At 40.2% G+C, this 288,358-nt stretch overlaps 3 protein-coding genes across 19 annotated transcripts; 2 read left to right on the top strand and 1 right to left on the bottom strand.

The window, feature by feature from the left end:
- The first annotated feature begins 24,358 nt into the window (after positions 1-24,358).
- On the top strand, positions 24,359-197,406 carry nrxn3a (neurexin 3a). 17 transcript variants are annotated; one of them, XR_011244839.1, is made up of 26 exons: positions 24,362-24,723; positions 36,137-37,290; positions 51,058-51,078; positions 52,138-52,164; positions 52,516-52,527; positions 102,360-102,661; positions 105,139-105,183; positions 106,894-107,055; positions 123,731-124,024; positions 124,520-124,667; positions 125,122-125,505; positions 134,564-134,767; positions 136,692-136,718; positions 139,849-139,968; positions 141,153-141,273; positions 141,762-142,022; positions 142,768-142,958; positions 143,470-143,643; positions 146,950-147,069; positions 174,279-174,460; positions 177,707-177,878; positions 182,105-182,194; positions 182,745-183,052; positions 184,580-184,670; positions 191,563-192,104; positions 194,800-194,939. XR_011244839.1 is itself a non-coding variant. In XM_069536473.1 (25 exons), the coding sequence occupies exons 2-25, from the start codon at positions 36,585-36,587 to the stop codon at positions 195,738-195,740; spliced, it is 5,103 nt and encodes a 1,700-aa protein (XP_069392574.1). In that variant the 5' UTR covers positions 24,359-24,723; positions 36,137-36,584; the 3' UTR covers positions 195,741-197,406. The 17 variants fall into 17 exon arrangements, 16 of the variants coding, with proteins under 16 accessions (XP_069392574.1, XP_069392576.1, XP_069392579.1 ...); XM_069536473.1 differs by lacking the exon at positions 191,563-192,104 and having other exon boundaries at positions 24,359-24,723; positions 194,800-197,406; XM_069536475.1 differs by lacking the exon at positions 191,563-192,104 and having other exon boundaries at positions 24,359-24,723; positions 184,580-184,661; positions 194,800-197,406.
- A 29,665-nt stretch (positions 197,407-227,071) lies between these two features.
- Positions 227,072-234,957, bottom strand: dio2 (iodothyronine deiodinase 2). The gene is made up of 2 exons (XM_020084559.2): positions 234,486-234,957; positions 227,072-231,388 (listed from the first exon to the last, which is right to left on the bottom strand). Exons 1-2 carry the CDS (start codon positions 234,708-234,710, stop codon positions 230,798-230,800), a joined length of 816 nt encoding a protein of 271 aa, XP_019940118.1. The 5' UTR covers positions 234,711-234,957; the 3' UTR covers positions 227,072-230,797.
- Positions 234,958-260,946: 25,989 nt separating this feature from the next.
- On the top strand, positions 260,947-269,079 carry LOC109627970 (E3 ubiquitin-protein ligase TRIM35). The gene is made up of 6 exons (XM_020084809.2): positions 260,947-261,627; positions 263,870-263,965; positions 265,153-265,383; positions 266,115-266,137; positions 267,411-267,529; positions 268,472-269,079. The coding sequence occupies exons 1-6, from the start codon at positions 261,052-261,054 to the stop codon at positions 269,032-269,034; spliced, it is 1,608 nt and encodes a 535-aa protein (XP_019940368.2). The 5' UTR covers positions 260,947-261,051; the 3' UTR covers positions 269,035-269,079.
- Positions 269,080-288,358: the final 19,279 nt, after the last annotated feature.

Raw genomic sequence — 288,358 nt, forward strand, 5'->3', positions numbered from 1 at the left:
AAATGAGGTGTCACAGTCGATTGGCCCACGCTGTTCACAACACAGCACAGACCATACTCTGCCTAACTCACTGCTGAGGTAAGTGCACGGTTAAATATTTCTTCTTTTTTCTTCCAACCCCCCCGACTCTCTCCTTTTTTTATGCTCCTGACAGTAAAGTTCACTCAGCGAGGCCTCTGGGTGATGGTTTCTTAGTTACAGTGAGCTTGGTATTTTTCTCTTATTAAAAATCCAATATGCCATTCACTGTGGCCCGCCCACAGCATGATCGATGTGACGCAGTTTGTTTGATTAGAAATTTATAGTGGAATGAATCGATAGTGCACTTGCCGCCTGTCGGACGAGGCCGGATGAATTGATTCCAAAATCCTCTTTTTAGCTCACTTATGTCCTCCCATAAAAAAGAAATAAAAAGCTTTCCTCAGGGCTCAGTACTGTTCTCCATGCAAGCAGCAGGTCTAATGGCAGTGATGGTCCCTCCCAGTGTTTCTGTCTGTCCAACACTTTGGTCCACAGCAAGATGTTTTGACAACTACTGGCCAAATAGATGTGTTATTTTGTGAGCATATTTGTGGACGCCAGAGAAAAGATGTTGTGTTCACTGACCTCATCTTTCCCTGGCTCAGGTTGGAAATTGCTCCTCAAACACACATTGTTCTCTAAAAATGTCCCTCAGGGCCTATTCCTGCCATTCCTTAATCTTAATATTTTAGCTGACTTGTCCACCCTTCAATTCAGCACATTTCAGTTAAAATACACTCGTCTCACATTGTCTTTTACTTACTTAACAAATCTAAATGTGGTGTGTTTTTAAGATATCTCCCCACATCTCTGTAATTTTGGCTAAAACACTGTAAATCATGTCTTCAAATCATCTACACATTTCCTTTTGCAGTTGCCATTATCTGTCTAATAATTCCCTGTCTGTCTGTCTGTCTGTCTGTCTGTCTGTGGAACGCATGTCTCAAGAAACGTTTCGTCTAATTGGCTTCACACTTGGAATGTCTATTCTTAAGGGCCCAAGAAAGTGCAGTGTTTGATGCCTTTTGAACGCATGATACTGTCATTATCAACAAACCTTGAATAAACATGCAGCCAGCGTTCTGTAGCAGCGGTGGCTGGGACTCGTCAGTCATGATGAAGACGCCTTCATGACATCAGCAACAACCACTGCAGTTCAGAGTTCTGTGTACTGAGACGAGATTTTGATTCTTTTTTTGATTTTCGATTTTGAATAAACAGGTGAACAACTCTTTGGGCAGCAGCGGTGGCGCGGCCTCAGGGCTCTGAGGACAAAGTCCAGCTTTCAGTCTTTACTTACTGACCCTCCATCACTGCAGGTCACTTTTATAGTTTCAGGAAGAAAGGTACAACCAGGTGTGTTTAGGAGAGGCATTGTACTAGTATTAGTAAATAAAATAAAACACTTTTGTTTGCATCCCATTTATGATCATTTATGTTTGCAATACAAGTGCTGCATATTCTGACGAAACAACTCATGAAACTTTGATATAACATGGAAATAAACTGCATCAAAACCTGCATCAAAGGGAAAACTCAGTATCCAATGGGAATGAAAATGTCCTGCTGGTGATTGTGCTCTTGCTTTGGATCAGGGGATCAGTTTTTCACTAATGCACTGTGGTTGGACGGGTCATGGAATTTTGCCCTTTCAGTCAACATGTGTTTTTCGGAGCCACTTGTTCCCCCGAGGCATTGTTTGGGGGGTTGCTGTGGGAGTGTGAGGTACCGAGATGTCGCCATGAGCCATTCTATCCTTGTATGACCAGAGTGAGAGCTGTGTTTGTGTGTCTGTATCCCAAGCAGGAAGTCACACACATTCTCCGTCTGGGATTCTGTTTGTGCTCGTCATGGATAGGATCTCAAGGCGCAGCCAGGGGGAAGAGAGTGTCCAGTTTGTGGACCTGAAAATCTTTTCCTGCTCTTTGCAGATGATGTGATTCCGTGTGCTTCATTAGACTTTGTGTACATTGAGGCGGTGTGCAGCCGAGTGTGAAGTGGTGAGGATGAGAGTCTGAGGCCATGGTTCTCTGGGGTTACTCCCTCTGGGTTGGCAGTGAGTTCCTGTCCTGAATTAAGGACCCCACCTCCCTCTGCCTGCTGCCACCTCATTCCACCATTAGATATTAAACCCCCTTAATCTGAGCTCTGATTAGTAAAGGCAGAATATCAAGAATATTGGCTAGACAGTGTTTTTTTTGTTGTTGTTTGTTTGCTCTGATGGAGCACTTATCATCAGAGCTTTCAGCCTGCAGGGATTCAATGAATCACCTACACCTGCTTCAACCACATTAATAGTTTGATTTTATGCCAGTTTCAGTGCATCTACTGAGTGGAGAGTATTTAATCAAACTTATCATTCATTTTATTTTAGTAGTTAATTTGGTCATGTTGCTAAAATCACCAAATTGGCAACAGAGTGACTTCACACCAGTACACAACAGTCGTGTGCTGCCTCATTTGAATTAACCACCCACCTGTACATGCCTATTCTCCCACCTGTAATTAATGTACTATGTTACTGTTCATTCACATGAAAATATATGTTGCCACACATTTGCATGTAAAAGACCCGTCATCCCTTAACCTGTAGATAAGAATTCTCCATATCATCACGGTGCACCCTGCAGTGTGGAGTGTCTGTTGAGCTCTATAACTGCAGATGAACATAAATCAAATCCTATATGACCACATCTCTAAGAAGCAGAGCTCCTTCAACAGCTTCATATACTGCTGACGACTTTAAACTCTCGCGTGCATCGCATTTTATGAACTGGTTGTTGTGAATGTTAAACCGTGGGGTGTGAAAACTGTTTCTAACTCTTAGGCAGACTGTGTCAGCCAAAACGGCCCAGTGTGCCCGGGGCTGTTCAGCCTGAGTTTGACACTGACAGGCAGCGTGACTCTGCACCTATAGTGACAAAAAGCTGTTAAAGTGACACATGGAGATGTGTGAACAGATAAGAGAGGTGAATGCCCAGGGTTTCACTCAAAAACTGCACATATCTTTAAAAACATTAACAAAATGTCTGAAGTTTATATGTTTGCTTGCCAGGAGTCATCCTCCTCGCTGTCATTTTTGGTGCACAGCTATTTTCATGGCATATTAGCGGCACCAGCTGTCTGTGGAAAACATTGTGAAACTGTCAGCAGGACGGTGCATTGTGTTGCCAGTGTGTTATATGCATTCCTGCACAGATTCATGAGAACCAGACCGAACAGTGGCCTGGTCGAGGCAGTAGGATGTGCTTGACAGACAGAGACAGTTAGGAACAACTTTTATCTACAGTTATTTTTAATTAAATATATAATATGCAACAATTCTTAGGTACAATGTCTAAAAATAACTAGACCTGTGTTGACTTGTGCACTTACATTAAACAAAACCTTTCCAGCAATGTTCCAAATCTATTTTATTTAAGGTAACAGGACATTTCATTTTGGTCACCTATTAGTTGCATATCTGCTTTACCTGTGGGTTTGCCCACAGAGAGACGTTCAAAGGAATAAGATAATTAAATAAAATAAGGAAAAAGATAGTACTGAAAGTGGAATATATAAAACCAGAGGAAAAAAACAAGGTATTAAACACAATTCTGAGAAATAATGTAAATAATTGAATAAATAATTTAAAAATAATTGAATAAAGAATGTATTATAAGATCATATATCTGTTAGACTAAGATGCATAACGAGATAATTTAATCAAATTAAACTAAATGACTGACTACGCTACATAATATATATATATATATATATGTGTGTGTGTGTGTTCAATGTGGAGCTTTTAGAATTCTTAAATAATGCCTGATAGTTTAAATATTAACAAAATCTGTGATGCTCAGAGATCAAATGACCATATTGAATTCAGAATTTCAATTTTTTTATGTAAATTAAAAAATGAGACTGGATACGTAGAGAGTTAAATCATCTGACTTATGAGCCGGAATTGTTAGAGTAGTAGAATTGTTAAAATCTTAATGGTACTGCTCGGTGGAACCCAGGCCTGAGTCAGATGGCAGCAGTTTGGAACAGCCTTGGTGGTTCTCAGTCAATTCGCTCTGTCGTGGAACAGTGTCTCACTGTGGTGGCTGAGAGGGAAGAGCTGATCTGCACAGGCCTGTCTGCCACAATGGCTCCACAGTAATGTATGAACATCCTCCAGTTCCAGAACGTGCATACCACTCTGGCATTTGTTTACAGAGGGTACAAGGGCAGTGCCATTGACCTGAGTTGTGTAGAATATGTTTGTCTCTGCGTGTCTGTTTGAATAGAGACACGCTGCACCCACCTTGAGGGTGTTGGCAGCAGTGATCACAGCTAGATACGGTGGCTACAGACAAACAGGGTGTAGGGCACGCACAGGCGAAAGAGCTGCATGCTACGCTGATAGCTCCCAGCAAATCCAAGGTATCAGAGCAATGTTTGGATCTAACACGGATCTTTATCAGTCAGTGTCAAAGTCATCACAAGGGAGAACAAGTGATACATTGACGCGAACACAATCATCAAGTGGTTGTGATCTGTATCATCTGCATCAGGGTGGAGCTGGACAAGCCTGTCTGAAACGAGCACTAAGGACACCAACTGTGACTCTATGGAAATGTGTAATAAAAACATGACATTGAAAACTATATTTTAAGACTAATAATTGGGAAATCACAGCTATTGTTAAAAATAATCACACTAGTCTTCCAGAAGAAATGAATTTGATAAAACTCGATGCCAGTAGTGCTGTTCAGCCATGTTTCAACCAGGAACATACAGTCCAAATTAGTATCATTTATCAGACTGTTGGCTAGAAATGGTTTGCTGGCCAAGGATCTGACATTAAGAGCTAACTTCAGCTTTTGCGATTTTAAAATTTTAAGAAGAGTTCCAACTGTTCATCATCACCTTTTAGCTGACCAACCACAACATGAATGTCATATGGTCAGTTTATTATCAGAGCGACACGGATCATCAAACAATCAGCTGCCTGAGATAATCGGTATGTTGGAAGAAGTGGCATGGGGCTGGGCTCAGGTTTGTCAGATTTTTGAGTGGTGACGTTCCTGTTTCTTCTCTAATAAGGATGAAACATCACTGAGCTTTAATCAATTCCCTGATTGGTGATGGAAATGGGGAATGGGAGGGAGAAGGGCAAGAGGCCTGTTGTCCTGCTGGTTGGGACAGAGACACCCTCTGGATGCCTTAAGTCATTTGAAGCAGTGGATTTGGAGAGGAGGGCTGGGGGGAGAGAGGCATACTTTCTGCCTTGGTGAGCGACAGAAGACTTTGCCCTTTGGTTTGGCACCAAAACTTTATCATAGGGCCTTCCAAGGGCATGACGCAGGATGCCACAGACCTGTCTGGATCCAGTGAAGTTTGGATATACACAACCAGGCTGATAGCGGTCCTTGCATTTCTAGAAAACCTTCCATGGCTGAGGCATGTTGCTTTTAACCATGTATTCAGGTTGAGTCAGCTGACAGATTCATTTCCCCATTATAAGTGGTGACTGAAAATCAGTCTTTGCAGCAGCAGAACACGTACTGCTGTAACAAGAGTGAAATCTTTTTTTTTAACAATCTCAGTGCCTGTTCTCTTACTGTGTTTGCTCCTGCGGTGGACAACCTCATATTTAGCCTTGATTGGAGTTGATGTTTTGGGCCTTGCTCCTATGTTTGGCTAGTATGATGTGTTGCCTGCGAAGGTGGGTGCAGCAGCCTGCGATGCTGATCTAAAGTTGCCGGAAATGTTACAATAAGTCCTGGGATCCTCCCCAATGGGAGCGTGTCAGCCAAGTCCGTGGCAGGAGCTTCAACATTTGAAGCCCCATGTATAAAAATCTGTGTCCGTCATATTTGTTGTAATGTGTCAATCTTTTTCTCAAGCTGTGCACAATAGAAAGAAAAGCATTTTGTCAAACGATACACAAACAGGGAGCAAATAAGGGGTAATAAGTATTTTCATTGAATACAGTAATGCAAAAATAAAACTACATCTTAAATCAGTTTTCAAAATTTAATTACCCAAAGTAAAAAACAACCAAAGAATAGAAAAGAGGTGATGGTGCGTGCAACTTAGGAAATGAAACAGAACGACAAGTGCCCTGGTCAAAGTTTAATACAATTGTGTTATTATATCCAATATACTGTACATGTATGTAAACAGCACTCACAGTACCATTGATGGTCAGTCAAGTTTTCAGGCATATATATCTCCAGGAAAACTCCACAGGGAAATAGACAGTCCCCAAGAATTATCTTATGACTTTGGCAACAACACGCGGACTTTACGGTGCAATCAAACAGATGATCTCCTGCAACCTTCCTCTCTGACCCATACACTTGTTGAACTGAAGCTCAGTAGTGACTTATGTACAATAGTTCAGATTACATGGGGTTGTGGTCTGCAATTTTGATTGGACTATTGAATGATAATGGGTGTGACTGTGGAAAATGTGAATGAACTCTGTGATGGATGGGCGGTGACGTGATCCAACACTGGTTTCTACACTCCAACCAAAGGTAAGGTAATTTTCCATTATGTGTCTGTGTCCGTATCATTTCAGGTATTGATGCCTGCTGGGTTCAATGGTTGACTTGGAAGAATTCCAGGAGATGTTGGTGCTCCTGCTCCTGTGGGTCTTGAGCTTTAGGGTAGCAGCGTTTCAAGTGAGAGATGTGAACAACTTTCAAGTCTTCAAGAGAAACTTTATAGTTCAATGGCCCAACTTGCTCCATCATCCAATATGGCCCCTGTCATTTAGGGGCTAATTTGGCAGCAAAGGCTTTTGGAGAGGATGGGCTTGACCCAGACTTTTCTTGCTCCTTAAACTCCTGCACTTGTCGTAGTGCTTCTACTGACAATGACGTGCTGAGTCAAGGTTTTCAGAGAAAAAGGAATGGAGATCATCCAGCTGCAAGATCTTGACATGAGCAGAGATGTCAGAAGCTGGAGTAACTCCCGTGGATTCCTTGACAGCTGAGTTAATGGCAAAGCGTAACTCTGGGAGGTGTTTGTCCCAACATAGAATGCGATCATGGTTTTTAAGGTCCAGTTCACTCTCTCTGTGAGGTTGGTCTTGGGGTAATAAGTGGATGTCAATTTGTGACCCACCTTCCAGGTTCGGCACACAGGTAGGTAAACTCCTGAAGCCTGAGTGTCCACCTGATGAGCTGAGTGCTGGGTTTGGTGGTCTTCAGTTGTATCTCTACTCATAAAAGTAGACCAAACCAAGTAGACCTAAGTAAGTTCATTTTAAGAAGTACTTCTACTGAGCCCAAGCAGTTTTGAGTGGAAAATGCAGTGGACAATAATGTACTTTATTCTGATTCTAATAATTCCATTTAAGATGTAGCACCAACACAAGGCTCCAGACCGGAGAGCGAGGGAAAGCATGCTGGGTACACACGTCAGACTGGGACGTGTGAGGGTGGTGATTGTCTGAGAGTTTCTATATATATATGAATCCAGACCATATAAAAGACCATTAACAGACAGTTACAATCATACTGTGTTCTTAAAGCTACACCATGAAACTGCAGTATATAGAGGCAGAAAGTAAGAAAAACATATATATATATATATATATATATACATATATATATATATCTCACCATAAGAACCTCAGTGAAAAACATACTTTACAACAATTAGGTCCATGTAGACATGTTTGACTTGTTAGGTTTGGAACAACAGCCCCTCAAAATACGTGCCCAATTATATGCGTTCTCTCATATAATGAACTGCTAATCGCTTGTTCTCTTGCCACTGACACAATAATAAAATCATCCAGTTCAGTTAAATACAACATTATTGATCTCTGTAATGGATAGCAGCTTTATGCAGCAGGTCAACAGATGCATACACAAGAAAAAAACAAAAGACAGAAAAAGACGTGGACATAATATTTCCTAGATATACTCTGTACAACATCTGTACATCATTCAGGATTCCATTGTTGAAGATGGATTAAACTGAATAACAATAAGAGGAGATAACTGTGATTCAACTAAATCTAATTTATTTCTTTTAAATATACTACACTTCATTCTTATATAACTAAAACATGCTTCCAAACCCAACCACACAGCTCATATTGTGCCGTCTTCTCGCCTTTCTTCCGACATTTGCTCCACTTCCTGTCTGCTTTTCTTTTGGATGTGCATTCCTCTCGATCTCATTTGTCATTCAAACAATGATTCAATAATAATTAGAGTCAAAGTAGCAACTGGGCAACAAATGGAGCTCTTGTACGCAGTTCACTCTCCTGTGGCCGTGTGTCTGTCAAAGTGTCTCGCTGCATTTCCTGTTAGCCATCATATCTGTGGAGGGTGGTTGATATAATTTCACAGCTGACAGTCGGTGGCAACACAGGCTCACATACTGTGGCGAGGAGAAGTGTGTGTGTGTGTGTGTGTGTGTGTTTGCGTGTGTGTGTCTGTGTGCGTGCGATTTTGCGTCTGGATGTGCTTATAGCAATGTCAGCTACTCAGTCTCAAGCTGCCAGGATGTTTCATCTGAAACTGCTGGTTGGGAGGGAGGAAACACACCTTTCCCCACACGCACAGTTTTGTTTGATGATCCGTGTCACTCTGAAAATAAACTGACGATATGACATTCATGTGGTTGGTCAGCTAAGAGGTGATGATGAACACTTGGAACTCTTCTTTCTCGATATCTTTTTTTTACATAATTTCCAAATATTGCGAAAATGCAGAGCTGACTGAGTTTGATTTTTTGAGATAAATACCAATGGGTCCATCTATCATCCAAGCTAACATGAGGTATGGGTGCAAACACCTATAAAACTTACTCCCCAACCCGGTGAATGCTCTAAACTATAATATGGCGTATTATTATTATTGATGTCTTCTCAGTCCGTTATGTGAACTTTATTCTTCACAGTGCCATTGTTCTTGATCACCTCTTTTACTTTGACTGCAGATGGTTAATATTTTGGCTTTGTGGCCTCTCACAGACAATCACTGCTTCCCCTGCAGTGAAGACAATGTTTCATCAATATGCTGAGGAAGAGCTTTTTGGCTGACAGAAAGAGACAAAAGATAATGGTGTGACATTGAACCTGAAACCCTATTCTCTCATTCCCTCTCAATCATCTTTTCCTTCATCTTGAGCAAATATAATAACGCCGGCTGTATCCAGACATTTTCATTGTCTTCAGATTTACAGTGAAATCGATATATCATTAATCTGATTGCAGCACTCTGCTAAGCGGAGAACAGCTTGTCTTTATACATATGCCATGAAAATGAAGCAATGTTATGTTTTCTGTTATTTATTCAAAATGTCCTACTGTCACTGCAACACATGAAAAATGTGTCCTCAGCCGGTAAATATTTTACACAAACATGAACAAATTACACAATTGAAGACATGTGCAGGACAAGTTGGGAGACTCACAAGAGACCAACACCTTGTGTGAAGTTTTATTTCTGTGTAACCAAGCTCAAGCTTGGATCCACCACAAACTCACGAAGCCTGATTATGAGAGAAAGCTGAGATTTGCAAGAAAATAAAACATATAATACAAATCATCTAATATTTGATACTAATATAAATATGAGGACATAACACAAGCCAAACCCATAAGTGATGTTTAGCCTATGTATTGTAATTAAATGAGTTAATCATCAGCCCACTGTGGGTAAATGATTTCACAGCTTGCTTATAGATCTCTGTGATAGAGCATGATCGATGCATTTGTGATGCCCCACTGTAAGTCAGAAATCAGTCTCAATGATGACAAATGCACATTTTGCCATCAATGAAAAGCATCAGAGGATGATGCATACCCTGCACACACTGTTTAGCTCCTGAACAGGCAATGCTACTTTTTTTATTTTGTAATATTGACATTTCATAATGACATCATCATGATGTCATTCATACCATATGAATATAGAATCATTGGTTGGTCAAAATAAGCCCTACATCGTGTCTCTATGGGTTGCTGAGGTTAATGCATTACTACACCATATGACTATGAATTTTATGATGTAATGGTGACATTATTGCTGCCATATGAGCCATAATGATTTTTCGATGTACGACTGGTCACATTTGTAGTCCGACGGTTACATAATGACTTCTTCATGATGTCACTTATCACTCTAGCCCTAATATTTACAGAGATATCTTGAAAATGTGCTTTTATGGGAAGTTATTTTGTACACTCTCTCTCTCTCTCCCTCTCACACACACACACACACACACACACAGTGACAAAAGCAATACCCCACTTCTGGCTATGTGTGGGGAGTTGTGGGTGATTTATGGTGTTCACAAACGTGCATCCCCATTCCACAAACACAAAGACTTACCAAACAGTTTGAAAATATTTAAGTACTTTCCAAATGAATTCACCACAAATTGACCACTTCTTCAACTTCAGGTTTATAGATCCAATCAAATTAGCTTTCTGAAGTTCCCTTCCATATATTTACAGCTTTCAAAATTTAAATGTGTTTGCACAGATCTCATTTGTGTTACTTTTGATGGTGGACGTTGCATTCAAGTGCTGCTGGAAAACTATTACACTGTGATCAGACAATAATGAGTAACTATTTTTACATGGAATATTCCTGTGTCATGTAACTTTGGCATCTTTAGATTCACAACTTACTATTTCTAGACTGGCTATCTAAAGACAACACGGCGTGTTTGTTCAATGTGTGTGTGTGTGTGTGTGTGTCCAGGGTGACACTGTTGGTATTGGACTTGCTCGAGTGAATTAACATTGCTGCGTAATCACTCTGCATTATGGACCAGCTCAATAACTTGACACTGCAGGTCACTGGCATGTCAGGTGGCTGCTGTCAATACGTGCTTCACCCACACAAACGCCGCTGATATCCATTGTAACAGACACACATCTAAACAAACACACAAACACCAATATTCCTTGCAGGCAGACATGACTTATATACTCTGACGTGAGGAAGATAACACAGTGATGTGATCAATAGCACTTTGGTGGCAACCACTCCCTGTCCCCGTGCCCTTAGGATATATATTGTTTGAGGGCAGTAAAAATCCTAATGGATTCAACCTCTCTCTTTCTCTCACTTTATTTCACCTTATCTTTATTACCATCGCTGTCCCTGAGTGCTCACTGCTGTAAAATATCTGTCTCTCCAAGAGCTATTCTTTGCAAAGAAGATGTTTCCATCCTCCAAAAAGATCCACTCAGAGCTTTAAGTTTATGTAACAGTTCAGGCTGTGGCTATAGATGAATCAGCATGCATATGAAAAGAATGTGGTTCGATCACTGAAATACTAGATGAGACTGGAAAGAGCGTGACGGGGAGAAAAATCCGTTGTGAAGATATTTTCACAACAGTAAATTGAATCAATTTCCAGATTTGCACAAGAGCAGAATATCGGCAGCAGACTGAATCCTCTGTCAATGATCCATCCATTTCTCCATTCATGATTTATGTAAAATGCAATATGCGACCATCTTAGGCTGACAAACACAATAACCATCTGTACTTCGAACAGTTTTGCTATTATTATCGCACCAGCCTTACCAAGGTGGTGCGATAATAGCTTGGTCAGATTTCTGCTGAGGCTGCAGATTGTAGAGTCCAAATCTGGAGTCAACAGCATGAATCCATGGAGCCAACCTGCTTTGTGTCAACAGGTGGTGTGGTGTTGTAGAGAGTTTTCTCTTGCGCCCTTAATATCAGTCAATCATGGGTTTAAAGCGTATTGTCTCTGACCATGTTCATCCCTTTTATAGCCACAGTTTACCATCTTCTAATCGGTTAATCTTCATGAACCAACACGTTAATGCCGTGTATTTCAATGCAAAAGTCATCTCAAACTTTTTTGCCAGAAGACAACGCACCAATTCAATGTCAGTTCATCCATTTATCAGTTTTTTGGTTTCTCAGCTGGGTGTGGGTTGCAGTGGCAGCAAACTAAACCAGGTAGGTGACATGCAGTGTCCCCATCACAGCTCCTCTTGGGGATCATAAGAGCTTCCCAGGACAGATGGGATATTTGATTCCTGCTGCATGGAAGTCAGTAACCCTTAACCCCTTTTTTTTAACACAAAGGGCCACTGGACTCCAATGGCAGGCTGAAGACCCGGTCCTCGCGTACCAATCAACAACAAGCCTCCTTCAGCGGGACAGACACCCGCTGACATCCAGCGGCATAGCAATGCAGAAATACTCAGGTAAACGTAAAATATATATATGTATATATGTATATGCATAATATACTGTATATATCCGTCAGCCTCCACCACGACAATGGGGTTTCTGCCTGTCGTACAACAGCCTGCATATTCAATATTCTTTCAGAAGCCTACGTAGGATGTTGCTCAATAATAATTGCAACTTGCATTTGTCATTCACCTACCCGACTATTTCCTAGTATTCGATTATCCTCAGTCCCAGCCAATTAGTATTAATGCATTAACAAGACGAATAAATGTTTTTGAGCTGTTAAGTGTCCCACTCTCAGAAAAGAAAACTCAAGGCTCTTTAAAAAAGATAGTCTTAGGTATCTTATTAAGACAGCGACCTTATGCAATCATCGCTACCTCTACAAGAGCCACTGCGAATTAGAGAAGCCACGAAAAGTGCACCGGATACAGCATCCATTACCAAAATGGAACTTTGTCTCAATTGGGTCATTTTAATTTCGCCATGCATATCATTCCCCAAGGTAGATCACTTATCTCTAGATTATTGGACCTCCAACAAATTGTGGATAAACCGCATGATTCTGTAGAAGAATGTAGATTCAATCCAGAGTAAATCAAATTTTCCCTGCCGTGTGTAAAGCAGAACAGCATATATATGTACATATAACTCTACAACAACAAGTAGAGACATCACTAGCCATCAGATTCTTAACTGATGCTGCTCCCTCCATCAGTCTTGGGGGATCTACAATAACGAGCGGTTTTGGCCCTCCTTGATCTTCCCTCTTACGTCAACCCATGGCTCATTAGAATTATATCCTATTATCGTTGCTCGCATCTCTGAGGCAAATCTGGTCAAAGAAACAAATTAGTTCCGTGATAACGAAGCAACCCTGCTTTTATTGTTCTCTGTTCAAATCTCAGCTAAAATGACCATGAGTGCTAATAACTGAACAGTAAATCTTTCAGTTATTTGCTTGCTGCCACACACGGATATTCCACAAAACCTTAGTACAACCTTTTAAAGAACGCATGCCTGCATTCTTTAATAATAATTTTAGCCCTCTGCAGCATGCACTGCTATAGACATTCCACTTAATTGTAATATGACCTCTCGCAGAATGCATGGCTGCATTCTTTTAATTATCTGAGAGGTCAGCAGCATGCTGCTGTTACACATAGATATTTCACGAACAGTAGCATAACCTATCACAAAATGCACGCTTGCATTCTTTAGCCAATCATTTTAGAATCTGCAGCATTCTCGCTGCTCTCCATAGATATTCACATAACTGTAGTATGACCTTGCAGAATTTATCCCTGCATTCTTTAGTCATAACTTTAGTCTACAGCATGCTAGCTGCTATATATAGATAATTCTATAACAGTAATATGTTCTCTCACAGAACACATACCCACATTATTTGATTAACAATTTAGAGGTCTGCAGCATGCTGCTGCTGCACTTACTCTCATCACGTGATAGTAGTATACCCTTTCTCAGGATGCATGCTTGCATTCCTTAGACAACAATTTCAGGTCTGCAGCTTGCTTGCTGCTACACAGATATCATCATTCTAGCTTGATGTTGGTGATGGGGTTCCATTGTTTTGGGGTTCTGCACATGTTCCCTGTTTTTATCTTAGCACGCTGCTCGGCTAATCCAGGGAACATCCAAGGAATGGAGCCTTCAATGCCAATCATAACTGTATCCCCATTTGCAACAAATGGGTAAATCATGTCATAGAGTTCCTGACTGAAATGAAGCATCGCTTTAGTTCATGCAGGACATGGAGTCATGTGCTCAGCTATCAGCTAGGTTACGGGTGCTCATCAGCCACCCACCAATCACAGCCATTCTCTCACCTTTAAATACGACCTCATCCTCACTGATCCCTGCTCAGCTACACTGCCACCCATGCCTGCTGCAGACAACTTGCCTCCACCACCCCAGCCTCCACCTTTTAGCACAGAGTCCAAACACAGACATGGGAAACGATATTCATCTTAAACAAATGAACATTGCCTGCTACGCCCAACAGGGGGTTCCGCACATGTTCCCTGTTTTATTTTAGTTGGCTGCTTGGCTAATCCAGGGAATGGAGCCTTCAGCACCAATCACAACTATATCCCCATTTGCAACAAATGGGTAAATCATGACATAGTGTTCCTGACTGAAACAAAATTGATCTCGGTGGCTCCATGATAAGTTTGGTAAAATACCAAGTGGTCATAACCATAGATAAGGGATTGAAGATGGATCAGTGATCTGGCATAATTACCACACTGATATGGCACCAGTCCACCCATCAGTTTGACAATTCCATCCAAACGTCACTTGGGAGACGACATTCCAGTACCCTTGCCTGTCATCTGATTGACTGCAAACAATCAACTTCTGTTCCTGCTCTTCCAGGTGCAGGGCCTCAATGGTGATTCTGTTTGATTGGTCAGCTGATTTCAAGGGACTGGGGCCAGGTTACACAAACTGTTAGCCACAGCTTAATTGTCATTAGTCTTGCAACATAAAAATTCTCTTTGAACCTGTGTTACCCTGTTATTTACATTGGTGAAATCAATAAAGCATCTAACCTGCGGCCCATCGCTCCTAAAATAATAGATATAAAGTGACTCCATAAATCAGTAGTTAGGTTCATTTTCAAATTTTGGGCCAAGGAGGTTATTACATCTTATAATTAGCAGTGACTGGGTACACTATTTTATGATTTTAGATGGTGATCATGGTCTTTTTCGAAACTGAACCAGAGGTTTTAAACATCCAGTAAGGTCAGGGAGTGATTATGCACAAATTACCACACATATTCTGAAGGAAATGTGCTGACAAACATTTACAGAAATATCTCTCTCTCTCCGTCTCTCCCTATACATATATATACTATATATATACTGTATATATATATATATATATATGTATGTTTCTATGTTCAAAGTGCAAAATAGACAGTTTTTCTGTGACCAGTATCACACTGCCATGAGGTCACAGAAATCCTGTCAATTTTTGCACATTGAAAACCTGCTTCGATTCAGCTTGACTGCTTTCTACAGGTGTTAGGAAAGCCATAATGCTGTAGACCCAATAGATGCAAATTGCTCTTGAGATGCATGCACTCGAGGAGTGTGAGCACCATTGGTTTCTTTTCTCCCTCCAGTGACAAAATAATCATCGTCTGTGTGTGTCTGGGTGACAACCACTTATATATGACCAGGCTTAGCAGAGCTATGTTCATTACAGAGGTTGAATACCACAAATGTATGTCACATGTTCTGAGCAGCACTTTGGATAGGAGGGACCATCGGTGCCAAAAGTATTTTTAAATGTGCCATTGTGAAAAGTGATTTTTTTTATTTTCTACTCATGGTTTTGTTCTAAGTAAGCTCTTATTTTTGGAATATAGGGAAACAATGTACAGTATGTATTTTCTGACTGCTGGATCATGTTATTGTTACATTGATATTTTCAGTGATCTTTTAACAGTTCCAGTTCCAGTTTACATACTCTACTAAGAACATTTATGGCTTCAGTCTTTTCAGCAAATGCCCCAAAACAACATCTGAGTGACAAACACCAGAGCTGCTGCAATAGTTGTGTAACCTTTGCATTTTAGCTCTGTCAGACTGGTTGTTGTTGTTATAATGAAAATAATAGTGATCTTCAGTTGTACCTTACTTCTACCTGTTTGGCGCTTCAATCATATTAACGTTAAAAGTCCAACCTGAGGGTACGCTGAGGCTAAAGGTAAATCTGACTGGCTACTGTTTGTTATGGCAATGCTATGAAAGCCATCTGACCTGCTCAGTAGATCAGACATCATCACCTCTACTACCGCATTTTTAAACCAAAAGCATACTGTCATAGGCAGCCGAGTCAAAAGCTGTCATATTTAAGAAACGCCATAAAATGTGGTTGTAATAAAAGTAAGATAAAAAGGAATAATAATGTTCCAGATGGTTCTCTCTTGCCTAGTGTGTTATCAGTCTAATGGTTGTATGTGTTATGAAGCACTATTTAGTACTTTCAGATTACACACAGGGTTGTCTCCGGACATTTTGATGGAAAGATTTTTTCATTTGAATATTCTATTATAATTATTATACATTTACAATATTATATTATTTGAACTCGTGTTCGTTGTAATGTCATCAACACAAGGTGACCTGACATCTGTCAATTGGTGCCTTGCTAACTAGTTTAACCATATTCGGAATTGAATATTGTAAATAACCCCATTATAAGTATTTCTATAATATGCTAACATTGTCATCTGTGTCTTTGATTCCTCTGCAATACCAATAAGACAATAGATTACTGAGGAGCAGATGTCATTAATGTGAGTCTTGGATTTCTCTTTTGACTGTTTTGTATTACAATATTTATTTTAATTCTATTTTTTTCTCTTGATTACACAGCCATCATACTTTATGTCTTCACCAAGAGAGATGATGTCAATTTTCTGTAGCAGGAACGTCTCATTGACCTCAGCGTTAAATGCCAAGTCAAGAACAGCAGTGACTTTATCTGAATTACATGCAAAACGACTGCCCACTAAATTTGTTCTCTGTTGCTGTTATATGACTCAAACTGCTATTTTATAGAGTTTTGTCGGCAAGTCACTTGCTCTCAAAGCTAGTGGGGCACTTTGACTGCTATCAATCCAGTAGCACACATCTGGATTTACAGCTAACTTAAAGGCTGCCAATATCGAAATGCCTTATTTGTCTACTTCTTGACATCAATAATTCTGTGTTAATTTCATTGCGAAATACATTTCGGACGGATGGTGGTCATGATCTTTATATTTCAGGTGGATGTGAAGTTTGTTATGTCTATTAACATCGATTTCATTAGTTTACTTTAATAACTATTAATAGAACTAAATATGTTATGCACTGTTTTGAAAGAAAGAAAAAATTCCAATTTTCTATTTTTCTAAAGTCAATGTGGTTGCTGTCTGGGGCATTAAAGATGATGCATTTTCTGGTTTAATGGGATGTTTTGTTTGACATTGGCACTGAAAGTAAACCTAAAATGACAGAAACCATCTTTGAGAAAAATGTATTTAATGAGTAGCTTGACGTCTTAATTTAGTCCATGCCCTACCCACTAAGATGGAAGAGGCGGGACTTATTACCCATACTGCAGCCAGCCACTAGGGGGCAATGGAGACACCTTGGCTTCACCGTTGGGGAGATGTTGTCCATCTTTGAATACTGTCTATGGCTGCACTCATAAAAAATTTGCAATGGCTCATGCTGGGTGGTGACTCAGACCTGCTGAGGACTCACAACATATTCTGCATCTAAGTAGCCTGTGAATCTCTCACTCACTTACAACCTGACGGGACTCGTATTGCATTGGCTTACGGGACTGGTTGGTTTGATGTGCACAAGTACAGAGTATTGAGTAACCTAGACACACTCCTCTGCCACTAGCGTATATATAAACGGTTATAATTAATTCACAAATCTAGCCAAAGAAAAGTTAATGTCATAATTTGTGTAAATTAAGTAGTACTGTAGAACTTTTGCTTCAGTAATTTATAGTTTTTCACCATACGTTTTCAAAGCTATTATATGCACTTAAAGTGCCCAATGGTTTATGGCATCGATTGATGATGCAAACCGAGAACTGTGAGAACTGCATGATGACGTTTTCCAAGTGAGTAACCAATTCCAATGTAGCTCAATTGAACCTACGTGCAGAACAGAATTTCTGAACACAATTTTTCGAAACCAATACTATGTCTTATGGTTCCAGTTTTAAACCAGCTGCTATCTGCATTTCAGCGAGTGAGCTAATATAGTCACCATCTCTTTTTGTCTTGACTCTTGTGGGTTGCTCTTGCAAGCTCATTTAAACCTGAGATTAAAATATGTTTTGAGAAATCAATATAGAGTTGGACCACACGAGAGTGCAGGTGTAGATGAACTGAGGATGGGCTGCATTCCAATCGGCCAAACCGCCTCTGGAAGTGGTCAGTAGGTATGGTGAAAGCATTGAAATGTATAAATGCCAAAACACCTATGTGGGTGGAAGTAATTAACACATGTGACTGTTCCAAACCAGTGAGGTAGCAGAAGCCGGGCAGCTAGTAGCTGCAACACAGTCCTCTCCTCAGTCCCCACATTATACAAGACAGCTTTGGAGACGAACTGAAAACATAACCTCCTCCCTCAGCTCTACACAGCCATCATCGAAAGAGTTTGGTACAGAATCTCCAACACTCAATCACGTAAAGTACATAGTCATATAGTCAACACATTATCAGAGATAACTGCCCCCCCCCTCCCATCTGCTGAATCACTGTACCACAAACACACTATTACAAGGGCACAGAAAATGATGACCCCTCCCATCTGTTTCAACTGTTACCCTGTAAGAGGCGCTGCATAGACCGAATCATCCTTTTTCATTTCCCCGCAGCCGTAAGGACCTTGATCTCTCTGCACTTTAAACACTGTAAACACCACTATATTACTGTGTGTGCTATTGTCCTATTTGTACAATTTGATTAGCTGTAACACAGATTCCAATGTGGACACTGCAGACACACATAAATTCACAGTGTAAATATAATCAAGTTAAAATTTGAATGCTGGTGTAAATGGAGTAATGGCTTATTTAAGAGTTGCACTTAAGGAAGTCTGTTGCGCTGCCAAAGCCAGTAGAAGAGTTAGAGGATGAGGAGGCTGTAAAAACCACAGAACAAATGATCTCTCTCCCAATGTACTAGGCATAGGCTGTGTATTGCTGTATGTATTATTGCATGCGCCAAAGTCAATGAAAGAAAACAACATCAATTGGACAACAAAGGATGTATTTGCTGTTACCATCCGATTCAGATAGCTGAGGGAAGTAACCAGGTTTATTGAACCAGATTTTGGGCCAATCCACTGAACATTACTGCTCACAGAGTTTAAGCATTGGCATTTGCCTTCAAAACCCTTAGATGAAGAATGAAATACAAATGAATAAATGAAAGTTACTTTGATAAAAAGAAAAACACTGTATAGGTATAGTAAACAGAAGGCAATCTTTGAGGCAGGCAGGATTACATGCCAAAGCTTCAACAAATGATCTGGTGAAAGGAGTGTGAGAAATCTGGAGGTGTTTGAGGAGAGATAAATGCCATCAAGGCAGAGAGGAAGTGCCACAACAAGCTTATTAGCAGGTGTATCAGCAAGAGAGATAACAGGAGACATCGCTCACTGGAAGGCTGCACTATACTCATGGTGACAGAGCAAATAATGAGCTAATCACACAAGATATAATATATACATATATATATATATATATATATATATATATATATATATGGAGAGATGTGTGTCTGAGGTACAGTAGGTGAAGAAAAGACATTATTGGACAAATCAATTTTTTTTTTTTTTACCCTTGACCTCTAAACCAGTTCTAACTTTCCACAATGCATAGCGAAAGGACAGAACTATGCCTTGTGTTTGTTAGAGCAAATAGTTCTCTGGGACTTTGGATGCATCTTATAGTTTTTTTCCAATTTATTTTGTGATAACATCAGTAATTTATTGTTTAAATACATTAAAACGGTGTACATGTATCATCAATACAATTTGAGCAGTCCAGTGAATAATCTGAAATGGTACAAAGGTTAGTAGAGGTGCAGGGCTTTTTACTGCCAGCAGGTGTGGGTTGTGACACTTGTTAAAAGGTGGTCTCTGCTGTTAAATGTGTGTGTTAGGTGTTTCCTGTAGCATGTGATGATCAAGCCTTCACATAAACTGCCATTTGTAGACTTCTTTCTTTAAGGCTGGTCTCTCTGGCCACATCCTGCTGGGCCTGGTTCTGCAGTCTCCTCAAGAGATGACCCAAGAACACAGACTGTACTGGCAAACTGAAACAGAGGGAGGAATTCGAATATGTGAATATTTACTTCACAAAACATCAAACACTAGAGGGTGTTACTGTCACCCGAGAAGCCTGAGCCTTCAGGGAAACCCTATACGAAGTAACACACGAGGAACAGGAAGGTCCCTAAAAAAAAGTGGCTCTTCTGTATTTCAGATCAGCTCTCCTTGAACCTTCATGGCTTTAGATCACCGACACAGACAGGACTTTAAACAAAGATGCAATACGAAGTCTAATTTGTACCTTTTTCATGAAACTCTTGAAGGGCACCATCTTGTGCAATGGCAATAGAGTGATCTTATCGTGACAAGCAAATGACTTGCTGCATTTAAGGCACACAGATACCAAACCTTAATAGGTTTTCAGATACATGGTGTCTGTGGTGCAGGGACATTCCAACTCTTCAAACAAATGAATATATTCAAATTAAATTAATATCATCGTACATACTTATTTGAGTTTTCTTTATGTTTGATTTACGAAATAAAAATATATCTTCATTTTCTTTCATTAACGTTCAATCAACAAGTTGTAATGAAAAAAAGGAATGTTTAGGCATTACAAGGTTTGTACACACACAACTACCACAACTACCATTTAGAATCATTTGTCACCACACTCATATCACAGTCCACACCAACAAGCAGCTCTGTTTCAAACACACACACACATAAAACTGCATGCACAGGTGCTACAGCTGTGTATTTGTTATATAATAATAAAAAAAATTGTTTGACTTTCTACTTTTATAACATATATATTTCATCATGTTATAGATTAACTTTTGATATTGTGGTCCTAGTTAAATGTAAAAAACATTGTGTCTGAAGTCTTTTTTTTTTTTTTTTTTTTTCGGGGTTTGGATTAGGATCACAATGCTACTTCTTGCTCATGACCACAAGATGTGACTGTAGAAACCCCACGTTGTTTTCAGTGAAACTATTGTTGTCAGCAGTTTGTTAAAATCAACTCATAGCTGTATTCAACACATTATCAAGTAATATCAAGGAATTATCAGGTACATGTGGCAACATTCTATAAAGCAGGCAGATTTGAAATGAGAGTATAGTGAACACCTCCAGGTGTAACACTCCCTTGGTTTCAAGACAACACACTGTGCAGCATGTGTTCTCCCGACAGAATTAGATATCACAGTAACTGTACACCTGATGTCAACAGGTGTGCCATTGAAATGAAATCTCCTGCGAAGGTGGAGGTGAAGTAGATGAAGAAGGAAGCTAAAACAAATGTGCACGTCATCTGTGAAATCCATAGACTGAATATAAAGATCGATGACATGCCTCCACTGTACAAAAATAAAGCCAAAATATCCAGAGATACGGGAGCTGTCATCTTGAGGTGCTGATGTCACTTGGAGCCAGAGTCCTCGAAGAAGTGATCGTGGGGTGGTGTCAGGTTATGAAAGGCCCAGCTGAGACGTGAGCCAGATCAATCGTGACTTCCCATGTCATTTTTATTGCACCAAATAACTCATTGACTATCATTTATAATTAATATATCAGATAATTAACACTTTTCAGTGAGATAAGAACTTTTTCTTTGGAAAAAGCTAACATGTACTTTGACTTAGTAGTTTGGTCCATGTTCCATCTGCTAACATAGAGGAGGCGGGGGGGGGGGTTCCATTCTGTTAACAAGAGCATCATCGTTTGCATTGATATTGCATTGGCTTGCTTTTAATTTCACATCTTCACACCCATCTTGATACAACAGTTTCTCATTTGTCAACAGCTGTTCAGAAATGCTTGTAATCTATTGTTCTGTATCAATTTAGCGCAACACAAAGGTTCTTCTACAGAGCAGGTCAATCACTGGTCATACAAAGTGTCTGACTGAGCACTCGTCACATCCTATCTTCCACAGACACGGGCGTCCATCTTGTCCGCTTCTGACAGAGCAGATGTGGCCCAAAGCATCTGAACACCTCCAGTGTAGCTACACATGGAAGACTGAAGCTGCTGCTGCTCTGCTTATGCACTACTACTACTACTGTACTTAATGTTTTCTTGTATATGTGTTTATCCCCATCAAGTTATTTTAATGTACTCAACTTCACCAAACCTTTAAAAGGAACAACGTCTGTTTCCAGGGATCACCACTGTAAATGTGGAAATGAATGTATACAGATATTTTGGCTTTACAAGGGTCGATATAAAGTCCACAAGCTTGAAGGAAAACGGAGTGAGCCTATCCGACCTCTGAGGCCAGCTCCTCATCTCTCCTTTAAGTTTTTTACTTACATTAGCCGTGGCTAACATAGAACACCTGAATCTTGCTGTTTCCCAAATTGGACACTTCAGTTATTACACATACATGTAATAGAATGTGTATTCAATGTACTCTCTGGTGTAGTGCAGAGCCCGCTGCTGACAGAAATACTCCAATGAAGTTGTGTAGGAGGGGGTACAATGGTTGGTGTTGACTCTGTGTTGACTCTGTGTTAGATTACAGTCCAAAGACTGTAGATTACAGTCCAAAGACTGTAATCTATATAACAATGCCAGACACATTTCCTGTTGAGCACAAATTGAGCCAAAATACCACGGTTGTGCTGTGTGCAGCCATTTTGTGTTTTTAACGTAAATTGGAACCAGAGTCTTTCCAGTAGCAATCAGGAGAGGAGGTCACAACATCAAAGCTCCTCTTATACTTGAGTTTGACTCATTTTGACTCATTTGCAGCTGTCAATCGTAACCTTACACCTACGTTATTATATCATAAATTAGAACTGAAACCAAATTTACTGGATAAATGTCTCGAACATACATAGGTGTGAATTATTTCTCTCCGGGGATCAATAAAGTAATGTATTTATCTATCTAGAACTACATGAAATGTCAGAGACCAACCACTGTTTCACCAGTGGAGGTAGTCCGGCTGATAAGGATGAATGATCAGAGAACGGTTGTTGTTTTTGAAAGCGATTCATTCTTTGTTTTGTACCATTAAAAAAATTCTGATGACTGGATTATTTACAATATGTCTCCATCCTACTCTCGCACCCCATTTCCTGTCTCTCCTTCACTGTATCTATCAAAAAAGACAAAAACACCAATATATATATATATATATATATATATATATATATATATATATATATATACTATATATGAATGGATACATTCGGCATTCACTCCCAGCTCTGAGTCTGCAGTAGACACAGGTTTTTATTATCTCCGGCTCTGATGAATGGAAAAATGGCACACAGGTGAACGCTCTTATTTCTTCTTCTTCTTCTGCATTTTTTTTTTCATGCAAAATTTGAGACTGACGAGACAACAAGGTGAGAGAGCTTCTTAGCTCTCTGCACGTTTGTGACGTCAAACATGACTCACCACGGATTAAATAAAAAAGGGAAACTCCTCTACATGAAACCGGGAAAGGAGTGAATCACCTTTTTTGGGGTAGGTTTACCTGAGTTTAAAAAACCTGCATATACCTGCTAATTTTAGTGTAAAAGAGATACAACTGATTGAAGCTGAAGTGAGTGACTTCTGATTTCAGTAAGATAATAATGCTTGCCATATTAAAAAAAGGCCCCTCATTCTTTCTTTACATAACAATAGGACTGGGCTATGATTCTCTTCATATATGGATAAGCTGCCAGACAAGTCCAGTGTTTAGAAGTGGACAAAACGTAGCTGTTGTTTAATGCTGTCCATTGATGTCCTTCTCTCATTACAATTTGTCTTCTCAAGGCATCAAGTCCCATTTAATGTCAAATTGTATCTTATACTATTTACTGAATCTTGTTACTGTGAATCAATTAGATTATAGAGGACATGTGTCTGATATTATACAAAGGTCACACTAATAGTTACGAATGGATTTAGAGTATAGTCGGTTTATTATTATTTGATCATTATTATGAACTGATCATACTGAGCTCCTTAAGGCCCATTTGGAAGTTGCTCCTCCAGCAACATATTGGTGGTTGTTGATCAGGCTGGACAGGGGAGTAACAGAATGGTTTTATAATACCTGACATGCAGCAGACAACAGCTCTTCATCTGCTGCCAGTGTCACATGTGGACATTTCACCAACACCGTGTGAAGCCTGAAAACTCTCTGTCTGTGACTGAGCGTCTGAGATAAACTCAAGTGCTCAACTGTCAAACCCACCGACCAATCATGGACGCTCCTCGTGCTTAATAAGAGCCTGGAGTGAGCTGAAGCATACATAGAGCCACATGCGTGTGCGTGCGTTCGTGCGCCTCTCGGCCCCGCTTACGAGCGCCTGTGTGTGCCTTTAAATGGCGTGCGCTGGCGCCGAGTAGAGGGCGGACCCTAGTAGCGCGCGTGCATACGCGTGTATGTGTATGTACATGTGCGCGCGCGTGCGCCTCTCGCTTGCAGCCGCTGCAAGTCGCACGGAGCTGACGGTGGCTTTTGTGCGTATGATGCACCGTGGTCGACGCACCTGTGCGCACAATAAACCCAGCCCGGTACTGCCTGGTCCCCCTCTTCCTCCTCCTCCTCCTCCTCCGCCGCCGCCGCCGCTCCAGCACCGTGAGCATCTCAAACACATCAGCCTGGATTTTACCAAACTACGCCTCTGTGGAGTTTACAGCTGGATTTTAGCACTTGGATACTCTCGGTGGTCTGTGGAGGTAAGGTCAGTAGCGTCGTCTCTTCTCTCTCCAACCTGTTCACGTCGCTTGTGCGCGTAGACAAAGCCTCACTGTTTAATGTTATTGGGCAAATAGAATAGCAATAATTATACTAATACTAATAATAATACATGAGCAGATTCTAGAGGGAATATGCGGCAGGAAAGGGCTCGACTTGTCCGCTCCTGGTGCGCAGGTGTCGCGGAACTTGCCACTTTGTCGGGACTTTTTTTTTTTTTTCCTCCCAGTTTGACAGCATCGGGAACGAATGGACGCAGGTGCGTGTCTCCTTGAAGGAAGAGAGGAGTGAGGAGGAGAATTTCTGCCATGTTGGCCTCTGAAGTCTCCCGCTGGAGGAGAGTCAACCTGACAGACGGGTGTAGCATTACACACGTCCTCTCCGCTCCCCCTGAGGCGGCGTTTTTCATTTTCGTACACTTTTAATATAAAGGCCTTTATGAATCATCCTTTTTATTTTTAAATTGTGTTCATCATATGTTTTTTCTAAATGCACCCATGCAGCGTTTGAACCCTGCTGTGCGTAAAATATAAAGCATCAGCCAAGAAACGAGCAGAGTGGAGCAGGGACCTGCCGGACTTCCTCCACCTTGTTTTTAGGTGGATGAATAATAAATAGGGTGAACGCCAGGTGTCCGGTGTCTCGCATTGTTCTCGTCTGCAGCCTCATGTTAAAAAGCCACACAAACGCACCCTGACACGGCGCGCACGCTTCGCTCGTCCGCCCGGCGCGCACGGCTAATGCCCTCTTTAAATATAGATGGTGTATTTGATGTGTAACGTGATCTTCCAGTACTTATGACATGCAGTCTGATACATGACCTTCTGTGTTCACGGAGATGGACCGCGGGTACGAGCGGAGGCTGCGCGCCGCGCTACAACCGCCACATTCCTCCATTATCCCTCTTCCTCTCCGTTTGCATGATATGAAGAAGAAAAAAAAAAACACCCTGCTGCTGTTTTCACACATTTACCACGTTCATCAAACGAATTTCAGATGTTTTCTACATTTTAAAAAAAGCCATGGCATCGCACCGCTTTAAAATTGAGCCGTCTGAACATTGATTTAATGTTAAAATTCGCCGGAAACATCGAAATAAATTAAACTAACCTGTGATTATTTTTTTAAAACGTGATGCAAGAATTATCAATCGAATTTTGATTTTCTTTCTATTTAATAAATACAAACAAATAACTGGGATCTGGATAATTTCGGTTCCCTGGAGGATCAAATGGCGTCCTCGGGGAGGTTTGATGCTCTGCTCTCAGCAATCTGCATCTCGCGCTGCACGTTTCAGCCGCACAACTTTTTTTTTTTCTTTGAGCCCACACCTGGACAGCCTCAGTGCGGGCCTCCTGTGTGCACCAGCCTCGGAGCTTAATCTCATTTAAATCAGCGCATTTGTTGCACATTTTCCCATTTGCATTGCGTCAAATGCAGCATGTAGATTAATACAACAATCGTTGTCATTGCAGGAGATTCTGAGGCCTCGTGCGTTGCACCATAGAATCATCCACTGTACTTTGCCGCAAAATAAGCAGTGACACGTCCAGGCCTCGGTGCTCTCTGCGCCTCGGCTACGCCTTTTCTCCTCCCGTCCACAGAGATGTTCGGCACCTGCACTCTTAGCTGATGCAAATTCACGGCGAGAGGATGACAGTTCGATTTTTATTAATCGCTGCAGCACATTTCGATGAGAGGAGTTAATAGGATTAGATGGTTCTCGTGCGTTTCTGCAGAGGGAATTCCTAATCAGGTTCCTGATCCCAAAAAAAAAAAAAAAGTGGATTCAGAATGGGCGTGACCCAGCCACAGAATGCGTCTTCTTCTTCTTCGTGTCCCTCCTGCACAGGGCCCAAAGGTGCTCGATCACCTGCTTCTGCAAAACGAAAGTCTTCCAACAGCAGAAGCAACGAGAGACGGTTTTCATTTTATGTCTCATGTGTCGATGAAACAAAGATGAGTCTTTTTGTTATATTGTCCAAACCTTAATAATGTTCCCTAAAAGAAAGACAAATCGTTTTGCTGCATTGCTGAGAATGAAATAATTGCTCTGTATGAAACATACATTTAAACATATGATTATAAATCACATAAACGACTATGATATTGATACAGACGAAGCTGTTTTATATATAAAAGTCATTTCTGAGCGTAACGTGCTAACATGCACGGTGCTCGTTTTCTGCAAAATGTGAAACCACCATATTTAATTTGCCTCCTCCCTCCACCCTCACCCTCTCCCCCCTGTATTTTTTAAGGTGGGGGGTGGGATGGGGGCTGTTTTGGGTAATTTGGCTGTTCCCCTTTTTTTTTTCTCCTGGTTGGCAGCCGATTAACTGCTCTGACAAATCAGGCGCAAAAAGCCAAGGGCTCTCAAGGTAACACTAATCCCTCTGGGCGGGGAGCGTCAAATATTACGCAGGATTTTTGGAGAATGCTCCTTTCTTTTAATCGGAACGTTTATTTTCTCTGCGCGTGTAGACGCACTTTCTCTCTTTGATGTCATTTCTTTCCTAAAGGTGTAATAGTGTGTGCATTTGCTAGGCCATAAATAACGTGTGTATCTGAAAAAAAAAAAGAATCTACCACCTTCACAGATTTTATTAATTCCCTTTATTGTAATGCAAATGACAATTATAACACATTTAAACGACATCGGGATACTGATTATTCCTTTACGATGCATGGCATTATATCTTTTTAATTTCTGCTAATGGGCCAATCGGAGAATTGTCAGATGCAAAGACGGTGAAAATAAAAAAAAATTAAAAAAAACGCATGAAAAACGAACGTGTGATGAAAGAGAGAGAGAGAAAAAAAAGTGAGCGTGATGTTATATAAACCGCTGGTGGTTGTGAGGAAAAAGGCGAGGTATTTGTGGGTGTGTTCGCTGGTGGAGTGTGTGTAGTGATGTGTGAGTGTGTGTAGCAATAAGAGTGTGTGTGTGTGTGTAGAAGTGTGTGCAGCTGATGTAGAAGTGTATGTCCAGGTTCTTGGTCGGTGTGTGTAAAATATGTTTTGTGTCTGCAGTCATTTTGTGCATGTGTGTGACTTATATATGGACATATATGGTGAGGTGTATATGCAGATGTCAGTAAGGTGCAGGCATGTGCGTGTGTGTGTGTGTGTGTGTGTGTGTGCAGGCCTTTGTGGGGTGCTGGGTGCTCTCTAACTGGGTGATGTAATGCCGTGAAGGGTGCTGCAGCAGAACCACAGAGCCCAGAGAAGGCGTGTCCTGCCTGCAGAGTAGCTGGATAACAACATGGTGCCCACGCTCCATACACAGCCAAAATAACACCTCCCCACCCACAACCACACAACCCTCCATCCCTCACTTCCACTCATCTTCCCATTTTACATGTACCATCCTTTTACTGGCCTGTTTTCTCTCCCCATCCCCGTCTGTATAAAATGAGCAGCAGAGGCAGAACACTTTACGATACATTGGTCGCCACTATAGTAGTAGATACCAAAAAGAGGATAATTCTGCAGAGAAAGGATCCATAATTCCCTTATTTAGATTTCACTCGAGGATCAGCTGCTGGATTTCTAATTGAAAGAATCCGTTTGTATTGTATCACTGTCGATCTGCTGATCAATGTCGTCATGTCTTTTGAAATTTAGGGCATGTGGAAGAAGGTGGGGGACATGTTTTCTTTATCTCTCTTCCCAGAATGTGGTGACTTCTCACTGTATAATAAAAAAACCAGGATGTTTGCTACTCACTACATTTTGCATCGTCTCTTTTTCTTTTTTTTTAGTCTTAATAGAAACATTTTTACATGTATCTCAGTTGATGATTTAACTTGGTGTGGTCATTCTGACTAACTACATGCTATATAATGTTCTTTTTAAGAGTCTCACATAGATTTTATACATTCTCTTGGTTTATTAGGCAACTGAACAGGATTCTTTGATTACAGTAATTGTTATATATATATATATACATATTTTTTTTTTGCATCTGTGTTTTAATTGTTTGCCAAAAACAGACTTCATGTTGTTTGTCACTTATCCATGATCAGCCTCAACAGCATGTCCACTGTCTTTACTCTATCACAATCCATAAACAACATATTGTCAAGGTGATACAATATTACGTACAATGTACAATGATAGAGATTGTTTTATCACTGATCCCTCGGTTTAAAATCAATGTAATGAGACCAAATAGATGGATATCGGCCTAAGATGGTCGCTCAATGCTGTTTGCGGCTGACTTGAAGTGTGTGTTTGCAACGTGATGAAGAGCGAAGAGGACGAGTAACGTGGGGAAGGGCTGTTTCATGAGATGCATGAGTGGGAGTGGATGAGGTGGAACATCCCTCCTTCTGTCTCTGTCGCTCCCTCTCCCTCTCTCGTTCTCTCGCTCTCTCCCCCTCTCTGTTTTCACTCATCCTTTCTCTGCTGTCTCTCCCTCTTCCCTCTGCTGTCAGACTGCATGTCCTGCTCAAATTATTTTGTCGACGCTGCAGCATCGCAGACCTCTTTGAGGCTACCGGAGATGTAAACCAGAGTGTCATATTTTGAAGGCCTGGAGGACATTTTGTCACTGCATCCGGATGTGTTTGTGGGTGCGCGTGTGTTTGAGAGAAAGAGAGAAAGAGATCAGGGCACCTGCTGTAAAATTACTGGCAAGTGTCATCCATTTAAACACGAGAGGCCTACCAGTGGGATGCTTTTATTTGCATTTACACACACACACACACACGCACACAACTCTCCATCCCAGGTCGCGTGGTTGTTAATAGGATCCAGAGTGCCACTGCCTTTTGTCAGTGTGTGTATGTGGACTCGTCCCTGTGGGGTTTGTCAAAGGCGCCTTTCACTGAGAACAATGATTCATGCCGTTTAGCCTTTTAACCCCTGATGCTCAACAAAAGACGTGCACGCAGACACACACACACGCTGAGGCAAACTGAAAATGATGCCTGAACGAGTGGACATTTTCAAACACCGGTGTCCAGTATGTAAATGCTTTAAATGCAGAGTGTGTATGAACCATCTCGGATTTATCTGATACCAATCAGCAGACAGTAGGCCTGAAGTAGGCCGAGTAAAGACACGGAATGTGAAGGACTGCTGTGGGGGAGAAGTGCTTCTACGGAACATAAAAGGAAAATGACATAATTTTGTAAATGTCAAAATTATTTGTTTGGTAGAACAGACAGCTCAACTTTGACTCCAATTAAGGCCAATTATTTATATTATATAATTTATACAGGACAGAGGCTGGAGACAGTTTTCAACACAACTGACTATTCAAATGCATTACATAAACAGATTCATAAATTAATTTGTTAAAAAATAAAATTAAAACAATTGTTTCAAGGAAACAATATTGTATTTTAAATAATCAGTAATTCAGCTATGATGCAGTTTATAATAAAAATGAAGAGACAGATTTTAAACATTTGTCAGGTTTAAGATTTGTGTTAAATAAAAGACATGAAATGAATTGAAAATAACCAAACATTGTTTTCACATATGTTAATGAATTGATAATAATCCTACACTATAATCCAATTGATTCAATGTAGGAGGAAAATGTGATGTCAGAGCTGGAGAGCACTTATTGGCTGATATATTTCCCTTTATAGAGGCGTGATAAGCAGCTCCGCACGTATAGATGGAAACCTCAGGCAGTGGGATGGAGGCTCTGCTTAGGTTTGATAACAGCTCTGAATAAATAAAAATAAATCTCATGGCTGGCAGAGCAACATATATAACATATAACTCTGGATAGATTGAAAATAATTAAACGTAAGTGCCACACACTACAAAAAAACAGGTTTAATTTCTTGTGTATAATTTATTTGAATTAAACATTGACAATTAATGGCTAAAGTGGGAACATAGCATTTCCAAAATAACCCAGTTCACGTGCACTAATGTAACAATGTTTCTATCTCATCTCAGTAGGGCTGATCAATTTTACTATGATTGCACTAAATTGGCCATACATCTAATATCGCTTTAAAAAATACAAGCAGGGCTGTATACTGGAGATCCAGGTTTGAAATTGTTAACATTTGAAATTGTTAGTTTTATTGCTGAAGGTCTTACATTAATAGTCTAATAAGGCTGCAGAGTGCAAGTGATGATGAAACATGTGACTGATTTTTGTAGGTGATAGTCATCCAAAGCTGCATGGCTGAAGTTTTATCTGATCGCTAGACGACTCCTCGTGTCAGTGTTGCTTAGTGACCATCTCAGTCTCACTGCGATGGAATCAAGTGTTTATAAGTAAAAAAAAAATCAGGCCATGTGAAGTTTATGTTCGACGTTTACAATCTGAACACCACATATCTCTGTGTCATACGTGTTTCATATGTGATTAACACAAGTGTCATTTTAAATAAATTCACATGTGCTTTTCTTTTTTGTTTCAAATATAAATGCGACTACATATTATGTGTGGTGATTAAAATACAGTAAAATGACCACAGGACACTTTATCAGAATGTGCTTTGTTCAGTGGTTTAAAAAAGGTGTAAAGTGGATTTAGGGTCTGATTTGATTGAAAAAGTCAAAAATCCTCCTGGTCCTGATATTGTCGAGGGAGCACAACTTTTGACTGAATTGCGACATTTAATTTTGAAGTCTTCCTCAATCAGTGAATTACTCACAACAATCACCCTACAGTCAGCCCAGCTATCGCAGTATAAAAGAAAACCAAGATGTTTCGCTTCATCCTGATAACAGCCTTTCAACCAAATTCACTAAATCAAAATTAAGCATAGTTCCCCTCGATGATGAGTTGGAGCCAAACAGTAAAAATGTAGCTTAAACTTTAAACATCTTAAAACTGTCTTAAACATGTGGTCTAATGCTTCTCGCACATGACTGCGGTTCACATTCATTCACCAGCAGTTGCTCCTCATGTGCTGTGAGCAGGTAAATCTCTCACATGGTTTTTCGATACATCACGTTAGAAAAAGGTTTTTAGGATGGTGCCAGTTGGCTCTGTTTCCATGCAGGGCCACAGTGTCACAGGTCAGGATGATGACACCCTGTTGTGGCAAGACTCAACATGAACCCAACACAGCTTCAGTGGGTAGTAGTTGGCCTGGGGAAGATGTGCCACCACCTCTATGATGACCCCTTGCTTTCATTGACCGGAGCCCTGTGTCCTAAAGGCGTCATGAGATTAAAAGTTTGTCTCGTTGATAGTGGGCTAACATTCTTTCTGAATAAAGATGCTTATTTAGAATGTCCAATGTACCTCAGTACCTCTGTCAAGGGTACAAACTAACAAAACTACAACACATGCTACAATTTCCAACTACAAAATTATACAGTACATAGCCTATTGACAACACAAGGACAAACTCGTACTTATTGAACCAAGTGGCATTGGGTGTGTGTTCCGTATTTTGCACTGTACAGAGATATTTTTCAACTCTTCTCGTAGTTTTATTCTCTTTTATTTATGTAAAACTGTTGGTATAGGAGGAAGGGTATTTCCTTTTTGACTGTAGGCTAGTGCATGAGATTATGAAAAATAAAGAAGTCTTAATGTCTTGAAGTCTTGGATATCAGCCGCTTGCAGAGGGCACATTTGTCTTGATGTCTAGGATACTGCTCCTTCCATTGATCACACACTTCTGTACCAGTCCTAATCAATGGAGGTACTTGGATGTGTTGCCTTGTCGTCATGGAACTGTATCAGTCCAGCATTGTGATCCTCTGGTAATTAATTGTCTCTCAGTCTGTTTTTGTCCACATCCATACTACAGGTTCTTGCATAGTGCAGGGCAACATTGCACATATTCTTCCTCCATCGTGAGGATCTTTCCTTCATTGTTTCCCTCCGGACTGAGTGTCCTGCTCTCCTTACATCTGGTCTTATCAATCAATATTAGTGTGAACTCTATACGGGATCTGATCACCGCAGTGTTCAAACAACTATAGTGCAGCGCTGCATCCGGTTAGTTCCAAACCTGCCTGCTTGGAATGGACTGTTCACTTGGTCTGTGGTAATAATATGAGGACTACTAAACCAGGGAATAATTAAAGCACAACCGACCACCAAAATATTGTAACGTTTAACTCGGTCCACAGATTGTAAGCACACTGCCTCACCCCCGCTGACTGATACTGACAACTGGTTGCCTGTTTGTACAAAACATATTAAAATGGAAAATAGTATGCTTGGAAAATTTAACAATGCACTTCATTGGGCCATTAACAATACACATGGCAAGTGTGACACATATGCTTCACAAACAGAAAGACGTACAGACATTAGTGGAATTAATAGGTAAATGAGAGGGGAGTTAGAGTAATTCCAGTTTTCAAAGTATGTTCACCAATTGTTGTCAGGGTTTTGAGAGTTTTATACAAATCGATCCATTTCCAATGTTTGTCTGCTCTAATTATTATTTATTTATATTATTCTTGGCTGGTCAGCTCTCAGACATGCATTTTACTGAAGGACAGTACGGACCAAACTGTACATTTGTATAGTTGCACTCAACTGGAAGAAGATATTGTTTTAAAAACAGTATGTACTGTTTGAACAGCCAGTTTGTTTGAGATTGAAATATTTAAACAAAAGACCCGAAAAGAAAGATTCAGAATCAGACAACCATACAAGCAGCTGACAGAACAGCACGAATAAGGAACACAAACAAGGAACAAATAAAAACAATTGCTGGCCTAATAAATAAATACCAGATTATAAAGTTTTCTGTAAGCTTCATATAAATTGGTATTAGAGAATGAAGATACCCAGCTTGAGGGCTGTTTGCAGTTCAAAGAAAAGATGGACGTTTGAATTGTAAAGCTTTATAGATAATTCCTTCTTGTCAGTAAGGAAGTCGGTCCAACTTTGTGCTACAAAGTGAGCAATGATGAGTATGAACTTTTTCATTTGTGATAAAGTGTAATGCACGATGATAAGCAGGGTTTAACTGCTGAATTAATGATAGGGCAGTGGATCAAGTGCAGACGTTAAAGTCAACTGAACAGTAGTTTTAATACAGCCTTTGACTCTATGCAGAAAGACTAGATTGAATTTTAATTTTAGTTAGCTGTATGTCAAACAAAGATGCAATTGAGAGGACATATTTGGAGAGCATGAAAAGCAGATTTAATCATCTGCATAAACAGGTTAAAGCGCTCATTAAAAGAAAAATGCTATTTATGTATCTTGTAGTAATGGTATAGGAATATACTCAGTTCTGCTGTAAGAGGGCTTGACTCAGCCCCAACAGCCACAACAGTCCTGGGTTCTTCTAGGGACTAAACCACGAGGACAGTATTTAGCCCTGAACACTGCAATTAGAGACTTCAATAAAGAAAGCAACACAAAACATGAGATTATATACAATATCAAAAGATACGCACAATTGTTTAATGGCAAAAGTAGAGCTGATTCAGTGTTCTCACTTTTGCATCTTGCAGCTATAGGTCCCTCTGTGAGCACGTGATTATGATGCACTGTTACATTTTGAAGTTAGCCGACCTCTTGGAATTATGACGGGACAAAATGACAAAGTGGCGTATTAGTAAATGTGTGGTTGTTGGCTGTTGTGGTGGATTGATGGGTTGATTAAACAAGACTTTCCCACAGGACGCAACTGTTTGTTTCCTGTGTGGAACTAATAGTCAGCGTTGTTTCTATTATCTATGACCGTCCCAAGCCCTAAACACATATTTGTTATCCTGACTGTTGGGACACTCCTGTTGGTTGTGGGTAAGGGACAAGCGACCTATATGGGCGTTCAAGGTGGAGGATATGTTGTGGTTGTCTGTTTCTTATATTGTTTTTTTCCCCTGATCTGTAGTTTGCATAAGGTTAGTGTGGGACAAGTACATATGTTTGTTGTGTGCACACATACATCTGATGCCTGGGTAAGCCAGAGAGATGTTTTGGCAGTAGCGAATCATCAGGACAAGGAAGAGGAACGGTGACAACTTAGAGCTTAATGTTGACATCGATCAGAACGATACAGTAGTGCGACTTATATCTCTCTTTACATCTGATATCTGAATGTTCGGTCCAATAAAGGATCTAATGTTGCCTGTTTGCATCCATCATGTATTTTACTGCCTACTTGTGGTGGTAGCGGGTCTTTGTCTCTTGAGGCTTGAATAGTAACTGATGTTACTCATCGTGTCTGACATTTTGTGGGTTTGACTGTGTCATGTAGACAAAGTCTGAGGCTTTCCCAAAAGTGGAGGGGGGGGGGAGTGAGAGCATTTTTTGGACATTAAGGATCACTCCGGGATCTCTGGTGGCTAGCTAGCTATAAACAGGTGTGCTTGTCAAGCTGCCATTGACCATTCCTGTATCAAGAATAGAAGAATAGAAAGATAGAAAGATATGTGTATGGCTGACATTACTTTTCGCACTTGCCATGATTGTTGTTTTCTGAACTATGAACATTTGAAGAAACAATCATTGCCAATGTGTTTGAAATATGAGTTGTATCTACTTCTATTCTCTAAAACAGCAATAAACTATAGAATTGGTGCACGGTTGCCAAACCTTTAGGGGTTTGACAGTTTATATGATACATATGATAGATTTAGAGTAATTATTTGTGTTTATAAAATGTTTTTTTTGCAACATATCAATATATTATCATATAATCATATCAAGTGGCGCTAGATTTCATGTAAATGAAATATAAACTTGACATTGCATCAGTGTGTACTGGTGTTTTTCTGTGCCTCTTAGTATTCACCAGGATCGAGGAGAAAGCCGTCTCTCCCGGCTGGGCATCAGATAAAGCCAGTCTGCCTGGCTGACTGATAGTCATGCACTGCCATGAGAATAATGAGACTAATTTACCCAGCAGATGACCGATAACTCCACAACCTTTGTGGAGGAGAGAAAAATGCAGCACCATCACACGCAATTTTAATTAGGATCGGTGGCTGCCAACAGTACAGTAGACTACATGTGCACTGCACTGATTCTGCTTTTAAGAGTGTGTTTTAAAACACACATTGGTTTCCTGACAGCAGAGCCATGCATGTATGGGTTACTTGTACCGTCCATCCATACTGAGATCTCAGAACTTTGTCTTTTTCAGAGATTTTAGGGGTTGGGGACCCTCAGGGTGTTTGAATTTTAACATCATTGTATTTCACACGGTGATAAATCTACAGCTGCTCAAATTGTATTTGCATAATATAAATAAGGTTTTTTTTATTATTGTGTATCGTTTAACAATGAGTATAGTACATTAAATCACTTGTAACTATAGCAACACACGTGTAACTTTTTATTTGGGTTGTGCACATACGACCGTCATGGGGTTTAGATGCAAGAAAGCATCCCGGGATGTGTTCTCTATTGTAATTACTGTTATTAATATGCATATTATCAGTGGAATGGATGCTGATGAAGCCATTGTAACTCTCTGTCCCTCTTTTTCTGACAGTGATGGAAGTGAGAGAGGCCAGTGGATCCCTTGTCAGCACTATTTCCCAGCAGACAACATGAAGGAGGAAATTCTACTCGCCCTGATAGACAGAGAGGTCCATCCCATCAGACCTTACACCATGAGTGTTGATAACATCTCTTTTGAAGAGTAAAAGAAAAAATATTAAAACATCACCACCTCCTCCCCTCTCCCGCTCCTTTCATTTACCCTACAGAGGAAAACAACAATTCCTCCACACGACCACCCTGCACCTGCTGGGCAATTCATAGATGTAACTGACCTTACGACTGTTAACTTCAACGACTGTTCTCCTGCTACTGCCCCTCTTCCCTTTATATAAATATATATAGTGCATATACTGTTGATAAAGCTGTGGATCCCTGTAACTCAGTGTAACTACCCTAAGATTTCAATCTGATTGAACTCCCCTTAGATTCCTTTTTGGATGAATAGATTCTCCGCAGCTATGGATCTTGTAGGTTTTTCTATCAGGCTGCAAATGTTCCTCTGCACATGTCTGGGACTAGAATTTTTAGGCACTCCGGGTCAGTGGGCACGCTACCTCCGCTGGGACGCCAGCACCCGCGGTGACCTCAGCTTCCAATTCAAGACAGAGGCCTCAGAGGCATTGATGCTGTATTTCGATGATGGAGGCTACTGTGACTTTCTTCAGCTGTCGGTGGTGGAGGGCCGGCTGCAGCTGCGCTTCAGCATCGACTGTGCCGAGACCACAGTGGTGTCAGACAGACGGGTGGACGACGGCAGCTGGCACTTTGCCACTCTGAGCAGGTATAACCTGCGTACAATGCTGGTACTGGACGGCCAGGCCACAGCTGATGAGGTGCGGCCACAGCGACAGTTCATGAAAATAGTCAGCGACCTGTTCCTGGGTGGAGTGCCTCAGGATATCCGCAGCGGTGCGCTCACTCTGCCCACAGCGCGCAACATGCAGCCCTTCCAGGGCACAATCTCTGACCTCAAATATGGCATCTCGCAGCCCCTGTTTCTGGGAAGCCTTAAGGTGCCCCTGGAGTCGGAAGGATGGTGCACTGTGAACCCATGTGAGAATGGTGGTACATGCTCAGTGGTGGATGGAGGGCCCATCTGCGACTGCTCCAAAACCGAGTACAGGGGCCGCTTCTGCAATGAAGGTAACTCACACCTTTCCCTCTGTTAGACTTAAGCAGGACTCCAACTGTGAAACACTCACTTCCACTTTGAATTTATCATTTGTTAGCATTTTTCATCTCCGACAATTGTGTATTGTGATTTATTTCCAAGAGATTAGGCATAAATTGCCTCACAGCCCACTGCTGTTCCTGGAGGCTCAATTTGAATCGCTAAACAAATCACACGTATGGCCACTAATTCAAAAGTCTGGGACCAAAGTTAGTCAAAGGTCATCCAACAATATGATCCCAACAAATTATCAAAATGAATAACTCTGGATTTGCTAAAGGTCCTTTCACATTTGGAGACCTGCATCATATATCAGCATGGATGAAAAAGCAATTTATAATGTAGATTAATCCCTGTGCAATGATGCAACTGATTTCACCTGTCAGACCAATGTAAATGTATTTGTCATGTTACCGTTTATGAGCGTTACAGATAAATGTCAAACACTTGCCCTTTTTATCTCTCTAGTCAAAGGATTGGTTTCTGTTATCACTAGTGGTATCGTGGGCTCAAAGCAGTTTTGGAGCTTTCTTGGCCCTCTCAGCAATTGATAGTATCCCTATATTTATTGGTGGATTTGATGTATGTGTGTGTGTGTGTCAGAGAGAGAGAGAGAGACTGAGACTGTAAAATCAAAAAGCTAATCTAAGCCTGGTTAGTCAGTGAGGCGCAGGTTAATGGCATCGCTCCTGCAGGCGGTGATAAGGACGCCTTTAGAGAGAATGAGGCCTCCTGAGCCCCCTTTCTTCACCCAATCACAAGATGGCAGGTGTTTTATATCACATCCTTTTGTGTTGAGAATTTTTCCCGAGCTGTGTTTCAGTGGCTCTACAGCTCGCTCTGCCCTCACCAAAATTGATGTTTATTAAAAGAAAGCCCTTTACTCATTTCGCCCATGGATTTCCTCCCTGCAGGCCAAATAAAAGGCACTTTCACCTGCTTTATGTAGGGAACTTTGGTTTCCTGTAATTTGATCAATCCTGAGCACAGAACATTCTGTGATAATGTCTGTTTGGTTGTGGAAATCAGTCAACGTGCACTTGCTGCATGAAATGGATCCAGGCACCTCTGCTCTAGAAAAACTCTCGTCCTGAACTTAATTATTCACAATCAATACCAGGTTTTCCAGCGGCTGAGGAGTACACAATAATCTTGACTCCCTATAAGATAATCAATACCACTTAAATAAGAAACCTGCTCAAGCCCAATGAATTTAGAATCACAGCTAATTTGTTTTAACATACTGTATTTGTTCCACTATTTTTTCCTCCATCTTTGAACCTTTTGCAAATATGGAATTTACATCCCGTTTGGGTTGATGCCAAATCCCTGCTACATAAAAAGGCCAGGGAATCTGGAATTTAAAGATTAGTTTTTTTTTTTGTTTTTTTTTTTATCTTTCTCTGCCAGTGTTTGAAATAAATGAGAATGCGGGGCGGGGACTGGGTGATGGGGATGGTGTCGGGGCTTTACCTCTTCTCTGTGTCTGGGTGGTAGCTGAGCTGCTTTGCTTTCGCTCAGCTGATTAAATTGATGTCATTTAACCAACAAGGTGAGCTCTGAGGGCAGAACTGTTTGTCCGTTGGTTCCTCGCATTAGTCATCTTTCAGTGCAGACACATGAGAACGGCAGAATCGTAGCTGGTGTGTAAAATGAATTAACGAAAATCTGCAAGCTCAGCCGGCGCTTTGTCACGACGTCAGGCAGCAGGAGGTCTGGCTGCAGCTGCTGACTGACACTGAGAGGATAAATCACATATTTAACATTTTTGCATGCTGTAGAATTGAACTTAATTGCTTTTGTGTGTGTTAGCTTAATTCTGTGTTTGTGTCTGTGTTCTCTGATGACCTATAAGCACCAAAGCAAGACTAAGGGAATGTACTCACTGTAAACTACGAGTACGCAAGATGGCTGCTTCGCGTATCCTGTGTCCCTTTGGTGTTTAGGTTGTGCACATCCTCAGGAAGTGAATGTGATGCAAGATCATACAAGATTCAATATCCACATAGAGATCTGGGCAGTAGCGAGTCCTTGACAGGGTCAGTGGGCAGGTCATCAGACAGAAATGGCAGAGATTTTTGAAGACAAGCTGTGTGACCAGGTCAGGAATTACTCATGGGTCTGATTGAGGGGTCTGACATACCCACACTGAGCCTGGTTCTGCTCGAGGTTTCTCCCTGTTAATGAGGGAGTTTTTCCTCTCCACAGTCGCCAAAGTGCTGCTCATTGTGGATACCGTTGGGTTTCTCTTGAAATGATTTTAAGGTCTTGACCTTCTATGTAAAGTGCCTTGAGATTACGATTTGGTGCGATAAAAATAAAATTGATTCGATTTGATTTGACATACCACCTATGAATACCAAACGCAATTCCGGAAGTGGAAGGAAGACGTGTAACACGTGTAGCATCTAATCAAATTCGTGATCAAAAACGTTCTTGTATGTGTGGTTACACAGTAAGTGTGGTGCAGGCCTAAGACCTCTACTTTTATGGCAGTATGCGTTCTTCTGCATACAGCGGTCTGTTCCAGTAGCTGGGCATGGTGATGAGCTTCTGGGAAGGGTGCACATACTGACGCTATAAATACAGTATACACTGTAAAATTTAACTAACTGAGTACTTTGGCTGATATAGAAAGAATGTATTATAAGATTTCCCACTCCACGCTACAACAGAATATATGTCTCTATATAATAAATTAAGATAATTAAATTATAATGATTTCAGTACTACTGAGAGAAATATCATCAGAATTACTCATAATACTAAATCAACATTGAAACTACTAATCCTAGAAGATAAAGTGTGTTCTAAGTCTGTTACTGTGTGTACATGTGCACTAGTATCCTGGTTATGAGGCTAATCCTGATTTTGATATGTTCAGAATATTGTGTTTTCATAGAACATTGATAAATGTTCACATCGCCATATAGGCTACATTATAAATACAAGTGTCCCAGTCACTTATAACTGCTATCAACTGCTTGTGCCTGTAATGTTTAACGTTACCATGGTTACAACAACAGCCTGCCAAATTGTGATTCCTGTATAGTGGCTATTGAAAATGAAGCCACTTTAGCTCAGAGCAGGGTTAGCTCTATTAAAAGTCAAGGCTGTGCTACAGATTTGGCTTATCTGTAAACTAGCAGTGAAACTATTAAACATGTTGGCCGTTGCCGTGCCGTCACTGCCACTGCACAGAGCCACAACGCAGTGGATTAAGTTCATAGCTGTGACTGGCGGGATCAGCTCGTCGTGATGGAGTTCAGTGGCACCGAATGGAGAGAAAAAGATTTCGTATGGGGAGGGTATCCTTCTACCGGCTGTGTGTCATAGTTGAACCGTTCATGGGAACGTCCAAAGCCCTGCTTGTGAAGGTTGGTACCAGAAATCAGATAATTAAATCAAGTTTTTCAAAAGCAGGATAAGGGCTTATGGAGGATACTGAAATTGGGATATGACATTTACATGTTTAAACACAAAAACGAGATACTTCAAAAACCCGATATCAGGGTGCATGTAAATGTAGTCACTGTAGAAATATTGTTTGGCTTGAAATGATGGGTTGATGCTGCTTTCACACACATTCCTTCTGAATGTTATATCACATCCTCTACTTCTTCTCCTTTAGAATAATCCATCACAAGTTTATATTTAGGCCTGTTATTCTTGTGCACACAAGGTACTAAGAGATACACTGTAGTGGACACTTTTCCTTATTCCCAGCTGAGAGACTGTTTGTCCTCAGATATGTGTCAGCAGCTGGACGTAAACACCAGTTTGTCTACAGGCTGAACTCGAGGATAAACCTGATGATATCAGTAGCTGAGATGGCAGGAACACAGGGACAGCTCACAAAGATGATTATGACTTTTTAATTAGCTCAACATTTTCGGTCTTGTTACCGCTTGCGTTGCAGAATACTGCCCCCGGTCCTCCTGCCAGCACACACTGCTGTGAAATTAAAGGCCTATAAGAATATCCTAGAGGCTGCAGAGTTCATTACCCTCCACTTTACGAGTGTGTGTTTGACAGAGCAACATACTGACGATCGTTCTTTGCGTGATCCTAACAACAGTGCGGCTAAAAGATAGATACACAGATAGATAGATACTTTATTGATCCTGAAGGAAATTCAAGCATCCAGTGGCAGTAACATACATTGAACATACATTAGACTTGACTTATACATTGGATTTAACTTATAACTCAGTAACCATACATAGAAATTGGCCTGAGATTAAAGTAAATTTAAATGTGTACAGAGAAATTAAGGAAATTAAATTAAACAATTGAAGCAAAATTAAACTTTTACAGATAAATTAAACATTTGCATAGGATTTAAATATATACAGAGGAATTCAAAATGTGCAGGAATATTAATTATTGAATATTAAAGTTAAAAATGCTGCTAATCGTCTATACAAAAACTATATAAAATCTAGAAGGTAACTGTAGAAATAAAAATGTTTTATAATATAAAGTGACTGTAGAAGATTGGGAGAAATGGGGATAAAGGACTGTGTGCAATTAAATTAGGCTGTAAACAGATGAATGAATGAATGAATGAAAGACACAGTCACAGCATGTAGCAGAGGTAGTCAGACATGGCAATGACAGAGAGAATGTAAATGCAAAATCTATGCTGAGGGCGGACCTTAAGGATTCAAATCAAAAATGTTTATGTTCTGAAGAGTTGGTCGGTGATATGAATGTGGTTAATATATTCTATGGACATTTCCTTGTTGGATCATGTTTCAAGGAACACAAGTGATGGAATACAGGCCCTGTCCTCTGAGAAGCATAAATGTGCTTTGTGATGTTCACCTTTAATAATTGCCCAATGATTCGTCTTTGTCCCATAAAAATTCCAGTTTTACAGCAGAGGGAGTTACTAAAAGCATAGAATTTATTCAATGGGGATCCTGGGAATCATCCATTATGTTGAAGCTATCAGGGTTTTCCCCTAGGAAGCAGTTGGCACACTTGTCCTTTTCTACGACATGTAGTGCCACTGCTGCTTTTTACCTTACACTTCATAAGTCTGACATTATACAAAGTAGAAAAACAGGGCTATAAAATATTTCATGTTGTCAGTGTAAGTCAATGAAATTTAAACACAAGGGCCATTTAAGTCCATATGAATCATCCTCTGAGGGTCATGAATATCCGCAGCAAATACACCGATCTAATAAGTTAGTCAAACAGCAAAACCAGAAAGATTTACCTTTAGCCTCAGAGTACCCTCAGTTTCGGCTTTTAACATTATTGCGATTAAAAGTCCGAAACACCTGATGACGCCAAGGTTCAACTGAAGATTATTATCGTCATTACAACAACCAGTCTGACAGAGCTTAAATATGATGGTTACACAACTGGTCTTGTTCTATTTCTTTAAATAAGTGCTCTACCGAAAAAGTTGTGCTGAACAAACACATTTAGCACAGTGGTGCCCCACAGGTGAACTATTTTGGATTTGTGAGAGATATGTCGTGCTGTAAGTATCTGTAGGTATCCTCCTTTTACCCTCTCGTGACTCCCTCTTACAGTTCTTGCTCCAAAACAGACACACGCACACACGCCGCTACCACCTCCCCACCCCCTGCCCCTCAGCGCTGTGTTAGGTGAGTCATTGAGGCATCAGTGTGAGCGCACTGGTGACTATGGTTGCTAGGCCGCTTTTTTCCCAACCTTGATTTACAGCCTCCGCACTGGGAACCGTTCCCAGTGTTGATTTACATCTGACTCTCCCTCTCCCGCCTGGCCGCCTGGCCGCCTCCTGCCAGGCACTGATAGGTGAGTGGAAGCGGGGAAGTCGAGCAGCTCCGGGAGAATTTGGATTGTTGATTGTTGAGGGATAAATAAGATGCTTAATGAGGCTGGCTGAGGTGGGTTGGTTGTGCCTGCTTTTTGAATACATTAGAGGGAGAATTTGACATGACTGAAAGTCAAAGCATGAAAGTATGGCTGTGTATTTTACACAGTACATAGATTTTGACTGATGGGCTCTGAGACACTAAGCATCACATATAGAAGGTAACATTTATGTCAAATCACTTAAATTCAATTTACTTTTTTCTTTGAATGCAAACAAAAACAAATATCACTAGGTGTAAAAAAAATCCTCCCCAGTACTCTATACAGTATTATATCTGAATTCTAAAATTTAATCTTTGAATTCATTCATTCATTCCAGTAACTTTACCATTTTTGGTCACCGTCACTTTTGGAATATGAGAACAGGAGGAAGGACACAGACTGACCTGAGCCCTGCCAGAAAACAAAAGAAATGCAGCCCTGTCATTCATGTGACTGCTCTGACTGGACAGGCTCAGAGCAGCAGGGCTGCCAACACAGATGGCTCTGCTATAACAATGCCATGTCATCCGGCAAGGTTCTGCAATGGCCAATCACACACATGCTAACACACATACCTGGTAGTTTTCCTTGTAACTTGAATTTGGTATATTTCTATTGTTTACCTCACGAATGTCCCAGCAAAATGTAAAAAGATTGACGATGAGTATTCCAAACCATTATGCGGTGTTCTGGTATAAGCTCTTAAACGGATTATTGGATCATACTTCATCTTTGTCATACCAACACCAAATAAGCAGCCGCCCCACCAATGCAGCCATTGTGTTGTCTTAGTTCAGGGCTGTTGTCACTCTGACTTTCCTATTCTGCCCTTTAAGCTGCTGAGAGGACAATAGAAGCTATTGGAAATAATGAATGACTGAAAACAAGAAATAAATGACTGGTAAACATGGAGGAAGTTCTTAAGTCTTGTTTTGGGTTGTTTGACATCCCCTTCAATGGTTGGACTTGATGCTTTAATATAATCTATAGATTCAGCCTACACCTGAACTGCAATAATCTTTGTATTTCAGTTTGTGTACTTCCAAATATGAACTGACTTCTATTTATTTTTGATAACACTCTGACATAAATTCCAATTCATTAAGGAAGATTTGATGAAATATATAGAAATACAATCAGGTAAATGAGGCTTCAGGACTGTTGACTCAAGGAAGGTTGGCTCCATGGATTCATGTTGTCTCCAGATTCTGATCCGACCATCTGCAGCCTCAGGAGAAATCCAGATGTATCAGTCTAGGCTACGTGTTCCAGTTTTCAACTGTCCCGTGTTGGTGAGTCAGATTTCTGGCTAAGATTTCTGTTTGTGGCTGACGGTAGAGGAGCCTGATGTGTTCTCTGCAGTTGTAGAACATCCACTTCAGGGTTCAGTGTGTTGTTCATTCTGAGATGCTTGTCTGCTCACCATAGCGGTAAACAGTCTAGAAGGAGAAGTACTTTCCATGACACATTTTACAAAACATCGTGCCTTACTTCCGAACCAGGACCCCAGCTGGATATCCCCCTGGTTGACGGAATGCTGAGAGACACAGACTATGCAGAAGATATTTCCCCTTGAGGCTCCCCACTGGTGGCTCTTGCTCATTCATGGTAAACTGGCTTCAATATCTCAGCTGGAGCATAAAGAAGCTACAGCCAGCTTTCTCTGAAAGAGGAAAAGCATTTCATGTCACACAAATATAAGGATGTTTAATACCCTTGTCATCTCTGTCTTCCTCTGGGGTGCTGAGCCATGGCCTCTCACCAAGAGTCAAGCTTGTAGGCTTGATGTGTTTGACTTGGACTCACTCCGCTGCCTGGAAAATGTTGCCTGATGCAACCTTATCCAAAATGACACCATACTTGCCCGGACCAATCAAACTCAGCCCCTATCCTCACAGACAGAGACAACTGCGCAATCTCCAGACCAGACCTGACCAGAGCAGATACTTAGAGGGACAGATTGGATGAAGAGGCTCTGTGTTACCTCCCTGGATTTGACTTACATGTTGGCACATGAACACTTCCTGGAAGCCCTTAGTGGATTGCTCTCTTATAACATCATGTGTCATTCATTGGCAAGAGCATTGAAAGTGAAATAGCGACAAAGGAATAACCTGATACTATAATCTACATTACAAAGTATATCTATGTTCTTCAGGTACAATACATTGTTAGTTATTAGGAATAAACATTGTAGAATTCTAATACATGATATCTATCAGTGAAGGATTCACTAACTTTCATTCAGATGCAAAACTTTTGTTTCAGCATTTTTCTCAGCATCACTGTCTGCTGAGCATTACCTAGAAAACACAACCTCTTTCAGTCTGTGCTGCCGTCATTCAGCCAAAGGTCTACTATCTGTGCGCCACTGTTACCCCAACAGGAGCAGATGGCCTGTGCAGGCCTCCCTGGTTGTTCCCCCAGCTGTCCATGTGTTCATATCAACATAAAACATGGCTGCTGCTCCTGGTGAAATCAGACAGTGAGAAGATTATGGCTTTTACAATGATGATGATGATGAATCCAATAATAATCCAACCTCGGCACTGCACTGATTTGATCCTTTGTCCTTTGGGATTAGTGTATTTGTGCTTGTGTGTATGGATTTACTTCTATCTTCGTGAGGACCAGTTTAACCATTTGGCCTTGCAGAGTGAGGTCATTTTAGCTGGTCCTTCGAGGGACAGCTTTGGGGTTAAAGGAAGGATTGGTAAATTGTTTCTGAAACACTATTTATCTTATTTGTTTAAATCCTTTTCACGTTCTCATAGCCATCCATAAATAAAGTTGTCTTTGCTGATTTACCCGCGTGTGTGCACCCTGCCCAACCACCAATTGCTCATGACCTGGGTCTTCACAAGCCAGAGAGACATGCACTGTAGAAGCAGAGACAATAGCCAGAAACTAGCGTGTGAGTTGTGGAACAGTCTGCCTCTAGCAGTTGACGCGCAGTTCTTGCACATGGGTTTTGGGGGTGTAGCCTTTTCAAAGTATGGCCTGCTCTTGTTTGCTTTTCAAGGATTACTAACCGTAGCTTTAAGACTTGGTTTTAGGCTCCAAATTAGGTTTGGTTAAAGGGATGGACTGCAAAATGAAAATGAACTCATTATCTACCCACCACTATGCCGATGGAGGGGTGTGTAAAGTTTTTGAGTTCAAAAAACACTTCACCCACCCCTCCATCGGCATAGTGGTGGGTAGATAATGAGTTCATTTTCATTTTTCAGTGAAACATCCCTTAGGTTAGGTTAGAGGTAGAATTGTTTGTGTGTGTGTATGTAGCTTCTTCACTGCTCCAGCGTATACCTTCCATGTTCTGGTTTACCTTCCATTTATATAACACGCAGAGAACAATCAGTTAAGCCAGCAGTGATGAAAGGAATCAGAATTTGGCACACCTCATTAATAACAGTGCTCTCCCACTTTATCCAACACATCATGAATCATCCCTTTAAATAATCCATCCCTTTAAGTAATCCACTTTGAGCTCTAATCCCCCACTATCCTTGCCTCACCTTTTGGGTATTGAATTAAACACGAGTCATAGCCTAACCAAGATTATGTGTCCACTGATGAATAAATAAGTTTGTCAAAGCGCCAGTGAGTCACCCCAAAGAATGGTGATGTGTTTAGACTTCCTCTTTTAGGAGAAATCTATGAAGAGAGCTGGAGGATTTCTTCAATTCATAACACAGAGGAAATGGTTTGTACCTCTCTGATGCAGTAATTGTAAATTAAATGCTGGTAAACCTGCCACTGGAAATTGTACCTGTGAGTGTTTGATTGGTTTGTTGACTGGTACCTTATTAAATATGTATGTATTTGCGAGGCTCTCTGTCTCTAGCTCGCTCCGTCCACACACACACTAGTGCACAGAGATTCACTTAAACCTGATGGGAACCGAGGCACAATACAGGGAAAGTAAACTGCCAAAGGAAGTAGGTCAAGATAGAGAACAAAATAATGATAGAGCAGGAGGGAGGCCGAGAGAATACAGCTGATCATCAGGAGAAAGGCAGAGACAGGATGAGCTTCGGATGATGGATTAGTCAGAAAGTCAACAAAAGTGGGAGAAAGAACTGAAAGATGAATCTGTTAATCTGTTTTTCTCCCTGTTGTTAGGTCTTTTATCGGCTCTGTCCTCAGTTGGTTGGCAGCATCCCTTGTCATTCCATCATAGGTTTACTCACTGCACATACAAGCCTTACCTCTACAGAAAAAAATCTGTCATTGTTTGTATGGTCATATATAAACCTGTTATTTCTCCTGATAAAAACCATTGGGTTGTGTAAGGAGAGAACCAGAACAAAGCAGACGTAATGTGGCGTTTTTGTTGTCTTTCAAAACCTCTTACAGCAGTGGCAGGTCCTTGGGCGGGGCAAGGGGCCCCGGGCCCCAGCTCATTCAATCTAAAGGGCCTCTGTCCTGTCAGTAGTCTAACAACCCTAACAGTTTGTAAAGACATTTTATTTTAGAAGCCTTTTGAAGTATAATGTGCTTGAAAAAGGAACAATTTTCAAAATATATCCAATTGCACGTTATTCTGCTATAGAGCTAACAGTGAATAATGAATGACTTAAATGTAACTGAACTGAATCAGGAATTGTGCTTGTTAACTATGAATCGCATGAAGTCATGCATTGCCAAATGGCCATGTGTTTCAGTTATGTTGCTAGAAGTTGAAAAAGCTACTCTTTTCAAATCACATTGATGCATTAATCAAATATTCCAGTGCAGGCATTAGATTCAATCCCATTCAAGCAAATACAGGTTGACTGACATCAAACGTCAATTTGTCGGAGAAGATGGGGAAAAAAAGGATACAAACATCTCAGGATGAAAAGTTGGTGCCATACATATAGAGGACACCAACACAGATATTGAAAGATGTTAGTGGGTTGACGCTGGTGTTGATTTGCTGTAAACAAATTTCCACAGCGCAATGTATACATGTCTGAACGCACCAGAGATTCCTGTGTTGTTGTGAACACGTCTGAGCAGAGAATCTCCCGCTGTGTTGTGTGAAAGGCAAATCCCAGAGAAAGGCTGGACCCTTTACTGCACACATCCTCAGGAGTTCATGTTTGAAAGCAGCTTTAGAAAGCTGAGCTCCCAAATACTTTCCTGATTTATTGACCTGGTATGTGCCCTCTCGACTGCTAAGATTTGCGGATCTCCTTCCAAAGGGTGACAATGCTTTTGCTATTAAAGACACCACATCAGCCCATTGAGCTTTAACAGGCCAAGTCTCTAGCTTCTTTTAAATCCCTTTTTACATTTTTTACTTTGGTAAAAGCTTTTACAAACAGTTAACAATAGCAAGAGCTAATCCATTTATTTAATCTTATGTAGGCTATTGTTTCTATTTTTCACTGGTCGTGTTCCTTGTTCTTTCGTTCTTTTTGCTTTCATTATATCCGCATTGTCTGGTTTAATTTATTTTTTGCAAAGCACTTTGTAACATGGTTAAGAAATGTACAATACAAGCATCGAATAAAACAGAACCAGACCATAACAATAGAGGTGGCAGCAATAGAATTTTGCATCAATAAGAAACACAGTCATGAGTTGTACACGATCAAAAATCCACATTAATAATGCTTGAATTGAAATGGAATAGTGGACACTGAGGCGTATTCTCTTCTAATAAAACAGTGACAGAATAACAGAGGTCAGTGAAAAACTACAAATACTCCCTCTCTGTTTCCATACTCTTTGTGTGTGTGTGTGTGTGTGTGCGCACACATACACAGTTAATCCGCTTGACTCTACCCTGTCAAGAGTGTTCCTCTTCTGTTGGTATTTGAATGTGGACTTCAGTACTATGGTAATCTCAAATGAACCCGTTCAGAAAGCACACAAAGATATTGAAGCTTTAGCAAGATTATCCCAACACACACACACACACACACACACACAGACAGAGAGAGAGACAATTTGGTCAACTCTTTCCATGTTGGAGCGCAGCTGACACAAGTCCTCAGTTGAAACTGAATTAATATCTAATGCATATCTGATTGACTTCCATCTGCTTGTGTTCACATTAATACCCTAACATGCCCAATTAGTCCTCGCTAAGAACATTTAATGCGTCTCAAGTCAATTACCTTTTACTTCATTTTCCAGCGACTTCATTTCTGAGTGGCCTAACCAAATAAAGCCTGGTATATTTCAATAATCACAGAAAGGCGGTGGTTTCACAGAACATTGACAGTTTGTTGCCCTGCTAGCGTGTTGGGCAAAATATCAGTTCACTAATGTGTGTTGTCTCTGGAAATATTCCATGGCACAACTGAGCGTCTATCATCTGTTGTCTAGAATCCTATTTTCATTTTGATAAAGAAATCAACCCCAGTCTTTTATTATTCTTATCTAAAAAGTCAGTAAAGATTGAAATAACAGAGTAATATGATGGTCAGTACAGCACTGGATGTATTGGGATGCCTGACACACACTTCATGCATCTTATGGAGAGTCACATGACACCTGACATAAAAGTCCTGTTGTAAAACTGTATTATTACATAACTATACACGTTTGTCAGTGGGAGCTTTTTTTAGTGGGTGTATGGCACATACCTATCTGTATCTTATGGATCATACCACTATCTACATGTCGGATTCTACCTCTTTTAACCTGTGTTGGATGTGTTTATTATTCTTCATCATTATTACAAATATATATATAGTTATCATCTATTTAGTATTGAATTTGGTTAAGTTCTTTGTTGTATTTTAAATGGAAATGTTAGTCGGTACCTCTGTCAAATATGTGATGGGTTCATTTGTTTGGTTTTTTGTTGGTTAGAAGGATTACTCAAATCTACTCAACCTATTTCCATGATATGTTTTGTAGTCGTGGGGCGTGACCCAAAGAAAAATAATCATATTTTGTTGTGGAGCTGGATCAAGGGTGGATAGGTCTTTCTCTAACATTGTGAGGGCAATAGGGTGGTTTTCATCGTTGTTATCAATTTCTCAGCAAAAAATTCATGGATCTTAATGACAAGAAATCCTGAATATTTAGGGACTAATATCTAGTGTGTTTAATTTGGTCAAGATCCAAAGAAAATTCTGTATTTAATGAATTTAAATGTGGTTTCAATTCAACAATGGACTGTTTGGCTGAGTGCCATTCAAGTTTCATCATATTATTAATGAATGTACTATCTTATCTTAACCATTTGTTTGCTTGATGACTAATTTGTGTTGACTGAAAGGTTTAGCTCTGCTTCAGGGCACAGCTAAAGGGAATAAAATAAATAAATTAGAACATTAAGACTTGGCATTTTTCCTGTTTCCCTGACCAGGAGCCAACTGTCATCATCATTTCATCTTTCCCAAGGGCGGCACTAGCAATGTAACATGCGTGCGTGGTTGTCCTCAGACTTCTATTCTGTGTCACCAGCAGGTCAACATTTCAACTTGACTTCCACTTGAACCTCTGACACAAGTTCAAACAGTATTTTCCATATTTTGCTGTGGAGATTCTTCATCTCCAGGGGAATTTTGATTTTGGTGCAATGCACCTTTGCCCAACTCCTGCATTTCGTGCAAAAATAACATCATCATCAGTGTTTTGCGTAATCTGTCCTACACTTGCAGCCTCCATGAACCACTCTATGATTGATTAGATATGGTAATGCGTCTGCACTGGAAGGTAACAGAAAAGCTAAGTGTGTGTTTCTCTGGAGGGACTTTTTCTTCTCTGCTTAATCTACCAACATTTTAACAGACATACACACGGCTGTGCCCACTGCCAGCTCTCTGTATGGACGATGAAGAGTGTTAATATTTGCATGACAGTCAACATGCAAGCAATAGGAGTGTTTCTAATTCTGTCTCTGTTTGCTTGTTTTCTGTCTCCTTCTGTTCCAGAGGTCATCAGTAATATGCCAGGTGAGTGAACACAATGTCAAATGTAAATACATGACAACCCCATTGTTTGCATAGCTGTCGATTTGATCATGATCATGATACAAAACAGTGATTTTAATGCAGTTAATGTTGCCTTTAATGAAAAAAACGTTCTTTTTAAAGAACATAGTAGGCCACTTAATGCTTTATCTGATTCATTCAAATAAATAGATGAATAAATTGAGATAGAAAATATATATGCTTTTTGTCTAGAATGGAAAACAAAACCACACACAGATATGTTTCTTACTTCCAACCACATCATCCCAAACCAGCTGCACGAGAATGTTCAATTCTGTCATTATCTCACTTTAGGATCTTAAACTGCTTAAATTTCACTGAAAACCAAATGTAGTCATTTTAACATGTGGTACAGCTGATTGAGATGTAACATTTATCACTAAATCACATGAAAGATGATCGTTAAAGTTGCTGTAATTGCATGCAAGGGTTTGTTCTTAGTGATGGGGTTTTCAGCTCCCTTCAGCTTCATGGAACTTCAGAACAACGTCCTTTTGGCCATTTTCAGTGTTTCAATTTCATTTTACAAACAGAACAATGGCAGCTAAAGATCCAGGGTTGGAAGGTAGAGACCAAAACAGAGCTAAAACAGATTCTATTTGAAGCTTACACTGATCAACTGGTCAAAAAAATCAACTCCAAATGAAGGATTATCTTTCTACGTAACATGTGTAGGCTACAAAGCAACTTTCGCCATTTCATTTGAAAGGTAGTGATGTGTCACAACTTGTTTCCCCTGCAGTTATAAATGTACAGCGGGTCATCGGAGGCCGGCTCTGTTGCATATGTGTTTAATCAGGGTATAACAAACACTAGCATGTTGCTATTTCTCATGAGGAAGCCTCCTGCTCAACCACAGGAAGCTTTGTGACTCGTGTGTTCTGATGTCATGTTTTCCCTGCTGGGGAAAATATGTATCGTCACAATACGAAAGCGTATTGAAACTAAGTGTTCTCCTTTCTCTAATAGCTCTTCACTCTTTCTCTTCTCTTTCTTATATCCCTTCGGTTCCCTCTCAAGGCCTTGCACATATGATGGCAGAACAAGGTACACCTCTCTTTGCCTCTTCTCAATCATGTCTTTGTCTTGCGTGTGACTCAAGTGTGGAACTGCATGTTTTGGTGATGGTGTGTAATATACTTATATATGTATATATGTATGTATATAGTGCGATAGTGTGATTTTACTTTTCTGATGTGGTTGCATGTCTCAAGCGTTTTGTGATGTACAGTTATCACGTACATTGATTTATCCTCACGACATGTATTCATATATACATTGATATGTTTGGTGCGGTGCCAGAATCTGAACTTAAGTCTCCTCTTCTCCTCCCTCCCCGTCGGGGCTCTCTCGGCTGTGGATCCTCTGTTCTGTCTGCGCCTCCTCCTGCTCTTCTAGCTAAAAGCAAAGGTACAGCTTTTTCGAAATCTTTCCTTTTCCATCTCAATGAAAAGCGACGCTTGCTCTGTGAGTGTTTGAGAGTGCTGCAGTGTAACGTGTTTGATGCTCTCATGTGTTTGCTTGTCTGTGTTCAGTGTCTCTCTGTAATGGTTTCTCACTAAGAGTGCTCGGATTAACCAAGTAATTAAGTTAACCTTATTTCAAGGAGAAGGTGGGAGTGTGTTGCTTTGTTTTTTTCCTACAGTGTGTGTGTTTTGTAATTTGTTAGAAGGCTATACAGTGCATGCAGGGACGCTGTGAGACAGTTGTATGATGCAAAGTGAGAAACATTCACTGTGGATCAGTTTTCATAAGAACAACCTGCTCCACATTCATTTTCAGTAAATTATAACTGATTCTCAGGATCGGCTGATGGATTTACTGGCGTTACCAGGTTTCTTCATGGCTAGAAAACTAAAAAACTCTGTAATTCACACCTAAAATAATTTAAATTGAATTATTTAGTTCCATTTATGTCTGTCTTGAAGAAATTACTTTCCTACAACAGCACATAGAATTTGAAGGACTGCCAATTCTATTAACATAATAATATTTAGACAATTTAACTAAATATCTTGAACTTGTTTTCACAAGTTACCTTCACTCAGATAGATTTATAATGTCACAACTAATTAAACAAAATTGAACAAACGCTTAAAGGTCCAGTGTGTAAGATTTAGGTGAAAGGGATCTATTGGCAAATTTAATGTAGAATAATCCTCATGTTGTTTTCACTAGTTCGTTTCATCTTTATTGTATGAATTGGGGATTATATTTTCAAATGATACAATTGTTATTTTGCCAATATACTCACATAATCGACTAGTGTTTGCAAGATTAACATTCATAAAATTAAAATATTTATAAAAAAACTACAATCGCAATTACAAATGTATATCTAACTACCTCTTTAAAAATATATAACTCCAAATTAATTTTAATATTACATATAAATGTGATTCTAATGAAATAAGTGAAACCGTACAATAATTACATTATATCTTTTTTTATTTTCATAAAAGCTTCTTGATCACTCAATGATAATGTACAGAAAGTAAAGACCTGCACTGAACTCAGGAGATCCACCAGACTTTCTCTGCAGGGGCTGTGTGCGTGATCAGCCCCATATTGTAAAGTCTGCAGGAAGTCTGAAGAAGCTGATGTAAAAAATACAGCAGGGGAACCTCCCAGGATTCACTACAAGAGAGAGGTGTGTTGATAACATTTCTAACACTCGACAGACACAAAAATAGAAAAAAGCAAATAGCAAACACATTTCTCAGCATGAAAAAGAGGAGAAATAGACCTACTTCTAGACGACACCGAAGAAGATGTCGGGAGCTTTTGGTGACAATCGCAGACATGGGTGACGATGTGCAGAAAACCAAAATATGTTATCTACACAGCGGAATTAGTCTGTCACATCCTGAACACCCCGGAGATTCCTGTGTTGTTGTGAATGCGTCTGAGTGGAGAATCCCCCGCTCCATTGTGCATTTGTGAAACTCAAACTCTGGAGAAAGTCCGGACCCAATTCTCCGGACATCCCCTGGGGACCTAAAGGAAATCTACATGACAATTAATGCGGATTAGAAGAAAAAGTGATGTGGAGCCATGAACCGAACACATAAAATATGACATTCATAGGCTCTGTTTAGTGTCAGTACAGAGCTCCAATATAGAAAGACTGCATGTGTGTCAGTATTTGGCTGTGATTGGCTGCAGTCTGCTGCATGTGTGCACCTGTAATGGCTTCCCCCATTCACAACACAGAGCTCTCGGCAGCTCCCAGAGTTTCCTGTCCCCCTCACCACCTGTCTCTGCTAGTTTTTGCTGTGTGTAATCCCTGAGCGAGATGGTAGACATTATTAGGCATCAGGCTCCCTGTCGCCTCCTGTTAGGCAGACGAGAGGCTCCATTCTGGCTCTATTTGCATGTCAGCACTCGGGTGGCGGGGAAGCAGATAGTGAGAGACGGGGGGAAATAGAAAACTGTGTCTTAGACATGGAGGAGTCATATCCTACTGTCATGGGCTGAAATGTGTGCTTCTCTACCCATTTTCCTTTTTTTCGATTTTTCCTTTTAGACTCATTTTGTCTCTTCTTTGATATTTTTTCCGTGATAAACCTCTCCCTCACCTGCTGCCTCATTTAATCCATATTTTCTCTTTCCCTACTTTTTGCCTTTCCCTGATCTCTCTCTCTCCTTTTTCTGAAATCCCTGATAATTTACCATCTTGTCCATTTTAGCTATAGCCTACTCTTTGTTCCTGCCCACTGTCTTAATGCAGTGTTCTCCACCTACCTCTTTACTTTCAATACACCTGTGATTCATACCACAGAGGCAGTTCCAGCACAGAGGGCTTGGGCAAGAAAAGAGGGGCAAGGTCACTGAATGTGTCTCAACGTACACTGCAACGCAATGCGACATTACTCAGCAACACCCTGCGCAGGCCAATCAATTAGTTGCAGATCTGCAGTCCTCTTACATGATTTTGACATATGAATGGCAATTACTGTTAATGTGCTGACTTTGTTCCTTCCAAATGTACAACATGATGCAGTGTTTTGACAGAACCCTGTAACGGTTTGGGTTTGTGTCTCGTGGTAGAGAAAGCTTAGCTGAAGACATTAACCAAACACTCAGTTTCCACATGTTGGTCCTTTATCAACATAAGCTACACATCAACTTTACCAAGCCCAGGTGTTCGGCTATGATCTTATCATTAAATTAAATACAGGTACTCGAAGCTCGTCACGCAGCGGTTGAGGGGCAAAAGAACAACAGGTGCTCAGAGACATGCGTCTAGTCCAGAGGAGGTGCGCTATTTTACCAACCTGTGACAAACATCACGGCACCAGATGGGGCTCTGTTGTATCTAGGTAACACTGTATGTCTTAAAGGGATAGTTCACCCCAAAAAATTAAATTCACTTATTATCTACTCACCACTATGCCGATGTGTTTCAGTCCATAAAACACTATTCTGGCCAAATCCATTACACTTGACGTAACTGGTGACCAGTTCTACAAAAACAACAGAAAAAAAACTAAAATGCCTCCATACTGCTCCTGTGGTGTCACCCAAATGTGTCCATAAGACCTGACATTCAAATTTGACTCCAAATATATGTCATTTACACCATGTTTTTAGCCTAAACTACCACTAGTATCCTCGTCCGCAGCCACGTTCATGTTCATTAGCATTGCTAGTTCCGGGAATATCGCTGCATAGCTGCAGTTACTACTGAGTATCGCTGATGTCGTAATGTGCCCCTTGAGCAGACATAGAGGTGCAAGCTTATGTGTGTGTACGTTTGAAGAAGTGGTAACCAGTTACTTCAATACTTCAAAAGTGTTTTGTGGACTCAAACACTTCAACCACCCCTCCATCAGCACAGTGGTGAGTAGAAAATTATTAAATCAAACATTTTCTGTGAACTATCACTTTAAATGAGCAGCCCACAATTTCAACCATTACAACACCTTTTATGTCAGAAGAATCAATATAACCACCATGACTGTTAGGGGAACTTCTGTTTCTCAATTTACTCACCAATATTTTGGGACTGACATTGTAGACAACGAATATCCGGGCCAACTTCCATTGGCTATATATTTTTCTACAGTCTGACATATTCTTTTATAACGCAAGTCAAACATTTCTCTACACAAAATACAAACAGTGATACTTTCTGAAGGTGTTTTAGGTCCAGAAGACATTTAGGCTAACCCTCTTTTGCTCTCCACACAGACCTTTTACCTGATTGGTCAAACTAGGAACAGGCATGAGAAGAATTCCAGCCCCAAAATGTTCTCCCTCGTCTATAGATTGTGCATATTCATATGCACAATCTATATTAAGAAGACACACTAAGTGTCTAATGTCCTGTTGACATGTGGCTGTACTTTTAGTATAACGTCCCCTCGCTATCTGTAATATTCCAAACTGATAATTGATAAATAGTAAAATATGTTTAATAAAAATTGCCCATCATATATTTTTTAAATCCAGGAATGATCAACATTTGAGCTACGACCTCAGGCATTGCTATTTTGAGTGCAACACATGACTTAATGCAGTATCAGCGGCAGTTTGGAGCTTTCAATCATATGTGATCTTCATCAGCAGTTGCCATGGAAATGGAAATGCTTGACTTTCCGTCTCTCGTGAGCACATCAAAGACTTAAATCATTGCCTAAAAGTGGATTTCCTTAGTAACTATGTCTTCACAGCACATGAACTGAAAGTACTTGCACTGGAGAGATTACACGTGAAGCCCCATCAGTGAGTTACATGATCAGTCCTAATATTAATCAGTGTTGAATGTTTTTTTACATATCCATGATTTGATCAGGTTTTTGAACTTTATGATAGAACTTTGTGCCTTAATACATTTGACATTCGCTGGTCTTTCTTGAACAAAAAAGACACTTATTTGTTTGAGTGGGGGTAAAGGAGCATGTGAGCTGGAGAGAGGGCTCTTGAGTGAGGTTCAATAATAAGGTATACAGTATTTGACCCTGGCAGAACCTCCACTAAAATCTCTTATGTTTTCCTTCATGTTTGTTTGTTAGTTAACAGAGTTAAGCCAAACAATGTCCATGAAATTGTTGTGGACAGGTGGAGGCATTTCCCAGGGTAGAATCCATTAAATGTTGGTGTGGATCCAGATCAGGGGGTTTCAGGAGTTTTTTTGTTTTTTCATTTTCTTTAACATTGCATTTTTCAATGGTTTTTGTTTAATCTAAGAGAATAATTCATGAATTTTGATGAAAAAATTAGAGGTGTTTATCAGTTAGTGCAGATCCAAATAAAATCTGGATCTAGTGGATTAAATGTGGTTTCATAAATGGACTGTTGGGGCTGCCAGAGGTATACACTCTACTGAGTGCCATTCCAGTTCAGTGTTCAATCCCTGGTATGATTTGAATCCTCTGAAAGGTTCCTTCCATACCCAGAACCTGTTCCTAACTGGATCAGTGTTGTTAAATACAGAAGGACAGAAGGACAGACATATTGGGGGGTGGTATAGTCACTGGTAAGAAGAGGGTGGGGGTGGATGGTGGTGGCGTTACATGGACAGTTGTGTTTTTTGCGCTTGACTGAGTGCTGGAACGAGCCAGACATGGAGAGCAGGGGATAGCCCAGCATCAGTGACAGTGGGTGGGGGGTGGGTACATTGGTGTGTCTGGAGGGCATGACGTGTGAAGTGTGCACACAATGAGATGAGGTTCACATTAAAAGAAAAACAATGAACAGAAATGACCCAATGACATGTTTTATTGAGATGCATGGTCCCTAACTTTATGTCCTCACTTTCCCTCTTCTGTCAAGTCTCACACAATGTCAGTCTTCAATATGGGATCAAGAAGTGAAAATAAGACGTGTGGAATATCAGTCAGAATTAATCCTGCTCGCTCATGTTCAACAATGAGTGAGGAAGAACCTCGCTCGATGACTATTCAACAAACATAAATGCCTGTTCCAAACACCCTGCTGACTTATTGTGATGCTGAGGGGATTAGGAGACAATATGTGATGAAGGTTAAGGAGTCCCTGTACTTGTGATTCCTAAACTGATTTATGGAAGTCAATACATGTCAGGACTTATTCTAGTAGGGTGTTTATGATGTATGATTGATGCAGTGGTGAAGAAAGTAGTCAATATACTTAAGTAAAGTAAAAGTCGCACATTAATAGTAAATGTTTTGTTTTTTTTGCATTGATTTAATGCAAGAATAGTGCAGACTCTGTCTGGCAGCGGCGTCTTCTGAATCCATTTGAAGTTTTTCTTCACCAGTGATGCTGGTGGGGTCTGATGTTACCCACCTACTCATATTGGATCAGTGGACCAATTCCACCATAGTTATTGATTCATTTTAATAATTATGTAAAAACAATGTGAGCATGTAACAAATTGCATTGTCAAAATGTGGTGGCATAGAACATTCAGGGGCCGGGTTCTAATTATGACAAGGTAAACTCATAACCACCAGGTCCTGCAGAAATTACACTTAAAAAAGAAAAGAAATACTTAAAAACAAAGGTAATGGTGGGTTGGGTCGTAGATTGAGGAATATTGTTGTGGGTCACATGGTTTGGCTCTCAGAATGGGTCTGGCTAGTTTGGGTAATAATAGCCTTGACTCTCACTCCACTACTGGGTTAAATTTGTAGCCTGGTGTAGGTAAAAGTGGAAATCCAGGATATTTATACTTTTACACAAATCTAGCACCAGACCAACCAAAGTTCTGGCTGTGTCATTGTTGGCTCAGCTGAGGGAAGCAAATTAGCAAACGTATACAAAACCAACAAACTTAACATATGCTGTTATGAATACAGGAAATAATAAATAATTATATGATGGAAATTGCTTTTTAAAATGTATTTCACCAATAGCTCTATCGTGTATTGAAATTCAATTAAGCCAGAGTGACTGTGTGTGTGTGTGTGTGTGTGTGTGTGTGTGTGTGTGTGTGTGTGTGTGTGTGTGTGTGTGTGTGTGTGTGTGTGTGTGTGTGTGTGTGGAGGATCAATGTTTCTTGGAGAGCTATATTGAACTCACTGAATGGGTAATGGATTGTGCTGACAATATGGAAGTAGTATGCTAATCAGCTAATCAGGTTTGATTGCTTTACAGAGGTGTGTACTCTTGCTCACCTTGAGGAGACACTGATAATCAGGAGTTGATGAGCGCTGGGGATTCTCCGCCTCTAACCATGAACACCTCAGCACCTCACCTCAGATCTTAGGCGGTGATAACGCGGCTGTGTGTGTAATTTAAAACCCTCGCTCACAGAGCACTGAAACTCCATTAAACACACACTTACCTCCCCCTTGATTGGCTCTGTCTGTCACCGAGTTGTCTCACTCTGAAAAGTTGGATGCATCGAGTCATTCATTGTCAAGCGTGCTCACTGGTAATGCTTGTTTCATTATAGAATAATTGGACAAGAGTTGTTTTTTTAACCATATGGGCAAATCGTTTACAGAAGGAATGCTTACATTTAAATGTAAATGATTAAATTTAATAGGTTTGAATATGAGATGCTGAAGGAGGACAGTAAATTATCAATTACAAGGTCAACCACCCTGACATTCATATATCTCTGATAAGTAATTTATATAATATAGTATGATCAACATTATCATATAATTCTACCAAAACCAAGATAATATAGCCAAAGAACTTAGAGCTGGAGTTATGTGTGTAACTATTGACAACAACTAAAGAAGAGTTTCTCAGTGAGAGCCACAGAAATGTAATTATAGTGCATCATACTTGCATGAATCTGATCATCCTCGTTGGCTTGAGGCAGGAAGAGGAAAGAAAGGTTGCATAGAGGACCTCATTAATGTCAGTTACAGAGAAACTGGAGAGGAAATGTGACCAAATCCACCCAGAAAACAAAGAGATGTGGGCGAAGTCAGAGGTGAGAGTGAAGGAGCGAATGTCTTTATGACTGAATGAGGAGAGAGGGAGACACCCTTTGTGTTTATGTGTGTGAGAGCGAGCACTATATAATGTTATCTCTGCTGAACAGGCAGTATTTATAATATTGTCAAGCAGAACACATCATTATTCTGTGTTCCTGAGAATAACTGCTACCATGCAGTAAAACTTGTCTTTCTCTGTTTTAAACCGAGTCTGGATTATAAATCTATGGGCAGAGCCTGTGAGACTCTTCGTGCTCAGATAAATCTTTCCTCACAATGCAAGCAGCCGATGAGATCCAAATGAGTTGAGGTTCTTCAAGATGTTTCACTTCTCATTCAAAAGGCCCGTTCTGGCTGTCCACTCCATCTCTTTAACCAGGTGTTCCCAGAAATATCTGCGATAAAAACCACAAAGAGGAAAACAACATTAGACAAAGTCACCAATTGTCTTTCTCAGAATTCATGTTCAGATTCCGATCTCCATTTCTGAGCCATGTTTCTGTTCATACATACCTCTGTTTGTGTCTCACGTGACACGTGGAGTTTTAAGACAATAATAATATACGGGTTGCCCTATTTTTAAAAATAATATCAATTTTTTGATTAACATTCACTTGTTCATTCTGAAAAGAAAACAACTTTTGTTACATTAGGAAAGCAATGACAGTTCATTGGGTTGAAAAAAATAATTGTTACTTCTGCCTCACATGAAAACGTTTCCCCAGACATTCAGTCAGACAGTCAGATATTCATGTGACACTTACACGTGTGTCTATGTAATTAACTCATTTTCCTCCCCACATAACTGTGACCACAGCAAAGCATTCAATTAACCTTCAGTGCTTCCTGCTGATTCAACAGTCTTCATTTTATTAAGTTCAGCCCGAACAGAAACAAATTACATTTGAATGTCCTAAAATATGGTTTGACCTGAGAAAATTAATTTTCACAACCTTGCATTTTGTACATAAAATAGAAAAGGGAACTTCATCAATTTCAACAATAAACATTATAAATCTGGTGGCAAAACAGTGATGTTTAGTCTGCTGTGCTACATGAGTTTTCACATTTGAATCACCACATGTTGACCTCTGAGGGGAATGGCTCCTTGTGGACACTGACAGAATGTTGTTTAACTCCATGGTGAACAACATCCTCAACCTTTACTGTGAAGTTAAAACAGGATGTTTATCTATAGATAGGAATCGTCTTTTTATGCCACTATACCCAAGGGAGCAGTAAAGGGCACTGTAGACACAGTGTCACAGAATTTGTCCTTATGTCAAATAAGCATGTCTCCGTCCACGTCCTCGGTTTAACAACAGCAGCAGTCGAACTGCAGGATCATTCTGATATTTGTATCATATTGGACAGACCCAGACACAGAAGGACTGACCTGCAGCGGGTGCTAATCTCTGTCAGGGCGACAACATTCACAGAATCACTTCCTGTTCGTAAATCTTTAAAGGGCAATAGTCATATTTTTTTTCTATTAAAAGTGAAGAAAGTGGTCATGTGAAAGGAAGATCTAGCAACATCTCGTTTGGAGGCCAAACCACAGCATAGATAGTATATTCTAGGACTGAGGCTAATAGAGATCAATATGGGACTTTAGAGTTCACCTTGCTGCCTTACTTAACCTTTTTAAAGAATCCACTTACAATTATGTTGTTTACAGAAGAACATTTTTGTCCAACATATTAATTTGTTATCTATTAATAAAGATAGTCTTGAATTCCAGCATTGTACATTTACTGTAGGCCTACTCTTATGCAATCAATGAATCTGAAGCCCATGAAGCCCCTTGATACATTTTCCGTCCACTCTATGAGTCACTACCTGAACCTGAAACTCCCCGACCATTGAGTTTCTCAGCCAGCAGTCACTCCACAGAGAGATAGTCATTCGTCTTGAAGTAAGCAGGGCACTGGGACACAGGTTTTGAGTATCTCTCCGAGGAGCTTTGTCATTTTACAAGGGAAACCTTGTTTGTGAAACTAGACGGGACTAATTCTGCTGAGGAAGGCGTCTCTGAGCCAAAGCTGCTGTGGAGCCTCAGAGTTTTATTAAAGACGCTGCTATCTCTGGATTTCACTCAGCTGAGAGCGCTGCTCATTTAAGGACTGGCATACAAATACAGTACAGTGGTTACATATCGGGCAACATGATCGTTGCACATTTCCTGACATTTCCTGACACAATAATAATACGATGAACAGTCCATCGTTTATTTTTTTCTCAAATCTACGATATAATAAAAAACGGTGCAGACATTTGTAACAGAACATCATTATATCCTGATTACATTCACATGCACTATTAAAATTTGTCTAGAGTCTCCACATGTGAGGACTGAGGAGAGAACTGCTCCCTGTGTTTACTGGCTAATGGCTGCTTAGCATTTGAACAGTCACATGCTATTATATATTTATGCTCATATGGTAGTTGTGTGTAGATTGACAATGTATTTGTATTTATACTTGTGCTTAATGTTTGAACAATCGGATCACAAGCCATCCTCAATCTGATTTCAATTGTATTACCCAAAATGCATTTTAATGTCAGGTGTAAAGGGTTAGGGTTACTCAAATAAAAAAGAGGAATCCATGAAGACATCATTTCAACTTTAACCAACAATATTTTTTTTCCATCTTCATCTTGAGTCAAAACCCCCAAAGTGTCAGCTGATGGTTGTATTTGATAAACCTTTATCAGTGGGGTATAACAATCAGGGAGTGTATGTTTTTCTGATGCCGATTATTTCACTCTCTCTGTCCTCATGAAACGAGAGCAGCACTGCATTGTCACACAGACCCGCACAATGAATTGCAACCCGCTCAGCTGAAGAGCTGAACCCCAATAGTCCAATTGCCCCCCAGCAAACACATTTTGGCTGCAGAACGCTCCCTAGACGACATTTCAGAGAGGAGGTTATGGGGGTGGGGGGAGCGAGAACACGCTTCAGGGGAAGAAAAACATGGCGTCGATCTGTGAAACGATTAAATCCAGATTCCTACTGACAACATTTCTCACCCCCCCAGAGGGGAATGACATGGGTAGCGGCACAGAGAGAAAGATGGAGGGAGAGCGCAATGGAGGAGGAGAGAGAGATTATGAGCAGGATTGTGCTGGTTATCTTAATTAAATGGAAGTGCATTTTATCCTCCTCCTATTGATTTTCGCTGGAGGCGATGTGTGTATTTCAAAGGGAAAGTCTGCACTATGAGGCTGGTTTAGAGACTCTATTCTTTACTCATGGCCGACGTGACTATTGCAGTCAACAAACTATTGAGATAGTCATTGAAAGCAACATCAAAGCTGAGCTCCAAGAAACAATGCACAGCTGCCAGACGCAATTTGGGTCCTGCTTCTCTGCTGCACTGACATTTGTACGAACGGATGACACAGGACGATGCATGGGAGAGGAGGAGAGTAGCATTTATTCGCAAAGGTGTCTGATTATATGGACGCGGTCTTGTTGTTGTGTGTGCGTGTGTGTGTGTGTGTGTGTGTTTGTGTGTTCATGCATGCGTGTCTCACCCCTGAGCGTTCTATTTGCCAGTGCTGATACCATCCCAGTCACAGCAGCCAGGCTGCACAGGTCACAAAGGGAAAAAAAAAGAGAAAGCAATGCATTTTTATTTTTCGTCCTTTCCACCCCTTCTGGCCTAAAATCAAAAAGGGAGGGCCCTTTTGATTTTGCGAAAGTTAATGTTAACAGTTATGTCAAGCGCACTGTGCTGCAGGCAACACTGCTTAAGTATATCTTTTGCAATTTATGTGACCTGCTTTCTGGCAGAGGCTTTTTCCCATTACTGGGAATGACATTTCATTTAGACCCCATCATTCATCTTTCCCTGTTCGGACTGCACCTCTCTCTCTCTCTCTCTTTCTCTCTCTCTCCCTTTTTTTCTCATTCCTTTATCCCTTCATCTCTCAGTCTCTGGTTAATTATGTTTTACAATTTACACTATGTTTTACTTGACAATATTTTTCCCTTCATCTCTTATTCTCCTATTTTACACATTGACAGTGTTTGACTGACAAACATATGATTCTAACAAATTATACAAGCAGTTGCCAGGGTATTAAGTATACCTGACTAAAACTCATGCAGTGTAACACAACAGTCCTGCAATAAACTCTATCTACATGAAGGTTATGGGATTCTGTTCTTGTTGAAATTAAATTGTTGTAGAGATTTGTTCATTTTTAAGGCAGTAGTTTCTACTATTTAACCTACAAAACATTAAGTAGATAATTTGAGATACTAAGAGAAGTGTGAATTCAAAAGTGAATGCATGAATTGTGCAAAGCAAAATCAAGTTTTTAGACAAGTGGAGTGGATGATTTTTTTGTGCTTGGAGGAAAAAAGAAAGTTGATAAGCATTATGTCAGGTGGGGGGGATGCGGTAGGAAAAGGGGGCAGGTGGACCACAACGCAGAACTTAATCTTGTGTAACAAAAAGTGTCCTTTATTTAAATGTGAACATAACAAAAAGAAATCCTCAATAAAACAAAAGTTGCACTCAACATGACTAGGGTAGACAACAAACCAACAAATACATGGGGGAACACAAAGACTTAAATACACACTGAACTGATGACAGGAGACAGGTGGCACAGGACAAACAAGTGAGCCTGACGAGGGCAGGAAGTCTAGTGGGGAAAACACACCAGGAGCAGGGACTACAAAATAAAACAGGAAACAGAGGAACACTGAGATGAACATGGGGTGAAGCAAAGGGTGGAACATAGAGAGGAATGCAGAAGGGAACACGAGAGGAACACATATGAAGCACACAGGAGAAACACAGGGTGGAACACAGAGATGAACACACCGAGGGACAAAGAGGTGAACGCAGGAGAGGGACACAAAGAGGGACGCAGAGAGTGAGACACAGAGTGGGACACAAAAAGGAGCAGAGTGGGACACAAGCGAGGGACACGGAGGGGAACACAGCAGAGGGACACAGAGAGGGACGCAGAGAGTGAGACATAGAGAGGGACACAGAGAGGGACACAGATGGGGCATAGAGCAAACTTAAAACATGAATTCAAAACGTAACAAAAACACAGTTTAAACTTGAACTGAAGACACTCTTTATAAAAGAGGACAAAAATACAATGCCCATGACACATTAGGGTGGAAATATTCTACTTCCACCAAACATTGGCAAATTCTGGATGCCTTGAGATAATGAATATTATGATTTGGCGCTATACAAATAAAATTGAATTGAATTGAAATGTCATGGTGTCAATCAAACACAAAAAAATAGTTTCATAAACAAGATAAAATGATGAAAAGTGAGCGTGAATAAATTGCATTTATCTGGTCCAAAACTTTCCTCTCATTCCCACACAAAGATAGCAACGAGCTATTGTTCAAAGTACCTGTCAAACAATCTGGAATCATTGTGGTCCAGTTTCAAGGCGCTCAAGGACACTTATATCAAACCACCGACAAAATGACCCACTCTACCTGCTGAGCCCTGTCAGCCCAGTGGGCGGGGCTGAGCCTGTGTCTCAGTCATTTCACTGCTCTGTGCTCAATGTGGGGCCGTCTTATTTTGAAAAAGGAAAAATACAAATAATTGTATCGATTCCTAATCGCAAATCACACACATATGAAGAATCTCTGAAGTGCTGAAGTGCTGCATGAGTTTCCCACAGACTACACAACAAACGTATCCTTCAGTAATCAGAATTGGACTGTGTGTGTGTGTGTGTGTGTGTGTGTGTGTGTGTGTGTGTGTGTTCTTTCTCATGTGATTTCATGACGTGTGATCCTTCACACTTTTGGAGACAAATTGAATAACAGACAACTGCATTGCTGAGAACATCCAGGGTTTTCATGTGCATTTCCATGTGTGTGTTTTATCATTCTACTGTGTGTAGTTGTTCACACACACACACACACACACACACCTGACTTAATGTTTGCTTGTATGGTTTTGTGTCTATATATAGCCAGTGTATTTGTTACTGTGAAATGGTGTTTTAATGGGCTTTTAATGGGATCCAGTCAGCGAGGACCACAAAGCACTGGATTCTGGTCAAACTGGTCACATTTAAAAGAAATGAACTGTTATGAGTGTTAAGGGAGCAGCTATGAACAATTGAGGTGCCCACTGGGCAACTGCCTGACCAATGCTTCATGTGTGTCTGTGTCTGTGTGTCGTCTCAAAATGTTGTATGTCTAGCACGTTTACAAAAAAAAAAGGCATCAAGCTTTGGGTCAAAAGTTCCATTGAATGCCGGTGAGAACCTTTTGCCTTAAAGCATGACTGGATTTAAAATCAATTATTGATTGAAAGACTTAGCTCGGGGCTTTGGGGATGACAATGTCACGCTGTCTACCCCTTTGGTTTAACAGAAATACTGATGAATGTTTGACGGACATTTGTGTTCCACAACAGATGAAGTTGTAGTTTTGCCTTCACAGATCTGACCGACATGCTGCTTATTCGCAGCCCTTCAACTTTTGTCTGATGGTGTGTTTTCACTTTTCCGTTCGATACCATTTCCTATTCTTCGCATGTCCACTCCAGCCACCCTGCTATGTCCTTTGTGCAGTGCACGCCTCCTCCCCTTGGTGTGTATTCACATGTGTTCTTGTGTGTCTGCTGGCTACAACAGCTCCACTTGGAAAAGCTTTGATTTGCTCCAAGAAATGGATTCATTATCGTTGCATAGTTCATCCACATATTTGCCCTGCATCTATTACATATCTGCCAGGAGGCTCGAGTGTGGAATTGCATTACACTCCCCGGCGTGATGAGTGCTGCACAAAATGTGCCCCAGTGTATTCACCAGTTCATAACAGACCCTTTTATTTTAAATATGGCTGCTGGAGCTGTCTTGGCAGAGATCTATGAATATGTTATGATGATTGTATCAGTAAAGGGATGAAGGACTGAATCAATTCTTGGAGTGTCTTTGGTCGTCACTGGGAGTGAAAAGGGAACATTTGTCGATGCTCTTCAGCTATAGTTAATTTCCTTTCAGGGTGTGGTCAGCAGAGAGTGAAATCTGCCACGCTCACTGCTACTGCACCAAAATAAGGTTTGCATACATTTTCTGCGCTCAATACTTGACAGTCAGCGTGTGCCTTCCCCATCTTTTCGGCTTCAGCATTGTTCTGCTTGACTGGGTTCCAATGATCATCTGATCGCTTTCACTCGACTATAACTGCAGCATTCATACAGTGATGACTGGCCTTAATGGAGAGAGAAATGCTTTGGTGTTGTCCCGCTCCTGGATAAATATTAAAGCTCATCTATCCGCTGTCGAAAGCATTTGACCCCAGATCCCTTAAAAAAAAAAGAGAGAAATTCTATTTGAGTTCAATTCAATACAAGTTTATTCATATACATCTCAACATGCATTATCTCAAGGCACTTTGGAGAGAAAGGTTGAGACTGAACTGTATTATAGTGAGAAGCAAAACAGTTCCCACCACGTGCAAGGACTTGGCGGCAGTGGAGAGAAAAAGAAAAGGAAGAAACCTCTGATGGAAACCGGAGTCAGGGTGGGCAGCCATCTGCCTCTACTGGATAGGGAGAGGAGGGAGTGAAGAGAGGAAAGGGGAGAGAGACCAGGAGGGAGGGGGGAAATTGTTTATTAATATATAAATAAACCAAATTATTTTTTTTTAAAATAAATTTTTGTTATTCTAATGTTAAAAGAGGAATTATTAAAAAACACAAATGGAATAATAATGTATCAATAAATTATTAAAAAGGCATGCAACAAAGTAAGTACATAATTTAAGAATACCTAAATTAATTCATAAATAATTGAATTCACAAATCTATTTGAATGCAGTTGAAGAAGAAGTGCAACAACTTTAGCCATTATATTAGCTGAATCATTTAGCATCTCCATTTAGCCTTTTTGTGACAATGTGGCCTTGTGCTCATAAAACAAGGTAAAACAGTGTAAATTAGCTTCACCCTTCTTATGGTTTGTCTTCCTGAATGAAAAGACTGGAGTGCCGGCCCTCGGCGGTCCTCAGTTTGGAGACACTCTGATCGTTTTCTTCCCACGTTATACATCATACATCTATCCCATGTTTTACATCTCTATATGATATGCCAAGCGATGTCCAATCAGAGAGCTGGTTCCATCATGTGTCTAACTTGAATTTTTTCCCTGGTTTTTACCAGCGTAAGGCCAAAAGTGTCAGAGAAAGGCTGAAAGGAGTAGGTCAGTTATTAAGATAATCCAATGCTATTAGGACAAGGAAGATCAGTGGGGAAGAGGAAACGCAAATGTGAAAGGAAATTGACATTTTAATTGCTTGATTAAAATCTTTATTATTAATTCAATTGGTAACTCCTGTTATTTAGTCCTTTTAAACTGCATTTTAAATTCCACTTTTTATTTATGACTTCATTAATATATTTTCAATGATAAACTCAATGACTGTTTTATGCAGCTTGGTAGTAGTTTATTTTAATTCCTCCTTGCCCATAAAAATGTCGAATACTTTACTTGCTTCATCTAGGCATTTATACATTTGTAATATATTGTCAACACATGTATTAATGTATATTTTTATTGTACATTTATTTATTTATTAATAGAAAGCTCTTTTGATACTTCTGTGACACTTTCTCAACAGCTACATAGTGTTGCATTCAAACAATTTCAAACCGGTTGTTAAAATTACAATAATAGTAGTGACACGTATTACACGTGGTATCACTAACTGGTACCAGGTATAATCATGTTATTGATAGTAACAGCCCTATTTATTCATATTCATTATGATAATAATTTAAGCCTAATCATTACTGTGGAGCTGGTGTCTGCCTACTGGCTTCACAGGAGAGGAGTCTTGTGGAAATGAAGAGAAAATCTGGAGAAGCAGTGTACCAGTGTTGAAGGTGACCTCTGATCCTTCAGCATTATGGCTCAGCAAATTAAAACATTAGTGCTATCAGATGGAGGAGGGCTAAGCGGATATGCACACCACATCAGGCTGGCTGAACGTACATAGGAGGAGAATGCCTATCACTGATTGATCTCGCTGCTAGGTTACCCTCATCTTATATAATTCCCCATCAGCTAAATGTAGCAAAATATTCCCTTTAGCATTGATGTTAATGCAAATTCCCTGAGCGAAGGATGAGAGAGAGGAGAAGAAGAAAGAAAAAACATTTCCACTGTGTACTGTTATTGGAAATGAGATGGCTTTTTTATGACCTCAGGGCTCAGGGCCCACTAAGCTTTTGAACATTTATAGGCTCAGATAAGAGGAGTCCATTATGTCTCATGCAGAATGCTCATTACAGTCAGACACTGGCTTTGATGCCTCAGAATCTGCGAAAGCGTACTTTCTCAGAGGTCAGCGTGGAATCAGAGAGTGATCGTCGTGTCTGTGTCCTCTGTCTTGAAGACAACTTCTCAAATATTTAACATGACTGTATACAACTGTATGATACTGTATATTAATATGTTCCTACCTTGCTCCTACCTTGTTCCTACTACATGACAGCTTTAGTCATTTGTTCAAAAGAGTCCTCACTCCGTAGTGTGACATATCGACTCAAAACCTTTTACAGTAATCATCTCCACTCGTAGAAGTTTCCAGTTAATGTGTTAGCCATCTGCTGCCTGGTGTCACATCCAGCACACAAACATTAGCATTGATTTGAAGTTGTGTTCCCGGACACCCAATGACAGAACATCCAGAATTTGCTTTGTTTTTGCTGATTTTGCCTCCACCTGTAAAAATGATCCAACTTTGAAAAAAAATGGTCTTAGGAAGTGGTCTGAGCAGAGCTGAAGCTGTCTGCTGCTTCTCGAGGCCAGACTGATTAGGCTCGATGAAAAACAGCGGTTGGATAAAAAATGCTAAAATACTGTGAAAGTGCCAGGGCTCCAAAAACAGTCAAGAGATAATAAGCTGCATGTCCTTAAGTCTGCCAGAGACTATAATATATAGTATATATATTTATATTATATATAAAGCTATATATTATATATAAATGTATATTTATATTATATTTAAAGCTATATATTATATATAAATATATATATATTTATATTAACAAACTCTTTCCCCAGATGTGATGTGATGATATTTTCTTTACCCATGATTCATGGAGTATTGTGTATTGTGTAATTATGTGGCTGCTGCTTGTAAAGTCTGAATCTTGGAGGACGTTGTTAAAGGAGTTGTTGTTAATCCTTGGCTCTACTGTTTACTGTATAATGTTCCTGCTCCAGTGCATTACAGCAATAGTCATTTGTTTAATCCTTTAAACAACCTAAGCTATTAATAATTCTCTGTGGGTTGATCACTGTGAGCAACACAATGATCAACCCACAAAGACAGCTACATTTTATGGACAAAGTCATTGGGACACCTACAGATTACACCCACAGGAGCTTTTATGACATCCCATTCTAAATCCATAGGCTTCAATATGGAGTTGGTCCCCCCTTTGCAGCTCTAACAGCTTCCACTCTTTTGGGAAGGCTTTCTACAAGACTTTGGGATGTATCTTTGCCCATCCATCCAGAAGAGCATTGTGAGGTCAGACACTGATGTTAGATGAGAGGGCCTGGCTCGCAATCTCCATTCTAGTTCACCCCAAAGGTGAATGATGGGGTTGAGATTTAAGATCTCCCTTCACTGGAACTAAGGGGCCCGGTCCAACCACTGAATGAAACACCTGAATTCAAAGATTATTAGGTGTGTTCCAATACCTTTGTCCATATAATGTACAATATTTCAATTCATCAATTAAATTGAAGATTCCCCACAACAAATAATAATACTCACCTTTTATTAGGTTTTCCAGCAAAACTGTTCAGAGCAAATTGTCAGTACTGCTTCAGGTTTAACAGTGCAGTGGTTTGTATGTGATTGTTCCATTTTTATGTAGTAGCATCTAAGTGGTGCTAGGGAGGCCAGTGATAGCTCTCCATGTCTAGTTATACTGTTTCCTTACTTTTTTTAGGAAGAGGTGTGATGGCGTATTTGAACGTGGACGTGGCTTTTCCATGAGTCACGTTGATGCACTGCTGTTTTTATCTGCAGTTAGATAATGTGTTTGTCATGGCCAGATATTAGAGACGATGCTACTTTCAACCAGTGCTCTGAGGCCGTCAGTGGGAGTGGGCAAATGTGCCTTTAGTGTGCCAACATGTTGTCTTCTATATTCACCAGTAAACTACATCCTTGCTTAGCAGCTGTGTCAAACCTTATGGTCAAAAATCGCTGCCAGATCATGGAGCTGATGTCCGTCATGGCAACAATATTCATAGAATCACTTCCTGTTTTTTAATTGGTTCTTAAAAGCACAATGTTTGTTTTGTTGCTACAATGCTTTACATCGAGCTGAATAACAGAGCTTTTATTTTGAAAAGTTGTAAACCTGGGTCTGAAGATTGTATCAATTGCTCAACAGACCTCTAATACAGCTGACATGCAATGTATAGAAAACAACAGCACTTCAGTAAATCATTCAAACGTATACATAAGCCATGCACGTGAAACTATAAAATCTTCATTGCCAATAAACCAGGTAGGATGAATGTTCACTAACTTCACTCTGCACTATAGACTCTAAAAAGCTCTACACACAAAATCCAGCACACAAACAACCAAAAAGTGACAGTAGGGAGCATGTACTGATGGTAAGTTGTGTCAATGGTCAAATGCTCTGTATTTATATAGAGCTTTTCTAGTCTTGATGAACACTCAAAGGGCTTTACAGTCGTCCATTCACACATACCCATACAGTGCATCCTTTTTTCTTTTTTTTTTATGAGAAGGGGCAATTCAGGGTTTGTATCTTGCCCAAGGTCACTTCGGCATTCAGAATGACTTGGATCGAAGCGCTAACCTTCCGGTTAGAGGAGAACCGCTCTAACCCCTGAGCCACAGCCGCTCATGACGTGGAACAATTCTGAAGTAACTCCAGATCATCAACACAGGCCAAGTAAACAGTCCATTCCAAACAGGCAGAACAGGAACTGTACCGGTATCAACCAACAGTTCAGCAAAAAATGTCTAGCAGTGAAAATAGACCATAGAGACTGAACAGTTGTGCGGTTGTGACTATTTTTGCCAGACTCTCACCAGGGATCCCTAAAAGGACCTTATTCCGTGTTTCTCTCCCACACACTCACACCCAGCTGCCCTGTTGTGTGTCAGGTTAAGAGAGTGTTGTCCTGGCTCGGCACGTCTGCCTGTTCGAGGTGTGTTTGGTGTGTGGGGATGATAACGAGCTGCACTGCTTTGGCCTCCGCTCCTCTTGTTTTGCTCTGCTGTGGGTGTGTGTCACGGTTGATGTGGTAATACGGTGTGAACACGAAAGCTGTGCTAGCCAAGCCTGGAACCCTTTCCAAAACAACACACGTGCACACGCACTCAAACACTTAGCGTCTGTGTCCTTTTTGGAGCCGCACCAAGAGGGCGGCCCCTTCTTCACTGATATCTGCAGGGTTTCATTGTAAATTAATAAAGCTAAACTTTGGCTGAGTGTTTTTGCTTTTTATCATTCGGTTGTGTTTTAATGGTTTATTCCACGGACTTGATGGAAACAGAAGAGCGAGCAAGGAGTTGATTTAATACGGTCATTGATTTTGCTGCTTTGTGTGTGTGTGTGTGTGTGTGTGTGTGTGTGTGTGTGTGTGTGTGTGTGTGTGTGTGTGTGTGTGCATAAAGTGAAACTATGACAATAATTCTACCGTGAAATACTTTGAATACACACATTAATTTGTTAGACGTGTATTAGAGTGTGCTGAATTATTAGATTTTTCATCACTAAATTAGTGTTGTAATCAGATCAAAATGAAAAGTTGCTCTGTGCTTAAAACTTTGAATACATTGAGTTATTAATTGAAATTACTCTCTTCTGTTGTGGCTGACACATTGGTATAATCAATGCACTATCCCTGAAAATGATATTTGGTTCTGGTGATAGAGACCTGAGCCTGAGATAATTTATCTCTGCCCACATCATCATAAAATACCATGTGGACATTAAGAGGACAGGGTACGAGATAAGAACAACTGTGTCTCAGCTTTTTCGTTGGTCATTCAAACAAAAATACACGGTCAGTGTAACAGTATCTGTGGGCAGAGTTCATTCTTGAGTTTTAGATTTTCTTTATGGGGGGGCATGTTTGCCTTTGGAAACAGGAAACAGGTTGAGTAGAGTAATGAAGTACATGGTCTGCTCGTTTGAGACCTGCTGCTTAAGGTGTATACTCCTACTCCTCCATACGCACCCTAGCCAAACTACAATTCCTCTGTCTGTGAAAGTAATTTGAAAGTTCTATACCTTTGAATAAGAACCCAGGTCTTTACCTACCTTTATTATTGTTATTATATATTATTATTATCATATTTGTTTTGTATCTTGTGACCAACCCTGCAATATAATCCATATTAAGAATATTTTGAGAAGTCCAAAAAGACTGTGTGGACAGAAACACGTTCCTGGATATCCAGGCCACTGATGGGGAAATATTTGGCATCTTAAAGCCCCTACAAGGAGTTTTTAACTGGTTATGAAACTGTCTTATTTTAATATTCCTGCCTCTTTATGACCCACAACAGCAAATGAGACAATCAGGGAGAAAATTGGCTTTTTCTATAAACTATTCTTAATGTCTGTCGTGGGGACAGATTACCTGCGAAGACAGAGCAATGATTTACTTCCTGCCTCTGTCTGCTGCTCCACCCTCCACCCTCCACCCGGAGATTTCTGTTTTATTGTGAAAGTGTCTGAGTGGCTGTGTAAAAGTCAACCTCTGCAGAGGTCCTGTCTGAAAACTGCTCAAACCTGATAGTGACTCCCTTCGTGTGTGTGTGTGTGTGTGTGTGTGTGTGTGTGTGTGTGTGTGCCTCTGACACATGTCATATTGTGTATGGAGACAACATGCCCTCAGGCTGAATGTGGAAATACAGACACTGGTTCATTCTCTCTAGTAAAAAAGTACATGTGAGATATTGTAGTTTGCCAAAAAAAAAAACAGTTTCCACTTGACTTAATTCACACACAATGCACATTTTATGTAAAAGGTCAACATCATAAAGAATATGAAGAAAGCCTGTTGTTTCAGTGTCATGTAGAAAATGTTCCAGATCACAAACTCTTCACTCAGGGGCGGATGCAGAGATGGGGCTAGGGGCACTGGCCCTGGCTGAAATCTGATTGGTCTCTGAAGTGCCCCTGTCCTGTTAGTAGCCTGTCTTTAATAATCTACTCACTTATTTACAATCCTAACAATACATTTGACAAATCGTTAAAACATATATTCCCAAGCGTTTTTTTGAGGTACAGAATGTTATTGAACACAGGACAGTTTTTAAATTCAATGATGTGTGGCTTTGCTCAAGACTACAGAGCAAAGAGTAAAGTCAAGGAAATTACTTAAATATAAATCCGAATCATGAAATGTGCATTTTTCTTGGACATATAATTGACTTGTCTGTGTAAATTGCCTTCACGGCACACATGATGAAAATTCCAATCTGAAAACGTTCTCTCAAGTGAATTCTCTTTGATGCCCTCGGGATGGCTTTACGTTGCCCCTCCAAGGAAAACCAACAGATACGCACATGCCTTTATTCCATCATAAACTTTTTTTATTTAATAATGTATTTATTATTTTCCCTGGAGTCATGGTCTCATGGTTCTGTATTTGGTGCTGTTCTTTACCTTGATGTGCTCTTAGTTCATAAATGGCGACCTGTATTGTCGCTGCTCTGTTCTGGTGGCCCATTCATTGATCCGTCATCACTGGCATGTGCATGATGACTAAATGCTGCTGCTGATTGTGTGATTTATTAATTTTTTTGTGATGGTAGACTGCAAAACTAAATTGCCCTTCTGGGATAAATGTTGTTTGAATTGAATTGGCCCCTGATTTAGAAAAATCCTTTATACGCCACTGTCTTCACCAACAGTTATGGTCAGCAGTGAGCTGCTGAGGAGATGCAGCTTTTGTCAGGTATTCAACACAGTAACAGAAGGGATCATTGAAATCCAACAGAAGCATGACATGCTGATTTGGTCAGTTTTACATGCTGTTCTACTTTTCTTCATTATTTTGCTCTGTTGGTTGTTCTGTTTTCACCCGTTTCTTTCAATTTAATTGCCTCCTATTATAATTGTGTGTTCCTTTAAAGAACAGTGTCTAATTAGTCTCTTTTGTTTTCATTTATTGTGAGTAGTATTTCAAATTTTTTGCTGAACTTTTTTATTTATCAATTCTGCTTCAATGTTTTCTTTAATGTATGACGGACTTGTGCGGTGTCCGCAGTCGTCACATTATGCTGTTTGGAGCGGGGCCTCTGTGGGCTGTATCAGTGGCTTCATCTGGTGTCGAGGCCCCTAGTGGGAGCAGTGGCAGGGGGCCGACACTGTCCAGACATTATCTTTGAGTCATGATGCTGTGGGTGAGTGGGTTGTCTGTGTGTGTGTGCGTGTGTGTGTTTGTGTGTGTCTGTGTGTCTGTATATAAACTCCAGTGTGTATCTGGGGCTACTCGTGCCTCTTGTCCATTTTTAGGTTGTGCTTCTTTCTGTTTTCATCCTATGGGGACAGAATAGGTGGTGTGTGTGTGTTTGTGTGTATGTATGTGAGTCTGTGTGTGTGTGTGTGTTTTGCTGACACTGATTGGAGCACATGGTCCAAGGAGCCAAATTAGTCCAATTGCAGAGGGCAATCAGTAATCAGTGATCTACCCCCTCTCCTAGACTGATGCAATTATGACACTGATGAAGCTCTGTATGTGTATGTGTATGTGTATATGTGTGTGTGTGTGTGTGTGTGTTTGTATGTTTGGGGGGGGCGTTCCCATATACAGGGCAGCAGCAGTGTCTTCAGTCATTTTAAAGAAGTCCATTGATCCGGGTCTGACTTCATTACTGTCACTACTCGGCAGTAGGAGCCACACAGCACTCTATTTAGATCCAATCTATTCTACTTTACTGTAGTGTGGCCGAGCCCGGCCTGATGCCTGCCTTTAGTTGTTCATCATCCAAACAGCAGCTCAGCCTTGGTTCATTACATTACACAGCAGAGTTCATTTCCCTGCTGCAGTGACAGTCTGACAGACACAACACTCAGCCAACAATGTAGCTGTGTGTGCATTGCAGAAAACGACGCTTTAAACTGTCTAATGGATTGGTAGTTTTCCAACAATTATCATCACTGTTGCTGTGACATCACACAACATATTGCTATGAATAATAGGGACGGTGAAAAGTGCACATCAGATACAAATTGTGACGAACTCGGGATGCATCATTTCTAACATGTTTGCATCAGTAAAAATCTGTTTTTTATTATTTTTGGAAACGTGACCAATAATTTGTGACTTATAATTATATATATTTTTTTTTTTTTTTCAATCAATTATTTAGTAGTTATTTTCACAAGGCAGGGAAAGCAGCATATCACTCACAGGGCAGGAAAAGTAGTGGCCCCTGGCCCCTAATACGATGACATAACACAAAAAAATACAGATGTACACATATGCACAAGGAAAAGGATGCTAATTGTCTCTACTACCATTGAGCTGTATATTCTACCAATTTGCTACAAATCAAATGTTTGGTGGAGAGATGTGAATTTTACATGATGCATGCAATTTATTAAATAACATAGATTAGAAACAGCATCAGTGCTTTATGCTCAGTGCTGGTTGTAGTCATGGCAATTTGCACTTCATTGTTAATCCCGAGCAGCCTTAAATTGTTTAGCTGGTAAACATGTAACTGGAGACAGGGGTGAATCATTGCCTTTGTACTCTTATTCTGTGGTCTGAACGGGCCCCTGTGATCTCCTCATGCTGCAGGAACCTGCAGGAGCACAGGTCCACAGTCCAGAGTGAAAATGTATCTGCACAGGCATGAGTGTGTATTTTAATGTAAAACATGTCTAAAAATGTTTAAATATTAGATACAATTGCTCTGTGGGCAGTGGAGTCCATTTACCTGCAGTGACTTTCATCCACACATACAGATGCGCACGTGTACAGGTACATGGTGGGTTTCTCAAACGCTGCTTTGTTGAATTAATAGTGGAGGTTTACTGAGCACGCCAGGTTTTGATGAACACCTCGCCTGAGTAAATCTGATCATTGATAGGGTGGGGTTTTTTTTCTGGATTTGAGTGCATGTGTGTGTGTGTGTGTGTGTGTGTGTTTGCAGAGCAGATTACTGCGGTGGGGCCCGGGCCTTATCTCTGTCGGCCAGTTGCTCGCTGTGACACGCCACTCACATGACAACGCAGAAAGTGGGAGCGCTGTTATCTCTTTCCCTCCAGATCCTACACTTCCACCCCCCTCCCCCAACACACACACACACACACACGCACACACACACACACACCCGCTGCCCCTTCCTTTTCTCTTCCCACTTTCTATCTTTGTTAATGCTGGATAGCTTTACAATCGATCTGGTTGGGTGTTTTAATTGTGTACAGATTTAAAGATAATTTAAGGTTGACCAAAAAAATATAATACTCCTAATATTTGATATAACCCATTTTAAAAGTCCCTGTAAGTTGCAATGATACATAGTGGAATTATATTTTATTTATTTACAATGATTAATATACAAACCTCAACGTTACTGTTTGCTGTGTTGGTCTAGAGCTGGATTCAAGCTAATTCTCATGTGCAATCAAGGTGGAGCATGTGTGCCGATACACACCAGTGACTCCAGCTTCAATACCGCCCCCACCCCTGACTGATCACTATACCCTTTTACAGCCACACACACACACACACACAAGCATGGATGCATGCAAACACACAATATCATGGTACAGGTATCATATATAATCACCCAGTATTGTTTTTTATACCCAGGGAACTTTTTTGATTCGGGGAACTTGGCCTGACATGATCTCCCAGAAAGACAGTGATCCAAGAACCACACAGAGGAAGTAGAGAAGAGTAGGAGGTGCTGCTGTCAGACAGCTGCAGAAACCCATGCATTTTAAAAAGGCACAATGTTATGTTGGAACCAATCAGCAGCAGGCAACCCCCCAAACTGAACCCACAAGAATAGACTCACACAAACCTAAGCACACAGGTTCGGAAATACAGTCCGGGCCCTCAGGGGGGAAGAGAAAGACATGTATAAGCTAAAACCTTTTCTGTCCCTTTCTTGGGACAAATCTCAAATTAGAATCCTTCATCAACACAGCCCCAGAAACCACCACTCCCACTTGTATATAAGTATAGGGATGCACCTTTTATCTATATATTTTCAGTTTTAACTGTACTACACTCTACTTTTATGAAATTCACAAAAGAGTTGAATTTACCTCAAACAACCATTTAGCTGAACTTTTCATGTAAATGCTGGAGATCTTAAGCTAACTGTTTTAACCCTATTTGTAAGAGGGAAAGTGTAATCAGATATTTTATTTGACAATTATGTTCACATGTATTGCGTATTTCACAACATGAGATAATTTTGCTTTTGATGACATTTTTTTGTGGGTACATTTCCGCGTGTGACGCTGTAAAGGCCAGACATGAGGGCCGAAGCTGGTGTGTTGTGGTGGAGGGGGAGGGGCGGACAGAGAGGTGATTATTAGCGCTCCTCGGGGGCTTTTGTCTGGGTCCCACGAGAGAAGGAGGTTAACGCCACTTAGCCCCAGGAAGGCTTGCTGAGGCCTTTTGTCTGTGTGCGCAGCTTGCAAGTGTGTGTGTGTGTGTGTGTGTGTCTGTGTGAGATGGGCTCCATTCTCAATCCAAAATCACTTATTATTTTCCTCAACCCATCACACTGCCCTGCCCCTGTCAGCTTCACGCTGACATGTGTGCACGTGTGAAGATAAACAAGGTGGAAAAAAGACAAATGTTCTCAGTGGAGTTGTATTTTTGATAAATACAACTAGATAAAAAAAACTGTGGCATTACTTTGCAAGTAATCTATTGAGAATCTGTGAATTTGCCATGCAGCATAAATGCAACGAAAATGTTCAATGCAAAAACACACAATAGCCTAAATTATTACAAAATGAAATATCCACAAAAGCAGATTTTAGAAGTCTCACAATTTAACTCTCAGTTTCAATATGTTGGATGTCATTTTCTTTATTTTGTTAAGCTTTTAATGTATTGTTACTTCTAACTATTCCTAACAATTACAATTAAAGCTGTTTTTCAAACCCTTAAACTCTCTGAAGGCCCTCAGATGTGAGTACATTGTCATCGGCCACATCTGTAAACTCAAACTTGGTTAGAACAACATAATGTGGTCTTCATGAACAAAAATAATGTACACGATTATTACCTCCGCCAAGCAGGGGGAGGAGTTATGTTTTGTTCTGTGTCTGTTTGCTGTTTGTCTGCAGGATAATGCAAAATAAACAGTATGGGTAATCATGAACCTTGGTTGAAGGTGTGGTACGTCAGGTTGGTCAGGAAAGAACTCATCAGATCCAGATCAGGGGAAGAATCCAAGATTATTTTTGCATTGCGATATATAGATCGTTTTTTAATGTTTATGTTGATTGCTCAAAGAATAATACATGGATCTTGATTTTTAAAAAATCTGACATTTTTAGGGGACTGGTATTTATGAGTTTGTGCAATTCAGTGCAGATCAAAATAAAAATGGATGTAGTGTTTTTATAAGGGGACTGTGGAGCTTTGGCAGAGGTGCTGCATGTGCCATTCTTGTTTCCATGCTGAGCGGAGAAGTGCGAACCGATCTAAAGTGGTCACAGGAGACACATTGTGCCTTGTGAGAACAGACTCTGAGATGTCTACTTGTGATCGGATCTCTCAGGGCTGTGTGTTGTTCTGAAAACCTTCTGAGAAAAGATTTCATGCAGTATCTTAGAACTAGGTTTATTATTTATATTTTATTTTAGGATGTACTTTGTAAGGGTCGGACAATATTCTCTGAAAACATTCTGAAAATGTTTGGAGACGGTTCACATGTTGATAACAGCTCACCAGTCCAGTACAGGGATGCTAGTTGGCTTATTATGTCATGGAATTTTAAATGTACCATGAACATCATATTAAAACACTTTATTTAAAACCAGATTACAACTTTTAGGAAATTATATAGTAATGTTCCCTGCTACCCGAATAAATTAGTGCATTCCATCATCGGAATGATGCATTCCCTAAACATTACAGCCAAATGTCTAACCCCAAATTTAACCCATTTAATTTCAAACATAACTGTAGAACAACTGAACAACTTGAAATGTGTGAGGACTCGAGACAAGCTTAGACAAACATGAACAAACACACACACACACACACACACAAAGCCTTTTGCTGTCCACAGGAGGCTGACAGGCGTCTCATCATCCTGACCTGAGCCTCTTCTCATTAGGCCACAGTGAGCATGCAGTATTAGGCCTGCCACATCTCATTGCTGGAGACGAACGCTCCTGTGTGGAGACACTGTGGGGGAATTGTTGCCCAGCACCTTACAACTGTCCTTCAGAAATGAGTTTAGAGTTGTGATTAATGTGGCCTGCGTGTCGTCTGTCTCTCTCAAAATGCAATTATGTCTTTTGGGTAAAGGACAAACTGTCCATCAGCTGAGCCTGATTACAAATCAGACAGAAATGATGACTGTCAGTGGAGGAGCAGCTCGTGTAGCGCCTGGTCTCTCTATCAAGCTCCTTGTCCACTAGTCAAATCTCCCACCAACACCCACCGATGTCTGGCTTTTGTCTGCAAAGGGAAAGGATACAATTCACTCAAATGACTCTGCAGTAGACACGGGTGTTAATCGGCTCTGACTCGGATCAGCAACGGTGGAAACATGACAGGCTAATTTCTTCTTTATTTATTTCTGGCAGTCTAGATGCTGATGGTCCGCTCTTTCTACATGATGCTATAACACACAATGCATTCCCTGGCGTTGGCGCATAAATAGCCGTGAATGTTTGTGTACTTATGTATTTTACATCTTGGTAACGATGAAATTGAAAGACACTCTGTGAGAGAGCTTCTCAGTTTCCGGTGCATTTACGACGTCGAACATAACAGAGAGAGAAAAAAGCTGAAATTCAAACTCCCCTAATATTAATGTGAAGGTAGGCAGTCGTTTAGAAAGCCTGCATATACCTTGTAGTAATTTAGGTTTAAAAGGGTATAGTTGTGGAGACATGTTAAGAGGACAGTGTTGCAGAATTTCAAAATCAAGCAAAAAAAAATAATTATCACCAGAAAATTACATCTCTTGAAAATAAACATTTCTTCAGACTGTATTGTATTACTTTTACAAAATGTATTTTTTGACAACTTAAGGCCTTGGTTCAGGTTAAAAGAAAAGTGTTTTTTGGGTAAAAAAAAACTTTTCTATATTAAGAAGAAGATTATTATTATTGTTATTATTATTTTAGTGTGGTAGACTACATCTCAGGATGACAAACTTGTGCTATACGTGAAGAAGACACAGACGAAGATGCCAAGAGAGCTTATGATGAGATGGTCAGGCACCGGCGTTGATCTACTTAATGAACAAAAACATGTGATCTCCGCAGTGGAATTAATGCGTCACGTCCTGGCTCTGCCCGCTGCACCACCACCTGACTGAACGCTGCAAAGATTTGCGTGTTGTTAAGTTTGGTCATTGTGCGTCTTAGAAGTATTTTTCTCATTCCTGACCTTTCTAGCCTCTCAGCTATTTTACAGATAGTTGATAGTCTGAACGGCCGATGTAAGTCCAATGTTAAACTGTTAAAGTAAACTATTTATCAAGAGAGCTGGTTAAATTAAATGGTTTCCTATGATGTATTGTCTTTGATCATCTGCCATCAGCTCTAGTCTTTATTAATTTATTTTTATTCTAGTCTCTATGTTGCCATTTAAGGAAAAATCGGTTTTCTTGAACAAGCAGTAAAAAACAAACACATCAAATCCGATTTTGCATTCAGCCACTTCTCCTCCTCATCTCTTATTCTCCTCATCAGAGCGCTCCCCCTGTCCTCCCCAATTTCCTCCTCCTCCCTCTCTGTTCCGTAACCATGGTGACAGTCAGCTGAGAAATGGCAACCGTGGCCCTTCATTAGGTATCAACACTGGCTCCGACAGCCCAGATAATAGCCAATAAGGAGGAGTGTAGGTGTGTGTGTGTGATTGGGAGCGGGGGTTTGGGGATGTGGCATTATGTTGGGCAGTAAATGAAAAGCCCCCTGGGACTAAGTCAACCTTGTTTTCATGCTTCAGAGAGTTATGTCTGTGTGTGTGTGTGTGTGTGTGTGTGTGAGAGAGAGAGAGAGAAGGGATAGAGTGAGCCTATGCTTCTGTATATGTGGGAAGATACGCACATGTGTACATACACACGTGCACATGGATGCCTCGTTCATATGCATGCAGTCACACATCCTGTCTCACACACACACACACACACACACACACACACACACACAGACACACACAGGATGAAACCTTTGTAAAGGAGGAGAGGAGAAAAACTGTGGGGGGGTTATGTACATATATGTAGAAATATACGCTGCGCATACAGGTTATACAAGTAATAGGTCTGTCTGAGAGCTGCTGGGTCGCTTTATACTCAATCTTCCAAAATCTTTAGTTCATACATGCTTTGGATAGAACTGTAGATGGTGCTATTATTTTTTTTGACTTTACAAACTGGTCATTTATACCTCAATTATTGTGAACAAAGCGTAGCCAAGCGTGCTGCATGTGATGCCACTGACGCTGCTGCTTTATAATCTTTTGGAATCGTTGAAGGGCTTTTCTGTGACCTCATGATTTTGATGATGACACAACAAAGTCGTGAATATGAATCCAACAACGCCACAGTCTGGCGTTGAGATGAGAAATGTCCCCGTCGGTCAGGAGACGGCTGAGAATCAGGCTGTGTGCTTGCTCACTGAGGTGCAGGAAAGCTCCCTGTTGTCTGAGTCGAGGAGACAACTGTCAGTCTATTCTTCTGTACAGATTCAGGGATTCCTGCCGCGTGTAAATCCACATTGTGAATCAGTAGCCTTTGCCGGTCATCCTCTTTTTCTTCACATTTTTCTATATGGGATCATCTCGGCTGAGTGAAATGACGGTGTCATTGTTGATGTTTTTGCTGAGCAGGACGGGGCCTTCCCTCACAGGGAGCTCAGCCGCCGCTGTCTGGATGCCATCAAAATGGCAGCACCTCTTTCTTCTCTTGCTCAGAGGTAATGCTTCAGTGGCTCCATCCCCCCTTCCCGTTGCTCTTTGTTTCAGTTCCACATCGCCGTTTGGTGCACACATCCCAACGCACCATTGGTCAAGCAACCGAACAAATGGAAATCCGCCAGCCTGCTGAAATTACTGATGGTTATCCTTCTCACCCCCCATTACCACCACCCGCGTCTTTACTTACTCCCTCCCTCCAGCCTCCTCTCTTGTGCTCCTGTCTCCATCAGCCGTCCTCCACCAACCAGCCTTTTCAGAGGATTTACTTTCGCTTTTCTTTTTTTCATTCCTTCATATCCCTCTCCCCATTTATCTTCTATCCTGATGCTGTGAAATGGATGAGCCATTATGTTGATTCATGATGGAGAAACGCTGTCTTCGCCAACACACATCTAACTAAATCATGCAGTACTACTATAGGTGTAGTCTGCTAGAAGCGTGGCACCCCCGACCAGCCCCACTAAACAATGGGAAACATTTTTTTATGAATTTCCAATTTTAAGAGATTCATCAGCATTTGGCTAAAATAGTAACACACACACACACACACACACACACCAAAGCAAGTGACACAAATTGGCATTTGTAAATGGTCATTGTTTAAATTGTGCTATTCTAGTCTTGACACTCTAAGTGCTTTACAGTACATGTAATTTGTCTCTGCCTTCTTATATATCCTTCAGTATAGAAGCATTTTGTGATCATGTGGCCATCTCATGTCACTGCTTTCTGATCTCCTACCGCTCAAGTGAAGTTATTTAGGCCCAAAACTTGGATAGGAAACAATAAAGATGTTTATGATGTCTGACCCTCTTTTAAAGGGTCTACTGTGGTTTAACAACAACAAACTACTTCTGCCTGTGTCCATGACTATGACTAAGGAAAATCATGATTGACTGGACCACTAGAGATAAAACAGACAAACACTTTGAGCACTTTATTAGGAACACCAAACTGGCTAGTTCCTCCCTCTGCTCTGAAAACAGCCTCAGATCTTTGTGTCATGGTTTCAACCAAACTTTCTTCGACATAACTGCATCACATAATTTCTGCGAACGATCTCCTGTTCTATCATCACCCCGAACAACAGCAGTTATTCTCGACTGCTGCATGGACTCCTGCAGGTGACTCCATATTGTGACAATACCATCTGCAGCCTCAGCAGAAATCCACATTCGCATTTACTTTAACTCAGACACTTTAATCTGAGGGACAACACAGAGCTTCAGTCCAGCAGCAGACACCTTGAAGTAACAACTAACAGCTAAACCGAAGGAAAGTCATAAAGAAGTAAAGAAGCATACGAGTTACTTATGTTTGTTAGGGTGGTGGAGGTGATAGTGACAGGAAATGCCTCTAGAGGATTTTTTTGTCTTCCAATGAGCATTTGTTTTAATAGGTGTTGAGGAATTTTGGTATATCCTCACACATTACTGTATATGCCACTTTATACTGTACTATGTATATATTGTATATATTACAGTATATCTGTACACCATTAAGAGAACAGTGCCTGGCTAATTCCACAGATTCTCTCTCTAGGCAGTACACAAGGTCAGGTTATAGATTAAGGACCAACCAACAGTACATTGTAGTGTCTCAGCACAGGGACTTTCACATCTAACTCAAACACCCCAGCTTCAACTCTTTTGCGTATTACACTAGTGGCAAGACGTAAGGACACAATGTGGTTTGTGAATGCAAATTTAGACTTAACTATCCAATAGGATGCAAATACCTACATGTAACATAGAGAGTGACAGCAATCCTAGCCATTCATGGATGTGCTGTTAGAATGGGGGACACAAGTAGAGGAAGATACTCTGGGATGCCGTGGGAGACTTCTTCAGACTTGGGGGTGACAATTGCTCATGTTGCTCTGTTAGCGTTTGTATATTGTTGCACCTTCTGGTCTCCTTGATGCATCGAGTCCACATTAAAATCTTCTGCATAAGACATCAGCTGCTGCTGAGTTCACCTTTCACCAGCTTCCAGAAAACTTCCATAACAATTGGTATTTGATCCAATGATGAGTGACAAAACTTCTCTGGTGAGGAGAGTCTCAGTTGTGAAAAATTAATATATATATTTTCCAACTCAGACTTGTTGGCCTTGGCTCATTTTCCATGAACAACATAAGATAGAACATATTTTAATGACCGCACACCTCTCCACACATTTATATTATGTATGTGATGTTCAGGTCCACTGGACCAAAGCAATTTCCACGTGTGTGTGTGTATGTGTATGTGTGTGTGTGTGTGTGTGCATGCATGCGTGTATGAATTTAGTCTTTTTGCACCTGTACCTACATTTCAAGCATCTACACTGCACATTCCTGCACATGTTACCCTCTGTCTTGCTGGAACCTTCTGCATTTTCTCACATTCTATCCCAGGTGCCAATTGGGGGCAGGATACAACTCTTAAATAGCTCTACCTGTGTGGCTCCTTATCACAATCAATCTAGCGAAAAGATTCTCTGCTCAGAGTGCCTTAGAAATGGTTTTTGAAGAGAGAGAAGCTTTGAAAGATTTGGAAGTGGAAGAGTCTTCAGAATATGAGGATCAAATTCTTGTCAATTCAGTCTGATAGTGAGCTTGAAGAAGAGGAGATTGACATCATTCAGCTCCAAAAAAAGAGTCAGCCAGTGGAGAAATATGAATGTCAAAAAATAGTGAAACTGAATGGTCTTTTTGTCTAAGGAACAAGCCACCCAGCATGGCTGCCAATGTGATAAAGATGTGACCAGGGCCAACACGGATGGCGGTTACTCATGTGCAAGACATCAAGTCCTTCTTTTGAACTTTTCATCCCCCATGCCATCCAGAAAATCATTCTGGATTGATTTTGAGGGACAGTGTGGTTTTAGAGAGAGGTGGAAGGAAATGGACCAAACCGGGCAGCAACAAAAACAAACGTTGCAATGTGGGTGGACCCAAGATGCATCAAGCGAAGAAATACATATTTAAAACTATACACATAGTAAAACTCATGTGTTGTATAGGCTGGCATGGATAGTCTATGTGTTCAATGAGGCTGGTGTGTTATGCAGACTGATGAGGAGTGTGTTCAATTTCTTATTAAGTTCAAAGTAAGTAAGTAACATCAATAGTGATGTAAAACCCTTGTTTCATATTTGTTTTTTCCAGCCTTATCCTGATTGTAGTAGATTTTTTTCTTTTTTATTGCATTTTATCACAAGAACAAATACTTACAATGATGAATGTGATCGAGCCTTGGGGCTACCATCTTGAGCTGATGACATGATCATGGAGAGCAGCCACAGTATCAAGGCGCTTCCAATACACCCGCCAATCCAGCCACCAGGGGCCGGTTCAGTTTTGGAAGCTGTCATGAGATCCATCTTTTCATGCAGTTATTGGTCTAGAACTTCCTGCCTCAGATCCCCACCTCGCTGTGTGGGGTTTATGGGACATTTTACAGAATGATATAGGACACCAGCACAATGTTTTCTTTTAATGTGAGCTAGTCAGCTGTGAAACATCTAGATTGCTCTATCACTTTTAATGTAAGCCGAAAGTGTGCATTGTAGTAAAGGAAAAACAATACAGTTGAAATAAACAGTGGATAATAATAAAACGTCGGGTCAGAGACGTTGCCTGCAGCTCAGTTTGTGATATAAAAATGGAGAAGGTTTATGTAAAGACAGATACTAACTGACAGATGATGTTGATGTCAGGACACAGAACAAAAAGGGGAATAATAATAAAAGTTTCATTTAAAAAAGTCATGATTCGGATGAATCTCCTCTGAGGTGCTGGTGGACGCCTGGCCCAGGGCACCAAATTGTGTAGAAAAAGTGTTTTGGAATGGCTCAAGTTAATGACGCACACACGCACAAATACAATAAAAGAATCATCACAATCAGACTGATGGCACAATGAGGTTTCGGTAAAAAAAAACATAATTTTGAAAATTCTACGCCATACTATATTGTTTTATTAATCCAAGTTATGTTTCAGTGTGTGTGTGTGTGTGTGCTTGTTCGTCCATGCATATGCACATGAGGAACCAATGTCTATATGTTGACATCACAGGTTTAATGTGGCGCCTGCAGATATCTTCTCTATCTCCTGCTTGGTGGCTTCTTTTCTTTGTTGCCATCTGAGCACCAGAAGCTATCATTTAGTAGGTGTAAGATCATAATGCACTCACTGGGGTGTGTAATGACTTCTTTTGTGTGTCCCTGCCTCTGCAAGTGTGTCTGTGTGTGTGTGTGTGTGTGTGTGTGTGTGTGTGTGTGTGTGTGTGCAGGTGCAGGTGCAGAATTTAGGCTACATGACTGCATTTGTCTTCACCATCATTACCCAATGCAGTTGTGCCTCCACTCCAGCGCCCCTGTGTCATTATTAGGTATTATACTTTCAAGTTGTCCATTCGTCTGTCAATAGCCCATATTCACAAATCAAGGTGCGACATCCTCTGCCCAAATAGAATGAGGTAAAACTACTAAAAGGAACGTAGAAAGCTCAGAGAGAGCAACATGTGAGGGATCCCTCTCCCAGGACAGACAGAAGTACATTAGATGCCAAAGGGTGTATCAGTGTTTAAAGTATTTGTACATAAGAAAATGGCTCACAGAGATGAAGGGAACAGTAATGACAGTAGTAATGGCAGTACATGTGAGTGGGCATATTGCATATCCAAGCATCTAGTTGTAATCATAATCCAGCTGCTGCCACAGTAACACTCAACCATCACAATCCACCATCACGGTCTACAATCAGCTGCCACCACAATTACCATCCATGGTCTTGATCCACCATCACGGTCACGATCCTTGATCTACCATGATAGGATGGTTCAATTCCACCTGAGAAGTGTTGTTATTTCTCAAAACGTTTCTCATAAAATTAGGACATTACATCCCAAAGCAAGTTCAAGAAATATTTAAAGAAGACATAGAGAGACAAATACAACTGGAAGCAGTGGGGAGGAGAGAAGAGAGAGCGGAATGCAGCATGTCCAGCAGCAGATGGAAGTGTAGAGCTGCAAGCAAGCAGGGCACATAAGCAAGATAGCGAGCTATGTTGTGCATCCTGCGCAGGAAACTGCTTGTTGCCATTATGAAAATCCCTCCATGCAGCAGCAAGTATCAGACACGCCCACCATCGGTTCACGGCCCAAAGGTTCTGAATGGGTCATGGATAGAAGAAACAATGATTACTACAGATCTGAAGAGGAAACAACCTCCTGTAACAGAGTCCAACCCATCCACCCACTCTGACCTGATGTCTGCACAGAATTTGTTGAAAAAGAAAAGAACAAATGATGGGTTGTATTCTAAGCTGGTGGCACAGACGACCTACGGGTCATTCTTAATACTGCTTTAGTAAATCTGGCCCTGTGGCTTTGGGAGAGAGACTCTAATTCGGTCCGATATCAGCTTCAGCTGAACTTTTGATTGTGTCCTTACATAAAAATAGACTCTTACATCTGTGTCCTGTATTGAGATAAAAAACATTTAATTCAAATTAACTTTTTTTGGAAAGAAAGACATAAATGAATGGGGGAAAAAAAAATCAACAAGCTTTCTTCAAACAGGTTTATTCTTCAAGCTGTCACACACCTGACTTGTAATGCCTTGTCATAGGCAGCAGTTATATAAATACTGTATATCAATCAAACTGAAATATTTCAACTCCCAACATTGTATCAAATGTGCATGAGAGTGGACGTGTGTGTGTAGATGTTGTGAGTGCATGAAAACAAAATATAAGATAGATAGATATTCAAATATCACATTTAAAACACTTTTAAACACATAAAAAGCACATGGTCCTGACTGTTACATAACAAATATGAAAGGGGACTTTGTAGCGTCCGCCTGATGGCAATAACAAGATGGAGTGGTGGAGGGGTCGGGAGGCGTCTATCTGCTATACAGATCGTTGAGTTTGAGGTGAACAGATTATTTTGCTGGCCTGTTTGTTATCCATGAAAGTTTTTTGTTTGATCGTGAGTGTTATTGAAGGTGAGGATGGATTCGATGAGTGAGCGGTAAACTACAGTTAAAATACCCTTGCTGAGATTCAAACTTTCCTCAGCAGGTGGAGACGCTGTTGTGCTTTTTGTACACATCCTCTGTGTGTTGTGTAAAGAACAGGCAGCTGTTTATCTCTGTACCCAGGTATTTATAAGACTGCACCTTCTCTACCAGATGACCCTGGATAGTGAGCGGCTGGAACGGAGGTGATAGGGTTTTTTTTTTTTTTCTCACAGAACAACTCGTTGTTATTTGTGATATTAAGCTCCAGTGAGTTTTCACAAAATGTAAAAAAATTTATCCAGAAAATCAGTGTGGGGTGGACCTGAAAAGACGTATTGCAACAGGGTGCTTGTGTTTACTGTATTCAAAGAAGAAGAGCAATCCAGGAATAAAATCCTAGAATTATACATACACATCTTTACAGGAAGCATGGTAGAGAGAGAGAGTGTCTGCAAGGCGTCTTATACCCAGAACACACTAGGCCAGTTGGTTCAGATGACCCCCCCCCCATTTGGTACCTGAAACGCAGACCGAAGCAGGATGACAGGACAAAGGGCAGGGGTCATCGCCCACAGCAGTTACATACAGTAGAGGTCAAATTCAGCCATCCTGCATAACATCACTGCTGATATTTAGAGGGTTAATTAGGGGTTTCCTAATGAGTCTATGTTCTCTTACCTTTACCTTCACCTTCACTGTAGTATTGAAACTATAAGTGAAAAGATGTGTCAATGAACAAAATGCTTCCAATGCCAAGATAAAAAAAAGGTCTGGCCATTTTTTATTAGCTGGCTATGAAAATGCCTCAACAGGGCAGCTGCTTGGCACAAACTCAGACAGCGTCTGAGGGATTGGTGGCGTCACTCGAATAATTTTTATCGTAGTAGAGAGTTAGAGTCTGGGAGCACTTCCTCCTTCCTTGATTTCTTCCTGTTTGAGTTATTTCTGGTAAAAAAAAACTACAGTGAGAATGAAGCTATACAGCATAGGAACCAATGGGTTTTTTCTATCATGTCACACAGGTATCCAGATGTGTAATGGTTGTAATGCAGTGACTGACAAACGTAGAAAATAATCAGGATTGTACAACTCAATCGGTGAGAATACGTTTGTACATATGTCGACCTGCTGCATGGCTTTCCGGTCTGCTTCCTGTCTATACGCTATAGTCTGACGATGGGGGCAATGGCCAATATGTTTGGCCAAGCCTCTTTCCTCTCTTCACCCTACATTGTTTACAGTCTGAGTCCACATGAGTCAAATATTTCTCCTCACAAAACACTAACAGTAAAACTTTTTGTCTGTGCCTTAGGTCCAGAAGACATTTTGGCTTGTCACTATTAAAAACTATCTGCATATAAAAGAGCCGATAGCCAGTGCATTTCGGTGAATGTGTTCTGCCTCTCTTGCTCTCCACACAGTTTACCTGTGGCCGACCATAGCTATGCTCAAAAGTGATTGGTCACCAGGAGGCTTCTGGCCCCAATATCTAGTCCCCCGCCTTCAGATTCTGCATATTCACTCTGAGAATCTGTTCATAGATATAAGCTTCCTGTAGATGTGTCCGCAGCAGAAGCTACAGAACCAAGGTCCAGTGAGGTCGTGCAGTAGTAGAAGCACTTACTCATTGATGGCAGTGCACATATGACTGAAGAAGAAATGGCCAAATTATAGAGGCCATTCAAAGCCCTGTTATTTGACTACCTGCTAAATCTTGTATTTCATAGTATTTCAGTGATATATCATTTAACTTCAATCACATTATAGGATTCATAAGAAATGGATGAAAGGATGAAAACAATGTCACAGCTGCAGCAGTAAAAAAAAAAGAAAAAGGACGCCACTACAACAGTTTTCCCAGCCTTCGTGTACTGCTTTTGTGTTTTACATACACTATTTTAGAATCACAGTGTGGTATTCTAGGTGAAGACGTCCACGTGGAATTGAAATCTCATTTAAGTTTAACATAAAAATCTTCCTCATATGCGTTGATGCAATTACTGAGCTACAAATGATTGGACAAAGCAGCCATTTTGTGCCTTTTCTACTGTGTCCACCTCTTATACATGAGCCCACTCTCCTCTGATGGTGTGGGCGAACACTTCTTTTGGATACTCTGGTGACGTGCAGCCAAGGGCATACATGTTGTTTTACTTTGTAATTATTCTCCTTCTATTGAATAAGACCAACAGATGGTCCACCCAGGAGTTACCAAACTCTGTCACCTGAGGTGATGCCAGATCACACCTCCATATAGTGTGTATAGTCTCCATAACTGTGTGTGTGTGTGAGAGAGAGAGAGCATTTTCAGTGGTGTACAAGGTCAAGTGTATGAAGAGATTGTAAAGGCCATTGTATGCATCATCATGCTTCTTAAACATTTTAAACTTGTCAAATGTTGGACTTTGTTTTTATGGAATAGTGAATATTAATCAAAATTTATATTCAACATTATCAATTTAAATACACACGGATTAGCTCCCTCTAAACCCTAGTTCATTATTTTAAATTATTCTTAGTCCAAATTTCCATTTTGGGAGTCGCTGACAAAAGTCTCAGATTGGAGCCAAATCAGATGATGCTGTTTGTGAACTCTCCAGGGACACTATTCAAGGGGATCACTGACACGCCACACCCTCCGAACTAGAGTTCGAGCAGGCTAATATCTAAGTGAATCAGCAACAACTACAGCCAGTCAGAGTTTAGGGTGGCTTGAAGGTCATGAGGGTACATGTAGTGGTGACGTGCCCCTGGACCATTGCATATTGCTTAAAGAAATTAATTTAGTGGTAGGTGGTTTGAATGTGAGCCACAAACACTGCAAGTGTACATCCTTCCTCTTCATATTTCGGCTGCTCCCTTTCCGGGGTCGCCACAGCGGATCATCTGCCAATATATCCACTGCCCCTCCTATTTGTGATCCGCATGTTTGTTTTGGCACAAGTTTTACGCCGGATGCCCTTCCTGACGCAGCCCTCACCATTTATCCGGGCTTGGGACCGGCACTAGAGCTACCCAAAAGTGTGTCCCTAGTGGCTGGTTTGTAAGTGTACATCATTAACATAAATAATTCATATTATTGCATTGGTAATGGAAAAGGTGAGAATAAATACCACGATTTGGTATTGCTGTACAAGTGACATATTCTGTGAGTGGGGTGACACAGACGGGTAGGAGGAACAGTCGGACTCACACTGCTTCTTCTCACATGATTTTTTGTGATCAAACCATTTTTGGATATGAGACATAGTAGTCAGGGTCTCTCTTGGCGAAAGACTGTGTGAGACCCCTGTTGTCAGTTAGTCGTGTAGTACGAACTCAAAGCAACTGCAGGACTCTCCCTCACAAGACAGCAAGTTGTAGAATGTACTGCGTAGTGTTTATACTGCAGTGTAGTTTGACCTACACAGCCTTTTGACAGCTTTCAAAGTTTGATCTTGATTTAATGGACCTTGGGTCCAGTTTTGGTCGCTTTACCATTATTCTCCTCTTGTATTGTAACGTCACGCACAGCATGACGATAGCTGAGATCTGAGATCATGGTTACATCATAACACAGTCTGACAGTTCAGAGTCAGAGAGTTGGGAAATTTAAAAAAAAAACAGTGCCTAGGTTTGTCAAATCGTTGGAATTGGAAGAGAAAACTAAATCAGGTTATGACCTAAACCATCAGCTTTAAACACTAATGTCCTCCTTTACAATCTTTATCTTCTCATGTGTTCTTTGCCTTAGTCTGGAGATGAAACATATTTATACCTTGTAAATGATTAAAGTGAAGCTCTGTTGAATTCCCCCTGACTGCATAGATAAAGAACTAAAGTCAAACAACCAATGATCCTGTCAAGATGCTGTGACCTTTTTGAGCAATTTTGAACCATGTTCTACTTTCCGTTATCAACCACTGGAATACAGCTTAAAGTTGGCAGTGGTCTGTACAGTGAACCATATTTTGGTAATATGACTTTTTTCAGATTCAAGCCTTTTTATAAGAATTTCACTCAAGAGTTTTCTTAATACAAATAAGAGAGAACTGTGGTCCACAGTAAAGATGATTCAGGATGTGTCATACACATAGTTCCTAACTTATGGCAATGAAACATAACATTGTTTTTTGCCCTCAAGTTTTTTTTCCCCTCAATTTTCCATTGCTAGTGTTGAAGATGAGTGGGTGGAGATGAAGAGGTGTCTTGAGCGGTCAAGCTCAGTGACAAGCAGACTGTCTAATGAGGGGTGAGTGGCTCAGAGAAGGAAAGAGGGAGAGGTAATGGACAACACAAGGAGAAACTCAGGTCATCCCCTGCTTGAACAAATGACCCATGCTGCTTCGGGAGGAACATAATGTCTGAAGTGGGATATTTGCATTAAGCCGTCTACATTTCAAAATGTTGTTTTCATTTTAAAATGATTTGTGGCATGAGTCAGCAGGCTCGTTATCTTTATCTTCTTCCCCCTTTTTCAGTCGGTGAACAACAAAGCAACTTTTTCCGTGAAATGAGCAAAGTCATGATCACTTCAAATGTAATGCAAACTTCACCACTTAAAAATAACGGAGCCCGACATGAAATTTTTTAAAAATCTTTTTACTTTACGCCACTCTTTTTCAATTAGCAACATTCTGCCCATTTGTCAAATATGTCATGTTTTTATGTGTACTTCATTGTATATTGTCACATTTTTATTACCCTGTTTTATCTCTCTCTAACTTGTATCTCTCTCTTTACTCAAATATTTTCATTACAGTCCTTCTTGGGACATGTGCTGCAAATTAGCATCTGCCAGAAACACTTGTACTTCACACAGCTATTATCAGTTTTTCTAAATCAAGCATCAGTCCATATCTAAAAAAATAAATCTGCGACAAAGAGTTCTTAACTTTGCTGTCACACACTTATTTTTAGGCTACACATACACAAACACTCGGATGGTTACTGGCCATCGAAGCCAAATTAAATTTTAATTGTTCTTATATGTTTTTCTTGTCAGACGATTGAACAGCTCATAAACATTATAGCATTCAATCCAAACCCTGCTTTACTGAATTGATGAAATGTTACGATCGCACATCCTCTGAAAAACTCACCATGAGACCCAGATTAAGTCGGTTTGGATACACTGGCATTAATATAAGGTCATTCTCTCAGAAAAAATAGTTTAACTTTCTCATAGTGAAACACCAAGCCACCATTTTCATATCCATGCCCACTGGACGCCATTTTAGAAAAGAGTTGGAGAAGAGGCAGTTATAAATCTAACCGGATGAATGAGAACATACATGGTAGTTTGAGAAAACGCAGTGTTGGTGGATCAGTCAGCCAGTGGGTCCAAACATGAACTGGTCAGTCAGAACCCCTCAGCAGAAATACACCAGGCAAAGGAGTTGACTAAACAAGCATCATATGCAAGTACAGCTTTCTCTCAAGTCATAAAACAAATCAGATTTATCATCATCAAGTTTCAGGAGCTACAACAGTACACATGTCACCTAGTGAGGGGTACTAGTGACACTGGAATATACTGTAAATGTAAAATCCTGTGTGTATGAGTTTTGCATAGCCAAGTGGAATGGGGATTTTTTTATAAGTACATTGTGGACAGTATACAGCTGTTTTCAGACATGCACTGGACTCTGCAGTTCCTCCATATTTTCTTTGGAGATGGTTCATGCAGGAAAGCAAACGTCCAAGTGAATACACTCCACAGTTTCTACAGACTTTATCCACCTGACCACCAGGCTTGATGATGCTGCCAACACGCAAGAGACGCAAAAATAAAAAATATATATATATATATATCTCCTGGTGAAGAAGTAGTGACACACACAGAAGCAGTGGCGGATTTAGCAATTTGGCGGCCCACGGCGAACACAGGCACGGGGCCCTCCACATACGTTGTTCTCCATCTGTTTTTAATCCTTATTTATCTAAGAAAGTTCTACTTGTAACTTCTTCCCAAACCAACAAAACATATTAACAGTTTAACAAATGCACTCACAGTAAAATCTTATTTTCATAAACAATATGCTCTCTGTACAATAAGAATGAACCGTATTGTCCATTCACATGGAAGATCTGTCATCTATAATCTTGGTTTTCAGCAGGATCTCAGATTAAGTTGATGGGCCTCTGTTTTACATCTTGTTTTAATTAAGTAAGAAGATAACACACAAAACAATAGGAGGTCAATTATATGAGTTACAGAAATAATAACAAAATTTACTTTTAAAAATGATTACCATTTCTCTTTGTCCCTGTCTTTCTCTTCCTCTCCCTTCATTGTTTTTATTTTCATGTCTCATTTTTTAATTATCATAGTAAAGGCCATCATGTGAAATAGCAGAGGCCCCGGGGCCACGCCCCCTCTCACTTGCTCAGAGCCACACACACACACACAGTGAGATCAGAGCTCGTTCATGAAGCAGCAGGTCAGAGACTTATTAGAATAGATATTAGAATAGATATTAGAACAGTGGAAACAGTGAAACCCCAGTTTCTCTCTGGTCACAGCTGCTCAGTGATCAGCTGAGTTTCTGTTTCCTCCTCCACTCTGACCTGCTCTCACTGTAACTAATAAACTGTCATCACTAGTTATCAGGACCTGGTCAGGACATGAAGTGACTCAGTGTCCAGAGTTTAAGAGGCTGCATTTAAACATCGTGAAAATGAATCATCCACATAATGTGTGCGCTCAGTACAACATGAGAGGCGACACACACAAGACTCAGTGATTAAGTGACCAGAGCGACACAGATTTATGATCTGACACCATCGATTAATCACTAACACATGATCATCATCTAAATAATCCCAATAAAAAACGGAACAAATGTACATTAGCTAAATGTACTGAACTAATTCTTTTTATGGGTTAACTGGCGCAACACTTCTCGTCAGTCTCTGTTTACACACATCTGTAATCCATAAGTTTATTAGGTTCTTTATGGGGCTCCTGGTAGTTCGGGGCCCAAGGCAATTGCCGGCCTTTGCCTCATGGTTAAGTCCGCCTCTGCTTAGAAGACACAAACAAAGATGTCAAGAAAGTTTGTAGTGATAGGAGCTGACGACGGTGTTGGAGTGCATGATCTCCGCAGCGGAGTTAATGTGTGAAAGGCAAACTGGGTAAAATCCGTAGTCAATTCTTCAGATTCTTCCCCAAGGTCACGGTTGAAAACGGCTTATGTCACAGCTCTCAAGACCCATCTAAAGCTTCACTGGCTCATAAAGCAAATTACTGCAGAGGAGGAACAACCAACTGCTCTTTACAACTGTTTCTAGGTTAATAATAAAATGCATCTGAAACAATATCAAACCAACAATGATTTAGTTCCCATGGTTTGCAGCTTGTTCAATACTTTTAAAAAGAGTAAAGTCTAATGGGACTGTTGTGAGACTGTATGATTGTTAAGTCAAACAGTTGTCTTCTGACACTATGGTGTTTTTTGTGTGTTTTTCCTATGTAGATTGAAATGTGTACATCTTGTTTCTTCTTTCAATGAGGGATCATTAAAAGTGTTTTAGTTGAGGCTAATGTATTCATATTCATCCATGCATTATCTATAATGCTTATATAATTCTTATCCATTGAAGGTCAGTTTTGTTAACCTAGCATAAGGAATTTACTGTCAACAGTTGTTTGATTGGACGTTATAATTCTGCTCTGTTCATTACATTTAAAACACACTGCTTATATTCTTCAATAGTAATTTATATCATTATATCAAACTGGGAAATGTTTGCAAAATCAGCTTTAAGGACCTGGGTTGTAGTCAGTACGTTGTAATGGGAGATACACAGTCCAGTGCTGATCAGTGCAGGAGGCTGGCTAACTACATGATAATCTAGACTAGTGGTCGCCAACACCTTGATTGCAATCGACTGGTTGATCTCCAAAAACCTCCACTTGCCATCCCTGCAACACCGTGGACCTCAGATCAGCTGTTTGTCAGTTGTCTGTTGTTCACACTGGTTTATCTACTGCATTTACTTCAATGCAAGTGGAATTATGTATATAACTAAATGCCAGGGCACTACAGTATGAAGACGTGTATGTTCCGGTCTTGATAACAATAACAATCAAAGCCCCATTAGAACAAATTAAGGGATTCAGAAAGTGAAACGCTGTAGTGCCTTTACTTTGAAAGGGATTCGGTAAGTGTTGGAAATATGTTTGTGACATAAACAGATAAACATTGTGGTTCACAGCAGAATGAAGAGAGAAAATGATCTTTCACCTGAGTCTAGATTCTAGTGCAGAAGTAACCTGCAGCAGTGAGTATATGTGACAACCCATTTTAAGATGAAAACTTTAAATAGAGAGAGAGAGTGGGTATTCTGTCCGACACTAAATTTTGCAATGGCACAACATTTGCGAGACTGTGTCCATTGCTGATATGTAGAAAACCCTTGTCAAAGCCAAATGTCCTAAATAGAAATCGCAAATGTGTATGATGGTTGACTCCCTGTTTAGCGATGTGGGGCTTGATGAGACTAAATAGACTGAATTGCGCTTCTGCTGTGGTCTTTCCGTGTGGAGTGTGTTCTCCCTGTGTTTGTTTGGTTTTCCTCGGGTACTCTGGAATCCTCCCACAGTCTAAACACATTGTCTGTAGTTGGAGACTTTAAATTGACTGTGGCTCTGAATGGTTGCTTCTCTCTATATGTTGGACCTGTAATATGCTGCTACCTGTCCAGGGTGTACCCCGGCTCTCATCCAGTATCAGCTGAGATTGGTTCCAGCTCCCCCTATGACCCTCAAAGGATAAGTGGAGTAGATAATGGATGGATTTTGGTTTTATGAATGAAAGAAATATCATCAGCAGTAGTTGATTTTAGCAGTGTATATATATATATATATATATATATATATATATATATAGATTCATTATATGAAATTGAATTATATATATATATTCTGAACATAACATCATTTAACTTAAATACTAACATGAAATATAATATTAAGCTTTATTAAATCATTGTCAGCCAGGACAGTATTTTAAGTTTTTCTAACCACAGCGTTGATTCTGTAATCAGAGGAGACGTTTCTACCCAGAATCCCCCTGTTATTACTCCATGTCCAATGTAATAACTTGTTTGGATCTAAGTTGCTCTCTTCTTCTTTCTCAAACTTGTATTCACCCGACTGTCGCACTGTGAACAGGGCTTCACTAACATTAGAGATACAAAATGGCCTCTCCACACACTGATTTGTCACAGCCAGTCATGCAGAAATATGCAAGAAAACACACACACAAATCATAAATTATGATATCACTCAATTATGGATGAGAGACAGATTTTTGGTATTCATATTCATTACCTCGTTGCCACTGAGACGTGATGTAACATTAATGATTCACACAAAACAATCCACATCATTCATGTATCAGTGTTTTTCAGTTATTTATATCAGCCATATACTTAACAGTCACTTAAAGTTGTCAGAGTCCAAACACATGTGGCTCCGACTTCATACTAATATCTGAACTGATTTAGATTTAGTATTTCAAATAGTCTGAACTCACAGATCTGCCAATAAAGTGTCATTAGTCACTGACAGAACACCATGAAAAGTCTCCATGGGAATATTAATATAAAATAAAATATAGATAACAATTGTGGTGGGGAGCAAACGTTACATGATAATTTATAGCACATGCTGCTGAAAAGTAACCCAAACACCAAAACAGACTCAAATTCAGTTCTTTGCCACCCAGGGCATCCTTCCTGAATATGAGGGTAATTTACTGTGGCCATATTTTTGCCTTCTGCCACCCCTCCCTCTGACAGTTTTATGGATGACCCCTCGCAGGACTCATACAAGCTCATCAATCAAATGAAGCCTCCGAATGGAACGGCGTACGGATGCCATTAAAACCATTACGAGCTGATAACAATTTCCTCACGTCATCCTCATTTCGGTCAGAAGGAAGTCTCTGCATTCTCAGTTCATTAGTATTTTATATTGCAGCGAGATCACTACCTCGGGCTGATAAATTTCTCATATCTCACCAGTTACCAGAAACACAAGTATCATGCACCTATGGCACACCTAGATCTAAGGAGTTTACAGAGAATAGGAAATGCATTTTCGTATCTTGACAATATTTATCAGTTTTTTCTGCATGTCTGCAATATGAAGCAGGCCACTGTTCTTATTCCAGCCCTGCAGGTAAATGCCCTCATGGCTAAACTAGCATGGTTCCTCTTGTACTCAGGTAAAGCTGTTCTCCCCCCTCACAGTGGGTTGTAGATGGAGAGAGAGGCAGGGATGCTCTCTCACCTTTGGGGATCTATGTTGGAGATGAAATGCAATTTGACTTTGCCAGCCCAAAAGGTAGATGAGAGGAAACTGGAAAGCTTTGCTTGGAGAAGGGAAACATGTATTTTCTTTTCTGCAGCATATATATGCATATAAATATATATATATATATATATATATATCGTATATTGTTGCAGTGGATATGAATTCTCCAAATGACCCTACAATGTAATATTTCTCCTCTCCAAGGAGCCAGATTTATTCCTGTTGTTACACCCCATCTGTGACCTCAACACATTAATTTAAGCCACAATCATAAAATCACAAATTTCTTTCGACAGTTTTAAATTACTGTATTAAATTACCCAGTCTGGCCATTTGCATCCCCACATCTGGTCCTAAAGAGAGGCAACATAAAGGTAAATAGTAAGGTTGGGTGTTGGTTGCCAGCAGGCAAAATTCCCAGCTCCTCCAAACTCTGTAGTTTTAACATTTATTTTTTTAGCCATTGAAAAGGTGATAAGAGACCAGAACTAAATGTTAAGTGTTCGTCAATATGATAAGAGATTTGACAGGATTCAGACTTAATACTAGATATTGATTCAAGTTCTTTTCTAAACCATGTGACAAACACAACACTGAGTGTGCACGGTAATTAACCACTTTCTGAACTGAATGTGTAATGACCAGCATGGTTAGTCCTCCAATCATTGAATGATGTAGAAAGAAAATTTTGTCGAGAACTTTAGTGTGACATGGATTTGAAGAGAAACGGGAAGAAACTTCTGTATCAACATTCATAGTCGATGTACCACGTCTTTGTCCATCAGTAGCTAACCTCCAAAGCTAACGTCATGTCTCCTAGCAAGGAAGGTATTTCCATAATAACAGTTTATAGCTTGTGATTGAAATCTACATTTTATATACAACTATTAAATCAAGGTAAATAAAAAATAAAAAAAATCCCAAAATGCAGCTTGGGAAATCTTTAATTGGCTGGTAACAGCTTTGGACTGAACTTGGCAGTAGCTTTAGACCTCCATGACCATGGCCACCTATTGTCCCCTGGGATTAATAACATATTTCTGATCCTGATTAAATATTTCCACCATCTAGGTTACACTTTTTTTTGCTTATTTGCAGTGTGAGTAATAAAATGAAAGGGGCAGAGCAGGTAAGCGCTCTGACTCTAATTAGGTCTTGCAGAAATAATCATGGATTCATGTTCAACTTTTACTTTCAGAGACGTCCAAACGACTCAGTGAAGCCTGCAATTCTTCCCCTCACCGCATTGTGCAAGAGCATTGTGTGTAGATGAGTCGTCTCTGTGGAAGCGGTGCCTGAGGTGTCTGTGTTAGGAGATGAAAGCTGTGGCCATTTTGTTTTTAGTTTCACAGTGTTTTCCTCCTTTTTTTCTGCTGAGGTTTAGTTGCAGAGCTCAAGCAGATCCCCACAGTGTCTTGGTGGCTGCTAGATTGCGCTGTGTCGCAGTCAGGCCTACAATCCACTATTTTTTTGCTTAAACGACTGCGAGCTAATTGAAGATGATCTCACAGATAACGACTCCTGACTGGACCATTTTTCATTGTTATCCCTCGGCTCTCCGGTGCCCTTTCGGCTCTTCTCTTTCAGCGTTTCCCCCTCTCTTTCTTCTGCCACTGCCGCAAATACAGTCGGTGCTCACTTCGCTGGCTTTTCTCTGAGGCTTCCCTTACATCTTTGCTTCTCTCTGTCTGATCACAGGCATAACCACTGTGTCACAAGCAATCTGTTTGACAGGAAATGCCAATTTCAGTGGGAAGGTTAGGCCTTTGATGTTGTTAGATGATAGGTATCTGCAGTCTCCCTGTACTTGTCCCATTGTCTGCCTTCCTCTCTGGCATGTGTTGAGTATTTCTGAAGGTTATTTTTTCCGGGACTAGGTGACTCTGTCTTTTAGTCAGTCACCATTTAATTATATGGTGATTATTATTTAATTGTTGCTCATTTTTTGTTCCCTAAAAGTACATATTAAAGGTTATAATGGTAATTGGTCATATTTAACCCTCAAAACCTAATTTTTTTTTTTTGTTTAATGTCTACCCTTCTAAGTTAGAAAAATAAATGACACTACACAGCAGACAGGGGTATTGCTGTCATAACAAAAAAAAACACTTTCTCAGTTATAATGAACATGTTTCTGATTTTTACAAGGTCCTTTTAATATAATATAAAATTTTTGTGTAATTAAGTTTTGTTGTGTTGGATTCCACACTAATCTTAACAATAAATGTCTCCTGTTATGTGACAACATATCACTTTACCCTGTTACATCACAAAACATACTCACAAATCAGCATACCTCCTTACAGAGCTCCACGTGGTGCAACAATAACAAAAAGACAGATTGTAGTTGGTCTCTCGTCTGAATGGAGATGGAGGGGTGATAGTGGTGAATACGTGATACTCGGCACCACCATAACAACGTTTTTTCTCGTGGTGGTAGCAACACACTATTAGTGCTATACTTGTATCTGATTTTTTTGCATTATTTATAATTTAAATATTAGGCCAATAGACTGAAATGACTGAGGGATGTAAACATAAAAACAGTTCAAATATAAATTGTCAAGCATTCACAGATCCAAACTACTTGAGTTGAAATTGTCTTATAAGACATGTAACTTGACTTTGACCTTTTCTAAAAGGTTTGAGACTAGTCTTGTGACTTGCTGTGACAGGAGTCTTCATCCGGACCTGCAGCAGTAGGCTTTAAGAAGAGATTTGGTTCTTGCATTTTTTTTTTAAATGGATCATGCACTTTTTATCACTCTACCAAATGAATATTGTAGAACAATTAACCAATGCTGGCTCCACAATGCAAACCTGGATCTGACGACTGAAAATATACTATTCTCAACCTCTACCTTTTTCTTTTCTTCTCACCACAGCAAGGGAAGAGAATGTGGCCACTTTCCGTGGCTCAGAGTACTTCTGCTACGATCTCTCCCAGAACCCCATCCAGAGCAGCAGTGATGAGATCACTCTCTCCTTCAAGACGTGGCAGCGCAACGGCCTTATCCTTCACACCGGCAAGTCAGCTGACTACGTCAACCTGGCTCTGAAGGACGGCGCTGTCTCCCTTGTTATCAACCTCGGCTCTGGAGCCTTTGAGGCCATCGTGGAGCCCGTCCATGGAAAGTTCAATGACAATTCGTGGCATGATGTCAAAGTGACCCGCAACCTCAGACAGGTAAGGCCCAGAGGCGGGGTGCATATTTTGAAAATGTGTATGAAGTAATTAGCTCAAGAGCTTTTCATAAAACACATCTTATTATTGATGATAGTAGTTAGCATTTAGGTTATATCTATCTACTGACTTACCAAACTAGCTACTTACCCACATACCACCCAACCCATCCATCCATCTATCTATCCATCCATCCATCCACCCACCTCTCTCACCTGTTCATCCATCCATCCATCTGTCCATCTATTTATCCATCCATCCACATGTCCATCTATTCATCCATCCATCTGTCCACCCACCTCTCTCAACTGTTTATCTATCCATCCATCCATCCATCTATCCATCCATACATACATCCATCTGTCCACCCACCTCTCTCAACTGTTTATCCATCCATCCATCCATCTATTCATCCATACATCCATCTATCCATACATCCATCCATCTGTCCACCCACCTCTCTCAACTGTTCATCCATCCATCCATCCATCCGTCCATCCAGCTATCACCTGTTCATCCATCCATCCATATACATTTTGTAGTTTTAGAGCACAGTTTCCTGCCTCCATTTCCTTCTATTTCCTCTTCCTTCCTCCTTATTTCCTTCATCTTATCTATCTGTGGGGTCATCAGGGAGATAGGATGTAGTCACCCATGACTGATTATCCAAAACTGATCTCCAATCAGAAATAAAATCTTCTAGGCTTTATGTTTTAATAAGTCAATAGACTCAGACAGAGTCGCTACTAATTTGTCAGGCATACGACAGAGGACCTGCTGGTGTATCTGTTTACAGTGTATCCAAGGAAACCCACCTTGTTTTAATAAAAGACATTCAAAAAATAATTGCAACTACAGTCTGACTACATGCTGTGCATAATGTGAACAGTTTTTGACTTGACAGAGCACAGGAAAAGGAGGACGAGCTGCTGAGAAGTTGGAGGCAAGCAGCTTAGTTGCCTGTGCTTCTTCATCTAACAGCTCACTGAGTGTGCCCTGCGTCGTCCATTAGGCTTATGCTCCCAGTGATATTTGAAACGATTGTGGTCCGCACTATGACATCTGTGACTGCTCCACAATAAAAGCCGCCCGGTGTATTGCTAAGTGAGTGCTTTTAATGTGAAGCAGTCGAGCAGTAAGGACTGTTGGGCTTGCATGAGAAATAGCTTAATCCAGCTCTGATATGGTGTTAATGTCAGTGAGATCAAATCTCAGAATGGAATAGTGAATTACATACTGTTTCTTGTCAATCCTTCAAGTTTAGGTGGACAGTTTCTGTCCTGCAAAGAATTTGTAGCCATGTCATTTGAAAATATATGTAATCAAGTGACACATGGCAACCATAAATATTGTCAAGAACACAATGTCTCAGAGGAACAAGGCCGCTTTCTTATTGTCAACTTATAGTCGTTACACAAGCTTAGCTACTGGCATCAGGACTGTGAAGACTAGACCAGAGGCATACCTATGTGCTTCTAATGGTGAGCCTTAAATAAACCAGACCAAACCAAACAATGCTGTGGAGTAGATTGTACTTGAACAATTCACTAATATAAGTTGATAATATTTAACTTCAGTGACTTCATTACTTAATCATACTTGGAATATTGTATTAATACAAAGGGGTCATTGTTGAGTGTTTTCGAGCTGAACAGACGTCAATGCATCAGTTTCCAGCCCGGACCACACCCCCCTCATCAGCACTGCAGCACTTGGCCGGCTTCTAATCGCCTAATTCACTCAGCTTGTCTGGGCACGATCAGGGTTCATTTAACGACAACAACACGCCACCTTCTCAACACCGTCTGTGACACGGTCGGTCTGTGACTCATAAATGTGCCCTCTCCTCAGCTGTGGATAAGTTTGAGTAATCTGCAGTCAAACACGCTGTCATTTTTGAGGGGCTTTCACCATCACTGGAAGTATGAACCAGTTCGATCACTGACTGCAAATAAGTTAGAGGCTTCACTATTGTTTTCGTTCATCTCGTTTAGCTTCTTAGAATCTTAGAATAAAGATTTATCTAGAAAATATGAATGTTTATGGGGTTTTTTAAACTCTCTCAATCAATAAAAATGATATATCAGTCTTTGGATTAACAAACAGTACTTGTTAGTAGTATACATTCATTGTTGATTAGGATGAGTTTTTTGCACTAATCCATTAAACATGCCTCGATTGTCTTGGTACTGTTCTACCGAATGCTTTTGAGAGACATCACAAATGTAAGAACTTTAGATGACAGTTTAGAAACATCTTTACCTTTTGGGAAACAAGGCCCTGATTTATTTTCCAGTCTTTTCACTCTCACTTCTGTTAACATCTGTTCTGATACACCTCCCCGTTAATGCACTTGGTGGAATGAACCATTTTTTACTAACACGTAATAACTCTCATTTTTCATCATTAATTTTTCATTTGATTTGTTTTAATGTATTAACACACCCGCTGTTTACTTGCCTACCCACCTTTCTGCAAAGCAAACAGGCATTGGATACGCTATGGTAAACAAACTCCACTGTATGGTAGATATCATTTTTATTGTCATCTTTTGGTTTGCTGTGTTCTTCTTCCTTTACTTTATTAGTCTTCTCTACATCAAGAAATGTTTCCCTAATGTGTTTTCATGATTACTTTACTTTCCTTGTCTCTTCATCCTTTACCTGGTTCATCCATGTTGATTTTGTACCTTTCTGATTTTAATCATTTCCTTTTTTCCGTCGCCCGTCACTTTTTCTTTTAGTTGTTTGCTTGGTTTTTACCCTCAGGGGTTTTACTGAATTTGTTTCATTCCAGAATCTACTGGTAAATGTTTTTGGGCGGTAATATTGCCTAAGCTTTTAGAAGTACCAAAAGAGAAATACTGTACATGGACCGAATCCTCCTCACTTGACTTTTCATCTTCATTCATGTTCCTGTACACTTGAAAATATGTGGCAACCAATAACTGTCGGAGAAAACTGGCTTACCAATTCGACTTATAAGCATTTTGGCTGCAGTATAAATGAAGTCAACATACAGGAGCATAGAAAAGAGGAAGTTAACAAAGCATAACTGTAGGATCAAAGATTTATCTTTCAGAGCAAAAGAGTTCTGTCGATGAAAACTGTCACTTAATAAACTGTGGATAGTGATGAAGGGCCTGCTCATGTGCTGTTGTAGATGTTGGAACATGAGTCAGACTTGGACACAGTGTGTGGTATTAGTAAACCTCATAAGTAAGCTCAGCAGCAGGTAAAGTCATCTCAACCTTAAGCTGAGGCCAGTCGTCAGTTTGTTTTTCTTTATCCTGCAGTGGTACACGGTTGTATTTTATCTACCATCTAAGAAAAACTAAAAAGGTTATTGTTATTTGAATTCCATAAATAACATGGCGTTTTGAAAATCTAAAATACTTGTAGTGACGTTGAAAGACACTTTTGGTTGTTTTTATGCAGAACGGACTAAATGTGAATGTGTCATTATTAGCGTTATGTAAGCAACATTTAATTGTTGAGTCTAATTGATTTTGAGGAAACATTTTCAATGCTTTATCTACGGTAACAATAAGCAACAGCTCATAAACTACTCATAGCCTATGTTTTGACGTCTCACCCTATAAACTGTCAATTTAGCTGTCAAATAGATGTAGGTGAAGAAATAGACTATACAGAAGCATAACATGAAATACTCAGGTGGTGAACTGCGGAGCTTCATTCCACATCTGCTGGTCAGAGTTTAGTCATGGCAGAAATATTGTCACGTATTCCATTCTCTGTGTCCCGTCCTTCATATTTGTGTTTGGTTTTATGTGGTGTGACACTAACTCCTCCCTCCTTAAATGTTTTTTTTTCCCTGCATGTCACTTTCTTCTTGGTTTCTTTCCTCCCTCACTTATATTCAGACATAGAACAATAGACAGCACATGGTTTGTGGAATGAAAATTAATATTAATACATGTTCCTCAGTGTCTAAAGCTAAGTTTACCCTGTCAACTTTTTGTTTTGTCATCTTACTAACCTTGCATGCACATCAAGAGTTTCAACATCGACTAAGTCACTAAAAATTTAAGAAAATTATTGGCTGGCAGTGTTCCCTTATATCTGTTTTGTCTGATCCGTAACAGATAAAACGTCACAGGGTCTGAGATTTAAAAATCCTATTGCTCAGAGTTATTATATCTATCCTTGCAATCAAATGGGGAGAAAAAAAAACAACCTTTATTTCCACCCTCACTGTTCATTTCTCATTATCAGGTGACAATATCAGTGGACGGGATTCTGACGACCACAGGTTACACCCAGGAGGACTACACCATGCTGGGATCAGATGACTTCTTTTATGTGGGTGGAAGCCCCAGCACTGCTGACCTGCCCGGTTCTCCAGTCAGCAACAACTTCATGGGCTGCCTCAAGGAGGTAAAGTGCCTGATTCTTCAATTACTGTTTGTGAGAGTAAAACATGATGCTGGTGAAGTGGGAGCTGTATTTATGTGTATCTTTTAAATGTATATCAGTTTTTGGTGTCACTTTTCTGGCTGGATTTGGAAAAGAGGCTTTAAATTACAAATTGGGAAATTTGAGAGCAAACATTTTACAGTGTAAAAAAGACTTGATAAAAAGTAGCATTGAGAGCAAGATGTTCTTCACACTGTTTTGCTTCAGTCCACTAGATACAAGTGGCTGCAGTCAATCTAATAATCGTCCTTTTCTGTTTAAAACGTCTCTTTTCACTCGAGTCTAACTTTACCTGTCAGCTGTTTGGTGCTGTGCAGGTTTCGTTCGAAATGGAAGTGGTACAAGTTGCAGCATTCAACCATATAATCTCTCTAAGTGCCATAAAACAGTGTGATAGAAGTGGCCTTAAGACCCTGTAGACGTGAAGACTTGGATAGTAACTCTTTGTGGGCATGTCATTAAGGACTGAGCTATAGGTCCAGTGCAATTATTCCCTGCTGTGGCTGCAGTGAAAATGAACATGCTTCTAAAGTGTATTGTACTGAGCCAATCACTGTGTGTTTGACAGAACAAAAGAGTGTTTCTAAATCTGTAGCCGTTCTTTTAAATGTAAGGAGGCTTTCAACTTCAATCTGTTTGGTGAAGCTCTTTTGAAACAGTTCCTGTAGGCTGGAGTCAGGGCCTTCGTTTCAAACGTGGTGCAGACCTTAAAGATTCACAGCAGCTGAAAACCCGTTGTCACACATTCCAAGCAGTAAAACGCAAAAAGGCCCTCTCACGAGCGGGTAGTTTGTCTGTTCAGGGCTAGTGTAGAAACATGGCCGTGCAACATGGCTGACTCTTTGGAAGACGACTCAATCCTTGATACTTCATTCTGAGGATGATGAAAACACAATTCTGAGTTTGAGGTGATTATACATGACAACTATGAACATTATATTACATTTCTGACAGTAGATCCACCAAAATCCTACACGGACCATTCGAATGGTAACAGTCAGTCTGTGGACAGAGCTCAACATGTCTTCTTCTACGTCCTTGGATCAACTACAGGACTGGTTAGCAACTGGCAGCCTGCGGCCAATAATATATTTATATAATATATAATATATTTATAATACTGAAGGCCAAGAACAGCCCATTCCAAACAGGCAGGTTTAGAGCGGCACGATGCACTGGTATATTCCATGTTTACTTTGAAATTTTAGTTTGGTTCATGGCCCAATACTATGACCAATACTGCAGCCCGACACTAGGGGGCGCTCTGTTTTGGCTTAACTTTTGGAGAGCTGTCATGTCATCCATGTTTATATACAGTCTATGGTAAAGGCACAGACCTGAAGCTCTTTACACATCCATTATTCAGAGAGCAGAGCGAGAGAGAGAGAGAGATGTTGTCCCACCCTCTCAGACCGTCTCCACTGATGGTGTAGAAATTTCCTGAACACAGAAAAATAAGTGGAGAATAAGAAAGTACAGACAAAGGACAGGGTCTGTGCAGATAAATACATACACATCTAGTGGGTTATGCTGTTATACAATAAGTAATATACCTAAAGCTGTAAAAAAAATTGTTATGATTTAAATATCTATGTGCATTTAACTTAAACTTATTTAAAATCCTCCTCATCTACTTCTTCTTATCATGGTTCAGCTGCTGTCAGCTTTGACACTTCAACTGTGATCGGTGCTCACATCCCAGCTGACATTTCAGCTGCCTCCAGCGCTCTCACCTTATCTTTTTTACAGTGCTTAAATCTTATTTGTCATTAAAACTCCAAATGACACTTCAGCTGTTTTCAGTGACGGACACTGAACCCTTCCATCTCTCCAGCATTCAAATTGAATTCAATTTCCTTTACTTGCAACGGTTGTTCCACTGCTCCAGTTCATTCTTCAATTTCATTTCCGATTAAATTATCTTCAGAAATGACATTTCATTATTAGAAATCACAATTTTACATGTAAGACCTCCACTATAAACTTACAGTTTGCACATATATTGCAGGTCAAATATGCAGTGACAGAAAAGAGAAAACTGAGAACGGACAAGGGATGACAAGACTTTTTGTAATTTTGCAAAGTTATATTAAGTTTTACCTATACAAATACTGGTAGGGCGGTTGTTCTCTAACCAGAAGATCGGCGGTTCGATCCCAGTCTTCACCATCTGCATGCTGTAGTGTCCTTGGGCAAGATACTGAACCCTGAATTGCCCCTCATAGACAATGCACTGTAAATTACACCATGGATGCACTGTATGACTGTATGGGTGAATAGAAATAAACTGCAATAAAGCAGTTTGAGTATCAAGAATAGAAAAAGTACTTTAAAAATCTATAAGTCAATACATTTATATATAGATCAAATGTCAGAGGAGACTCAGCAGCACTGTGTCTGATGAAAGTTATATTTAAGTTGCTTTTGTTCTACTAACAGTTACCACACTGAGCTAACCCAAACACACACACACATGTAGGCTACATGCACAACCACACACAAACACAAATATATTGTTCCCTCAAGCTGATGATGTCATTCCATATTGCACTTGACTGGAGCCAGTTGCTGCGGCATGGCAGCAGGGACCCAGCATTTTCTGTCACACACACACACACACACACACACGTATACACACACATACAGAGTGCACAGCATCATACAGGCTGCAGGGAGAGGGAGGACATGGTGCAGTGGCCCTTTAATCCCCCTCTGGCCTACTTCCTGCTCTGTGCCATGCTGGGCAGGTTTGCAATTCCCTGTACCCCCCACCCCTCACACAGACACACACACACACACACACACACACACACACACACACACACACACGGCCACATGCAAATAGAGGCACGAACACCCAAACATGCCCATTAGGTTTGAGTTCTCACAGGGATAATGTTGGTGTCACTTTACGTATAAAAGTATAAGACACAAAAACATTTTCATGTGGGCTGGTGCAGACACACACACACACACACACACACACACACTCATCATATATTCAGTAATATCCAACGTAGAAACTGCATGAACATTTGGGTTTCATGATTTATGGAACAGGGATATGAAACAGTGCAACATCATAAATCACACACCAATTCATCATTTTCTGATCCCACACTTTTTGCTACTATCATCAAATCATGATGTGTGTTTGTGATTTGATGTTGATATTTTTCAGCACCAGCCTTTCCCTTATTTGCTTCATATGTACAATAGCTAAAATGTGTAAACAAAAATAAAGGAAGAAGATTCATATGTGACTGAAAATACATTTTCACACCACAAATGACCTAAATGATGAATCAGTTATCACAGATGATATTTGTTGTCACATTCATCAGACGTCCAATGGACAGTTAGTGAGTTGAAACTATTAAGACTACTACTGAGAACTGTTGTTCTCCTGCATGGCAACAGATGTTACACTCATACACACACATGAATCTATGCACAATGGTTACACACTCTCAGACACACACGCACCCTGTCTGAAAGATTGTCCTCATACTCTCTCTCTCTCTTGTACAGTCGCACACATTCTACTCACCCACACATCTGCAGTACCCACCAGCTCTGCCTCTGCTGTCCAGCACCCTCGCATCCTCCACTCCTTGCCATTAAGGCTAATTTGCCTGCTGCCAATGCTCTTGTCCTCGCCATCACAGAGCGGCATTATGGATAAATGTTTTGTTACCATGGCACCAGGTACTGGTCGCCCCTGGTAGCCCCTGTGGTTGGCTGGCGCGCGATTGTTATGCCTTTCATAAGCCAGCAATTACAGAGAAAGCCTACATCTCCAAACCTACAAAATACATAATGGCCTACAATAACACATAATTGCTATAATTGTCATTGTCATTACACCTCCATCATCCACTCACGTGGAGGCCTCTGACTGTGCCTGCACACTGTAGCCAGCAAAGAAGCACTAAGGACTGGTTCACAGACAGAGCACGAAGGATGAGCAAACACAATGACTGTTATTCTCACTTTCTCCTGTTGTAACAGAACCTGCTACTGTAATTACAAATATTTTCATTGAATTTTTACCACCCTTAACTATATTATCTTGTACTGCATTAAAACAATTTATTGAAATTGAGATAGAAGAAAAATCTTTCAGTTATCAGTTGTTTTAATCATATCCCTGTGGTACCAAACACAGAATTTAAACAAGTATTGGTCATTTACTCTGGTTCTTGTGCTTTATTTATATTTAATGCACTTCTTACTGAACACTTACATACAATCGCAACACAGCCTACTGTAGAATTGTGTCTCTCATGGCCGACTTCACGGCAAGATTAGCTTGGTTCACCAGCTGCCTCTCAGAATATGAGCTTTTCTCGACTTCACCTATACAACACAAGGCACCACAAACATAGCGAAGCAATAGAGTAAATGAGAATTATTTCTGTTAAAGCTTCCAACGTGATCATATGAGTGTGAGGTTACGCTGCTGTATTTATTTCACAGCTAAAGCAAATTTGTGTGTGTTTTAAAGTAAAGTTTCAATCTAAATTTACATTTTAAAAATGTGGATGTCTTAATATATTAAACATCATTTGAATCTCTTCAATCAAGTGTAATATTAACCACAAGGTTAAAAAGCTGCATACACAGTCATGACTCATTTGTCAGTTCTTATGTAGTTTTACAAAAATCTACATGATTGAATTTGCTTCTTTTCCACTTGGCAGAAGCACAACAAGCTTTAAAAACCCTGCGATCCATCCATTATCTTTTCCGCTTATCCTTTTAACATTCGGGGAGAGGGCGGCTGCATGATCTTTTTTTTTTAACCCTGCCTCCGGCTTGAGAAAGCCCATGCAAACGTGAGGAGAACATGCAAGCTTGACAAAGACAAGCCTTGACTGTGCTGGCATTCAGACCGAGGACCTCTTCCTGCGAGGGGAAAGTGCTGACCACTGCTGACCTCTGCTGACCAACATTCCTGTAGTCAACGACAGAGAGCAACATCTCATCATTACATTCCTAACTGCAAATGTCACTATTGTAGCTTTGGTTTGGTCTCCACCAAATCCTGAAGAAAAATCTCAATCTTCAGCTGCTTAATGCTACATTGTATATAAAAAAAGGAAGGCTTTTAATTTGTCTGTGTGCTAGGTTTGACTGTTTGGATGCTGTGTGGGTCATGTCAATGAGATACAGTATGTTGGTTTCCTGTGTGAAAGCAATAATCTCTGTTATTTCTTTAACCCATGATTGTTCCACAACCTGAATGTTTTTATTATTGTAGCCATGGAGACGGTTGCATGCCCACCACCACTGGACCATTTTGGGAGATACTCCCATAGGTCCCACAGAAGGGACAGACGACCTATATGATCGTTCAGCTTGGACGACTCGGTGTATTGAAAATATTATATGGGAAAAAAATTGTAAGACAACTGTACTTTATTATTATAATTCAATTGTTAATTTCCTTCATACATAGGCCAATAACTATGAATTCATTGTCATAAATATCTTTTTCTCCAAAATAACCTCCTCACACATACACACACACACAAACATATATGTACAATCCTTTAAGGATTTTGCATTGACTTCCATTCATTGTGGAAAGCCCAAAACCTTATCCAAACCTTAACCATGACTAATTCATGCCTAAACCAAACCTTAATATAACTTGACCCTCAACCAGGACTTGAGAAATTACATTTTACCTAATTAGGAGCAAGCTTTGGTCCTCTTTAAGTCAACCGACAAGGTCAGTGTTTATGTTGAAAATGTCCTGAGGTGGTAAGAAAATTTTCCCTTCATCTAATTAATCAAACTGATGTATAAAAGCACCACCAGCCACAGTCTGAGGATATATATTCGAGATTTCATCAGACTAAGGAGGATCCAGCTCAGATTGTGTGCTCAGCAAAGGAAATGATGCCACCCTGTGGGCAAAACTGCACACTGCAAAAGCTCTGATCTGGCAAAACACTCATGTCGAAACCATGTGACTTACAATACTACAGGACTAACACTGAATGTTAAGTGCTTTTTGCTGGTGTGTCTACACGAGGCTACAGCAACATGTTTATGAAGGATAATACTTTTTTTTTTTCTTTCTATATTACTGTTACTAGCTTTCTACTTAATTAGAATGCAGAATCTCTTCTTATTACATGCATGAAATATACACGAACAAGCACTGACAGAGTAAATTGAAAACTCCCACACACACACACACAGTTTCAGTGTTAGTGGCAGCTGATGGCGTTCTTGTATAATGTTGAGTATTTAGTGGATGGTTCTTTGTGACCTGGGCAATTGTCATTTTCTGCAGAGCCGTGTGCGCCACACACGCTACACACTGTCAGTGGGCAGAGATTCATGGGCAACGCAGCTGCAGACATATGGGGATGATAAATGTTTGTGTCTCCCAGTGCTCTTACACACACACTCACACACACACACACACACACACACACACACACACACACACAAACATCCCTCTCTCTTTCTCTTGTGTATGATTAGTTGTAGTAGGATTGTAGGCTTCATGCTAAATGGTAGTATGCAGATTACGCATCATGCAGAGGTAAATTAACTCTTTAGATTAGAGTTGTGTGATGTTTTTGGATGCAGCAGGAGACTGAGTTGATGATGGCACCCCCCCTGTTGTGTCCTTGTTGTTGTGAGATGCAGAGGAGGCAGGATTACGATGCCCTGTATTCCTACCATGTCTCCTGTACATTATGTTTATACACTTTTCATTGAGCACAGTGTCATCACTGGCCGTATCGATGCTCAGAGGTATCAAACATCCGTGTACTACAACAGAATCATACACATGGTGTGGGTGGAGGTCGTCAAGGTGGATGGCAACTGGAGCTCATGACCTCAGTCTTGTCAGTCGTCAGGTTTTTTTTTAAAAAAAAAAGCACTTTGGTAAAGGTTATGGAAATATCAAGCCAACCTCTTACCCTCATCATTACTGAGAAGAACCAGTGCCTTTACATTCCCAGAAAAAAGAAGCATAATGTACTTACTAGAGGCAGATATTGCAGATATTACACATTTGGTCCACATCTGATGTTCAGTAGTTTTTGAGACTTGCCGGATGCGAAACGTGCTGTTTGTTAATGTTCTAATTAAATGCTTCACATGAACTGTGTGGTGGAATCGCTGCTTTATAAATCACATGAAATGAATCAGAATCCAGTGAGGCAGAACACAGTGAGAAAATGCGTTTGAGAGGAAACCCATCCTATTACCGACGTCTCATAATCTTTAGTCAAAAACCGCCCTCAGGACTAAATGTCAGCTCCAGGCACAATCCCAACGTAAACACTGATGTTCAGAGCCAGATAATTACAAGTGGTTGTATTTTGCATTACAGACACTGTAAGGTTCGGGAATAGATTTTTTTTTTTTTTTAATCAACATGTCCCATGCTTTATTGTGTGTGTGTGTGTGTGTGTGTGTGTGTGTGTGTGTGTGTGTGTGTGTGTGTGTGTGTGTGTGTGTGTGTGTGTGTGTGTGTGGAGGTCTGCCGAAGAAGATAATGCAGTGATGGATTTCTATCATTTGGCCATTGTCAGACATTTTCAATAGCTTTCTGTTGCCCCAAACTCTCTCTCTCTCTCTCTCTCTCTCTCTCTCTCTATATATATATATATATATATATATAGCCTGAGTAACTACTCAGCACAATCATGGTGGAGAGATTGTGTCAAATTATTCAATTCAATTCAAATGTATTTGTATAGCGCCAAATCATATTATATGTTATCTCAAGGCACTTTACATAGAAGGTCAAGACATTAAAATCTTATTAATATAAAGAAACCCAACAGTTCCCACTATGAGCAGCACTTTGGCGACTGTGGAGGAAAAACTCCCTCATTAACAGAGAGAAACCTTGAGTAGAACCAGGCTCTATGTGGGCGGTCATCTGCCTCGACCGGTTGGGGTGAGCAAAGAAAAATGGGGAGGAGAGGAGAGATGGTTGGAAAAGAGGGGAGAGGAGAGAGAGAGATAGTGGGGAGGTGGATGAGGGGGAGAGAGAGGCGAGAGAGACCGGGAACACTTGAGCACCATCAGGGATCAGATCTGACGAGTTCTAATGAAATCAATAACAGTGTAAAGACTTGTCTTTACACTGTTATTGATTTACACTGTTGTTGATTATTATTGAACAGTCACAATTCACATAATAATTAATTACTCACGCTACAGTGGCTAACACTGTGCAGGACGCCATTCTTCCACATATTAGACAAACACACGTGCACAGTTTACTCACCTTCACGGCTTCAGACAACATGGAGTTGCCAGTTCACCTAAATGTCCTTGGACTGTCGGAGGAAGGTCGTAGAACTGCTAACCACTACACCACTGTGCCTCCATCCACTGTGATATTTGATTATTAACTGAAGCTCCTGACCTGCGTCTGCATTGCTGTCCTGCCACATGATTGGCTGATTGGATAAATGCATGAATGAGTAGATGTAAAAGTGTTCCAGGTTAAGTGCCTGTTGAGTTCAGTATTTTGGTAAAGTATAGTGTACATTTTTTTATGTTTTGCATATATTGTATACTTAGTGTATAGTGTGTGTGTGCACGTGTGTGTGTGTGCGTGTTAGATATCCCTCAGTCCGCTATCAGTCTCTGTAAATGCCTCATTCTCATGTTAACCTGCAGCCTGCATCTGCAGCGTGCTGATAAAGCTCCCTTTGCATGTTGAAAGGCCTCTTTGCTATGATTGTTTAGAGGTGGCAGGGACCTGAAAGTGACTTGTCAAATTGTCAGCGACACTCTCCATTCCCTCCTCCTATACCCTCCTCCCCCCCCCTCCAGTCCATTTCATATGAATTATGGTGTATTTTATCAGCAAGCAGGGTAACAGGGGGACATGTGTGTGTCTGTGTGTGTGTGTGTGTGTGTGAAAGAGAGAGAGAGAAGGAGAGAGAGAGCAAGAGAACCATCCTGAACTTGGCAAGTTCGTGACAAGGCTGCATTTATAAAATCCTGGTCAGTATCGAAGACAACGCTGTTTTTTTATGTTCTGCAAGTAAAACTAAGATACTTCAAGACGTACACCATCAAATATGAAATGCACAGATTCACGTTAACATACTATTGTTGCTGTCACACCACCTCCTGCACATCCTGCATTTGTCCAAATGTGATATTCAACATGCCTCTGTCTGGCTCTGTAGCCTCTGCTTCCTGATTGCATTCATGTATTGTGCTCACCAAGCCTTACATGCTGTCATCCATATTAATTAATCAAAGCATTTGGGATCAGATAGCATGGTCCTAACTACGCATTGTCAGAGAAGGCTGTGATGCAAGACCTTGGAGAAAAGGTTTACGTTTACTGACATTCTGAGGATTGAAGCGTTAGAGACTATAACGCTGTTTTCAGATATGACCACTAGAGGATCTCTTGGGAAACGGGTTTGTGAATTTCTCCAGAGTTTACCTTTCCAACATGAACAACACAGCGGGAGACTCTCTGCTCAGACACGTTCGCACTAGCAACGAGGATTCAGGGTGAGGCGTGGTGCAGCAGGCAGAGGCAGGATGTGACGTATTGATTGTGCAGCGGAGACGCAGGGAGGGAACACAGGGACACACGCAGCCCCTGCAGAGAAAGTCCAAAGGATCTCCTGAGTTCAGTGCTTGTCTGAAATCAGCTAGTGGGGCGATATCACGGTGACGTCACAGTAAGTGTTGTCTCAACCAAAACACTTCAGTCGACACTGCACCTCCCTCAGGTCATCAGAAATCCACCCGCCTGTAGTTTCAACTCGATTGGTGGACACTTGAAGAACAGACAGACAGAGAGAGATCTCTGGATTCTCATGCATTACATTGTGCGCTCTTTCAAACACCCCTCTGGCTGTTTTTTTAAAAAACTATAAAACACTTACAAGCCACAACAAAGAAACGTTCTCTTCACAGATCAATAGTTGTCATCTCCCCTCAGCTTGAAGGCACTGGATGACAGTGACAATGACATGACTCAGATGCTCTCAGAGGGTTTTCAACACAAAGACGGGCTGCTTTTGGACTCTTCCACTGAATTAAAAACTGTGAGCAGAGAAGTTTACACAACAGAGGAGGACGGAGGGGACGTCTGTCTTTATTTCAGTGTGGGACAGTGTGACTAAGCAGAGTAGGTGAAGTTCAGTGTCTCTGTTGACATAGAGAAACGATCCAGTGCATGTGAGTGTAGGAGAGAGTAACGGTGAATGTCTGGAACTCCTGGTGCTGTTGACATTGTGTTGGAGAATGGCATCAGAAAAATCCGATATGATTGATGAGTTGATTGAATCAAGTCTGCGATGCATTTTACATCAATGCTTTATCCATACCACATCCTTTAGTCTCCCTTTCCCCCTGGAGTCCTCTGCTTCCATCCAGTTTGTCCCACTCAGGCAGTCACAGGCTGTTTTGGGACGTTACTTATGTCGGTATGATGTTCCCGGTTGAGTCTACCGACAATGACATCTTTTGCAAAGTGCCCCTACATGGAATAAAATTACATTTCATTCTGGAAAAAGCTCAGATTTTTCAGTGTACAAGGGGCATGTTGCTTTACATATATATAACCAACTGAATGATGTGATGAATCAGGTGTAAAACAACGACTCAATTGATTCATCGTTTCAGGCAGATGGATGGAAAGTTAGAAAACAGATCACTTCCTGTCGACGCCAGACTGTTACTCTCACATCAAACTTGATCTCCACACAGTGTTTTCTCGGGCTTCAATATTTTTTTCATTCTCACTGTTAGCTCTGTGTATATCGTAAATAGTATTTACCGTTCGTTTTTTGTATATACAGTTCGTAGTTAGCCTTTTTGACTCTACATACCAAAAAACAAACGGCATAAACTATTTATGATATATTAAAAGTTAACTGTGAGGGTGACAAAAATATAGAAGCACAAGTTGGATGCGAGAGAAACAGTCTGGCGTCGACAGGAAGTGAACCGACCGGCAGTGCGGGAAGTGGAAGTACGTGACACTATATTGTGCAAGCAGAGTATAGCAGTTCTCAACAGCTCATTGCTTTTTTTTTTTTATATGTGAAAAAAACTTGGATCTTAATAATGCTTTCTTATATCTCATGAACAATTGTTAACCCTAATGGTTTGGACATGCTCGGCATGCTGCCATAGACTTCATGCATTACCTTATAAATACAATTTTTAGCCAATGTGATGTGAATCTGTGAGATTGGTTAATCAGTCAGTCCTTTGCTACTCAGTCTAAAGGACTTTACTCAACTATTCACAGAGAACAATGAAGAACCAATTATCTGCAGGACTCCTTTATAGAGACAAATGGCCATGGATTCCATTCATGTCAACAATGGTCCAGGTTAAGTCAAGTGCACATTTTAGTGCTGAGTCTCAAGAATTCCAACTTCTTCTTCTGGGCGGATCTAAGAATTCAAATGATAAAGTTCGAAGAGGAATTTTGTCTCATGTGTGTCATTAACATTGCTTTCCAATTACATATTTTAGTAGCCTTGCCCTTTATAAAATGAAAAGTTACCATGTCATGTCAGAATGTGTCAGAATCTTTCTCTTTCACATGTAAGAGGCTGGATGCACATCTTAAACCTCTCTACCTGTAACGCCCACGCTGGCTGTATGAGCAGTGCATGGCGGCTACGCCCTGACCTGCAGCATGTTCGCAGGCCTCTGCTGTTTACACGGGCAGCGGGACTGCAGCTGATCTGCAATGTGAGATTTCTGTTGTGATCGCTGTATTTCCTCAGGTAAAACATGGGCTGTCTGAATGGGTACAGGAAGTGTTACGAGTGTGACATATTGAACAGGAAAACATTGAAACTGTGGTAAAAGATAATTTACTCTATTCTGCTGTGAACCGCAAGCGGTGTGCGTAGAAAATAGGCAAAACCTTGACTCTCTAGAGGAGGAGCTCACACAGGCAGTGTGGCTGCTCTAACCTGGTAACATGGACGCTGAGGTGAAAAGTAAGACGTTCCGCACATGCGCCACTCATCAGTTGAGGTTGAGACATATTGAAGCTGCATAATATATATTTTTAATATATTCTGCATATATATTGTGTTTATGTCTGCCATCAGGGTTTCGCTCCTTATATACAATGCATTCTATTGACTTTTCTGTGATTTCTTAAGCAGATTTTACCAATCTGTGTAAAAGATGTTGAATTTCGCCTGAATCTCTGGCACCTTCACATCTTAACCATGAGGAGGATTATTTTGAAGACTCCTTTTAACCTGTGTTATGCTTTGAGGGGCAGCTAAATGTATTGCTCCTTCGATAGCGTTGAGTAGTTTTGAAACCCCTCTGTCACTTTTTGATAAAATGAGCAGGTTCAGAGTACTACCCATTATCCAGGTTCACCCCAGCTGCAGAAGCGGCTGGAGCTTTGCATTATCATTATGGACAGAAGCCCTTTTACCCCAGTGCCATTTGTACATGATGCAGATGTCCCTCTTCCCTTGTTACTGGATGTTGTGGACATCTGTGGAATTTATTGGCAGAGAGTGTGGATCTCTGGTGCTGCAGACTCCAGATGCAGATTTTCATAGAGTAAAGATGAACACAACAAATACATAATAACTCAGTATTATAACATCACAACAGTTAACAATAGAGACAGAAACGTGGATTTTATTATTATTAATATTCTCTACTAAGCCGGTTGTTTGCTTCTGTGCTGGCGGTGAGTCTGAAGAGACTGTCATTCTTATTTAGGCTTTTGTTTTAGAAGAGAAAGCGATGGAGCTGCTGAAGGGGCTCAGGTTACTTATGTTCAGTCAGAGCAGCAGACAGAATGGTCACTTCTTGTAGGGAGGTGGGGGAATGAGATAGATGGATCTGGAAGGAGAGAGAGCAGAATGGATGTAACAGAAAGAGAAGGAGAGGCAATAAAGTGAGGAGAGAGGAGGAAAAAGACAATCTTCCATCCAGTCCCCAAGCACCTTAAGGGATAAGTTGATTTACTGTCAAATCTTTGGTGGAATATCGATAATCTCAGCCAATCCCCTCAGTCTACCCACTCAGCCATCGCTGCCCTCTTTTAGAGAGAACCCTGGGCGAGGAGCAGGAGCCGAGACATTAATATAAAAGAGAGTGAAATGGAAGAGAGGGTGTGTTTGTTTTGTGTATGTACGCGCCCCAAAATATAACCAGATGGAGGGTGTTTCTCGGCCTCGAGAATTAGAGGGAAAAAAGGCCCTCAATTTTCTACTTGAGCAGATTTCAATTTACACACACAAGCCCTTCCGTGACAGCATCCTCCCGTTGTTATTGACAGCATTTAGTGCTGCTGTGATAAAAGATTGGCCACTTAGTGTACTTCATTAATTTTCCATCATTGAAATGACACTGGCACATACAGGAAGCTGCACGGGTTAAAAATGAGCTTCATGGCGAGCGACGTAAACCTTGTATCTGGGTATGAATGCTGCACAGGGACGTCTGCAGTTTGTCTGTGGGGTTAATTCAGTGTGAACTGTGTGAACATGAAGGTGGAGGCTGGTGCTGTGCACTACAAATCACTGATACAGATTTTTGATTCTTTCATTTTTTTAGAAATATTTTGTAGTCCTAAATAGAGTGCAAAGAAATCTGGGCATCACTAGAAGCAGCCTTATGTCAAAGGTTTTATTTAAAAGATATTTTCTAATCTGCTCTGTAAATGCAACCTAACACTTCCTTTATGTTTTGCTAATTCAAATCAGATAGTCAGCAGAAGATTTATAAACACCATTTTAATTAATTAAATTAATAGTTTCAGTTGTTCATACAAACTATGAGGACTTTTTAAGAATTTGTAAACTCTCAAAAGGGCATTATCTTGCACAGCACTGTATACAGTGTGTTCCTGTTGTTCATTAACAATCTGTCTGTTTCTCAGTGCTACAGGCTGAAGGATAATCTGAGTTTCCTCTTGCTTTCTCTGTTTCATTCCAGAATTCAAATCCAAGGGGCGTTATCAATGATCGCAGACTAAAATGCCCCTGGATGCATTTGGATAGATCAGTAACTGCAATGAAACGTCCAATTTACGATAGTGAATTGAACTTGACCACATCTGCATTAGCCTAAATGTTAGTTCGTGGAAATCCTTCAGTCGTGCAAATATACGCTGTAGATAAATGATTGTGATTGGCTCTCTGAAAGGGAGGGGAGTAACAACAGAATACAAATGTATCTAAAAGTGCACTTGTGTTTTCTTGTGCTGGCATCATTTAATCTAAAAAAGATCTGTACCTCAGAAATAATAACTGCTTCCATTAAATAAAAATTGTAATTAAAATGGATAACAATCTTGATTCCAATTGACCTGTGGAGTTTGGCAAGCAAGGACCATGTCTGGTATAATATGTGCTGCTTGAATCATTCCTAATAATGTACAGTTATTTTTTATAATTCTCCATCAGAAGCATAATAACATTTGAACAGAGTAAATTCCTATAGATATGTTTGTTACGGGCAGACGGCTGTTAACTATCATTTTCACTATCACTCATTAGTGAGTGTTATTGTGATTTTTATTGTGGTACTTCCTCTTCCTCTTCAGAAACAGCTGGTGAAGGCTGGGCAGCCGCTGCTTTAGCCCTGCATCAATGTCCACCCTTTTCACCCCCCCCCCCCCTTCTGCTGCTCTCTATGTGAATGCAGCTCTGCCCCTCAAGTAGCAGACAAGATGGTTGTGTTTAATCTAATGTAGACAGGGTAATACATGTGCATGAGTAAATATCATGTAGTGGCTAGTTTACCATGTAGGACAAGTACTCAACAATATGCTTTACTTGTTCTTTTGTTATATTACTGGTTATCCACAAGCAAATCATAAACATTTGTTCATGTTTTACAGATAAGTATAGTCATTTTACCCATTGATGGGTGAGAGTAAACCATAATGGTGAGTTGTGCTATATGTGCTGTAGCACTTTTGCACAGCTGCTAAAGTAGAGTGTCTGTGTGTGTGTGTGTGTGTGTGTGAGGGAGAGAGAGAGGGAGAGAGACTGATTGTGTCTGTTTCTTTTGTCAAGTCATTAGTCAGTGTGAGGCAGAGCAGACCATGTGAATCACTTCCCAGGCTCCTCTTATGTTGGTATTCACTTGAAGCATATTAACACAGGGTGGTTCATCTTTTTGATGTGTGACCAGAGGTTGATCAGAGAGACTCAGTAGAGCTAGTTGGCCTTAAGACTCACTTCATGCCTGCCTACTTTTTGAATTGTTTCCTCACACTACCTCTGATGCCTCTAAGGGAGGACCATTGATATAAAGACGTATATCCACTTGAATCCACCAGATATGGTTGCTGCGGTGTTAGTCATGGTACTGAGGTCCTGCCGATATACGCACATCAGACAAACTTATCAATCACATGAACACAAGAACATACATCAAAAATTACAGGAATCCTCTTTGAGAAAAGAATATTCATTTAGCGTGTACTTAGACTTTTTAACTTTGGTCCATGTCCCATCCACTAACATGGATGAGGAGGGGTTTATGATGATTGTATATATGATGTTCTGCAGCCAGCTACCAGGGTGTGATCAAGATGATTTGGATTCACTTTTAGGGGGGTGTCATAATGTCTATCTTTATATACAGTCCACTGGTGGGACATTCATAATATTTCATTTCAGGATACAGGATCTTCGAATGAATAAAGGTCAGGATGTTCAGGGTGTAATCCTGACCCCAGTTTCTGCAATAGAGTAGTTCAGCTCATTTGTTGTGTATTTGTATATATAGGCCTATACTCTTAAAATGTGTATTTTTCCTTTCATACACTTAATTTTGAATATTTCTGTGTCTTTAATATTATAAAACATCTGCAATTAAAACAATTATAACTGATATTTTATAATAACAAACATACAATTTTACAAATTTGATGAAAGCAATGTGAAAGATGCCTTTCAGACTGAGAAAAATGTAGAGCTTCATATAAACTCTATGGTGAGTTTCATTTTCTGCTGCAGCAGGCAGCTCTTTTCAGTTCAGAAACTCTAAAACCCAACTGTCACTACAGGATGTGCTCAGCAGATGGTTTGTGATCAGCTGGTGAACATATGTGTGCGAACATGGGGATACCGGAGGGTTCTCTTCACTTTAGAGTGGGTGGAGTAGGGTATGGATTAGAAAATATAGCCTACATACAAATGAACATTTTGGTTTAAAGTTCAGTGGAAGCTTATTCTTGGGTCACATCAGTGTTTTGGCGTTTTAAATGTAAAACCTGTCAGAACCTATAATAACCTCAGGTATAGAAAGAAACAGTCTTCATTAGGCCATGGTACGATGCACATCTCTTAGTGCGACATTTAGTCCTGTTTCTAAAATTTGTGTGGAGGAATTTCTATGGGAGAGAATGTGAGTGAGCGGGGTGCAGCTAGTACACCTGTAGAGGCTACCACGATCTTTTTGCCCACTCTGGATTCCAATAACTAATTACCTTCATGTTATCTTCAGGTTTAACAGGAAAAGTGGCATTGCAGCTTACTTTATCAACAATATTAATTATTGGAATTTCACCATTAAGTATTTGGTTGAGTGATACAAGTTTCGATATCCATGTTTGGCCACACCTAAACAGATGAGTGATCTTAATGCTATCATTGCTCTATCACAGGTGGTGTATAAGAACAATGACATCCGACTCGAGTTGTCCCGCCTGGCTCGAATCGTGGACCCTAAGATGAAAATCCAGGGTGAGGTGTCCTACAAGTGTGAGAATGTGGCCACCTTGGACCCTATTTCTTTCGAGACTCCAGAGGCCTACATCAGCCTCCCCAAGTGGAACACCAAACGGATGGGATCCATCTCTTTCGATTTCCGCACGACTGAGCCCAATGGCCTAATCCTCTTCACTCACGGCAAACCCCAGGAGCGCAAAGATGCTGCCCGCAGCCAGAAGAACACCAAGGTCAGTCCATTGTCATCAAGATTTCATTGATGTTTGATTTCCATTCTGCTCAAAGAAATGCCATCCTAACCATACGTGAAAATTCATCAGACTGTTCTTTTACAGGGACTAATGAATCCCCTTCACGACTGGTGAAATGTTCTTAAGACAAAACAGCAAAGCCAGTTGCATTTTAAATAACATGGATCACCAAGAATCACAGAGATCATAAATAACATTTTGTCCCATTGAAGTGAAGAAATGTTTACTCATTACGCCTTATAACAGGTTGCATATATCTATGACTTACAAAGATTTAAACCAAGGATGATTTAAATGTTACTCCTTCAGTTTTATATTTGAATGTTTTTTATATTTACAGAAATAAATTGCATTTTTAAAATATAATAAGACCAAAATATAAAATTCAAATCTGATAAACAATTTGTGTTTGGGGGTTAGCAAAATGGAATGTTATTAATGTGTCTGATGATCATTGCATTGGCCCTTGTCCAGGTGGATTTCTTTGCGGTAGAGCTGCTGGATGGCAGCCTGTACCTGCTGTTGGACATGGGCTCTGGGACTATCAAAGTGAAGGCCACCCAGACAAAGGTCAATGATGGTGCCTGGTATCACGTGGACATCCAGAGAGATGGACGCTCAGGTCAGTTGTGATGGTGACGTCTGTGAATTTATGTATTTTCCATATAATTCAGGACCAGATTTGTTTTTGAACAAAGTTTTTTAATGAAATCAAAGTGTTATTCCAATTCACGTGAATGGAAAAGTGGTTGCAAATTAGTTGGGCTCTATTATTCAAATAGCAAAAATTAAAACATACCTCCAGGTGGCTTTCCTCGCACAGTCTAAAGACATGCAGATTGGGGTTAGGTTGATTGGAGGCTCCACAGGTGTGAATGTGAGTGAATGGTTCCTTGTGTAATAATAAGTTCGCCAAATGATTATTGTGATCTGATCTCGAAACATAACTGTTCAATGTTCCCCTCAATGTTTGTAGAATGATTTCTTCCTGACATCACCATACAGTCTTGTACCACTGTTGACATCAGTGCCTCCTGCAGAGTAACTAATCTAATCTCCCTCCATACCAACCACAGGCACAATTTCTGTAAACAGCAGAAGGACCCCATTCACAGCCAGCGGTGAGAGTGAGATTCTAGACCTGGAGGGGGATATGTATTTAGGGGGGCTTCCCACCGACCGCACCAACCTAATCCTGCCCACTGAGCTCTGGACGGCGATGCTCAACTATGGCTATGTGGGCTGTATCCGCGACCTTTTCATTGACGGTCGAAGTAAGGACATCCGTCAAATTGCTGAGGCACAAAATGGCGCTGGCATCAAACCGTCATGCAACAAGCAGCCAGGCAAGCAGTGTGAGAGCTCCCCATGCAAGAACCTAGGCGTCTGCAAGGAAGGCTGGAACCGATTCATCTGTGACTGCACTGGGACTGGCTTCTGGTCACGCACCTGTGAGAGAGGTAAATGTTTGCATGTCAAGTTCTCTTACATGAATTGAAGAACACACTTCTTAGAAGAGCCAATGATGCCTAATGCTGCAAAAACAGTATATGTCATTGTTACTTTTATGAAAGAAGTCCTGATCACAGGCTTTATTGAATGTTGTAATATAAGACAGTTTAAAACTGTGACCCACTGAAAGAATAAGTTCCTTTAAAGAAGATGGTCATTAGGTTGAACCTTATGTCATTGCGATCGCACTACAATAGGAGAACCAAAATAAATAGCTGGCATGCAGTAGATTATGCGATGCTAAGAATGGGTTTTTAAGAATGTAGTATTAGTGTCTTCCAGATTAAGAAAGTAGGAGGCCTCTTACCTCTACCATACTTGGTTGCCTCCATTTTTTCATTTTAATTCAATTTTAATTATATAGTGCCAAATCTCAAGGCACTTTACATAGAAGGGCAAAACCTTAAGACATATAGAGAAACCCAACAGTTCCCACAATGAGCAGCGCTTTGGCGACTGTGGAGTGAAAAAAACTACCTCATTCACTGGAAGAAACCTCGAGTAGAACCAGGCTCAACGTGGACGGTCATCTGCCTCGACCGGTTGAGGAGTGTCAAAACTGACTCATACATTTAATTATCAATATTTGTTATTGTCTTGAAAGCATCAGTATGAGGATTGTATTGTTTTTGGATTACAGCCTAAGGACCCCACAGTGGTTTTTGACACTCCCCACTCACCGTATACATCCCTTTTCTGCCAGCGCATCCAGACTTTAATAAAGACTGGTCAGAGTTGAAAAGTAATTAACACATCCCCAGCCCACACAAATTGCTCCTACTGCTTTTTAGCATATCAAATAACTACTTTCCGATCCTATCTCTCTACCTATAGGAGGTTTTTTTCTCTCTCTTCATCCAGTGGGCTGCTGGATAATTATTTCCCCCAATCTCATTTTTATTCTTGAAAAGAAAAGTTACGGGGCATCAGTGGATCAATCTGATATTTCACCTTAAATCATTTTGCAAGAGATATTTTATTGAAATATTGCAAAATGATTACCAGGAGCCGAAGATTTCATTATGTCTTTTTTTTATTAACACTATCACCTCTACTAGATATTTATGTGTGAACATTGTTCATTTTTTAACAGTATCCAAATGAAGTGATTCTATCATCCACTGGACTTAGCTCTATATCATAGCTCGTACTCCTGTGCAGAGGCACATCTTGGTCTAATTACCATTAGTTCATACAGAAGATAAGGGGTTTCTTATAAATGCTAACACATCTTTGGCTCAAACAACATAGGTGTTAAGAAATCTGGACAGGTAGGAATCCTAATGACACCAAAAATCAAGGTCAAGAGAGAGAGAGAGAGAGAGAGAGAGTGAACGTATGGAGGTAGAATCTGACGACAAAGGTCTTTGGGAGATCTTGGAAAACTTGTTCCACCATTAATCAATCAATCAAATTTGAATGGTTTAGCCCATATTGACAAAACAATGTGCAACATCCTCTGTTCTTAACCCTCAACATGAAAAAACTACCAAGACAAATGTAGAAACCTCAAAGAGCAACATGTGAGGGATCCCTCTCCCAGGACGGACCGAAGTGCAATAGATGCCACTGGTAACAGAACCATGGAGGGACCAGTAAGAGAAGAGTTTGCAGGTGATTGTAAATGAGAATGTTTCTAGACCTGCGCTTCCTCAATGCCTGACCTGATTCAGCTGGGTGGCTACTGATGGTGCTGAGCGCTAGTGACCTAATGAGCCTGTGAAGGGTTAATGAAAAGTGGAGGTGGAGTGACATCTTTTGGAAGTTTTGCCGTGCATGGTGGTGAGAGGTTACCAATGCATGGACGAGGAATCTAGCGGCATGCTCAGTCAGGTAAGAACAGAGTAGCGCCTGACCTTTACAAAGTTGTTCGGTGCGAGACATGACCAAGTGACTGATGCAGCATGGTCAGTGAGAGTCAGTGCGTCATCAGTCATGATGTCCAGATTTCGGGCAGATATTGCTGTTGAGAGTGAGGAGGACCTGAGCTGGATACTAATGCTGGCATCACCAGGAGTTCAGGCTTAGAGAGACAAAGTTGAAGGTGACATACAGTGATCCATTAAGGCAGCCTGAAACCTGAGTTGAGGAAGTCATTTCATCTGGTGGGAAGAATAGATATAGCGAGGGAACTCTGTAAGAGAACAATCAAGGGTGGTGGTGTATTTTGAGAAGTTGGGGACTAAGCAGAAATGCATGCATTGTCCCAGTGAAAAGAAAGTGAGACTTGGAATCCTGTCCTTGCCATGTTACCTCAAACAAAAGCTCGGATATGAACCTGAGCAGTGCTGTCCAGAGAAGCATAGCTGAGATAGAGGACAGGTGATTTTGTAGTTCATTGTGACAACAGTTGCCAACAGGTCCAACACGATGAGAGATGATGACAGGGCTTCGATTCTCACATTTTATTAAGCACGTTAATAATCAGTTATGATCAATGAACATATTGAGGCAACTTTATTTTACCACCTGTTTTTTTTTTTTTAATCCCTTTGATTTTTGTGTTGCTGTTATTAGCTTTGAATGTGAAGATTATCAAGAGATTATAATTTCTTTACATTCATCCATTCTGATACATAACAGAGCAAATTCATGTCATAGGCCCACTTTTGATTTGAGTGTCAAATTTTTGTAAGAAAATTTCTTTCGTTTCTTTTTTCTGTCAGAAAAACATGCCCCCAGAACTGCCGACGATCTTTTAATCTAAAACATCTGCGCAGGAAGCGTTGAGTATGATTGACAGAAGCTTTCCACCGAACGCAAAAACAGCAAAATAGAGCTAATTACGGAAATTTAATTAACCCAGCCTCAGAGTGATGAATGCAACATAACTCTGTCACTGTACAGATGCAATCAGTGCTGTACACAATGCTGAGGTTTTTGTAAGACAACAGGTAATCATGGAGGAAGTGTTGAGTTTGAATGTAAAACTAATCAAAACTGGAGCAGTTGAAAGAAAAAGACATGGCTGTGCCCGAAATTACCCTTTCATTCACTAACCCCTACTCAACTACACATGTTCTTCTATGTAGAGGACTATATAGTGAACTCATTAGCAAAAGAAAAAAATGTTTTCGGACCCTTCTCGGCTCATTTTCTCTACATAGTAATTACGTCATATTTGCAGGATCATGATGTAGAACAACAACAACAACGACGGAATGTTTTATTTAATACTTATTATCAATGCATTCAGTTATACACTATTTTTAAAAAGCATTGTGGGAAACAATGTGCACTATAAAGGATATAAAAATGTCACTCAACATTCGAACAGCACAAAAAACTAAAAAAACGCACCACAAAATGGCGAAATAGTGATGTATATAGTGATTAGTGATTGATTTCAAACATGTTTGATATTTGCAATTATCTGCTCTGACGAAATACTGAGCACACGCGCAATTTCCTCTACGAAAGCTTATTCCACCCTCTCAGCCATGACTTCGTCCATAGTTTCTATTCTCTTTTTTGTTCTACACTGCAAAGCAGAACACATGTGGGTGCAGCAATCTGACAACATCGACCCTCCATGTTTATTTCCACTTCGGTGAAATTGTTTCCTCCAGACGACGAAGTGTCTGGTCTTACGTTTTGGCCAAATCCTCGACTGTGTGCGTTCTGACGATGACATGAGCCTAACAGAAATCAGTTAAGAGTTGAAAATCATCTAGTGTGCACCAGGCCTAACTCCTCTCAGCAACCTTAGTGAGCTGGGATGGGAGATTTTCATGGTAACAGTTTCCCCCATATATCCACTGTACAGCTGAGATGCATTAAATGGTCATTGGGTTTAGCTGGGCAAGGTCAGTCAGTTAGAAGTGTATCAATCTGTTGGACACACTCTATAGAGACATAGCACATGCACGTCATTACAGACACACACACACACACACACACACGCACAATAACATCCAAGAAATATGATATGTCAGAGTTAATCTGACAGCTCGACTCAGAGCTGTAATGAGAATTAAAATTGTATATATTACACTGGGCTGTCATCTGACACCTTGTCAAACAGACATCACTCCCAGATGCTCGTGTGTCCAAACATGGCCATTAATTTCATGTGCAGTTGAGGATGAACCCAGGAACTCATGTACATGAGAACAGACAGGTGAACAGAGAGCAGAGTCATACTTATCATGACCTCATTGTTCGTATGAAGGTTCATTTACAACCAATTAAGACCCAAAGATACAGATTCTTTTTTATTTTGATTGATTGATTTTGTGTGCCAATACACAACAGTACCGTAGTATCAAAAATACCAATGCTGTTGATCTGATGCAGTGTTTATTTCTGTCTGGCTGAACGAGAATAATAACTCAGTGAGAGCTTGTTATCTCCAACCTGAGGATAAATATGTTTAAATATATTCATATGAACATGAAATATCAAAATAATCTTGCATGTGTGGTTCATATGATTCTGTATGATGCAGTTTCTGTCCGCTATATATACTTGATGTCCCCAACTTATAACTTACCAAATAACATCTTCACAACACCTGCATTTACAGCAATAATTCTTCTGTACCTATACAAACTGTGTATCCACAATGCAAGAAAGTGATGACCGCATAATGCAGTTAAGTAAAATTATACCTTTGAAGAGCGTCTACCGTAGAATATACTTCAAATTTTGTGTTTAGCAACATATGCAAAAAAAAAAATGTAGGGCAACGCAACTATTACCACTGGCACATTATACAGTCTGAGCATTTACACATAATGAAGCAGTTGGACAGTATTAAAGAAACCTCAGCAGAACAACCAATCTGGGTCTGCCTCAGCTGAGTGGGTCTTACAGGTGTGTTCAGTCCACCAGCAGGTTTGGGCTTTGACAGAATGTCCACATTATGAAGCAAACTCTGCAGACGACTGCGACTTTACAGAGAACAGAACAACTGCAAAGTAACTACAAGGGCAACTGTGGCTGAGGGGTAGAGCAGTCGAGAGTTCGATCCCCAGGCTTCCCCATCTGCATGCCGAAGTGTCATTGGGCAAGATGCTGAACGAGAAAGTGCTGCTAATAATGAGTGGTCATCAAGACTAGAAAAGCTCGATATAAATACAAACCATTTTGACTCATGAAAATATCTTGCTGCATCAGCGTGTTTACAACCCCTTCAGAAAATCAGCCCTGGTTAAAAGGAGGTTTATGTGTGATTTGGACACATGGAGACCACTGTTAATGTGCCACACATTTTAAATCATAACCATAAACGTTCGCTAATGTTCACCAACAATTTTGGAGGCCTGTGACAATGTTGTCATGCTGTGATAGGAAAGTTAACACAGAAATGTGCTGTTTCATGGATGTGACATGTTCTTCAGAAGTAGTTCACTCATTGTTGATGAGCTGGTCCAGATGTTTCCTGCTGTGAAGCTGTCTGCAGGCCTGAGAATCCCCACTACAGTCGGCTGTCAGTGTTTGAATATCCATATGCAAGGGTGCATTTAAGATCTGTGTATGTCTGTGTGTGTGTGTGTGTGTGTGTTGGTTTATATTGGCCTGTCTGTCCAGAAAATGTGAACGAATCTGTGTAGCAGATCCTACTGAGCCTGTCAGGTTTCTGAACTCATCAAAGTTCACATTTTCACTCAACCTTTAGTGTAGTGCCAAAGCTGGGACAGTCTCAAAAGTAAGTAGTATCTTTCCCTATCTCCTCTTTTTTTCTGTCTTCTTTTTAGGACAAAACTAATTTGCAAACATCTTAGAAAACACACGACCTAACAACACAACATATTTTTAAATTAAAAAACAAAAAGCACCTTTGAAAACATTATGTTTGTTGATTAAGTCAAGTCATTTCAATTTGACTAACCTTGGTCAGTTATACTATGTAGGAGTAAAGTCCATCAGATGTACTGACCATGGATGTATCATTCTTTTCCATTTCCATTTGTTTTGTTGTATTGAGAGAACTCAAGGTATTAAAATTATTAACAGGCAAAAGTAATGATATATTAAGCTTTTATAAATGCACTATACATGCAAATTTTTAATAGTCAGTTTATAGCACCTTTAAATTTGATCATAACCAAACAATTTAAACTGTAAATACACGCTCTGGACATTTGAAGTTAAACTATATCTCTCCCTGATATAGTTTAATCTTCACCCTTATGTCATGTTTATGTCCTTGAAGTCAGTGTGCCATACAAACTCCACTGGCACTTTTTGTTTTTCACGTTCCATTTTTCCCTTTCTTTCTCAGATCGTTCTGTTTTTCAACACCTCAATGTGTCAGTCATTAGGGCTCATCACTAGTCAAGTGATAGGTTGTTTTTATTTTCTCCTACTCTGGGTTCCATCCATCATTTCTGCCCCTCACCTCCTATTTTCCACCCCTCGCTTCGCTGGCCACAGAATTTCCAGGCAAACCGACGGACTGTGTCTCCACCCTGTGGCCACTTGGTAAAACTTCATCCTTCTCGTCATGCAGCAAAACTGAACAAAGGACGTTTAGAGGACACGTAATGTCTCAGCATATTATTGGTTCATTTATCATATTAAGTTAATGTGACAGGACAAATAATCGCCTCAGATTGATGCCAGTCGAGTGCAAGAAAACAGCAACCAGCGCTGCTTGGATGAATGTAAGATGAAGTGGAACAGAGAGTGGGCAGTAACAGGGAAATAACAACAATAAAAACACCAGACTGTGGTGTCTAGCGGCTGATTGTGTTGGATCCTGGCTGTGAGCTTTCATTAAAGAAAAAGAGAGCTTAAAGTTGCCTGAACACATTTGGGTTTGTCCCCACCTCGTTCTGCATCTTCGTCTCTGCTGGTGAGGTCTTAAAATAGCAGCAGATACAGTTTTAAGCTGTTTTCTTATTGCGCTTGAAAACTTAAAAAGCCAAACGTTCTGTGAACACACAAAATGCTGTCAGTGGATATGAAAGACCAAGATGAGAAGAAGGTTGGGAGATGGGATAAGAGTCTAAACGCTGGAAGACATGGAACCTGGCTAAATGCAACAAGGCCAAGAGTCAGTAATATCTAATTAAAACCACTTGTTCTCAACATAAGACAAAACATTTATTTCAGTTTTTCTTTTTTTGTATTTTTTTTAGCTGTGACTGTTGTTGGCTGTGGAAGCAGCCTTTGTGTCATAGCTGTTGTGCTTGCTTGTATCCACAGAGGGTGAGGTAATTGGTAGACAACATGAACAATCTGTATTGTCATGGTAACAGTTGCCATTTCGGTCCACTGTGAGCTCTGCACCACCTCACACCCCATCCAGTATTTTTGGACTAGCGTCCTTCTGCCTGTCTGCTGTACTACACTGACAGGGACTTGCGCAGCCCTTCAGTCTGACATGCAGACTCTGGAATAATCTGCTGAACTTTAGCCAGGGGCCAGCGAGAGGATGTGAAACCAAAATCATTGAACATAATGATTTATAGATTTTTGAAGATGTAGTGCAAATCAGTCTTTTGTCCACTGACCAGCTCCAGGGAGCTGCAGTGTTTTGTATTGGTTTGTGCTTTGACATTCATTCACTTGCAACTGAGCTGTTAAAAAAGGATCCGATGGGAATTTGTTGAAGATGAATTAAGTTCACAATCATCAACTAAACTGATTGTGTGTGCGTGCGTGTGTTTATATGTGTGATCCAAACAGCTATATAATCTCAACCCCTCTCTTAATCTCCGCTCCATCCTATTATTTCATTAAAGGTGCCCTTTGTAGTTTTTTGTGATCAAGGAAAATTATATTCACAGTGAGTGTTACGCTCCAAATTGCCTCTTTTAAATCAGCAGGTGTTTAACCTCCATATTCCCTGATGGCGTCTTCTCCCCTGCCATTGTTAGTATGTTGCTGCCTGTGTACAAGCTTGAGTCAAACAAAATGCATACCCACTCATATAAGTAAACTGCTCCATGGTACCTTTAACTGTAATTTATTTATGTCTTACACACAAATATGACTAAATATGAGTTTGTTTTTATGGTGTTCTTGGTCTATATCAGTCATTTCTCTGTGATGGTTCTTTTAGACAAACTGAAATTTCACTTTTGGTTCTAGGATTTCTGTAGCAACAACAAGGCTCCTTCACAAATTGTCTCTCTGAATGAGGTTTCAGCTTCTTAGCTATTAGCTTACTCGCCAGAAAACTTGCCTGAATAACATTTTCTTTGTCAGAACACGATCTTGTGACAGCTGCTTCTTGGACGATGAAGTTTCTCAGCAATGGCACGCAACAACTCTATGAGTTTTCTTCACTCTGATTGTGAGCTGAACTGCCAGGAAGGACCTGGCTTTTCACATTATTTTCCTCTGTCAGAGAAAAAAGTACTGCTATAGTTAGATATTTTTAGTAAGTTAGTTTGTGTGCCAAGGGAGGAGCAACAAAGTTAATTTGTCTTTTCAGCACATATGATAGGCTACATATTAATGTTATACCTTATTGACCTCCCTGCTGCTATGTCTGCAATAATTGGCTGAGCAAAACATATCAATTTGTAGTTAGTTATTAAAGTTACTAGAATTCACTCTTTGGGGATCATGGATGCTAGCCAATAGCAGATAAGATATGTTTTCTGGACTCAGGTTTGATTGTTGATTGATCGATTGATTGTTGGGAAGTAGCACCTACAGCCCCAGGCTCTTTAGATGGTGTGTGCTCATATAAGTGTAGATTTGTTGGAATTATTCAATGAAACTTGGAACATTTTCACATTTCTCAGTTTTGTGCCCATCTGTTGCATATTCCATAAATTGAGTATCCAAATAGCAAGCTTAACCTAGGACAGAGTATCTAAACATCAGAAAAGTTCTACTTATTGCAGAGTGGCCCTGGAGCCTCGGCAGGTTAATCCAGTCATGGTCTGCACTGAAGCAGTGGACGAAGCTATCCACATTGGCAGGCATGAGACTGCTGGCGTGACTGACTGAATATTGGCACAAAGTATCATGTTGTCAGAGATACTGACTCTAACCTTACTTGAAATATGGCTAACATCCCTCTTTGCACCTGAATTTCTTCCACAGAGGCTTCCATCCTCTCCTATGATGGCAGCATGTACATGAAGGTGGTGATGCCAACTATCATGCACACCGAGGCCGAGGACGTCTCCATGCGTTTTCGTTCCCAGCGAGCCTATGGCCTTCTCATGGCCACCAACTCCCAAGACTCAGCCGACACACTCAGGCTGGAGTTGGATGGGGGTCGCGTCAAACTCACGGTCAACCTAGGTATCGTATGACCCCCCCCACCCAAACCATCTGCCTCCACATCCTTCACCATGAGAAGGTCTACTGTTGAGCAGTGACCTCTCTGTCCTCTCACTCCTCTCACTCTCTTTCTGTCTTTCTTCTATCTCATCTTTTCATCACTTATTCATCCCTATGATCCCTGAAAGGTTCCTACCAGCTTTAGAACATAGATAAGAGAGTTTTTATCTATTGCATGGGTGTTAATGCGTTTTGTGCTCACAGATAACCTTGGACTGCTTCCTGAATACAACTATATACTGGACAACAGCTTGGGCTATACCATCATAACTTATTTTATTTCAGTGGTTAACAAGTATGGCCCATCTTTGAAAGAGACAAACCATAGTCATATCCATGTTCTTGTTTACAGAACTTTTGAGACAGTCACAGCACAATAATCAGAATACATGTTATGATGTAGAGATAATGGGCTTTAAAGTCTAATCTCTAATAAAGTCTTTTTAAAGAACAAAGTGTGCTGAGACTTTCTAAGAGGTGACCTCCACCAATTATGCCCTCTGGTCTTCAGTCCATCATTCTACAGGACATTTGGAGAAACCATTCTTGTCTTTCTCACTAACCTCATTTTTCTGTCTGACATGAAGTAATTTCTCTTTCATCTTCCTGTTTTTTCTGGGTGGTTGTTTTCTTTTCTGGCAATGGTGTCTTTTATGAAAGTCTATGCTTTTTTTCCCCAGTGTTATGTTTTTACGTTTTCCCCCTGCGAACTTCATTTTCCATCATGCTTTGTCAAAAGATGGTATTCACCCCTTCAAAGGCCTTAAGCCTGCGGCCCGTCAGGTGAACAGCCCGAGAACAGAGCCCAGCAAAACCTACAGCTGGCTGTGACCCCAAATACTTCCAGTCATAATATGTAAATAATAACATATTGAAAAATGTAGTTACTTTATATTTTGTGTAAAAAGTATATCCAGTAAAAATCACAAATTGTAAGAATGATACCAATGTTAGCAAACCTTAGCTTGTTTGCCAAAACATGTCTAGATAAATTCTAATCTGACCATATTAATTCATGTAAATCATACCCTAGACTAATTCAGTGTTTGCAGCTCAAATTGATCTGTGCCTCTACAATTTCTTAGCCCATGTTAATCTGAGTGATTTTCTACACAACCTTTCTTAAAATTCACATCTAGCCTCTGATCCATCCATAGTGTTACACTTGTTAGCATAGCATAGTACTCCAGATGCAGTGGTTGGGGTTCCTGTGCCTCTGCATGGTGCTGGTGCTGATTGGATCGTGGCTGTTTGCTCCCACTTTTCTGTTGCGGTTGACGACACATGAAACCACCAGCCACATGGCGACCAACCCTCACTAATCACATTAATGTCGTACAAATTCAACTTGTTGCTGAAAGTTTTATTAATATGATTTGGATTTGCTAATCAAAGATCCATGGCTCTAAAATGAATTGCAGCTGCCACCTTGTTGGTGCTGAGGCTTTGGAGCCAGAGACTTTGACTTTTCTAATCTGAATATTCAAACACTAAATCCAACAGTCAGTGCTGGGTTGGAAAATTCATGTAGCTGGTACTACAAGTGGCCATTTTACTGTAAATACTGTGCCTTAACAATTCATACATTGGAAGTCTGGTACTATCAAAATGGCACAAGCTCTAAAAAAGCATCTAGCACAATTCTATGACTGACAAATCCAGCCACCATTTTATGCACTATTAAATGCTTGTTTTGGAAAATGTAATATGTACAATCTATTTCATAATAATATGGTATTCATTTAAATATTAATATCAAAGGAATAAAATGGCTACCTTTCTGCATGTGTACGTCCCCGGAAGGGTGGACTTTTTGTTTTTGGATGTCTGCAGCAGTAACCTTGAAGGATGCAATTTCATCTGTCATTTATTCTTCCCCATCTAGACTGTATCAGGATAAACTGTAACTCCAGTAAGTTAACACTCAAGTTTCATTTTGCTTTCTATGTTTATGATCTGTTGATGGTTTTTTTAAGAAAGAAATGTGTGGTTTTTGTTTCTTTTGTTTTTTTTTTCTTGAAATGTGAGTCACCACCCTCCACCTTCTCTTTAGCCAATCGTGTGGAGGATGAGTATAAGTTGGTTTGAGTACCCGTAGCAGAAAAAGCCTCAGTCAAATGGAAGGAGTGGTGACTTACTGTAACAATTAGTTGTATCTTGACGTCTTTCTTTTAAAATAAGGCGCTTAATATTCTACCAATATTTCCTGTGTCCCAATTTGTATTTAATCTTAAAAAAAAGAGCCATTCTCACATCATTATGCACTGTATCTTAATAAAATACTCTATATATTTATATATTTTAGGAAATCAATTGTATTTATAAGAGATGACATTAAGTGATTAAAATCTGAGAAGCAGGTTTTTGCAAACACTTTATTTCAATGATATTTAGAGAGGAAAGGGCATTGTATGACATTTGGTAACAGTATCTGAGACCCTTAATTTGAATAGTGTATTGACGATTTTACTACTAGTGTCCTTCTACCCATTAATGTCAATTGTAAAGAATTAATAATAAGTATAAATTATTAGAATGTTATAATGCACCAGTAATAACTAGTGGATGAGACACTACTTCCTTATGTTTCAAGAGCCCAAAACATTTCCGTCAGTATGGAACAGTATTTGTTTAGAAGATGAAAAGGTGACATAGAGTTACGTTGCTGGTAACAGAAGTCCAGAATGAGGGAAATAAATGAAAGATATTTGTTTAAACTTCAACAAAATAACCGACATAGGTGCAAACCGTACAGCATTTACCCCTGAAAAGTAAAGTCCATAAAATGAGGCAGACCAAGCAACTTGATTGACAGCTGACAATTTGATATATACAATTTGAATGTCCATGTTAAAATCAGTGTACTTTATGTGTCGCATGCAGTAATGTAAGAATGTCATACAGTGTAGAAACCCAAGGTAAACCTAATTGTGTAAGAGCTGAAACACTGGGTGATTAAGATATGATATGAAATTATATTCTCAGGCCAAAGACTGATCAAAATTATTTTTTTTACTTTTAAAGGTCCAGTGTGAAAGATTGAGGTGAAATAGATCTAGTTGCAGAAATTGAATATAAAAAAATCCTAGTGATGTTTACACTGGTTTGTCTCATCTAAATAGTACAAAATGCGGTTTTCTCTATCCTAGGATCGGCCCTTTATAATGAAATACTAAATATGTACATTAGGAGAGGGTCCTCTCTATGGAGGCTGCCATGTATTTTTTACAGTGGCTCAGACTAGACAAACTAAACACAAACTAAAACTGAAGGCGGCCTCAGGTTGTCTGTCATGTTTGGAAGGAGAGGGTGAGGTGAGTTGTATTCAACTGCAACATGCAACCTCACCACTAGATGTCACTGAATTCTACACACTGAACCTTTAAATGAAACACAGGTTACATCAGAGAGGACTGTTTAACTTGGACTCTGAAAATGGTTTTGTCAGATAAATTCATATCAGGTTACAGTCGCTGCTTTTACAACCTTACATTGTATACAGTGCTATAGTTGTGCAGCAGCGATAAATAATTAGGGATTGCTTTTTAGATATTTGCTTCTATATCAGTTATTTTAATCTAAAATAATAAATAATCAGTAATTACAGATTAAGAGGCTGAAACTTCCAGTTGATATATAAGAAAAATTAAGTTTGTTTTACCACTAGAAATGTACCTACAATCAATGCATCCTCGTGGATCTTGAGTAGAAGAGATCAAGAGATTGCACAGTTCAGTTTATAATATGAACCCCATCTACAGAAATTTCAAGGGCACTCTGTGATTCTGAGACTATACTGCAGTGGAGGATTCTTATGTAAGATGCAGTGCATGCAGTGAAACAAAGAAACCTCGGTGAAGGAATCATAAAGAACCTAAATGGAAGTAAAAAGCTCTTATGGAGCTCAGGGCTCCTCCTGAGAATGGCTAATTAATCCCAAACATTTTGATTGGATACATTTACAATCCTAAAGTAGTTATATGTCACTTTTGTAGAGAAAAGGTCAGGAGATTTGAGTCAACAGTGCTGTTTTATCTGTGCAGAAATCTGCACATCACTTCTCTAAATTGTCCCTGTTGCTGTGTGGTGCCTACAATCAAAGCAAAGAATCCCACACAGTTGTGGCCAACTATTAGAAAATCTGCATTGATGTTTCTGCAAAACTTTAATTACGGATTACATTCAGAGACAAGTGGAAAAAAATTGGAAAGACTCACATTAGAATCATAACAGATTATCTGCAGTTATTAGTGGCAATATTTAACAGGCAATACAATCAGGTTTGTAATACTGTGTTGAATTTGGTGACCTTAAACTGGCTGTATCATTGGCCCCAATTAATAATTAAACGGTTATCTATAATGGATTTGAAACGCTCAACAAACAATGTCCCCCCGACAACTGAAATTCTCATTAGAAAACACTAAAAATGACATCAGTGAGAAGTTTTTCGAAATCAATCAGGATTTTAAAACACACTGAAAAATGGTTATTTAGTTTGGAGAAGCTGCTAGTATCTCACCTCAGGGCTCTTTAAACAATCTACACATTTTTATTTCTCTCTTCTAAAGTAAGATTAAAAGATAGATCAAAAACATGTGGGGCATGCAAAGATTAAAAGACTTATAAATTGAGCATGTGTCTGAGTGGCTATGAAAAGAGAAAAAAAAGATATGGAAGGAATGAAAGTAACATGAAGAGAAATCCTAGAAGTCTTGAGTAAATGTAATTTTTCCTACTATTCCTGTCAAACTATTAACGAGCCATGACTCTTTTCTGCAACATAGTGGTCAGGAGTATTTTATGAGAATGACATTATGTCATGGGTGTCAAGTAGTTTGTATATTTTAACTGTATATTTCACTGACTAAACCAAACCTTTGTTTCCTAAAGGCGTAAGAATTAGAAAACTAGTGTGAAAAGCAAAAAAGCTGGGTGTTTCAATTCTGGCAATGATTCCAGGCTGACTGGTGAAGAAACAAAGGTTTGGTTTTAGCCTCATGTCCTGTGTCTTTAACTTTGTGATTGACCATTGTTCTCAGGCAAGGGACCGGAGACCCTGTATGCCGGGCAAAAGCTCAATGATAATGAATGGCATACAGTGCGTGTGGTGCGTCGCGGCAAAACCTACAAGCTAACGGTTGACGATGATGTAGCAGAAGGTACTTACCTACATCAACTCGGATCATGCTTGACGAAATGTACTTATTTTTTTCTTTCTCAGAAGTATTATATCATGCTGTGGTGTGTTACCATAGAGACTTACAGTAACTGCTACAAAGACAGCATGTAGACATTTAACTGGAGCCTGACCGATTTGTGAATTTCACAGACACATGGGTATCTTCAGGACTTGTGCAAGTGTACATAGGCAACCGGGCAAGAAAGTCTAGTTGCCTACATAAACTTGTTCAACTCCTGAAGTTACCATGTCGTGAATGACTGAGAATCTTCACAGATACAGTTTATGTTTGTCCAAATATACCTATATGAAAAATAAGAAAAAATGAATAAGGAAAAAAGATGGTCATTTATGTTTAAATTTTACATTTTAAATGTTTTTTTCTGAATTGAATTTATTTATTTATGTTTATAAAATGCTTATGGTTAAACTATAGAATACCAAGCCTTGGATTTTGTCAAAAACATCTTACAAATCCTGTAGCCATTTTTTTTCATGCGCACAAACACACACATCAATAGATAGATAGAGAGATGGACAGACAGGTAGGTAGGTGGGTAGATAGGTAGATAGATAGATAGAGAGAGAGAGAGAGAGAGACAGACAGACAGACAAACAGGTAGATAGATAGATAGACAGATGATAGATAGATGGATAGATAGATAGATAGATAGAGAGAGAGAGAGAGAGACAGACAAACAGGGAGATAGATAGATAGACAGATGATAGATAGATGGATAGATAGATAGAGAGAGAGAGAGAGACAGACAGACAAACAGGTAGATAGATAGATAGACAGATGATAGATAGATGGATAGATAGATAGAGAGAGAGAGAGAGAGAGGCAGACAGACAAACAGGTAGATAGATAGATAGATAGATAGATAGATAGATAGATAGATAGATAGATAGATAGATAGATAGATAGATAGATAGATAGATAGATAGATAGATAGGTAAGTAGGTATCAGCATCAGTCCCCAAACTCCATATCGGTCGGGCTCTGAATGTAGCCATTAGTGACAGTTTGCATCCATCTAATGCTGCCGATGTAATCTTTTCCTTGAATCAGCCCTTTTGTGTTAGTGTCAGACAGTGTTCTCTTTTCTTTTCGTTTTTTTGTCTTTCTTTTCAACCCATCCCCTTCACCCTCCCCGTCTCCAGGCCAAATGGTGGGCGACCACACTCGTCTGGAGTTCCACAACATTGAAACGGGCATCATGACAGAGCGCAGATTTGTTTCCAGCATCCCGTCCAGCTTCATTGGTCACCTGCAGAGCCTCAGGTACGGTCTTCAGTTTCACAAATAATGATTATGTTTGCAATCAGATGGCAAGCGAACACATCCACTGAGAACTGCCACACATATTATCAGAATTATTTAGCCTCTTTTGGGTGATTGTATACACAGACACATTTATTGAGTAGACAGTGTTTTCTCAGTTAATGGGGAAACCGGAGTGCAGAGTTAATAATGAATTAGCATTCATACAAGATGAATGCTAATGTTGCACTATGTCTCCTGAATATGTAAAGTCAAATGTTTAAACATTTATCAAACATAAAATTTAAAAGATATGATGCTTTAGGGAGTGTGTTTGCTAACTTTATGTGGAGCTCTTCTGGCCCCAAATGGCTCAAACACTCTGTGGAGAGCTATTACCAAAGGGTCCTTATCCAAACATTTATTTACTTTCTATTATCCATAACCAAGATGTTTAGAACCTTATACATAGGACAGTAATTTTAAACCAGTTCCTTTCCTTTCCTCAGATTTAACGGCATGCTCTACATCGACCTATGCAAGAATGGTGACATCGATTATTGCGAGCTCAACGCCCGGTTTGGGGTTCGTTCCATTATTGCTGACCCTGTCACTTTCAAATCCAAGAGCAGCTACCTGAGCCTGGCCACGCTGCAGGCCTACACATCCATGCATCTCTTCTTCCAGTTCAAAACAACCTCGCCAGACGGCTTCATCATTTTCAACTCTGGAGATGGCAATGATTTTATCGCTGTAGAACTGGTTAAGGGGTAAGTTTAATTGAACTTTTGTTTGTTGAAATTTTGAAAGACTTGATGTAACCTAATCTGTTTATTGACTTAACACATCTATCACCAGTATTTTTATAATAATGTATGAAGTGATCATTTTAAAGCAAAATAACTTTGAAAATATGAAAGGGATCTTTCATAGTAATGAAGTTAGAGAAAACCTAAAAATGAAGCAGCAGCTACCATCAACTTAACAGAGTTTTTTTTTTAAATAGGTTCCGCTCAGCTTTCCAGCCCACCCCTGTTATTCAAGCCCCAGTAAACACATTAGGAAGAATAAAAGCAGTTGGAATAGAGTGTGAATATTGGACTTACATTCATCTTGTGGACAGAAAAACTCCAAGTGAATGATTATGTTGCTCTGTAACTGCTGGATGAGTAAATAAGTTCACATTAACCTTCAAGGTGATATTCGTGTTCACAACTTATTTCTGCTGCCCTCATGTGGTCAAGAAAATGAATAATAATAATAATAATAAATGGATGATGTTTTTAGGTGCGCTATTCTAAGAGTGCAATAACGATGATCAATGAGCTTGAGCTTAGTCATGCAAGTGTTCTCTGTTTATTTAACTGAAAAGTTAATATGATGTAAAATCACATGTGGCCAGTGCCTCCCATAGGATCAAACACACTTCCAGGGCTTCTGGTTTATGAACATCACAAGTAAGAAGTTAGAAGGCTGGACGGTTTCAAACAGCTCAACGACTTTTCTGTTTCGCAGATACATCCACTATGTCTTTGACCTCGGAAATGGGCCGAACCTCATCAAGGGCAAGAGTGAGAGGGCACTGAACGACAACCAGTGGCACAATGTGGCCATCACCCGAGACAACAGCAACACCCACACACTGAAAGTAGACGCTACAGCCACGAGTCAGAGCATCAATGGGGCCAAGAACCTGGACCTGAAAGGTATCAGAGGCCATTAAACCATTTATCTGTTTATATCTCACTTTATGCACGGTTTGCATTTGACCACATTGGTTAAAGTTGTTTTATTGCTAAAATACTTGCATGCATTTTTTTCTCATTTTATAATATATACTATATTCTTATATTTTAAGTCATTCTATATTTTCTTCTTGTTTGAGTAGGAAAAGAGCCTCTTGAAAAAATATTACATGCAACTTAACTGTAGCAGCAAAGTTATTGCAAAAGGTTTGTTTTCTATGAACATAATAATGTTGATATGTTGTTAATATACGTAAATCCCAATTATGCTGTTCTGCAGTTGTCTTACATTTAACTGTGTAACTTTCAACATTTGATGATTAATATTCACAAATTATTTACAATTCACAATTCATTCAAATGTATTTTGTAAAAAACTGCACAGATCTGTAAGATATTGCCACTTACAGAGAGAATCTATAACAGTGACATATTGATATAAGATATCTCTGTACTCTGTCTTTTGCCACAGGTGATCTGTTCATCGCAGGACTGGGTCCGGGCATGTACGGCAACCTGCCCAAACTTGTGGCCTCCAGAGAAGGCTTCCAGGGCTGTTTGGCATCAGTGGACCTCAACGGTCGCCTGCCGGACCTCCTCAGTGACGCCTTGTTCCGCAGCGGGCAGATTGAGCGTGGATGCGAAGGTACACCGTCCCTCAAATCCCAGCCCGATTTAGACTACTACTACACAAACGGCAACTCCAGCTCCGGCAGCCCTTTCTTCTTGCTCAATGCAAACAGTAGCTCCATAGCCCTGCATCCATACGGAAGTCCCTCCCTCCTATTAACTGTGCTTGTTGCTTCACTTACCCACTGTTAGAGTCAGGCCAAATATCAAATACCTCCTCACCCACACCTCCATACGTTATCGGCCACATTGGTCGCCTGCTGCCAGTGCCGTCACACTCAAACAACAGAGCAGTTTTTGCCAGTGTAGTAACATTAAATACTGCCAGGTGCTTCATTTTTATTTCTCATGCTTTGTAAAGTTTTGTCCCTTTTTTTTCAGAATTTTGTGAATGTTTAGATCCTCCAATTAATATTATCATTTCAGAAGCTACTGCAGAGCTTCTGACAAGTGGCTGGTTCAGGTGTGTTGATACAAACATATGTGAATTCAATTGATTGTACAGAGATATATAAACATTAAGAGCAAGATTTTGCACTTTTGCACTAAAAATCATATTATGGCAAATCTATGGCATATGTACCTGACTCTTCACTAAGCCCTGCCCCCTTAGCAATGGTTACTGCATATATAGTTTACCGTGATAATGTTGGCATAAGATTTGTTTTGAATTTTGACTATTTTAATGTTTATTATTCAGACTCAGGTTCCAGATACAATAAAATAGAATATAGAAAATAGAATAAAACACATACAAATTACAAATAAATACTAACAAACATCTAACATAAAAACATCTATACTAATGCTTTCACAGCTGGGTAGCGCTGAAGTTCATTTTCAGAATCATTGAGCCGGCAAATAAATTCATGCAAGATTTTCTGGCCAAATGACACCTGTCAGTGATGACTTTGAAATATTGGATCATTTTTGTATAAAATATTCAAATCTTGAATCTTTAGATGTTAACAGTTGCACTACATTTTTAGAGATATTTTGGGCTTCTCCCCTTTATTGACAGAAAAGTACAGTAAAGGTGAAATGGATCAAGAGAATGGGGAAGACATTGTCAGACAGAAAGCTGTGCTTACTTATGCTAAGCTATCGCTCTTTGGGGTTTGGGTTTATCTTTGTACAGGTGCACAAAGATTTGAGCCAGTCACTCTATATATAAATATATATGTATAAAGCAAAATGTATAAAGTCTATGAAGAGACCTATCTCACAGCAGCCATTTTGACATGAAACCGTAGGTAAACACGGGCGTTACTGATCACATCAATGAAGGTTTCGTTTTATTAGGGAGTCCTAATTAGTAACACCTGCGTTAACGTACTTTTTCCTCTCAAAATGGCGGCTGTGAAAATAGCCAGTGCATCACAGCCGCATTAGAAGTCTGTATCAGTCCATACCTGAACTTCAGACCAAACCGTTTGTTCTCAAAGCAACACTTGCCAAATTCCCAGTCGTTGCATTGCATGCATTTTATGAAACTTTATCAAAACGGGCTGGTGAAACATTCCTTGTGATCAGCAGGTGTCCCTGTTGAGTCACCTCCTCCTGCGAGAGTCATGCATTTTTTTTTTCTGTCATCATTTTGAAGGTTCTGGTTCAGCTTCCACAACCTGCTCTTGTTCGCATGGAAGTCATTTTTTGTGTCGTTGTGTTTTTTTGTTCTTATGTCTGCCATATCATTCAGTTGGGCATTGACTCTATTGTATGCTATTCATTTTGTTTTATCAATAACATAAAGAGCCCCATGTTACACAGATTACTGTGCTGACATTTCATTTTAATCAGAGCAGAAGATAATATTTTATCTACTGTATGTCGTCCTCGCTGTGACAATCTGAATGGGGTTGATAACAATGTCCTTCTCTCTACTGTATGTACTACAAGACAGAAATGGTTGATTGATTTATTTTTCAAAATAAAATTTCATCAATCAGTTTGTTGTTGTCCATGGCATTCTAATGTCTCATGTGTCCCTTTGCTTTTTTTTGCGTGTCTTTTTTTCCACTGTGTATCATGATCAGTTGATTGTTCATTGAACCTGTATTGCCATGCACTGCCTTTATTTCATGACAGAACTTTCATCAGTTTGAACTTATTTACGTTTCGTCCTATCAAAGCCCATTATTGATTATTGAGTTGGCAGCTCAGGTTGTGGCAATACACTACTTTCACCACTAGATGGTGATGCTGCCCTGCTGCTCCATCTTTGCATGACATCCTAATTCAGATCACTGAATTCAATCCCCAGAAATACGAGTTGCCATTAATGACGCAGATATTCCAACATTTTAAGTCACTGTAATTTCTGCAACTCCATTCCTTCCTCCAACTCATCATCAGATCACAGCTCCTTTCACATAGCAGCTTGCATCATTTCACCAGGTAAGTCTCTACTTCACACATTCACCTGATTTAAATTAGATGAGCCAGGTAGATTGATCTATGTACAATAATGTGTAAGCAACGATTAAGAGGGTAAATTCCTCATTTTGTATCATTTACATATATATATATATTATATATTACACTTTAGGTTGAAAGTGTCACTGTGATATGTTATAGTATATATAACAGAGAAGTAAAACAACATTAAATGATTTATAATAAAATTATATTAAAAATGTAAAACTATCAACACAATATTCACAATAAGAAATAATTACAACAACAGTATAACAATAATCTCCACAGTCCTGCCTTACTTGTTTCATTTTGTGCCACACTGTGAAATTTTAGCCGAGATAATAGTTGGAAACATTATATTTGTCATCGTAATCTCATATGACCCACTCAGCTGCACAAGCATTTGAACGAGAGTTTTAAAGCAGAGATGAAAAGATGAATCCGACTGGAGAACAAATCCAGTGCGAAGACCCATTTTGTTCATAAATGACAAATGGATGGTAGGAGAGAAAAAAACAAAAGAGAAAAAACCCTGACACTTTATTCAAATTAGTGCTTTAATTAGAGTCAAAACTGTTTGTATAATTAGACACAACCAGCAACAACAAGATGCGTAGCTTTGAACACATTCATATTTTTGGCTTAAAACCATTTTTTGCAAATCCATGCTCATCTCACAGTCACTAGGTCAAAGCACTAAAGTTATGTTTTATCTTGTTTTTGAATGAGAACATGTTAGAGTTGGTTGGCGGGGGCAAAACGAGAGCTAGTAAGAGTTCTAACACAGCGTCTCTGAGTTGATGCACTTATTATAGTTCACCCTCCGGTTCATTTGTCAAGTGTTACACCCAGATCTGTGTGTGTTTGTGTTGTGTGGTTGTGGTCGATGGCTGGACTTCCACAGGTCCCAGCACCACCTGTCAGGAGGACTCCTGTGCCAACATGGGCATTTGTATCCAGCAGTGGGAGAACTACACCTGTGACTGCTCCATGACCTCCTACACCGGCACACAGTGCAACGATCGTAAGTAGTGCCACGCGTGACTGAGTTGATGACACCGCACCCATGAGTATAGCTACAGATGCAGAGGCACACAGACCACACAACCGCTCCAGCATGCACACATTCAACAGGACAAAAACTCACTTTGCATTTAACGTGTCTACAACTCGATGTTCTTCTGTGGCCTACCCTGTTTGTGCGTGTGTGTGTCAACTTCAGAATTATTCTTTAGTCTATGGTGCTTTGCGTTCATCTCACGTGGTTTGTCTGCAATGACGATTTGACACTTTGACCCACTAACCCTAACCCCACTGCTGTAGTTATTCAAGGATGTAGGAGAAGATTTAATCAACGTCTGGAGACTTAAGGCACTCAGCCCTGCTTCCAATGACTGCTCCAGGGCGTTGGTCGCCTGTTTATTACATTATTATAAATATTAAACATATCTCATGCCTATATTGCACCAAAATTGGCACTGCATTTTTTCAGGCAATTTAAAACACACACTTCATCTCTGAAGTCAAGTCTACATACAGACACACGTTTGAGGAATTAATAGGTAGTTATGAGTGTCAGGTCAGCTCGACCATTATTATTATTGTTCTTGTTATTATCATTCAGAGCCTTACTCATGCTGAAACTTTATTCATTATTCATATTTATTCAATCAGGGTATTTATTCAACCAGGGTTCTGCACAACTGGGGGCCCTGTAATATTTTCTTTCAGGCCCCTGCTTACTGTGCCTGGAGCTGCAAACTGTAAAGTATATTACAAATACTAACACAGAGGTTGCCAGTGTCCTTTACATGCCAGACACAACAATATCCTGTAAATCCCCAAATATAATATATGAGAAAGATGAGTCCAAATGAGACAAACAATAAAAAGAGATTCCACTTAGTCCCTAGATTAGTTGCAATACTGTCATCAGACAATGGGCAAATGGCAAAATTAAAACATAATGTGAAACCTCTGTGGCCAAACATAACTGGGTGATAGGAGGAAAATAAAAACATTTCAATACTATAATATATATAATTAAAAATGGCAGGAAACGTTGCAGTCTCTGGTTTCCTTAAAGCTTTCTATTTGATCGAGTGAGTGTGTGTCTGTGAGTGTGTGTAAGGGAGACGATAGAAGAAGTAAGGAAACAATCCAAGTGTCTGGGGAGAGAGTTTGTTATGAAGGAGTTCCTTGAAGCGTCTTTAACTGCTGCTTGTGTAGCTGCTCTGTTCGTTTTATTTATTTCTTCCTGCAGGAGCGGTGTCATTGTGCATTCATGTCCACACCTACACTCCTCAGTTTGAGTTGGATTCCGAGGACATTACAAAGTAGACTCTCATGATTGTGAGAGCTCTTGTCATTTCCTCTTTATAACAACAACAGCAGCATTAACCAAATGGAGTCACGCCAAAGTGCAGTACCAACATCTGATGAACGCACACACAAACTCATACAAATACACGTACACACACACAAACTCACACAAACACACAACTCTTAAAAAGCAAACATGCAGGCAGACACACACTTCCCTGTCAACACAAAAACATACAAAGCAACTGGGTGTTTGGAGGCTTTGGAAGCAGCTACTGTGTGTAACATTTACATGTTAGTTTTCAGGCTCAGCAGCAGCCAAATGGGATCTGAACATGAATATTAACCTGTGACTCATGAAAGAATATCTGTAACAGTTACTCTATCTGCACCTGAATCTCGACTCCTGCTTTCCGTTTTCTCGATGTTTCTTTTGGCAGAGCCAGAAGCGTGGTCGCGGTCGTAGTACATCAGATTGAACTTTAGCAGCATTTTGATGGATTGGATAGTGTCTGTGACACCAATCCAATCCATCTGCTGTCGTGATTGACTAATTAAGACCAAAGTCTGATTAAGACGCTGCCATGTAAACAGCATTTCATCTTAACTCAAATAAGGTCATACTCAGAAAAAGCAATAATAGAATTAAGACAGGTGGATTATTTTGGCTTCAGTTGGATTATGCAGACATGTGTGCATGTTACTTGGATTATAATATTATATTGGAGTTTTCAAAGCATTTTGTGACATTGACATTTGCAGCATTTACTAACTGCTTGAGGACACATGCCCTGGGTCTAACTGTTAACAAGTAGTAGGACAAAATGTGGACATAATTTGACTGTGCTCTGTGACATGTCAAGGAGAATATGAATGGAATATTCCATTAGCAACTCACGTAAGGATCCAATCAAAATAAAGTTTTATTCAGAATAAGGTCAATAGTCTGTATATTGCTGGCAATGTTAATACAGTCAGATAGATTGATTGATTAACTGGACATGTTCTATCCTTTGAGGAGGGGACCCCTTGTTAAAAAAAGATTCCTGGAGCTCTACATACAGTAGTTGTGTATTCGGGGTGACAGTGTTTTTTATTTATTTAGACTATTTCATTTGAATCTTCTAGACTGGTAATATTTACATTAACATTGATGTGATCTTTAAACTGGCGGCTGTGGCTGAGGGGTAGAGTGGTCGTCCTCCAACCAGAAGGTCGGTGGCTTGATCCCAGTCTTCCCCATCTGCATGCCGAAGTGTCCTTTGGCAAGATACTGAAGCCTGAATGGCCCCTCATAGAAAAAAGTTCTGCCCACAGACTGTATGAATGTGTGTGTGAATAACAAAACTGTACTTTGAAGCATGTGGTCATCAATGCTACATAAATACAGACCATTTACCATTTTAAACTGGAAACATGGGCTTTCATACACAGAGTATACTGATACTTTCTCAGTATCATGTTGCATGTGCAGAAACATGATTGAAGTTATGTTAAAAAACTCTGCTTGTTCTGCTCTCACATCTCTGTCCCCATGTCATTTAAAAATGTGCTGAACATTGGAAAATCACCATAAAGCCACATCAGCACAACTGACAAAAAGAGATGGGATGGTGTTGTTTAGTTTCCTCCTCATGTGGCCTGTCTCTGCATTGTGCACTGTGCTGTGCAGACTGACTGACAGTGGACCTGTGCCAAGTGCTATATTTTGGCCCACATAACAATTGAGAAAATAAAGAGTCTGGACAAAAGAAAACATAATTATAATAGAACACATTTTATTGTATATTGTGATTATGCATAAATACAATAGCACCACAAACTGAAGTCCTAAAAACGTATCATAATAGCTGAATGAGCACAAAGAATAACTGGACATTTTTAAGCATCACACAAGTAATGTTAGGCAATAAGGGCTGTTTGCATGTTGGTTGATAAAACTGAGTCCAGACTGTGGTGTGTATTCTTCCAATATAAAAAGCATTATAGTGACAATTACAGTTATTGCAGAGTGACACAGCTGAGGACTTGCACCTTATTTCATCTGAAACCCAAGGAAGCCCCATAATGCATGTATACGTTTCTTTTTATTTATGCTTTTTTTTTCAACCTGTAGTAGAGTTGGGATTTTAGGTTGAAAATTTTGTGGTAGAGTTTGTAGTATAAGAAAAAAAGTGTTTTTCTTTTTTAAAGCTGTGGTTCATCTAGACGGCTCAAGATTCAGCTCTGAGCCCCTGATCTCATATAGTCCCCTAGACCTGCAGGTCCCCAGGTCACCAGCATCTCAGACACACTTACACCTGAAGCAGCTGTATGTCTTCCTCTCTTCCCATGAGGAAGTGGTGACTGGGCGAGTTGGTTGTTGGTGCACATTAAGAGATAACAAAAAAAGGGACGGCCACACTTGTACAAATAACATGTATGCATGCAGGAATACAGTAAAAGTGATGTTTGTAAAGGTAGTTGTGAGAAGTTTTACCTCTCATCTAATCTGACATTTTGTTAAGAGAACTATGATATAGCCTGTTCAGTATCAGACCAACACTGTCCTCTGTAAAGGACAAACCTGTAGGTCTTCTATGCAAGCAGCTTTTTAGGACCTGTACGTATGTTTTACTGTTAGCCGACCTCTTGTTGCCATATTAAATATAATATAAATATGTTAGATGATGTAGCCACAAAGTACACAAAAGGTTGAAAGGTTAAAGTTACTATGACAACAAAGGTGCTCTAACATTAAGGGAAATCTTACTTTAACCCAAACCACAAGTTAACCCCAACCCTAAACCTGACCATGTTGTTTTTGTGCCTAAACCGAACCAAGCAGCGACTTTTCTGTTATTTATTGTTGTATTACTGTAACCATGACAACAAAGGTCAGGTAGACCTGGTGCCAATGGGGCACCGTTTCAAGAGGTGCTCGAATGGGTCATCGAAGGGGTTGGAGGACTACTTTGTTGATGCAAACAAGTTGACATCTGGTTTGAATTAGATGACTACAAGTGTGCAACTTTTAAAGAAAGTCACAAAGTCGATTTTTGGTTTCTTTTTTTCTGTAAAGTTCGATTTCTTGGAACACATGATTAGCCCTCGGCTTAACTCCCAATAGGTCATCACTGTACGTGAAGGCTTTGAGTGGTTGGGATGAAACTATCACAGTCATCGCAGAGCGGTCACGTTTCTGTAAGTTGACTTGGAGATCAACTTTTTCTTGGCCCAAGGTTCTACAAGAGAAGACACACACACGCACACACACACACACCCTGTATACTCACACACATACACACACGCCATCTGGGCCACAGCAATGATGAAACCCTGTGTCAACAGACAGACAGCTGCCTGTTTCAAAGGGAGATCTAAGTGGGTCTGTCTGTGTGCGTGTGTGTGTGCGTGCGTGCCACAAGGCATGTATCAATCCTTCCAAAACTTCCTATAGACTGCAGAAGAGAAATAGTTTTCAGTTTTTAAAGTGTTTCAAGTTCTCTCATTTTGGCTTCACATCCACTTCCTGAACAGTGGACTGTATTTCCACTAAGGCCACAGCGTTGTAAATATCAGCTTTCAGCTGTTGAGCATTCGACCTTGACAGCAACAGTAACAGTGTTCCGAGATGCATCGGAAAAGCAGCGCTGTGTCTCAGCCTCTTCAGTAAACTAACACCATCCTGGGTTATTTGATTAACTATACCAATAAATGTCTCATTAACAGGCCCATTGCTGGGTCAATGATCTCACTTCAGATGAATGCAGGATATTTAAAGAGGCTGGGGAAAAGACAGTCTGTTCAACAGCCAGGAAAATAGAAAAGGTCACCTCGTGCTCTCTTGATGTCAGCAGAAGAAGTGGTTGGTTTGTTGTTCAACTTTCTTTTTCCCCTTGAGCTGTTTGACAGTACGGTTAAGTCTCAGTGGTCATATCATTCCAGGAGCAGCAGGTGGATACAGATCTGATAAACCTGCAGCAACCTGCCGCAAGTAGTCACATGAAGACAATTGACAATTTGAACATTTTGAACTTTTGTAAATTCAAAGTGTAAAATACCAAAGGTTGTTAATGCAGTGAAGATGATGTTACGTTGAGGTTTTTATAGTGGACCCAGAGGCAGACACAGATACTCCGGCTGGGTTAACATGCGTTTATCTGGTGGAGAGAGGCAGACAGAGCAGGGAAGCAGGCAGGTCAGTACAGTGCAGAGTGAATGGCTGTTGGCTGTGGTATAGCTGTAGGGAACTGGGGCCTCATTTTTAAAACAGTGCGTAAGATTCCTACTAAAAGTGTACGTACAGAAAAAAACCCTGTGATTTATAAAACACCCACCTGAACGCAATGTTCACGCTATAAATCACAGTCCACCTAGAAACGTTCGTACTGGCTGCCTCATATCCCGCCCTCTACACGCCCACATTCAACTATAAATGGTCAGTGCAAAGCACCTCATGAATATTAAATGATCCTGCTGACAAATGACTTTCTCCGGTGAGTCAATGAGAAGAGGAAGCAAAACTTTCTGACACTGACATTGACGAGCAACCTTCTGGGAGAGCAGTGATGTCACTAATAAAGAAAATACACTGATCCACCGCTGCTGCTGTTAATACATAGAGTGAGAGTGAGGACGACAGAGAGATAATGGAGCTTGAAATAAAAAAAGGTTCAATGGCTTCACACTGTGAGGGAACTTGTTGAATCACCTGTCCATATTTTTAATAATCCAAACAATTAAATGTTGTCCCCAATCTATAAAATTGAACAGAATTATTTTATTTGCTTGTGTTTCTACCGGTTCAGTTCTGTCAGTCGATCTAATACTGGACTCAGTTCAGCACAAAGATCACAGATCTATAGAAGCTATATCAGCTGATCAGTCAACACTGAACCCTCGTTTCCTCCTCATCCTTCCGTTCGCGTGCACCCATCATGCAGCATCACGCTAATGTCACCACAGTATTTATACATTTAGAGCCATAGGACCGATTACCTCACACATCAGTGGATCCTAACCTCCACCCTCGGATATTATCTGGAAGTAGAAGTTTGAAAGTGAATTGTTTTTCTATGTTTTTGAGAGTGATCTCTTGTGCGCTCTGTGCTCCTGATGGCACGGTCACGTTCACTGCAGTGATTTTACACACATTCTGCCTTGATGAATCATGATGATACAGTGTTAGAAGAAAGATATTATTAAATTAAGCACTTAAGCCATGAAAGGTCACCTAACCACTAAATGTAAGTAAGCATTGTAATACTTAGACGATCTATAGGGGGGATTTCTTTACCAGAGGACACTGTCTGTGGTTTAGTCACTGCCCACTAAGTGTGAACAAAAGTTGTACTTTAATGCTGATGTTGTGGGACGTATAGAGCAGGAACGATTCTTATGTTTGAGGTAGAAAACCGAGATGCACTGCAGACAGAAATGCTCCCTTAAAAGGAACTTGACCTTCCATAGAAGCACCAAAAGTTTTTGAGTTAGTTGCGGTCTCAAAAAATAACCACCTAACTGCAATGAATGATATGAGAAATACATTGAATCTCGTGTGCGACTCTGGTCAGTGTGGCTGACCTTGTCCTCTGTTAATAATGCATGCAACATGATCCACCTGAGGTGGACACCTCTTGGAGCTGGAGCTTTCATCCATCATAAGTCTGTCGCAGAGCTTATGATGAGGAGGTTGACAAAAGATGAAGTGGTGCAATAAGAGAGTAAACGACCTCCCAGGTCAGCCCAGCACCCGCTGAAATATGGATGTGAACGCAGCACAGGAAATACAGCAGGGTGAACTCAGCTTTGTGTTGGGCACAGTCACGTGGGACCTGAATGGAATCGTTTATTATTTTTTGTGTTGGTCTTTCTGAACAGAAAGTGAATGGGAGGATCAATCATGGATATGCAGTGGGAAAGAGGTATCGCCGATCGAGATTTACAGCCCAGTTGATTGATATGACTGAATTCAATTAAATTCAATTAAAAATACTGAGGCAGGCGGGAAGCAAGCACTGTGTGCACTGGGAAAAAGAACCATAAAGTTTGTGCAGTACCTGACCTAGTCAGTGAGGACAGTCTGTGTAGTGATGATGATGACGCAGGTAAACCACCACCCTGCAGACAGTGGTTGAAGTAGCTTAGTAGAAACAGTTGCGTCTGCAGATGTCCCATTTAGCACGTCCAGACTAACTGTGGATGCAGTGTTTACATCAGTGCACATATATTAGTTGCAGGAATTCTCTTAATGTTGGTGAAAAGACTTGGTCAGCATCTCTGTTTATTTGGATTTACACTAGAGCCCTCTCTGTCAATGCAGTAGTGTGTAGTACATTTGTTTGTCTATAAGAGATGCACCCTTATCCAAATCTGCTACCTGCAAAAGCAAAGATAATCTAATGGAAACAAATTTATTCGCACCAAAATTGTTTGTTGTTATTCATGTCTGCTGTATGTCATCCATTATGTCCCTTCTAATCAGTTTAGATAATTTCAAATGGACACAGGATAAAATGTCCATTGTCTTTTGATAGGACTCTTATTTTACTGACTAGTAGTTTCATTCAGTACACATTAAAAAGTAAACGCTGAGAACAGACTTCAGAGAATCTCCCACATCGAGGGCGGATGGATTTCTTTCAAACCCATGCAAATGAAAAGAACATACAGTTTAACTGCTGTGTGCAGACTAAAGGATAAATCCTTTTTAATTAAAAAAAAATACATTATATTGTTTAGTCCATATCCATCTCTTTGAGGTGTGACATGATGTTTGTATCCACGTTTTTTTAAATAAAACTTTGACTTAATATCCCGTACAACAAACAAACAGCAACAGGTTCAAGACACAACAAGCTATCTGATTTGTAGAGATAGTACTCGACCCACTCAAATAAAAAAAAAATGCAAATCAAAATCTTTCAATTTCTGAAACATTGTTTTCAGTTTCTGTTTGTTAAATGTACCCCAGTTAAATGGAGGCTGCCAGGAGGGTTCAGGTAGTTCATCAAACTTTAGCTAATAAAAAAAAAATAGAGAGAGTGAGAAGTTGAGGGAGCATGTGGGAATATGTATTGCAGGTAATTAAATGCTCATATTAAATCGGTTTGATCCTCTCGGGCCACAACAACCATTGGCAATAAATATTAGAGCAGAAAAAACTTTTGCCTAACTTTCTGCCCGTTTTGGTGTGTAACCCTGAGATGTCTCTATATCACTCGTACCAATCCATTTGTTTGAAAGTACTACTGTAAGTATTTTCTTTCAATATTCATGTTTCCTAGATATGAATAGGGTATTGATGTCATTAGCTTAGCATTTTTACCACCATCAGCCATCAGCCAGTGGCTGCATCCAAGATTCTACCAATATTTTAGCATGTTCTAAACACTGGTGTGAAACAAATAGAACATGAATTTCAAACTATTTATGAATGGTGCAAAAACATAAAGGGTTACTCTCTGGGGGGGGGGGGGGGGGTCCGGATTTTCTCCGCTGGGCATTGATTGGGGTGGGCTGGTCACAAGTGAGTGGTCTGGCAGGCGATAACAGCAATCAGCAGGATGACAGGGAGTCTATTTTCCCTTTCACTGGTCTTTATAATTGTCTCTGTGCTAGATCATTCCAATCGATCCAGCGGTCTCCACATCCTTACCCTGACCATCGGCACCGCACTGTAAACATACCCTACCAAATTTAAGTGAAAAAACAATTCCGATATGGGCTTTGACGAGCAAAACAGCTAAATCGAATGCCAAGGTTTTAAGCAATGTTCACGTTTGCTTTTTTACTTTCAATTTCTGAAAAGGAGTCAGGATGTCCAACAAATCAATCAACAGATCAAATGGCTTTAAATAAAATTGGGGCTGTTGTTTCTAGATAACAAAACTTGTCTTCCTCATCAGTATACTTGGCTTTTGTTTCTGTCATGTCATTTTACACATACATTCATGGTCCCCAGAAGACGACTCTGACTTTGATGATCCCCTGCCACCACGAGGTTAATGATTTTTTTACATTGAGTGTTTCGCTTACACAACATATTTGCGTTCACCAACTGATAAATCGTATTACTTTAATAATAACTTTAATTACTTTAATAACCTATTGACTTTCCCTGTAGTAGCTGTTTCCACTTGTCTATAAAAATATATCATTGACTATGTTTACGTGGACACTAATACACCAAATATTGACCTTATGCAGAATAAGACATTATTTTGATTGTGGTGTTTACATAAACTGCAAATAGAATATTCCTTTCATATTCCCGGTTATATGTTACAGAGCAAATCCTGATTATTCCAGTTTAAAAAACCCAGTAGTTTAATGTACGATACTATCATATGCCATTTTGGATGTTTTCTTTCTAATTTTGCAAAAGTTATAACTCCTTTCTATTTTACCATCTTGTTGACACTCAGGGCTGTATTGTAAAACAGTTATTAACTGTCAAATGCTGATGTTGAAAAATGTTGTGATAACTGGAAAAGGACGTTATAATACAATTAATATGTATATATTTCTACATAATGTGCCTAAGGTCAGAATCGCCACATCTTAAAGATTCAGTGTTTAAGATTTAGGTTAAAAGAATCTATTGGAAGAAATCTAAAGTAATAAAATCCTAGTGATGTTTTCTCCAGTGTGTTTCATATAATAAAAATTTAATTTAATTAAAAAAAAAATATATATATATATACAGCATTAGATAATCCAATCACTCCCTAGAATAAATCACATCTGCGGAATGATATCTCACTTACAGAATTTGCAGTGCAAGCACATGTCATAGGGAGGGTCTCCTCATGGTAGTAGTTTGATAACAGGCTGGAGATGAAGCTCTGTGTCATTATATTGTTCTTGGTGTGTTTTCCATCCTCTCCCTGGATGGTGCAGAAGGGTGAGGTCAGAGAAGGAGGGGCTGATGTGCTCTGGTTTTCCTCTTTGAAGTGTAAGAGAACGAACGTCTGCATGTTAATACACTTTTGATAACTGCAGGATTGTGTGTTTGTTGACCTTCATTTGCCTTTTCCTACCTCACCGTTCTTCCACAAGAGGTGAAGAAGGAGGAGCGCAAGAAATAAAGAGAAAGAGAGGGGAGGACAGGGGAAGCTGGAATTCTTCAGTGGGTGGAAAAAAAACAAAAAAACATCCATGCATCACACTGGACAGGTCATTTGTGCTCTGCTGCATTTGAGCGTTCCTGAGATTAGGAAGTATAATAATTTCTGAAGGGCATGCTTTATGTTAATGTGACAGGCTTCGCTGTATATTTCTGCTGAGGCACCGTCTTTGTGGCACTTAATTTTACTTTAATGGAACTGTTGTGTTGGTATCAACAGCCACCTGAGAGATTTAGACCCGTCCTGAATTAACTTGTTTTTTATAGCAAGAGGACGTCCTCTGATTATTTCTTACGAGCGGAGACAAAACCAAGGACACTCCATGTGAGCCTACTTTCATTCACAAAGACAAAGAGTGTAGTTTCAACATGTGGAAGAGTTTTGACAGCAAAACTGGGATTTTGCCCTTTTTTGTCCTTTTAGATTAAAAGATAGATTCTTAGTCAGTTTTTTTTTATCTTTTCACTCTTCTGCTGCTCTAGAATTGGGAATTAACGTGTCTTTATAAATGCTTTCTTCTCAGCATCGTCACTTTGTCACTGCAATGGAAACAGAAAAGTGAATCATTCTACCTGCCCAGGGGCTGCATATGGGAATAAACTGGTAGCTAAATCTGGTACATGGTGCAAGCAGAATATTTTTTGTTGTACGAGGTCCCTGACAAAAATGACTGCTATTAGAAGCCAGCTCTATATACCAGGTTTGTTCTCCAAGGCAGCAGAGCTAAGTGTGTTTTTTTCCCGAATAACAGAACAAGTGTAGTTGTTAAAATATAATTTTTTTAATTTTACTGAACTGATTTATCACAGTTTGCACTTGTTCCCCTGAAAGCCTGAACTTTCTTTTAAGCCCAGAAGTCCAGCCAACCACTTGATCTCCTCAGAAATGAAAACCGACTGAGATGGGGATTTATTAAACATTACACATTGGGTCATGAGGCAAAATGAAAATGTATTATGGATCATAAGAGGCCATTTTGCCTTAAATTGACACGAGTGGCAAGGAATTTAAGTGTGAATCAAACCAACAAGTCTTTCCTCATGCCTCTCTGTGTACAGTGTGCTGTGTTATCCAGAGTAGCCGCCCCCTCGTCTGGCTGTGCAATGTTTACTTATATTTAGTGGGAAATTCATCAATTAGTCATTAAGTTGATTGACAGAACATTTTTCGATAATTATTTGTATCTAAAAAGCTGAATAGTTTGAGGATTTGCTGCTGTTTTTGTTTCTGTAAAGTGGATGTTAGTTACTTCCACCCTCCACCCTGTGGATCGGTCTCAACCATATAAAACCTGCTCTATTACCACTTCCTTATTTTTCCCCTGTCACTCACTTAAACTTTGAAAAGTTGCGAGCAAGTGAGCATTGAGGGAATTCTTAATACGGAGCACAAAGCGGACAACTTCACTGACTCTTCTGTGGTCTTTTGAGCAACACAGTCTTAATGCAGTTTGTCTTCTGCTCTGAGGTTTTATCTCGAATCACTCCGGTCTATTCCCCGGGCTCACAGCGAGGCAGAGGCAGAGGCAGGCCTCCACGGTTCAGTGGCCCGATCGATTTTCCGCAGCACTTGCCTGGATAACCCTGTGCTTCTCTGCAGCCTCTGATTGCCAAAGAAACTGTGGTGATGAATTGAGAGATTCTCAGCACAGCACATGTGGGTACTGTGAAGGCACCGAGACCAGAGAAATACAACACGCGCTGCCTTTGAAGAAGATGTTAGTGATTGAATTTTATTCATCTTGATGAAATGGGATCTGCGCCGTGGGATAGGAGTATGGTGGTTTCTCTTGTATGACTGACCCAGTCTGGACTGTGGGACAAAGAGTCCACTTGACATCATGGTGTCTCAGTCTGTTTTAATCTCGGACACATTTAATGCAAAACCCAGTTTAACAAACTGTTCACATTACTTATTTTAATGCTTATACTTAAACGCTGATTACGCTTAGATGTGATTTAACATTTACTTTCCATTCAACTAATATCTTAATTACAGTTGATTCAGCTTCTTGAGGTCTGCTTAAAACTTCACTGACCAGTAACGGCACTCTTATTCCATTATACTGAAGATATAGATTTATATTTATATATATAAGATTGGACCAGTGATATTTCAGATTTTCCATTTCTGAAATTCCTTTGTCATTATGGGGTAAAAATATATATACAAATAAATATATATTATTTTAAGTATAAAGTTGCAACATAAAATATGAAATTGGTTTGAATAGTTCCATGCTGCATGGAAGAACTAGTTGTAATATTTATTTTTTTGACAAAAGCTTCCTGTAACATCTGAATCAGGGTTTTGTTTTGAACCGCTCCACTGTTCTTTAGTGCCTCTCACCATACAGTTTGATGTTTATTGCATCAGCAGTGAAAGAGGTTATTGGTGTTTTGGGGACCGGTCAATTGCAATCTACAGTTTTATGGTCTGTGTCCTAGGGTTTATATCCACTCCACATCCATGCAACAGAAGTTCTCCTCTTTGGGTAGAAGCTCTTTCTGTCTTCCTCATGTTCATGTTTACTACGTTCTGTGGCACATTCACTCCCCTTCGTTTTTGTTTGTTCATGCTAGCTTTATTCAAATTCCCTGCCTGCATCCGTGCCATGTGTAGGACCATACATGCTTCACATAATTGATGGAAAATAGGGCTGTACAGACTGTTCTTTGCATTCCAACGAAAACAAACCATAGAACTCCAAACACTCATCTATCATCAGATGATGTATATCAACATATCATGCAACCCTACCAACAGTTAACTGGATCAAAGAGTTCCAAACTAAATGTTGTAGACACAGTCTGCAGATCGGGATCATCTGTGTTGGTCTGTGACACCTACATGAGCAATAATGAGGAGAAGCCCCCGACAAATATAATAAATGGCAGGAGTCAGCTTGTTGTTGAGAGGAAGAGGTCGACCTAAAAGCTTCCTCAGAAGAAGATTTCTCCATTATTTGTGGCTGAATGAGTTGATAGGCATGATGATATATGTCTGTGTGTTTTAAATCACACAATGGAAGACCTGTATCTGGGAGGTTCTGTTTTGGAGGAGAATGATTTTTTTCAAGGGCAAAGTAGTAAATCCAGTGACTGAACAACAATTTGAAGAGTGCTAATAGGATTACTCTAGCAGTGGCATAATATCCCAAGAAAGTTGCGGCCTGTCTTCATAGTGTTTAAGTCTCTTTTTTTTCCTGGGTTCGGAGCATCGTGGCAAATTGGTGTTACAGATGTCGGCCTTTGTTGTGTGGTCCTCGTCACAATGAGAGCAGAAAGGATGATGACTGTTCACATGCTTCTGTCACTTTACCCTTATGACCTGAAGAAGAGTGGTAAAGGCATCACAGGCGGTAGCCAATAAAGTAATAATTCAGAATTCTCCCCCGCCACAGGAGTGATAATGGATTTTGATGTGGGGTCACATCACTGACAGGATTAAACCTCCATGTGAAGGTCAAAGATGAAGGTCAAAGTTATTCACTGCGTAAACATTGTGAAAATGGGCCACTGCTGCAGTAGACTGCCATCAACGTGTACTGTGAGCTGATGGAATAGCGACAACACTTAAAGTTACATATCATAATGAATACTAAATAAAGACCAGTGAGAATTTAAATGAGAAATCATGGTCTTAATTCCAGATGGGACATGGACCAAACTAAACAGTGGAAGTGAATGCTATATATATATTTATTCCAAATATGTTTTTATTTTAGATAGTTCTAACTGCACCAACTCTGGCTCCAGATGATGTCACTAGAGCAAAATGGCATATGCATATTTTGGCTTCTCATACAGAGTCTATGGTTAATGCACATGAGCGAATTGGATGATCTGATTCTAAATTTCACATTTAAAGAGGAGAGTCATATAGAGAAACAAATAAAAGAGAGTTAATTTGTATAAAATCAAATATATCATAAACTGAATCATAGTCTTTGGCACTTGGACCCCAGCAGGAAGTGCAGCACCATTGAAGCTTCCTATTGATTAGGTGCTGAGTACATGATGAATGGAGCACGGAGTTGGGTTGTCTGATGAAGCAGGAGGAGAGAACATGTTCAACTTTAAAAAGCTTACAGGTGACTGGTTCACGGCGAGCGTGTCAGGTTGTAAATTAGAATTAGCCGGTGAAGCAAGAACTGCGCAAGTGACTTAGAGGGCATGTGCAAGATGAGCCCTCCTGACTGAACTTTCACTTAGCTGCGTAAAATGATATATATTTTCATTGTAAACAGTTATTTCATTTAATCTTCATAGTACAGAGCAGAGCCCCCTGTGTGAAAATCCAAGTGTTTTAATAAAAAACGAGTTTCTGGGCTTAATGGAACTGGAATCAGCCATTTTAATAAATGACAACTTGTCTCACTCTGCTGGGTTGTTTTCATGATACTTAACTTCAAAAGTTATTGGCTTTCCACTCTTTTTAAAATGAGCTATTTTCCTCATGTTAGGGAAATGCATACATTATTCTGATCATCAGAATGAACGCCTGAAAAAGAAATCTGCCCACAACTGTGATACTTCACCTGGCAATTCTGAATGTGAGGAAAAAATAGATAATTAGCCTAATCACATATCCACTCTGTAATCAGTCATTTTATATATTTTTTTAAAAAATAGTATGTAATCAAAAGCACAAAATCAAAGAACGCAGACTTTGAATAACACATGTACTTCAATGGTTGAATATTTCTGAACTCAATGGACCATTAATGCTTCTCCGCCTGATTTTGTGGCAACTGCTCTCCTGCTGGTAAGACTTACTGTGCAAGCTTTACTCGAAATAGCAACAGGAACGCTGGCCTGATTTAATTTTCAGCCATTGTTCTATTACTGGCATGAGTATCAGCAGCCATCAGGCTTCTTAGCTTTGGTAATTTACTATTTTGGGAGGCTCTGAGACATTAGTTGGTGTCCACAGACACAACATGATTTGACTGCTGTGATGGCAGGTAGAGCTCAGCAACAGCAGCAGATACAAAGAGCATTCCAGTCCCATTATTCTGCTGTCATTTCCGTGCAGCTCTTTTTGTCCCTGGATGTCACTCTTAGCTGATTTGTCTTACTTTCATCAGATCATTTCCATGTTTACCTCTCTCATCTCTACGTGCTCGTCAATTTCAAATTGAAATTGAAATTTAGTGGCATAAACATCATTTGGCCCAGCATTCCCAAAGTAGGTTGTTTACATTCAGTTGCCATTTGGCTTGTCCTTTCCTGGTATTATATTTGATTAATTTAATATCTGAAGGACTTCCTTTCTCTTTCTACGTGGTTGCAGTAGGTGTTGTCTATAACTTTAAAGCTGCTTTAAGATGTGCACTTAACTCCGGATAATCTCTTGAAATTATCCACAGGGGTTGTATGTGAGAAAGCAAATGTCTGAGTCATTCTCTGGAGGTTCTTCTGCCAGCCCCCGTATAGTGGGCCCATAATTGTGACAGTACATCAGGTGATCCTCTGGAGGATTCACCATGCAAAGCTAAAAAGGATGAAAAAGAGGTGTTAGACACATAAAAGATACAGAGGAAGATGTCAACTTAGAATGACAACGAGATTCGAGAGCTTTTGGTGATGCAGACCAACTCCCTTGTCAATGCACTGTGAAACAAACACGTGATCGATGCGGTGGAATTTACACGTCACATCCTGCCCCTGCGTGCTGTGCTACCCTCGCCTGAACACTTTGGAGTTTTGTCTGTTGCCGTGAAAACGTATGAATGGAAGATTTCCTGCTGCGTTGCTTATGTGCGAAAGGCAAATTTAGAGAAAGTCCGGAGCCAATTATTTCTCTGCAGTACATGTCTGTAAACAGCTTAAGCTGTTGTTGTGTGTCCACTGATTTCAGACGTCTGAAACTCTTGTTGTTCAGAATGTATTTAGTTCACACGTCTCTCGGCTTCTGGTCACTTACAGTGTTCAGATACAGTCTGCATCTGTGATTTATATTCTTCCTCTCAATGATAAACTGCATTTTGCATTGTTGTGACTTCACTCATTCATCTCTGTATCCTGCTCTCTTTCTTTACTGTCCCTGTCAACATTTGCATCAGACTGCTCACTTCTCAATTTCTATTTGCTTTAACATTCCCCTGTCCCCACCACCAGTGCTGTCCCTCTCCCTCTCCCTCTCCCTCTCCCTCTCCCTCTCCCTCTCTCTCTCTCTCTCTCTCTCTCCCTCTCTCTCTTTCTCTCTTGCACCCTCACTCTTGCTGCAGCTCTTCTGGCTTCCAGATCGTCTGTCGTTTCACTGTTGAAGTGCGTGTGGTGAGATCACAGAAGCGTATACATCAAAAGAAGTCTCGGACACCAAAGGCGAAGCAAAGAAAATGCTTTTTCTTTTCTTGCTCCTGATATACCGTGATTTTTTTAATGGATGCCTGTAAAATCTTCCGAAAGTGAAATTGAAAGACAAACAAGTGGAGCGTTCAGAAGTGGACGGAGAGGTGGATTACTCTGTTTCACGACTTCTCTTGAAGCAAAGTCACTTTGAAACTTGCGCAGGGATCAGACAGTGAGGATTTCTTCCCCTCTCTGTGGCTCTGAATGTGTTTTGCGAGATTGCCCGGAGACATCTGATGAGAGAATCGGAGAAGTGATGATAGGCTGAGATTTAGTGAGTGTAGTGTGTGAGTAGAGTGGAGCGTATGAGGGACAGCAGGTGAGCTAACAAATGGCTATAAAGGCTGAGCCATACGTCCTATGCAAGAGGTGCCCATTTATCCTCTCGCTATAATTCTAGTCATCTTCAGGCCATCAGGAAAAAATGTATGTTAGACAAATTTGAGATTTTGTCTTGTGGTAATTTTTTTTCCTTTGTCTTTGGTTGTCTAATCTCAGTTTATTGCCTCTCTGAGTGGCGTGAGAGTGACATGTCTGGTAGCACCAGGTGCTGACTGGCTACTGGTCTTTATTATTATGGGGTTATCTCAATCATGAGGCTGTTGGTCTGTAGAACACTCTGTTGTGCTCCGTGTCTGATTGAATTGCTCTGCCCTCTGCCATGCACCCCATGGGTGCTCTACATTTACGGGGTCCCATGAAAGGGACCCCTGGCTGCCAAGCCCCTGGTTCCATTACCCTCTATCAGAAAACCTGGGTGGTATGGCTGATTCTGGGATGTATTGCCATGTCTGCTAAGCAGGGCGTGTCCCTGTCATGGAGGTCAGAGAACTCTGTGACCACCAGATCACGGGTGGCAGCGGCTTCGTATGCTCGGGCTGAGCCACATCACCAGCATGTGATGAGGCACCGCTCCTCGCCACCTATCTCCATGTACAGGCCTTCAGCGTCTCTAAAGAGTGGTCATGGTGAGTTTCAGGTAGATTTTTCAAGCTTTCTGCTGCAATTATTAATAAACTAACAGTACCAGAGAGAGAAGGGGAATACATGCATTAATATTGAGAGTATATTAAAAAAACTGAAGAATTATCTCTGTTTTGCCAGCTCACTTTTATTTTTTCCTGTTTAATCTGTGCAACAATGTGTTTAATTGTGCAGTTTTCTTTGTGTCCCTGTCCCTGACAGTAAATTAGTTGTGTGCTATCAGTAAGTGAAGGGGTGTATGTATTCAATGAGCGTGAATGGTGAGGTGGATGAGGGGGCAGAAGGTCTCAGCAGTAGCACATTAACTCAAGCGGCGTCTCACAAGCTATGAATCCAAATGTGCAAGATAGCTTCATTTCTTGATCGAGGGAGAAAGTGGAGATGTGCCAGACTGTATTTGCGGTCACATTGATCCAGGGTGGACAATAAAGGAAATTAAGACACACAAATGTATAGTCTCAAGAGGCAAACTAATGTGGTCTAAGCACCCCTTAAGTTAACAGCTATGTGAAGCTTGAAAATTGGGCAGCTTGAGCATCCCATATCTCTTTCTGTGTTTCAAGTCCAAAACATGGATGACAATGTCACTGGAAATTACAACTTCTTAAAAATCAGCTTTAGATGGTTTTGGAGATAGAACTACATACATGCTTCCTGGGCTGCTGCAGGATCCATGCTTTGATTGAATAGTTGAAGCCACGTTTGCCTTGACTTCACAAACATTGATTGCATTGATGACATCAATAGAGTTTAGAGGTAGTAGTTCTGTCTGCCACTGGGCACCTCCACAAAAGAAGTGGGTCTGCCACTGTTCAACCAAAACAGATAGAGGACAGTGTGATTGTGTTCCACTGAAGCTATTTGTAGCTCTCCCCAGGTTTCAGAAATGGTGGATGAACTGTAACTATAGAAAGTCTACCTGACAAAAGAAGAAGAGTCCATTGAGGCAAAGAAGGCAAAGATGGAGGGTGACAGGATCTGAACCTCGGACAGGCATTCACCTGCTACTCGTCACAGATGACTCATTCATTGAACCTGGCTCTACTATCAAACCTTCTGGATAAACGTTGCATGTGCAAATGATCTTATATTTTGGGTAGCAGTATCCCACGTTCCCCCTTCATCTGCCTCCGAAGCTGAACCACCACTTAGACGTGAGCAGTGAAATCTAGTCAGTTTCGTCTGCACACATCTGAATAGACTCCGTCATGAAGGGTGTTTATGACAGGGATCAGACCTGCGATAGGCCAACACCATCCTGTTGTCTACATCCTACACTTCAAGTAAATGATGTTGATAGTAAAGATAATTAGTGATGGTGATACAATTGGCCCAACTAAACCATCAGTTTCATATGACTACGGACTTGTTACATCAACACAGCAGGGTGCTGCTCCCTACATTCAGTTAAACATGTGGAGTTCCAAATGGAGGCAACCAATGTCCTTTATACAGTGTTACAACACTTAAAATTATTGACAGATCTGATAGATGATTGTTGAGAGGTCGCTCGGGAATCACTGCAGCTAATGTGAAGTAGTAGATTTGGATTTTGTTTGGGGGTTGTGGTGATTTTAAGCTTGTTTTGCTTGTCGTCAAAGTCCAACTCTTTCTGTACTTTTTGAAACTGTTTTTAACGACCTAAAGAGCCTTTTTATCTTGTTGCTGGGAGGATTTTTCACGCTGTGCTGCCCATACTCATTCTCATTTAGGCAAACATCACAGAATGAGGTTTTTAACCAGTATCTGGTCGTCCCACATTCACTTGGACACAGTTTGGATTGGATTGATAATGTCTCTGGTTGCTTTTGTAGTGCTGAGTGTTTTATCTGCTTTGTGTCTGCCTGTTTATTGTTCTGTGATCATAATGGGACACTTTTTGATTATTGTAATAATTGTAGCCATAATTGTTTTCCGGACAACAGCTGGTAGACTGGTCAGGTATGTGTGAATGCTGTACTTTTAGTAGTCCAGTTTGTGTGTGCATGTGTCATCGGGAAATGTGTCTTTGGCTTTCCGCATATACAACATCAGTACTTCAGTGGTATTAAATCTTTCAGATTAAAGTTGTACCTATGAATATCTTATTTTACATGAGACATTAAAAAACATGCCGACACATTAAAAATTTAAATATCTTGACCCTATTTTATCTACGTTTTTCATTTCAAGTTCAGAATATTAATGTTCAAACAGCAACTTGGAACATATGGACTTCTTCATTCACCATCGTCATATTTTCATTTTTCCCATATTTCTTGCCTTTTTGTTTTATTTATAATGTAAATGGTCTGAATTTTATATAGAGCTTTTTTTAGTCTCGATGACATCTCAAAGTACTTTATAGTACAGTGTTGCCATTCACACATACATTCATATAGCGCTTTGCAGCACACCATTATACACTGCCAGCACAGCCGTCAGGGATAATTGGGGGAGACAGGGATTAAACCACCATCCTTCTGATTAGTGAAGACCCGCTCTAAGTCTGAGCCACAGCCACCCTATGTTGGGATACATATTTTATATTTTATCATAGCTATTCAACAGTCAGCTTATATTTATTTTTCACTTTATTATACAGGTGAATGTTAACTGTGAGTTAATGTGGCCTGCCAAGAGTCTCTCACACCCATCTCAGCAATCCTGAGTGTGTGTGTGTGTGTGTGTGTGTGTGTGTGTGTGTGTGTGTGTGTGTGTGTGTGTGTGTGTGTGTGCGTATATGTGTGTGTGTGTGTTTCTGAGACTGTATTCAAACAGCATGCTGTTTTACCACAGTTGTATAGTTATAATCATTACACTGGCCATTTTGTCTTTCCAGCAATATAATAGTTTTGATTCTCCCTCAGACTTTAGCTCGGTAACATTCGTTACCACAGCCTTAATGGACAAAACACAGCTGCACATTGGTTCTACCACTTAGTTCCGTTTTAAAATACTGTGCTTTGAAGTAGAGAGAAGCTCTGTGATCGTGGCTTGACATTGTTATATGCTGTTGCATCAGCAGTCTATAGAAGATATACAGGACGGCTGGCAGGAGAGAGGAGAGGGACAGATGGCTGCTCTCCTTCCTGCAGACTTTGAAGTTTGCATTGAAACCTCCACCAATTTACCAAGAAATGAAAACCACAAGCTGTTAAAATGTCCAGGCTGTATATGCACAAAGTTGAGCTTGTTTGTCTTTACTGACAACCTGTTGCTGTGTGTATTTGACTGCACTGTCTGTCCTTTGTTAGCTACTGTGATCCCTCCAGATAATATTTGTGGATACCATCCCCTCTGTCACAGTGCTGCAGTTAAAATCTTTACACAAACTATCTCGGAGCATTATTTGTGTACACAAACCAAATTTTTTTTTGCAAAGTTGGTTATTTTTGTAGATTGTATCAGTTTATGTGGACATCGAGCTTCTGCTACCCATCCTTTCAAACTGTTTTAATGGCCCTTCAGTGAACCCTTTACAGGTAGGCTACTGGAGGGCCAACATCTCCACAATGATTCTGAAACAATAAACAACCTAGTAAAATAAATGGCGATGGAAGTCATTTTTTTGTGGGAAACTCGCAATAGCCTAAACATGAAACACATCTTTTCTAAAGAGTAAAAACAAATATTTTGTACTGGCAACAGAAAAAAGGAAACACCACCAAAAGCAAATACTCTGGGAGCCACACTAAGGAGAAACAGAAATGGATTTTAATGTCAAATAGGAAACATTACAGTCCACACAGAGAGTTCACAAGTGCCAACATCATGATAACAGAGGACCAAGGCAGCCTTCTTGTGGTGCACCTGAGTTCAGAATAATAGTGAAGGAGTGGGTTTCTCCCGACCATGTTTGGGGTCTGCCAGCTGGATTGATGAAACTGATCACAGAGCTACAATAGTTTAACAAAAGGAAGAAACATATGTCATCCCTCCTCTCCGTGTAGCTGAGTGTGCAGTGCAACCCGTACCACTGACCTTGCCACCGTGTTTCTGATGAGCATCACATCCGCAGCATTTACAGCGTGACGTCAGACCCTGACTGCAGTACGACAACACAATCACGACACACAGTTCTGCATCCTACTCCACTTCCTAAGGGACAGAGGCATCAGCTGAGGTCCACGATTATCTTTCTGCTTTTGCATGCGGTTAGCCACATGGAGAACAGTTGGGGGGGGTGGGCGAGTTTTGGAGCATGCAACCAAAATTTCACCCACGCAGTATTAGCATATTGTAGAGATGTGTAAACAGTTTTCCAGCAGTCACAAGGGGGAGGCTATGTTTTCATAAAGGCCCTAATTTGTACAGGCTAAAGCGGCTTGGTGTAAAGAGGAAAATGAGTTTCAGGCTCTGGCAACAAAGTGCCATTGTGCCTGGTGTCATCCGCCAGGGCCTGCTCATTAGCATTAGCTTGTCTAAGTGTGTGTGTGTGTGTGTGTGTGTGTGTGTGTGCGCGTGATAGTGCTTTTGTGGGTGCGAACTTGTGTGTGTGTTTGTGGACAAGCACTGGTTGCGTGGGCTTCGGGTGAAACCATGGGAGGTACAGTATAACAACGCACACTCATATGTACTCTAATACACATACCTTCACATCCACACACACACAAACACACACACACACACAGACACACACACTCACTGCCTCCCAGCATAACAGCAGTCATATGGGGCGGCATATGGCAAGATAGAAAACATGTTGTGGCCAAAATACAGAGTGATACACTCACTCAGCTCTGGAAATGAAGCAGTATATTTCACTTAAATAAATGGTTATGAATACACTTATATAATACAACATGTCCACATTTTGGCCTCAGTTTTCCTACAGGCCAGAGCAGAGCGACAAACATTATGTGGGGATGATTGGCACAAATGTGTTGATGCTGATAGCCAACACAGTGCAGAGAGGCATGTGAGGAAAACAGATTATACAACAACAGTAACGTCATTAGTTCTGTTGATAGACTTGTATAAGCAAATTTTACATGCATTAAAGCAGAAAGCCTTTACTCACAGATTCCAGGTTTAACTGTTAGATAATTTGTGGGTGTTTTATGGAGACCTGAACTCTCTTTGTCGGGACATCTTTTACTATTACTCTTACGTCCAGGTTTTCTCCTCAGAGAAAAATAAAAATTATTTTCTTGAATATCTCTCCACTTTGGTGAAGGGAGACTGACATCCAAATGAAAACCTAAATAGGTTGTGTCTTACAGACCAAATTTAATGCATTACTACACAATATGACATCATATTCAGGCTTCGTAGTGATGTCACAATGTTTTGATCGCTACTGTACGATCATGATTTATTTTAACTTATGTATTCTTGAGGTTATGTCAAGTCTTAAATGATACTGGGTGAGCTGAACAGAAGCATTTTTGAACTATGAGGTCATTTTCACTTACTATATGACATCAGATGATGGAGAATCATTCTCTAATCAATAAAGGTATCTTGTTTCTCTATTATTTGTGGCGATATCTTAGAAAACGTGTTTTGTTGCACTTTGCATTTGACTGACCAGCTCTAGAAGTTAATTATCTGTAGTCACAAGAAAAACTCGAACAATGTATCAAACACACACACACACTTCTTTAATCATGTTTGTTTAATGTCTCATGTAAATATTTAATTCAATACAGGGGGTTATTAACGTGAATATCAGACCACAAATAGTGTAGCATCATTTACATAATAATACATTTAAGTGGAAATTATTATATTTTATTATTATGCATTTTCTGCATGAGATTTTCTATATGAGTTTAAATAACCCATGGAGACAGGTGAAACAGAATGGATATGTTTGCAGTTATCAATTTCCCTTCCTGTGAAGTTCAGCGGCAGAGCTGATCATTTCTTTTACCAATAATTGCCAATAACTCGGTAACTATCCTGACACTATATTGAAATTAAAAGCTGTAAAAAAAATTCTAGAAACATTTTCTGGGCCTTTTGCTGCCGATCCAGGTAGATAGTCTGAAAAAGGCAGAAGCATTGTTGTGGTGCAGTGCTGGGTCCTGTTACCACAGTGTCCTGTTGTTCCCACATGGGGAGTCATGTTGATACTGCTCCAGACTGAAAGGTGTGTGGGTGGCAGCAGCACTGTCTCTATGAAGGAAGCTTCTGTAAAACTGAACTGCAACTGCAAAAACACTTCATAAATGTGACCAGATCACATTTTCCATCAACATTAGTGAGTTAATGTTGTGAAATCACATATTTTGGCAGGTTGGAACTGCTTTCATAATGACTATCAACAAAATGTTCACAGATTGTTGTTGTTTCAGCCAAACCAACATGCGACCTCGCTGTGATATTTACCTGCCATATCTACAGGGTCTATGGAACTTTTTAATACTGATATTTAGGCACCTACTAAACTGGGTTAATTCAGAAATGTATCATCAATGCACTTCTGTCTGACATGAGTCTGGATATGATGAGACAATCAGGTGTTTTATTTGTCCACTCCCCACCCCAGCCGCCTCCTGGTGGCTCAGTCGTACTAAATAAATATAGAAACATTCCAAAGTGACACTTCTTCTGAAGATTATCCAGCCACTGTTTCAATTTAGCTGTGCAGACACATATTTTCCAGGAGAAATGGGATGTGTAAGTATTTAATGTTTGAGTATAAGGCTGACAATTAAATCTGACAACAGTGACCCTCTCCTTTTTAAGATTAAAGATTACATTTCCTTTATTAATCCCACAAGGGGGAAATTCTTTTACACTCATTTTTACATTTTTATACATGCAGTTTTTAACCCAATACCCCTCACACACATACAGAGGGCTCACAGACATGCACATTGGAGAGAGATTGGAGAGTCGAGTGATGGGCAGCCCCAGGAGAAGTGCCTTGCTCAAGGGCAATAACATGTATTTTTCACTACTTTATTATTTTACTTTATACTTTATTGTCATGTGTTTTACAAGCATTCAACAGTTTGTGTGCCTCTTTAAAGATGTAGGTCTGCAACTACCAATTGTTGTCATTACTGATCACTTTGCCAATCCATCTATCCATAAAACAATAAAGTATGGAACAATACTTATTATTTCCCAGAACCTCAGTTAGTGTCTTTGAATTCTACCCAAAGATCAAAGCAGAGACATTTTCTAACTCTGCTGTGGTGACGTTTTTAATACTTCTTCCTGACTTTTTTGGCCTTAACTTTTATCTTTAATTGATTATCCAAGATGGCACCGCGTACGGACGCAACAGTTCTTCGCTCCCTGATTTGGTGCTTTTTTATCCTAACCGTGTGTGAGTTCATGTTTAAAAGTGGTTGTGTGTATGGTCACAAGTTATCCAAAGCCCTAACCGAACTTCGGGCTTCTGGAATTACATGTCTCACAGGGGTTACGCGCGAGTTTCGGCACAACATCCCGGAGGACGTACGCAGTACACCGGGGTCTCCGTGGTTTGGTTTCGGGCCTGGGAGGAGGCGCCGCCGGCGGAGCTGTCGCAAGCAAATGCGAGGATGCAGAGCGGGGCCTGCTAGCGAGGCTAGCACGACAACCACACAAACCACCGATTCCGACCATCTTCCTGACCGACGCCGGATCCGAAATGGAGCTTCTGCTAGCGGGAGATAACACGATTCGGGACCGCTGTGTGATCAACAACACGGAGTCCCGGCTGCACCCGCTCATCCCCGACGCCGCGCCTCAGGGCGCACCCTGCGCCGCTATGACAGGAACGCGGACTCCGAAGCAAGCAAGCACGCAAGACTCCCCCCCCTCCCTCCCCCACCTTGGCATGTCTGCCCACCTCTCCCTGCTCCTCATTCCTGCCTACACCTCCCTCAGGAGGGAAAACCGAGACAGAGTGTCAAAACCTGGCCTGAGGGGGCGCTTATCCAGCTGCAGGACTGTTTCCAGAGTGGACTGTACTCGAACATCTGGAGCATCAGGAGCGCACTGAGACTGTCTCGTCATACATCAAGCATTGTACTGACACTGTCACCATTGACAAGCGCATCCGGGTCTATCCCGATCAGAAACCTTGGATGAGCTCAGAGGTGAAGACCCTCCTGGGGGCCCCGGAGCTCTGCCTTCAAGTCAGGTGACAGAACTCAGTGCAGCCCAGCAAGATCTGACCTCAGGAGAGGTATTGAGGCAGCCAAGGAGGAGTACAGGAGGAAAGTGGAAGACAAGGACTCACGGCGGGTGTGGCGAGGGATCCAGCATCTGACACACTACAAGAGCAACTCGCCAGTAGCTGTCAACGCAGATGCCTCGCTAGCAGAAGAACTCAACCACTTCTTCGCTTGCTTCGAGTCACCCAGACCTGCCACTCCAACAGTGTCCCACCGCCCCCTGCAGCCCTCTCCCCTTCACCCTCCAGGTCCATCAGGTGATGACATCATTGTGGTCGGTCTGATCGCCGGGGGGGGGGGACATACAGCAGCTGGTGGCGTGGTGCTCGGTGAACCATCTGGAGCTGAACACCAGTAAGACCAAAGAGGCAGAGCGGGATCCATGCTCCACTGACCATCCACAGAGCGAGCGTGGAGAGAGTGGCTTCATTCAGGACCTCACCTGGTCAGCCAACACAACGGCGCTGGTGGAAAAGGCCCAGCAGAGACTCCACTTCCTGCGGGTGCTGCGCAGGAACCATCTACAGGAGAAACTGCTGGTGTTTTTTTACCGGTCCACCATAGAGCGGGTGTTGATGTACCCACGGCCTCAGGAGAGCGCAGAGAATCTCCAGGGGCACGTTCCACCATGGCCATGGACTGTCTAACCTGATGCCGTCTGGGAAGCGGCTCAGGTCATTAAAATGTGGAACAAATAGACTGAGGGACAGCTTCTATCCATGGGCTGTCAGAACACTGATCTCAATAAAATAACTTGTATACAATCCAACCACAACTACCTCCTCTTGCACCTCTCTTTGCACTATTTTATATAGTTTTTAACATCCTGTAAACATTTTTATTTTTATTGTTATATTTTATTTCTTTTTTTACTAAATTCACCTTTCAGTTGTAGCTGCTGTAATTTCACCATGCTTCATTGTGTGATGACATTAAAGGCATTCTATTCTATTTACTTTAGATGACTCATCCATTACTAATCTGTTGAAATGTATGTGTGGGAGTATGTGATTGGAAAACAGTGGTTATTTTTTATTACATCTATGTATTGTTTTACAACCTCACATCTTTTTTTACTTGGTCCTCCATTGATGTGATTTGGAGAGAGGCTGCTCTATTGTTGCACTTCAACAACCAATCATTAGATGATGTGCTTGGACGCTTTTATACTAACTTGTAAGTCTAGTTATTATTATCATTGATACAATATCATTCTAACATCTTATTTAACCTGTAGCAGCACAAAACCAGTCAGTGCATCGTCACTGTGACTTGACTTGCTAGTTGTGTAGTGTACTTCTGTGCACTCAGTTGAGATTTCTTTGTTTTAAAATTCACAAGCCCTCCTCCTTTTCTGTTCAGCTGGGACAACGTACATCTTCGGCAAAGGAGGAGGCCTCATTACATTCAAGTGGCCGGCCAATGAGAGACCGAGCACCAGGGCAGACAGGCTGACTGTCGGTTTCAGCAGCTCCCTGAAAGACGGCATCCTGGTTCGGATTGACAGCGCTCCTGGTCTGGGGGATTATCTCATGCTGCACATAGTAAGTTCTCACACACACATTCTGCTTGTATCATTTGTTTCTGGTACTGTCTCACATTTCCTTTGTTTTATTTTCCAACGTCTGTCCTGTAAGTGTGTTTGCTGAGGGGTCGGGTAACTCCATGCCCTGTGAGGCATTCACTGTGTTAAACTGAGATGATGGAGTATCACTCTCAGCCATTCTGGACAGCAGCAGAGAAAAGTGGTGAAGATGTTAAGGATGAGGAAGTTCATCAATCCATTATCTATACTGCTTATCCTGTGAGGTAACAGGGCGGCTGGAACAAATCCCAGCTGAAACTGGGTGAGAGGCGGAAGGATAGGAATGTGCCACTGTAATTTAAGAACTCAAATATCTGAACATATGTTTGTTTCCACTTTGTGTCCCAGAATGCTTCAATTACATGTTGGATATTTTTCAGTTTTTCATACCTTTAGATGAGAAACTAAAGGGGAAACAGTAAGACAAATGATCACAACTAAACTTGTTGATTACACAAATTAAGACAAATATTTATTGAATATAAAAAAATAATAATTGTATGTTTGAATGTGCTAATTATTTATTATCTAATAAAAAATTCATTAGGCTACTAAACATCCATTTTCAAATTAGAAAGTTGAACTTCTTATTTTTTGTTGCTGACATATTAGAGCCAGAGGTTTTAAGTCTGCTGCTATCTTAAGTTGGTCTGACTTTACATTTCTATAACTATGTGTTCCATAGATTGAAAATATACATCAGCACCGCATATTGTATGTTGAGGGAACTTCACCTTTATATAATATTTTGTTATTCAACTTAACTGCCCATTAGTAAAACACATCACATGAAAGCAAGTCTATAAAAATGTGTTTGAAGAAGTGATTATCTCCTCAGGTAAGCCTTTCCAAACCTGAGGGGCCCTGATGGCAAACGCAAGATCACCTTTAAGTTTTCAGCCTGACTTTGGAACAGCAAGGAGGGCACATAAGGGGTCAATAGTTCTGCAATGTAGCTTGGGGCCAGACCATGGCGTGGTTTAAAAGTGATGAGTAAAATCTTAAAATCAATTCTAAAACGGACAGAGAGCCAATGGAGAGAAGCAAGGATCTGGTGATGTGATGCTGCCTTTCAAGACCAGTGAGAAGCCTAGCTGCTGTTTTCTGAACTAGTCGGAGGTGGCAGATTGAATTTCGGCTGATGCCAGAGAGGAGGGGGTTACAGTAGTCAAGTCTAGAGAAGACTAATGCATGAATTACTTTTGCAAGTCTGGGTGTGAAAGTACTGGTTTAATTTTGGAGATGGTTCTGATTTGTACGAAGCAGGACTGGAGTACAGGACTGATAGAATCAATTACCTTCAATACAATTCTGGGATTAGAGTAATTCATTAAAATCAAGTTAGAAAAGAAGGAAGCTCTTAACTGCTGAATGGATGAAGACCATCTGGACCAAAAGGTTCCACCCGTTTCCAGGATTTAAAAATTGTCCAAGAAAGGCACACCACGAGCGGCACAGGCAGAGGACAGCCAGGTGTTCAGGCTAATCAGCCCCGGCCATGTGTGGGAATTGGTCAGGAGATTAAACAGGTGGACAAGGTCCGGTTTGAAGAGTTCAGATTGCTGCTTGGGAACGTCTTTTGTGTCAACATGAATGATAACTCTTGCAACACTGGGGTGGGATTGTATTACGTCTGGAAATTTGTTTGCGATATCACGCACTTGGCACTGGGGAAACTCCAATCCCCACATTTCTAATTAGGGAGTCGCCGATTATTAAAAAAACTAAAATTGAGTAAAAAGTGGTTATTGTAAGAAATCCTAAGAGACTTGGCTGTGTTCAGATCTAAGTGAATTAAATAATCATCATAAACTCCAGAGCAGGTTAAGAGTGCAGTGGCAATGTAGCCCAGTAAGAAGTTTTTCACTACTACTAAATGTTACCTGGATAATTTGCAAATCTTGGTTCGTAGTAATTCCTGAAGAAAAATAATCATTATACATAACGTCCTAGATATTTGTAAGTATTGCCCATATTTATGAATACTAATGCAGCAGGAATATTGACAATAAGGGATAATAGAGCAAACCTTTGAGCTACAGGCCAATTAATTTATTCTTGCAGTTGTTCTTCTTCTCCTTGTTCAATAAACATTATTTTTTTTAAGTATGTTCCTTATTCAACTGAAAAAATAAAACAAACTGTCAGTATAAATAATTCAGGAGGGTGTCACTGCCTAAAGTAAGCAGGACTTTGAAGAGATGTGAGTGTGCGTCTGTGCCTTGGAGTTGGAAAGCGATGTTTTTCTTTCTATTAGTGTGTTTTATTTATTTTTATCATCTGTGGCCTGTTGCTGTCGTGCAGTATCCTGCAGCTCCGGTTTTTGTTCTTTTGCTTTCACAGTACAGTGACAGTACAGAAATAATTGATTTCAAACTGAATTCAACTGGGTGCTGGCACTGCCTGGGGGGGAAAATGTAATAGAATTCAACTTTAAAACTTAAAAACTTCATATCCAGGATTTGCAAACATCCCAGAAAGAAGAGTTATAAAAACCCTGCTGATTACAGAGAAATGTTTTACACATGCATTTTTGTATGAATACAGATTGTACACAACAGTCCAATTCAGCTTTTTGCACATTCTTTTGATGCCTTTGCTGGTGTCTAACTAGATGATGACCTCTGATTCTATGTGATGATCTGTGTTGAGCAATAAAATAATGGCACCCTGCTGGTTCTTCAACCAGGGAAAGTGATATTAATATTAATGGGCCAGTATGTTTGACTGGGAAGTTAACATCAATTTGATAGAGCTTGTTCCAGCAATGAGGCCTCAAACACACTGACTGTGTCCTTGCATTGTGTTGATGTTTCCATGAAGCAATAGTTTAAAGTCAGCATCTCCAGCTCCTCCTATTCAGTTGTCAAAATATAATCACAGCCAATATGTACAGACGTGAAATACGCTGGGTGCTGCAGTTATTAAGTATTTTTATTATTTCACAAGGAAAAAAAATGAAAATGTGTGAGGGTATAGAAACGAAATACGAAAAATAAAAACATTTTATATGTTTTATTCTGGGAGCCCTGTACTAATCGTTATTTGTTTTAGATCACTGGTGGGGGGTGTTTTCATAGAGCGCACATATCAAATTTATGTCCAGGATGATTACTGGTGATGGGGAATAAATAACCCTTCACCCCCTAAACCTTACAGATAAGTTCCACTGTTTATAATAAACAATTGTGTTTTCCCATTTCAGCAACAAGGGAAAATTGGAGTGACGTTCAACATTGGCACCATCGACATCAGTGTGCAAGAAAGCAGTACCCCAGTGAATGATGGGAAGTACCATGTGGTTCGTTTTACCAGGAATGGTGGGAATGCTACGCTGCAGGTGGACAACTGGTCCATCAATGAACACTTTCCAACAGGTAAAACATCAATTCATCAAACTAATCTAAAACTGAGCACCTAAGTAAGAGTATCAGTTAATGATGAAAACTAAATTATTACTGTCAACAAGATATTATATGGCAATAGGATCATGTCATTATGAGTTAGTTGAGAAGGTCACTGGACAGGATGTGCATCCACAAAAAGGGCAACATAATTCAAATGTTTTTGTTCTTGTCTTGTATTTAACTTGTGCATGAGCATACACTTTGTGTGAGCACCTGATGGAGTGTATCTGTCAGTGGCCAAAACTCTGATGTACATTCACTCTTCTTTTTCTGTGCTATAAGACAGCAGGGAAATGATTATTAAAAATAGTCTACTATACAGCAGAAATAAGTATATGGTCCAATTGTGACTTAAAAAATAGAGAAGGATGCAAATACCTGAGCCATTAATAAGATCGATGTGTTAACTAGAATTGGACCTGTGGACTAGATGGGTATATCAAATGTTGCATCTATGTCTCACTTGAGACAGAAAATGCTCCCAAGTGAAACATTACGAGACTTAGACCTAATCGATGAGAGCACAGAGACTGCAGTCCACTTGTTGGCAGTAATGCCCCTTTAAGCTGATTTGCCATCTGCCAATGTGTTTAGAGAGCGAATTGGCACTGCAATGATGCATTGTGATTTTATTTTTCACAACGACCATTCAAATGAAATGTTGCTGCTCTGGCAGTTTTATTTTTCTTAGGGACTAAGTGAGCCATGTCTCCTCTCGTCCTCGCCACAAGGATCTTCTGCACTGTGCGTCTCTTCTCCCCTCCCTCTATTGAGATATATTCTCCTTGATGATGCCAACTTCAGTCAGTAAATTGCATCAGACCCTATAAACGTTCTTCGTCTCTTTATAAACACACTACATATATATATATATCTATATATATATATAGATATATATATCACATTTTACTCATTAATAAAGCACTACAGGTTGAATTGATGTAGGCTACTTTTTAACTGACAAAGTCTCATAATGAAAAGCTTTGGTTTAGCTGGATCACATTAAATTGTTTTAGCAACAAACTCAGGGACAGAAAAACCTGTTGGGTGCGGGTTGGGCTTAGTTCATTTTTAAAATTCAGCCCAAGTGGTGCTCGACTCCAAACTACTGTGATGTCCACTGAAGCATTACACCTCTCCTCTAGCCTGATGTGTCTTTCTGAGAACAGGATGACAGGGAAGAGCAGAAGGATCTGTTAGACTCACCGTGTCTCTTCTCACTTTAGATTTTATGATCAAATGTAGTTGGAGAGCGGACATATTTTTTGGGTAGTGTGTGACCCCCTGTCATCAGTCTGAACTCACAATCAATCTTTACAGAGAATCTTAATTTACAAATGTTGCGTTCTAGAGAAAATTGTCATTTATCTATTACTAATACTTCGTTTTAACATTCAGCCACTTACCTTTCAATACACAACATGTCCTCCCAGAGTTGTTGAAGGGCAATATAAGAGCTTTGCCTCTAGAAACCTGCTGTCAAAACATAAATCAACTGGATCTTCCTCGGTGATCACTGTGTCCTCCACAAAACACTGTCAAAAGTGGAAACAACTGCAAAGGTGATGACAGAGCACAATGATGGATGAGATAAACGCTTTAGCACGATTGTGCAATATTAGGCCTGTAACACAGGCAGATATCATCCAGGGATTGATTGGCTTGAAGAACAGCAGTCAATCATTGTGAAGGTGTGGACGAGTTGAAGTGTAAAGCAAACGTTAAACACACACAGGGACATGCAGAACTTGAGGGGAGAGATCTTCTTTCAGTGAGTAATAATTGCGATAGATAGATTTCCTTAACACATGGGATAATCTTAAATCTGCATTGTAATAAAATGAGTCTAATAAAACTGGCAGGACGGAGATGCTGAAAACCCCTGCAGTCTCTGCTCAAAGACTAAATGACTTCATTTTAACACACATCAGCCCAGTGTCTCAATACTGTTGGATTATCATGGTGGTTCAAGGACATGCCCTTCTGTTTTCCTCCTCCTTTCTTCTGTCTACGGTCTCTTTCCCACCGACACTGAGAGGGGTCCCTGCTGTGTCAGCATGATGGAATTATGACTGTAGTAAACTAGCGACAGTGTTTTCATTTAATCGCGTGGGATTAGATGGCAAAGTCTCAGTGAGCTTCTTATCTGCCTCCCTCACACACAACGCTGAGCCACAACTCCCCAAAGGTTTAATATGTCTTCAAGATTGTGTCTGATAGCGGTAATTGTATTTGTCCTTTTGGGGTATTGGGTGGTGCAGTAAATCCCTGCTCACTGTGTATGGTCTTTATGCCCAGGTGGAATGTTACTCACAGTCCTCCCTCCAGTTTCCGTTTACTATCTATATTTAGATCCTTGTTTTATGTCGTCTACCATCACTCTTCCTTCCTATCACTCTGTAAAAACAAATTAGAAAGACCCATTTCATATCAATTTTCAACTTTTCACTTGCTGTCCCACAGTTCTCTATTTTCCATTAACAAGGCCTCATGGAAACTGCACCTGAATTTAGAGTTCCATCAATCCCATCTCAAGCCCACAAGCAAGGTCACTTCCTCTAGAGAAGTAAAGATTTGACAGAGTCGTCTCAACTCCTTTAGACCTTTAGTGACCTCAGATGTCAGGCATTAGAAAGGTCAGTCAACAATGCCAGCACAGGCTCAGTATCACTTTTTCTCTAAAGTGATAGGTGATCGGTGATAGTTATCACACATGATGGGCTTCAATACTCCCATTTGGAGTTGTTACATAACATTCACTCATGGGGCAAAGCTTGTCGGACATCATCATTTAAAACTCTATCGCCTTTTATGATGCTCCTCATTAGTTGGTTTAGCAAAATATTAAATATTTAAAGACATGGTGCTGAGCCAGCGAATGAAACGTCTTTAAAACTCATCACTGGAGTCTTCATTGCTGGTGGAGTAACACAAAGCTGTGATGATGCTCCAACAGACTGTTGAGAAGAAGCCAAATGTGTGAATATGGTAATCTGAATAAGGGCTGGTCTGATGAAGGACTGGAGATTTGAATGTGTGGTGGGGAGAAATAGATCCCTCCAAAACAGTGCTTTAGAATATTTCCCAGCATTGCAGTCCAGCACCTCTTAGGCATTGAAGTTAGCCATTCTCATCTAACCTAAAATAGTCTGTAAGGTTCCCTGAAGACCAAAGTTAATCACAAATTTCCCCTAAGAAAACATTTGGTCCGCCTGCTATTCCCCTGACAGTCGGAACACGTATGCTTGGCTACTCTTACAGTGGTCAATTGAAGACATTCCTTCATCAGTAACAGGGGGTATCACAATTCAAAGGTGTGTAAGCACTTACAGCAGTAAATGACCAATTCCCTGTTTAAGGCACTGCTGTTCAAACACACTAATCAAACATATCAACGGCAAATGCATATGCTGTCCAGTGACATGCAACTTACGTTATACCCTCAAGTGGTGGGCAATGTATGGTGACATGTCCTCTTATGCCTCTGCCATATTATGATAATCAAGGCCCAGAAAAATGAAGTTGATGATTAACTCTTGTGATGCATGCAAACTACAATAGCAAATCTTTTTGTCTGATTATTTTTTTTATTTCTGTTATTTTGTTATTTTCCTTTTACATTTTTCATAAACTTTCAGTTGTGCTCAGGGATCCTTTCCCCCTGTTTTTTTAAATGGCATTTGGCTAAAAATCAAAACACTCCAATAAAATTGCTTTAAATATTGTTCACCCGCCAGAGTGAGCATGTGTCATCACTGCAAGTGTAGTCACTGCCTGAGGTGAAATACAAATAAAAGCATCTGCCACGTTGCATTCACACAGTTTTCTATGAACATTTTGAATATATTGTATACGTCTGATTGACTTTCAAAATGGCTGAATTAATCAAAGACTCCTAAAAGTGAAGGACCCGAATGTGACCTGACAAATTGTTGCAAGCATTACGCAGTAGTACACAACATACTCTTTTTTTTGTATTTCTTTTCATCCAGATTCTTTCTAATTGATTTCTGTTTCTTTACTTTTCTGTAAAGACTAAAGATCCATGTTGTAACTAAAGCAAGTTTATTTAAAAAAAATAAATCCTTGGATAAAATTATTTAAACATTTTGTAAATGTTTGAGGGGAAAGTGACATGGTGACATAATTCTGATGATCAATAAATGTCTTTATAAATTTCTTCTTAAACTTTGAAGGGAACAGCGACATTGAACGCTATCAAATGGCCAATAAGAAAATTCCTTTCAAATACGCCAGACCAGTAGAAGAGTGGCTGCAAGAGAAAGGTAATTTCAAACAAATATGTTTTTATTTATGTGTTCACAATACTGGTATAATGTTGAAAATATCATCTGCATATATAATGTTTGATTTGAGTTGTTTTATGCTGCTCACTTCAACTCAGAAGATGCCACATTGATGGAACTTATGACTTCTTCATACAAACAAAATACTATTAAACATAGTTTAATTGCTGATATTTACATATCTAACTAAGGACCTAAATAAGTGTAAATGAATGAATGAATAATTGTAAATTAACTCATTATATAATAGAGATGAATCTGTTTTAATATTAAGTTGAGAAGAAATCACTCATTGTTATGAAATGTTATGTTCATGTTATGTGATATTCATGTAGCCACTGAGAGTTGGACTGTAATTGTGTAAGTGCAACAGCCAGTGCAAAGTGGTAGGTCCTGGCTGCACACTGTGTCTGCAACTGAACGCAGCTGCCAACATGGTTCACGTCAACAAATGAACTGTGTAAACAAAAAGGTATATGAAACTGTATTCCTCAGTTGAATACATATTACGTCTGGATTTCTCCTGTAGGGCGGCAGTTGACAATTTTCAACACTCAAGCAACTGTCGCAATTGGAGGTAGTGATCGCAGCCGGCCCTTTCAGGGCCAACTGTCTGGCCTTTACTACAATGGCCTCAAGGTGTTGAACATGGCTGCTGAGGGTAACCCTAACATCAAGATCAACGGCAGTGTGAGGTTGGTAGGTGATGTGCCCAGTGTGGCAGGTTCAGCCAGGACCACGGCCCTGCCCCCAGAGATGTCCACAACCTTCATTGAAACGACTACCATGATGTCCACCACGACCACAAGGAAACACAGGTCCTCCTCAACTGTACAGGTATTGGCAAACTTCCATTATAACTTTACAAAAAGGGATCAGACATATGATGGGAGGCATTCTCAGTATCCCTTGAAGAAAAAAATCAACAATTAATGCAATCCAAAAGTAAAATAGCCTGCTTGAAGTTGACTTTAGACCAATGAAGAGCAACAGCCATGTGTGTTGTTGCAATTGTTGCCTTCACTTGGGGCTCTTGTTTACAAAATGCAAAGTCATATACATGTAGCTTGGCATTCAAGGGGTTAACTCAAGCACCATTACTATGCAAAGGCAGTAGACACTATTCTGCTCACGTTATTGTTGGCATATGGAAGTCACAGAAGCTAATGGTGTCACAAGCTAGACGACAGGTAGCATAATACATAGGATGCAACTACAGACAGAAAAGATGAGGCCATTGGTAACATTGTCCTCAGGGGGGCAACACTACAGAGAAAATGACTCAGAACAATATATTAATTTACCATCCAATGAGAAATTAACTTCCATGATCGCAGCCATTTCTGAAAATGTTAACAAACAAGACAAAATGTCCGAGTTTGTGAGTACCACATACATGGACTCCTCTTGACATGTTTGTATACTATACTATATATAGTCAACTTTTCATTGGCAAACCAATCTGAGGCTTTTATTGTTGGTCAGCCATGGCAAACGTGCTTTGATACAAGAGCTTTCCGAGGCCAGTTTGTTTCGTAAGACACCCGAGAAGTTCATAAAAACTATGACAAAAACAAGAATAATGACAAAATGTAATACATTTTTCTTCAAGGATCAAAGCTGAAGGATCATGTGAAGGTCTTGCTTTAACCAGAAGTCTTATTCAACAGCCTGAATCCTGATTCATCAAACAGTTTCCCTCTTATGTCCAGAAGATGATTCAGCTGCAAAGTCCTGTGTATGTCAGTAATGTTAGAAGATGCTGCCTGTTCTTGAAATAAACAGATGGATTGAATTAATCCACTGAGAATCAAATGAGAGGAAGAAAAAAAAAAACTATTTATGAAAGCATGCAGATAGCACAAAGCCATTGAAATATGTAAGCTAATGTATCTGTAAGGTGCTGTGAATTTGGAGGCAAGATTTATATTATTTTCCGTCAGCTGTCTTCAGTGTTTCTATAAGAATGAGTCAGGAAGTTTAAGACAAAAAGACAAAACCACTAGTCAAGTGTCACTGACCACAGAGAAAGTTCAAGGAGGACATTCACATCTGAAACCAGAGATCCTTTTTACAGATGGATCTAGGTTACCTTCCTCATATATGACCCCATTAGGGTCATGTGATATCATCCGAGCCATCTCCATGGCAACTGAACAAACCCATTTAAACTATGGGGGACACTTAAGATATTTTTGTCACAAAATTGTTTCCAAGATCAAAGCCAGGTTAAAGTCCTCACCTTCTAACTTCCTATGTACATTTCCCCTCGTCTTTTCTTGTCCTCTTTGTGTTGTGTTCTTTGTGTTTGGGTATCTTTGCTGCGACTGTGACCTCCTGACGACCTACGTTGTGGCCATGAAGCACCCGTCAGATGACATAGTGTCATCCGCAGAGTGTTCGAGTGATGACGAAGATCTGGAGGAGTGCGAAACTGGCCATGCAGGTGGGCTAGGTTAGTTTGCATTTGCTTGCTTTCTTTGTGCTTTCACTCATCTCTGCACCAGAGGATAAATACGTCCTCAAAAGCATCACACCCCCATGGTTAGACAAAGTGTAACTTCATCAAAACAGCCAGCGTGGTAATCGTAAGTATTGGTAAGAAAGCTGCACTGTGCCTTAACTAATCCAAGGAAAGCTGGATGATTAAATGTAAAGTGCAAATTCAAATAACAGTGCAATTATTATGTTGCTAGTTGAGACCAGTAACAGAGAAGGTAATTAATTAATATCATGAGCTACACTTGCACATGGGGTCTTCCAAAGTAGTTAACATGGTCACCAGTGCACATACAGATTTTGTCTGCTAAGAGGAATAATGAGGGTTAGCACATGTCATCATTAAAGTGCAAAATCTGAATGATGGTGAACCATGTTCTCTGCACTGATGCTGCAACATGTGTTTGAGTCCATCCACTGCTCTGCAAACTTTCATCTTTAAAATAACACACATTTGACTGTGTCTTTAAAAATCTAAAATCTTTTCAGCTAAATATTCAGCGTGTTGTCTCGACCACATTGATACATTTTTATTTTTCATTTACATTTTTTTTTTCCATATTTAGAGGCTTGTGTTACTTGTAATAGAGAACAGATATCATTGAATTTCTGTGTACAAGCTTCATTTCTTTTCGGGTCATACTTTTGCTTTTTTAGGTGTACTTGTTATTCTGTCTTTTTTGAATCAAAATATTTCAGGAAAATTCTAAAATGTTCCAGAATTATGATACCTCAATAAATTTGAAAGAATTTGGGAATTTCCGTATTTGAATTTTTAATTATAAATTAAAAATAGGCCCTTTCTTTCTTTCTACATATTTTACTTACAAACATAGTTTTAAGAAATAATGTTTATTTGATTGCTCTCATAAGTTTTTTTCTTCATAAAATCCAATCGAGTAGCTTTAACTCATCTATGCACCAAAGTGCTGCTGTTGGGTGTAAATATTTTGTCATTCTCTCTAGTAATATGTCATATCACAATCAAGACAGTAAAGGACAAAGATTTAATATCATATAAAATTATAATTATACATTCTATTTCTCAGACTTTTAGCTCAGGAATATTTTTCTTCTAATTTGATGAAGCTGTGTTAACAAAGCTAGATGGAATGATTGTGAGTGAATGCCCCTCCATGACAGGTAAAGAAGAATGTTTGCTTTATTTTAGGGAACATTGTCCAATTGTTATTTCCCTTTTTTATTTGTTATTTGTCTCGATTCTTAATGATAACATTTTGACACATGCTGGCTGAGAGTCTTAGTGCTGTCTGCCGGCTTCTCGTTGATGAAGGCCATTCCCAAATTTTTTCAAAGAGCGCAAAAGGTTGCGGTGTCGACAGAATCAAAGCTGTGCTGTTTAGCCTGAGATTCACACTGGGATTTGTGAAGAAAGACAAAGACAGGGCCCCAGTCATCCAGTCATGTGTTTACACAGAAATTCACACCATTCTAACACCTAACATCATGTTGACGTTGACAGTGGCATGCTTTGATTTCAAGTTTCCTTTGTTCTTTTTGGGAGTCACTGCTATATCCTGTTTAGGTTTTCTATTTCTCTCTTGTTTTTGTGACATGATTGCCGTCTATTCGCCATTTATCCAGAAACACATTTGTGTATTTTGGTCTTATCATGTGTGGCATGATGTTTTGGTGGGTGTTAATCGTTTCCACATATAGTCTGGAGTACCATGTGGCTTTGTACCATGCAGCTTTTAATAATAACATCTTTTTTTTTCCGAAGCAAATGAAAAGGCAAAAAAATGTTTTCTTGCCATCAATGTTTTTTGTCTTGGACATGAAAACTTCCTATATGACAAACAGCTATAGATAAAAAGTGATGTACGATCTTAATTCTTTAATCCCTCCCTATTTTACTCCTTTACTTCATTTTAACATATTCCAATGTGGATGGCAAAAAAAGATTATTTTTGCCACAAATTCTTGTCTTTCCACTTTAATTTCCATCATATCATAATTTTGTGAACTCTAAAGATCTCTCTTCAGGGTCACTTCTTTGCATGCTGTTTGAGGCTTGACACCACCATGCCACCCCTTCACACCCCCACCCCCTAACATTTAGACCAACTTGGTTGCTTTGTCTGCACTCCTGTTTAAGTTGGAATTTATTTTAAAATATTTTTCTTGTTTTGTTTGGGCGGTCGTAGCGTCATCAAATGTCTTGGAATGTCGTCTTACCCACACTGCATTTATTTAGTTTGTGTGGCTGTTTGGAGAAGTTATCCAGTGATTCTGTGCTCTGTTGTGAATCCGTCTTCTCACAGTTTATTTCATAAGATGGCAATGAGCCCTAAAACTTTTGAATGATGAACAAGTACACAAGTTCTAATTCATTCAACATGACCTCAGTAGAAAAACACCCATGGCCAATAATGCACATAAAACACATGCTGACACAGTCACTGACAATATACAGTATATAATAATACAAACCTATTTAACAAGATACTGTTTTAAAATGCAGTTTCAAATAAACAAAAATCACAAATCTTTATGTCTGCAGTAAACCTGCTAAATCATAAAAAGTGTGTCCACAATTCCCTTTCAGGTTGTTTCCTCTTAAAGAACTGAAATGCTTTAAAAAAAAATGGGAGCAAAACTTCCCATCATTTGGTATTGCCAACAAACAATGTTTTGGTTCCACAAAAAAAAAAAAAATCCCATTATCAATCAACACAGAGTGACACACCTCAAACCTTATATAAACTGAAAAAAAACACTGTCCTATGTAAGGCGCCCTCTTAGTTGAAATGAACCTCCTCAGTGATAAATTATATTTTATATTATATCCCCCTGTATACCTCGGGGAAAAAAATCAATATTCTCAGCCAACACATGAAGACAATATTTGCACTGAGACAAAAACACCAGCGAGGTAACACTATAGCCACACACTAATTAGTAACAATGGCCTGAATGTGAAATGTGAAAGGAGTCACTCATAGTGACGACCCTACAGAGAATTATCACTGCACTCTGCAGCTTCCCCGAGAGACAGACACTAACCATTGAACACACTGGACTGTTAGCAGTTAAAGAGCCAGGTGATTCTGTCAGGAGTATGAACAGAGACAAAACACTCTGATAAAATGTAGTGAATATTGGTTTTCTATTTATCAGGAGGACCACAAACACAACGCCAAGGTATTAATAATGCAACATAATGACTGACTGTGATAAGGCGCACACACAGGAGATCAGTATTATGACCTTATTAGCATGATAAGGCCATGAAATACAGTTAGATAGCTGAGACATTTATTACAGCTTCTCTGCCAATGTCTTTACAAAATAAATGGTTTCATTATCAGCGGCACAGTCACACTAACTCAGTCATGAGTGCCTTAGCATCCTAGACATATCAGGCCAATGAGTTCCTTACAGTGACGAACATCTACCTACTAAATCCACAAACGTCTGTCTGTATGTGGAACACACTCGTTTTGTTGCCGCTATGCTTTACAATGAGCTGCATTACATAGCTTTTATTATGAAAAGTTGTAAACTTGGGTCTGAAGATTGCTCAACAGACAGCTGAAATAGCTGACATGTATTTTATGAAAAATAACTGGCCTACAGTACCTGTTTTTTCTTGCATGTAAATAATACAGACCATTTACCTTTGACAACATTGACAAACAAGTCATTCATTAACAGACAACTGATAGCACCTTTATCCATAGCAAGAGGTTTCTAAGTAATTAATTAATCAATCATTTAACTACCCACTTAATAGCAATATAATCTGCCTTACACACAAATTGTGTTGGTGAACCGGCCCTATTAATAAATCAAGTGAGACATCCACCAGTATAGACCATTCCCTACAGCCCACCATGAGGTTTATGCATTTCCTGCCTACTGTTCAATCACTAGTCTCTACTCATCTTCACTTGCGCATTGAGGTGTCAGACATGTGCCATCTTATGGAATTCTTCTCTGATTCAAATTTTGACCTACGTGGAAAAAACACATGTAGGTTGCATTTGATAAAATATTAAACTCATGTCAAAAGACACATGGGGTTAAAGCTGGTATCCATAATATTCTTCAGTCAATGAATGTTTATGTATCTCTCTAAATTGTGAAGTAATCCTTAAACTAAAGCATTAAACAAACCGCAGCCTGAGTGCTGCTGCTCTGATACTGGTTTACCGTTCTGATGGTGCATCTGTGCGGTGTTTCCATGCCCTCCGCATGTGCAGTAAATTAGGCATTGTTAACTTTTTTATGTTGTAATAATGCCATTATATAATGACATCATCATGCCCTATCTATAGTCTAGGATGTAATCCTATTGTATGCAGAGTGCAGAGGTACCCGCAAAAAGGCTTTTACATAACACCACCAAATGTGACAGGGAATGATTTTCTGATCATGATCAAATAGTAAAAGCTTTATATTGCCTCCCTAGATCTATTGTTTGCAGAGATACACTGTATGGACTAAAGTATTGGGACACACCTCTTAATCATCTAGTTCAGGTGTTTCATTCAGTCTCATTGCCATTGGTTGGACTGGGCCACTTAGTTCCAGTGATGGGAGATCTTGATGCTTCAGCTTACCAAGATATTCTACAATTCTATGCCTCCAACTTTGTGGGAACAGTTTGGTTAAGGCCATTTTCTGTTCCAGCATGACTCCCTTGTGCACAAAGCAAGGTTTCATAAAATCACAGTTGGGTGAGTTTGCTGTGGAAGAACTTGACAGGCCCACACAGAGCCCTGATCTTAACCCCCTCATACACCTTTGGGAGGAACTAGAACAGAGATTTACCAACCAGGCCCTCTCGTCTAACGTCAATGTCTGACCTCACAATGCTCTTCTGGATGAATGGGCAAAAGATTAGAAGCTGTTATAGCTGCAAGGGGGAACCAACTATATATTGATGCCTGTGGACTTAGATTGGATGTCATAAAAGCTCCTGTAGGTGTAATGTGTACGAGTCCCAATACCTTTGTCCATTTAGTGTATCTTGAAAAATTTATTTTTAGATCATGTTTTTTTTGTTTGTCCTTGAACTTGACCTCTAATTGATTAGCTCCAAAACTGAATCTGTAGATAGCCTCTACAGAAACATTCCCACCAAGTTTGGTTATAATCTGTCCCTGTTGAACTATTTTGTACAAACACAGACAGACGGAGTGAAAACAATACCCTACTTCTGGCTACCTCACTTTGTAAAAAGTTGGACCAACTATAAACTGCTGTTCAGAAATATTCATGAACTGACATGTTGCTTCTCACCTTTCATGGTTGGATGATGGCGGTAATTGAAGCACTACATATTCAGTGTTTTTATTTTCGTGCATCAAATTCAAGCACTCCCATCAACCCCCTGATTTGGAGCCAGGTTCCCTGGTTGGAACAGGTTTTAGCTTTGGCAGGTTTGGATAAACTACAAGCTGCCACCTTTGGAGCATGCCCTCCACTAGTGCACAGTGTTTATGGATATCAGCATTAAGCTTGTCTTTGACTCTTCATCCTACTTTGAATCCTAAATAAACTGCATTCCACATGTAGCACATAACACAGTATTACCAATATTTGTTTGTTTTGTGTTTTCAGTTTCCCCCACTGCTATGAGTTAATCCTGAGCTGTGTCCCAATTGCATACTGCATACAAAATCTTACTTGGGTTTTCTGGGTGGGGGGGGTTGGAGTAAGCAGTGCGTTCATACTACAAACTGGATTCACTTAATGAGTGCGGTGATAATGGATACTATTGTGTCCAAGGAGAGAACTGACCGTAGCTTTACAAAGTTGCAGTTGGACAGTCTGCATGCATGTTTAATCACATCACGGTTCTTGCCAGTTCAAACTTTCACATGACCTCAGTAATCAATTGGTTTTTATAGCAATGGGATTGGGACACAGTGTCCGTCTCCTAATTTTATAACATCGGTCAGCCTTACCTGCCCTCAGTTTGCTGTGTTGTTTCTTTTCTACTCTCCCTAAATGCAACTTACTTTAAGCATGCATCAACATCCTGCAGTACGACTAAAACGAAACCAAAAATGAATAATAGTAACCCATTCTCAGCCAGTACCGTCTCCCTCTAATGTACACCCAGACTGCACGGCCGGTTCATGTTTAAAGACTAACATTACAGATTTGTCATCCAGAAAGGCATGAGAGAGGAGCCCGTCCTCGAGTCGAGTGCCTCTCTCACCGTGTCTGTTTCCTATTGTGTGCATCTGGTTGTAGTGTGTGCAAAATTTTAAATGGCTTTGTTCTTTCATCTTAACACATATCATTTGGTAGTTTTAACTGGTCATACTTTTTGCATTTATCCAATTGATCGCTGGCATTTTGGTTCTGATTATGGTTTTTGGCTTATTAAGTATGTTTGGTTTGTTTTTTTGTCAATCAGATAATATTCAAATGACAGTGTGGAATATTTTTTGATATAATTTGACTTTGTGATTTGGAACTACTTCAGTGACTAACTTGTGCGTTTTATTCCCTCCAGTACTATTTCGTGGCAAATATTGAATCGAAAAAAAAAAAAGGAAAAGGTCAAACATATGCGCAATCATCTCAACCACTGGTGTTTTTTTAATTGTAAGCCCAAGCCCACAAATTAGTAGATGAAGCAGTTCCAGATCTACTTCTCACATACCTTCCATTTCTTTCAGATTTCTTTAACAAATTAATCTTTGCTGAATAATATTTTGACTGTAAGACAAAAAACAAATGAATTGCATGGCTAAGAAGTTGCAGTTTAGGGTTTGTCAGACTTGTCAGTGTTAGATTTCTTCTGTTCTTTTCTGTAGATGGGCATGTATATTGCTCATTGTTTGTATATCCCCATCCCTTCCTTACAGCCAAAAGCTCTAATGCCGCCCGACCGCTTCGTACTGCCTTTACATGGACATGGCAACTGACTTACACTGTCACCCTCATCACCCTCATTTCCTATGTAGTGTGTTCATAGGTCCCACCCCTTCTTCACCTTCTCCCTTGTCTTTAGAGATATGAAAATATGAAAGTCATCTATCCATTCTACACTAAAGAACAAATGACAATTTAAGCAAAAACTGTAACATGAATAGATTTTAGATAATATTGAAGTCTATTGCAATGAAAAAAAAATGTAGATACACATTTTTTTGTAAAAGGAAATTATTTACCAGGAAAAAGAAAAACACAGAAAAAAAAACAGAATTATGGTGTTTATTTTTTATGTTATGTGGTGTGGATGTATGTGTTGTTGCCTCCCTGTACCGTCATGTTTTAAGATAGAACACACTCTACAATGGATAAAAATGATATTTAACGGTACCAAGTGGCTATCCAACAGTCTTACACAACCTTTCCTTTGTAAATTCTTTTCTTCATGCCTAAATCATGCGGGCAATTTGTTGATGTAAGTTGACAATATACAATACATATATTTTCCTTCTTGTTGAATTGTTTGTTTTGGTCTTTGTTTTGAAGATGCAGTTTGTAAATTGTGAGGAATGTTCATTCTAATGTATCTCACACTTAAAGCAAAGTGTGTAATCGACACCCTATAGACTCAATGAAAGAAAAATCAAGAATTAAATGAACCACTTAAAGAATAAATTACTATGACATTAAATGCACAAAAAATACTTTTGTATCAGTACCCAATATTAATTGACATTCCTGTTGAATTTTCATTTTTTTAAATACAGTTACTAATTTTTTCTTTACAAACACAAAATGTTACATGTACTACTTCTAAGAAATATTGATTAAATCTGAGAAGATGTGCTCTCACAAACATCCGTGCAAAGCAGCACTTTTCCAAGATTTCAAACTGCATCTTCGATCAAGCTGTGAAAACTGACAACTGAATCTTTAATTGTGTGTTATTGTTTGAAATCATAGAATAAAATGGCATTTGTTTGATCTACGGAGTTGTGTGCTTGTGAATGTATGTGTTGTCTTTGTGTGACAATATGTCGGTTACGTATTCCTTTTTTTTTTTTATTGTTATGGAGTCTGGAATGTGCAGCAAAGATTCAGTATGCACATGCTTGATGGCAGTGGATATTTTTCTTGTCGATGGTAAAATGAATGTTCACTCCAATGGCACCTCCATGATAAGTCAATCAAACGTTTCACTTCAACATGGGTTTTCAGCGTCTTTTAATCCTTGTGTCAAGTTAGAAACAAGAGTTGCATCCGGCCGGCACTGAAAGAAGCCATGCTGGTGTGAAAACACACCATTTGCACTCTCAACACTTAATACAAGATATGCAAAGTCTGAGGAGAAGAATTTCTGGTAAATGGATGAAAAAATATCAAGTGTTACAGTGCATCGTAATTACAATGTTAAAATTTCAGTCTTTTCCAGACTCTTTGTTGTTGCAAATTTATTAAGCCATGATTGAAGGTATTAGTCCATTCTGACCACTTTGTAGCAGCCACGCCTGATGGGCCATCATGTGGTTTTCATAGAAGACAACATCATTATTTAGAATCAAGTCAAACTAGATACTAGAATTATTTTTGCTTTGCCACAGTGACCACATGAAGCAAGGAATACTCAGTAATTCAGTTAACTTATTTTACATGCTGCTGTAATATCATTAAGCTCCAAATACCAACGCACTAATTGGTTTGACAATTGCTATTTGTTAGAAATTACCAACAATGTTTTTGCACTGTACATACAAAGTTGGCGAGCACAAAGAAACTTTCATCAGCAAGACTTTGAAAACTGTTCAAGCTGCATAATTAAACCGAAGTTTGTTTGTTTGATGAGCAGGTACATATCTGAAATTGATTTGTAAGGTTATTTTCTAACTGTAAGTCCAGTAGTTCATAAGGAGTGAGCATTCAGGTGACTTTGTCTAGACCTTAAGGTTAAGTTACAACAGGTTTTTCTTGGTCACAGAGCTGCTCTTAGGGAAAAAAAGCAATCAAGGAGAAAGGAGGAAACCAGAATATGTGATGACTAGTGTTCCCTGTTTGCTGGTTAATTGACCTTTCACCATCTGGAATGCCTTGGTGATGCAAACATGAACTAATGTGGCCTGATTCATGAAATTTAAATCTGACTTACAATCAAACTAGTATGCAGAAATGTGTTTTGTGGTGAATGTTAGGTCATGATTATGAATCATTTGTTTTAATTTCTAAATTCAGATGATTTGCACATGGCAATAAGGGCAGATTACTTTTTATTTAATCATTGGGTTCATAACTGATTTAATGAATGAACTTGCCTGCGATGTGCATCCCATTTTAAATCAACCCCACTTGAAATTGGAGATCTGTATCAAGATGCAGCGGTTTTCCTCATCTTTCTCTTTTTCACGTACAATTTGAGGTGAAGTGGCCACACAGCCAAAGAACAGCTCTGCATCTGAGAAATGTTTGTAGAACTATAACTGCAGCGGTCTGACCTGTGAAAGAAAACAAGAGGTTTAAGATGATGTGAGAGCCACTGAGAAGTGACGCTGCTGACAGCATGTCCTTTCTTTTAGGATATAATCTGTTTTAACAATACATTTATCTAATTTAGTGTTGCTGCTCATTCTTTCAAATTAGAGTTGTTCTTAATATTCACATTTTATTTAATTATTAAATGAAAGGAAAAACAAAAGGAATAGCATTGACAATCTCTATCTGTTGACTAAAACACTTTAAACCCTTTGAGTTCAGCTTGAATATTTCCTGTAATTAAGCAACCTACTGCAGAATAAACAATCCGCTTCCTGTTTACACACGTCTAGTGTACATAAATGGTCACGTGATATGAGTTTTCAGGCGTGTTAGTGTAGACAGAGATCATTTCTGATATAGAACACTGTTTGATATGAAAATGAGAAAGGATAAGATATACCCAGAGTGAGCATGTTGACCATAAAGTAAACTTTGCTCTATCTTTCTGGCTCATCCTCGCAGAACTCTTAAACCTTTTGAAATTTATACTAGAAATATGTCACTTTACTTTTGATATGCCAGGTTTATTGATTGATTTTGGTTTTAGTCATTGCCTGCTGTGTTTTCTTGTCCAGATGTGTCTAATATTGCATATTTCATAAAACTCCCATGCTGCCTACTAACCTGTCTGTCTCTAACCCCAGGAGCTGAGTTAGTCATCCCAGAACTTGAGGATCCATTAGCGCACCCCTCTGTAGCTCCTCGTGCACCCTTCATTCCCACTCCCTCAACCCACCACCCACTCCTCACCATTATTGAGACCACCAAAGAGTCCCTGTCCAAGGCCACTGAGGCGGGGGTACCTTGCTTGTCGGACCGAGGCAGCGATGATTGTGATGATGATGGCTTGGTGATATCGGGGTATGGCTCTGGGGAAGCATTCAAGTCTAACCTGCCCCCTACTGATGATGAAGATTTTTACTCGACCTTCTCCTTGGTAACAGATAAGACCTTGTCCACGTCAGGCTTTGAAGGTGGCTACAAAGCTGACACGCCCAAGACTTTTAGACCTAACAAACCTTCAGTCTCCAGACGCAGTAGGACTACCGCTACCGCCATACTACTAACCGCCGACCAGAGCCGCACCACCGCCACATCTGCCTCCACCGCAACCCTCCACAATGCTCCGGCCAAACAGCCGGCCGGCAAAATGAATAACCGCGAGCTAAAACCCCAGCCCAACCTAGTGTTGCTTACATTGCCCACATCCTTTGAGGTAGACAGCACCAAGCTGAGGGGCCCATTAATAACCTCCCCAATGTTCCGTAATATACCCACAGCACACCCCACAGAGCCGGGCGTCAGGCGAGTTCCAGGGCCCTCGGAAGTGGTCCGTGAATCTAGCAGCACCACCGGGATGGTCATCGGAATAGTGGCGGCCGCTGCCCTGTGCATCCTCATCCTCCTGTATGCCATGTATAAGTACAGGAACAGGGATGAAGGCTCCTACCAGGTGGACGAGAGCAGGAACTACATAACCAACTCAGCTGTGCAAAGCAATGGCACTGTGATGAAGGACAAACAGCAGAGCTTGAAAGGCAGCAACAAGAAACAGAAAAATAAGGATAAGGAGTATTATGTGTGACTGTGAGACTTTGATGAACACAAGTGAATGAAGGAAGAAAGCACTAAGAGAACATTTACTTATCAGTTTCCTTGCGAGGAGCTATGACAAATGATGGTATTAACATGGAACTTGAATAATCTTATACTGTGCTGAGTAGATGAACTGATGAAATGTACTGTAATATAAAGCACACTTACTATTGTAAGCATAACGACAAGGCTAAATAGCAACTTTAGAGATCTTACACTTCTATCTGGTCAGAGACGTTATCAGTATAGAAATATTTCACAGCTACACCATTCTCCTAAGTGACTTTTAGAGCTATGTGATCCTTGGCATTAAACAAAAAAAACCTTTTTGTAAAATTCTTAATGGCAAAAGGCTCATAATCTTCTACATTTTCAGCATGTAAGCAACATGTAGTGCTTTAAAACGAGAGGGTCAGGCACATGATCACTGTAAAAGTAAAAAAGGACTGCTGTACCAGAATATGACAAATTTCTATGGTTTATACATAATACAAGTGTGGTGTCTTACTTATTTTTTGCTTCAAGCAAAATGGAAAAAAATGACAAAAAGAACAACAAGGAAAAAATACTGTTTCTGTGTATAAAATGAAACCAAGTGAGTAAATTGCTGTGGGCAGAGCTCAGAATCGGTTCTGCTCTGGCATCTGATTCATCACAACTATTCTCATTTTTTTGTCGGACAGAGCGACTGTCAGCTCTGTGGAAAGAAGTGGCAGGTTCTGTTAGTAAAAGGCAACTTATTGTGAGATGCATGCCATCCTACTTCTACAGTAAAGTACAGTATGATAACAGTCCAGTATACAGTGTTTGACTTGGACCACATTCTCTTTAATGCCAAAACACGTTGTCATCAAATCAGAGCGCTCAGCCCAATTCCCCTCTTTCAGAACCCTTCAAACTTTCAACCATGGGAAAAAAAACAACCATCTCTTAAAGAAAAGGTCTATTATTGGTGCACAACCAAGTGGTAGTTTTATCTTTTTGACAAACTGTATGTTGGTTCATTGCCTATATCGTTTTTCTATGGAGGTGTCAGGACGAAGACAAATGCAGTACTACAACAACTGTTAACAGATGTGTATACAAAAATAAATCAAATGTTGAAAGTGTGAATTCTATCTGCTGTCACAGTCAGCTGTGTCAAAAAAAACACCAGAAATTTGTTTACATATTTTATTACACACTAGCTGTTGTACTTTGTAGGTAGGAAATTGTACATATACCATGACAGTTGTAATTTTTTAGTACCTCTATTGTACAGACTGAACATATGGTTTATCAGCGTATTTGACATGATGAAATCTATTAACTGTTACTTTACATGGAGAAAGACTTTAATCAGAATGTGGAGAATCATATTGATATTCATAAAGAATAAAAATGTATTGTTAGCCTAGAGATCTAACCAGAGATGTTTCTAAAGTTGCATGAATATTTAACTACTTGCAGTTGTCCAACAAATACAAGGTGCCCTTCCTTCTGTATTATGGCTTTCTTGTTCTGGGTTCCACTAGTGTCATTTATTTTTGAATAAAGAATAAAGTCAGAGTTATGACAAAGACAGAGAGACAGAGGCTATAATGGGTGGGGCTTTACAGTTCTTTTTTAATAAAAAGCTAAAATGGTGTCTTTTAGGTGTGACTGCTCACCTCAAATCATTGTCTTGTCACTTCTTTATCATGACTTAACATCTTGTTTTGACACATTTTGATACCGCCCCTTTCGTTTTCCATTTTATTCCATTTACATTCAGAGATGTGGTGAGTGTGAGTCTTTTTTTCTTGCCATGGGATTCACATATTTATGTTACAATTGTTACGTTTCCCTTTATTCATCAGTTTCATAACAAACCAAACATTCTTTTTTTCTCTTAAATTACACTGTAGTCGCTGGATAAACTGAATTCTGTGCTGTCTCATGGCGATACGCTGCCACTTTGTCATTTGCCCTGATTCCCTCTCAGCACAGAATGTAAATAAAGCTAGACAATGTGTGTCCACATCCTCCCACGTAATGAAAGTGAAGCCAAAATATCTCGGATATTGGCGCTGCTGTCCTGCGTCAATGACGTCATTTGGAGCCAGAGTCTGCGCAGTAGGGATAGTGGTGGGGAGCTGTGGTATAGCGGTCCTGCTGATACATGCACTCAATAGATTGCATGTCAGTGTCAGATGTCAATCGTGACACTTCACTCTGTTTTACCTGTAAAATGAGCATTTGTACAAACATCAGTGTGATAACAATTGGTTAAAATGACAGAAACTATCTTAGGGAAAAATCTTTTTAGCGTATTCTTCAGTTTTTCAGTTTGGTCTGCATCCCATCCCATAACATAGAGCCTATACTGCAGCGAGCCACCAGGGGGAAATCAAGACATTTTGGCTTCACTCTTGGGAGCTGTCACCCATATAGAGTCTACAGCTTTGTCCCAATTCAAGGGCTGCCTCCTGAAGCGGTCTTGGATGAAGGTTAAACCAAAATATGACGATCTGGTCTACGGAGGATTTCCTTGATTGGTGTCACCAGCTTGTCTTACCTTTACTGCTGTCGCCTAGCAACAGAACTGCAGTTAGACATGACGGGAACATTTTAATTTAACTTAGTTTTTTAACACGTGTCAATTACCTGTTTGGTTGAGGTAAAGCGTGGTACTTAAGCATTCAATGTCTCACCAGTTGACACTGCCCTTAACTCTTTGAAAAACAGTTCAAAGCAGAATGAATCCTGGGATAGGCTGGCCTGGGAAGGACCCACTCGTTGTTTCTCTGGGATGGAAGGGCGCTTTTGTCTGCTGCATTTGACGGAGCCTTCGAAATGCAGTAGACATACAGTTTAGTTGTACTGCTGTGACACAATTAGTCTTCAAATGAAGCCTCAGAAGGATGCAGCCCCTGAATTAAGACACAGCTTATCAGGAGGAGAGAGAAAATGAGGCAGATTTAAAGCCCCCTTCACCATTTAAAGTCCAAATTCTCTATAGCTTGAATTATTAATGACTGTTTTTAAGCAATGATCAACATGCTGATTTGCCATATTAAGCCTGTGTACAAAATGTTCCATGGGTTACAATGGTGAACAGGTGTTACCCATGTCTGTAACCTTGCTCATACAATTTGGCTTTACATGACATTGTAAAGGGGAGTCTGGTCTTCATCAATGGAGTCACTGGGGAAAAATTCAACTGACATCAAATAACACCAGTGTGAGTAAGTGGACCACTTTTACATTATTGAATCTTTGAAAGTCCCCTCTCTTTTTGACACTCCACAGTATACAGCTGCTTAAAGACATAAAGTCTCATTGGAATGTCCAATATTATTCAGCTTAATCATTTGGGGGTCTGAAGTGGATATGATGCTGTATTTATAACATCACACTAACTTGTTGTTCTACTGGATTTAAATCTGGTGGTTGAGGAGGTCACTGAAGTTTAACTCTAACCATAACTATCACATTCATTAAACCACTTTGAAACTTTGACTTTGTGACGTGCAGCATATTCCAACTGGGAGTATCCATTAAGATATTCAAAAAGAGATTAACATGGTCAGCAACACTCAAAAAAATTAATCACATCATTCAGTCTCTCTCTCTCTCTCTCTCTCACACACACACAGACACATTCTGCAGGTATATCTGACTTTAGAGGTGCAAGATCCAGATTTGATACTACTTAAAGATTATAAAAAAAATTTAGTAGTATTTTATTATTATTATTATAATCCTCTCCTCTCCTCTCCTCCCTAATCTCCTCTACTCACCCCATCCAGTCAGTGCAGTTGGCCTCCCACATTGAGTTTGGTTCTTGAGGTTTCTGCCAGTTTATTAAGGAGCTTTTTTTTTCCTCCACAGTTTCATTGAAGACCCAGAAACATGTCAGCATCTTGGTTACTCCCATGGGTTCAAACTAGAGGCACCATACTTGTATTGGGACTTCCTTGTTTGAGAATCTTATAACTGATTCTATATATCATTGCAGGGAGGAATATGAAGTTGACTAGGAGACAAGAAATTGTTGAATTCAACCTTTCCCCATAACTAAATTCTGTAGTCTGCTGAGTCCAGAATCCTGGGTCAGTGGGTGGGATTAAAATTGCGTTCAAGACTCATCATGGCGAGTGAACATTGCTTCATGGCAGAGGTTGAACATTCAATGTACAATGACCCGCAGAACCTTCTCATCACTTTTTAAAAATCTACAATTAGCGAGATGCAGTCTGCTGTTAAGTCTTTTGAGAGGGAACAGATGGATCCGCTCAAGCTGCTTGACTGTTTAATGAGCCTTGTAAAGTCTGTCTGCGGCAGAGCCATTAACCCAAGGGCAAAAATTGATGCCTTTTAAACAGCCAATAGTCTGGCTTATCTCTCCCAAGTCATACCTCGACTGGTCACCACACTTGAGTCCAAGGCACCACAGCTGAACGTCTCTCCTGAAGACGACTGTGTACGAAGGAGGTGTGCAAGATGTGGGGGAGACACTGAAGTGCAACAAGAGCCGGGTACGTACAAGCCTTATTCATCAGCAGAGTCCTGGTGTGCATGAGAAATTGTAGGAAACAACAAACACCATGGCATTCTGGGCTGAGGTGAAAGAAATCACCAGGATGCAGCATAAACCCATATGAGGCCTTGTTGAGAGTTGATATCAGTGTGTTTACCTACAACTGCAAGGTCAACATTGTTGTGGAAACATTGAGTGTTCACTTTTAAATCACATTTGTATTTGGAGGATTAAGTTATCCACTAGGGGGCAGATTAGGCCAAATCAACCCTGACTGGAAACTGAACATCATACTTGCAGTCTGTTACCTAGATGGACAGTGTGCACTGTGGGAGTGTGTCCAGTGATCTTTTCTGATAATGTGGTTGTAAAATCTGAATTTTAGTGGAAGTGACTAGTTCACATGTCCTCCCAAGAGATTCAGTCACTATTTCATACTCAGACACTTAAAAACATGTAACTCAGACCAGGTTTGTACTAAATTCAGCTGTATTAAAATACTGAAGACGTAAAAGGCTGAGATCTTTTGACACAAGGCAGATTGCATATAGGGTGATATGACATCACAAATATGCTCACAAGAACACGACATCATCTATCATATACCAAGACTAGATTGTGCTATTATTGGAGATTTTCCATCAGGATAAAACATTTAATGTCAGCTCTCATCTGCCTGCATTGATTCCAGATTTTGGATGTGTTTGACTGTTTGAGGTGTTTTATTTGCTTTGTATTTGTTCTTATAATAAAAGTTTCTTATTATTATATACTATACTATATATACTAGTATTTTGAAAGAGGCATATATTAGTGCTAGGCTTTTATTTCTAGTTCCCACCTTTGATCAGTGTATTTGATTATGTTTAGGTACAAAGCCTCCTTGTTTTAATATCTGTTCCTGTTTGACCTGTAAAATTGTAAAATTGTACATTATGTCTATTAACTATTAAATCGTTCGGTATCCATTTGAAATTAAAAGCATATCAGGTAGCAGAATCCCTTTATTTCTCAACAAGGGTTATATTGTGAGGTATATTATTAAAGTGACCTGCACTGTTGCACTGCTGTACTTCAAATGATGCTACCACCATCTTGTGGCTCTTGTACTTTACTACAAAATACAGTAATACATATGCATACTACTCAGGTGGAGTAATGTGGGGGTGAAGGGTTGAATTGATTAAAGCAATGACATTTTCAGTTCATACTTATTTGCTACGCACATTACGTGACACAGGAGCGTATTCTTCCTGATGTCGTTGTCCTAGCTGAACATTATGTTCAAATGCACCAACTCTAATAACGTCTACAGGAAGGAGCTGATGTAAATGTCATACCAGATGTGCAGCTGCAGTTGCCATCAATGTGCAGGAAAATGCTACATGTCCCAAACATTTCACTACCCTAACCTAATATCATTCATCCATTGACAGTCTCAGGCATTGTTGATTATCCTGATGAACCATTCAGCTGCTTAATTAAGAATTTGTAAATTTTTCATTAGAGGAAATTATTGTAGTTTCTTATTCATTACATTAATATGACTTAAAATAATAATTTGTAATAATAAAATGATAAATGATATAACAAGCTTTTGCAATATAAAACTAGTGGTTTCAAAACGTTTGGGCTGCTGATGTCTAACAAAAAGTAGTTTCGGAATTTCAGACGACTGAGCTGTGTTCAAGTCCTCAAATGCTTTCATTTCAGCTGATGTTCAAATATTTCACCATAAAAGATGAGAGAAACAAGCTCTCAGAATATACCTGGTGTCCCTGTATATTAAACTGTGTAAAAAGTACACAAATCTAGCTGCTGCTTATACAGTGATTATAAAGGTAGTATTAATGATCAAATTATGTCATATTATATAATATCACAAATGGTTAAACAAGTACTTTTACTTTAAAACATTAACTTCCTATCACTTGCCTATTTCTGATTGGGTCAGGTGTAATTAAATGTAGATATTTCTGCCCAGAAACCATAGAAAATGGTGCAAAAACTTTTGTGTGTGTCATGTGATCAGTTACACACAGTGGGCCAGTGAAGGGGTGGCTGTGACGTAGCATGCAGAAAAAAGATGTTACTGCAGAGATCACATGTTTTGGTTTATGGCACAGTGGAAGTGACAGAGAAGTGTAACTGCTACTGGCACTAAGCGTTAGCAATGCTTTGCATTAAAGTGACATACCGTGTAAAAGGAAGAGCCTGCGAAAAGGCCTACAACCCTGACACAGCTGAAATTACTGACAGACCTCCATTGACACAATTCACCAGGGTCATCAAAATGTTTCCGGTCCACCAACAGCTGCTGGAGCTCGAGCTGTGGAAGTCTCTTCAGCACATCGCCACTCATTCAAGTGGGCAAATTCCTAACATTCCCATCACATCCCTTCTGTGTTGGTGCTGTTCCAAGAGTAATAATTCTAAAATGTGAAATCACAGACGTTAATGTCTGTTAGCATTATCACCATACAACCCTGCATTTTATCTACCACCATTACCCAATGTACAACAACTTACTTAAAATTGTTAATTTGTGTCACTGTGCATGTTTGAGTATTATGATTGTCTGTATTTGGACCTAATTGTTGCCTATGGGCTCCTTTGGAATAGAGAATGAAGATCCATTTAATCTGAATTTCCAGCTTTTTTTATCTGAGACTTTAACTAAACCATCAACCAATTGCTATAAAGTGACAACTACATCTGCAGTATGTTTAGATTTACAACCCAGTATACAAAAAATACTAGAGAGTATCTGCAAATAATATGTGTTGTGAATAAAAAAGAAATGTAAAGTCAGTTATAGGAAAAAGTATTCGAACACAGGCTGTTAGTGGGTGAGAGTTGAAGTCAGAAAAGATTTCTAATATCTTAATCGGCTTATTTTGTTTTATTATGAAAGCGTTTGACCCCTTCCCTTCTGCCCTAATACAGAAGCTCCCACTGCCGACACTGAACTAGCTAGTAAATCAAAACGGATCACATACCGACATAAATAGCATGTGGTGAATACATTATCATTGGCTGTCCTGCTGTAAAAAGTGACAAAAAAGTATTAGCTTTTTATAGCTGCAAGCTAGGCATGTCGTAACTGTTAAAACACATTGACAGCAGCAGGAACACAGGTGCTGCAACAATTGATAGATACTTTTCCAAGAACAGACCTGAGTGATCGTGTATGTAGATTAGAATGTGTGTTTGATCACAGATGACGGGCTGCGAGTCGTACATAAATGGTTCTGAGCGGTTCTGGTTCTGGGTAATGAGTTAGGTCTGGTTCAGAGCTTTGCAGGTGAGTAATGCATTTCTTCACACTTATTTTTCACATGTTAGTTTCACCATACATATCATAGCGTACATATAGCATGCATGCAGGGTATGCATTTCACCTTCCATACGTTTCATTCCATTTCATTACGTAAGTTTATTATTGTAATCAGAAGGCTCTTTTGTGGATAATGTTGTTACTGTGACCATGACTAATAAAATGATGTCCGTGGCAGGATACGCTTGTGACAAAAACAAAACAAAGCAACAAAAAAAAAAAAAACTTTAGCCTATCATGCAATGCCCCCTGCATTTTGAACCCTTGGCAACCGCCTATGTCACCTACGCAGTGGGCCACCAGAATGTGATAGAATGTGTTGAAGCAATCTTTCTCATGTTCCTATCTTTCTTCACAATCAGCTCAGTCAGTCAGGTCACTGTACCTGAGAGTATCACTTCCTCAAGCCTTATTACAGCCATCACCGTATCAAAGATTGTCCTCGCCTACGACAAGTCCACTGAGTTCAGGACATCATTACTTGTTATTATATGACCTTTGCAGAAAATCAGCTGCCATGGGAAAACCTAATACATTTTTGACGACATCCACTGCCCAAACTCTTGTCTGCTGCTTCTGTCACAAAATCAGATTCATTCAGCAAAGTAGACAGATTTGTTTCTGAATCTACATTTCAATGCCAACATGTCTTTAACTGTTTGCTGGTGTCTTGGGGGAGAAAATATATTTCCTTGTGAAACGGTCTGCTGCTTGATCCATACATGATGGTGTCTCCATCTGTCTGCAAATCTAGCAGGCAGCCCTTACTTCTTGATCTCTTGAAAAAGTATATGTATATTGTGCATGGTTGGTTTAATAAGCACATTTAAAGGTGCAGTGTGTAGAATTTAGTGATATCTAGTGTTGATATTACATGTTGCAGCTGAACCCCTCACCTCACCCTCTCCTTCCAAACATGAAAAAGAACCTGTGGTAGCCTTTAATTGTCATAAAAACTCAAAGGTGTGTAGTTTGTCCAGTCTGGACTAATGTAAAAAACATGGCGGCCTCTGTAGAGAGGACCCCCTCGATGTAAATATAAGGTATTTAAATATAAAGGACCTTTTCTGGGGTAAAGAAAACTACAATTCATACAATTTAGATGAAATGAACTAGTGAAAACATCATGAGGATTATTCTACATTAAATTTCTGCAAATAGATCCCTTTCACCTAAATCTTACACACTGGACCTTTAACACAAACTCACAGTTCTTTGGTTTCTGACTTTGATGGTTCCTTTTTCATTGGCTTATAAACAAATGCGCTTAATTACCGCTGTCCATGAAGAGGCTGAAACTGAAAGTTTATGACACGGATGAAACTAGAATTATGTCTGCCATCAGTGTGTCCAAGTAGACCCCCCCAGCATTTCTTCTACTGTGTTTCTTTAATATCCCTAATATTAGTTACTTTGTAATGTAAGCTAATGGTAGCGTCTCAGCCCGTTTAATTAGAAATAAGTTGCAAAAGTAATGTGGATCAACAAGTATTTCAGCAGAAGCAACTGCAAGAATGGTCACTATGTGGAATAAATAATGTTATTTTAAGTTGACCATTGATTGAAGGAAAATTGAAAGGATCCAGCTGCAAGAGAAGGATATCTTGCAAAAAGAAAAGAACATAATGTATTTCACTGTATTCACTGAAAGTCTGGCTACCAGTTTATCTTGCTTATAGGCTTATTACTTTTACATAGCAGTCTGACCTTTGCCATTTTTAAATGGGAATATTCCAGTTTATTAGTTCTCATGTTTCATAGTTATCAGCGGTGGGAGAGAGACGGAAAAAACGTGAAAGCCCCAGCTGTCCAGAAAAGAAAAGGAAAAAGTGAGGCAACAGCGGAAGCAAGTTCAGAGAGAGCACAGCCAAAGGGAAAGACCCACAGAAGAAACTTTGGTAACACTTTAGTTTAGGGAACACAATGTTAGCCACTAATACATGAGTAATAAGTGTATGTGTTAATGATCAATAAGATCTGCATTAAGCATCTCTACATATGTATTAGGTATTTATTCAACAATTTCTTATTCTTACTGAATAGGTCATTAATTCTTGACAAACCCTGAATAAGCAGCTAGTTAGTCTTGAGGTTAAGTTGCTGATATATAGTATGGATCAAAGTAGACTCCTAATAGTATAGTAGTATATTATCACAGTGTATAAGGAGTCTATATTCTCTTTATTTTGACCCATACTAAATACTAATAACTTACGATCATGGCCAAATAGTGGCCTTCTAAGGATTTACCAAGAATAAACCAGTAGTTAAGCAAAAACAAGAATGTGTTCAATTAAGATGCTTAATACAAACCTTACTAAGCACTAATAGATATCCTTATTAGTAATGTATTAATGACTAATATTGTGTTCCCTAAACTAAAGTGTTACCAAAACTTTATCATCCGCGTCAATGGATACAACCCCCATAGAACTCCTAGCACAGCTTCAACTGAACCCTCCAAAAATGTATGCCGATAAGATTGTCAGTGTAGATGTAAGGGAACGCAGAGCATCCTCAAGATTACACAGAGAAGCAAGCAATGACATTAAATTAAGAGAAAGCACAGTTGTACAGGAAAATGCACAAAATATAAATAGAAGTCAAAGCTGCCAAAAGGGAATCTGAAAACTTATAAAAGCACATAGAAAAGGAAAGGCAGCCTGAGAAGCAAAAGGTAAAGTGGATTGAATCGGATTGCAAAGGAAGTGGCCATCCAGAGAAAAAAAGGAAAATAGTTAACTCCATCTGCAGCATAATTCTGAAAAAAGGCCCACTGGTCATTTCTTTGTAGCGCAGCCAAAGTGTCATCATGATGGTGCAGTCAAGCACACATGCTGATTCTGCTGACCCCAGAAGATTTTGACTGCCTCCTAACAGAAAGAAAATCAATGTTCCTCTGGGTGAGTAAGGAGGAAATTTGATGAAGCGACCCCTGAGGTTGTCTCTTCTGTAAAGGAAAAATTGGTGATCTACGCTGGACAAGGGAAAGTCATCCATGAGGAGGTGTTCTGTTTCTTTAGCATACCATACAGTTGCCAATGCCACAATGGCCAACGTCCACACAGCCAGTACCCAGGCCAGTCCCATTAGGTTAGACGTTTTTAGGACAGGTTCTTGGGATGAGATTAAGGTGAGGTGCATGTTGGGATAAAAAAAATAAATAAAATGTCCACCTGTCGCCATGCACCCTGCTGACATCATTTTTCACTATACAACTGAAGTTCTCAACATACAGGTGTGGCAAATGTCGAGAACTCTGACACTGAACTGCTGGATGCAGAGACAGAACAAAATCGATTCATGTTTTCCTCTAGCTTCATTGTTTTAGTGGTTTGCCACCACTGAATAATTGAATCAGTGCTGCTTCAGGATCAGGACAGACACACATTAAAGATCCTGTCATCCTGTGTCCCCCCCCGCCCCCCCCCCTGACCTTTACACTTCACCAATAAACACTAACACTGACCACAAGTCATCAGGACACGTACAGGACTGATGTTTAACTTGTGTTTGTTTGATCGCTCTAGTTTATGAGACACGTTTAAACCGGCTACACAACACAAGACGTAACGTGACGTGACACGCACAGACAGGACATCTTGATACAGTAAACGCTATAATCACAGTTTGTCCTTTTAAATCCGAGGTGCAGCACACAAAGTCTAAACTGTGATGGTGCTGTGAAGTGCTGATATTTCTACACCATCCATTTTACCTTGCTCATCAGAGAATAATTACGGTATCTGAACATATTTAAGAGACGGGAGTGATGCAAGGAATCAAATAATAGTGAGCAAAGAAATAAAAAAACTGGCATGTACCAATATGGTGATGTGTGTTCAAGTGAAATGAGGTCATTGCAAGGCAAAGGAAGCACTAAGTACATGAGAAAAGGGTTTCCCTTTATGACTCTCTTTTTTTGCATGCACACACACACAAACACACACACACACACAAACACAAAGCAGCCCCTCTTTTCTTCTCTTCTCTTTGGCACCTGAACATGTGTAGCTAATTGGTCTCTTCCCGTCAAGCTTTGTACTCTGTTGCACTCTCCAGCATTACTAAGTGTCTGTGTATTCATGTGTCCGCTTATGCTCAAAAAGTACACAGGGTGACATTTTGTTTGCAAACACTATTTGATTGTACATCAAAAGTTTCATTAAATTGTAAAAGGCAAACTGAACTGTTCATTTGTTGTGATAATAACAAGAAATGGGTGAATGTTTGTGTTGAATTGGAAGATATGAAAGAAGGAGGTTTGAATTCCAAGGGAGGAATTTACAGGTGCTGAATGAGAATTGGTTACATGGAAAAATGTACAGACAAAGGGCCAGGGCACGCAAAAGGCCAGGCTAATGTTGTCTGAGCAACAGCTCATCTGCTTTCTCTGGCTGAGCTGCCCCTCTAGAGAAGAATAATCAAAATTGTTGTAAATGCAGCTTTGATAGCAGATATAAAAGGAACAGAGATGGGGGAGGCCAGAGAGACAACGTGACAAATAGTAATGCCCTGCATCACGTGACATTAGCTATCATATTGTGTGAGAGCTGCAGTGGACTATACTATGAGGTAGGATTTGTGGTTATCAAGGTAACTTCAGGTTTAACTCTGGGTTTTTCGGTCCTGTGAATCTGAATCAGTTATTACTGGGGTAAATCACCATTGTAATTTATGGTGAACCGCTAACTTCCTCCAGCGAAGGTGTAGTTTGAGATCAAATCCTGTCAATGGCCCAACTACTGATGACTCAGATCCCTGAGTCATCAGTCTACAGTACAAAAGACTAAAAAGATCAGATGATAGCCAGAGTGCGTTGATCGTCATTGCCACCGCTTGCATCACCTGGCAGACTATTATCTACCGGAGCAAAAAAGTGAGAAATAATATATAGTGGCAGATATCTATATATTATACAGTGGATCTGTTCTGCTGTTCCAGGCTTTTCACGTGTTGTCTTTGGTTTGAAAGAAGAGCTTCTGACAAAACATGGGAAAGTTTATTATTCTAAAAAAATTCACCACAACAATTATAGCTGCATTTACTTGAAAGATCCTTTAATTCCTGGCATAATTCCTTACAGTGTTGAAGGTGTAACATTTTTAATCTGTCACTGCACCAAAACCATATGAGAAAAAAATACTAAAGCTCTGCCCCACATCAGTCTCACCTTCACTATAAATTGGTCAGAAACTGGACAATCAGTTACCATTTTTAATCAGCCAGCCTAAAGAAAACTTCAAGAACACGTTATCCAGTGGAATCTGAGTTTGCCCAGCTAGTCAAACAGGGTACATTATGTCTTTCGACCTGCACGCCCGCTGCGAGTCGTGCCTGGGACCAGAGCACGCCGGTGTGGCACTGACATCCCAGGCAGGCTGTCCTTTTTGCAAGCTCCTCCCTGCTGCAGAGAAGCAGCACAGGGCAGATGCTTTGGCTGCTTTCACTGAGGATGTCCTCCTGGTTCGTGACCACTACTGCCTAGATGAAACAATCAAGTTTTTAAACCATCGCAGGTCCGAGTCAGAAGACACAACCCTCATCGCCCATGGCTCACCAAGTGGATCGATACCTGCTCTCCCCCTCCCATTGAAGGGGCCAGAGTTTGCAGATGATCTACTGGACACACACCCAAGAATCACTGGGGTGACTGTCTCGGCCATCACCTCCCTACTAGCCATTGGTGCTCTCCTCCAGGAGCTACCAGGAATTATTGAAAAGGTGCCTGCCTACGGTTCCTCTGGCACAGGCTCCTGCTCCACCAGACATGTCAGGGTATTTCATTTTGGTCCAGATGGCTTGACACGACCCTGTCTGGTCCTGCTTACCCACCATCAAAACATACCAGTCCAGAAGCGGCATTTGTAGCCAGGGAAACTAAAGGTGCCAGTCTCCACCTACGCTCTGATCAAAACTATGCAGGGTTTCCCTCCCATACCTTCCCTGGAACCAGAGACCTGCTCCACCCTCCATCGCAGACCAGATGAAAGCAAGGTTTTCAGACCGATCCCATCAGTGTGTGTTCAAAGCATCGGCTGCGCTGAACAATATTCCTATGCTAGCGTATTCTCTGTCAAAGCTGGCTGTTGAGCCTGAGTTTCTGCTGTCCGAATGGGCAGAGGAACTCTGGAACACCTGCAAAGCAAACCTTACACTCGCTCCTGGATCCCTCCATCGGCCCAGTCAGCAGTTGACCATATGCAGAAGGCGTCAGAGGAGGCAAATAAGCTTAGACATCATATGGCCCGGTCCCAACCTGCTACATGGCGATGAGGGCTCTGGCTTGGCTCGTCACCATGACAACCAAAGTGCATCAGACATGTACACCCACTGGAGAGTGTTCACCGGTTAGACTAGTTCACTTCCATTCATCTTGATCTTCCAAAACACAGGAAATTCCTGCGCTCCTCATTCCAGGGAATGCAGTATCAATACAACCACCTTCGGTTATTCCCTGACTCCACACACTTTTTCCAAGTGTGTGGAGAAGCAACCACCAGATACTCCTCATATTTCCTGATGTTTGGCTGTGAGGTCAGGTGCCCTACTTAGGTTCCTTAAGAGTATGTGGTATGTATGAATTCTGCTGTGCTTTATTGGGCAATTTGTGTGTTTTTTGACACAGGTGAAAGATGATGGTTTGCACAATCTGTGGTAATGCATAAACATCCCTGCCCATTACACCAAGGTTCAAGCTAACATGGGGAAAATGAGACAGAAGGTAAAAAGAGTGGAGATGAGCCATGATGAAGACTTTAAAGTAGGATAGGCCAGGAGCAACGAAAAGGGGGGGAAATAGAAACCTCCCTTCTTGGCCCTTATAGTGATATTGAAAAAAGTAAGGTTGTTCATAAAAATCAACATCAACTAGGTAGCCACTAACACCACGTATCACCCACAAATGGCGGACTGACTCCCTATCAACCCATTCAGTCTCACCCTCAAGTGCATCTCCAGCCATCTCACCCTCTCCGGCATTATTTTGCTGATGTTTATTGAGAGTAATTTATCAATTATCATCTACATATTGGTACAGAAACAAACAAGGTGTTTATGGAACACCTTTGTCTAGAAAAACTTGAGGAAAGTAAACATCAGCTTTTTAAATTTTTTACTAACATGTAGGTTATAATTTAATATCATACAGATGATAGATGCACACCTCACTCCTGAACTGAGGCACTTCACTGTGGCAGGAAATGGCGGCAGAGCTTTTTGCTCAATTCATATGGCAAAGGAAAAGCAAAGGCCTGAGGAAGGTAAGTGATAGATTAATATTAGGGAGGAATTATTTGCCGACATTGTGCTACTGCAGTCAATTAGTGGATGGTAGCACGTCGAACATGCTAACTCATTTGAAACGGAATCACCAGAGTGTTAACATTAGCAGGACAAGGATTCAGACCATGCCAAAACAAAAACCAACTGCACAGGTGTTTTTATTGCAGGGGATATGCGACCGTTCTCTGTTGTTGAGAATGCAGGGTTTGAACACATGCTCATAGAAATCGAGCCCCATTATAAAGTTCCTTCTCATCCGTGTTTCAGCCAGCAAGTTATACCAGCCCTTTACAAACAGACACAAGTTACAATTCAGTCAGGAACACTATGTCATGATTTACCCATTTGTTGCAAATGGGGATACAGTTATGATTGGTGTTGAAGGCTCCATTCCTTGGATGTTCCCTGGATTGGCCGAGCAGCGTGCTTAGACAAAACAGGAAACATGTGCAGAACCCCCAATCAATGGAACCCCAATGTCAGCATCAAGCTAGAATGATGATATCTGTGCAGCAGCAGCATGCTGCTGACCTCTGAAATGATCTAAAGAATGCAGGCATGCATTCTGCGAGAGGTCATACTAATGTTAAGTAAAACATCAGTGTAGCAGCAAGCATGCTGCAGACCTCTATATTTACTGACTGAAGAATGTAGGCATGCATTCCGCGGGAGAACATATATTGCCAATGCAATGCCTGGTATTAAGGCTGCTAGGCAAAGTGAGAAATGTTGTGTCTGTCTTCCACGGTAGCACAACAGCTGCAAATATATTGCAGAGCAAACAGAGGGGCTTAATGTGCCAAAACACAAACCCATTCATGACGTCCCTGTTGTGCCCTGAAATAAATATGCTCAGACATGATACAGCTGATTATTATTATTTTTGTATATATTATTTTGATTTAGTTATTCTAAGTTTAGTTTTTTTAAGTTTGTTTGTGCAGTATGCAGTATACCATTATCTGTTTTTGTTAAAAAAAAAACGACTGACATGTTCATTATTGTTTATTGATTTAATAATTACCTACTATTTCACAAAGAACTTGAATGCTGCAGTTTGTGTTAAATCGTAGTGGGATGGTTACTGAAAATGGCACAGCCCCACCAAGAATATTTTTCACCAGCCGCCACTGATTAGTATTATTATCCAATCAATTTTAGGTTCAGTGAAACCAGACCACTTGGCCACGCTTGCTCGGCTGTGAAAGATTTCAAAATGTAAATTGGATGATATTTTACTATTTTACTTGCTATTTTACGTAGTACAACCATGCCCAAGCAGGCTTGAGTGGAAAATAGTGTGGACAATGGTTTGCACCATTCATGAACATTAAAGCCCTGTTGCCCTATTTTCAGATGAAAGCAACAGCCCCACAAAATATATGTGCACATCCCTGATACAGGGAGAGATGGTTGCGTGAAAAGCAGGGGCATGTGTACAAAATGCACTCATCCCTCTTCCTTCCTTCTTTTTATGTGTTCTTTACTACCCTTTGTCCTCCTTCAGCCATGCTTTTTCTCCTTGGATTAATCGGTAAATCTGGTGAACAAAGGTCCAGCCTAGATGAACAGGGTCAGCCAGGGCAGATTTAGAGAGGCTTCTACTTCGCGTGAGCCCTCATGTCCTTACAAAACCCGATGTGGAAAGAGGAAGTGTGTTTTCTCCTTAAGTTCCAATCTCCAAAATAGTATTTAACAAGTCTGCAAACCCAGGATTCTGTCCAGTGTCAATGTCTTCTAACGTCATATTCCAGAACAAGCCACTGACAGCATGCAGGGCTGGGTTGTAAGGCTCACAAGGTTAACATTTCAGTCGGTGACTTAAGTTACTTCACTTACTTCCAAAACATCTTTGTGGACTGCACAGTGCATGACAGATTGGTGACACTTATCATTTCCCCTCAACCCCTGTCTTGAACTCTTGTTCCTGTATTTTTGTGGCCAAACTCAAATTTGGACCAGCAATGAAGTGAATGGAAGTGGAACTGTTACTCACAGTAAGAGTTAGCAATTCATTGCATGGCAGATGTAGGTAAGAGCAGGACTGTTTCTGCCTGTGCAAACTAAAACACTTACCGCCTTTAATCTAAAACAGTGCCAGTTGTGTTTCAAGAAGTCTCTGTGTAGGGGGCTTGAAAACACCGAAAGTTTGAACGCCAGACAAACGTTTAAGAAAAGTGATTGCATTTTAAAGTTAGAACCTGCTGCTGTAGGAGTAGCTAGAAGTGCAAACCATCAGGCAAGAACAAAACGGGAACAGTCTGGACTTCAATTGCCTTTGGTGCAGGGATGGCAGTGCCAGACAGCGATCCTTGGAGCAAAGCAGCGGTTGCTAGGGAGTGTGAGCCCATAGTGGTGTCCAATTATGGACGTGCAGACCCTGAAGTCACTCTGTAAGTAAGCATTAATAGCGTGAATTTGATTTGAGCAACCACGGGTAGCTAGTGTAGATTGTGCAGCAAAATGACATGCTTTTTTAAGATGATTGAAAACCATATGCACTGCTACATTCTGGTTTATGGGTTTTCACTGTGCTTAACATGAAGGCATTGTAGTTGTCAAGGAGCATCAATCCCCTGAAGGTAAGCTAATTCATCATATTAAAAAAAACATTATCTAATACAAAGAATATATAGAGGGAATTCTTCAGTATAAGCATTAATACTTGTTGCAATTCTCTTCAATGATGAAGTCTGTAGAGGGAATGTATTTTACGTTAGAGTGATGTTGTTTTTTTAAATTTTTCCTATATTTCTATTGGTGTACATCTTAAGTGACGACACTGCTAACCTTTAAGATATCAATACCTCGTTGGAATTCACCTAAATATATACTCACACACTTTCTTGACTGCAGCTGGTGCTACTCTGATTACCTGACAACTGACACCAGCTTCACTTGTGGGCTGCCACTTGTTTTTCCATGTCCCGATGAACTGTCTTCTCATCTTAGGCAATCTTAGGCACTAAGCCCATTTAATAAAGGCTTTTCATTCGACTTCCTGATCTCTAACCATTCCACCTTCAACCCAATTTTATTTCTATAGCATCAAATTATTACAAGCATAATCTCAAGGCACTAAACATAGAAAGGTTAGGGTTAGGATTACTTTGGGTATATAGAGAAACTCAACAGTTCCCACAATAAGCAAGAAAACAGAAGAACTCCCTCATTAACTGGAAGAAACCTTTAGAACCAGACTCAATGTGGTTAGCCGTCTGCCTCAACTGGTTTGGGGTAAAATAGGGAAGAGAGGGGAGATGGGTGGAAAAGAGGGGAGGGAAGAGAGAGAGAATGGAACAGTTGGGCAACTGTCATATTTAAGCTCAGTCAGACTGGTTGTTTCAATGAAAATAATACAAATTTCATTTATGATAGCAGCACCAGTTAATAATTCTTCCTCTTATTAGTATTAATAACAGTGTTGTGCATGAACGCGTTGAACACATTCTTATTTCTTGTGAACGCTAAACTGAACGAATCATCAAATGAATGCGAACGCCGTTTCATCATCACATGAAATACCAGGAGTGAGCGGAATGTGTAATCCCAGACTCCTTAGACTGAGAGCGCACACACAGAACCTGGGGCTTCCCCCTCACTCGTACAGAGCGAAACAAACAATGAGATAACAGGAGCAGACCCTGTTAACATGAACCAGCCAGTACATTACTTTGTTAAAGAAAGGGGGCAGCACCAAAGGGGAAATACAAAGTTTCCACTACAGTCTATCATTGCACAATGATGCAGAAGGTTAGTTTGTACCGTGCTGGAGTTTCCTGTAATCCCCCCTACTCTCCTGCTGACCTGTACTCACTTTAACTGATAAACAACAAGACTCATCACAAGTTATTAGGACCTGATCAGTGTACATGACATTTACTTAGTGTTTGTTTGAACTAGTTCTTTTAAGTGTGAACTGGCACAACTGATTATTCATAATAATAATAATAATAATGATAATTGAGTAGTGTCAGTTCTGATTGGACCCCCTCCATTTTGACTAAAGACAGGGGCGGAGTAAAGAGAATGCGGTCACAAGTGTGACACATCGAGTCGGCAAGCATCTACAAAACCCCAACACTTACACTCGGGTCCTATTTATAGATCTCTTTTCATCTTTTAACTCTATCCAACCATACCTACTGGTCCATTTGTTAAATGACATGTAAATCTGTTTATCATAAAATGGTTATATTCTTTATTAACCAGCAAGGTTGCATGAGCTCTCCTTTTCTCTACATGCTGTACACTAATGAATGCAGGAGCAGCCGGACAGGTAAATACATCATAACATTTTTCTGATGATAAGCTTGTTGCACAGGGATGACTGCCCCACAATGTACCTGGATGAGATTGACCTTTAAAAGACTGGTGTGATAGTCATCATCTAATTTTTAACATCAAAAAGACAAAGGAGATGATATTCGACCCCAGAGGAGAGTCCATGACCTGGTTATAATCAGTGACAAAGTTATCAAGCAGGTTAGCACTCGTAAATATCTGGGCACTACTCTGGAAACAGAGTAGAACATGAATCCAAACAGAGAATTGAAAACAGTGAAACACAGAGTGGAACACGGAATGAAACAAAGGAAACTCAGGTAAAGGCTGAAAAACAGAAAGTGTCCATAATAAGAATAGTCCACAAAAAACAATAACTCTTTATCCAAGAGTTAAAAGTGTAATATTGTGACATTGGCCATGTATCTTAACAACCCTTGCACTTTTTCTGGCACATTTTACAATTTGTTTCTATTTTAATGCGTTATATCCTTTAGTGTTTTATCATTTTATGTCATGTTTTTATGGCAGGTGCAATATTCTGTAGCACTTTGGCCATCGTACATTGTATTTAACTTTATCTGATTTGACAATTTGAAACAATCATCTGATGTTGAAGACCACACATTTGGGTTCAAATTATGTAACTGTCCGGCACATGGAGTTACAAAGAACGGGCTGATGGTAGACACTGGAGCGACGTCACAAATAATCACAGACTTGAGAAGTTTAAGAAGTTCTGTGAGGCTTTCCGGCCGAAAGACCACTTTGTGAAGTTGGCTAACAGAACAAGAACGAGTGGTGTCACTGAGATCTGCCTGAAGGCCACAGAGGGCCATCGTGTGACTGCAACGCTGAAGGAGGCGCTCTACATACCATCATATCTACAAGACATTTTCTCTGTCAAAGTGGCGACAGCCAACGAAGCTGCAGTGAACTTGGATGTAACCAGCTCATACACAAGAATGGTACCAAATTTGATATTAAGGAGTACGACAGACTTTACTATCTAAACACAAAATAGCGAAACTGATGATGATGCATATGATGGGTGTTATGATATTAAAAAATGGCATGAAATACTACAATTATGGTGATGTGTCACAACTGAAGAAGGTAACATTGGGAATGAAAATCAAGGGTAAGGCTGATAAGTCTAACCTAAACTGTGAAGTCTGTACACAATGGACACTTATTTGGCTGCCCCGACTGGGGATGGAGATGGATTCAATTACACATTTGCATTTACTGATGACTATTCTGGGTCAGTGTTTGTGTATGTAAGCAAAGAGTGATACTGCCATGTTGACTACTGCTACAGCACTGATGTGTAATGTACCACAAACCTATAAAGAGGCCATGAGCTCACCAAAGTCAGAACTTTGGGTTGATGCTATGAAGGAGAAAATTAGTTCCCTTAAGGAAAATGATACATTCAAGGTGACCCCACTACCAGAGGACATAAATGCAGTGGGGGGTAGATATATAAGACTGAAACATATATAGCCAGATATGTTTCAAAGGGGTTTAGTCATGTGGCAGGAATAGACTACAAGGAGACCTTTTCCCCCGACTGCAAATATGACATCAGTATACATGAAGCTCTATGTAATGGGTGGGTCAGTATGACTTAACTAAAAGTAGGTGGGGTCACTGCAGGGAAATGTTCAGTTCGAGTAGCTCACGGGGCACTTTCTATAGTCTCTGAACTATGATGTCAGTCTCCATAGTGGCTGAACATCTTTCCACAGGGGCTGTGGAAAATGTAAAAACCTATCAGCAGTTTCTGAATCATTATAGTCTGACAGTAAATGTATGCTATATATAGCTCATGTATTATAAAATCAAACTGAACTTTGTGCTTGTGTGGTTTCTGATTGCTTCGGTAACTTCAGTTGATAGAGGCCCAAAGATATATCAGGGGAACCTTCATACAGTATAAGTTCACAAACACATTTTCACTCCACAACCTTCCATATATGATGTCCAAAGTGATATACAGTATCTCATTTTTCCTCCAGAATCCACTGTAAATCTGTCTCTCAAAAAAATGACCATGCTCACTGCAGACATATGCTCTCCTCTGTCTTTCCCTTTGATTTATTAATGCACAACACATTCACTAAAACACATGCTCAAAGTATACATTACTATTCAAAGAACATGGTCACTCTAACAACCTTCATTGTCTCATTCTCTTTTCCCACTTACTCATCCCTTTCCTCAACTTTGCAGTGTCAATAAATAATTCATTTGGTTGTTTCTCTTGGTCTGTCTCCTCTCCTATTGTTTCTTAAATTTGCTGAATTAAACATAAACAAAACTAAATTCATGTTAAATGAATCAACCCCCCAGCAAATGTATGACACACCATCAGGCAACACACAATACCAATATAGAGTCAAACAAAAGGATTAACTATACTAACTACAATTATGTAAAAGATTAAATTCAGGACCAACAGAGCTGTGGAGCCTTCTCCTCTTCAAGGACATGTCCTCCACACACATGACTTCACATTGATGCTCTCTTGGCAGTAGTCTCAACACAAGAGGATGTATAATTCTCTAACCCCTTCAGCCCTTTTAGGACATCTACAAAGTATGCATTCCTTCACATGCCCCCACCCTCTTGGCAAAATTATACAACATAAAAAAATCACAAACCCACAAGCAGAAATGGCAAATGAAACCAATCTGGAAGATATTTTTTTCAGATTTATAGTTATATTACTCAATTCTAACAGTACTCCAGTAATTTCAAAGCTGACCACCAGTTGAGTTTTTAACATATTTTCAAGGTTTGAGTTTGCTCTAGGGCATCATCATTGACAATGAAGGACGTGCTAGATAGATGCTGCAGTGTATAATGAGTTAGGTTGACCAAATGTTTCTGCTTACCTCGGTATGAATTTGGCTTGCTGCATTTTCAGCTCCGTTTGTGGACACCAGCACTTGTGAAGTTCCCTTGCTGGCAGGCTTGCCAAATAATTTGTGTCTTGTTCAATTCCTCAAAAACATTGCATCCAACTTTCACTTCACACACATTTTTTGGAACTAGATTTGTTAGAACAGTCCATTACTTTGATTAAACAGAGTAACCATAGTACAGAGTACAAATTTCTCATGCAAACAATCAAAAATCTCCATGCTCTTCAATGTCATGGTCTATTTTATGGCTTTTATGGGGTTGCATTCTTGAGTTCTTCTAATGGAGTTGGATAACTGGACCCAAAGAAATGGTTGTGGTGGTAGCTGGGAGAGCGCCTTCACCTGCACCAGAGGCCATTAACTGATTGGTCCTCTGCCTCAAAGAGACACACAGAGGACACTCAGGACTGAGACACAGAGAGACGGAGCTGAAAAACTGGATGTCAGCAGAAAGTGCTGGCCAATTAGGTCAAGCATTTTTGTGAGTTTATGTTTGTATTAATTAAATGCTGAAAAGCAACACATTCATCTCTGGCTGTGTGGGAGGGCCCCGTGGCATGGTGGACTGCCACAATGGTATATCTTGTAAAGTGAAAGGGCCCCAGCACTGAACCTTAGGCCCCTGTACAGTGAGATGATGGGGACAAGAATACCTCTCCAAACCATGGAACCATAAACAAAAGCCCAGTAAGATAGGATTCAAGCCAAAAGAGTGGTTTGTCCTAGATGCCCTTATTGGAGATAGTAAAATGCTGTGATTCATTGTATTAAAGGTCCAGCATGGAACTGAAGACGAAGCAAAGAACTAAAGACTGGGCTGCAGCTCTCCTACCCTTAGCATTCCTATCAGAGATAACAGAGCCATGGGTGGCAGCTCTTTAAGCCCAAAAGATTAAGATCAAGGAGGGCGTTATGTGAGAGGAATTCTGAGACCTATTGAAAACCATCCTCTTGATAGCTTTGAATACAAATAGAAGTTACAATGCTGCTCTGGGTTAAGTCAAAGCTTTTTGTGCAGAGGTTTTATTTCTTCCTGTTTAAATACATAACACTATTACTCCCAAACATTGTATACAGGTCAATAGACAACTGCATACACACTGTCTGCTTTAAAGCTCCTGAATATGTTATCATGCAGATCAATCAACACCCTTTCCGTTTGTTTGAAGTCTGCCTCATTCATTTGGCTGAGATACACATGACTGAACTCTGCCACTGAGTTCACTTTTGTTCTGTAGGGTGGGGCAGATTGTTGTATGTTTTTGACCCGCGATTCCTTCTCAGCCGCCAGTTTTATATTCTCTGAGGTTCACTCTTCAGCCATGTGGTTGGGGGGGGGGGGGACCACATCTGATGTCCATTTTAAAATAACTTTGCCAGATATGGTATCTGAATCAGACCTTTTACATGTCCCGACTCCAAATGAAAATTGTGTTACAATTAAACAACCTTTCAGAGAGAAGTATACAGTCACCACTACCTACAAATATTTAGTTCTACCAAAGATGCAAAATCGTCCATGGCTACATTCAGAAGGAACAATTTAATCCTTGCTCATTCTTGACACACATATTTGGTAAATGTAAAGCAGTTATCAGAATTCCATAACTGGAATTTTAGAATGTATTAATTATTACATGGGACATCAAGGCCAATCACAGGTTGGGGCTCCTGTCAGTGTTGAAGTCTTCATGTAAGACGTTTCGTTCAGTGAAGGTGTGTCTTATTTCAGGAGTGTGGGAAAAACTATAACCGGGTGTAATGTTTCCATATGTGCCGAGCAGAGCTGGAGCCAATAAACATGTGACTGGAATGAATACAGATTTGCCACTGCATACAAAGACCAGATGTAGTTATCCAATGTACTTAGCCTACAACATAATGTCTTCCAACAGCTCAGCATGGAACTATGTGTTCTCTGTGATCCAGTGGTAAAATGTGCCGGGGGTTCAACAAGCAGTTTGCAGTGACATTCGGAATCCCAGCACAACGGCAGCATGGAAGTGAAACCCCTCCAACGTTTTCAAGAACATCAGATCCACAACTTATTCAAAACCATTCGTTGTGTGAATTATATTTAGAGATGGCATCATATGGCAGATCCACATTCAACTGTATCTCAGAGAGATTCTGAGGAAAGATGGCCCAAAGGATCATGTTCTCCCTCACAGCAACAGCGAAGTTAAAGTTGCATTTGAAATTTATCTTAAGTGTTTTCTAATGTTTATCGACATGTTTTTTTGCCTTGATAATGACTGTCACCAAATGATACGCTAAAGAGTTCAGGTTAGGAAGCATATTGTTACATTTTGTGGGGAGGGGGTAAGGGAGCAAGTCGACCCAAAAGGCAGAACAAAAGGTTTTCAACAAAAAGCGTCCTTTAATTAGGAAGGCAGGGTATAAATACAGAATACAAAATCAACAGTTAACACAAAATGCTCTCAGGCAAAAACAGGGGAGACACAAAGAAACACTAGAGACTTACTGGGGGGAGTAGAAATGGCGACGAATGGTGAAACAACACATGGACATAGAAATGGCATCTCACAACAACATCTGACAAAGACACGGGGAAGCACACTGACTTAAATACACACTGAACTAATGAGAAACTCGATGAACACAGCAGAACGCTGAGAGGGACACAGGGTGAAGCACAGGGTGAAACAGAGTGGGACACAGGAGAGGGACACAGAAAGGAACAGAGTGAGACAGAAAGGAACAGAGTGAGACACAGGAGAGGGACACAGGGAGCAAAACTTAATCCAAACATAAGAAAAACACAATTCATACTTGAAATGAAAACTCTCTTATATAAAAGAGGACCCAAAAACACAGGAGACATGACACATATTCCTTCCTGTTTCATTTAGGGTTCTTGCTGCATTGTTTAGTTCTGTACATTCTACACCTAACTCAGATGAGATCAGTCCTTTGCTCAGCAGCTCCTGCAGTGAGGTAAATGTTTGGGTGTAAAGTATGGCTGGTTTGGCTTGGTCCTGCATTGATCTATAGGTTCTATCTCACAGTCAACATTTGTTGTAGAACTAGCGTATACAAAAACTGGATAAAATCATGTTTTGGAGTGACACAAATTCTGTGTCTTGAATTAATACAAATTATGGGTGTAGTTTCTGAGTTATGTGCTGCTTTAACTGGAGTTTGTTTTTGTTTAAATCTACTGAACACATGTGTGCAGTGTAGAAATGGAAACTGGTCAGGGTCCAACTTCTCTGTGGAGTCATCTATGGCATCTTCAGCTTTTCATTTTCAAGTGCTTGGCTTCTCATAAAAAGACAGCTGTTGTTGCAGCTGTTAATGTAAAGGAGTGAAACACTTATAGAAGAGTTTATATATATAAAACCGGCAAACTCAAGCATCAGTATCTGCCCTGTGCAGAAGGCATATTTCTCAATGGTGGTTCTGTAGGTGTAGGGGGCAATGATAGCCTGACTACACATTTCAGTTATGATGATACAACAGTTATATGGAAAATGATTTGAGATGTTGAACTGATACAGACTTATACAGAGAGATGTTCCTTATATTTGTATATTTCCCATTTTCTATGAATTAGGGTTGATAAAAGATGAGGAACACATCTTAATATAACCCAGGAGAATTCAGCCAACATGACTATTAAACTAGATAAACATTTTTTAATTCAAATTCATAAAAGCTGAACATTTTAATCCTCTTGAAAAGATTACTCTCAGTTGTTGAACTCTAGAAGACCTTGAGTTCAAATATAAAATGGCTGTGACATGAATTTATTTAATTACAGGAATATAATGGAAGAACATAGAAACAATTTACAGACTGTAACTGCAGACTTATGTTACTTTAACGCATTTTCTCAATAATACACGGCAGTCAAACGAAACATACAGAAATTACACAACAAACAAATAACAACTTTAGAGATCACGCAGTGTAATTGTGTGTTGCCACGATAGCAGTAGTGCATCAATTATTTGCTCCACCTGATGATCCAAACATATCAAGCTTGGATGGAAAAAAAAAACCAGTACTGTCCTGTGGTCGCTAAGCACTCTGTGTTTTGGTGCACAGGTGTTGTGTTGCTGTGATGAGCAATTTTCAACTCATTCTGTCCAAAATGTCCCTTTTCCACACATGATCCTAAGCAGCGTTTTGTAGCTGAAACGTGTTAAAAGAACTGCTAATATTAAAAGAAAACGTGATAAACACTGCACTTGTTTGGGTCAACAACAATACACACAAGAAGTTTGAAGTATATTGAATGAGTGGCGGATGAAATACAAGCAGAGAAAGACCGATTTCTCCATTTATTAGTAGCATGTGTTGTCATGGTGAGCAGCAAGTCTCTATATGAGAAACATATGGAATATATATTGGCAGCATATCAACTACAAAGCCTGGGGGAAAGTGCATGACTTCAAGACAGATATTAGGATATCTAACTGACTGGAAGCCAAGGCAGAGACTCCATAGAGAAGCAGTGTGGGCTCTTTTTGTACCTTGGAGAATACCTAGTTGAAATTACTGCTAAAGGTGAATAAGAGAAGCACACTTTACTACATTTGAACAGGTTTATTCACCCACTTGCAATATTGCTTTCCATTAAGTACTTAACTATGGAAAGAGCCTTGAAATAATATACTATACGAATAACATTGAATTTAATCGAAATTGAATTGAGTCATGGTCAGGTAACTGAATTGATGTAGGGTGAATTCACTTACCTTTCATTTTTTCAGGTGATATATCAATCTCTGCACGTTGGTTTTCAGATGTTAGGATCACAACTAGTGAGGAGTTTGAAAAAATATGATAATGTGTAAATTTGATTAAAATAACCCAAAGTCAGCTGGGATTGGCTCCAGGTTCTGCCACCTTTAAAGAATCAGCAGTATAAATACTGAACGGATGGATGGATGCAGGATGGGAAATTTAAAACTGCACTGGGTGGCTGTGGCTGTGGGGTAGAGCGGTCATCCTCCAACCAGAAGGAAGATCGATCCCCATTCTTCCCATCTGCATGCCAAAGTATGCCCCATAGAACAACAAAAAGTGCTGTTAATAGATGCACTGTATGAATATGTGTGTGACTGGGTGAATGGCAAACTGTAGTGTAAAACTCTTTGAGTGGTCATCAAGACTAGAAAAGCTCTTTATAAATACAACCATTTATCCGTGGGGAAACTAGCAAAGAAACCACCCACCACTGTGTCTTGGATGTGAGATTTGGCCCCTGGTGGTGTAATTATGTCTTTAAGGTGAAGCATATTATCATCAAAGTATTCTTGTGCCGCTAATGTGCCAATAAACATTTTTAAAAAGCAAGAGCACCATTGAAATAATTTGAGTTGCGTGATTTTGGCAATCAGTGCTATGAGGTGATCCTGTGAACCTGACCAAACAAAGACATAAACTTAACTCAATCCAGCACACCCTCAATTATTTCACAACAATGGAACAGCAAGACCAGAGGGATCTGAGAGCAGACGTCTGGAGAGTGCGCAGAGCGAGCCTGAGGAGACAGCGGCTCAGGACATTTGTGCAGCGGCAGTAAATCTGAGTGAGGACAAAGAGTTTAGAGCAGGAGCAGAGCACATTTACCTGGGGCTTTTATAGGGAGAGGGCTTTAAGGGGAAACATGGAAATAAATAAATCCTGCTCTCAAAATTAAAGACTATACTCTTGAGTAAAGCTAGGTAAGAAAGATAAGATGTACCTTGAGTAATCCTCCGTAGAGGAAATGACACAGCAGCACAAAGGGAAAATATTGTAAGAATATAAATACTATAGAACAAGGCTAGTTTGTCACAACTGTGCATTGTAGAGATAGGGATCAAGGTTGTGTTAATATACAGTGTGCAAGATGTGCAGCAGTTCCTTCTTGAAATATAGACTTAGTGTTCGACTGTGGGTACTGTGGCGTTGTGCAGTCTAATAGCTGATGGCACAAAGGAACATCCAAATGCTTTGAGGCACATGGCTGGATGAGTCTGTGGCTTAATGTGTTCCTGAGCAGCCTCAGTTCAGCAGAGAGGGGATTAGAGGGGTTTTCCAGGATGACTTTAAGTTTCCCTCTCATCCATTTTTCAGCATCAACACTGTCCAATTCCATCTCCATCACAGAGCTGGCCTTCCTCTCCAGCTTGTTCAGTTTGTTGGTGCCACAGCTCCCGATGCCATCTCCCCAGCACGCCACAGCAAAAGAAGGTGACACTGGCCACCACAGACTGGTAAAATATCTGTAGCAGCCAAGTACAAAAGTCTATACCCAGTCCACCATCAGCCAACATGGCATGGTGCTTTGGTGCCAGGTGGACAGGATTTCATTTTCACCATTAGACCACTAAGTTCACCACGATGAATGCCACCTGCCAAGGTGGGCAGGTATTCCTAATAGAATGAAGGTTTTTCTGTCCACCCACATCAAGTCGGATATTGAAAAATGCTTGTTGATCATACATCAGAATAGAGACTGCATTTTTGGGACAAATGACAAAAACAACACAAACAAAATATCTGTTGAGTTAATTAAGAATTAGTAAACTCTGATAAATTGTATTTGTAGGCTGTCACAACTATCTATCAATGCCTTGTTTCCAATCATCTCTCTTTGTCATTTCAGATCCAGTCACCCTCACAAGCTGCTAATCACCTCATTCCCTCATTAATTAATCTGTGTCAGTTTCATTCACTCTCTGCCAGATTGTCTAGTGTGTTCCTGCCTAGCAATCCAGTGTTCGAAATTCTTGCCTGCCTGTTCCTGACCTGATTACAACCCCGTTTGGATTTTGGATTCCAGCCTTATTCCTTCATTATATTACATTATATTGCTTCTCTCCGGCCGAGCCAAGGAATGGGGAACCGCTGAGTGGGAAGGACAGTCTTCTTCCTGTGTCACGGTTCAATCGTTCTCCGCCGTGCTCTGTGAAGTTTTTGACCACACCACCCCCAGTATAGAGGCTGCATGGGGTCTGCTTAACCTCACCCAGAGAGTGCGTATGGTGGCAGACTAATCCGTTGAGTTCTGCACAGTTGCTGTCCAGATTAAGTGGAACACACCCTCTCTGTTTGTTGCCTTTTATAATGGACTGTTGGAGGACATTAGGGATGAGTTGGTGGCACGGGAACTCCCGGGGGATCTGGATGCCCTAGTTGCTCTCGCCATCCATTCTTGACGGACGTCTCCGTGAATGGCAGATGGACAGGGCCGGCTTCGCTCGCTCCTGGGGACAGACTCGCCAATCGACTCGGCCTCCACCTCCTTCTCCGGAGCCGGCGCCTCACGCTCCTATGGATTTCTCTGAGCCCATGCAGCTAGGTTGAGCCCGCACTTTGAGACTGTTACCTTTCACCTGATCAGTGCTCCCCAACAACCGCTTATCCTAAGGAAACGCGACCCTCATATTGACTGGGGCTATATTACAGCAGAGTAACATCTGTCATGCTGTGTGTCGTAATTCTGTCTGCCCCTCCACTTCCAACCTCTCCGTTTCCCCCAAGTTATCTGACCTTTCAGGAATTCCCCCTGAAAATGTGGACCTAAAAAAAGTGTTCAGTAAGTCCCGGGCCATGTCTCCTCCTCCTCACCACCCCTTTGATTGACGCATCAATCTTTTCCCTGGCTCCACACCTCCGAAGGATCTAAGTTCTTCTCACTATCAGCTCCAGAGAGAAGGTCCATGGACAAATACGTCACAGAGTCGTTAGCAGCTGGGATCATCCACCCGTCCTCATCACCAGCTGGAGCAGGGTTCTTTTTTGGTGGTAAAGAAGGACAACCATCATGATGGACTCTGCCTAGGTGCAGGCAGTCACCCAGTGACCTGTGCCACTCACTCGCAAGGATCTCCAACGGTTCCTGCAAACTTCTATCACTGTTTCATTCAGAACTACAGCTTAGAGGTCGCCCCTCTTACAGCCCTCACGTCCCAGAGGTCTGCATTCCAGTGCTTGTCCTGATAACCGCTTGTATGTTCCTGCCACTGTGCAATCTCAGGTTCTTCAATAGGGTCACTCATCACGCCTTGCCTGTCTCTCTGGGGTGAGATGCACCCTAGCCCTAGATTTTCTGGTCATCCTCCATGGAAGGAAACATAGGGGAGTTCATTGCTGCATGTCGCACCTGTGCCCAGCAGAAGAATGCCTGACAGGCCCCCTTTGGTCTCCTTCAACATTTACCTGTTCCTCGTCATCCCTGGTCACACATCCCACAACCCTCCCTCCTGGTCCAAACAACTCATCTGGGTCGAATATGCCCATACCACACTCCCCAGCTCAGCCACAGGCCTCTCTCTGTTCCAGTGCTCCAGGGGTTACCAACCTCCTCTCTTCCCTGAGCAGCAGCAGGAGCCAGGGTCCTATCTGTCCAGGCCCTTATCCATCGGTGTGGACACACCTGGATGCAGGGACACTCCACACTCCTACGTTCCTCTGACCTTTACCAGCACCAAACCAATACGCTCCAGGACAGAGCATCTGGCTCTCCAGGTGGAAAACAAGAAGCTGGTCCCCAGGTTCATGGGACCATTCCCCATCTCCAGGATCATCAACCCTGCAGCGGTCCGCCTTCGCCTTCCCCAGTCTATGAGAGTCCATCCCACATACCATACTTAAAAAACAATAGGGTTCTGTGCTTTACTGTATATTTTTGATGTTCTGTTCAAATTTATTTTAGGAGAATATAAACTTAACTCAAAAAAGACCAAAAGTTCAGCCAGTCTGTGTGTACATGCTAAAACAAAGTTTGCATATTCCTCCCTGCTGCTTATGCTCATTGCTTTCAGTGCATGTATCATAACTGAAGGAGATTCAGGAAATATCCACATTTTCACCATATCTTGCCTGGTATATTTTGTAAGGACAGCAATGGTATACAAGAGTTTTATGATTTGCTGGAGGAATTTGTTCTCTATTGTGCCCTGGAAGCGAATACTATTGTTTCTGACATTCAAGATCTCTTTGGTATAAAAAGACAACATGCGAAACAGTTTTGGCAGCACACACTGCTTTTATTTCTCTCATTTCACATTCTAGAAAAACAAAACATTGCACTAAGCAGGAATGAAAAAACAGAAGTTTTCAGTTCTATGTGTATCACTTACAGAGATGTAGTTATACACTGTAGCACACTGACAGTGAAAGCAGATGCAATGGTTCTGTGTCTCATTGACCAGGTGCAGTTCACATCCAACCAGAGGCTGAGTCGTCGACTCTTTCGCCAAAGGTTTTCATTTGCACACCTACGTCTCTGAGACCAGAACAAAGCATCTGTGCTTCCAATGGAGGTTCGACGCTACACACTGACTGACAGAGCTTCACACATTCTGTACCCATCTCAACCATACATAACCACACGCACTTAACAGACCTCCAACAGTCAACCTTAACATGTTTAGAATATTTCAATGTTTAAGAACATTTAGTGCTTTCGTGTCATCAGAATCCAAATCATTCAAATCTGTGTAGAAGAATACATAAAATGTTTGTTCAGTTTTTCAAAGACATTTGAAAGCGAATCATACAGGTTAACAGGTCCACGCAGTTTCTAACAACATAGTAACTGGCTCTGGGTCCTGATCTGTGTCTTTCTAAGGCAAGTGCAGACAGTGAAGTGAACAAATAAACTGAGGCGATCCTTGCCCATGTGCGGGAATTCAATTTAATTATTTTTAAGATGAGTTTCTACAACATACTTTTACACTTCAACTCTCAATTGTTGAACCATTAAGCTACCACCAGCATTTGCCTCCTGTCTATATTTGTCCTGAAGTCATTTTTGGACTAGGGGCCTGCATCACAAAACGGGATTAGACGGTTATCCCTCTCTGGGCTACTCTTGTAATCTCTGGGTTTAGCTCAGATTTTCGATTATCACGAAGCTGCTTTTGACTGTGAATCACCATGGTAACTGCACAGCTAATCTGCTGTGGAGCAGCCACTTCAGAGGGTCAGATCAAAACCTGTTAACAGCAAAACTATGGTCAGATCCTAACCAGAAAAAACCCCATTCACCTTTACTACAGGGTCCTGACAGGGACGAAAGAGTTAACAGTAAATTGACAGTGAGAGAGATTACTAGTGTTCAGCAGTGTAATTGTTTTGCTGTTCTCGGCTTTTTGAGTCCACTGTGGTTTTAAAACAGAGCTTGTAACAAATGAACAGACAGTTTACCCCATGGAATTACTGTGTAATGATGATTATAGCTCCCTTTTAATTGTGCAAAGATTATTTTACACCTCACAGATTTCCTCACAGTGTTGATGTTTTTACTTTCTTATTCTGTCACTGCAGCTCAGACCAACACAAGGAAACAGATGACAACTGGAAACAAAACCCTGTGTTGTCTTTTGTGAGGAAAATAATATGCACTGTATAATATTCCCATTGATTACAGGTCAAACCTCTCGTATCACATCTCAAGATAAATTTCTTCATCATTCGTCTCACATATTACAAACAGGCAATCATTACTTTTTGCATTTATTTATATGCTTATTATAATACGTTTTCTCTAATGCTATCCTAGTCATTTCACCTTGTTGAATATTATTCGGTTGTCACAGCCAGTTGATAACCAGATTACAGAACGGCCAATGTTGGCTTGGGTGAAGCTTGAAAATGTATGTGTGCATGGCCAATTCATGTAGAGTTTGGACATGTGTCTGTGGTGGATCGACAAGCAGCTGACAGTGCTGATCAATTATTGTGAATAATGTTTTTTGGGGGAAATTTCTGGTGGGGAGGGTCAATGCCGATTTGATGGAGCTTGTTTCCTCAATGTTTAAACAAAATCCTCATCTTTCCCTCACCTAATCCAAAGCGTTCCGCAGCCTCAACCTAACCACACGCAGGATGAAACCCTGTTGACTGGTGTCAGATTTCCCTACCATGCCTGTGCTGAAAACAAAAACCAGGCAGAAAAAGTGTTTACTTCTAAATCTAATTTAGTCAACACATGGTAAAGTCTTCCATGATTACATGCAGAGGCAAAGGATTTCTATACATTTCACTTCAATGTTCAGGACATGATGTTACCAAACATTCGTGTGGACTAATTCAGTGTGCCTGGGAAGAATACTTGTTTTATTGTTTCACAACACTGAATCATAGTAGGTTTAATGTGGCTTTTTAGACACTGACTGAGGTGGCACAGAAAAAAATAAATTAAATTTGAATTAATTACAATAAAAGAAAAACCAAAATACATACATACAAGTATTCATACTCTTTAATATGACATAACTAAAACATGAGAGGTGCAGCCTATTGGTTTTAGAAGCCACAAAATCAGAGAAATGGAAATCACCTGAATTAAGTCGGGGGTTTTACCTGACTTAATATTATAAAACCAACTTCTGGTGAGTCAAACACTGGGGAGGATGGGGAGGGAGAGAGGGAGGGACCATCCATCAACATCTAGGACCAAATCATTTAGAAATATAGAAAGAGAAGAATAGGCTGGAGGTGAAGTCCAGTAGAAATGAATTAAGTTAAACTTTTCTTTGCTTGCAAGGCAATAACACCCAAGCATGTCAACAAAGCTACAGAGATAATAACTTTCATCCAGTCATTATCTACCGTATATTGCTAATCCTCTTGGGGATAAGTGCTATACTTGGTGTATAAAAGCCAATCCAAGTTGACATTGGGGCAAAGGCGGAGTACACCCGGGACAGATCACCGATGTATCACAGGGCCAACATACAGAGATTAACCATTAGGTCTCCAATCAACCTAACTCCAATCTGCATGTGTTTGGACTGTGGGAGGAAGCCGGAATACCTAGTGAAACCTACGTTTACATGGGGAGAACATGACAGGAAGACCCCTGGCCAAACTATTTGAGCTGGGCAACTCTTTGCTGTGAGCGGGCAATGCTAAACCAAATCTCAAACCAGCTGGGGCTTTGTAGCTTGACTTGAAGCAGGAATGTTTCTCAAGTGATCTCCATACAAACTGACTATACTGCTATTGGTAGGTTCAGTCTCACTGGACAATTGAGCAGTGACTGAACCTACCAATAGCTACACATAGAGTGTGAATACTTGCTTTAAATCAAATTAATCAATTTTCTCTCAATCTATCTGTATCACAAAAGACACATTTAATCAACAATGATTCAGTATCACACACATAAAACACTTTTGTGGGGCAAACACTTTTATATGCACTATAAGAAAAGATCTGTCAGATGGACAAGTCATACTGTATGAATTGACATTTATCCAGAGAGTAGGGAGGTTAGGATAAAGATTAGAGATTAGATTTACAATTAAGATGTTGAAATAGTGCATGAGAACATAGACCACAGTGAAAAAGATATTCAAATATTAAAAACATCCATTAATTAAGAACCTATTCTTTTGACAAGCATATTTATATAAAATAGGAACTTTTCAATTCTTCCCTACTTCAGTTATTTGGTTTTTACTTCCAGTGGAAATCATGTAAAATATGATTAAGCAACAAAAGCAGGCATAAATACAGATGAGGCATCCTTTCCTTAGGCTTCCAATCAATACGCACCGTGGCACAAGTTTTCACACGTTCATCTCAGTTTGAACAAAGTGGTGTGGGAAAAGTTGGCCTTATTTCAAAAGTTAAAAAAAGGCAAATTCAAGCCTTTATGTGCTTGGACAAAACAAAATGACATCTTATTTCCCAATTGAAAAAAGGGAAATATCCTCCTCTGTACTTGTCCTTGGTTACACCTACCGTTTACCATAGCTCTGTTCCAGCCATTTCTGCACATCCTTCAGATTGTAAAAAAAAGGCCCCTTACCACCCAAGTAGGCAATCTTTCTCTGTTGCACTATGCACACTCGTTCGTTAGACACACCGTAAGCAACATTGGCATTATTGTCCATGCAGTCTGCCACCAGGTGACACTGTGGCGGCAGTGAGAAGTGCTCAGTGAGTTTGCGCGCTGCTCCAAGCCTCTCCTCCAAGTTCTGGTGCTTCCGTACATTGAAAGAGGAGGAGCCCATAGGGGGGGCCACCCAGCCATCAGATGGGTGAGCTTCGTCAATGTACACCAACAGGAAGTCAGCCACATCGCTGAAGTCCTCAACCAACTGTCGAAAAGCTGGCAGGTGACTGATGAAGGGGGGTCAGGTGGCTGAGCCAAAGTTGACTACCAGAGGGCGATCTGATGAGCCAAAATCCAGAAGGCGGCACTCGTCCCCATTTCGCATCCTGGCACCAGTTGGCACATTGGTCACATTACTGATGTTGCTGCTACACCATGGGCCATCTGGCACCTTCACCACCTTGGAGTCGGGTGCCTCGCAGCCAAGTTTCACCTAAAGAGACATATACAGGAATTAAAGTTACCTCACTGAATGCACACATCAAGCAGATCTAAGGATATTGATGTATAAAGTTATTGTCAGTCCAGAACATGGATACGTGAAAGGGAACAAAATTAGGTTCTCAGCTCTAGTTCACGTCAATAGCAATGATTATAAATCAAAAGAGCCCATTAAGGCACAATTAAAGGTCCAGTGTGAAAGATTTAGATGAAAGGGAACTATTTGCAGAAATGTAATGTAGAATAATCCTCATGATGTTTTCACTAGTTCGTTTCATCTACATTGTATGAATTGTAGTTTTCTTTACCCCAGAAAAGACCCTTTATATTTAAATACTTTATATTAACATCGAGGGGACCCTCTCTACAGAGGCTGCCATGTTTTTTACATTAGTCCAGACTGGACAAACTAAACACCTTTTGAGTTTTTATGACAATTAAAGGCTACCACAGGTTCTTTTTCATGTTTGGAAGAGGAGGGTGAGGTGAGGGGTATTCCGCTGCAACATGAAACTTCAACACTCGATGTCATTAAATTCTACACACTGTACCTTTAACTAAATTAATATACAAATGTGTTTGTGAGCTGGGTGTAGTGTTAAGAATACGACTGCACATATCTGGATGACAAAATAGAAGGCTAAATTGGCCGAAGTTGTGGCGAGGCCCTGATGCAAAACAAAAGCACTGATTGCAGCTAATTGTTCAGTGAGATGGAGAAAGTCTCGCAACATGACACATGAGAATGTAGTTGAAATGGAGAGATAAGACACAAGTCAAACGATTTTCCAGACAAAACACAAACTGTAATACTTTTTGGAGTTGTTTTAGATCCAAGTGAAACTTTGGCTAATCTCTACTAACAGTTATATGCATATAAATGCAGATACAATTAGAAAGACAATGCAAACCAGAAAGCCCCAAAACTTGTCCCTTGCCTAAAGATTCTGTATATTCATATGCAGAATCTGTTTCTAGAGATTGTTGTGGATTACTGTGAGGCCTCTTGTATGGGGTGGAGGGGAATTTTATTTTGGCATATCATTGATAGTTGCTATGCTGCTACCTATGGTTGCTGCAGTTCCTGTCTGTCTCCAGCAGAGCCACTACCACACAGTGATATCGCAGGCACCACACATCTGTAGAGGGACTGAGGAGCCAAGGCCAATGTCCTTTAGCCTCCTCTTGAAGTAGACTGTGACAGTCTTTTTCAACCTACTCAATAATACAGTTTCATCAATAAAATTTAATCTAATAATAACACAAGGTTATTTGAGTCATTTAAAAAGAGTTATACACATTTTGTTGGTTTCTTTTGATAACGAACTGCAACAAATACAGCAACTCAACAAAAGCAGGTCGTTAAGGCTGTTAATCGAGCACAGCTACACGGTTAGCAGTGGAGCTAACATCTTGGAAGGATGTATGGACACAAACGAGTCAGAGGTTTTTTGGTTCTTCCAAACTGGTGACAGTGCATAAATGCAACATGAGGCTGTGCTGAGATCGCCCAACTTCATCAGCTTATCAGAATCATAAAAGGAGCTCACTTCAACTAAACTGACAGAGATGATGGAAAAATAAGTAGAGGCATTTTAATAATATAAATTTGCACTTTGAAAGTGTAACTTTACTCTTGATTCATTCAGTTTAAAACATTAAAATCAATATGTAGAAAGAACTAGTGCTTCCTGCTGAAGCAATGCAGATACATCCTCAGTGTTTCAAGTATTTCAATTTATGACTTCAAACTTGGCAACGGTTGAATGATTCAGTATCTCATGCTTACCAATGCTGGCATGTTGCCACCATAGTTTGATATAAACTAGTTGCCAAGGGGAAGCAGTTAAGTGCCACTGATGATTTACCAGTAGGACTTTGATTTCCTGGAGACTCACAGGGGTCATACTGGAGAAGAACATACTGATGAGAAAACTGGGTGAACGAAAAACCGACACAACACATAAGGTGTTTTTGTTGTTGTCTGAGGATGTTGTCATCATGGGCATATATTTGAGTATTTACATGTCAATATTAATGTCTAGGTGTTAAAATTATCTGCAAAATTATGGATATCCTGGTTAAGAGAGGGGGGATACTGCTATGATCTGGCAACCCTTAACATCAAACTACACCCTACATGGTTGACCAGCAGTAGCAGTGGAGGAGCAGGTGATGAGCGGTGGTGGATCTGAAATGTTGCAAACAGTTTCTCATGTCACATCATTGAAAACATCCTTTCTAGACAAACTTAGCATTCGAGTTAATCTAACAATTTGAGGTGATATTACTCGACTACACCTTGGCTAAGAAGACGGTCTAAGTCAAGTCGCGCTTGTATGTAGCACTTAGTAGTTTGGCTTTATTGAAGCTAATGCACTTAAATGAGTCTTGCTGTTTTGGGGTTGTTCCCTCATGGTTGAATGCACTTATTGGAAGTCGCTTTGGATGAAAGCCTCAGCTAAATGATATGTAATGTAATGTATTGTTATAAAAATACCTCCCAACATCCAGTCCTTTTTAAAGAGGAAACGAGGTGAAAGTTAGACCTGTGCTTAGCTTGTGATCTTTGTGTATGCCTCCTTCCCCCCTTAAATCAGTGAATCAAGAGCTGAGGTATTACTGCAATATTTATACAGCTAAGTAACCACAGCTATCTCGGCTGATTTGTTGGGGAATGTCAGAAATTGCGAGTTGTTGGATGTCAGCAGTTTAGAGCAACACAGAGACACAGTGACCTCACAGAGACAAGGACAGGAGAGCTGTGATGTCACAGAGACACAGAGGGGGGTGAACTGTGATGTCACAGTCAACTTTCTGAGGTCAGACTCTTTATATGCATGTGTGAGCTGTATAATGTTATTTTGGACAATACATCTGAAGCAGATAAAACCAAACCTCGTGGCTGCTGGGCTTTATAGAACGTATGAGCAGAAACAAATGAACCTGGAGCTCTTCAAACAACTAGAGGCAAGGCTTTTCTGAAGATGCGGTCCTAAAGGTCGTAAGGTCATGCCGACGGGAGCGCAGAGGCTCGGGAGCTTATATCAAGGCACAGTGAGCAGCATTAACAACAGACACAAGTTCACCTGCTTGTATGCGTCCAGGAGGAAACTGTTCCAGATGGAGCGGAGTCCCGCGGAGGTCAACATGCGGCGCCACTCTCCGGAGCCGCCGGACCTGGAGCTGCTGAGCAGCGCAACGACGCGCTTCACCAGCAGCACGGAGTCGTACAGGACGAGGAAGAGACAGTTCGAAAAGAAACCAGGTAGTATCTGCAGAGTCACGAGCAGATCCTCACTCGCCATTCCCATTTTTTCCCCCCCGTCTATCGCTCCGTCTTCTATAGGCACGCTGCGCTCATGCTTCCCTCTGCGCTCCGCCGACTGTTCCAGAGTTTGTGCGGGAGGACGGGGGAGGATCAGGTGCGTCCTCTGGTGCTCAGCGCCGCCGGACCGCTGCAGCTCCGCCGCTGTTCTTCAAAGACCGCACATTGTACTTCATATGAGGCTTTATCTTTGGAGCAAGCCCCTGACGTCAGATGTGGAGCACAGCCTGTGTCCCCTCCTTCCTCCTCCCTCAGCCCCGTGCTCAGTGACTCCCCCACCACCCTCCTCCTCTTCCCCTCCTTTTCCAGTTCTATCACGTATTTTGCATTGAATTATCCTGAAGAAAGAACGAGCCTGCTGTATATCCATGCGCTTCAGGTATGTTTTGACCTTCAGCAGATACACTCTTAAAAATAAACCTGGAAATGGTTCCAAAGGGTTATTCAAAGCACCATGTCTTGAAGAACTCTATTTTTTTTAATTTAGTTCCCCAAAGAACCATAACCAGCAAGACAGGGTTCCCTAGAGCACTCAAAGTGTTCCAGAGCATTTGGAAAGAACCAGTTTTTCTTTTTTTACAGGCATTACTCCCATGATTTTATGGTATTATAGTCTTTAAATGTATTTTACTGACTATATACTCTACTTGAGACATTGTCAAAGTATAATACAAAAGCAGTTAATCAACAACCTAATTAGATTTGCCAAATGTCTGATTCACTTGATTTGAAAAATATAATACGGCAACCAAAATACAGATATTTTTTAACATCAAAATGAAATTAATGAATCTACACAGGCACAATGTTGCTCATACCACTGTTGCAATATTATTGAAAAATACAATTTATTGAACGCTGAAAAAGTACAACCTGTGTCTGTTCATAAGATACTCTGCTCCACCCCTGGAACCATTTGATTTCACAGCTCATGTTAAAATAAGACAAACCAGATCATCAAGGGGAGCAAAACAAATATAAGAGGGTGGTGTAGTTTTGATCTGGGCATGAAGGGGGGAAAACGGCCATGACAGCCTGCTTGGAATTTGTCACTCATACAACAGAGGAAAAACTTTAATTGATTTGATCAGACAAAAATGTAAACTCACACAAAACAACAGGCTCATCACCTGACTGATCTTAAAATCTGCATGCAGCACACTCTCGCAACCCTTCTCTCTCTCCCAACACACAAACTCACATGTTACATATGGAGCGGTAAAGGGACATCTGATGACAAGTGGACATTGGAGACACGTTCTATTCCCAGGTTTGACCCACTTATGATAAGATGTGAGACTGGAGTTTAAAACCAGGTCTGGAAAAAAAAAAATAAAATCCTCAGGGCTATGTTTTTCAACATAACAATGACCTGCAGCAGACTGTAAAGAAAACACTGTTGTGGCTTAAGGACAAGTCTCTTGCCGTCTTTGAGCGACTCAGCCAAAGCACAGAATTAAACCTGATATAACATCTGCAGGGAGACCTGGCAGTTCACTGAGACTTCCCATCCAGTCTGACAGAGCCTGAGAGGATCTGCCAGGAATAATGAGATGAACCGCCAAATTCCAGGTGTGTAGGGCCTGTGCAGGCCTGCCCAAGGAGACTGTAGGAGGTGTAATTGCTGCGAAAGGGGCTTTTACCAAGTACAAAGTGTGCAGATATCCAGTGGTCTGAAGACACTGATATGAACGGCTACTGGATATGACTTCTGTTAATTAAGCTAAACCAACAAGGGTTAGTATTTGGGTGCTTCACAGCAGATGCCTCATTCGCATAAAGCATGTTGAGACTAAGTCTGAACTCACTCCCTGATTCCCTCCTACTCCCTGTAACAGACATATGTTGAAGTGTAAATTGATATCAAAACAGCTTCAGTGATTTGTGACAAGATATTGGAAACTTTCCTCTGGGACTCTGCTTCATGTTGACATGATCCATCAGGCTGCCATCTCTTATTCCACCACATGCCACACCTGCTTTCACATCTGTGTCTGGAGACAAAGGTTGAGTATGTCCCCCCCACCCCCCACTATAATAGTGCTTCAGCAATATTTTTTTGAATAGTTCTGGTGCATAAACTTTGACAGAACCTTTGTTTTTGTTTTTTTAAAGCAGAAAATGACAGAGAACTTGCAATTTGGAAGTTGAAATTTAACAACTGAACATATTAACAGTTTCAGGAATACTTGATTTAGAAATACAAGTAGAAATAAGTGCCAAACTTACGTAAAAAGATCACATAAAAATGAAACCTAACCCAACTACAATAATTAAATATTGAATAGGAGGTGCAGTGCTTAATACAGCCAAATATTCCTACTCATCATCAATTGTCTCCCCACGGCTGGCTTCAGGCAGTCAAACACACAGCATGTTCCTCCCTTCCTTCTTGTGAATACTGGATCGCTAACAACAAGGTGCATATTGCCACTAACGCTATGAGCTCCCGGGACTCATCAGCAGCAGCAGCTGGTCCCAGCTCTTGGCTCCCTGCTCTCGGCTATTGCACAGCATGTCCTGGTGTTGGAATACTTTCGGGTGAAACACAGCTACACTTTTGACTTTTGAACGGCGCTAGATTTCCGAACCCAACCCTCGTGGAGATGTGTGAATTGTGGTCATAAAGGCACCAGGACATGATGACATGAGAGGCTGAAAGTTCGTGTTAAGGAGAAGGTAATTTATTACATTTACAGAAACATTGCGTAATATGGGATGTGATTACAGTCAACCTTCCACCTTCCCTTCCTTCCTCTCTCTCTCTCTCTCTCTGTCACACACAGTGGAGGGTGCAGATCCTCTAATGCCCTGGCTATCATTAATCTTTATGACCAAATTATAAAGTTACCAGCATCCATCAAACATCTATCTGCACAGAGACAATCAATTCCTCAAGGAGGTTTTAACCCATGTGTTTTTGATGCTGGTATTTTTTTTAATATTATTTGTAAGAAAGATCACACAAACAACAGATTTGGTAGATTTTCCAGGCAATAATTCATGGATCAGACACATTTAGGGAATTTATATCTATGAGTGTTGGAAATTTAAAAGGAGCTTAATTGAATTTAAGGGGACTGTTAAGCCTGTTGGGCGGGTTAATGCGTTCAGCTGGGTTCAATTCTAGTTTATGATGCATTAGGCGAGGCTGACAAGGACATTAAAGATGACTGTGTGGAGATATATGGGAGGTTTGAGTGAAAGAAAGAGAGAGAGAGAGACAGCTGGTGGATTGTGGGTCTGGTTGGATACATTCTCACAAGTGTGGGTTGACTCTCATATGGGGTTGGAGGGTTCATCAATGTAGCCTGTTGGCCTTTGATTCCTAATGACTATCAGTCAACCATCATTCTGCGGCTTTTTGCAGGACCACCTATTGCACACACGAGTGGTTATCTGAGTTACTGTAGTCTTCCTGTCAGCTCTGACAGCTCAGGCCATTCTCTGACTTCTCTCGTCACAAACTCATTAGGTGTTCTTATAAAATCACAGGAGATCCTTTGTGTCAGACTTACTCAAACCAACAGTCATGCTACTGTCAAAGTCCCTTAGATAACATTCTGATGTTTGCCAGAGGAAACCACAGTCATTAAACCACTCGCGTGTGATACCCACTTGATTGTATGAGAGCCATTCTGTCAGGTTTTAGAGGGAGCGGGCGGGTAAGCGAGCAGACGGATCCAAAAATGCAGAACAAAAAGGTTTTCACTAAAGTGTCCTTTAGTAATGAAGGCAGGGCTTTTACAAGGAAAACAAACAAAATCTAAAATAATAGGAACAAATAAATGCTCTCAGCAAAATCAGGGGAGACACAAGGAAACACTGGAGATCTTACTAGGGAGGAGAAACAATGACGCAGTAGTGAGACGACAAAGCACGACAACGGACCGACAAAGACAAGCACAGAGACTTAAATACACACTGAACTAATGACAAACTAGAGACAGGTGGCACAGGTGAAACTGACAATGGCAGGAAGTCCTGGTGGAAAACACACAAGGAGCAGAAACTACAAAATAAAACAGGAAACAGAGAGGAGCACAGAGAGGAGCACAAACACAAATCCAAACATAAGGAAAACACAGTTCAAGATAGAAATGAAAAAAAACTATATTTTCATAAAAGACACACAAAAAAAGAGTCATGACTCATTCATTCAAAATAATGCTGAATAATGTCAAACAATTATAAAAACCAGGATTACTCAGAAAAAACTACTACTGAGTATTAATGATTGATTCTCATAGCAACTACTGCACTTGCATTCAATGTTTCACCTACAGTTTATGAAAATGACACTGCAAAGACTGGAGGATTGGGTTCCACCTGACACCCAATATTTGCAAATGGCACTGTGCTAAAGGGCTTGCATGGTGATCTTCTATGATAACAATAATCAAATGTAAAAAAAAAAACTATACAGCTGTCTTCCGAACATGAAAGAGAACCTGTGGTAGCCTCCAGAAAGGAGTTTAGTTTGTCCAGGTTGGACTTCTGTAAAAAAAAAAAAAACAATTCCTACAATTTAGATGAAACGCACTAGTGAGAACATCACAAGGATTATTTATATTACATTTCTGCTAATAGATCCCTTTCAGTTGGATCTTACACACTGGACCTTTAAAACACCATTTCTTTCTCTTCATGTTATCAGTCTCTCTGTGTCTTCCTCTCTTCCGTCCTTCTCCTAAAACACCAGACTAAAGTGGAAAACAGCAGGGGGCTTTCTGTCCTCCTCTCCATCTTTTTTGGCAAAAGCCATTACCATTATCAATTTTTTATTCAAATTCTTAAATTTTAATTTAGTTTCACTATGATGTACAGCAGAATTCTGGCTGTATGTTTCTTTTAGGTCTGAATGAATTCATGTGAGTGCAATAACTTTCTAAAAGGCGAAAAAGCGGAGGCACAGATGTTTTGAAGTCAGATATTCTACAAGGTTTACTCAATAATAGATCTGTCGTGCAGCGCAGGATGAATCTTGAATGATGATGTTATTTTTACCTCACAATGAACTGAAGTCAAAAACCATCTCAAAAGTAAATAGAATATTGTCATGAAAGCTTTTCAGTCTTACTTAATTTCCAAATTTGAGTATGTGCCAGTGCCTTTTTTCTGCCAGCAGGCAACAACACTAAAAAAAGGTTATGGTTAAAGCAGTTGCCCTTTCTGCCCAACCAAGTCTAGACTTGACCATGACAGTGACTCAGTCCCTGCCTCGCAAAGCCAAACCTATTCCAATGGGAATGGGGGCTGGGATTCTGGTTTATTGCATGTTACTCCCAAAACACACCCATGAGTACTTTGGAATCATGTCTCTGGCACAGCAACCTTTTTTTTTTTCCAATCTAGCGATAGTTGATTGGACACACCTTATTTCACAATTTCATCAATGTTATTCTTTGCCTTCTTCACAGCTTACACAAAAGGCCCTCATGATTAGATCTCACGGTTCATGTGAGGTGTTTGCTAGTTGCACACTCTCGATCTTGATTTCCTTTCATGGTTATCACTACAAATAGCCATAAAGGTAACACAAGTTTTACCAAAGCAAGTCTGAAATTTGGCAGCTTTGTCAATACACTGATCCTGAGAGAGCAACTGAGGCCAAATCCTGATTTTCAAACTAAGATTATCATCAACAGATTTGAGTGTATAATCACTGAACACTTGCCCTCCTCTTTTAGTTAGATAATTAGAGAGGTTGAATATTTTGTTATAGATATTTAGACTTGTTACACATATTTATAATTTAAAGGAGACACACTATGCTTTTTCATGTTTTCTTTTGACTAGTGTGCTACATAGGTTTTATGTGCAAGTAAAAGCTCTGCATATTTAACCCAAAGTCCACAGTTAAGGGAGCTCCTATCCCCCACAGAAAACACGGCTCCTGAAGGTCCTGAAATGCCTCTGTCTGGGCATTGATTTGTATAATGCATGCATAGCAGCTAGTCTGACACACCCCTAACAAAGCCAGGTAAAATGACAGTGGTGACCAATGTTTACTTTATGCACTGGAACTGAGCCTGCTGACCAATCAGGACAGACTGGGCTTTATCAGGAGGAGGGCCTTAAAGACACAGAAGCTAAAGTCAAGCATTTCAGACAGAGGCTTAAAGACGAGCTGCAGCAATGGACAGTATGAGGAAAGTGATGGGTTTTCTGAACATTGGACAATATAAAAACATTCAAGTAACAATCGAATGTAAAAATAAGCCTGCTGAAGTCTTTTTTTTTCAATCCAGACACTTGCTCTCTGGTCTGCAGGAATGTCCATCAGTTCTGACCTATAGCAAAAGTTAGCAGAATACATAAAGCAATAGTCCAAACTCTTGTTCAAATTAAGTGTCATGTCAATGTTGTTTTACAACTCTGGGTAAACGAATGAGATTAAGTTTGTATATTAAGGCCTTCCTGAAACCAGGGATGTAGAACAACTCCAATATTTCTGTTAATCCTGTTCTCATTTTTACCATGGAAACCTCCAAACAATGTTATATCCATCTGGGCATCTTCTTTGTAAACACAAAACCTCTAAAGAAATATTCTGTCCTTCCATCATTTCATCATTCACACAAATATTCCATTGGTCTCCTTTCATTCCTCTTTCGTTCAGTGCAGATCTCTCCACTCTCTTTAACCTGCTCCTCACTCTCTCCACAGATCACTATGTCATGTGTGAACATCACAGTCCACAGATGTTTTTGTCTCATCCTGTCCACTAAACTTTTAATCTCTTCCATGAAAATATAAAATGGGCTTAGATGTAATCCCTCCTCCATATTGAACCCATCTGTTACATGGGCTGAACACCCCACTGCTATCACGCTGTCGTCATACATACAACACATACTTTCACATACTTCTTGTCTGAAATAAAGAGCAACCAAGTTAAATTATGCCAGTTTACATAGGCCATGCCCACGACTGGGATACATTTAAATGCATGTGTAAATAAATGCTTATGATACAGTAACTTTGAGTTCCAAACTTAGTAAACAGGTAATTATAGATCATTTAGAAGTGTAACCTCATCTCTAAGTTTTGGCTGATGTGTCTCTACCTGGGAATTCAAAAAATACCTTGCTGGGAGACGGGGATAAGACAGGCTGACCCACCTCCCAATCTCTCTCTTGCACACAGACAGATATCTTGTGTGTATCTTACGTTGCTGCTGTATTGAGTCTATGTGCTCAGTCCACTTTCCGATTTTCCTTTACTGTGTGTACACATGTGTTTTAAATTTCGGACATCTTATAAAAGTCTAGTTGCTCTCGTCTTTGCTTCCTACATTTGCTCATCCATTGTATATTACTGATTAGCTGTGTATTCTTGCTGCTGCTTTATTGCCCGGCAGAAACAGTCCTGCTCTAAGTAGTTATGCCAACACTTAAAGGCAGTCCATAAAATGAGCACAGTAAACTGTATTATTTACTAGTTTGCTCTGATAGTAATTCAGAGTGAACATTTGGGACAGGTTTGCTCTGAATCTTTGATCATGCAGTGTTTACTAACTAGCATGCTGTGTTATCTCACTGTTGGCCAGGTAGATACAGTACATCTAGATTGGTCACAGATGTGCCACAGACATTCTTGGCTTGCTGTTAGATACAATATAAGTGGTAAACATCCTTTATTCTCAACATATGGAACTTGTTCATTTAGTTCCAGTCTTTTCAGGGTTATTTCTGAGGCCTGAAGTGTAAATAAGGTTCTTAAATGTCGCTTGGGAGCATCATATGCACAAGTTTAGATTATATGAACACTGATACGGGCTGAATGTAAAAACATATGCATTTCAGCCAACGAGAATCTTAACATTGGAGAGAGATTGTAGAGTAGAGTGATGGGCAGCCCCAGGAGAAGCGCCCCGTGAGCAATTGGGGGGTATGGAGCCTTGCTCAAGGTCACCTCAGCAGTGCCCAGGAGGTGAACCGACACCTCTGCAGCTACCAGTCCACCTTCCATGCTTATGGTCCATGCTGGACTTGAACTGGCCATCCTCCGGTTCCCAAGCCAAAGCTTTATGGACTGAGCTACCGCTGCCCCCAATGACGTATGTCTGTAAAATTCTGTCCAATCCGATCTGTCCAGTGCTAAATGGAGCTTTGTTCCTGCCGACCTTGGTAAACAGTGATAGTTATACGGATTATTTTTGGCTTTACTACAACCTCTGAACAACTTGAATTACACTGTTGACAGAAATATAGGTATGCAGAATACCATCTCTGAACGCACAACACGTGGAACCTTGAAGCAGATGGGCTACAGCAGCAGGAGACCACACCGGGTGCCACGCCTGTCAGCTAAGAACAGGAAACTGAGGCTACAATTCCCACAGGCTCACCAAAATTGGACAATAGAAGATGGGAAAAATGTGATGCATTGTCAATATCATGTCAATATGGACCAAAATCTCTGAGGAATGTTTCCGACACCTTGTTGAACCTATGCTATGAAGAATTAAGGCAGTTCTGAAGGCAAAAGGGGGTCCAACCCAGTACTAGCAAGGTGTACCTAATAAAGTGGCCAGTGAGTGTATATTACTGTGAAGCCAGTGCTGTTCCACACAGCTCTATCAGGTGTTCCAGCTTATTCACCATGTTGCATAGTCATGGTTTCATTTATTTTTACGGCATCAGAATATTTTCAGATTACACATTAGATGTGGTCTAAATATGATGGTTAAAATATTTAATCAATAACTCTTCTTATTCCATTAAATACTTTTTTTCTGCCTAACCGAATAATAACAGGAGCACCATAGTATTATTTCAGGAGGAAATTATCTATTTGAAATGTAGAAAAGTACTGGAATAAACTGGTTACCAACCAGACTGCTGCACCTCTGGGACATGTGCAGTGACATTTATCAACGTGATCTGCCCTTGTGGTCATTGCTCTTTAGTAGTTACATGTTTTCTTTAGTATCAAAGGTAATCGAGAGACTGTCGTCTGTACATCGATGGTTATAGTGCAAACAGGAACTGCTACTGGCCAATGAAACCTGACTTGTCATGGCCAAATGATGAAAATCCATGTGATTTAAAAAACAGAATTAAGGTGAAGGCCTCAACTATGATAATGGAAAATTATGCACATGTTTAACAGAAACAGTAAAATAACATTTGAAAGCATTGTCAGATTCCATTAATATATATATATATAATGACAGAACTAAGGCAGAACAGCAGCAGCAGAGTCTATACAGGAGGTGTTCAGCTACAGTACTGACTGAATCAACTTGCATTTTGGTTGCACTCAAAGCCCAATTTAACAGTCACTGATGTCACATTTGTAAAATGTAGCTTGAGAATACACACTTGAGAGTTCAGCTCTAGTTAAACCTGCGTAGTTGTGTGGCATGTGCAGACCATTGTATCAATTGAAATAGAAGCAGTCCATCATATACATGAGATTGGCGACTTGAAAGTGAGTTTAATTGCTCTTCAATTAAATGTTTACAAATTGTACAAAACTCTCGAACATTATTTCTTCTCTAAGCCTTAAAATATCCACCAGTTTTGCTCAGTTGAGGTTCGTTGTCCTTCAGTTTACTCAGCCTTTCCCCCAGACTCAATAGAATGCAGAAACTGGTAATGTAGACTCTCAAATGCATTTATTTGGCAGTTAAGGTCAAATCAAAAATGCTTCCGAGATCTGTTTTTGAAGCTTCGCAAATACAATGGACTAACAATCTAGAAACCTTTTCCTCCTCGGCCTCTGTTTTGACCAATGTTTTCTATGTGTCAGTCAAAGTCTGTTGACATAATGGATGTCAGACATATTTTTACCAGACAAAATAACAGTTATGCGATTTCCTTGGAGGACAAGTCTTGTAGATGGGAAAAGACTGTCAGCATCCTATTAAAGAAAAACGTTAAAACAGTCAAAAATGCTCTTCATGATGTTGGCACGTTTCCTTGTCAGTGATTAAGAGAATAACTTTTAATCAAGCTATGAGTCATACAATTAACAAGCTATGAAAAGGCCAGGCTGCAGTTCACAAAAACACACAAGAGGACACAAAGGTTTGATGAAATAAAGTAAAGTGTGTATAGAAAATTAGCAAACAGCTCATAACTTGAAGCTACCACGTCATGTGTTGAACAATGTGGTGGTGTTGTTGGGGCTTGGAGATTTCTGCCTGCCGGTGAAACTGACACTCTGATACTTATTGATGATTTCACTCTGAAGTAACAACATGAATGCAGATGTGTACATTAGTGTTCTATGTCCTCAGATTCAACCAGATGCAGGACAACGACCCGAAACATAAATACGACCCAAGCAACCAAAGAGATTTCAGGGTGAAGAGGATGAATATCCTCGAATGGCCGAGTCAGTCGCCTGTTTTTAGGCCAACTAAACAGCATTCAATACCAATAACATATGATGGGTTTGTTTGACTTTGTGTTTGTAAGTCCAATTATTTTTTAGCCCCTGAACTTTGAGCGCTGTGTGTTGAAAGGGTTATATCTCCAATACAGCTCTTTCTATGCTGATTTGATCATCGTGAATAAAGCTGAGACTTGACAAAGAAATTGGCTCTTCAATGTATCCCTTATTTAAACTCAGACTCTGTCCAAATATTCACAGTCTGGACTTTACTTCTCGTGGCATTTTTTATTGATATAAACTTTGGCTTCGCAGCTATAAAGGAAGATAAGATTCCACCTATGAATCTTTCCCAGAAGTATTTTAGGAAGCAAACCTTAAAGTCACAGACCACCGTCATACACTCCTGCTCATAGCATGTTCTTGAATTCACCCCATATCAAAGATGTAAATCCTTTTATTTTGTGCCAACTTTTCATTCCAGGTATGGCTCAGCTTCTCAGTATGCCATATATTCTGTGAATGTATTAAGTGGAAAGTTCCACAGCACAAGCCTCCATACGAATGCCAGATGTGTACAGAGTAAACATGTCATATCAGGCCAAAAACAGACACTGGCTCAGTGTGCTGATGTATCAGGTGCCATCACCAAGAAAATTAGCACAGCGTGCCAACATCCTAACTGGGTTCACATATTGTGAAAAATGTTTCCTTTGTTACATTTTGTAAAGTGAGGGTTTTAGGGGTTTTCAAAGTCGGAGGCGGTCCTTCCCCAGGGGGGCTCCCAACAATTCATAGAAAAGCCTGAATGCAAGAGATAGAGATGTTGCAGTCGGAAACATGCACAAACAGCAACTACAAGCTATATTTAATCTACTGTGTTGAGTGGGTTCAAATAACATAACAGAGACTGCACTGGCTTTGCAGCAATCGAGCGAAACAAGGCAAGTGAACTAATGTGGAGAGAAGTTGTTGACAGAGTGCAAATCATGCAATGTTAGATGAAGTTATCCTTAAACATGGAGATGTGTTGATTCAATTTTAATCATTTTCACTTATAATGATAGTTAATTATTCCAATCAGAATATATTTAGTTCAAAATGAAATTTTATCAAACTTAACACTAAAAACTACCATTCAGTTGTATCTGACTCATTTGGGAATAGTATTTCTGTTGTTTTGTTCACTGCACAACAGGATTTCATGTGGGAGGAGGGGTAGAGTGACTATGTGTATATAGGGGATTGTACTTGGAAGAGACAAAATCAATAAATGTGACACAGTGTGCTGGACTCTATTACCACCCCCATCACCCTTACCCTCCGCTGGGCAAATATGTAACAACGAGTAAGTCTGTGCAGATGGCATAACCTTATATAATGTTACGAAAGAGGATTGAAAGAGTTCATCTGTGTGAGGGCTGCGGTGTGTTTGGTTGCAGTTTGTCCTTAACAGTGGATTGTCTCTCAGAGATTTTACTGCATTGTGATACAAAGTTACTGCATATTATGTGCAGCACCTCCAGCTCAGTCGAACAAGCATAGGCATTATAATAAGTTCGAAACAGCTTCCATTTGTATCGTCAGTTAACTTTGACTGAGACAGTTTGTTTTTGGTAGCATTCTTTCTGCACAGACATGAAATTGAAATACCCCAAAAATATCACCAATATTGATAATAAAAAGAAAATATCATAACTGGTGTGTAATATTCCTTTAGTGCCCAAGAAAATAATGACAGTATAAAACACATCAATGGAGGGGCAAGTTGAATGACGAAGTAACTCTGAAGTCTGTCTGCAGCTGTTTACAACAGATGGTTCGTCAATTTCATTTTGTCTTTTTCTTCTCTTCAAAGTAAAATAGATTAACCTTGGGGTTTGTTTACAACCTGTCTGGTCGTCCAGGTGCTAATGTTTGTTGCCCCATTCCCATGTTCCTAGATCGTGGCAACTATCTTGGGTAGAACCTGCAGTCATACTCATGCTGGTGACAGTATAATTGTCATGGCATGAATGTCTTAAATATTTTGTCAAGCCCAAATGGGGTCAGCGTCATAATGCAAGTTGCTGTCAAGGGGAGCTTCCCTCATTTTATAACATTTTGGTTTGACATGTAACTTAATGTGTCACAAAGAGTATTTTTGCTGATGCTTTCATCCAAATGCACCAATTTTGCTTGCAAAGCAAAAATACAGCTACACCAATACATCATTATATACATATATAAATATATTCACCTTATAACTAACCAGTCACCTATATAGGTTATATTGTGTATTTTAAGAAAAAAAAAAGGTTAATTCTGCTGATGTATGCCTATTTTGAAAGTAGGGGCTGATCCAGGGGTGGGTCCAGGGGGACACTGGCCCCAGATTAAATCCGATCGGCCTCTTAAATGCCCCTGTCCTGTCAGTAGTCTTTTATTATTTAATAAACCTGACACCTACTAAAAGTACTCACCATGAAGATAAAAACTGGTTGGGAAATGTTACTTTCTAAACTTTTTGGAAGTACATACTGTGCTTGAATGCATGATATATTCAATGATGTGTGGCTTTGCATAAAGAGTTAAGAGCAAACAGTAAACAAGGAATGACTTACTATAAATAAGAACCCTACTGAATAAGGAATTGTGTATAAATGTTGGACATATTTGGCCACCACTGTTTTAATGTGTTGGATTATAGAATATGTTTCAGTATAGGCCTAAAAGGTCTCTATGGTGCATATCTCTCAGAAGAAATCAAGGTCTTGTTTTGTTTGCAGTGGCTGTTGACATGACACTGCCTCCTTTTAACTGGTTGTGACTCCATGTGTACCGACAGACTGGCCTTGGCGGGACATGTGATCTGCTCACTGTTCCTTTAAAAAATAACTGCATCTTTCATCCATCCGTTAGCTAACATTATTCTTCAATGTTTGCATGGGGACTGGAGCAAATCACAGCTGACATTGGCTAAGAGGGGGGGGATACGTTGGACAGGCTGGACAGGTTACTTGTCTATCATAAGGCTGAAATTTAGACACAAAAAACCATTCACACTCACATTCACACCTACGTACAATTTAAGGTCTCCAAATCACCTAAACTGCATGTTTTTGGACTGTGGGAGCAAGTCTCTCATTGGATTGGAAAAGATTCAAGTGCTGAATCAATAATCGTCAGCTGCATGTTCAGGAAGAGATGAAGTGGTTGCAGGTGTATCATTAGCCTTCTCTTGACATGGTCGCTCTTTCTCTCCTGTTAAAGTGTCTTTTTAATACACCATTGATGTGTTCTGACATTCTATGTGACACTCCGAACAGCTAAGTGTCAATATTGTGGAACAAGTTCTAGTTGAAACCTTGTGCATGGAGAGAAAATGTACAAGATGGCGACTACTGAGGGTGTCTATTATATCACTGCTGTAAAAATATATGTTCTGTTTAAAAAGTATACAGCCTGTTGAGTACTTTAGCTCCGTCTTATTGTATGAAATTGAATTATGTGTGCTTTGCTGCCGTTGACGTTACAGCTGTGTAAAAAACGTATCATAACAAGACCTAACACTAGTGTGTACTTGTAATCTTTTTTATTTGCCCATATTTGTAAAATACTTTGTAGGACAAGGAGATAATAATAACACTAGCTATTTTTAAAGTGAATAAAAGGACAAATAAAAAATTAGGAAAAATACAGATTCTTAAACAATTTCTATTTATTATAGACTCAGTGATTCCAAAGGAGACTTCTTCCTTGATTCTCTTTGCAGTGACTTGAGACTTGAGGGTTACAACCAGAGACTTTCTTGAGGCTTGTACTTTTGTGACTTAGTACCACCTCTCCATGTCAAAAATAATTATTCCTATGATAGAACCATCATAAAGTGTACCTTGGTGACAGGATCTGTCTTATCTGCTCACTCCCAGTGGATACAGTCAGATAACCTGTGTGGGGGAGTGGCTGGCTGATGCTTCAGCACCTTGGTGGGGAACAGCTCCCCTCTGTGCTGCCGGTCTGAAGGAGGAAGCTCCGGTCAGGCCTGTGGATGTTCCAACCAGACCGGGGTACTTCTCCAGCAGGTTGTCGGCATCGATGAGGTGCACGACAAAGTCACGGAATGCAACATTCTATTATGGGAGCTAATCCTGACTTAATCCTCATGAATCGTCTTGATTTTGTGCATTCCATTATTTTTCATTTGTGACAAAAAGGCAAACGCAAAAAAACAATCATTGATATTTTGTCTGTATTTGCCAGTCACCGGGAAGTCACAGCAGGCCATTGAAAAATAACCTGGGAAGGACACGCTGACGAGACGTAAAATCAAATAAAATTCATTCACACAAAATAAATAACTGGATTTATCTCTCCTGCTGATTTCCTGTCTGCAGTATATCTGCCTGGTCTCTGTGTTTATTTGGATGTTTGCTGTCTGTCTGTCCTTTCAGACAGGTCAATACTCCTGTCATACTCTCTGCCAGTGACCTTGTCAAACAGAAGAGATAATGAGACTTTTAGTTCCTGTTTCTGACACACATTTTAGTTTTCACTCGCTCTGAAGTGACAGACGTTCACACCGTCAAACTAAACAGCAGAGTGCACGTTCGTGCTATTGACACCGGTGTCAGTTACAGTTTTACAGTGACTGAACTATAGTGGAGAAAAATGCAGCCCAGTCATTTCTGTTAAGGTTAAGCTGCTGTAAAACGCTTGGTTACATGGTAACCTTGGTTCTCTGAGTGAACCAAGAGATCTGTATATGTATACGTATAAATATGGAATATGGATTATGGAATATGTTACAAATGTCAGTTACTTAAGGTGATTGTCTCCTTTCCCATTTTCAGTAGAGAGTTTGTTTTGTGGAAAACTGAGAAGCTCTCTCACCTCGCTGTTTTACCAGTCTTAGCACAATACAAAGACAAAAATAAGTACACAAATGTTCATGACTATTTATGCACGAACAACTGGAAGTTCACTGTGTGTGATAATCAGTGTCTACACTGCCAAAATAAAGAAGAAGAAGAAGAATTACAAATTAGCTTGTTTACCCGCGTGTCATCTTTTCATCACTACCGATTGGAGCCAGAGCCAAAACAAGCCTGTGTCTACTACAGAGTCATTTAGAGCTGGGAAAGTGAACAGTAGCTGTATCAGTTCCCATCACACACAAAAGTTTGTTTTTTTCAATGAGTGGAGAGGGGGCTATACTAACACATCAGTCCAGTGCCTCACACCACAGGCTTCAGCCATCCACTTTTCCACTGTTCCAACCCATGTCTCTTCATGTTCATCCATTGCTGATGGAGAGAGCCACGATTACCATGCTGAAATGGTAAGACACATCTTGATGACATGTTATTTCATAAGCAGAAGCTGCGATCTCTCCTCGTTACAACTGCTTTAAATTAGAAACTAAAGGTAGTTGCAGCAGCCAGTCCATATGATAGTGTACTGTCATGCCTTCGCTCTCCAGATGGAATCCATTCAACTCCCCGTTTTGATAAAGAGCAGACCACTGCATACAACCTACAGCTGACATTTTAAAGCATATTAAAAAAAAAAAAGAAATAGCAACGACGCTGCCAAAATAGAGGAACATTAGTCCGGCTTACATAAGAGAAATTGGTAATGGCCTCACCTCTGACATCTTGTGAAAACATCTGACTTTCATTCAAAATAATGTGATGTCAATTGATGACTTTATGTCTATTTGTCATGCATATAGTATTTACAGATACCTGACCACTTGTTTGTAGAGTCCTGCATTACTTTAATTCAGAGAATCTTGATGAATGCAGCAGGAATTTCCACTGTTCTTTTGGTTGTATCAAATAACCTGATGAAGCCCATAAGGGGAGCGACATCAACCCAGATGTGTCTGTGAAAATTCAACGTATTTATTTTAAGGAAAACAGATGCTGTTTCCAACAAAGAAACTTACACAACCAAAAGAGGAAAAAAAAGAAAACTTAAACATGAAACAAACAAAAAAAAAAAAACCCAGCAGCCCTACAAGTGACCTGTGGTAAAACACACTGTCAACAAAAAACAAGAGACATGCTGGTGAGACTATGCATTGGAGTGCTGCGCCAGGTTCTGCTCAGGATCCTTTAAACAGGAAGTGGCAACGTGGTCGGGCTGCACCTCCAGCAGCTGGAGCCAATCCTGTTGAAGCTTTCCCACATCCTGAACCCAAAGCTGTCAGAAACACAGGATGAGAGCAGCACCTTACAACCAACACCAACATGTTTACTACAGAGGTGAAACAGCACATTTCTCTGTATTATGAGGACAATATCAAACTGAGGCCTCTGCGCAGCGTGATGAGTCATGTGTCAGTGATGAAGAAGATTTCAGCTTTGTCAATCTTCAGTGGATAAAATATTTAAATCAGCTTTGCGATGTGGTCAACCTGATAACTAATCAATCATCACACAAACTATACAGCTCAACCACTTCCCACGTTTCCTCCTTTCCCTCTTAATTGTACTGGTCTGTGAGAATGCCACACTGTGGCCAGCAGGGGCGCCATTTAAGATCCTCTGTGTTTTAGGCCTCACAGTGACTATTTTGTAAAAAAAAAAAAAACTGGAGGAGTTAATTTGAATGAAAAATCCCAAGAACACATTGACTTTTGAGAATTGTTTTTAATAAAGTAGGTAAAATCCTAACTATTCATGCCTGGCTCTTTCTCACCTTTCATGAAAATAGATATTTCATCCTATTATTATAAAGATAAATTATATATATTAAATACTAAGTATGTGTTATTTAGCAACAGAGTAGCTTATTTTGTGTTAGCTCTTTTCATTTACGCACGTTTGTTAATCTCAAATGACTGCAGTAATAAAACCTTTTTTTAAAAGATAGAATTATTGTTATTATGCAAACAGTTAATTCCACTGTATGCTGAATATTGCGTTTGTGGAAAATATTACCATTTACTTCGAAAACCAAATGTGAAGCTGAACATACAACATGTCTTAGTTAGTGTTAGAACAAATAATTAATTAATACTTTGACATCACAGTAATATATGTAAAGTAAAAACACATATATCCTCCTTCCAGGTCTAATAGATGATCATCGTGTGCTTTAATGTATGAAATGTAGTTGTCTGTTACTTTTCTGAATATCTGAATAGTCTGTCATATTTAATGCAGTGCAGCAGCACAGAATTCATGACTTTTGTATTCATTTGAAACAACATTTTTATACCAGTTTAGGAACGTGTTGCAATACAACAGACCAAGAAATTAGCTTTAGGGCAATTCATCTCAATAACGTTTCTGACCTAACATGAAAACCACTGCTACCACCACCTAAACCCATGATCATTTCAGTCTTTACTTTATGTTATAAACATAAAATTCTACATTTGTGCATCACAGAAAATACACTGAATAGAATCTAATATTGTAAAGAAAATGAAATTATTAAATGTTTCCCCCTCTACTTTGCTCTCAAAATGTCTCACTTGAAAACAAAAGCTTCTAAATGGTTTGCATGTGCCAACAACTATAGTTAAAATAACATGAGATGGGCAATTTTCCACCTTTCTTGACTGTCAGGGTGATGATACACTGGGCAGCATGGAGACCACTATATAACAAGGGCAAAATACAGGTACATGCATGAAGCAACTGTTCCATACTTCTCTGGTGGTTTCATCAGTGGCACAACAGCTCCATCATGTTTATTTGAAATGAGCAACAGCTTTATTTTATTTTACATCATAACAACATGTAACATATTTTCGCAACATTTTGACCATTTATTGCCATAGCAACAATAAAACTGTTAATATTAAAGCATCAATGTGTGGGGACAGAACTGAAAAACACTCCATATTTAAGCATAGTTCTATTTAACTCAAAGCAGCATTATTCCCACTGTTTGTGTTAACACCATCATCAGGATTGGGCACAATTCACACACGTTTGATCAACACATACAACGCATTGCACGGAATAATATTCAGAATCAACCCACCATCAGTCACCTGTATTGTCACCCTGTTTAATTTGACTATTCTGCCACCATCTTGTTGTATTTTTCATACCTGCGTGATGGGCAACCTCATTGAGTCCCTGTGTCAATACAGTAGCATGTTTAATTTGCTGTATGTCTCACTCCAACATTCTCAGAACTGTGGGCAGTGGACTCCAGAGGGCTTGTGTGTGGAAAAACTGTGTCATGTGCCACCGTGCCTGTCATACAATATGCACAAACTCGTGCATCTTGCACAGGATGTCAGAAATGTTCTGGACTCATCCAGTGCTTTTAAATATGAAAATGTTACTTACAAACTCAACGAGCTGGCCAAGAGTCACACATGCCCATTAGCACAAACTGTGAAGACACTATCTGATGGGTCTACATGCAGCTTTCATGGTTGGGCTCAGAAAGCAGCATAGTGCAGGATTCCTTCTCCCATCATTTCAATCACATTCATTTCAGTATCACATCCAAGGAGCTGAACACAAAAGTATTCACTGTCAGACGTAATCACAATGAGGAAGTCAAGGGTTTCAATTCCTATGATTTTTTATGAGGGGATGGCATCTAGAATCTCCGACACTTTGGAAAATTGATACATTTCCAAATTATTTTCATTAAAGATTTTATTCACGTCACTTTTAAAATCTGTAATCATTTCCTTGCATTGACCTGCAACAGTAAGATGTGTGTGTGTGTGTGTGTATGTGTGTTTGTACTATCTCAGTGAGGACCTCCACCAGTAATTAACCTTTGGAGTGACGACCATTTTGTAAAGTAAGGACATTTAGGCTGGTCCTCACTTTGTTTTCACTCTAATGGCCTCTAGAGCCTATTTATATGCTCCTCTCAAAGTTTCAGAGAGGTCCTCACAAAGATGCACAACCATGAAAAATATTGCCTCAACACGTGTATGGATTTTAAATACACACACATTTTGCTCTCTACTGCCCCTAGTGACTGTAGTGATTTATTACACAGGAGCAAGTTTAACTCGAGAAAGACACTCTACTGCCCCTAGTGGCCGTACTGATTTATTACACCAAAGCACAATTAACTATAGAAAGACAGTCACAAAGTTGTATTAGTTAGAATGGGACACAATACATTGAATGTCATTCTGACTAATTGAATGAACGTTTGAGTAATATTTTAAAATACATTTGAAAAAGTTATATATATATATATTGTACCTACTCATAACAAATCTACAAGGGAAACAGTTGTTTGCCCCTGCCTGAGATCGACTCCTAATTTCTTAATGTAAATCTGATTTATGAGTTATATGTGTTATGATATAGAATGTCAGATGGTATATTAATGACGTTTCAGTCTTCATCACACCAGTCTGCAAGTAATCAGCTAACAACAGATGTGAACATGTGTGTCAGGATTACATTATTTACATGTTATCAATAGTTGGTGTTTCAGGTTTATTGAACTGCAAGGATAGGTGAAACTAAAACACAATAAAAGCATAATAAACACTAAGCTTTTAACGTGTACAGATACACAATATAAATATCATATAAATATACAACTCTGTCTTTATTATGAATGGAAGCCAACTGTCTATGTTTACTGCTACAGCTGTAATGTATTCATTGTTCTTCTTTTTTTTTTTTTAAAACATTTTCAAAAATCTGATTACATACATTCTAAATACAGACCCCTGCACAGACTCACAGATTTCATGACATATTTGTAGATGTGACTGATTAGACACAGACTGATAAGACTCACATTTGTTGATAGTTGTGATACAATTCTGCCCCCATGATGAGTTAACACTTCTGTCTAGTGAAGTAGCTGGTATTATTTGTAAATAGCTTTGAGAAAGAGTCTGGTGATATAGAACTGACGAACCATCAATTAATATTGTAGAAAATATGAAACTAATCGTTTTCTGTTTTTGCAGCTTATGTGAGGCGATGTGCAACGTTGGATGGCTGGAAACCAGTGGAAGGATCAAAGTTTGTCATCAACAAATGCCGTCAGAGGTCAGGGACTGATTTCTGATGTGCAACTATAGTAAAAGCCAACAAGTTCTACAAAGTTGGAGCAACACTTCAGATTGAAGTGATCTCAAAATGATATGAGACTTGAGACCTTACTACTTTCTCAAGGGTTTAACAAAAGACCATTCTGAGCCAAAGAATTTTCCTCTGGGCACCCATGTGGAGGTCCACTTAGTTCACTTAATTGAGAGTAAACTGGCACACTGGCACAAAGAGATGAGTGATGGCTGCCTTTACGCTTCCATCTACCATTACACCTAATACAATACAGCTGTGCTGCCTGGAGTCACTTTTGAGATGTTTTATTTTCTTTTTAAAACTGTCAAAGTTGTGTTAAGAAAACATGTTATGTTCTATCTAAGTACTGAAAGTGGTTAGTGTTTGTTGTACTGGACCAGTTTCTGGTTTTCAATTTTCTGAGTCCCTCATGTTTGTAATAGGGAGCACCAGAAATGGAAGCACTCTTCAGTATAATACTGAACTCAGACTTCAACAAGAAATATTCGACTTAAGATGCTTATTAAAGAGCTGTTGTGTTTGACTCCACAGGTGTAATTAGGTTGCTGAGTGTATTGGTATAATATAAATAGGATACTGCCGGGGGGAGAGTTGATCACTATATGTAAATATGCACAATGTACTGTCTGTAACTTAATGTACTCAGGACAGGGGACATTTATATTTTTAATACAAAACAGACAGTCGACACAAGATGTCACATCTGGATTTTTTTAAAAGCTGGAGATGAATTATGTAATGTAATGTATTATATTTTACCTTAGAAACATGATTCTATGTAGTAAGTACTTTATCTTGTTGGCATTGTCATCTTTAGGGTACTGTGGGTGCTATTTATTTTTGCGGGTCTCTCAATTTGAGAAAATTATTTCTTCAGGTGGGTGATAAGTAGATGAGTCAAGCGTAAGTGTATTTTCCAGAGTCCCAATTTTTTTTTAACAACTTTTGACCATGCCAGGGCCAACATGTCAATGGAACTGTAGCCAGTCTGTTCTATATCGTATAGGCTTCGCCCTTTAAGGCTATCACTAGTGGGTTTATCCCTCGCACGCATACGCACCACTGAAAAAACTATAGTCCATGCCCCCGGTCTCACTTTGAGTAGAAATTGGACTGAGACCGGGCAATCGGCTCCCTATTTTCCCTTCAGCCAGCAAAGCAGCACGAAGAAGACTACCATACCACAAGAGAAGAGAAGAGATGTCCTTCAGCATCCGCATCTGCCCCGTTTGCCAGACGGGATACATTATGTCCTATGACTTGCACCCCCGTTGTGAGTAGTGCCTGGGAGCAGAGCAAGCCGGCCTGGCGCTGGCCCCCCGAGCGAACTGCCCTTACTGCAAGCTCCTCCCAGACTTCGAGAAGCGTCGCAGAGTGGATGCCTTCGCCGACATCACCGGGGGCGGTTTCTCTGCTCCGGAGCATTATCACCTAGAGGAGGCGATTGAACTCCTCAACCGGCAGGGACCGGCGTTGGACGACTCTGCTCCCGTTGATGACATGCTTTCTGCTCCCCCCCTTGTGCCGGAGGGGTCGGAATCCGTGGACTGACTGCCAGCTACCCTGAACCTTTCAGCCATTGGTGCCCTCGTCCGAGAGTTGCCGGACATCATTACGAAAGCGGTCGCCGCCAGAGACTAAACGAGATGACGGGAGTACTCGCCCCTACCCAGAAGGCTCGATGCGATGCTATATGCCCCCGTTTCCCAGGCATCGAGGCTTATCAGTCCAGATCAGCGAAGGAACCCGGAAAGCTGAAATCCCCAATTTCCACCTACATCCCCATCACACGGGTGGTGGGATTCTCCGACCACGGCTTCCCTCCAGCACCTCCCCTGGAGCCGAGCCTGGCCGCTGTGTTTGGCGTTAAGACATACCCTCTCAGGGGACGACAACCGGCGAGATTCACCGACCGATCTCACCAGTGTGCCATACAGGCTTCAGCGGCTGCCAACAATGTAGCTTTACTAGCGCATTACATGAATTCCATGAAATGGCTGGACCCTTTAAGTTCAGTGTATTTGTGAATTTAGTTTTGATTAATTAAAGATGCTTAAACCCGAATGTTTCGTCTCTGGCTGCTGTGGTGAGAGCTGTGGCATGGTCAACTGCCACATTCACCACAGCAGCAAGAGACGAACCATTCAGGTTAGATGTAATAATAAGCATTAAGGTTGTCCAAAAGGACAGCTATAGCTGTAAAATGAATTATTATTATAATTTAATTATACATATTAAATTTTAAAATATGTGTGATGCAGCAAAAGAGTAGCTTATTTTGTTTGAGGCATTTTCATTTAAACGTGTTTGGGTTGTCAAATGATTGCGGGATCTCAGTACAAACTAGCAGTAATCAAAACATGTCCAAATAGTAAAACAAGTTCAAGTATAAAGTCAGTATAAAGTTCAAGTTCTATTGTGTTGAATGCCTTTCGTAGCCCCCATGTTATCACAATCACCAGATGTAGTATACCATTAAATATATTTTTGAACATAAGCAAAAAGGTGAAAATGTACATCCTTAACTTGATAACCAGTCTGTTACAAATTTCTACATTTGTCATGTTGCATTTGCCAAACCCAGAGCATATTGTACATATGTAGTTGTGTCAAATTGCAGTCAAATAAAACACACCAGAAATAAGAAAAAAAAAAGTGTCCCCACTGAACTAGGGTGGGTTTTAAATATTCTTTTTCCTCTCATTATTATTTTTTGAGCCACATATGTTATCCTCCTGTGTCCATGGATACAGCCCTCAGTATTTGACCCTGGGGCCCAGTTGTCATAAACGACTTGTTCCCCACTGACCCAAAACCCCAAATCCAAAGTGCAGATGTAACTCAGCCCCAGCCAGATGTGGACTGTGTCTCCCCCTTGCACCCATCGGTGCTTGAGAGGCATGGTGATTCTCTTTGCTGTAATTTGAGGCCTCTTCCAGGTCACAGTGTGTTCAGTTGTGTTCTGCCAACAACAGAACCATGTAAGCGTTTCCTTAATGATATTATGAATTCTATGTTAAATTCACAGCTTGTGTGACAGTCCACCTTAGAACAAATAACAAATATTATCATCAATCAGGATTTTTTTAACAATAATTCAACACACAGTATGTACAACCATAAAAAAGTAACTGTATGAATATAAAAACAATTGGTTTGATTTATTTTTACTAAAATGTATTCATCAGACAAAGATCAGATCTTCCAACTGTCACTCCAAAGCAGTCATGACAGATCTTTGTGAAGCTTACCTTCACAGCAGAAGGGTTAGAATTATTATATACCATTAATCACACCTCTATTTTCCTGAGTTATTTAGCACAGGCAGAGCATATTCCTTCTTTAATTACATTACATTTAATTTAGCTAATGCTTTATTTAAAGGGACTTACAATACATGCATTCAACCATAAGGGTACAGACCCAGAACAGCAAGAATCATGTAAATACATTTGCTGCAAAAAAAGCCAAACTACAAAGTGAGTAAGTGCAGCTAACTTTTTTTTTTTTTTAGCATCTTCCAATACCTCCAGAACCCAGTGTCTGAAAGACAAACTGCTCATATTCTGCCATCTGGTGTCTCGGAATAGATCAACAACACATCCATAGATGTTATCTCATCCCTGAGGTAGCCATCTTCTAACTGAGTGGTCCACTGACCAGGGGCCTCGTTTATAACCGTTGAGTACACACAAAACTGGGCATCAAGGATGCGTACGCCTCTTCTCACCCCAAAGTTGCGATTTATAAAAACAAACTTGACGGGAGAATGTGTGGACTGAATTGATGGACGATGGATGCACTGACAACCGATTCTTACCAGCAGGATTTATCTGACAGGTTTGTGTTTGATTTGATTCCAGGCGTCCCTGAGTGTAATCATGCCTGCAGTTTTGGGTGGAATTATTAAATTGAGTGATTGATACATCAAGTTCCCTTACGCTGCGGGAGAGCAGGCCAACATCAAAAGGCAAATTGCAGCACTGTTCCCCAAATATAATCAGCACAATTGACTGCACTCATATTGCTATAAGGGCTCTGTCAGAGAATGAGTATTTATTTGTAAACAGAAAATATGTGCACATTATAAACATTCAAGTTATATGTGACTCAAACTGGGTCCTGACGAATTTGGTGGCACGATTCTTTTATCATGGCACATAGCAGTGTGGGGAGAAGACCTAATAAACTAACAAATACCATATTGGTAAATCTTACAATTCAACCCTGATGTATAATGACTCTCCACTATGTGACAGTGGCTATCCCCTTAGGCGCTGGCTCCTCACCCCGTTCCCAGAACCTCAGCGTGCAGAGGAAACCGCTACAAGGAGGTCCACGCGCTATTACAGTTTAGACACAATATTATCATCATGTCTTAACTGTTAAATAATCATCTGCACTGTGTAATTTTATTCCTTATCAGGCTAAAAAAGATTTGGTAATAGTAATGGTGGTTCTATTTCATGTAGGTTTTGCCTACTAAGGCTATCGCTGGTGGGCTTATCCCTCTCACGGAGGAATCTCGTGGATCTGCGGAGGAACCTGAAAAACTCAAGTCACCAGTTTCCACCTACATCCCATCACAAGGGTTGTGGGATTCTCAGACCATGGCTTTCCTCTGGTACCTCCCCTGCAGCCAAGCCTGCCTGCTGTGTTCGGTGTAGAGACGAACATCCTCGGGGGATGATGGCCGACGCTGCCCTTCCCCTCAAGCCAGATGATCACAAGACTCTCGGACCGGTTCCACCAATGTGCCATACAGGCTTCAGCGGCTGTCTTAGGCCTAAAAGGTGGTAGTAGGGGGCAAAATAGCCGAGCTGCCATCTCCTTGAATCCTGATGCAACTGTGGATCATCATCTGCCAGGTTGTGTTGCAGGCATTGGTGAAAGCGATGGAAGTGCTCAGCGATAATAAGGTGCTGGAAGCTTAACCACCAGATCCTCTGCACGTTCTGGAGGCAGGAGGTCAGGCTCAAGGGCCATCTTTGTGTTCAGGAAAAACTGTTTGTGTGTTATATTCCGTCCAGTTCTTCATAATCTGATCAGTGGAGAGGGTCGTGTGTGTGTGTATGAAATGTGTGTTGGAGAGAGGAGTTAAGGTCCAGTGAGAGGAAAATGTGTGTGTTTGAGGGGGTCCTTCTATCTCCAGGGAGAGTGAAAGTGAGGGGTGAATTTACCAGAGGCAAATGGAATTCAGGAGAGATTTGCTTCTTGGTCCAGGAAGATTGTGTAAAAACACACAGCCGGTTCTTGGGTCAACTGCCACCTCCTTTAGCACATATGTCTATTAACTAGTTTATCTTTACCTTCCTTCAGTTATTCTCACTCCTCAGTTTTCTTTCAGGTTGCCTTTGCTTAATTTTCCCTCCTCTAATTTAATTTTGTCCTTGCTGTTACTATGTTTATTTTCCAATCACATCAGTCAGTGAAAAAAGGTTGTCCTCAATTACATCAACTTTTCTTTTTCTTCTGGATGTTGCTATAAGATGTTTTCTCTCACTTCAGATAATGTCTAAGGTAAAAAAGTATAAGATAAGATATAAATGTACTGATCCCATACCAGGGATATTCACTTGTTTCAGCAGCACACAAGTCAGAATCTGGATAAGAAAACCCAGAGTTAACTAATAACCAACTTTGTGGGTCAATGTTTGAGCTAATTTAGTTAAACTTGCTTCACAGTACAGGCCTCAGTTCTTCTGTGAATCTGTTTTTGAATGACGCCTCTTGTTTTCAATGTATTTTTATCATGTTATTATGTGGCACCCATCTCTCAGCAGGGAGGGGGTGTACAGCAGCTGAGGGGAGGAGTTTATAAAGACAGAGAGCATAAATGATTTTGCAACCGGTTGCAAGGCTCAGACTTTTGGAGGGACAGTCAGGGGCAAGATCTAAATGTTGTTCAGCCAAATAGCGGTTACACTGTGCTAAAATTAAACAGGTGTCTGTCACACTATCATGGCTGAGAGGGTCAGTCAGGCTGACCAAGAAGAAGGAGACAGGCTAGTACAAGATGGAGAGATAAACACTCCCGGCGATCAAAATGGAGACACCACCACTGTTGGGGACAGAGAACCTGAGGATCAGCGTCCGACCCAACGTGAAGAAGAGTCTGAGTGTCCAGGCTGCCAGTCACTGGGCGTCCTGACATTGCCCTGTGGCCACAAACTGTGTCTCTCCTGTATTGAGCTGAGTCAGGGAGAGCTGGGCCCGGCCGGCTGCACGATCTGCTACCGATCACAGCTGATGGACTCCGTCCTCCGTACTTTGCTGGACGCCCTGTTCCGTGACCTGCCCAGGAGACACAGAGTCGCGCCAGGGGCTGCAGAGGAGAGTGTCAGGGGAGCAGAGGATAAAGGGAACACTCTGGGTGGATATAGCGTAGTAGAGAAAGAAGAGCTGTGTGGTCGGCATGGAGAAACGCTCACTGCGTTTTGTCTGCAAGAGATGAAGCTGCTCTGTCAGCAGTGTCAGACAGAGGAGCATGAGGAACACCAGTGCTGCTCTGTTGAGGAGGCCGTTCACCACTGTAAGGTCAGACACAAGAACACAGAGACAACACACAGACTTCACTGACCCGAATAGTTGGGTCGTGTTGCAACAACAAGTATTAAAGGGAACCTGCACCGACAGTATTTCACACAGTAAGATCAGTTTACTAAGCCGCTCACAATATGACAACAGTTATATGATACCTACTGTGGAAGCTTTGTTGAGACTTTTACCCTAAATATTTATGATAATGTCATAAGCTGTTTTCAGACATGACCTCCGTAGGAAGTCCTGAGAATTAGGTTTGGACTTTCTCCATAGGTTTCCTTTTACACATGAACCACCGGGAGACTTTCTGCTCAGACTCATTCACAACAACAACAAACCCTTCAGCTGATTCAGGTGAACGCGGCGCAGCAGGCAGAGGCAGCACGTAACGTAATAATTCTGGTTCACGTGGTTTTGTTTACAGCACATTGACAGCGTAGTCTTTCATCACCAAAAACTCACTTCACATCTTCGGCTGTGTATTGTTCTGCTTTTTTTCTCCTGAGGCATTTGTTTCCTTTTTTTTCCTTTTTGTGTCTGGCACCTTTTCGAAATGTCATCAACCCGCAACTCACTTGCGGTGAATGCTGCAGAGGAGTGTGATGGAAAACTTGCATATGAACTTTGCTTGAACTCTTTCCTATGTCTGATCAATGCTTGTGTGCTGCGTTCAACAATAACTCATAGAAACACAATTGTGCTCGCATAAGAGGAACTGTCTGGCGTACGTGTAGACGGACGATTCGAAACTAGACAGACACCTTTTACTGTTTTACCCTTAACAATCCAATGCCATGACTGTTGCTATGCACTTGGCAGATGTAACCTCAGCGTTCATGTCCTTTCTCGATGATGATCCTCTTGTTGACCCTGATCTTTGCAGTAGCAAACCTCTTCTTTCTTGCAGAAGCGAGAGCAGACAGCTTCCTGTGTTAAACAGACTACAGGTGGCTTCAGCTTTTCATGCCATTACTCAGAAACAGCTGTCTCTTATGTTTCCTGTTTACCTGACTGTATAAAACCTTCTTCTTTCCCTATTCAGGGTGGTTCCACTCTGAGCATTCATGCTGAGTGTGAAACCCTCTGCAGAGCTTTCTATTAAATGACCTAAAGACAACTCCGGTCTGAGAAACTCTTTATTTCAGATCTCGAGATACATTTCCACCACAGGAGCTACCTGTGGTGGAAATGTGTTCCTCTGTGTTCCTGTGGACTTTATACTTTCTCTCTCTGTTTTTGTATTGTTAATCTGTCCCTTGGATCTCCTGCACCTTTATGGAAGTTTAATGCTATAACATCTGGGAAATTTTGAGGAGAAGCTTTGCTGAACCCTTTATTTTATTTTAACACCACTGTTAATTTTTAAGATGAGCAATTTGCTATACAAGTATATTTGCTAGTTTCAGTTATCACATCCACTTTGTAAGATGTTGTAATAGTACTTTATTAATCGTTGTACCTGTGTGAGTTTTCTCCAGAAACTCCAGCCTCCTCCCACAGTCCAAAGACATGCAGATTAGGTTTATTAGAGACTCAAAATTGACTGTAGTGTGAATGGTTGTTTGTCTCTGTGTGTCAGCCCTGTGATGGACAGGGTGTACCTAGCTTCCCACCCAATGTCAATTGGAATTATAGGACTCTCTGGATCCTCAAAGGATAACTGTGCGGATAATGAACCCTAACCCTACTTTACTTTAAATGAATTAACCACTTAAGCTTTTTAAATGGAATAAAGACAAATCTAATTTCATGAATTTTCCACATTTTTAGTAAAGTTTTAAAATTGTATTATCCTCTTGTATCTTATACTTTTAAATATTCAAACTCAAAATGAAATATTTCTTAGTACAAAGTCATTCAACACAAAATCAATGAAGTCAATGCTGCAATGTGTTCCTTAACCAATCTTCACAGCAGTTAAACTTAAACTTGAACATATCAAGCAGCATTGCAAACACCTCTGGACTGAACCTATGAGTGAACTTGGAGCTTCTTCTCCCTGAAGTTTGTTTGTCTGAATGACTGAGAACCTCCATTCCTGCTCAGGGGCTGCAAATCAGTGACAATGATTGATCAGGTGACTAGCAGCCGGTTTGCTGCTGCTGGTGCACTCTGGGAAGTGTAGTTCTTTGAGATCCTATTTCTGAGATTCAGCTCAACAATAACAGTGGCTCATTTAAAATGTAAGTGTTATATTTTCATTTAATCTAATTGATGTCTGATATTCTGTCTGTAGAGAGAGTTGCGATCTGCAATCAGAAGCCTCCAGGAGCAACTGGACAGTTTAACCTCCATCAGACAAACCTGGAAGGATACTGCTACTCATATCGAGGTACTGCAAACAGGGTGTTTTCTTATGAGGAAATTACAGCTGTTTGACAGAAGAAGTTCGATTCATACTGACAACGTACTTTATAAATAAGTAGTTTGGTTCCTGAACAAAGCCAAGTTACAAGCAAGAAAATAACATATTAGATTATTTAAACTGTATTATACAAGGAAATAGAATATTTTTGTGGTACTAAGGCCCATACTGAGCATATGAATGAGCATATATTGAAATACATGTACAACAACTTCCTCACTGACCTATTATTATTGAGGGAAAACTCATGTGGGTTTTTACATCTACCTTGTTTGGTCCAGACCTACGGACTTTTCAGTTTAGTCCAGATCAAAATAACAGATGTGAAAGGTGCCTCGGACCAAAAGACCAACATTTAATCTGATCAGAGGAGGACTAAGAGAACTAACTGAACCATGGTTAGGTTTGTTTGTAGTGTGAAACATTATTATTATAATTATACAGGATAGCATTAAACAATAGAGGAAGAAAAAGAGACAGAAGTGGCTCACAGGATTGCTTGTAATCTTTGCTATCAATGATATGTTTCAATGACGAAGATGTTCATTTTGCTGGGAGTAATACCACAATCATTTTAGAGTTACACCACATTACAGTGGCAATGAAAATACTGAAATAAACTGGCTCATTAATCCATTCAATTAATCTCCATTCGAAAGACTACTTTATTCAAAAAGGTTAGCGAATTGAAAACGTGCCAACCTCAGATGAACGCCTAACGTTAAATATCACAAAAATGTAAATCCTAGTTCCAACTTTCAATTCAATTCAATTAAAATGTTATTTGTATTGTGCTAAATCATAATATACATTATTTCAAGCCACTTTACATAGAAGGTCAAGGCGCTTTCAGGTGTGACAGTGCAGTGAAGTTAATTAAGAATAAGATTAAGATTCCTCTTTATGGCCCCACACACAGCATGCAACATGCAAACATGGGGAAATTGGACCTCTGTATTTAACCCATCTTGGTGAACGGAGCACACGGAACACAATCCACACAGTGACCACACACGGAACAATGGACTAGTGGTTGTAGAATATGGCCATGCAGTATACACAATTGATAAGTGCTTTGTAATGACAAGTGAGGAATTCATTTGAAGTGTTTCTAACAAACCTTCTAACATGATGTCTTACTACCCCATTGTCAGAGTCAATCAGTGCAAACAGCCCAGATTTTGAGGGACGAGTTTGAGAAGATGCACCAGTACCTCCGTGATGAGGAGGCTTCTCTGATGTCACAGGTGAAACAAGAAGAAGAGGAAAAGAGTCAAAGGATGAAAGAAAAGATTGACGGTATCAACAATGACATACAAGTGCTGACTAACAGTATGAGAGAGACAGAAGACGCCATGGGCTTCGACAACCTCCTCTTTCTTAAGGTAATTTCTACAGGAAGTAGCTTCTGGTTGTCCATCCTCCCAGATATTATTTGCATTTAAACACTCACACACTACATTATCATAAACACTGTATACCATGAGTATGGTCTTGCTTTGCTCTCAATGCAGACTGCTCTTTGAGGCATGAATTAAACAAGGTTTTTTACATTTACAACTGATGACAGGGGGGACATTGAGGTCCATTGAAAATATTGTGATACTTATGGAACCAGTTTGAGACGACTTTTGATTCATGACATGGAGCCTGACCCTGCTGGAAGTAGCCATTAGAAGATGGTAAACTGTGGCCATAAAGGGATGAGCATGGTCAGCAACAATTCTCAGACTGTGACATTCAAACCATGATTGATTGGTATCAATCATGGGGTGTCAAGAAAACATTCCTCACACCATTAGACCAGCAGCAGCAGCAGCATCCTGGTATAAGGTAGTTTTCACCCATGGACCCTGACATTGTTTCTGTTGTTGTGGACCATCCACCTTATGTACAAGGTGTTGTTCACTCTGATACTTCTCTGGTAACCACAGTTGTCTGTAGTAATCTGAGTGCCTCTAGTCTTTCTGTTAGCTCTGACCAGTCTGACCATTCTCCCCTGACCTCTATCATCTAGTGTAGTCAGGTGTTCAATCCACGGAGTTTTTAAAAAAATGTCGAGTATGTAATGAAATGACAAAAAACCTTAAACTTAATACTTTGTATGTGCCCACAGAATTATAAGAAGACCTCTGAAAGGTAAGCCCCTCATGCTAATAAAAGAAAAATGTATGAATCGAACACAAATCAAAGGATTTGCCTCATTATGGTTGCCACAGTAAATGGTTTGTATTTGTGTAACGCTTTTGTAGTCTTGATGACCACTCAAAGTGCTTTACAGTACAGTTGTCATTGACCCATTCACACATACATTCATCAAATAAAAACTCCTCTTTCTAAAACACTCATTATCAATAATATGTCAGAAGCTACAGTTTAAAAAAAAAGTGTCAGGTCTGTGCAGCAGGATAGAGTCATATCACAGAGTAGTGGAGATCAAGAGGACAAGAACAAGAGGAAAGTTGACCAACAAGGCAGAAAATTAGGTACCAAAGTGAAAAAGACCTATTAAGGATCAATCCTAAATAAACCTGGATGCTTAAAGGGCCTGATAATGAGATAATCTTCAAACTTTGATAAGGTTTGCAGCTTCATTTAATTTGAGGAAGTTTGTATGCATCCATAATTTGATGTAATTTAGGCAGTCAAGCAGGGGCTGCAGTGAAGTCTTGGTTTAAAGGTTCAGGGGCAAGTATATATCTGTATGTCATTCGCAAAGCAGCGGAAGGAGACATTGTATTTTACAAAAATTGATGCTAGGGGCAGCATATATAGGGAGAATAGGATAGGGCCTACAACGGATCCTTGAAGTACACCCCATGTAAGTGGGGCCGTCCCAGAGCAGTAATCACCCAGGTGGACGGAGGAACTCCTCTCGGTTAACTGTGACTGTAACCACCTGAGGGCTGCACCTTTAATCCCCACAGAGTTTTCTAGACGTTTAAGATATTTAAGAAACATATAGTACTTATTTAACACATGATCAGTCAGACCCCATTTGGAGGTGGTGTTAGATAAAGTTGGTTACATTCTCTTAGCAGTGTCAATGTGTCCTTGGCCACATTAAAGAACATCTTCTGACCTGCAGTCTCATAATTAACTTAATTATTTTTACATTATGTTTCTAATAGATTTTTTTTTCAAATGAGTAAATATATTTAATAGCAAAGCTATGCAAAGTGCAGTGATTCACTCAACTTTCCCTAAAAAAATATCGTGGCCCAAAGAATCTTAATACAATTATTAACATGATATCAATAATGCCTTTTTAAATAGTGGGATATCAAGACACCCCTGGTGCTCAGCAGAAAATGTCTAGACTGTGGCACGCCTACTCACCACATACTTAACAAAAGCCATGCAGACCTGCAACTGTTGCAGTATGGTAGCTCATCTGCACTGTTTGTCCCAGGGCCCGGTGCAGTGTAGAGGAGCCAGAGGATGAATCAGACGCTCTGCTTGATGTGGCCAAACACCAGGGCTGTGTGCAACACCGTGTCTGGGACAAGATGCTAAAGATCATCCAGTACTGTGAGCAATGCTTTACTCTGTGCTGTGGACTTACATAGAAAGTAATTGGATTGGGTTTTTTTTTTTTTTTTTTTTTTTACATATTCTGCTTTAATTTACCTATTGGTGTCGTGGAATTTTTAATTACCACTGATTAATTATCTCCTACCACCTTTCAGTTGCATCTTCCATTACCATATGCTAAATGTCATTAGATACCAGTACTAATAAAGGATACAGTGTTACGGTTTCATTGTGGCTGGACCCGGAAGCAGACACAGAGAGGAACAGTTTGTGAATGAACAGAGTTTTTAATGAAAAAAAAAGCTTGTGGCAGGCAGGCAACAGGCTTGACACTATGAGTGAGGCAGAGAGTGTGAACCACAGGAGTGACTGTAACAATCTGGCGATGAGTGGAGGAGAGACCAGGGTATTTGTAGCACTGGTGATGAGGTTAATTGAAGCCAGGTGTAGAACTCACACCAGGAGCCAGGAGTAGAGACCGTGCCCACACACACACACACACACACACACAAGAGGTGGAAAAGGAGGAGGGACACAGAAAACACCATGGAAACGGCCCGAGCCGTGACATACAGACCTCACCTGAACCTTGGTGAACTTGACAAGCTTCCACTCCTTACATGATTGCAAGCACGTCGCAGCCCCAAGTTGCAGCAAATGCATGTATCATACAGCTGATAGTGTGTAGAGAGCATTAACTGTCACACAATGGCTGAATGGGTTGTACACATGTCAATGGGTACCTATTGGCAATAGGTTATAGAGATGTATTGTGAACATGGTACAATTGTAGCTTTTCTGGAGTTTTGTTGCACAATGCAAATAGGTACAGTGAAAAAGTGTGTGTTTGCGTACATTGAGTGTATGCAGTGTGTTTTGGCTTTTAGTGTTGATATGTGCCTTTTTCTTTGTGATTCACTGAAACCTTCTGTCCCTCAGTTCCAGTGACCATGGACCCTAACACAGGCTCGGTGTGTTTAGGTGTGTCTCCTGACCTTTCCAGCGTGTTTGTGTGTGAGGAGCAGCCTCTTCCCGACAATCCAGAGCGGTTTGTGAGCCCACAGAGCATCCTGGGCTCAGAGGTCTTCAGCTCAGGGAGGCACAGCTGGGAGGTGGAGGTGGGAGATAACAGCCACTGGACTCTGGGTGTGGCCAAAGAGACAGTACACAGAAAAGACTGGTCCAACTCTGATCTAAACCCCAGTCCTGCCTTTGACTCAGACACAGATCGCGGCCTGTGGACTGTGTCCCTCTCCTCTGGGGAGTACTGGGCCTCCCCTGGCCAACGCACCCCACTCAAGCTGAGAAGAAAGCCACGCAGAGTCAAAGTTCAGCTGGACTGGGAGAGAGGGCGTCTGACTTTCTCTGATGCCAATGACAACACCCTGATCTATCGTTTTAAAAAGCAGTGGAGTGGAAATCTGAAAGCGTACTTTTCCACTACATGTTCTAACAATCCACTGAACATCACTGCAGGGAGGGTGAATGTTGTCATAGAATAGTGTAAAAAGCCATGTCCGTTGAATAAAAAAGCAAAGTCCACTCTGCACTGTCTTTGAGTTTAATTCAGTGTCTGCATACGTTTCTTCTCTTGACAGTCACCATGATACTTTACAGTCATGACATGCAGTCGGTACATGCATTAATCAACTTTGTCTCAAGGGTCAGATCAAATATTCTTGGGGGCTGTATACAGGCTGGAATTTCTCCACCCTGGATGTTAACCAAACACCTCTCTTGGTAATCCACCAAACAAAACCGACCAAGCCTCTTCAGAGACCTCAACGTAGAAAGCAACCATACTCCTCTGAAAAAAAGGGGAGAAATAAATACGTACTGTACATTGAACAGTGTACAAATACATTAGAAAATAATATAACTAGAAATTCTGCAGATTCATATTAGGTAACTGTGAAAAACACAAATCCAAGTTCAAGTGAATGTGGAAAATGTGCATCCGTTTCAAAACGCTACTACTTGCGTACCATGCTGTGAACGGATCGGGTCCAGTCTAAATCCAGGACATGGTCAAACCTTACACCCCAGCCCGTCACTCCACTCTGCATCCACCAATCAGCTAGCTGCTCCCTCACTGTGAGCAAACCACCAAACAAAATCACAACTGTTTGCTGTCCCGGCTCCTAAATGGTGGAACAAGCTCCCCATTGACACCAGGACAGCAGTAAGTCTTCATATCTTCCGCCGCAGACTAAAGACACATCTTTTCTGACTACACCCTGGTGAGGAGGAGGTGTCTAATAACCAATTCAAAAAAATAATAATAATAATTGTTGCACTTATGTGGCACTTACATTGTAGCACTTTGTTGTTTGGCTTTTTGAAGCAAAATGTACTTACTTGATTCTTGTTGTTCTGGGTTTGTTCCCTCATGGTTGATGCACTTATTGTGAGTCACGTTGGATAAAAGCGTCAGCTAAATGAAATGGAATGGAATTCTCTCAAAACGTTGAGGAGATATCACATTCACAAGGCAAAAAATATGCTCTGTGAGGTCACAGTGACCTTGACCATTGACAGTAACATAATGGGACGAATGGACAAATGAACGGATGGACAACCCAAAGATAATGCTGCTAGCAACTGGCTGTTGACTGCATGGAGGCATATTTACAGCCCCAACAAACACAAGGACATTTTAGACTACTGATTTTAGTAGGGAAAGACTCTCTGGCAGAGATGTCCATTGCGTACAACATCTGCTGCTGCTGTCTGTCTGCCTGATCTATGTTTCACAGCAGCGCAGCCACAACCATCTGTCTACCTGATCTGTTCTGGAAGTGCCAACGTAACATGACACACTCACAACTTCTGCTGAGTATTTGGCAAACACATGTGACCTTTTAAACCCCCTCCACACACACACACACACACACACACACACTCAAACACAGTAGCGTCTCTATGACCTCAGATGATCATGAGGATATCTTTGACTTGCAGTCATTTCTTGGTGGTACTTACTCTAACCTTAACTATAACTACAACTTTCCCAACGTTAAAATGTGCTAACCCCAGCTGTAAAACAGGTCTTTACAGTAGCATTTAATCATATACTATCTTGGTAAACAGATTTACCTAATTCCCCCACCCACTCTCAACACACACACACGCACACACAAACATTATCCTAAAGTATACTGTCAGCAGGCCACAGGATGAATCAAGACAAGAAATTCAGCCAGCAGTGTACCAAGTCTTAGGATTGTTTGGCATTTGTATTGCCTTTCTTTGTGGGAGGGTCGCCCCAATTTTCCTTGAAACAGATAGAAAGATAGATAGATGGATAGATACTTTATTGATCCCGAAGGAAATGTGATCACTTTTTTCAATGAGGCTATATTCACACGACTTTTAAGTTGCTGATGAAAGCTAAAATGTGAGATTTATGTCCAGCTCCAGAAATAATCTCAAAGCAGTTGGTTGATTCGATGCAGAAAATACTATGAATGGCAAAAAGTGAGACCAAGATTTTATTTTTTCTTGGAACTACAAGATTGAAATACTCCTCACTGGTAGTCTTGTTTTTTAAGCAGTCAGTTTCCCCAAAATCAGTACATTTAGTCTGAGTCTGTTTGAAAAGGCAAATATAGGAAGGAACAATATGAAATGTAATTTTTGTCTGGAAGCAATTGCACAGCAAGAATGAAAGAATGAAAGAAGGGAGAATAAGGGGTTCTAGGGTTCTAACAGTATAGTAATCAATCTGTTTATATATTGGCCACCACTTCCATGCCATTGTTGTAGTTGGAGGATTTGAGGAGAGGACACCTTCAGTCACACTCTGCACCGCCTCAGGGGGCTCCCACCTGGTGCCATGGTACTGCCACAGGCCAGAAAGTGTCGCCCCTGCGCTGCAGCCCTGAAGCCAAGGAAACTCTACCAAGACCTGCAGATAAATGACAGTAGAGACAGTTTTTAGTGAATTCAACATGCAAGCATTGTGTGTTTCTGTCTGCCACCATAACCTGGAGCAGAGCAGCAAGTTGGCCCAGAACAAGGAGCTGCTAAACAAGAGGGCTGTGGCTTGGCTCGTCACCATGACAACCAACAGTGCATCAAATAAATGTACACCTTCTTTCAGAGCTTCAATCAGAGTGGCAGCGTGTATGTTTAAAGGACAGATGGGTGGACAGGATCATTATCAGCAGAGGATACACTCAGCAGTGTGCCCCCCCCACGGTTTCAATGAGATACTGGAAACAATCCTGTCATTCCAGGAACACACTCTCGCTCTCCACTCACATGCTCAAGATCAGACAAGTACTATAAGAGGAAGCTGCCTTACAGACAAAGACACTGGTCACACATCTGTCTAGTTTGGGCTTCACAATAACCTGGAAGAAGAGATCTGCTCTCTTCACAAGATGTTGTGAACACTACTCAAGGCACCAGGGCAGCATCTACCGCTTTTCAGCACTGGGGTATAGAATGAATCTGGATCCCACTGCGTGTCCCTGCCTCAGTTTTTTTCTTTTCCTCCAGTCTTTGATGGACAGGAATTTAGCTTTCAGCACAATCAAAACAAACACTGCTGCTTTTTCTTCCTGTCACGAGGGTTTCGGTGACAGATCAGTGTTCAATCATACTCTGATGAAGCATTTCCTGAGACTCTTAAGGAGACACAGGCCGGTGCTATGCTCCTTAGCCCTTCAGTGGGATTTACCGCTCTAGAGTGATCACTTTGGAGGGGTTTTTCCCCCTCCTCACAACTCAGAGGAAGAAGCCACATCTCAGCCCTCTGCCCAGTGTGTGCACTGTCCAAATACGTTCCACACACGGCCGTGATGCAACATTCATAGCATCTGTTTGTGCACTACGGAGAACATTCTCAGGGGCTTCCCCTGTCTGCACAGTGCCTATCTCACTGTTTTGTCAGAGTGAGGGATTTTGGATATCTTTGTCCTGTGTTCTCCTTCCTGCCTGTCGGTCTGTGGAGAGCTGCCTGACTCTTTCCTACTCTGTCCTTTGCCTTAAACCCACATGTGATAGCCTTAAAGGGCGAAGCCTATACGATATAGAACTCTAGTTACATATTGTAACTCCAGATTCTGTGAGTCTATACTCAGCCCTATAAGTTTTGGGCCTCACTGGTTTCCATAATGGCTGAAGAAAAGGCTGTTTTGGGGGCCGATTGTCTGTTTTCAGTCCGATTTATACTCAAGGTGAGACCGGAGGGGGGCCCACAGCAGGTGGGCGTGGTCTAATGTTTTTTCAGTGCTGCTAATGCATGCAAGGGATAACCCACTAGCATTAGCTTAAAAAGGGCGAAGCCTATACAGTATAGAACTTCCAATGTGCACATCCAGAAACTTACACATGGCATTACAGATGTCCTGCAGTATTACAGAAGGGAAAAAGGTTTTAGTTTATTTAGCATCTCTTCTGTGGCAAGATGTGGCACTCATTAATGGCACCGGCAGCAAAGCAAAATGCCTCATAACCAGCAAGGCGAACAAAGCCCCAACTCCATTTCCCCTGGTTTGGGGAGATGAATGACTCTGCGAAGGATGGTCATCATTTCCTCCACAACATTATACACAGTCCTGCACATCATGGCCAGTGGCATGGCAAAGATGTCCGCTGTCCCTCAATAACAGGCTCCACAGACCAGCCAGTAAAGCGTGACCAGCACCTTAACATCATAGGCTTTTGGCCAGGGCAGCATCTGGATGAGCATGCTGATTCTTAATGTTCCACTATTAGATGACCTGTTGGGTCAGGTGCTTCTTTATACATGACAATGCCTAAAATTAATTTTGTTTGATGCAGTATAAGAGCACAGCTATTTGTATAAGATACTGTAGCCTACATAATGATTGTTTCATTTTCATGAAATAGTCTGTTCTTTTGAAAACTGTCCTGGCAAATAAACAATATAATAATGAATAGTGTTGTTTGTGTAACTAACGCTACAAGACCTGTTAGACTTGTAATCTTCTACCAAGAAAACAAATGTATGTGGATTGTAGCTGATATGCTTATATATGTCAATAATATTAAACTATCAGTACTCCCCTGTAATTGGCAGTTCATTAGGTATACTCCAAAATCCACAAAAATGGTTGAACAGATAAAAGAGCATAATGATAAGAGACACAGGGCACGTCTCCTCTCCATCCTCTGTCACACTCCTCCTCAGTAGAACAGCTTCCTCTTCTGCCTGCTTATACAGAAGTCCAACAGCATTATCAAGCAGAATCTATTACATTTTGTCACAATTTAATATTTCTGACATCTAATAACGTTCAGTTTTGTTTCTCATTCATTAACGCTAAATCATTCACCAACAAACAACCACTATCAACAACCCTTTTCCTGCCACTGGCCTCTTATATGTGGAATATGAGAAACGCCTTTATTCATTTATCATAAAGGGAAAAAATACAAGTTGCATTTTTCTGAACTAAATGCTCTCTCTGTGGACCTGTAACTACTTCTACTACAAATTTTATACTATTTAATATTGTATTTACAATAACTGGAGTCAATTTAATCTACTTAATACAATGTTTATTTAGTAATTTTATATCAAAATCAGAATTTATTGATCCCAGGGGGAAATTGTGTTTGTTACAACTGCTCCATTTAAAATGTAGAAATATAGCATACAAGATTAAAAATAAAATGAAATATGAAATATATACAATATTGTGCGTACTGTACATTGGATATTTAGTGCAAATGGATATGCTTGTATTGGCTCCAGTCTGTTGACTCAAGAGTTTTTTAGAGGGAGGAGTTGTATAGTTGAATGGCCACAGGCAGAAATACCTGTGGTGCTCTGTGGTGCATTTTTGTGATCTCACTATGTAACTTAATTAATATAAACATATGATTAAACATAGACCTCTGAATCATTGCCAAAATCTCCAATTTCTTAGTTCATGAATTTATTGTACCTAGTTACATCCCAATACTGCTTATGATGATGTAGAATGATGAACTGGTAGAACTTTCTCAATGAGCTCATTCTGCAGTTATATAAACAGATGTCTTTAGTTCCAAACAATGGTGAATATTTGTTTATAATTTACAGCCATGAACAAAAATTCCTGACTATATAATCTTTTGACTCATTTGGTAAAAACCTAGGCCAGAGTTACCAGTGAGGCTGTCAGTGGTGGGGGGGGGGGGGGGGGTGCATTACTTCATCTTGCTCACTAGGTGGCATCATACCACCATAAAATGTAATATGTACAGATAACATTCAGTCTCCCCATGACGATGGGAATAAATTAAAAAGAGAGCTGTACATGATATTAAGTGGAAGATTTTAATTATTTGTGCAATTAACCACATTCTGTATATTCTTGCTCTGAGGGCTTGAAAGGCTGAATGGATAGTGGCCATAGCAGCAGCAACAGCAGTGAACGAAAGTAAAGCCTTCAGGAGTATAGTGGGACATCAGGTATGAGATCCAGTGAGTAGACTTAAGAGATAAAACACTGTGATGGAAACAGTTTCTACTTTAGTGGGAACAGTGTGTTATGTGGACTTCTCTGCCTTGAATGCCTGAACGAGTTAATTACTGTGGTGACAACGTGTTTTACTAATTGTTAAAGTGAAATGAAACATGTGTCTAAAGACAGTTTGGAGGGTATGTAATGTGTGGGATCATCGAGTTCTTCTTCCAGTTAGCTGAACTGTGACCAGGACAAGTGATAGCACTGTGAGTGTATGCTGTACACACAGCTCTCTACAGCTCAGTAGAAGGGATTAAAGGGAATAAAATATGCTGGGGAGGGCAATATTTGTTTTTAAGTAAATCCTGAGTCCTTATTTAGTCCCCTCCTTATAGTAATTATTGTACAACCCGTTATATGGCAAACCTGCACTCACCAAGCACTGTATTAGGAACACGTGTACACCAAACTGCTGATCTGTTTCATGCACAACCGTCACTAAATGGTGTGAAAAACAAAAACATGCAGCATTTCTACAAACTAACATGTTTTATTGAGAGGTCATAGGAGAATAGCCAGAGTTGTTGAAGCTCACAACACTCGCAACACAAAGGCTATATGGTAACTCAGATAAACACTCTCAACACTTGTGGTGCAAGAAAACCTCTCAGAATAACAAGCCTTGGGAGGGATGGTCCAGAAGACCACATCAGGGTCCACTCCTGTCAGAGAGGAACAGAAGTATGAGGCTGCACTGGACTGAGGCTGCAGAAGTTAGAGTCACAATTTGGTGTCAGCAAATATATCCATGGACCCAGGGAGCATTTTCAACATTCCATTCTGCTGTTAGTGGTGTGATGTGGAGAATGTTTTCATGACACACTTTGAGCCCTGGATACCGATTAATAATGGTTTGAATGTCAGTGTGAGATTCACATGGTCATGTCAATCTGTTTAGTGTACTTGGAGCTCAAAAAAACCCTTTGAGATGTGGCACAATTGTTCATTTGCAGCATCAATATCTTAAAAAAGCTGTCAACATCAACCAGAATTGATTGCTAAAGCTGAACATTCACATTATTCATCACATTCACTCGTTGTCTCTTTAATTTTATACAAGCCGAAATGTTTTCCAGTTTGCCTCTCTGCACAACAGGAAAGCAGCCTGTCACCATTTAAAAGATGATTAGCATCACATCACCCCAGATGGCCCCGATGAAGTTATGAATTTAATAGCAGTGAAAGCTTTTCAAGTTAGCTATGAGTCAGCCTCATAAAATGGAAACAGCATTGTTTACGTTGCAGAAAACAGGTGTAAGAGGGCTAAATACCGTCCTTAAACCATAGCCAAGAGCCACTAGTTTCCACTATATCACTGGTTATTAAATTCTTATCTAACACCCTTTCTTCTGCTTGCATGCTTGTTTGGCTTCTCTGTCCATTAATCAGGCAGGTTGCACATCATTATAATACCCATAAAGCACTAATGGACACTGATGTGGTGATATGCGATTAAAACCCCACAAAGTAGCTCATATGTGATTGGGTAGCAGTAGGCATCATGTTCTCTCTGCATTGTTAAATTCTATCCAGTTGACCCCTGTAGGAGGTTGAAGCTCTGGAGGTTGAGTGAGTAGTCCACTGATCAGAAGGTCAGGGGTCGTTCAGTCTGCATGTTGAAGTGTCCTTGGGCGATACTCTGAAATCACTCTTTATGGCTGTGTGTGTGTGTGTGTGGGAAACTGTTAATGTGAAGCAGTTTGAGTGGTCATTAAAGCAACACTATGATACATTTACTGTACATTAAAGCGCCCTCTGCAGCCACACGTGTTGATTGATCCTGGACTCTGGTGGACTCTGTATTCGAGCAATGAAGTCATTTTCAAGAGAAAAAAACCAAAGCCTATCAATATGAAAAGTGCAGCTCAGACTGTGTACACAAAATACACAAATCTTAATATCATGAAGTTTTCTGTTTGAATATTGATTTTTGATGATTTCTTTTGTTCAGCATTACCCTTGAACTAGCTAGACCTAATAATGACAATTGAATCCGGTCTCCAGACAGTTCCACACTTCTCACAGGAGATCGCACTCACTCACCAAAGTTACATAGAGCAGGAACAGTGTTCACAGTGAGAATGAAAGATGCTCCATTCTCATCATTCCAAGTAAGTGAACCATCAAACTTATTTTAATGAAGCTAATGTTTTAAGGTAAAAACTTGTTGCACAGTGTTGATCTAAAACTAGAAAAGTGCAGTCCATTTACTTTTGTCCCCTTAGAGCACTTGACTTAACAACATGAGGTCTGTGACCCACGGAGGGGATGCTCAGTAGTGATCCCAATGTTTTTTACTAACTCTTTTAGCTTGTGGCACATTTTTGTCAGCATCTTATTAATTGAAGATCAAGGCAAAGCTCTTGATTACCAGTAGATGCAGATACGTTTTCTCATCAGTGGTGAACTGTATTTCTCCAAGCATGAGTTTTCTTGGCAGGGTATGTGGGCTCAACCTAAGGGCCAGTGGACATTTTGGACAAGGTTAAAATACAACTGCTCATTAAAGGAGCTGATAAATATGGTTTTGAGATTTGGAAGTAGGGGAACTGGAGCACTTCCAACTGTAAAGAGACCCTGAGGCAGGTTGAGAGAATGTGGGACAAATTATATATCTCATCTGGCCTGGGTTTGCCTTGGCAACCCCCTGGATGAGCTGGACAAAGCTGCTAGAGACAGGGATACCTCATGTAGTTTGCTAAGCCTGGTAGCTCAGTGATCCATGTGGTAGAAAATATCAGTTCTTCAATCAATCTTTCCATTTAGGAAGCACAAGTGATTGTGAATCAATTTCACCTGCTTTGGTGCAAATTAACGTGACAACAGGTGCAGTGGAGAGGCAAAAGCAAGACAACTCCCCAAAGTAGCAGTTTTATATGTGGTGGCCACAGACGATTGCTCTCTCTTTATCCCTCCTGTCACTACAGGTAGCATGAGCTGGTACCTGCTGCCCAATCAGGTTGTACAGGTAGTCCAGCTCCTCCAGGGTGGCACATTTCTTCCATGGAGGAGCACTGACAGAGCCCTACAGAATGACTGCCAGCAGGCTACTGGTGTGCATGTTTCTGACCAAACTGTCAGAAAGAGACTACATTAGGGCGGCATGAGGGCCAGATTTCCTCTAGTGGGACCTGTGCTCACAGCCAAGAACCATACAGCTTGATTGGCATACACCAGAGAACACCAGAATTGGCAGATTCACCACTGGCGCCCTGTTCTCTTCACAGATGAGAGAGGTTCACACTGAGCACATGTGACAGGCGTGAAAGAGTCTGGGGAAGCTGTGGAGAATGTTATGCTGCTTGAAACATCATCCAGCATGACCGGTTTGGCGGAGGGTCAGTGATGGTCTGAGGAGGCATATCCTTGGAGGGTCACACAGACCTCCATGTCATAGCCAATGGTACCCTGACCACTGTAAGGTACCGGGATTGTCAGAATATACGCTGGTGCAGTGGGCCCTGGGTTCCTCCTGGTGCAGGACAATGCCCGGCCTCATGTGGCCAATGAGTGTAGGCAGTTACTGGATGACAAAGCCATTGATGCCTGAATCCGATTGAGAATGTACAGTATGGAACATTATGTATTGTGTATCCATCACCGCCAAGTAGCGCCACAGACTGTGCAGGAGCTTACTGATGCCCTGATCCAGGTCTGGGAGGAGATACCCCAGGACACCATCTGCCGTCTCATCAGGAGCATGCCCAGGCGATGTTGGGATTGCATACAGGCATGTGGTGGCCATATACTCTGAACAACCTTACGAGTTGTGATGAAAATTCCCACAAGTTGGATCAGCCTGTGATTTCAAATTTCACTTTGATTACAGTGTGATTTTGAATCCAGCCCTCAAGGGGTTAATAATTTTGCTTTCCATTGACTCTCCTTATGTTATTTTGTTCTCTATTAATTACACAATGTACATCAGTAAAGATTTTCAACATAAATGTTTTGTTCACTGTGATTTAAATGTGCCTTTAATTTTTTTTAAGCATGGTACATATTTTAATATGATCACTTGACAGTTTTATGTTTAGTGATAGATTCAATTTTTAATTGCATTTTCACATTTTCAACATCAAGGTACACAACTGAAGCTATGTCCCTTACATCTGCTGGTGGCTACTAACACCTGCTTATATCTTATGTAGTTTGTAACTTTAATTGTCCAAAAAAAACCTTCAAATGTACAAGGAATATCTTGTCCTTTATTCTAATATGACTACACAATGTGTGACATTGAAATCAGACCAACAGAGGAAAGCAAATCTTATTTGTCTTATTTACTGAAATGCAAAAACTGTTTCGTAACTCATTTTATTCTTGTTCATATCATTTTATTAATTATTTGTGTAGCTTTTATGTTTAAATAATGCTTTGAATTAAACAGTGATTATTTTAATGTGATGAATCAGCTGACTTTGATAAGCAGCTCATTCTTATTGTGACAAATACGTCCTGTTTTTCATGACTATTTCAAAATATATGTCACATGGATATTTCCTGAACATGTTTGATATTAATTTCTTCAAAAAATGTGGTGAGAGCAGGTTAAATGTACTATAGGACAATAAATGGGTTGAAACATACCTTTAGTAACAAAAAGAAACAAAGCTTTTACAATAAGTGGTGTCCAGTATATGTCACTTATAGGGACTTGGGTTCCCTTCACACCGCCAATGGACAGATATCTACACTTACTGTAAAGAAACCTCAAAATTGAGATTGTTATGAAATGTGCTGATTATTGGTGATCCCCAGGGGATGAATTCCACTGATTTGAACACTCTATAAGCCAAACTCTTATTCCACACGGCCATACTTGACACGTTTAGTTCCAAAATAATTTGGGTCCCAGAAAAACAAAATCCTTTGTGTTTTTGTTCTGTTCTATTTGATACTTTTAAAAGAGTTCATTTTTCATTTTTTCATTAATATTGCAGCTTAAAAAAAGGGCTCTGGAAGGAAGAAAAACCATATGACAATCGAGAACCGTTCTGTCATGTTTTAACATAGGACCTGCGATTATGTATGTGTTTCTTTCACTCCACCACTCTCTTGTTAGTATCTGGAGTTTTCAAATGAAAGAGAAAAATAACTTGGAGGGAAAAAAATCGGGCAAAGTGCTGGAACATGCACCTGGGACTCCCAGAAGGTGTTAAAACACCAGGAGCCCTCTCCTGCCAAGCAGAGCAGGGATCATATTAGGCTAGCAGGCTAGCAGGTGCAACCTTCACATTAAAGAGAGACCAAGGCCTCCCTAATAAATGCCTTTATGACTGCATCTGTTTTCAAGTCATGTGGTGGTAACGAACAGTGAGAGGGAGGAATGCTTTATGGGGTAGCAAACACAGGGGGGGATTTCTACTTACTCCATGTACAAGTGGTATAAACAGACTATAAAGACTATAGAAAAAAACACTACCTCTTCAAGTTGGATGAGGCCAAATATTCTGTGACTCGTTCAAGGCTCGAGGGCAGGTCGAACGTAGGGTTGGAGCTTACAAAGCTTTGACCCTTAATGGATGGTGCTGCACATCCAGATGTAAAACCTCCAAGCTGACAAACTATAACTGAAACATTTTGACTGGTGCTGACTACAAGTGGTACTTGGTCAAAAACAAACAAACTCTGACAGTATTTCCTTGGTTCCTTGGTTCTAAGTGGCTGCCAACGTCTCTAATTATGTCCAAGATGTAAATAGCTCTGGTGTTGTGTTCACTGGACCAGGCGCTGGTGATTGCACTTCAATGTGTTTATGTGTTGGATTGAAATAAGACTCTTCTCTCTGTCCCACTATTTTTCGATTTACAGAGGTGACTGCCCGTCTCACTTGGCAGGCTAACATCAGAGTCACAGGAATTATTTGGATGGAATGACCACATACTTAAAACCTAAATGGTTACTTTATTGCCTAAAATTTGTTTAACTTAATAAATGGTTAGGTACAAAAAGCATTATGGACACATAAGTAAATGTAATGTTGGATGTGCTTTCCCTATTTATATATGGTCATTCTCATTCTCCACAAAATCTATAATATTGTTTTGCTTTCACACTTCTTCGTTGTCCTTGGGGGGCAGCTTTTGTTTTCATCAACTTTTTTTCATACAGTTTATTGTTTCAGCCTTGTTGGGGCCATAATTAAGTTACCAGAACCAAGTACTGTAATTATTACAAAGACAAGCAATTTATTTTTGTTGTAAAACAACCTCATTAGTGACATCATGGATAATTCCTCACTTCTTGTTAGGATAACTAACTCCATGGTGGACACGTGGTTTGTCTACTTGAACCCTGTGTTTGTGTCTATAACATGGACATAGCAGTGAAGTGACTCAGTGTGTGAAACGTTTCTTTGTCTGAGGTCATGGTCTAACTTCACTGAAGGTCTCAGCTTGTGGTCCTGCTGCTGTTTGTATTCAAGAAGGGATTTTATGGTATCACACCTGTTTGTTTGCTCAAGCTATGACTCATTTGCCTCTGTGTTGTATTGTTATAGATTGTTGTTGTCCATCTTGTTCTAATTTGTTGTAGTGTGTAATGATACACCATGGAACAACAATGCAGTCATCTCAGAGCTTCTCACCATATGTGCTTGGCGGTTTTATTGCCTTATTCTATTAAAATTTAAAGAGAAAACTCTGGTGCTCTCAATGAATGGTAAAAACACCTAGAAAAGGCCATCGTACAGTATGTGCAATGTAATCTAGACCTTTAAAGAAAATTATAATTTCTTTCAACTTAAAATAAACAAAGATAACAATAAAAAAGGGTTTTCTCCATGAAAACATTTCACAAAACGGTGGACTGTATTTTTATTTTAAGCACTTTTCCAGTTATGTGGACTATTCAAAGCACTTTCCAGTATAAGTCACATCCACTCATTCACGCACACTTTATTACAACGCTTCTAAATGCAGCTCTTTTTCCTGAATACCATTTATACACTGAACGGTTCAGTAAGTTACCAGAGGACACTTTCTAATGCAAACTGTAGGAACCCGGGATCGAACCTTCGGGTTAGTGGATGACCCTCTATACGCTCTGAGCCACAGCCACCACCTGTTATGAACTTGGATAAAATAAAATAAAATAAAACTCAGTGTTCCTGACTGCAAAGTAACACAGCTTGAGTTTATGTTAAATTCACAATTTATTTGACATTATATTTAATTTATAAATCCATCATGTATTGCATTTGAGTATGTTTTTTTTCTCCAGATTACTAATCTTGAAGACATTTAACTTGTCCTATGCCAATAGACCTCAGGCTTCTGATGGCATGGCCCAGCTGCTTGCTGGGTGGATCGCTATGGGACATCTGTGATGTCTGTTAATGCAAGTGCACAAAACAGTTTTGTCAACATGAGCCAAACCACATGGGAAGTGAGTGAGGTAAATAAAACAAGTGGTGCTGAAGGTGAGTATATTACACCATGTGTTAGAATGGGCGAAAGACTTGTTCAAACTGTATAACAATAATTTTATTTACATAGCACCTTTAACACATTTAACAGGATTTACAAAGTATAGTCATAGGATAATCAGGGCCAATAGAAAAAATGCATTTCTTCTAAAGGCAAATATATAAAGGAATATACAAAAATGCTATTAAATACAGAAAAAAACAATAGAAACAAGAAAAAGAAAATATTTTACTTCTGACCATGTTTTAAAAAATAAGTTTTGGGGTTTTTTTCAATGCAGATTTTTAAGAATATCACATAATACTAATATCACAAGGGCATTTTCTGAACAAAACAAACCAATCGCTAAGGATTAAGTTTTTAATGAAAGGATGTCATTGTTTCAAGTGTATGTTGCACAAAACCATAAGAGCAAAACACACTGCTCTGTACCTGAGGCTAGAGAAGAAACCAGAAACCTACAGTCACACTAATGTGCAGCATTGCATGTTCTATGTCATGTGTCAAAGACAAAGTCAAAATCAAAGTGAGGCATTGTTCCTTCATCTTTTGTTACTTTGTATCATTGCTTAGAAAATAGGGACCTGTCAAAATAAAAGTAATCAAATTTAAATTGCCTGGCAGTCCTAATCTTATCCAAAATGCTTCTCTATGACAAGCAACCAAATTATTGCATTTTTTGATTATTTGAGTCATCTGGCCTGAGGATCTGTTAGGACCCGGTCCCCTTTGCTGTCATAGTAACTTTCATAATCCCAGCATCTCTGCAACAAGACATGGTGGCTGATCTCCTTGGTCAACCTTACGCAGCCAAAGGAAAAACTCTTTCTGACTCTATCGACAGCACATGAGTGAACACAGAGAGAATACAGCATAGCATGGGATTTAAAGTGATCCTTTAATTAATCAAAGAGCCATCAAATATTCCATCTTGACCTGATTGTGTCAAAACCTGGTGTGGTTACTTCCATGAGAAGGGATGAATTCAACAGGGTTATGCCTTGTTGCATGAAACTTCATCACAGTTAGTTCAAATGGAAAAAGAGAGATTAAAAGGCCTTGTTATATTTATGATTGGGCACCTTTTATTTTAGTTCATTCGTCTTTTTGCCATGGATTTTTGGGATGTGCTACACAAATAAATCATTATTATGAATAAACACTAAACGATGTAGAAGCTGCATTTGAAATAACTGTTCATTCTACAGGAGGAGCCACTCTCCTCTGTTTATTTGAGCATCAGCACTGGACATATTCTATCAGACACACCCAGCCACTGCGTCACCAGCCACAAGAATCTGAGAGGACAGACAGACCGTTTCCCCCAAAACCACGGTCATGATCATTTTGTGCTCTCTGCCCCCGTGTCCCTGCGAACCACAGAGTCACTCCCTTAGGCCTCAGGATTATAAAGAAGATTTATCAACTCCTCAGCCGTCCACCAGATGTCATTGGATTTCCCCTCTTCCCCATTCACCTGTCCTCCCCTCCCATTCAGACACCTGTTCCTACATTCCTAATTGTCCAGGATGTATTTGAATCTGCCTGTTTCACCTGCTTGCTGACAGACTGTAACATGTTTGCAATGTGTCGTGCTGCTTTCCTCCCAAAAGAGCACTTCTGCTCTGAATGCATAAATGTGACACTTGCTGTGATGAGCACAAGCTTAAGCCTTCCAACATGCCCTCCCCGGATGCCTGGAACTGCACTATCTCACTGTTCTGTGCTGGAACGTTACGACCTGTTTTACGACATCACACAACCAGAGCTAGCCACTAGCTATAGGAGACATCTTGTTTGCCATCCTCAGCACGCAATGAAATCAAAGGGGACATTATCAGAGCAAACAAGAAGAGGAAAAGAGAAAGGGACAGGGTAAGAAACCCACGAAGAGTGAATATCGGAGCGAGAGCTAAAGGAGGCCAAAGGATGCAGGACTGATGCCAACCTGCTGTTGTTACTGAACCAGTAACCCTGACGTTCCCTTGTTTGCCATGTCTTGTGCTGTTCTGCTTGCTGCTAGGTGAAACCCATTTGGACAGAGGGTTAGCTCGCAAGTAAGCCAAACGATTCGATGTGACGACTCCGAGGCTGAATCCCACCTGTGGGGGGAGCCAGATAATAGCTGAGAGTAAACCATTCATTGTGTCACTTTAATACACATGAAGGGCAGTGTGGAACTCGCTAGGGTCTGGTCTCTCCCTGCATGGTTTTGTTCCTGACTTGGTCTCAACCCCTGAAAGTCTTAGTCCTGTTTCAGTTTCGATACACTCTGGTTTTGATCATGACTCGCTCTCGGTTTAGGTGGTGTTGACTACAACTCCAGCATGTACTGACCACAGATTCACTTTTCTTTGTTGATTAGAAGAGCCTAGAATAAGTCTTAGAATTAACTGAACATCTTTAAATCATCATAGATAATAATTCAATTAAAACACAACTTACTAAAAATGCAGGGAAAGTTGTTACCAACATATATATAAAAACACCACACAACCGATTGTCTGGTTGATTAGTTAGTCATTTTAAGTACAATTTCAATTAATCATTTATGAATAAACATTACAAATGGCAAAATGACCTACAGGTTTATGTTTCATTTCTTAGTTCTTCTTTATTTATTAATTTACCAAAAATGCATGTTGCACAGTTGATGTGCACATGTGTGCCGGTGCAGTTGTGCATTCAATAATGCAGAAAGCTTTACTGAAAGCTGTGGACAGTAGTTCTTGGGGCTCTTGAGTGTGGTTAGAGCTGCAAAGTGTTTCCATTTTGGCTCAAACTTTCAAATGTGAGTGTGTGACCACAAAAGAGATTGAAAATGATCTTAAATGTGGCAACACAAAGTGACCCTTAAACAGAAATTACATTATCATATTGTCTCATATTTTCCTCTGATGATTTCTCCTTGTGATGTTTCTCACATGTCATCCTTTTAATGTACACCAGCACAACTTGTTCAATTTACAATCATTCTTGAACTAAAGGAACATTTTGCAGTTTAACATGAAAACAGGATAAACAGCATTTATGTACAGCACCAGTCATTTGATTCATTACATTTGGTTAATTGGTTCATCCCTCTTGATTGAAAATGATATTTGAATAAGGGCGAGCTGATCTGAATAAAGCAAAAATGGTGAGTGATCTTGCAATAGGTTCACACCTGCTGTAACACCCCATCCATGTAGGTTGATGTATGGGTTGGAACTAAGCCTTCATTTTGATCTCAACCACACACATATCCACAATCAGACCCTTACTAAAGTGCAGGACCACATATTCACCACATTACACATACATGGATGCACACACAAATTCAGAAAGTGAAATTAAGAGTCCCTTGGTCACAGCTGGTAAAATGGAAACATGCTGATTCCCTCATGAAAGCAATGGAATGTTCACTCAGATCAAAGTGTGATTCGTCCAAAAGAATCTTTTATATTATTGCACCAATCAGAGTGTTTTAATGTTTAACCTGTCGGTCAGAGAACAAGGAGTCAGAAATTGATATAGCACTTCTCTAGTCTTCATGACTACTCAAAGCTCTTCACAGTAAAGTTTTGCCATTCACACTCACAGTCATCCATGTGCAGCACTTTCTTTATCACACATCATATTGCTGTCAGGGGCAATATGGGGTTCAGTACCTTGTCCAGGGACTCTTTGGCATGCAGAAATGGAAGACAAGGATCGAACCGCCGACCTTCTGGTTAGTAGACTGCCTGAGTCACATCCACCCCTAAAAATAAAAACTATGATAGCACAGCAGCTGTTGTGCCTCCTTCTCAGTTTTTCAAAAGAGGATAAAACTGTTATGGGAAACAACTTCAAAGCCACAAGTGTTGGAGTGGGTGTTCCAATGGCTGCAGTAAAGAAACGATTGAGAGCCAGCTTTAGAACTGTCCAGGTCCATGTCTCACTGCTTAATTCAGTCATACCCGTTTTGTATCTTACAAATTATATATATATTTAATCATTTATTTACATTTTACATTTTTGCACATCATGATGGTGTTAAACAACAATGTTACAAACGGACAAAGATGTCTGTTTTTATTGGGAAGCATTGCACCAGACTCATTACAGTACCCACTTTGTTAGTGGTAACAAAACCTCATCACCATGGAGACCATCAATACAGAGGATGGAAGAGAAAAAAAATCTCCTCCTGAGTGATAACATTTTCGAACACATCCACACATTAAATCTCTATATACTGTGCTTTGTTGTTGGTTCTTTGAATGTATGTTCAAAGAAACTAAAAAAACGTGGTATTAGCTGAATACAGATGTAGCAAGGTTCAGGATTTACTAATTGGAAGTAATCCTATCTGTTATCTTTGCTCCTCTTTCACTCGAGCGATAGAAAATATTGCATGTTGTAATATTTCCCCAGCAACCACTCTTGGTCCAATACATACATAAATATATTGGAGGAAAAAAGGAAAATAGAGGGAGGAAACATGAGGAGGGAGACTTGGCACCCTGACCCAGTGCTGTCATGTATTCTCACTGACATCATCATTGTAAAATTAGGAACCTGGTTTCATCTTTCCTGCAGATGTGGAAGCTTGAAATTGCATTCCATGGGCCTGTGCCACATTTCATCAGTGAATTTTCCCCTCGCTGGTGTCCAAAAAGAAGGCTTGGCTACGCATAGTCCCTGAAACCCCCACCCTGCTTCAGACCCTCACCATCCGCTCACTATGTGGTGTGCAGATTCAAATTTTACTTCAACGTTTGTATGTAGTGGGGCTGCTTCGTTGGTGGATATAATGGTATATGTTTGTATGTTACACCTCGGTAGAGACTTGCTGTGTCCTTATGAACAGGTTTGTTTTTTTGACTTGTATTATAATGGCACGGCTCAAAACATTAAAGAACATAACTGCCAATTTCATTTTATTTTCCATTACAACAATAGCTAATCCAGCATTAAATCTCTAAAAAGCTCGGCAATTCATGTTACCTTGGTGGTATCAGGTTATGGAACAACCTCCCCACATCATAAAACCGCATATTAAGATCGTTAAACAAAGGTGCAGGGGCCTCGTCAGAATTTGCTGTGTGCATGTGCATCTGTGTGGGAGACTGGTGTTAAGCGGGGGTGTGTGTTCTCATAAGCAAAATATCAAGAACAATGCAACAAGTCTCAAATATTGTTTTACGTGCCAATACCTTCAAAAATGTTGAAGATGACCATTGTGATTTTTTCTTTTTTTTGCCTTGAGAGAATTCTTGAGCTTGGAAACATTCGTTTAGTTTCTAATCTCAAGGTCTTACAGTCAGTTGAACTGCATCTCACAGTCGGAAATAGAATTGTCATCGCCTAACCTGAGGATGAAACTTCACACTGTCACCACTTAACATGACCAGCAAAGGTCATGGCTGGTGACCAAGGCGTCCTCCTTGCTTTTTCTCTGGTCGTCTATTGGCTCCTCATCAGCGACTTCTTCCCAGTGGATGATGTGAGCTCAACACTTGGTTGACACTGCGATGATCTCCATGACAACTGCACAAACTCCGTCTGAGCTCTTGTGATGCATTCGCTGACTGTTTTTAATCTTATGCGGTGCAACTGAAACAAATACATTAAAATTGGATGCACGTTTTTTTATTTTTATGAATAGTTTAAGGTTGCTGAAATCACTTTAACCAGTCTGACAGTACCAGTATATATTGTGTATCATGCTGTTTCTGCTGTCCATCAAAGAACCATGATGTCTTCTTTTTCCTGTCATTCACATGCTGATTACTTATTTTATTGTTTTCGTAAAATACCTTATTTGACCAGAGAAATAAAATCAGTGGTTCTTTGGTTCCATACAAAGTGAGCAGGGTTTTTTTTCTTGTCTCCAGAGCACCACTGTTTGTGTAACTACCACACCAGTCTGCCTAACATACTTGGCA

This window comes from Paralichthys olivaceus, chromosome 12, assembly GCF_024713975.1.
Source record: "Paralichthys olivaceus isolate ysfri-2021 chromosome 12, ASM2471397v2, whole genome shotgun sequence".
NCBI lineage: Eukaryota > Metazoa > Chordata > Actinopteri > Pleuronectiformes > Paralichthyidae > Paralichthys > Paralichthys olivaceus.

Coding starts and splice junctions, on each gene's coding strand:
- LOC109627970 (XM_020084809.2), top strand. CDS start 261,052: ATGGCTGAGAGGGTCAGTCAGGCTGACCAAGAAGAAGGAGACAGGCTA. Junction 266,138..267,410: donor TATAAGAAGACCTCTGAAAG/GTAAGCCCCTCA, acceptor TGTTTGTCCCAG/GGCCCGGTGCAGTGTAGAGG. Junction 267,530..268,471: donor GCTAAAGATCATCCAGTACT/GTGAGCAATGCT, acceptor TCTGTCCCTCAG/TTCCAGTGACCATGGACCCT.
- nrxn3a (XM_069536473.1), top strand. CDS start 36,585: ATGAATAGATTCTCCGCAGCTATGGATCTTGTAGGTTTTTCTATCAGG. Junction 51,079..52,137: donor GGTCATCAGTAATATGCCAG/GTGAGTGAACAC, acceptor TTCCCTCTCAAG/GCCTTGCACATATGATGGCA. Junction 142,023..142,767: donor GCTGTAGAACTGGTTAAGGG/GTAAGTTTAATT, acceptor TCTGTTTCGCAG/ATACATCCACTATGTCTTTG.